The sequence below is a fragment of the Scyliorhinus canicula genome, chromosome 3, assembly GCF_902713615.1.
Source record: "Scyliorhinus canicula chromosome 3, sScyCan1.1, whole genome shotgun sequence".
NCBI lineage: Eukaryota > Metazoa > Chordata > Chondrichthyes > Carcharhiniformes > Scyliorhinidae > Scyliorhinus > Scyliorhinus canicula.
Window position 1 is genome coordinate 71,367,864 of NC_052148.1, and position 288,358 is coordinate 71,656,221.

Genomic DNA, 288,358 nt, shown 5'->3' on the forward strand with positions numbered 1-288,358 from the left:
TAGGCATTACATAGTTAAACAATGAAACTGCCTCAACCTTCCAGTCAGATCCTGAGACTACAGTGTGCAATATATCAAGTCTACGGCAGTTTTGACTGTCAACAATTCCAGAACCTTTGTTGTGCTTCAAGATTTCATAATTCTTGTAAAATATAGCAAAATGCTAGAGTGGGCACCAGAGTTTTGCACTGGTTGAAATTTTCAAAGGGCTGGCCAACAGATTTGAATAAGCATTCTGGAGGATAAAAAAAAAAGCATTGAGGGCAGCACGGCGCTGAGGTCCCAGGTTCGATCCCGGCTCTGGGTCACTGTCCGTGTGGAGTTTGCACATTCTCCCCGTGTCTGCGTGGGTTTCACCCCCACAACCCAAAGATGTGCAGAGTAGGTGGATTGGCCACACTAAGTTGCCCCTTAATTGGAAAAAATAATTGGGTAATCTAAATTTTTAAAAAAGCATTGATGGTCACATTAGAGGTGGACTTGAGTTTACACAATTCCCTTTCTTTCAATAATTCATTCATGCCTTATAGTATACATGCAGCTTTATTTCCACTACTTGTAAAACAAGGTCTACTATTGTTCGTGATTTTAGAATTTATTAGGCTCCCTACGCTTTCAAGAAAAAAATGAATTTGATGTACTTTTTGCCCCATCTTTTGTGCTGATGTCCCCATAGTAAATGGCAAAAATAAACTACTAGAATCTAAAGTGAAATAAACTGCACCAGCAACAAAAATTCCAAACATGGTTTTATCGCTCAGAGCTTTTATTAGGTTGTGTTGGGGTTAAAAGGAAATTAAACTAAAATATTCACCATATTGGCTCAGGTTATTAAGAATAAAATTGCTGAATGGGATGTTATGTTGGAAGGGAAGATCTACAAAACTACTAGCTCTGGTTACCATAGGCAAGAAGGGAATTATAGCAAATAAATGTATATGGTTCGACATACTGGAGACTGTGCATTTTTAAATATTAAATAAATATCTTCAAAGATAAATACACAGTTTCAGGACAATGATTTTTAGAAAAAAAAACTTTTGCTTATGAACAGTTTTCTTTGAAAATCATCCAAAGAATCAGGTGGAAAACTTAAAAATTAAGACTGTCCAAGTTTGATCAATACAAAATGAATAGGATAGTCATTAAAAAAAAGTTATGCACAGGATCTGTATTTCTACAATGTTTTCCCCCCTCTTCCTGGGGTTCTCCATGAACTAATTAAAAGCAAAATAAGGGAAACCCCATTTTCAATACTGCAAAACACTGTCCATTTATAAAGCCCACAGAGCTCAAACAAATATGCATTGTTACTGAGAGTTTATTAATCTTCCCCTATGAAGAAAGGCTTCAAGTGCAGAAACCACATCTAGGCTCTATTACATATACAAATACATACATAAATATATTACATACAACAGCAAATCAAAGCAGGCAACTGTCACATTTAAGGTACGTTAAGATTTTCTTTTCCCCCCCAACATAGACATTTGGCCAACCAGTTTTCTTCCTCCTTTTACAAAAAGTAGGCAACAGCTTTCAGTTTAATTCCCCCAGTATGGAGAGCTGCCATAGTTGGGTTTGTTAACCTGAGACTTCTGTGGTATGCTGCTCTGCTGATTGCGCTGTCCAGATCCGCCCTGTAAGTAAAAGTGCACCAGTTAGAAAAATTACTCTATTAAAATGTGCAGTCAAAATGTGTTCATTTTCTTCATCCAAGTATAATCTTCATCGTCCATCTCCCTCACCCAAAGGTACTACATTCTGTGGGATGAGCATTTCACAGTCAACCAACTAATAACAATAATAATCTTTGTTATTGTCACAAGTAGGCTTACATTAACACGGCAATGAACTATAGAACATAGAACGATACAGCGCAGTACAGGCCCTTCAGCCCACGATGTTGCACCGACATGGGAAGTCAAAAACTAAAGGCCATCGAACCTACACTATGACATTATCATCCACATGCTTATCCAATAAACTTTTAAATGCCCTCAATGTTGGCGAGTGCACTACTGTTGCAGGTAGGGCATTCCACGGCCTCACCACTCTTTGCGTAAAAAACCTACCTCTGACCTCTGTCCTATATATATTACCCCTCAATTTAAGGCTATGTCCCCTCGTGCTAGCCACCTCCATCTGCGGGAGAAGGCTCTCACTGTCCACCCTATCTAACCCTCTGATCATTTTGTACGCCTCTATTAAGTCACCTCTTAACCTTCTTCTCTCTAACGAAAACAACCTCAAGTCCATCAGCCTTTCCTCATAAGATTTTCCCTCCATACCAGGCAACATCCTGGTAAATCATCTCTGCACCTGTTCCAAAGCTTCCACGTCCTTCCTATAACGAGGCGACCAGAACTGTACGCAATACTCCAAATGCGGCCGTACCAGAGTTTTGTACAGCTGCTACATGACCTCATGGCTCCGGAACTCAATCCCTCTACCAATAAAGGCCAACACACCACAGGCCTTCTTCACAACCCTATCAACCTGGGTGGCAACTTTCAGGGATCTATGTACATGGACACCGAGATCCCTCTGCTCATCCACACTACCAAGAATTTTACCATTAGCCAAATAGTCCGCATTCCTGTTATTCTTTCCAAAGTGAATCACCTCACACTTCTCTACATTAAACTCCATTTGCTACCTCTCAGCCCAGCTCTGCAGCTTATCTATGTCCCTCTGTAACCTGCAACATCCTTCCACACGGTCTACAACTCCACCGACTTTAGTGTCGTCTGCAAATTTACTCACCCAACCTTCTGTGCCCTCCTCTAGGTCATTTATAAAAATGACAAACAGCAACAGCCCCAGAACAGATCCTTGTGGTACGCCACTCATAACTGAACTCCATTCTGAACATTTGCCATCAACCACCACCCTCTGTCTTCTTTCAACTAGCCAATTTCTGATCCACATCTCTAACTCACCCTCAATCCCCAGCCTCCGTATTTTCTGCAATAGCCGACCGTGGGGAACCTTATCAAACGCTTTACTGAAATCCAAATACACCACATCAACTGCTCTACCCTCGTCTACCTGTTCAGTCACCTTCTCAAAGAACTCGATAAGGTTTGTGAGGCATGACCTACCCTTCACAAAACCATGCTGACTATCCCTAATCATATTATTCCTATCTAGATGATTATAAATCGTATCTCTTATAATCCTCTCCAAGACTTTACCCACAACAGACGTGAGGCTCACTGGCCTATAGTTACCGGGGTTATCTCTACTCCCCTTCTTGAACAAAGGGACCACATTTGCTATCCTCCAGTCCTCTGGCACTATTTCTGTAGCCAATGATGACATAAAAATCAAAGCCAAAGGCTCAGCAATCTCTTCCCTGGCTTCCCAGAGAATCCTAGGATAAATCCCATCAGGCCCCGGGGACTTATCTATTTTCACCTTGTCCAGAATTGCCAACACTTCTTCCCTACGCACCTCAATGCCATCTATTCTAATAGCCTGGGTCTCAGCATTCTCCTCCACAACATTATCTTTTTCCTGAGTGAATACTGACGAAAAGTATTCATTTAGTATCTCGCTTATCTCCTCAGCCTCCACACACAACTTCCCACCACTGTCCTTGACTGGCCCTACTCTTACCCTAGTCATTCTTTTATTCCTGACATACCTATAGAAAGCTTTTGGGTTTTCCTTGATCCTACCTGCCAAAGACTTCTCATGTCCCCTCCTTGCTCGTCTTAGCTCTCTCTTTAGATCCTTCCTCGCTTCCTTGTAACTATCAAGCGCCCCAACTGAAACTTCACGCCTCATCTTCACATAGGCCTCCTTCTTCCTCTTAACAAGAGATTCCACTTCTTTGGTAAACCACGGTTCCCTCGCTCTACCCATTCCTCCCTGCCTGATACGTACTTATTAAGAACACGCAATAGCTGTTCCTTGAACAAGCTCCACATATCCAGTGTGCCCAACCCTTGCAGCCTACTTCTCCAACCTACACATCCTAAGTCATGTCTAATGGCATCATAATTGCCCTTCCCCCAGCTATAACTCTTGCCCTGCGGGGTATACTTATCCCTTTCCATCACTAACGTAAAGGTCACCGAATTGTGGTCACTGTCTCCAAAGTGCTCACCTACCTCCAGATCTAACACCTGGCCTGGTTCATTACCCAAAACCAAATCCAATGTGGCCTCGCCTCTTGTTGGCCTGTCAACATATTGTGTCAGGAAACCCTCCTGCACACATTGTACAAAGAACGACCCATCTAATGTATTCGAACTATATCTTTTCCAGTCAATATTTGGAAAGTTAAAGTCTCCCATAACAACTACCCTGTTACTTTCACTCTTTTCCAGAATCATCTTCACCATCCTTTCCTCTACATCCCTAGAACTATTAGGTGGCCTATAGAAAACTCCCAACAGGGTGACCTCTCCTTTCCTGTCTCTAACCTCAGCCCATACTACCTCGGAAGAAGAGTCCCCATCTAGCATCCTTTCCGCCACCGTAATACTGTCCTTGACTAGCAGCGCCACACCTCCCCCTCTTTTGCCCCCTTCTCTGAGCTTACTAAAACACCTAAACCCCGGAACCTGCAACAACTATTCCTGTCCCTGCTCTATCCATGTCTCTGAAATGGCCACAACATCGAAGTCCCAGGTACCAACCCATGCTGCCAGCTCCCCTACCTTATTTCGTATACTCCTGGCATTGAAGTAGACACACTTCAAACCACCTACCTGAACACTGGCACCCTCCTGCGAAGTCAAATCTGTGCTCCTGACCTCTATACTCTCAATCCCCCGTACCCCAAAACTACAATCCAGGTTCCCATGCCCCTGCTGAATTAGTTTAAACCCCCCCAAAGAGCACTAACAAATCTCCCCCCCAGGATATTGGTGCCCCTCAGGTTCAGATGTAGACCATCCTGTCTATAGAGGTCCCACCTTCCCCAGAAAGAGCCCCAGTTATCCAGAAATCTGAATCCCTCCCGCCTGCACCATCCCTGTAGCCACGTGTTTAATTGCTCTCTCTCCCTATTCCTCATCTCACTATCACGTGGCACGGGCAACAACCCAGAGATAACAACTCTGTTCTCGCTCTGAGCTTCCATCCTAGCTCCCTAAAGGCCTGCCTGACATCCTTGTCCCCTTTCCTACCTATGTCGTTAGTGCCAATGTGGACTACGACTTGGGGCTGCTCCCCCTCAAGGACCCGGAAAACACGATCTGAGACATCACGTACCTTGCACCTGGGAGGCAACATACCAAACGTGAGTCTCTCTCGCTCCCACAAAATCTCCTATCTGTGCCCCTGACTATTGAGTCCCCAATTACTAACGTTCTACTCCTTTCCCCCCCTTCCCTTCTGAGCAACAGGGACAGACTCCGTGCCAGAGGCCCGTACCCCATGGCTTACCCCTGGTAAGTCCCCCCGCCCCCCCCAAGTATCCAAAACGGTATACGTGTTACTAAGGGGAACGACCACAGGGGATCCCTGTACTGACTGCTTACCCCCAGCCGTCTCTCACCGTCACCCATCTATCTTTATTCTTTGGCGTAACTACCTCCCTGAAGCTTCTATCTATGACCCCCTCTGCCTCCCGAATGATCCGAAGTTCATCCAGCTCAAGCTCCAGGTCCCTAACACGGTTTTTGAGGAGCTGGAGTTGGGTGCACTTCCCACAGATTAAATCAGCAGGGACACTGACACCGTCCCTCACCTCAAACATTCTGCAGGAGCATTGTACTGCCTTCCCTGACATCACCTCTAGATTTAAAAAAAAAAACAAGAAAAAGAAAAAGAAAGGAAGATTAACTAAAGGGGCATTCTCAGGGCAGTACGGTGGTGCAGTGGATAGCACTGCTGCCTCACGGCACCGAGGTCCCAGGTTCGATCCTGGCTCTGGATCACAGTCCGTGTGGAGTTTGCACATTCTCCGCGTGTTTGCGTGGGTTTCATCCCCACAACTCAAAGATATGCAGGTGGATTGGCCACGCTAAATTGCCCTTTAATTCAAAAAAATTAATTGGGTACTCTAAATTTATTAAAAAAAACTAAAGGGGCATTCTCAAGGCTAGGCAAGTCCAGGAAGCAGGTTTCAGCAATCCACTTAAATAAAGAAAACACAGCTATATCCAAACCTATTCTCTCTTGGCATCCATAATTTACAGATCTAAGTCATTTGAATGCACCAAAGAATTCCCGCTATGTTTCACACTCCCAGCTCAGACAAACTTCAGAGCTCCCAATGCTGCTCCACCTGTCGTAAAGCCAATGCAACAGAAACAAGGAATCATTGGTTAGATTCTCCATTCCTGAGAATGAATGCTGATGCCAAAGGAGGATCCGTGGAGTTCCACATCAGAAGAATCGGCGCCACACCCACACCAATTCTGCGACTGGTAAGGGGCTAGCACTGGCACAGGGTGGAACACCCGCAGAATACACAAACAATTGTGCAGGAATCGCCGGGCCCATGATTAACATACGTAGGACTAACAAGCTGCAGCTGCGCGTACACTATACACCCCCACACCAATCGTGGCCAATAAGATGGCACCGGTTGTGCTGGACCGTGTCCCCGTCCACTCCGATCCCACCTCCTGGCAACCCCCCACTACAGGGGGTTGAAAATGGTTGCAAATACTTCAGCCTTATCATTTGCGTGTCATTGCCCATCATTCAAAACTGCATATAACAGGACTGCAGAGCTTTGATCTAAACCGTTGGTTGTGGGATCACTTTGCTGTCTACTGCATGTTGCTTCTGCTGTTTGACATGCAATAGTCTTGGGTTGTAGTTTCACCAGGTAGCCACCAAACTTCTAGGATTGCCTGCTGTTGCTCCTGGCATGGTCTCCTGCAGTCTTCCTTGAACCAGGGTTGATCCCGTAGCTTGATGGTAATGGTAGTGAGGGTTATGCCAGGCCACAAAGTTGTAAATTATGATTGTGGACTTTTTGCATTTAGAGACACCATTATTTTTATCACTTATTTTCTACATCTTCTTTGTGTTTACCTGATTATCCTGTTGCAGGTGATGATGCAGCATTTGGGAGTGAGGCTGCTGGTGAGTTGACACAATGTGTAAAAAAGGTGGAGCATACCCTGCAGCTGCACCAGGGTTTAGGGTACCTGTTCCTCCAAGTGCTGATGGCAAATTGAATGGAGGTGGTGTACCAGCATGAAATCCCTGCTTGTCAAAAGACTACAGAAAACGAGAGGGGAAATCATAATTATAACAGAAGGCTTTGGGCAGTTCAGAGCATCAGTAACATGAAATGTTAATTTGAATATTGTAAACTTTCACCTCGCAAAAAGAAATAAATGTGCACAAAGGGTCTTGCACAGTTTCGATTAAGATTCAAATGAGTCATGGCAATGGTTGAACAATTATTTCTACACTGCTTAAGGTGCTCCTACAGCGGGCTGCTTTTCCCTTCCCATCTCCTTTCAAGCAGAATACAAAATTCAATAAATAAATTCAATTATTAAACAGTCAAGAGTCAACTCCACAGCATGCAAAGAATACATGCGAAAAGATGCAGAGCAAAATATAATTTCATTTCTCTCAGCATACGCCTTATTGCAAATGCTTGGGGCAGGATTGAAATCTAAGTAACAGATTACTGCCTCTCAATCCAAACTGCTGGCACAACTGAGACTTGATTACAGAATTTCACAAGATGAACGTCAGAATTTCACACGATAAACGCCTCAATTGTGTAATTTCATTTTATGAAAACGAGGTCTGGTCCCACCAAAATGAGATGACATCCTATGTCCCCCTCCTCACATTTCTTGACCTATCTGTAGCCTTTGAAACTGTTCGCAATACAATCTTCGAACATCGCTCCACCCTCGCCGGCTGGTTCAGAATGCACTTGTTTGTGCCATTTTTATCCATGCTGTTATAGTCACGAATCACTTACAATGGCTTCTCCTCCCACTCCCTCATGATTACCTCTGGTTGCCCCCATGAAGCTATCCTTGGTCTCCTCCTATTGCTCATCTACATACTGCCATTAGCAACAGCACTCAAAAAACAATTCCCACAAATGCGCTAATGATATCAGATCTACGGTGGGAGGTCGGCCGCATCGAGCGGAGCTCCCGCCAGTGGCCGCTGTTTACGGCGCTTTCAGGAGTTTCCCCGTCATTTCACTCTCCCCCCCCGCCCCCCATCCCCCTGATTTTTGTCGACCTTTGGGGCCGTCCCGGGCGCCAAGCCGAGCCGGTTTGGGAACTGACCAGGAACCCCGTGCGAGTGTCGGGCGGTCAGAGCTGAAGTATCAAGCCTGGGGCGCTCGCAGCATTTGGAGCTGCGGGGGCGGAGCCAAACTGAAGACGAGGCTGTAGAGGCAGCAGGCCCGAAGCCAGGGTGCAACGCAGTGGGGATGTTGCACATCGGGTGGCTCCCATTTAAAATGTGCTTTTAAGAAATCTGAAGTCCGGTCCGGGGGAAGTTTAAAAAAAAAAAAATGTCTTTTTGAAAAAAAAAGTAGCTTTTAAAAAAAATTTGTTTTTAAATGACTGAAGAAAAAGAAAAACAAAGTTGTTAAAGGACGCGAGAAGCAGCTGTGAAGAAGGGAGGAAACGCGGGTTCGCCGACGGAGAGGACCAGCAAAAGCTCTGACAAGATGGCGGATGCCAGACCGCGTGGTGGAGCCGCGCTGCTTATGGTGGAAAAGATGACCGAGGTGATGGTTGTGGAGCTGGAAAAGCAGTTTGCGAGGCACATGGAGGCGTTCTGGAAGGAGATGGCGGTCGCAATGGTGGAGGAGGCAATCGACCCGCTGAGGGTAACTGTGGCAAAGACATCGGCCGAGGTGAGAGAGCAGGGCGAGAAGATGAAGGAAGTGGAGGAGGCCGTGTCGCAGCACAGCGACCAGCTCACCTTGATGGGGGACTGCGGAGGGTGGTGGAGGTCAACAGAGGACTCTGAGCAAAGCTCGAGGACTTAGAGAACTGCTTGAGCCAGGACAATCCGAGAATTGTGGGCTTGCACAAAGAAGCAGAGGGTCCGAGGCCAACAAAGTACTTCGCCAATATGCTGACGGGGGTGAAAGCCCCTCCTAGTATGAGCTGGACCGAGCGTATCGGCCGTCAAGGCCGAAGCCCAAAGTAAATGAACTGCGAAAAGCAGTAATTATCTGCTTTCATAAATACCATATGAAGGAGGTGGTGTTAAGCTGGGCGAAGCAGAAGCGCGAGGTGCAGTGGGATGGTGCCAGAGTTCAGATTTACCAGAACATGACGGTGGAGTTGACAAAGAGACGAGCAGTGTTCGGCCGAGTTAAGGCGGCACTGTACAAGGGGGTGAAATTTTGTATGGTATACCCGGCGAAGTGGAGGGTGACGTATAACACCAAAGATTTTTATTTCGAAACAGTAGAGGTGGCTGAGGCATTCGTGAAGGCAGAAGGCTTGGGACAGATGTGAGGAGCGGAGCTGGAAGAGACTGGACTGTGATTCGGGAGCTGGAAAATGTATAAACGCTATATGGGAGGAGAAGGGGATTAAGACTCTAAAAGATCTGCTTCTTGGGGGTCGGTTTGCAGAATTGAAGGAGCTGGGAGCAAAGTATAGGCTGGAGCAGGGGGAAATGTTTAGATACATGCAGGTTTAAGATTTTGCCAGGAAGGAGGTACAGAGCTACCCGGTGAAGCCGGCTTCCACATTGCTGGAGGAAGTGCTGACGACAGGGGCACTGGAGACGGGGGTAGCGTCGGTGGTTTACGGGGCTATTTTGGAAGAGGAGAAGGCACCGCTGGAAGGGATCAAAGCAAAGTGAGAGGAAGAGTTGGGAGAGGGTATGGAGGAGGTTCTGGTGTGAGGTGCTCCGGAGAGTGAACGCCTCAACCTCTTGCGTGAGGTTGGGGCTGATACAGCTGAAGGTGGTATATAGAGCACACCTCACAAGGGCAAGGATGAGCCATCTCTTTGAGGGGGTAGAAGATGTGTGTGAACGTTGCGGGGGGGCGCAAATCATGCTCATATGTTCTGGTCCTGTCCAATGCTGGAGGAGTACTGAAAGGAGGTGTTTAAGGTAATCTCTAAAGTGGTGCACGTGAAACTTGGGGGGGGGGGGGGGGGAAATAGAGAGAGAGAGAGAATGTTGGAGAACCTTGACATCACTACCTTAAACTAAACTACAAGCCATTTACCTGAGTCTTGTACACTGAGCCAGCCATATCAGGAACGATGTTAGTGGAGTTCACCGAAATACCTGCAACATAAAATAGTTGTCACTGCGATAACTGAAGGGTGCACTATTAACAGCAATCCTGAAAATAAGAAAATATAGCAAAGCTGATGCAAATTAATGGAGTACAGTTTATCCTCCTATAGTTATCAAGTCAATTGCTGATAAAATATTGCTGCTTCAGTAAGTTCTCCTCTCCCTAGACTGTAGATAAACCATTGGATCACAAGGCAATCTGCAAGTTTTAATTTTACCCCTACATTACATAGGAACAAGTTCATAGGTACAGGTAAAATGACACTTGAGATAATGTGGACATAGAATAAAAGAGTCTAATTTCAGTTAAGCATGTCTAAATTAATGCTACTTGATACACCACTTTTCCCAAATCGGTCAATCCCTTGGGAGAAGTCAAATAGAATCTCATTTCAGTTGAGACATTAATCAATCATCTGCCCTTATGTCTCTACTGAAGGAATCAGCTCCAACAACCATGATTTACAGTCACTGTAGGAGACTATCCTGACACACCCGACAAACCATCTATGCTGTATAAAAATCTGAAGTTCCACAATGTTCATGTGGACTTCAATTCTTTGTCCAAACAACTTTGTCATCTCCAGTCCAGCAACGTCACCTGCATACCTTCAGGAGCCTTGGTTAATTCTCTCTTTCCTTCCTTGGTCAATAGGTGCAGAAGCCAGCTAAATACCTTCTCCTTCCTGCCACTCCCAACTGAGTTTGGCTAACAGCACAACAACGAGACAATCTGTGCTATTCCTGGTCTATGTGGCCCAGTGCCACAAAACGCATTGGGATACAAAAATCTACTTCAATAGTAAGCTTTCCATTTTTTTTTTTTTTTTTACTCACATGGTGGAGTAAGCTTTCCAACAAACTATCACAAAATAGCCAATCAGGTGCTGTACATTACTTCTGGCTAGGAGTGCAATACACAATCTGATGCACAATTGGTCTAATTAGCAATACTATAACTATCCCCATTGATGTAGAGCACACCAAATAATATGGCATGCAGTTAGAAGACTCACTATACTAAATAGCACTGATGCACAAGCCTTACCTTTCCCTGGTCCAGCTGCAGCTGATTTGGTTTGTGCTTGAGTAGACCCACTATAGGCACCTTTGCTGTAATCTCCAGCTCCACCCCCTTGGTTTAAATCCTCATAACCTGTCAATCAAGAACAAAGTTAGACTATAGAATCTCTTCCTTTCACTGTGCCCGTCTACAATTTTCTATCCTCCACTCCTGAAGGTGGTGCTGCAGGTACAAATCCATGGGAACCATCTATCCTCTTAAGTACCACATGAGCATCTTTCATGTCAGCCTGCTGAGGCTTCCTATGTAGGCCATTTAAACACCTATGGCCAAGAAATCAATTAAATCTGCTTCAATGTGTATGCATGTTTAGTACCACAAAACATCCAACAGAAATAGCCTTTTTACAATTACACCTTCAAGATTTTTGAGACTTGCTTAAAAAAAACTATTTTAAAGCATTTTGAAAATGGAAAGTTTTTAAATTGAAAACTTTAGCAAAACTAAAAACTTGCATTCCTGAAACTAAGTTATACTTCTAATTCCAGCTTGCATATCAGGGAAGTGTAGAATATCTACATTTTGCCAGTCATCAACGAACAGAAACTAGGAGGACAAACTTCCTTTTGCTCAAAGTTTCAACTTTTAAATTTCAAAAAACGACCTATCCATAGCGAGAGGTTTAAACACTATTCAGAGTCTAACCTCATAACCAGGAAATCAATTAGGCTTATCTATTATTCAATCAAGTTCCAATTAACTAACTATATTTCAGTGACTTATAAACTATCAGGTTAAATAAGCAATGTTGTCAGAGAATTAAGTCAAATCAAAATTACAGCACAGATGTTAACCATTTCGCTCATCATTTCTATGCTGATCGCTCTTAATAGGCCCATCTACTGCAATTCCAATTCCCTATAATTCTTGTATGAATTTTCAATGGCAAATCCCTTTTAAATGGCATTATTATTCATTCTCATTATGTCATGGTCATAACCACTCTAGTCGGGAATTTAAGTTCATTACATTTCAGCAGGAAGTAGTGAAGCAGAAATACTATGCAGTTTATGAGGCAGGTACCAAAAACCAAAGACCCGGGTTCGATCCTGTATCTATAATACTAATCTATTCAGTTCTTCCTTAAATATTTTCTCCTGTTCACTCCAGTGTATGCAACAGTTAAAGCTAAACATTCAGGGTTCAACTTATTGATCCCCATTTGTGTTCTGAAAAAACTGATGTACGAACCCTCAATGTTGATCCAATAGAAAATTGCAGTAAGTTATTACAATAATCAAATTAAATGAAAACCTCTACCTCCTATCTGATGTCATACTATACATACACTATTCTTCACAGGCAGCAGCGGCACAGTGGGTAGCACTGCTACCCCATGGTGCCAAGGACCCACTTGGCCCTGGATCACTGTCCATGTGGAGTTTGCACATTCTCCCAGTGTCTGCATGGGTCTCATGCCCACAAACCAAAGATGTGCAGGGTAGGTGGATTGACCATGCTAAATTGCCCCTTAATTAGAAAAGAATTGGGTACTTTAAATTTTTAAAAATCTTCAGAATTCTTGCTCTTTGACCTAAGAATATTTTCTGCACTCATCTAATTCTGGCCTCTTAAACATCCTCTATGTTATTTGTTCCACCATTGGTGGCCAATGCCTTCATCTGCTTATGATGTGGAGATACCAGGGTTGGACTGGGGTGGGCACAGTAAGAAGTCTTACAACACCAGGACTGTTCTCCGAAAGCTAGTGATTCCAAATAAACCTGTTGGACTTTAACATTGTGCTGCAAGGCTTCTTACTATGGTCATCTACTTAGGCCCCAGGTTCTGCATTTATTCCCTAAACCTCGGATATGTTAAATTGCTATACATAGCAAATTATTCGTCCATTTTTCCTCTTCTTGTAGACATTGGTCCTCGTCACGATATGTTCATCCAGGCACCAGTGGCCATTTTTCATTAGTTAGCGGACACAGTGAAAGGATATCAGTGCAAAACCAGAGTATATTCTCACAGATGTCCACACCTTTAGAACTAAAAGGTCAAAAATTTGAATCTCATACAGGCCTTTAACACAATCTAGATGGACACTGCAGTACTGCAGTACAGGAAAAAATAAGAGTTGGCGGCATTCTCTATTTGACAAACATTAAGCCAAAACATCTGCCTGTCCTCAGATAGATGAAAAATACATCCGGGCCAGTTTAGCTCAGTTGGCTAGACAGCTGGTTCGTGATGCAGAGCGAAGTCAGCAGCGCAGGTTCATTTCCCACACCGGCTGTTATTTATGAACGCTCTGCTTTCTCAACCGTGTCCCTGGCCGTGGTGTGGTGACCTTCAGGTTGAATCACCACCAATGAGCTCTCCTCCTCAAAAGGGGAAAGCAGCCTATCAGGGACTATGGCGGCTTTACACATTACACAATGTAAAATAACATGGAACTTTTGGAGCAGTGTTTCTCCTGATGTACTGTTCAACATTTAACCTACAACCATCACAGAGCTTGTTTTTACAGTTTACACTTTCGAAAGACATCTTTTGTTTCTTTACTTGTACCTCTTGGTCTTGCATCATCGTTCTTTTGTCATTTAGTCTCACCTGCCTTCCATCTCTTCACAGATCTTCCTTTTGTTCTCCCCACCACTTCCTCCACCCCCAAACGCTTTACCTGCCTCTGTACTTGCTTGCATGTCTTTAATTTTTTTCAGTTATGATGAAAAATCATTAACCCGAAACATAACTTGAGATTTGCTGAGTATTTATATTTCCCCAATCAAGGGGCAATTTAGCGTGGCCAATCCACTTACCCTCCTCACTTTGAGTTGTGAGGATGAGACCCACGCAGACATGGGGAGAATATGCAAACTCCACAAAGACAGTGACCCAGTGCCAGGATCACACCTGGGTCTTCGGTGCCATGAGACAGCAGTGCTAACCACTGCGCTACCCTGCTGAGTATTTTTTGTCTTTAATAGAGATTATCCGGTCATTTATCCCATTGCCATTGGTGGGATCAGATAGTAACTAGGAGTAGGAACACTGGTCTCAGCGCACCTGGTCTAGAAAAGTGGGGAGAGGCAGAGGAGTGAGGAAACATTAGCTGCAGTGCTCTCCAAGCAAGACAAAATTAACAAATTCACACTTTTTACACCAACATGTTACATATTAAATACATACCTGTTCCATATCCATGTTGTCCATAGCCACCTGCCTGTTGAAAAGCTGCTGAAGCAGTGTTCATATTCACTCCATGTTTAGCAGATGCTGGAGGTAACTGCAAGAAGTATTTAAAATGTTTAGCAACTAGTTTAAAAAAATGAACAGTTTGCCGGCAATAATATATAATAACAGAAAATGCTGGAAAAACTCAGCAAAACTGGCAGCGTCTGAGGAGAGAAACGGTGAACAAATAGGTAACCCTGTTTTTTGCTACAGATGCTAGCTGACAGGAATTTTCCCAGCTTTGTCTTTACAGAGTATCTGTAGTATTTTGCTTTTATGATACCGTGTCAACAATACTGAAAAGTGTGAATGAATTTGGGACACTCTTAGCATTGGATGTTGAATACTTCTTGCGAAGTAAAATATCTCAAGGCCAAAATATCTTGAAAGGCCCAATGAGTTTATCTTTAGGGAGCATCCCCCCAAATAAACATCCATCACCATATTTCTTAATCCTGAAACATTTATATTATTCATGTTAACTATATAACTTCACAACTGTTTTACCCTTTAAAAATCAAGTTTCGAGTACTATAATATGCTATCTGAACAGCAGAAGGAATGATTTGCCTGGATCAATTCTGTCAACACCCTCAGTTAAGGGCGGCATGTGGCACAGTGGTTAGCACTGGGACTACGGCACTGAGGACCCGGGTTCGAATCCCGGCCCTGGGTCACTGTCTGTGGTGTTTGCACATTCTCTCTTTCACCCCCCCCCCCCCCCTCCCGTGTCTGTGTGGGTTTCACCCCCACAACCCAAAGATATGTAGGTGAGGTGGATTGGCCATGCTAAATTGTCCCTTAATTGGAAAAAAATCGGGTACTCTAATTTCTAAAAGAAAATACCCTCAGTTATGCCACCACAAAGTTTCCACTGTTCGAAAGAAACCAAGCTCTACTTAATTAATTTTTCTGAATAACAATCTACCAGTCTCTCTGTACCTGACCAAACACAACATATTTCCTGCTAGGAAACGTGCACCGCCGCAAGATGGTCATGGACAACAAAGGTGAAAGATTGACAATTCTCCAAGGCCTAATTTTCAACCCAAGGTAGCAGAAGGAGGTGGTGAGGAAACAAAAGATGCTTTAGTAATTATCTTCCAGAACTTTGGATTCAGAAACTACCTGCATTGATTAGAAAATTGCCAATATAGCTTCATTAGCCATGAAAGAAATTTGGAGAGAGTAAAACTTGCCAATCATAAATTTTAGTCTCATGGCTTTTGGGAATTTACTACAATCCTTTATTGGGGACAATGCAAATTAATACTTGATAAACATGAATTCAGAGTAGCTGGTATTTGTTTCAGCTTTATTGAATAGAGTTGAAGGGCTTCAATCCTAGTTGACTTGTGGCATCTGGAAGGGGTTAGGATGGGGCCCCGTCTTTGGTGGCGCAGCTACTTTTGGGAGCAGTCCCACCACAACAGTAGTGTTCACCAGTGGATGATCACTACGAGCGATGAAGTTAATCTGTCTGAATGGCTTGAATCTGCGATGTCAGACATCAAACCCTGGTTCAGGAATTGGGAGTTTTTATGTAGCAGTGACGGCACGCGAGGTGGTTCTTGCGACCGAAAGCACTGTTATTGGTTGAAGCCCACCTCCACATGGTTGAGATCCTGTTGCATGGCTTGTTGTCCATCGGGAGGAGTGCAGATGAGGGGGATCTGGTGAGGAGCCCTACTGAGTCTGGCGTCTCCGGTAAGATGGTGGCGAGGTTCGGAGCCGTGTTTTGGGAACTAGCTGCCATGTTTCAGAATTCTCTATCTGAAGGGCAGGCAGCTTAATTCTGCTGGAGCACATCTAATCCAGTCTCTGAAGCTTTGGCTCGGTGTGGTCCTGTTCCTGCTGTCAGCCGAGGGTGTGGGGGACTGCCTGAGGCAGCCGGGTTGTTCGTCCCTACCTACTGTGGGAGGCCAGGTTATTGACCAGCTCAGCCCAGTTAAGTCAGCAGCCTGGAAATAATAACGTTCATGTTCTGATCATTGAAATCCTTAAATGATCCTGAGAAATGCTCTCCATTACAGATCCTGCTTTATCCCCGATGTCTACTTTCTTTGTGCGTCAATGGAGTGATCTTTTATCCAGATGACCATCTTGCTCCTCGGTTGTGATCCTGGATGTTATTCCCTGATAATCAGTGTTGTTGGTTCATGTTATTTTATTTGCTTGCAGGGAAATGAATTTCTTGTGGGTGATGCATTGCACCATCCAGTATTCAAAATTAATACGGTTGTGTCATGCTACGTTGGATAGTGAAGATTTGTGCTCGTGCGGTGGGGTAAGGTAGATTTATTTGTCCTCACTATGTTTGAGGAAGGTTTCCCTGTAGTCCGATCTGATCTTTTTCTTTTGGCTGCGGTTATTCTTTGGGTGCAAGCGGACTGTGTTTTATCCTGTTGATGCCAGGGGTCTTTGGGGGAGGGACGAGGGCCCCATTTGACAGTTGGTTGGTCATTCTTTATTCTGGTGGATCTAAGGGGCTAATTCGGAGTTCTTACTCTCTCATTTTTCTTTGGACAAGGCAAAGTGCTAGGAGCCTTACCTACATTCCTTTTAGTTTTGATGCCCTGGCAGACTAGGTGATGGTAACATTGCGAAGTGGGCCTGGGTGATACGGACAAGCAGATATCGATTTTTATTGGCTTCTGGGTTGCCAAATCCTTTCCTTGTTTTGATGGTCTTGGTGGTTGAGGGGAGGCCTGCACTTCTGTTTGAGTTTTCCTCCCATCTCTCTGGCTGGGTCAAGCTATTTTCCTCTTCACCCTTGACCCCAGGGCTACTGTTTTTCCTATTGGCGGCGGTTCTATAATCTGTTTTGTCTTTGGTCTTGGGGTTAGGAGATGGGGTTGTGGGGACTCAATTCTTTGCTCTTGCTCTCTTTTTACTTTTTCTTTGGGAGACCATGGGTTTGTAAAACATGGGTCTGGTTGTGCCTGGTCTGTTTGAATTTGATTTTGTCCTTTGTCACCTCGAATGCGAAGACGGCTGCTTATTCCAGTCTGGTCTGGAAAGGAGTTCAAAATACACTAAGGAGTTAAAATTACACTTAAGAGTTAGCTGAATTTCCCAAGTACTGTGTTCTCGGGTCTTGTTTTTTTCTTCTTCTGTCATTCTGCTTTTAAGCTATGATGTGATGTAGGTCTAAATTGTTGCCCATCTCCTGTTCGGGTACAGACTGGTCATTTATCAGTGGGGGGGGGGGGAAGAGAACCTGTTGGGAATAATTTTGCCGCTGATTCATCCGGTCTTGTTGTTTGACTTTAATGGCTGTTGCCCTGGTTGGTGTAGATTGACACCTGTAGCTTTTGCACAAATGTGTAAAAATGGAAAGCTCCAATAAACAAGTTTAAAAAAAAATGCAGGGGCTGGAGGCTGACTTTTATTGCAATGGGCTGCGGTAGAAAATTCTTGCTACAACTGTACAGGACAATGGTTAGACTACACCAACAGTATTTTGTGCAGCTTTGGTCACCTTACTTGGACTGGAGGCAATTCAGAGAATTGACCGGTGCCTGGGATGAAGGTTAAGCCTGCACTCAGTTTAGAAGTGAGAGGTTTGAGCACCTGGATTCGATCCCAGCCTCGGGTCACTGTGTGTGGAGTTTGCACATTCTCCCTGTGTCTGCATGGGTTTCACCCCTGTGGTGAATGTAACTTAGTAATACACACGGTATTTATCAATACCATTGTAAGCGCAATAGCGTTATCCGTCCACTAGGGGGAGTAGCTCTGGGAATGCTCAGGAGTTTGTACAGGGCTCCACCCGTGGCAGGATCGATCATGGAATCGGCCCTCAAGCCTGGAACTCGACCCACAGGATGCAGAGGCAAAATAAATCTTCTCCCACTGGCTGCGGTGCTTTAAGGCCTACCTGGCAGAAGCGAGTACAGCCGAAACAACAGAGGAACAGAAGTTAAGTCTACTGCACGCGAGGGTGAGCCACAGAATCTCTACGCAACTAAACTCGGCTGGTTCATATACTGCAGCGCTAGCAATACAATACAAGATGTATGTAAGGCCCATTAACGAAGTTTATGTACGCCATGTGTTCACGACTCGCCACCAGCGGCCTACAGAATCACTCGCCGAATTTTTAAGAGAGCTCAATAATCTATCGAATAACTGTAGCTATCAAGCGGTTAACGCAGCTGAACATAGAGAACTTGCTGTACGCGATGTTTTTGTAGCGGGCCTCAGGTCTAATTATGTGCGCCAAAGACTGCTGGAAAAAGGGCCCCCAAGACTTAGAAACAACTGCGAAAATTGCTACCACGATGGAGGTCTCCTTCCCCAGCCTCGCCTTGTTCCCCGCGACCCAATCATGGGCCCCCGACCAGCGACTCCCCCAGGCCTGTGCCACATGGCCGCCCAGCCACCATGCTGCCCCACCCAGCCACGAAGCTCCTCCAGCCTGCCATTTCTGCGGCCAGAATCAGCACCCGCGGCAGCACTGCCCGCAACGCGACCTGCAGCAGCTGCAGGCGGAAAGGCCACTACGCGTGAGTGTGCCTCGCAAAAAGGGCCCCAGCTTCCAACTCCCCAGTGGCACGAAGTAATCGCTCCCCACACCCGCAGGCCCGAAATGCTGTGGCCTATGCCCCGACCCCGCCCGCCATGTGTGATCCATAGGGGCCGCCATCTTGGCAAACCTCCACCACGCGGCCGGCCACGTGGGACACATGGGGGCCGCCATCTTGGACGCCATCTTCCTCGCCGCCCGCCACGTGCGACCCACGGGCCTGACCTGCATCTCCACGCTCGGACAACTCATCGGAAGAGTACGACCTCCCCGGGCGCTCGTCACGCAACTCGGCGCAGTTACCCTGGATCAATCACGCCCGAAGCATCTGTGAAATTCGATGGCAGAGGACCAAATCAACGGGTACAAGACACCATGCCTTTTCGACTCCGGGAGCACTGAGAGCGTCATACACCCAGACCTGGTAAGACGCTGTTCGCTCCACGTTTTCCCTGTGCGGCAAACTATCTCGCTCGCTTCAGGCTCCCATTCTGTACAGATCCAGGGGCGCACCACCGCGACACACAATCCAAGGCGCTAGCTACTCAAAATTTAAACTGTACATTTTGCCCGACCTCTGCGCGCCACTCTTATTAGGCCTAGATTTTCAGTGTAACCTCAAGAGCCTTACCCTCGGCGGGCCCCTGCCCCCACTCACTATCTGCAGCCTCGCTACGCCGCGAATCTCCCCCCTCCTCTCTTCGCCAATCTCACAAAGGACTGTAAACCCGTAGCCACTCGTAGCAGGCGATACAGCCTGCAGGATAGGGTATTTATCAGATCAGAGGTCCGAAGGCTTCTCAGTGAGGGGATTATAGAGGCCAGCAATAGTCCCTGGAGAGCTCAGGTGGTGGTCGTTAAGACCGGGGAAAAATTCCACATGGTTGTCGACTATAGTCAGACCATAAATAGATTTATGATCCTCGACGCGTATCCCCTCCCCAGGATTGCAGAAGTGGTAAATCAGATCGCCCAGTATCGGCTCTTTTCCACGTTGGATCTGAAGTCTGCATACCACCAGCTCCCAATCCGCCCGGAGGACCGCCACTATACGGCATTCGAGGCTGATGGCCGCCTCTTCCATTTCCTCCGGGTCCCCTTCGGCGTCACTAATGGGGTCTCGGTGTTCCAGCGAGCAATGGACCGAATGGTGGACCAGTACAGGCTGCGGGCCACATTTCCGTACTTGGACAATGTCACCATCTGCGGCTATGACCAGCAGGACCATGACGCCAACCTCCACCGTTTTTTCCAAATGGCACAGAAATTAAACATCACCTACAACAAAGAGAAATGCGTTTTCCGCACAAACAGACTGGCCATCCTCGGCTACGTCGTGGAAAACGGAGTCCTGGGCCCAGACAGGACCGTATGCGCCCCTCTTAGAACGCCCCCTCCCACATTGCCCCAAGGCCCTCAAACGGTGCTTGGGCTTCTTCTCCTACTACGCCCAGTGGGTCCCTCAATATGCGGACAAAGCCCGCCCACTCTAAGGCCACACGATTTCCCCCGTCAGCTGAGGCACGCCAGGCCTTCAACTACATCAAGGAGGACATCGCCAAAGCGGCCATGCGGGCAGTGGACGAATCCACTCCATTCCAGGTTGACAGTGACACCTCAGAGGTAGCTCCAGCAGCCACACAATCAGGCAGGGAGACCAGTCGCATTTTTCCTCCCGTACCCTCTCCACTTCAGAACTCCGCCACTCCTCAGTCGAGAAAGAAGCACAAGCCATTGTGGAGGCTATTCGTTATTGGAGGCACTACCTCGCAGGTAGGAGGTTCACCCTCATCACCGACCAAAGATCAGTTGCCTTTATGTTTGATAACTCGCAAAAGGGGCAAAATAAAAAATGATAAAATTCTTCGGTGGAGGATCGAACTCTCCACCTATAATTATGATATTAAGTATCGACCTGGGAAGCTCAACGAGCCTCCGGATGCCCTATCCCGCGGGACATGCGCCAGCGTGCAGATTGACCGACTGGAAGTCATCCACAACGACCTCTGCCACCCAGGGGGGTTACCTGGCTCGCCCACTACATCAGAGCCCGAAACCTGCCTTTTTCCAACGAGGAGGTAAAAGCGGTCACCAGGGACTACCCGATCTGTGCGGAGTGCAAACCGCACTTCTAAAGACCAGACAGGGCCCACTTGGTCAAGGCTTCCAGGCCCTTTGAACGCCTCGCGATTGATTTCAAAGGGCCACTCCCCTCAACCAACAAGAACGTTTACTTTCTAAACGTTGTAGATGAGTTCTCCCGTTTCCCATTTGCTATCCCATGCCCCGACATGACCTCCCACACAGTCATTAGGGCCCTGCACAGTATCTTCACCCTGTTTGGTTTCCCCAGCTACGTACACAGCGACTGGGCTTCATCCTTCATGAGCGACGAGCTGCGTCAGTACCTGCTCGACAAGGGCATTGCCTCGAGCAGGACTACCAGGGGGAACGGGCAGGTGGAGAGGGAGAACGCGACGGTCTGGAAGACCGTCCTACTGACCCTCCGGTCTAGAAAGCTCCACGTCTCCCAGTGGCAGGAAGTCCTCCCAGACGCGCTCCACGCTATTAGGTCCCTCTTATGCACAGCGACCAATCAGACCCCTCACGAGAGGCTCTTCATTTTTTCCAGGGGCACTACCACGGGGGTCTCACTTCCGGCATGGCTGAGGACACCGGGCCCGGTACTCCTGAGGAAACACGTCAGGGCACACAAAACCGACCCCCTTGTTGAGAAGGTGCGCCTGCTCCACTCCAACCACCAGTACACCTTTGTCGAGTTCCCTGACGGCCGTCAGGATCTGGCACCCGCTGGATCCAGCGCCCCCCCTACCCCCACAGAAGGACCCCTCACCCTACACCCCATGCTGCCGCTCCCAAGCCCGCTCCACCAGTTCCGTGCACCCGCGCCGGCCAGCCCCCCCAGTTGAACCAGAAGGGTATGAAGCTCGGACACAACCCTCCTTGGATTCCGCCATTGTACCCCAGCACACAACACCCATCCAGCCACCGCAAGAGGCTGCAACCCCGGTGCTCCGCAGATCACAGCGGACAGTTCGACCACTGGACAGACTTACTTTGTAGACCACCACCCCCGCCGGACTTGATTTTTTTGCAGGGGGTGAATGTAACTTAGTAATTCACACTGTATTTACCAATACCATTGTAAGCGCAGTAGCGTTATCCGACCACTAGGGGGAGTAGCTCTGGGAATGCTCACGAGTTTGTACAGGGCTCCACCCATGACTCCTCCCCCTAGACTGCTGTATAAATAACCGTGTCCAGAGCCAGCCTGCAGTTCATAGTGTGTTCAACGGGTAACAGGCTGGCTCTGTAGTAAAATTGATGGTTCCATCAACCCCCATAACCCAAAGATGTGCTGGGTAGGTGGATTGGCCACGCTAAATTGGCTCTTAATTGGAAAAGAAAATGATTGGGCACAAATTTAGGTTTAAAAAAAAGGTCATCTTATTGAAACCTGTTAAGAGCTTGACAGGGTAGATGCTGAGAAGATGTTTCCTCTCGTGGGGGAAATCTAGTACAAAGAGGCACAGTTTCAAAATAAGGGATTTCTCATTTGAAGACCCAGGTGAGGGAAAATATCTTGGAGGGTCATCAGTGATCGGATTCTCTTCCCCAACAAGCAGTGGAGGCTGGGTCATAAAAATATATTCAAGGCAGAATTCCTTTCCAATTAAGGGGGTGAGGCCCAAGCAGACACTGGGAGAATGTCCACATGGACAGTGACCCAGGGCCGTGATTGAACCCGGGTCCTTGGCACTGTGAGGCAGCATGCTAACCACTGCGCCACCCGTATTCAAGGCACAGTTGAACAGATTTTTGACTGAAAAGGGAGGTCTTGGGGAGCAGACAGAAACGTGGAGTTACAGCACTATCAGATCAGCGACAATCATATTGAACGGCAGATCAGGCTCAAGTGGCCGATGGTCTACTTCTAATCATATACTGAACTTTAGAAAAGGACAAATAGCAGATGAAATTCAATGTCGAGAAGTGATTCATTTTGGTGGGATGAATGAAGAGAGGCAACAAAGTGTACACTAGGGTTGTAGAAGTCTAGGATTGTGGGCGTATGCGTGCTCAAATTTGTTATACCCCTGTAGGTTTTAATGAAGTCTTCATAATCTGACGGTTAACTAAGTCTTTACAAAGATATCTTAACGGGTTCAATCTCTGAGCCATCTCCATGCTTGGGTCTACATAGCTGTCCAACATCCAACTGACCCTGGTGCAGGTCATGTGTTCTCTTACATCCCTGGGGGCAGTATTGTACTTCGTCCACATCAAATTCACGCGTGTCAGTCTCTTGTACTACACCTTCCTCCAAGTCTTTATCCAATGCATTTTAAGTGATTAAAGTTTACCTTATGTCTTATATTACTATCGTTTGTACATTTCCATTAGCTAAGCGACATACATCAGAAATTCGTTCTCCAGTTCCAGGAATTTTGCACGCTGCTCACTAGAGACTCGAATGCTTGAAGTTAGAGTTTAATTGAAGATCTTCGTTGAATGTGCTTCCACATGCTGTCATTCAAGCATCAAGTGTTCTACTTCCTTTGAGCAGCTTCTAATGTTCTCATCAGTTCCTGTTTTTAATTTGCAAACTAATTTTTCATATGTGAAAGTTGGTTCTCTACGTTGAAAGCTTTTTCCTTAGCATAGCACAATTCCCCTCGCTATTCTTCAAGCTCATTCTGTAATTATGCTTCTGGCAACTCAACTCTGCAGTAGAGGGACAGGTAGTATTGAGGAAGCAAGGGGGCTGCAGAAGCATTTGGACAAGCTATGAGTGGGCAATGAAGTGGCAAATGAAATACAATGTGGAAAAGTGTGAGGTAATGCACATTGAAAGGAGGAATTTAGGCATAGACTATTTTATAAATCAGGTAATGCTCAGGAAATCAGAAGCACAAAGGAACTTCGGAGTCCTTGTTCACGATTCTCATAAGATTAACGTGCAGGTTCAGTTGGCAGTTAAGAAGGCAAATGCAATGTTAGCATTCATGTCAAGAGGGCTAGAATACAAGACCAGGGAGGTTCTTCTGAGGCTGTATAGTGCTCTGGTCAGACCCCATTTGGAGTATCGTGAGCAGTTTTGGGCCCTGTATCTATGGAAGGATGTGCTGGTCGTGGAAAGGGTCCAGAGGAGATTCACAAGAATGATCGCTAGAATGAAGAACTTGTCGTACGAGGAACGGTTGACGACTCTGGGTCTGTACTCGGAATTTCGAAGGAGATGGGGGGAATCTTATTGAAACTTACAAGATACTGCGAGGCCTGGATAGAGTGGACGTGGAGAGGATGTTTCCACTTGTAGGAAAAACGAGAAGCAGAGGACACCATCTCAGACTGAAGGGATGATGCTTTAAAACAGAGATGAAGAGAATTTTCTTCAGCCAGCGTGTGGTGAATCTGTGGAACTCTTTGCCATAGAAGGCTGTAGAGGACACGTCACTGTGTGTCTTTAAGACAAAGATAGATAGGTTTTTGATTAATAAGGGGATCAGGGGTTTTGGGGAGGAGGCAGGAGAATGGGGGATGAGAAAATATCAGCCATGATTGAATGGCGGAGCAGTCTCGATGGGCCCAGTGGCCTAATTCTACTCCTATGTCTTATAGTACCTCTTGGCTTCCACCTGTAAGATGGAGAATTCCTGAGTCTTCTCTTCCAACTGATTCTTGAGTGACATTAAATGTATTTTGCTTCACTTCACAATTTCCAGAGGAAAAAACATTGGCCAAAGAGGTCTTTGAAACATGCAACGGTTCTTTCGAGGTTTTCCTTTACGTTGCGAAGTGCAATTGCTGCTCCAGTTTCTGGTAATTTCATCATCTCATTGAGTTTGTTCTGCTGTTCAACACAATCTTTTCTTTAATGTTGCTGAAGAATTATGTACTGTTTTTGAACTTGATCTCATCATTCGCAATCTAAACTGTAAAAGCAGCTGGCAATGTATTGTGATCTCCAAAAAGTTCTCTGCCTCTCTGATGCCCTCATGTGGTATTTCCTCTTTCTTTCATTGCTTTTCTGAGAGTTTTCTATACCTCTTTTTAAGCTCTGCATACTCCTCAACTTCAAGATTAAAATATTCAAAACCTTTCAAAAACTAATTGATCCCGGAATTTCTCTTCAATCATCAAATTTATTAGGTGACAAATCTGCGCTTCAATTTCTAACTCTGGAACCGCATTTCACAGCCTCAACATGTGGAAAAGGTTTCTTCCATTTTGCCTGAAAGATATTGCATTTAGCATTCATGTCTTAACTAAAGCAAATTCTGCTTTATGTTTTCCAGCTTATTATGTTATTAGTTTATGTTTTCAGAAATCAGTTCCCTCATTAGTTTTATATTAACTGAATTGGGCAATTAAAAAAAGCTCTGTAGTGCTGGTGATTTACAGCTAAATAAACAATGCACAAAAAGTTTAATTTATTGTTGTATTATATTTTTAAGATGAACAAGTGAGGTTATATCTTTTAAAGTAAACCTTAAAGATACCACTGGATTATTTGATGTGCAGAAAATTCTTCTGGTACCTTGATTAACATTTCAGGAAATAAAAAGTAACAGATTAGTTACGCAAATATGTAATGGCCTATTTCAAAAGCACTCATTGGGGAGTGCTTTATAATTTCCCAGGATGCATTAAGTTCAATTATTGATCACAAACACTGCTTTATAAATAATAGTACAAATTACTTACAAACATGGCAGGTCCATATTGGAATGTGCTAGGTACTCCAGGCATACCAGCATAGTATGGCAATCCTGTGTAACTGTAGCCTGGTGGCAAAGCTGGGTTTAAGAAGGCCTGCTGAGTGGTGTGGTGAGTCTGATTTTGTTGAGGTTGGGCTAGAGTGGTTGCTGGTGCAGGTGAAGCAGAGTCACCCCTGCCAAACTTTGCTAGGTCACCTGAAATATGGGAATTGTATACAATTTAATATGGTTCAGTAAAACATTTTCTCAATTGTCACTGTTACATCAGAAATGCTTCTATTTGTCTATGGATGAAAAATAACTGACTGCAACAGTTGAAATATATAGATATAAATTTAAATGCAGGGCATAAGAGTTGAATGTAGAATATATTTGATTTCCCAAGTTTAAAATATGTTGAACAAAAATAAAATCAGCCTGATTGGGAATATCGTAGAAAGCTTAATTTCCCTTGGAGGCTTATAGCAGTGCAGAGGACAAATGTGTTGCACCACATGGCATTTTCTCAACACCAAATTTTTTAACGGTTCTGAATCAGATATACAAGAACATAAATACATGGGGTGGGGGGGCTCTCTTCCGAATTTTAGAAATTATTGGGTGGCAAATGCAGCAATGGTCAGGAAGTGGGTAGTGGGGGGAGGGGTCAGTTTGGGAGCAGGTGGCAGCGGCCTCATGTAAAGACACGAGTTTGGGGGCACTGTTAACGGTACCTCTGCCATTCTTGCCAGCCAGGTACTCCACAAGCCCGGTAGTAGAGACAGCCCTGAGGGTGTGGGGACAGTGGCAGCAGCACAAGGGGCTGTAAGGGGCGTTGGTGTGGGCACCGATATGTGGGAACCATCGGTTCGCTCCGGGAGGGGGGGGGGTTTGGAGATCTGTTTATTGATGAGGGTATCCCGAGCTTGGAGGAGTATGAGTTGCCAGGTGAGAATGGGTTCCGGTATCTACAAGTCAGGTACTTTGTGCGGAGGCAGATTTTAACCTTCCGACACCCGCTGCCCCAGGGGCTACATGATAATTGGGAGAGAGAGAAGAGAGAAACTATGACAGTTCAACTGGTTAAAAAAAGGAACATTAATACGCACCTGAGTATGGGTTGCTTGCAAGACCTCCATCTCTGCCTGCAAGTGCTGCAGCTGGAGCAGGAAATGCCATTCCATAGTAATCCTTGAAGGTGAGCAAAAAGCAAGGGGGGAAAAGGATTGGGGTTGTAGGGGTCCAATGTAGGGGAGGACAAGGAATATAGATTTGTTAAACTATTATGCATCAAATCTTGGTTTTACCAAAATATAACTTACATATCGATGAAACAAAGACCATAGATAGAGATTAAAATCCACTAAGTTTAACTGTTTGACACATATCCAAGAGCAATGGTGAAAATTTTGATAATTATGAAATGTTAAGCTGTGGTCTAGCCTTGCAAAATTAAACTGAAAACTATATGTATTGACAGGAATTGGAGTAGTCTAATTTTTTTTTCTCTTGTCTAAAAATAATTTTTCTAATTAAGGGGCAAATTAGCACATCAATCCACCGACCCAGCACACCTTTTTAGGTTCTATGGGGAGAATGTGCAAACTCCACACCGACAGTGCCCCAGGACAGTTTTCGAACCCGGGTCCCCGGTGCCGTGAGGCAGCAGTGCTACCCACTGCGTCACTGTGCTGCCCTAGTTCAATAATCTTACTCAAAGACATATTTTACTCTAACTGAAAGAGACAACCATGCAGGAGAAGTGGAGTTTCATATCAGAGTTTCAGCAGTCACACCGCTTCTTCCAACAGCAGTTTACAGTTACATACTGGCTTACAGAGAACAAGCAACTTTCCTGAAGCTTAAATGACCTCCTAGGAAAGTGTCAACCAAGATCCCAAGACCTGTATTCTACCTCAGTGCAAAAAAAAAAGAAACACACAGGAAGCAAGAGAAACAGGTTTATGGTGCAAGACAGAAAACTGAAGCCAAGCAGGCCACATTTGAATTTGCACTTAATACTTTTGGCAGTATGCCTGCAAGGATGGAGGCAGGTATGTTTAATAAAAGAGGTGGGTCAGTATTAGAAAAGTTTTAAAGGAGTCCATTCAACCTCTTGCACCTCAGATTACACGTATTAAGACATCCTGTGGAGTCTACAAAATCCAAGACTCACTTCAGGAGCCCAGGTGTCACTGTTCTCATTGAAAATACACGATACAAGTAGTGTCTCAAATTCGAAATTCCGAAAACTGCCATGAATTATATGAGCAAAATAAATTACTGGTTTTTGGGCTAGATGTTGCATTGAAGTGGTGGTGTGCTGACTGGTTAATTATCAGCTTTGCTTTTCCTACGCTCCAAGCGACCGTTGACGTCACCTGGCCCAAACTGCCTGACCCAAAACTAGGCACAGCCCTGGGGCCCAAGGTTGTGGGTTGACAGACACTGCACCAGTATAAACTATGGCAAAATCAGTTTTAAACATTCAGTTTGCAAAAATAAATAAATAAAAAAATACAAACCATAGGTAGCCTGGACTGAAGTACCTGAAGGTCATCATATCCGTAGATCTATTGTATGAAAGAGGGGAGACAATCAAAACCCCAAATAACAATGTAATTTGAATAAAGTATACTAATTTTAACTATCTAATATGCAAAGCACATTTATAGCCAAATCAAAGCAATTTCTCTGCCTGATCCGCAAACACAATTGTTAATTAGTATTTGCATTGAACTAATAAGTGCATTCACTCTTACTGGGTATGCAGGCAGCAGTCCCCCTGGTCCAACAATGTACTGATTGTGTAAAATAGGAGGCACACCTGGAGGAAGATTTGGTGGAGCCTTCCCTGTAATAAGAAAGTAGCTGTATTAAAATACATCCAACTTTAGAGAAAAGGCCTGTCACACTACTATTTCAGCTTAGTACAACAAGTAACTATATTGAATGTCTGACTCCATTAATTTAATCACCCTTCATACACATGCCTTCCACCCTACCGCCACACCCTTTTGAAATCTAGAAACGGTGTGCACAGGTGGTAAAGAGCAACGGTCTCCAACATGCAGTAGGCCAGTGTTGGAGAAACAGAAGTGAGGATGGAGGAGACTAGTATCACTGTAACTATATGGAAAAAGATGAGGGACAGGGGATCAATGAAGGTCAACCAGAATAAAGTAATAGACAAGCAGATTCACTACAGGATAGCATGCAGTCAGTACTTGCTTAGATTAGATTAGTTTAATTAATTAGTTGGTCATCATGAAAACACATCCTTGCACAACATTATCAGCTAATTTTTGAAAGATATGATTTTCTTTTTGTTCCCCCCCCACCTTCAAGTCATGGTCAGAGTGGCTAGTCCACCAATTCCAAAGACCATAACGTGGAGAAGACTAATACACTGGGTCAACTATAAATGTGTATTCTTTTGTTTAACTTGTCCAAAGAACACTGCATAGTGTGCATGCACAAGATTATTCCTCAACTCGTAGGCAGCAAAGGCTCACTCAGTGGTTACCCTAGAACTTGAGAATAAACTAAAATCTAAGTGTAACAAGGTGTTCAATTACTCAATTAAAAACCCATCCTTAGACAAGGTCAGGTCAAAGCATTAGCAGTCAAGTTTTAACACTTATGGCTAAACACTAACTTTATAAAGCAAGATATAAAAAATGTTCATGCAAATTTATGAAGGGATACATACCCATTTACTCTATGGAGGAGTGTTTTTGTTTCTTTGTTTGTTCATTCATGAGCTCATGGGTTGCAGGTTTCGCTGGTTAAGCCAGCATTTATTGTCCATCCCTAATTTCCTTAAATTGGTGCTGTTGAGTTACCTTCTTGATCTGCTGCAATCCATGTGGAGTAGGTACACCCAGTGCTATTAAGAAGGAAGTTTCAGGATTTTGTCCCAGTGGCAGTGAAGAAATGGCAATATATTTCCAAATCAGGATGGGACCTCCAGATGGTGTTCTCGGGTAACTGCTGCCCTTGTCCTTGGAGATGGAACATGGTCAGGGGTTTGAAAGGTGCTGTCGAAGGAGCCCTGGTGAGTTCCTGCAGTGCATCTTGTAGATGGTACACTTAGCTGTCACTGTGTTAATGGTGCAGGGAATGAATGTTTGTGGATGAGATGCCAGTCATGCAGGCCGCTTTGTCCTAGATGGTGTCAAGTTTCTCGAGTTGGAGCTGCACTCATCCAGGCATGGGAGTAGTATTCCATCACACTTCTGACTTGTCTCGCAGGGTTGTGGGAGTCAGAAGGAGAGCTACTCACCACAGGAATCCTTGCCTCTGACCTGCTCTTGTAGCCACAGTATTTATATGGCTAGTCCAGATGAGTCTTTGGTCAATGGTAATCCCCAGGATGCTGATAGTGGGGGATTCTGTGACGGTAATGCCACTGAATGTCAAAGGGCAATGTTTAGAGTTTCTTGTTGTTCATCACCTGACAGTTATGTGGTGCGAGAGTTGTTACTCGTCAACCCAAGTCTGGACTTTGTCCAGGTTTTGCTGCATTTGGACATCCGGCCTATTCAGTATCGGAGGAGTCGTGAATGGTAAACATTGTGCAGTGCAGTCATCTGTGAACACCCGCATTTCAGACCTTATTGCAGAAGGAAGGTCATTGAGGAAGCAGCTGAAGATGGTTGGGCCTAGGGCACTACCCGGAGAAACTCCCGCAGTGACATCCTGGAGTGGAGATGACTGACCTCCAACAATCACCTTCGTGTTAGGTATGACTTCAACCAACAGAGAGCTTCCCCCGATTCCCATCAACTCCAGTTTTAATAACATCTGATAGTTAGAAGACTGAACTACAACCTTACTCTAAACTATGCTGTCAACCACATCTCACTACCTCATGCCAAATCTTTTTACAGACAGTACACTATATGTTTGTGTTCTGGGGGAGGTTGAATTGCCTCCCAAAAGCAGTGCCTAATCATTTTACCCATTATCAGTGCCAACACATCAAAAAGCAAATCACCCAATCTTCAGATAAAGCAAAGACTGTGTTATTTGCACTAGAGCAGGGCTCCCAAAGCATGGGCTGCAATTCCAGGTGGAGATGCTGGATGAAACTCGGGAGTCACAATATACAAAACCCATAATGGTCGCCATGGAGACAGAGTCCATCCTGGTACCAGTTCAGAGATCCCATGATGTGTTTTATTCCATCTCGCAGCCTCAACGGGAATCCCAATTGGAAGAACAAAGTGGGGAGGGAGGACATGATGCTATTGGAGCTGGGCACCTAAATTTGTAAACTCCTCATTGGTACAGCAGTCACAGGTAGACGGCCAATATTGGCACCATCTACTCCTCCCCATTCAGAAATAATCCCCTCCTGCTCAACAACTCTAGTCACTAACCAATCCGAACCGTTAAAATTAGGTCACGTTGGGGAAATGTTTGGGAAGTTAGAGAGCAGGGGGTGGGAAAAAGAACTTTTAAAAAAAGTGGGTGGGTGGGGGAAGAGAAACTGATGTTGATGTATACAAGGAGACTATTTTGTTGGGTGCTAATTAAGTTTGAGATCTCTCTATGGCACTTAAAGTAAAACAAAACAGGTAAAAAAACAGAACAAAAGCTTCCTTTGTACAGAGAAGGCTAAATATGAAATGGCTTTCTACCTGAAGACACAGAAGGAACTGCCCGTGTAGTCGCAGTTGGCAAAGATGCATTCGCAGCACTCAGTCCAAGGCTGTTTGTAGTGTTTAGGCTGCTGGAGACACCGACTGATGACGTGGTAATTGTAGTAAATGTCAAAGCAGTGGAGAAAGTTTCAGTTGTCTGCAAACTGTTGTCAACATTTGTGTGCTGCAAGAAAAAAAAAAGCAATACAGCATCATATTGCTAAAATGCTACCTGACTGAATTTCACAGAGCCACCACGCCAATCCATCAGCCCCTCTGCTTTCCAACTCTCCTGTTGTCACTCCAGGCTCAAATGTGCTTTGGATAAGTCCACACAGCTCTTCGAGTCTGGCATTCTCCAAAGGATGGATTGAGGCACCCATTACTGTCGTACGGGCAATGATCTCAGCTGCTCTATTCACCTTTTTAAGCAAATTTCCTCCTCGCACACCGATGATCACCAACTCAATATTTCCCCCAGAAAGTCCACTCATATGAACCAGGTCTTTGCCATCCATGACCTCGGAGACAACTGTATCCTGGTTGTCAGAAATTTAGTTGACAGGTAAATTAAGTCCCCCTAACTAGCTGTACTTTACACCAACTGTCCAATCAAAACTGTGAGAATGGCAGTGTGGTCACTTTGGTTTCTCCCTCTGGTACCTTCTTCACTCCCTCTGGTACCTTCTTCAAACTTGCCTTTCTTAGCTTCTGCACCATGAATTCCTCATCTTCTGAACCCATTAACCTGCTCTAGCCCCTTAACCCCAAGTTTGCTTCCCTTAAGTGACCATCCAATTCTCTTTCAAAGCATCGATGCTCAGCAAGGCCGGATCATTATCGCTGGCAACATGAAAGGAGTTCATCTTCACATCTCGGGTGCCCAAAATTGTCCCTTTAGTCCCACTGTCAGCAAATGGGAACATTATTTTCTTATTCTACCTTATTTATGCTTCAAGGAGAACAACTTTTGACGTTTCCAACCGTATAATTAAAATCTCTTATCCCTGGAACCATTCTGGCAAATATCCTCTGCACCCTCTGAAGAGTAGTTTTTAAAAAAAATACAGGTTTGGCATAATTTGGCTGCCATTGTACTCGATGGCTCTATTTATGAAGCCCCAACAGCCTATTTGCTTTGCTAATTAAACTTTCAACGTGCCCTGCCAGTTCAAAGATCTGAGGGTATAAGTGATTGGGAAAGCATGTGGAATATTGGCGTTTATTGCAAGAGGAATGAAATATAAAAGTAAGCTGATCTTTGAATTTCTTCAAGGCAAAATTAGACTGATTTTTGTTAGGCAAGGAGTAAGGGGGTTATTGGGGGCAAAGAGGAACATGGCGCTGAGACCACAACCAAATTAGCCATGGTCCTAATGAATGGTTGAGCAGGAATGAAGGGCAAATATCCTATCCCTATTACTATGTTCTTATGCACATGACCCCCTCTGTTTCTGCACTCTCTTTAGAATAGTCATTAAATCAATGTTGCCTCTCCCTATCCCTTCGGCAAAAATGCATTACTTCATTCCTCATCAAATTTAATCTGCCACTTGTCTACCCATCTAAGCTCGTGTTCTGTTGCAGTCAATTTGGTATTCTCATCTTTTGGCCCTCCAAGTTTGGTATAATTTTCAAATTTTATAATCTAATATCAAGTTATTTATATACCTTAAAGCAGTAATGCTGGCACTGAACCCCGAGGAACACCATGGTCTACCCATGCTCCAGTCTGAGGAATAACCATTCACCACAACTCACTGGTTTTCTGCCCTCGAGTTAATTTTTCATCCAAGTTAACTCTCCTATTCAATGAACTTCAATTTTGTTAACTATCCTTTCATGTGGTGCTTCGTCAAATAATTTCTTAAAATCAATGAAGACCATGTCCATTGCATTCTGTTCCTCAACCTTGCTGCTTCACAAGAACACAGGATTCAGAGGAATAGGTAATCTGGCCCTTTTGAGCCTGCTCTACAATTTGGCTGACCTATTGTGGCCTCAACTCCAGTTTCCAGCCTAGACCCGACGCTCCCCCCCGCCCCCCTCAAATAACCCAACACTCAGTTGTTGATTAAAAATCTAACTCAGCCATGAACATATTCAAAGCCACAGACCCAACAACCCTCAAAAAAGTTACATCTCAAGTCTTAAATGGAACACCTCTAATATTTAAAAAATCTCACCTGGTTCTAGATTTTCCTCAGGATTCTAGAAATTTCAATCACCTCTCAATCTTCTAAACCCAATGGGTTGAGGCCCAATCTTTCCTCATTAGGTAACCCCATTCATCCCAGGAATCAGTTGAGTGACTTTGTCTGAGCTGCGTCTAATTCAATTATATCCTTCCTTAAGTAAGGAATATCAGCTGTACTGAGGGAGGTCACCTCAGCGGGCTCATGCAGCGAGGCAATATAGAACATAAAATTTACAGTGCGGAAGGAGGCCATGCGGCTCATCGAGTCTGCACCGGCTCTTGGAAACACCACCCTACTTAGGCCTACTCCGCTACCCTACCCCAGTAACCCAGTAAACCCACCTAACCATTTTCTTGGACACGGAGGGAAATTTATCATGGCCAATCCATCTGTCCTGCACATCTTTGGACTGTGGGAGGAAACCAGAGCACTCGGAGGAAACTCACGCAGACACGAGGAGAACGTGCAGGCTCTGCACAGTGACCCAAGCCAGAAATCTAACCTGGGACCCTGGAACAGTGAAGCAACTGTGCTAACCACTGTGCCACCGTGCTGTTCTATTTCTTTTAAAATATTTTTATTGAAGTATTTGTAAAATTTTACAATAACAGAAATAGAACAGGAAACATTAACACGGTGAAAAAAATAAACATTTCCCCAATCGGCTCTATCTTCACAGACCACATGAAATAACATAAAACACTTACACCCCCTCCCCCCTCGGAAAGTTGCTACTGCTGACATTCTAAATTTCTCCAAGAAAGTCGACGAACGACTGCCACCTCTGGGAGAACCCTAACATTGATCCTCTTAAGGCAAACTTTATTTTCTCGAGGCTGAGAAACCCAGCCATGTCATTGACCCAAGCCTCTACACTCGGGGGTATCAAGTCCCTCCACATTAAAAGGATCCGTCTCCAGGCTACCAGGGAGGCAAAGGCCAGAACGTCAGCCTCTTTCACTCCCTGAACTCCCGGATCTTCTGACACTCCAAAGGTCGCCACCTCTGGACTCTGCACCACCCATGTACCTAGCACCTTGAGCATTGCCTTGGCAAACCCCTGCCAGAACACTCCAAGTTTTGAGCATGACCAAAACATGGTTTGCTGGGCTTCCCGCACACCTCGCACATCTGTCTTCTATCCCGAAAAACTTGCTCATCTTCGCCGCCGTCACATGTGCCCGGTGGACTACCTTAAACTGGATTAAACAGTCTAGCACATGATGAGAAGGAATTGACCCTACTTAGAGTTTCCACCCACAGACCCAGCTCTAACTCTCCTCCGAACTCTTCCTCCCATTTGCCCTCAAGTTCCTCCACCAGGGTTTCCTCTGCTTCCAGCAGTTCCCGGTAGACGTCCGACACCTTCCCCTCCCCCGCCCAGGTACCGGAAACTACTCTATCTTGCATCCCCCGTGGCGGCAGAAGCGGGAAGGCCACCACCTGTTTTCTCAGGAAGGCCCGCACATGTAAATACCTAAAGACATTCCTGGCGGCAGTTTAAATTTGCCCTCCAGCGCCTGAAGGCTGGGATAGCTCCCATCTATAAACAGGTCACCCATCCTTTTGATACCTGCCCTCTGCCAGCTCTGGAACTCGCCATCCATCCTGCCTAGTGGAAACCTGTGGTTATTACATATTGGGATCCAGACCAACGCGCCTTCCACCCTCATGTCTCCTCCACAACCCCCAGATCCTCAGAGCCTCCACTACTACTGGACTTGTGGAGTATCGGGCCGGCGAGAACGGCAGAGGCACCGTTACCAATGCTCCCAAACTGGTGCCTTTACATGATGCCACCTCCAACCGCTCCCATGCCGACCCCTCCCCCAACACCCACTGCCTAATCATGGCTACATTAGCCACTCAATAGTAGTTGCAAAATTTCAGCAATGCCAGCCCACCCTACCTCCCCCCCCCCCCCCCCCCCCCCCCACCCACCCACCCACTGCGGTCCAGCAGCACTCTCTTTACCCGCGTTGTTTTAGCTGCCCACACAAATCCCGAGATGGTCTTATTCACCCGCTTGAAAAAGGCTTTAGGGATGAAGATGGGAAGGCACTAGAATACAAGTAAGAACCTGGGGAGGACCATCATTTTCACGGTCTGTACCCTCCCCGCCAGTGACAGCGGGAGCATGTCCCATCTTTTAAAGTCCCCCTCCATTTGTTCCACCAGCCGGGTCAAATTAAGCTTATGCAGCGAATCCCACTTCCGAGCCACCTGTATTACCAGGTAGCGAAAGCTCTTCTCTAACCTCCTCAGCGGCAGCTCACTCAGTCTCTTCTCCTGCCCTTTAGCCTGGATCACAAACAACTCGCTCTTCCCCACGTTCAGTTTATACCCTGAAAAACTGCGAAATTCCCTCAAAATCCACATGACCTCCCACATCCCCTCCAGTGGGTTTGAAATATACAGGAGATGATCATCCGCGTAGAGCGAAACCCGGTGCAGCCCCTGCCAGTTCCTTGAAGCTCTCAACGCCATGGCCAGCGGCTCAATGGCTAGAGCAAATAATAACGGAGAGGGGACACACTTGCCTCGTCCCCCGGTGCAATTTAAAATACCCCGACATAAGCCGGTTCGTACGCACGCTTGCCACAGTCGCCTGGTACAGCAATCGCACCCACTGAATAAAGTCCTCTCCAAACCCAAACCAACCTAGCGCCTCCCACAGGTACTCCCACTCCACCCGATCGAAAGCTTTCTCTCATGGCGCCGAGGTCCCAGGTTCGATCCCGGCTCTGGGTCACTGTCCGTGTGGAGTTTGCACATTCTCCCCGTGTTTGCGTGGGTTTCACCCCCACAATCCAAAGATGTGCAGGTTAGGTGGATTGGCCACACCAAATTGTCCCTTAATTGGAAAAAATGAATTGGGTACTCTAAATATTTTTTTTTTTTTTTTTTTAAGTTGCCTGCCCTTAACCAGGCTGGTCTTCCCCTATCACCCCCGGGACACAATCCTCTATCCTTGTGGCCAAGATCTTAGCCAATAGCTTGGCATTCACATTTAGTAACAAGATTGGCCTGCAAGACCCACACTGTTCATGGTCCTTCTCCTGTTTAAGAATGAGTGAGATCGAGGCCTGCGACATTGTAGGGAGGATGATTCCCTTCTCTCGCCTCATTAAAGTTCCTCATCAGCAGTGGGCTCAATATCTCAGAAAATTCCACCAGAAAGCCACCCGGCCCCGGAGCTTTGCCCGACTGCATGCCCTCCAGCCCCTTAACAATTTCTTCTATCTCGATCGGGGTCCGCAGCCCCTCCACCAGGCCCTCCTCCACCCTCGGCAACTTCAACTGGTCCAGAAATTGCCTCATCCCTTCTGCTCCCGCCGGGGGTTCCGACTCATATAATTTGCCAGAGTTTCTTAAAAACTTGACTCACCCCCTCCGGGTTCAAGACCAAGTTACCCTCCTTATTCTTTACTCCACCAATCTCCCTGGCTGCCTCTCTCTTCCAAAGCTGGTGCGCCAGCATCCTGCTCGCCTTCTCCCCATACTCATAGACCACCCCCTTAGCTTTTCTCAGCTGTTTTACCGCTTTCCCTGTGGTCAACAAATCAAACTCTGTCTGTAGCTTGCGCCGCTCCCTCAGGAGTCCCGCATCCGGGACCTCGCATACCTCCTATCCACCCCAAGTATCTCCTCCACCAATCTTTCCCTCTCTGCCCTTTCCCTCTTTTCTCTCTGAGAATGGATCAATATTAGCTCCCCTCTAACAACTGCCTTCAGGGCTTCCCAGACCGTCGCTGCCGATACCTCTCCCGTGGCGTTTGTTTCCAGGTAGTTCTGGATACTCTTAGTCCCCCCACCCGCAAATCACCTCGTCCGCGAACAACCCCACATCTAGTCTCCACAGCGAACGCTGCTCTCTCTCCTCCCTAAGCTGCAAATCCATCCAGTGCGGGGCATAGTCCGAGACTGTAATCACCGGGTATTCCATCTCCGCCACCTTCGGGATTAAAGCCCTGCCTAGAACAAAAAAGTAAATACGGGAATAAACTTTGTGGACGTGGGAGAAAATGGAAAACTTCTTTACCCTCAGCCATGTAAACCTCCAGGGGTCTATGCCCCCCATCTGCTCCATAAAGCCCTTCAACTCCTTTGCCACCCCCAGCACCCCCCCGATCAAGTTGTGTGACTCAAGGTCCGGGATTTTGCCTAACACGCGCCTCAAAATCCACGTCGTCCCAGTTCGGGGAATAGACATTCACGAGCACCACCCAGACCCCCTCCAGCTTCCCACTCACCATTATATACCTACCCCCTTTATCAGCCACAATCCTCCCAGCCTCAAATGCCACTCGCTTGCTGATCAAAATTGCTACCCCCCTGGTCTTCGTGTCCAGCCCCGAGTGGAATAGCTGACTAACCCAACCCTTCCTTAATCTCATCTGGTCTGCCACCTTTATATGTGTCTCCTGCAGCATTGCCACGTCTGCCTTTAGTCCCTTTAAATGTGCTAACACGCGGACTCCCTTCACTGGCCCATGTAATCTCTCTCTCTCCCCCCCCCAAAACTAGCCATCACCTTTTTTAGGCCAGCCCCAAGCTCACGCCCCCCGATTCCCCCTTAAGCAGCAGTCGTCCCCGACATCCCATTTATTCCCTGAAAATAATTTCTCCCTTGCCAGCAAAGCAGCCACCTCCCTTCCTCACCATAGCACCAGAAACCTAATCTCCCAAATCGAACACTAACTCAACATTAGCTCACCCCTCACCATGCTTCCAAGAGTCAGCTGATCCATGCTGACCCCGATAACCCTCACCCCTGGTGCCGATCAGACTATCACCTTATTGTTTGGACCCCTCTCCCCACTTAGAAAAAAAACCTATTCACAGGATCACATTCCCCATAAGTAAACAACAGCTCTCAAGAAGACATTAACATAACCATAAAGCAGAACATATACTCACTTAAAACAAAACCCAGTCTCCCGAAGGATAACGCTAACTTCAGCCCCCCCCCCCCCCACCGTATCAACTCCCTGCTAACCAAAGCGCCCTCCAACCATCCCCCCATCTCGCCCAAGACTAAACACAATCTTGTTTAAAACAGAACACAATTACAAACCACCGCCACATCCGATCTTCGAAGCTCATTTTAACTCTAGTCCAACTTCTCTTTAATAAATGTCCAAACATCATCTGCCGAATCAAAATAGTACTGTCGATCTTCATGCGTTACCCACAGCCCCGCTGGGTATAACACCCCAAACTTCACCCCCTTCTTAAAGAGGGCCACCTTTGCCTGGTTGAACCCAGCACGTCTCTTGGCCAGCTCTGCTCCCAGGTCCTGATAGATGCACACCTCACTGTTCTCCCACTTACTGCTCCATTCCCTCTTGGCCCACCGCAAGACGCACTCCTTATCTGAAAAACGGTGAAAACGAACCACCATGGCCCTCGGCGGGTCATTCGCCTTTGGCTTCCTTGCGAGTGCTCTGTGCGCTCCATCCAGCTTCAGGGGTCGAGGGAAAGCCCCCGCTCCCATAACGACTCCAGCATATCCGAATCATGTGCTCCCCCATCTGGTCCCTCAACACCTTCAGGAAGGCCAACGATTCTTAAATTCTGCATCCTGGACCTGCTCTCCAGCTCCTCCAACTTCTCCTGCATCTTCTTGTGGCAGTCATCCAGCACCTCCACCTTGTGCTCCAGTACAGTTATCTCGTCCTTTTGGTTGGAGAATTTTAACTCTATCTCCTGAAACGCTTTCCCCTGGGCCGCGTGAGTCGCAACCATTTGGTCGATCGATGCTTTCATTGGGTCAAGCGTATCCCTTTTTAGCTTGGCAAAGCAACTCTTGAAAAACTCCATCTGCTGCTCCTTCGGCCAGTGAGCCACCGTTCCCTGGTCCTTGCCGTCTACCATGCTTCGCCGCACTGCCAGCTCCACTCGCTTCCCTTTATCGGGACTAATTTGTTTCACACGGCCACTTCTTGTCCAGCTATCCATACATATTGGGGAGGGCAAATCCTCCTTACTATTGCTCACTCCATCGATTTATTTCATAAAGTCCACAAAAGTCTGGGAAAAAAGGTCCAAAAGTCCATTTCAGGCGGGAGCCATCGAATGTGCGACCTACACCTCCATGGCCGCCACCGTGCTACTCTATATGGGTAGAGCTTGGGAATAGGAAAGGTGCAGTCACAATGTTAGTGGTTCACTCCAGGCCTCCCAACAATATGTAGATAATCCAGCTAGGGAAGGGGGTCATACTGGACCTGATATTGGAGAATGGGCCTGGCCAGGTGGTTGAAGTTTCAGTAGGGGGGCATTTGGGAACAGTGACCATAATTCAGTAAGTTTTAAGGTACTGTTAGATAAAGATAAGAGTAATCCTCGGGTGAAGATGCTAAATTGGGGATGGCTAATTATAATAATATTAGGCAAGTACTGAATAATTTAGATTGGGGGTGGATGTTTGAGGGTAAATCAACATCTGGCATGTGGGAGGCTTTCAAATGTCAGACGATAGGAATTCAGGACTGGTATGTTCCTGCGAGGAAGGAGGATAAGTACAGCAAGTTTCTGGAGCCTTGGATAACGAGGAATATTGTGAGCCTCGTCCAAAAGGAAGCATGTGTAAGGGCTAGAAAGATCAGGCGAAGCCAATGAGGAATACAAGGAAAGTAGGAAGGAACTCAAGCAAGTTTCAGGAGGGCTATGGACGAAAAGTCATTGGCAAACAGGATTAAGGAAAATCTCAAGGCTTTTTATACGTATATGAAGAAGAAGAGGGTAGTCAGGGGAAATGGGCAAGGTACTAAATGGGTACTCTGCATCAGTATTCACCTAATAGAATTACTTGGTGGATGATGAGTCTGGGGACAGGTGCGTAGATAGTCTGCGTCACATCGAGATCAAAAAAGGTGGTGGTGTTGGGTGTCTTGGCAAACATGATGATAGATAAGTCCCCAGTGCCTGATGGGATTCACTCCATAATACTAAGGGAGGAAATTGCTGGGGTCTTGATAGAAATCTTTGTACCCTCACTGGCTACAGATGAGGTCCTAGAGGTCTGGAGGATAGTTAATGTTATTCCTTTGTTTAATCAGTGGTGGAGAAATTATTGAAGGATTCTTAAGAGACAGGATTTGCTCCCATTTGGAAGCAACTGGACATATAGCAAAAGGCAGCATGGTTTTGTGAAGGGGAGGTCGTGTCTCACTAACTTGATCGGGTTTTGAAGAAGTGACAGATGAAAGTAGGGTAGTGGATGTTGTTTACATGGATTTCAGCAAAGACTTCGACAAGGGCCCTCCTGGCAGACTGGTACAAAAGGTGAAGTCACATGGTATCATAGGGGAGGTGGCAAGCTGGATATTTAACTGGTTCGGTCACAGAAGACAGTGGATAACAGTGGAAGGGTGCTTTTCTGAATGGAGGTCTGTTCTGGGATCAGTTCTGGGATCTTTGCTGTACGTAGTATATATAAATGATTTGGAGGAAATGTAACTGGTTTGCAACAACACAAGGAGATTGGGGTGGAGAGGTGGCAGATGGAGTTTAATCCGGACAAATGAGATAATGCATTTTGGAGATCTAATACAGGTGGGAAATATATAATAAATGGCAGAACCATCAAGAGTATTGACAGGCAGAGGGATCTGTGTGTACAAGTCAACAGGCACTAAAAGTGGCATTGCAGGTGGAGTAGGTAGTCAAGAAGCCATACAGCATGCTTGCCTTCATTGAACGGGGCATTGAGTATAAACATTGGCAAGTCATGCTGCAGCTGTATAGAACCTTTGTTAAGCCACATTTGGAATATAGTGTTCAATTCTGGTTGCCACACTACCAAAATGATGTGGAGGCTATGGAGAGGGTACAGAAGAGGGTTACCAGGATATGGCCTGGTATGGAGGGCATTAGCTACGAGGAGCGGTTGGATAAACTCGGTTTGTTCTCACTGGAACGCCAAGAGGCTGAGGGGCGACCCGATAGAAGTGTACAAAATTATGAGGGGCATGGACAGAGTGGATAGTCAGAAGCTTTTTCCCCAGGGTGGAAGAGTCAATTACTAGGGACAAAGGTGCGAGGGACAAAGTTTAGAGGAGATGTGAGAGGGAAGTTTTTAATTTACACAAAGGATAGCGGGTGCCTGGAACTCACTGTCGGGGGTGGTGCTGAAAGCAAGTAAGTTAGTGACGTTTAAGGGGCGTATTAACAAATACATGAATAGGATGAGAATAGAGATACAGACCCCAGAAGTGTAGAAGGTTTTAGGTTGTCTAACATGGGCAGCATGGTCAGTGCAGACCTTTAGGGCCGAAGGACCTATGTTCCTGTGCTGCACTTTGCTCTTGGAGATCAAAATTGTACACACTACTCACCGATGTGATTCAGCAATGCTCTGCACAACTGCCGCATAAAACATCCCACTTATATACACATACCAACATTCAGTTTGCCGTCTTAATCACTTGCTGCGCCTTCATACCAACTTTGTGATTCACGTACCAGAACACCCAGATCCCCGTACCATAGGGTTCAGCAGTCTCTCTCCATTAGAATAATATACTGCTTTCTATTCTTCCTGCCAAATTAGACACGTTCACATTTTCCCCTAGTCTGCCAAATTTCTGCCCACTCAATATCCTCTTGACAACTTGCTTTCCTACCCATGTCCTCAGTAAATTTAGCTACAATAATCTAGTCTTTTAAAAAAATATATATATTTTTTTATTGCATCTAGTCTTTTAAGTGCAGAACAGGTGCCTCCTACTCCAGAATTGATCCTAATGCCTCACGATTCTGAAACCTTCCCTCCTGCATGATGCCTCCAGCCAGGCATTGGTCCTCCCTATCTTCCTATTTCTACTCTTTAAAAATTTTTTTTTAGATTAGCCAATTATTTTTTCCAATTAAGGGGCAATTTAGCGTGGCCAATCCACCTACTCTGCACATTTTTGGGTTGTGGGGGCAAAACCCACGCAGACACGGGGAGAATATGCAAACTCCACACGGACAGTGACCCAGAGCATGGGCATGTTGGGTTTACCAAATGTAAACCCAAGAATCAAACCTGGGACCTCAGCGCCATGAGGCGGTTGTGCGAACCACTAGGCCACCGTGCTGCCCTTCTATTTCTACTCTTGCTAGCACATGGTACAGGGTGTAATCCAGAAATTATTACTTTTTAGGTCTACTGTTTAAACTTCCTCCATAGCTTATGAAACCTGACCTGCTTACCACAACTTCTAGTTAATTCCATTCATCCAGCAGGATACTCTACATTTTCCTTGTGATGTCCTTGATCCTGGCACCAATCAACGTGTGTTAGATTCACGACAACGATTATAGAAATGCTTTTTAAGAGCTACATTTCTACTTTTCTATTCTCTCCAGTTTAGTATATTACACATTAGTGCTATGGTTCGGACTTTGCTCCTTCAAGATGTACTCGGACTCTGCTTTTACCTGATCTCAAAGAATCAGTCTTGGACTAATGCAGACATCCTGGCACCACTTTAACCCAATGGTTTCCAATACTTTTTCCACATGCTTGCCCTCTGCCCATATCCTGTTGACTCCTCGCTACCACTTTTCTGTGATTCTCCTGCACCGTTTCTCCTCCAACTGGCTCACACTGCAGTTGTCAATCGGTTCAACTACTTCCTCAGTATTATTCATGTCCAAGCTGCCATTTGAAACCTTTTGCTCCTCTTGGTTCTTCCACAGTAAAAAGTGGCTCAAACAAATTGTTGTTGAACCTCAAATGTAAAACCAAAGTAAAACAAAGCTTTTTACACATGTTAAATTGCCATTTAACATTTTGTGTTCAGGATACAAACACAAGAGGATTATGACATTCACCAAAATTAAGGTAGAAAATTCTTCAGCAGGATTTTTTTTTGGACGTTGAAAAAATAAACACTTAAGGATAACAACTTAACTCGAAAAAGTTTACATACTTACTGCATGTGAGGAGCTTGCAGTTAGAGAAGTAGCAGAAGTAAGGCTGCTGCTTTGATGGTTTGGCAAAGAACTGCATAAAAGAATTGTTGCAAGAAAACAATGGTTAAGCAAAATTGAGCTATACATGACTTAGTTGCAGTGCCATAGAAACCTAAACACCAAAGAAGTCACAGGCATACGAGTTCAGAATAGATGGGTGGCCAACAAGGCAGGAGAATGGGGTTGAGAAACATATCTACCATGATTAAATGGCTGTGCAGAACCAATGGGCTGAATGGCCCAATTCTGCCGCCATTGTCTTATGGTCATCAAGAAATTAAGAGAAGAGGAGTGCCAGAGTCTTGAGGTGTGTGTCTCACCAAACCAACACTCAGCATTGGAAGGAGACCACTGGGAATGAAGATATTTTAAGGACTGCAGTCCAGACCATGGCACCAATGGGCAAGGGATTGAACCAGAGAGTAGAAATGTGGCCATTACAGTAGAAATGTGGTTCATTAATCAGCGAATAGACATGCATTTTTGTAATCATTGTCATTGAATGGCATGTTGCTGCCCTGGTGGCATATCAGATTTAAAATACTCCCAATTAGTCATTGACCAAAGCACGATCAAAAACTCAAAACTGGTATCCAATCAGCCACTTGGATAAAGTGCGGTGTATGCTAATGTATCAGTTTTCTTATTCTGTAGGAAAGCATTGAGCCACTGCTCATCTTCCCCATTCAAGAGACAGACATTACATACAAGGAGGCTACCTACCCTCGAGGTGAGAGAAGCATTAAGTGCAAGCTATTTCTCACTGTTCGGGGATGATAGTGAACCATCAGTGGTTGAACTCTAACTACAAGGCAAATTCCATACCAATGGATCAAGACCCATTAAAAATCCAGGCAGCAAACATTTTCTCTTAAATCTAGCAAAAAAAACAATAAATAAATAAAAATTTGCTTTAAAATTATCAATTTTTATACAGGGCTTCTTGTCCAGATCGATTAGTTATGTCAGTCAGTGAACATTAGATGTGGGAGGTCCGTGACGCGTCCAGTGTTCCAGGTGACTACATCTGCAGGAAGTGTACCAAACAGCAGCTCCTCACAGACCGAGTAGTTCAGTTGGAGCAGCAATTGGTTGCACTGAAGAGCATGCAGATGGTGGGAACATCAAAGATAGGAATTATAGATGGGTGACTGCTAGAAAGGGCAGGCAGTCAGTGCAGGAATTCCCCGTGGCTGTATCCCTCTCTAACAAATATACCATTTGGGGTACCGGTTTCTTTGGGGGGGGGGGGGGGGGGGGGGGAAGAGAGAGAGAGAGAGAGAGAGAGAGAGAGAGAGAGAGAGGAGAGAGAGAGAGAGAGAGAGAGAGAGAGAGAGAGAGAGAGAGAGAGAGAGAGAGAGAGAGAGTGTGTGTGAGAGAGAAGAAAGAAAAGAGATGGCCTGTCAGGAGGAAACAGCAGTAGCAGCCAGAGCAGTGGAACCGCTGCTCGCTCTGTTATTCAGCAGGGATGGTCAAAGAGCAGAAGAACAATAGTCATAGGGGACTCCATAGTCAGGAGCACAGATAGCGCTGCTGTGCTCTTGAAAAAGACTCAAGGATGGCGTGCTGCCTGCCTGGTGCCCGGGATGTCACTGAACGGCTGCGGGGCATCCTGAAGGGGGAGGGCGATACGGCAGAGGTCATGGTACTTGTTGGTACCAATTACATAGACATAGGTAGAAAGAGGGATGAGGTTTTGCATTAGGAATTCAGGGAGCTGGGCTGCAGACTAAAAAGCAGGACCGCTCAGGTTGTAATCTCTGCATTACTCCCCGTGCCGTGTGCTAGTAGGTATAGAAATAGAGGAATAGCGCAGATGAATGCATGGTTTAAGAGTTGGTGCAGGAAGGTGGGTTTTAGATTCCTGGACCATTGGGACAGTGTCTGGGGAAAGTGGGACCTGTACAAGCGTGACAGTCTATGTCTGAACCAGATTGGGACTAACATCCTTGTTAGTGCTGATGGGAGGAGTTTAAACTAATTAGGCAGGGGGAGGGGGACGCAAACTGTTAGCAGAATAGGAACACAACGTATCACAGAAAGCAATCAAGTCAGAGGGAATACAGCAGTCGTAAAGGTTTCAGGAGTGTAAGACAAGGCTGAATGGCCTCTACTTGAAAGCCCGGAGTATTAGGGCGAGGGTTGACACGTGGAATTACGATATAGTCGCCATCATGGAGAGCTAGTTAAGGAGTCAATTACTGCAGTAAGGAGAGATGATATCTTGGGATTGGTGTTAAATGAAGCTTTGTGGGTAGAGTTTAGGAATAAAAAGGGGACAGCCACATTGCTAGGTGTTTATTATAGACCCACAGATAATCAGCAGGAAATTGAGCACCAAATATGTGTGCAATGGGGTAATTATAGTGGGTGATTTAAACTTTCCCAACATTAACTGGGATAGTCATTATGTTACAGGCTTAGATGGAGCATAGTTCGTAAAATGTATATAAAAGAACTTTTTAGCTCAACATGTGGAGGGTCCAACAAGGGTTAGTGCAGTGCTGGACCCAATTCTGGGAATGAAGCCAGACAGACAGTTGATGTGATGGTGGAGAACATTTTAGTGATAACGCCCATAACATGCAATCTCTAGGTCTGGACGAATTGTGTCCCAGGTTACTGCCGAGGAAAGAAATTGCAGAGGCACTGATCCAAATTTTTAATTGCCACAAGTGGGGTGCCAGAGAACTGGACAACCACAAATGTGGTCCCATTATTTAAGAAGGTTGCAGGGATAAGCCAGGGAATTACAGGCCAGTGAGTCTCGCGTTAGAGATGGGGAAACTAATGGAGAACATTCTGAAGGAGAGAATCTATCTCCACTTGGAGAGGCACGGTTTGATCAGGAATAGTCAGCATGGCTTTGTCAGAGGGAGGTCAATGCCTAACAAATTTGATTTAATTTTTTGAGCACGTGACTAAGTGTGTCGATGAGGCTAGTGCACTTGATGTAGTTTACGTGGATTTGAGCAAAGCATTTGACAAGGTCCCACATGGGAGACTTATAAAGTAGGCAAATGCACATAGGATACAGGCAAACTTAATAAGGTGGATTCAAAGGTGGCTGAGCTGTAGAAAACAGTGATGACAGAAGGCTTTGTGACAGGAAGCCAGTGTCCAGTGGCATACCACAGGGATCTGTGCTGGGTCCCCTATTATTCATCATTTACATAAACGCCTTAGATTACTGTGTGTGTGTGTGCGTGTGCGTGTGTGTGTGGTAGGATCAGTATGTTTGCGGGTGACACAAGGATAGGACGGGTGAGGCTGAGAGTCTTGGGCTACAGGAAGATATAGACGGGATGATCAAATAGGCAGAAAAGTGGCAGATGGAATTTAATCCTGAAGTGAGAGATGTTTCACTTTAGAAGGAGCAGTTTGACAAGAAAATATTCAATGAATGGCACCACACTGGGAAGTCCCGAGGAACAAAAAGACCATAGATCTCTGAAGGCAGAAGGGCGGGTTAATAAGGTAGTGAAATGGCACACTTGCCTTTATCAATCGTGGCATAGATTACAAAAACAAGGAACTCATGTTGGAGTTATATGGCAGCATGGTAGCACAAGTGATTAGCACTGTGGCTTCACAGCGCCAGAGTCCCACGTTCGATTCCCCGCTGGGTCACTGCCTGTGCAGAGTCTGCACGTTCTCTGCGTGGGTTTCCTCCGGGTGCTCTGGTTTCCTCCCAAAGTCCAAAGACATGCAGGTTAGGTGGAATGGCCATGATAAATTGCCCTTAGTGACCAAAAACAGTCAGGATGGTAATTGGGTTACGGGGATAGCGTGGAAGTGAGGGTTTAAGTGGATCGGTGCAGACTCGATGGGCCGAATGGCCTCCTTCTGCACTGTATGTTCTACGTTCTTATATCAAATATTAGTGAGGCCACAGCTGGAGTACTGTATGCAAGTCTGGTTGCCACATTATAGGATGTGGTTGCACTGGAGCGGGTGCAGAGGCGTTTCACCAGAATGTTGCCTGGGATGGAACATTTTAGTTATGAAGAGAGGTTCAAGAGGGTTGGGTTGTTTTCGCTGAAGTAAAGAAGATGGAGGGGAAACCTGATCGAGGTGTACAAGATTATAGGGGCATGGACAGGGTGGATAGGAAGCAGCTGTTCCCCTTAGCCGACGTGTAGGTTACGAGGGGACACAAGTTCAAGTTGAGAAGCAGAACGTTGAAGGGGGATTTGAGGAAACATTTTACCCAGAGGGTGGCGACGGTCTGGAGAACACTGTCTGGGAGGGTGGTAGAGGTGGGATGCCTCACATCCTTTAAGAAGTACCTGGATGGCTTAACATTCGAGGATATGGAACAAGTGCTGTCAAATAGGATTAGGACTTGCAGCGGTGCAGACTTGATGGGCCGAAGGGACTTTTCTGCACTTTATTTTCTGTGATTCTGTGAATATACACACACACTGATATCTTTCATTAGTCTGACTTTAAGTTTCATTTTGAAATCTGCATAGCAGCCACACTCACCATGCTTGCACTACACATTCTCATTCAACACAAGATGGCCCCTACCTCCATGCCCATCCTCTTCATTTCTATGCTTACAAAGTCCTCTGTTTTGTCTTAATTTGCCAGTCTAGTTTCATATTTAGCCTTACTTCCACAATACTTCTTGTTCATTACCCCTACACTGATCACAAGTGTTTAAAATTTCTTTAGAATCATAGATATTGGTCTATGGAACCCTCTCACTGTTATGGCACACTTTTACTCGGTTTGAATCTGACTTTAATTTTAGTCAAATACCTTGCACTGATTTTCATTTGCTTTACTTGGTTCAGTTAATCTGTGGTAAAGCCCCATCACCCTGCTAAAATTAGCCAAGATACAATCCAATACCTTTATCTTTGATCCTTCTTTCTCCATTTCTAATGTGAGCATTTGGATTTTAAAATAAACATGGGCGCGATTCTCCGCTGCCCACGCCGGTTGGGAGAATAGCGGAAGGGCCTCCCAACATTTCCCGCCCCATCTTCACACTTCCCTTTGTGGAATAGTGGGGAAGTGGTGGAAGGATTCAGGAGCTCATTATCAACCCATTGAACTGTGTTACGAACACTCCTTCCATGGCCAACAAGTCTGAGTATTGGACTTGGGCCTGGAGATTCTGGTAGATACTACTACTGTGCCACAAATCCTCCAACATTAGGATGGCATTTCCCAAATGTTCGCTAACTTACCTAAACTAGCACTACATCCTTCCTTGTTCGGTATGTAACAGGAATTCTCCACCACCTCCCTCCATTACAAAATCCCTTCCACTTTGGCCACAATCTCTCCCAGGAACACAGGAAAGCTTGACACTGCATTCCTGATTATAGAATGTGCACCCCCCCCCCACCCCCCATACTACACTCAGTATTGTAAACCTCGCCTTCAATTTTATTCCTCTTATTCAATGGTCCATAAAATACTCCCAAATAGATTCCATTTATGGAACCACTAAAGTCAGGAATATTGGAATACAAGTCTCAATTAAGTTTATCAAAGTTAGCCCAGGTCCTTCCATTATAATTGATATCTTGAGGTTCCCATTTCATTTTCTCCATATTGCAACCTCAACCCTTTTATACTTAGTCTCTCATTCTCTCCCTCCCCATTCTCTTCTCTACATTTCCTTTCAATTTAACGTTTTTTCACGGTACAATTAACAACCGATCGGACACATACCTGCTAAGTTGTGAAAGGGAGCTGCTGGGCAATTCAATGGTTTGGTTCAAACTGGTCAAACTAGCAGAATGTTGTGATACTGGAGGCAGGAGTGAAGCAGTGGACACACCAGTGGATAGCGAACTCACACTTTGTAAAGATTGCGACTCAGCTGATTTCACAGTGGGACATATTGTAGCTTAAAAAAAACAAGTTTCTATTTGTAATATTTCACTCCTGCAATTACAAGTTGATTCACAAACAAAAATATGATGCTTAACCAATAATAAAAATACTGTATTTTATTTTTAAATATATTGATGAAAAACAGAAAAGATTTTAAACAGTTACAACTAAGCTCATAATTCTGAAAGTTCTAATGATTAAATTCAATGCTCCAACATGAAACACACTGCCACAAGCAATCATTTCATTTTCAAAATAAGTCATGCAAACCTGACCAGATAATTGACTGTAGCTGCAAGACAGACGATTAAAACTAAACTTTCTTTTAGTGAAAACTATCTATTAGCAACATATACTTTTGTCTCCAATAATTATTGGTGGCAGCTTTAAACTGTAGCTTGCATATCCTCATGATGCAATGTCATAGAACATAGAACAGTACAGCACAGAACAGGCCCTTCGGCCCTCGATGTTGTGCCGAGCAATGATCACCCTACTTAAACCCACGTAACCCGTATACCCGTAACCCAACAAACACCCCATTAACCTTACACTACGGGCAATTTAGCATGGCCAATCCACCTAACCCGCACATCTTTGGACTGTGGGAGGAAATCGGAGCACCCGGAGGAAACCCACGCACACACGGGGAGGACGTGCAGACTCCACACAGACAGTGACCCAGCCGGGAATCGAACCTGGGACCCTGGAGCTGTGAAGCATTGATGCTAACCACCATGCTACCGTGAGGCCCCTAAACACCACCCTCCACACAGCTGTCATAAAACTCATTGTATTATTTTTGACGCCCAAAGACAGCAGCACAAAATTCGACGGATGCAAAACCAACAGAGGCTGACTTGGACCACTGCTGAAGTACGGAACAAAGCAACACCACCCTCCACACAGCTGTGGGTATGCAGTATACCTGAATTACTCATTCGCCATACAGACAATGCCCCAACCATTACCAGGAAGGGTTGTCTTTTCAGAAGACGCGTCTCACTCACAGACTCAAAACTAGATGTTAATTAACTCTCAACATAGCCAAATGTTCTACTGCCCTAGATGCTCCAATGAAAACTCAATATGCCAGAAAGACACAACAAAACAATGTACAGCCAAAATTATTTGTTCAGTGCACATCCTAAATAAACAGCATAATGTACATCATGCAAAACTGCAAGAAGTCCATATCTCTAAAATGATCGTTTAATCAGGGGCATAATATTCTGGTTCTATTTTCTAGAGGATCTGCATCCATTTACACCACATACAGTAATTTATACGAGTTACAGCTTAAGGGATGTATAATGAAAACTCCAAACAATATTATGGTCTTCATTATCCTGGTCATAACCTCTAGTATTGCAGCCCAGTTTAGCTGGTGGGTTCCCAAAGAGATAGCTGCAGAGATAATGCACGCACCAAGATTTTCCAAAATTCCTTAGGTTAGACTAGAGAAGGGTCCCATCAGATTGGAAGTTAGCAAATGTTACACTATTTACAAAAAAGGGAGAGGAAACAATGAACTATAGGCCAGGTATCCTTACATTAGTCATTGCGAAAATGCTGGAATTGGTTATGAAGGAAGTCATAAAATCCACTTAGAAAAGTATTGTATGGTTAGAGCTAGTTAAAATAGATTTACTAAAGGGAAATCTGCTGTACAAATATATTAAGTTTATTAGGAGGCAAGGGCTCATGAATTGTAGGTAATATATTTTTAAAAATAAATTTAAGAGTACCCAATTCTTTTTTCCCAAGGGGCAATTTGGCATGGCCAATCCACCTACCCTGCACGTCTTTGGGTTGTGGGGGCGAAACCCATGCAAACACGGGAGAATGTGCAAACTCCACACGGACAGTGACCCGGAGCCGGGATCGCACCTGAGCATTCAGCGTACGAGGCAGCAACGCTGGCCACTGGACCACCGTGCTGTCTCCAATTGCAGGTAATATATTGACATGGATAGAAGATTGCCGAACAGACAGGAAGCAGAGAGTGGATGCAAACAGGGCATTTTCAAGTTAGCAGGCAGTGATTAGAGTGCCTCAAGAATCAGTGCTGGAGCCTCAGCTATTTACAAACTATACTAACAATTTAGTTAGTCTCTTTATCCACGTTGCCAATGACACAAAGCTAGGTGGAAAGATAAGTTGTGGGCAGGACATGCAAAGGCTACAAAGAGATATGGATAGGTTAAGCGAATGGACAAAACGTTCAAAGAGACATGGATGTACTCATACAAGGAACACAGAAAGTTAGTATCTAAGTATAGCAACCAATTAGGAAGGCAAACAGCATGCTTGCCTTTATTTCAAGGGAATTGGAATACACTACTTGAAATTTATAATCTTCACCCATCAACTGGTCATAGGAAACAAAACTGTTCGCAACTTAACTAATCAGGAAAGTACAGATACAAAAGAATGCTAGGGTCATGGTTTGATTGACTGAGAAAAGTTTTAGAAAAATATTACATGGTATTTACAGTACAGAAACATAGGCCATTTGGCCCAACAGTCATTGCTGATTAAAACTATTTCCTCACATACCACAATGCATTCAATTATGGTGCAAAAGGTAAATAAATTATTGGTTCATAACGAAAAGGAGATTGATCGAGTCTTTGGCCATCACATTGAGTAGTTCCGGGGTGCGAAGGAGGATAGTGCGAGGGGGTGGAGCATAGGGCATCTTGTAAGTGGAAAACTTGCTATTATATGTGTCGGAATAGAGTGCGTTGATATGGGGGGGGGGGGGTTATACTGGAGCTGCTTTGAGTGTTTGGGTCTTTTTCGGGGTACGAGATAAATTTGGACAAAAGCAAATATTTTGTGGTGTTCCATCCGGGGCGGGGGATTGCCATTCTGTAGGGTGGCAACCCACTTTAGATATCGGGGGCTGCAGGCGGCACAGGATTGGGGAGGGGCTCTGTAGATATATTAGTGGTTAGGTGGAGAGGTGAAAGCAGATTTGGCAAGGTGGGATGGTCTTCCTCTATCACTGTCAGGTCGGGTACAGGCAATTACGATGAATGTGTTGGTGCGGTTTTTGTTCATTTTTCAGTGTCTGTCGATCTTTTTGACAACGGTGTTTATTAAGAAAAAAAATTACCTTGCTTAATTTGTGTGTTGGGGGGGGGGGGGAAGAGAAGCGGTGGGGAGGCTCCCGAATGTACTGAATTATTACAAGGTGGCAAATGCTGAGAAGGTGAGGAGCTGGGTTAGAATGGAGGTGTGTGTGTGCGCAGGGGGCTGGGGTTGAGGGCATTGACAACAGCGCCACTCCCGATGGCCCCGGGTAAATATTCGGGGAGTCCGGCGGTGGTGGCGACGTTGAAGATCTGGAGACAGTTGCGCCAGCACTTCAGGTTGTGGGCGGGGTAAAGGGAAATGTTGATTCGGGGGAATCATACATTTGAGGAAGTGGGATGTGAGTTTTCAGAGATGGGAGGGAGAGAGGAGTTAGGGTATTAAAGGATTTGTCTCTGGGGTGCCGGTTTGCGAGACTGGAGGTGCTGGGGAGAAATATGGGTTGGGGCTGGGGGAGATGTTTAGATATGTGTAGGTCTGAGATTTTGCGAGGAAGGCGGTACAGGGTTTTCCGGTGGCACCAGCCCTCAGACTTTTGGAAGAGGTACTGATGTCAGTGGGAATGGAGAAGGGGGTGATGTCGGCCATTTTTGGGGTGATGCTGGGGGAAGGTAAGGTATCGCTGGAGGGGATTAAGGTGAATTGGGAGAAAGAGTTGGGGGACGGTATGGAGGAGGGGTTGTGCTGTGAGGTGCTCCGGAGAGGGAATGCCTCAACTTTGTGCGCGAGGTGGGGCTGATACAGTTAAAGTGGTGTATAGGGTGCTCCTCACAAGGACGAGCTGACTCTGAGGGGGTGGAGGATATTTGTGAACAGTGTGTGTGCGTGCGTGTGTTTTTGGGGGGGGGGGGGGGGCACACGCACAAATCACGTTCATTTGTTTTGGCCCTGTCCAAAACTGGAAGGGTATTTGAGGGAGGTCTTCAGGGCAATCTTGGACCAGGTCCCCCAGAAGCCAATAGACGGGGTGTCGGATTGGTCAGGGTTGGAAGTGGGTGCGGAGGCAGATGTCTTAGTCTTCGCCTCGCTAATCGCCTGAAGGCAGGTTATGTTGGGGTGGAGGTCTGCTTCTCCGCCTTGTGCCTCAGTGTGGCGGGGCTGCTGCTGGAGTAATCACTCGTGAAAGTGAAGTTCGAGTTGAGGGGAAGGATGGAAGGGCTCTACAACTCATGAAAATGTGAAAAAGGAGAATAATTTTTTTTTTAAAACGAGGGGCAGATTGTATTATTGTATGAGGCACTGGACAGATCTCAATATTCAGTGCAGTGAATGAATCTCAAAGATGTGTGTTCTTGAGAGGAGAGTGCATAAACTAGTAAGGTTGAGTAACGGCTACATAGCCCTTCCTTTTCACTTTGAGACAATGCTTCTGACTTGAAGAGTGTATTCAAGACAAAGTTATTGACCTCCACAATTATGCATTACTGTTCAAATAGGGTGTCATCTCCCTCATATATACATTAGTGCACTTTGGAAGCCAAACTCAGTTTATTTAGCGAACCATGTCTAAGTTGCTAAAAGATGCTGACACAAAAAAAAACTTGTATTTAGTGTACAATTAAAGATGTTTTAAAATTACACTTTGGATTAAAGTTGCCTTATTAAAATACCAAACTACATAACATGGGATGATGGAAGTGAGAATTTTACTAACCCTGCAAACTGAAGCAGAACCAGAAGTATTGTTCAAAGTCTTAAACAAGTAGTTAAAATCTACAAGAAATCCATTTTAAACTGTCATTCTGCACAAACATTAACTCAATTTTGACACATGCTGTTACAATACGTTTACATGCTAGCATTGACAACTTATTAAATACTCACCTTCAAGTGCCTGTTGTGTCCCAAGACCATTCTGTAAACCAAAGATACAAATGTCTGACTGGAGTTATAAGGATATCTTATCATAGAAGAAACTTTTTACTAACTATAACAAAAGCAAACCACTATTGATGTGATACGCAAATTAAAACAATGCTGAAAAACACATGGCAGCAGTAGTTTCTCAACTCTCGTCTTGCATCATCCCTTTTGTTACTTAATCACTCTGGACTTCCATCCTATCACAAACCTTGACCTTTCTCACCCTCTCCCCACCTCAGTCTGCACTTGCTTGACAACTTCATTATAGAAATTTACTTAATAGACCATTTGGCCTGACACAGCAGTGCTGACTCTTAAGAGCAGTCATGGTTAGCCCCAAGCCCTTATTTGTTACAATGCAACTTCTCCCAATCCACAGCAAAATCTTGAGTTTTGATGGATCAAGCAGAAATAGTACTTCTTTCCACTCCACAAACCTGCTTGGGTATGTTCAAGCATTCTGGTTTTTATTGTTATCTGACCCGAATTAAAACTTTCTCAAACGCCTGAAACATTATTTAAGCTATGGAGCAGACTTTTCAAATCTACTTCACAAAGTAAGTAGTCTTACAACACCAGGTTAAAGTCCAACAGGTTTGTTTCAAACACTAGCTTTCGGAGCACTGCTCCTTCCTCAAGTGGATCACCTGAGGATGGAGCAGTGCTCCGAAAGCTAGTGTTTGAAATAAACCTGTTGTACTTTAACCTGGTGTTGTAAGACTTCTTACTGTGCTCACCCCAGTCCAACGCCGGTATCTCCACATCATGGCTACTTCACAAAAGCACCAAAGAATTGAGAAATAAGCATGGGTTGCTATTGATTTGCTTTGCTTCACTTTCAACCAATGGTTTGATACTGTTGCATGAAAGCACAAAGAGTAAACTACAAAAGAGAAAAGCAACTCCATACCCTTGCACTTTGATTACAATATCTTAGTATACACTGTGGTTGCAAGGCCCAAATCAGTGTGCAAAGATACCCTAGAACCACCAATTCTAAGTTTCCAATTCTAACTCCAAATAGAGGGCCGAGTATCAAATATGTGCTGCCCATCTGGCTTCAGGTAAAGAGTACTGCAGATTGCAGAATAAGGCATATATGACAAACCCATTCTCCGGCCCCACTCGATGAAGGAGTACACAGACTATACACACAATAGTCAGCTCCAATTTGCACCCCAAAGGTTTCACTTACCTAATAATTGATCATAAAAGTGATCAAAAGCAGGCAATATGGGCTGCATTGCAAAAATGCGTGGGGATTTAAGGAACACCCACACAAAGCAGATCCCATGTGGTGAACAGCGGAGAAATGAATCTAACAAATAAAATAAGCTGGTTTCAAGCTAGAATAATCTTTAGTATGGTCACAAATAGGCTTACATAGACTGCAATGAAGTTACTGTGAAAAGCCCCCAGTCGCCTCATTCCGGAGCCTGTTCGGGTACACAGAGGGATAATTCAGAATTCTCAGCTGGTAAGGTAACTACAAAGACATGAGGGAGGAGCTGGCCAGAGTTGATTGGAAAAGGAACCTAGCAGGGAAGGCAGTGGAACAGCAATGGCAGGGGTTTTGGGGGGGGGGGGGGGGGGGGGTTTATTCAAGAGGCACAACAGAAATTCATCCCAAGGAGGAGGAATCATGACAAGAGAGAAGATGATCAAATCTGAGTGCATGCTAGCTAGTAATATAAAAGACGACAGGAAGTGTTATTTTCAATAGATAAAAGGTAGGAGAGGGGTAAAAATAGACATTGGACCACTGGTAAATGTGACTGGAGAAGTAATAATAGGGAACAAAGAAATGGCAGATGAACTGAATAGTTACTTTGCATCAGTCTTCACGGTGGACAACACCAGTGGGATGCCAGAGCTCCAGGAGAATCGGGGACAGAGGGGAGTGTAGTGGCCATCACTAAGGAGAAGGTTCTGGGGAACCTGAAAGGTCCAAGGATGGATAAATCACCTGGACCGGATGGACTACACCCCGGGGTTCTAAGAGGTAGCTGAGGAGATTACGGAGGTATTGGTGGTGATCTTTCAGGAATCACTGGAGGCAGGAAGGGTTCCAGAGGACTGGAAAGTGACCACTGAAACACAGCTGTTTAAGAACAGAGGGAGGCAGAATCATAGAATTTACAATGCAGAAAGAGGCCATTCGACCCATCAACTCCGCACCAGCCCTTGGCAAGAGTACCCTATTGAAGCCCACACCTCTACCCTATCCCTGTAACCCAGTAATTCCACCTAAACATTTTGGACACAGAGAAATTTAGCATGGTCAATTCAACTAACTAGCACATCTTTGGAAATTATAGGCCAGTTAGCCTGTCTTCGATCATATGATTTAGATTGTTTGGAGACATGGGCGGAGAGATGGCAGATGGACGTGATTTATTTAGATTTCCAGAAGGCTTTTGACAAGGTGCCTCATAGAAGACTGTTAAATAAGTTAAGAGCCCATGGTGTTACGAGTACGATCCTGGCATGGATAGAGGATTGGCTGACTGACAGAAGGCAGAGAGTGGGGGTACAGGGGTCTTTTTCAGGATGGCAGCCAGTGACTAGTGGTGTGCCTCAGGAGTCTGTGCTGGGACCACAATGTTTCACAATATACATTAATGATCTGTGAGAAGGAACTGAAGGCACTGTTGCTAAGTTTGCAGATGATACAAAGATATGCAGAGGGACAGGCAGTATTGAGGACACAGAAGGATTTGGACAAGCTAGGAGAGTGGGTAAAGAAGTGGTAGATGGAATACAATGTGGAAAAGTGTGAGGTTATGCACCTTGGAAGGAGGAATGGAGGCAAAGGCTATTTTCTAAATGGCGAAATGCTTAGGAAATCAGAAGCACAAAGGGGCTTTGGAGACTATGTTCACGATTCTCTTAAGTTTTTTTTTAATTTTTAGATTAGCCAATTATTTTTTCCAATTAAGGGGCAATTTTAGCGTGGCCAATCCACCTACTCTGCACATTTTTGGGTTGTGGGGGCGAAACCCACGCAGACACGGGGAGAACGTGCAAACTCCACACGGACAGTGACCCAGAGCCGGGATCGAACCTGGGACCTCAGCGCCGTGAGGCGGTTGTGCTAACCACTAGGCCACCGTGCTGCCCTCGATTCTCTTAAGTTTAACAAAGAACAAAGAAAAATACAGCACAGGAACAGGTCATTCAGCCCTCCAAGCCTGCGCCGACCATGCTGCCTGTCTAAACTAAATTCTACACTTCTGGGGTCCGTATCCCTCTATTCTCATCCTATTCATGTATTTGTCAAGATGCCCCTTAAATGTCACTATCGCCCGTGCTTCCACCACCTCCTCCGGCAGCGAGTTCCATGCACCCACTACCCCCTATATGTAAAAAAACAAATTGCCACGTATATCTCCTCTAAACCTTGCCCCTCGCAACTTAAACCTACGCCCCCCAGCAATTGACCCCTCTACCCTTAAAAAAGTTTCTGACTATCCACTCTGTCTGTGCCCTCATAATTTTGTAGACCTCTACCTGGTTGCCCCACACCCTCCTTCGTTCCAGAGAGAACAAACCGAGTTTATTCAACCTCTCCTCATAGCTAATGCCCTCCATACCAGGCAACATCCTCTTAAATCTCTTCAGCACCCTCTCTAAAGCCTCCACATCCTTCTGGTAGTGTGGCGAACAGAGTTGGTCACGATACTCCAAGTGTGGCCTAACTAAGGTTCTATACACCTGCAACATGACTTGCCCATTTTTAGACTCAGTGCCCTGGCCAATGAAGGGAAGCATGCCGAATGCCTTCTTGACCACCTTCTCCACCTGTGTTGCCCTTTTCAGTGACCTGTACACCTAGATCTCTCTGACTGTCAATACTCTTGAGGGTTCTACCATTCACTGTATATTCCTTACCAGTATTAGACGTGCAGATTTAGCCTGCAGTTAAGAAGGCAAATGCAATGTTGGCATTCATGTGGAGAGGGCTAGAATACAAGGCCAGATATGTACTTCTGAGGCTGTCAGACCCCATTTGGAGTATTGTGAGCAGTTTTGGGCCCCATATCCAAGGATGGATGTGCTGGCCTTGGAAAAGGGTCTAGAGGAGGTTCACAAGAATTATCCCTGGAATGAAGAGCTCTCCGTATGAGGAACGGCTGAGGACTCTGGGTTTGTACTCATTGGGATTTAGAAGGATTGGGGGGGGGGGGGGGGGGGGGGGGGGGGGGGGGGGGGGGGGGGGGGATCTTATGGAAACTTACAGGATACTGCGAGACCTGGACAGAGTTGATGTGGAGAGGATGTTTCCACTTGTAGGGAAAAAAAAAAGCTGAGTACATAATCTCAGAATAAAGGGGTGATGGTTAAAACAAAGATGAGGAGGAATTTCTGCAGCTGGATGGTGGCGAGGTGAATCTGTGGAACTCTTGGCTGCAGAAGGCTGTGAAGGCCAAATCACTGAATTTCCTTAAGTCAGAGATAGATAGGTTCTTGATTAATAAGGGCATCAGGGGGTATGGGGAGAAGGCAGGGGAATGGAGATGATAAAAATATCAACCATGATTGAATAGTGGAGCAGACCCGCGGACCGAGTGGCCTAATTCTGCTTTCATGTCTTATGGTCCAAATCACAACCATCTTCCTTTGTGCAAGGTATGTCTCCAGCCAGCGGAGATTTCCCCCCAATTCCCATCAACTCTGTTTTAGCTCGGGCTCCTTGAATCCATACTCAGTCAAATGCTCCTTGATGTCACCAACAGTCACTCTCACCTCATCTCTGGCATTCATCTCCATGTCTGGACCAAGGCTGTAATGCAGTCTGGAGCTGAGTGACGCTGGCAGAACCCAAACTAAGCGTCAATGAGCAGGTTATTGCTGAGTAAGTACCGCTTGATAGTACTATTGATGACTCCTTCCATCACTTTGCTGATGGAGAGTGGACAGATGGGGCAGTATTTGGCTGGGTTGGATTTGTCCTGTTTCTTGTGTACAGAACACACCTGGGCAATTTTTCACATTGTTAGGTAGATGCTAGTGTTGCAGCTGTACTGGAACAGCTTGGCTAGGGGTGTGGCAAGTTCTGGAGCACGTCTTCAATACTTTTACCGGAATATTGTCAGAGGAAACCGAGATGGATCATCCACTCGGCACCTCTGGCTGAAATTGTTGCGAAAACCTCAGCCTTGTCTTTTGCACATATGTGCTGGGTTCCTCCATGACTGAGAAGGATATTTGCGGATCCATATCGGGTCTCCTCCCAAGACCCCCAGTATCACTGATGCCAGTCTTCAGCCAATATGATTCACTCCACGTGATATCAAGAAACGGCTGAAGGGGCAGCACGGTGGCCTAGTGGTTAGCACAACCGCCTCACGGCGCTGAGGTCCCAGGTTCGATCCCGGCTCTGGGTCACTGTCCGTGTGGAGTTTGCACATTCTCCCCGTGTCTGTGTGGGTTTCGCCCCCACAACCCAAAAATGTGCAGAGTAGGTGGATTGGCCATGCTAAATTGCCCCTTAATAGAAAAAATAATTGGGTAATCTAAATTAAAAAAAAAAAAAGAAACGGCTGAAGGCACTGGATAGTGCAATGGCTAGGTGCCCTCACAATATTTGGGCAATAGTACTCAAGACTTATGCTCCAGAACATGCCGCATGCCTATGCAATTTGTTCCAGTACAGATACAACACTGGCATCTACCCAGCAATGTGGAAACATTGCCCAGCTGTGTCACAAATCCAACCCAGCCAATTACCATCCTATCAGTCTTCTCTCCATCATCAGCAGTGATGGAAGGAGTCATCAACAGTGCTATCAAGCGGCACAACTCAGCAATAACTTGCTCGCAGATGCGGTTTGGGTTCCGCCAGATCACTCAGCTCTTGGCATCATTACAGCCTTGGTTCAAACATGGACAAAGAGCTGAATGCCAGAGGTGGGGCGAGAGTTACTGCCCTTGACATCAAGGCAGCATTTGATTGAGTATGCATCAAGGAGCCCTGGCTAAACTGGAGTCAATGGGAATCGGGGGAAAACTCTCCACTGGTTGCAGTCATACCTGGCACAAAGGAAGATGGTTGTGGTGGTTGGAGGTCAATCACCTCAGCTCCAGGACATCACTGCAAGAGTTCCTCATGGTCGTGTCCTAGGCCCTACCACCTTAAGCTGCTTCATCAATGACCTTCCTTCCCTCACAAGGTCAGAATTGGGGATGATTGTGGATGACTGCAAAATGGTCAGCACCATTCACAACTCCCAAGATAATGAAGCAGTCTTATGTCCAAATGCAGCAAGGCACAAGTGCCAGGCAATGACCATCTCCTACAAGAGAGGATTGAACCATCGTCCCGTGACATTCAATGGCATTACTATCGTTGAATCCCCCACAATTAACATCCCGGGGGTTCCCATTGATCAGAAACTGAACTAAACTAGCCATACTAATACTGTGGCTACCAGAGCAGGTTAAAGGCTAGGAATCGTACGGCGAGTAACTCACCTCCTGACCTGACTCGCTCTCTCTTTCTTCCCCCCCACCCCACCAAATAGCCTGTCCACCATCTACAAGGCACAAGTCAGGAGTGTAATGGAATACTCTCCACTTGCCTGGATGAGTGCAGCTGCAACAAGACTCACGAAGCTTGACTCCATCCAGGACAAAGCAGCCCGCTTGATTGCTCCTCCTTCCATAAACATTGAAACCCCCCCCCCCCATCACTGACGAACAGTGGCAGCCATGTGTGCCATCTACATTTGATGCACTGCAGGAACTCACCAAGGCTCCTTTGACAGCACCTTCCAAACCCACAACCACTACCATCTAGAAGGACAAGAGCAGCAGATACCTGGGACCCCCACAAACTGGAAGTTCCCCTCCAAGTCACTCACCATCCTGACTTGGAAATATATTGCTGTTCCTTCACTGTCACTGGGGCAACATCCTGGAACTCCCTCTCTAACAGCACAAGGGGTACACCTGAAGGACTTTAGCAGTTGAAGGCAGCTCCCCACCACCTTCTGAAGGGCAACTAGGCATGGGCAATAAATGTGCCAAGTATGACTGCAACCAGTGGAGAGTTTCCCCCCTCACTCCGTAACCAGCGACGCCCACATCCAGCAAAAATGAATTTTTAAAATTAAAATACACCCTGACACACTCCTCCCCATACAAAACCTTCATCTCCATTTCACTCATGTAGAATGTATCCAATTTGGATCAAGAGACATGCCAACTTGTTTATCTTCTCTCCACCTACTCATTTCCTATCCCAGGGTATCTCAGAGTGGGCGGGTCACAGGCAGGTGTCAGAATGGTCATGGAGCAACAGTTCTCATATGCAACACCTGTGGGGCCCCTTTTAAATACTAACAAATTTTAAAAGACTGTTATCCAAATGGTATCTGGGAGAAAATAACAATTCTTACTGTACAGCAATGTCAGAACACCAACAAAAATAACTAATTGGTAAGTGAGCAAATACAGAAAGCTACAGCTAGCACAGGCAGATATGACCACCAGGTCACCTGGTAAATTCTTGCAGCTCATATGATGCACTGGTTGCTAGGTTTTTGGCAGCAACTGTCCCGGAGATATGCTTGCACCGTGGTCTATCCCGGGGAGCAGGGTTAGCAGAGGGCCAAAAGCAGGGACATGCCACGTATTTGATCACCAGTTGCGACGGAAAGTGATGGGATGATTGCGGAAACTTCACCCGAGAGATTTGACTAGAACTGCATTTAAAAAACATGAACCATGCAAATTGCAAGATGAATGAATTAATCCATTCCCTGGTCAATAAAACATGGGCGCTCTTTCAAGTATGAGGTGGTATGCAACAGGGAAAGAAGTGGGCTATTCAGCAACCCTCCAGGCAGAATGTATAGCAAGTATATTCAATAATACAAAATTGTCAGATGTTGATGAAATAATTATGAGAAAGCTTTGTTCAATATCCATCATTTGATTAATGACGACCAGAAGAGTCAGTTTGTCAGTTGTCTATAGGGCAGTTTTAATGGTTGTCAGCATTCATCAATATTGATGAACTTGTCCAGGATCACACAAGAGAGGTACTGGAAGGCTGCAAACAGTTTTGAGCCTGCATTCATCGTGGGACATTGCCTTGAGGGAAAGTGAAGGACGAAGACTGAGGAAAGGAGAGCAAAGAACAGATATCACTGACAATGCTGACATAAATTTAATGCACCGGGGCTATTGGATACTGATTAACAGGAAAACCAGGTGGGTTTTTTTCCGTCCCTTATACTGCCTCGACTCAGGATAAACTGGGTAAGCAAACATCTCATGAGTCCCTAAGGTCAGCCAGTTGACAAAAGTGGGTCCCGGGAAAAAAAAGTTTGAAAAATACGGTCCTATTGAATATCGCTAAAATCTACTCCGAACTCTTGGGGCATTAACCTCATTCTCGTTTTTGAAGCTAGTTACAAGGTACGCACGAGTATCACAGTCATGTCCTGTCAAATTATTTCCTTTTTGTCCATAATTAGTTCCATCATTCCTTTAATAATCCTTTCACTTTTTAGAAGAATTTCAGGTTCCCTTTCATATTACTCACTAATCATCTTCTACACTGTGCCCTAAAATCCTTTTTCAATTATTCCCCTCTATTTTGCCAGGTTTACCATAAGACATAGGACACATAGGATATAACACATACCATATAACATATTGGAGCAGAATTAAGCCACTCGGCCCATAGAGTCTGATCCGCCATTCAATCATGGCTGATATTTTTCTCATCCCCATTCTCCTGCCTTCTCCCCATAACCCTGATCCTCTTATTAATCATGAACCTATCTATCTCTGTCTTAAAGACACTCTGACTTGGCCTCCACAGCCTTCTGCGGCAAAGAGTTACACAGATTCACCACCCTCTGCCTCAAGAAATTCCTCCTCATCTGTTTTAAAGGATCATCCCTTTAGTCTGAGATTGTGTCCTCTGCTTCTAGTTTTTCCTACAAGTGGAAACATTCTCTCCACATCTACTCTATCCAGGCCACGCAGTATCCTGCAAGTTACAATAAGATCCCCCTCTCATCTTTCTAAACTCAGAGTACAGACCCAGAGTCCTCAACCATTCCTCATATGCCAAGCTCTTCATTCCATTTACAATTGTATTCTCTCCCCACATTGTCATTAACATTGTTTTTGTGTTTCGTTTTAACCTCTTTAGTCCTCCAAGGAGCTCTTGCTGCCTCTTATGACAGCATGTTTGTTTTGGAGATCTGCCTTTGCTCACTTTTATTCATGGCGTCTTTGGTTCCAGTCCACTTATGTTAGATCCTTTTATTCCTCCCAGGAATATAACTTCTCATCAGCATATTGCATCTTCGCAAGTTTGCAACTGTGTCCAGAAAACCATCAGAGTGCAAACCGTCCACAATGCAATCAGAGGTAATGCTTCAATTTTTTCCCGCCCCATGAGCTACATTCCTCTCAGGAAACAAACTTTGCAGCTCTTAGAAAGCATGAGTGGAAACTTGTATTTCAAAGCATTTGAGTTACCTGCGAAGAAGCTTCCTTTTGAGGGGATGTACCAAGGGAGTTCTGATAAGGTATCCCGTGCACTGAATTCTGATCAAATGTTGAAGTCACTGGAGTGATCGGAGCAGTTGTTGAGCTACAGGAGCTGACTGCAGATGAATTTGTTGGTTCTTGAACTGCACTAGATATCGACAAAAACTGTGACATCGAATCACTAAATTATAGGACAAAATTTAATGCAGCACATTAGCTACTCAAGGATAACATTTGTAAACATGTGTCCATTCCTGAAACTAAATTGGTAAAGCCACTTAACCAATTAGGTTGCAATTCAGTGCTAGGTCAATAGAGTGCACTTGCAGAATTAACAGTTCTTTTTTAAAGACTAATTTATTTTCGCCCCATTGTTTTTCTTCTACATTTTTACATTTCTCTCACCTGTCAACATATCCAAGTTAGCATTGTCTGAACTTAAATAACCCTGGATATGCTACCAGAATTCAACCGTGTTTTTTTTAAATAAACAATTTTATTGAGGTATTTTTGGTATAAAACATTGTATAGTACTGTACAAAAAGTAAAGGAAATAACACATAGTACAAACCACGACTCCATTCTTGCAAGGACCTGCCTAAATCACCCCCTACTCGACTCTACCCTAGCCCTAGCTCTCCCCCCCCCCCCGCCGATGATTATTTCTCCGCGAAGGCGGCAATGAATGGCTGCCACCTCCGGGCGAACCCCGATAGTGAAACTCTCAAGGCGAACTTAACTTTCTCTGGACCGAGAAAGCTCGCCATGTCCGATAGCCATACTTCGGTCTTTGGGGGCCTCGAGTCCCCCCATGCCAACAGTATTCGTCACCGGGCTACAAGGGAAGCAAAGGCCAAGACGTCGGCCTCCTTCTCAGAATTCAACTGTTGTAGACAACTTGCATTTAATTTTCCTTTGCTGCAGGGTGGCTTCCATGACAACAGTGTGATCTTACCTTACAGAATTTGAGAACAAGTGGTTTTGTGTCTGGTTGATGGTCTCCTGGTTTCCTGTTCCAAATTCAGACAGGGAAGCTTCTGACCCAAACTCCAAGGCTCCAAACTGAACATTTAATTCAGAGACATTAGTTGACCCTGGCATTTCAACAGCTGATGCAGGAATCTAAATAGAAATGAAAGTGCACTCTTTAGGCAAGTACTTGGAACCAAAGAACGAATTTGCATTGTTAGTTATTGCAGTTTTAAGATCATTGCTTGACACATATACATACACAAGATACCAGAAAGCATCAATTAAAAACCTACTCATCTCGTCAAGGACACTTGCTCCACAGCCCACAGAATTCTCCCAGTCTAGTCTGCAATCACTTCGAAAAGGCACATTTTGTATTCAGCTTACGAATGAATTATGTCTTAAAAAGGCTCATCACAAATTTTTTGTTACATAGCATTTCAATTTTTTGAAAACTCATTAATGGGATGTTGGTGAGGCCAGCATTTATTGCCCATCTTTAATTGCCTGAGAAAGTGGTGAGGAGCTGCCTTCTTGAACTGCTGCAGTCCATGTGGTGTAGGTATACCCAATGTGCTGTTAGGGAGGGAGTTCCAGGATTTTAACAGAGAAGGAATGGCAATATATTTTCAAGTCAGGATAGTGAGCGGTTCTTACAAGTGGGAGGTGTTCACATGCATCTGCTGCGCTTGATTCTCTGGTTGGTAGCGGTCATGGGTTTGGAAGAAGGTGTTGCCTAAGGAGCCATGGTAAGTTCCTGCAGTGCATCTTGTAAGATGGTTCACACTGCTGCCTCTGTGCTGGTGAAGTAGATGAATTTTTGCGGACCGATTGCCAATCAAACTGACTTCGTCCTCGATGGTGTTGAACTTAGAGAGTGTTGTTGGAATTGGACACATCAAGGCAAATCACACTCTTAAGATTTGTCTTTGAGATGGAGTCAAGTGGGGAGTTACTCACCTCAGGATTCTTAGCCTCTGACCTGTTCTTGTAGTTACAGTATTTATGTGGGCTGTCCAGTTCAGTTTCTGACCAATGAGAGTCTTTTTCCTCGGATGGTGATGACCAACACGAGGGGACATAGCTTTAAATTGAGGGGTGAGAGATATAGGACAGATGTCAGAGGCAGTTTCTTTACTCAGAGAGTAGTAGGGGTGTGGAACGCCCTGCCTGCAATAGTAGTAGACTCGCCAACTTTAAGGGCATTTAAGTGGTCACTGGATAGACATATGGATGAAAATGGAATAGTGTAGGTCAGATAGGCTTCAGATGGTTTCACAGGTCGGCGCAACATCGAGGGCCGAAGGGCCCGTACTGCGCTGTAGTGTTCTATGTTCTATAACCCCAAAGGGTTAGTTAGTGGGGGATTCAGCCGTTATAGGCAATGGTTAAATTTACTCTCTTTACAGAGAGTCATGGGGCTGGCATAAATGTTACTTGCCACTTGTCAGCCCAAGCCTGGATATTGTCTAGGTCTTTCTGCAATTGGACTTCGATTCAGCGGACTGCGTGTTTCTCAAACGCTTGCAGCGGCCAGTAGTCAGCCCGCTAGTCGACAGCACATTGCCCCTTCTTTTGGTCGAGGGGAGATTCTCTCCACCAAGATGCCCCCCACCCCCCGTTCCAACGACACGCAGATTTCCATAATTATTTCAAACTCCCCTTCTACAAACCTGAAAATCACTTCAGATATCTTCCAGTTGTATCAGCCGTTTTAGCTTGGTGTCTCTTTACTGACGTTTTCTGTTCCAGCACCTTTAATCTCAGACTTCTGGAAAATTCTTTTTGTTTCTCTAGTTTCCTTAACTAGCTGTTCTTCAGATTTCTGCACCCATTTGCTTAACCATTATTCCATGGTATGGCTTTCTTCTGGCAAAGCTGAGAAATGTTCTCTCTTTAGCCTTCTCGAACCAACTGTTTTCAGCAGAGCTGAGAGAGCTGCTTTCTCTCATTACCCATCTCCAGCTACCCGCAAATTCAGCAAAAACTGAAGCTTCTCTACCTGAAGCCTCAATTGCTACGCAACCACTGCTGGCTTATTTATGCTTCATGTGGCAGCCCTCTCGAAGCACAATAGAAACACAGTTAGAACTAACAACCCCCACACATGCAAACTGCTGAGTGTATAAAAACTGGCAAACCATGCTACAGTTGTATAGAACATTGGTACGGCCGCACTTTGAATATGATGCACAATTCTGGTCGCCACGCTACCAGAATGATGTGGAGGCTTTGGAGAGGATGCAGAGGAAGTTTACCAAGCTGTTGCCTGGTCTGTAGAGTGTTCGCTATATGGAGAGGCTGAATAGACATGGACTGTTTTCATTAGAAAGACGGAGGTTAAGGGGTGACCTGATAGAGGTCTACAAGATTATGAGGGGCATGGATAGAGTGGATGGCAGGCACTCTTTCCCAGGGTGGATGGGGCAATCACTAGGGGGCACAGGTTTTAAGGTCCGTGAGGCAAGGTTTAGAGGAGATGTGCAAGGCAGGTTTTTTTTTACGCAGAGGGTGGCGAGTGCCGACAGCGCGTTGCCGGGGGAGGTTGTGAAAGCAGAAACATTAATGGCATTCAAAAGGCATCTTGACAAATACATGGATAGGATGTGTATATGACACAAAGGAAGTGCTGAGGATTTTGGCAAAGGTTGGTATCATGACCAGTACAGGATTGGAGGGCCAAAGGGTCTGTACCTGTGCTGTATTGTTCTTTGTTTAAACACCTATATGCAGTATGAATTTCCCCACACATACAAACACCTTTAGGCAGTATGAATCTACCTGCAGGTTTTACCCTTCTAGACACAGAACCGTTAAATTAAACCAACTTTATACTGTGCCTTATTTCTAATGTTCAGCAATGCAAACCCAATTCCCTTAAACTACCTTTGATTTCCTAATAGGAGTCACAAATGGTGCTGAGCATTCCCACTTCTATCAGCATACGTTCCTACTTGTAAGCTTACGATGGAAGGAAGGTCATTGATAGATCAGTTGGAGATGATTGGGGCTAGGACACTAACCCGAGAAACTCCTGCAGTGATGTCTTAAAACTACGATTGACTTCCAACAAGATGAATGACTAACCAGCAGAACCCAAACTGAGCGTCAGTGACCAGGTTATGATTGCTAAGCAGGTTGTGCTTGGCAGCACTGTTGCTGACCCCTTCCATCAATTTACTAATGATGGAGAGTAGATTGATGGGGCAGTAATTGGCCGGTTTGGATTTGTCATACTTTGTGAATGTATCTGGGCAATTCTCCATATTGTCATGCAAATACCAATATTGTAGTATCTTCTTAAAATATTGAATGCTGGGAAACCAAAGATTGCTTTGGCATCGGAAAAAGATCAGTAAATTAAGACACATACAAAGCACAGCACAGGAAAAGGCCCTTCTGCCCTCCAAGCCCGTGCCCGTCTAACCTAAAACTTCACGGAAGTGTTGTTGTTTACCATTACTGATTGTGGTCCATGGGTCAGGAAGACAAAGATCCAGTTGCATTTTGGTCAACCAATAAAGGTAGCTTCACCAACACCGAGTATTAACTTAATGTGCCCATATACATCAACATTTTCACATGAATTCATGGGGAGTAAGATGCATAGATGTACTCAAATCTTTAAAACTTTACATGGAAACATTATATTTGGTCATGGGTAGACAGTGAAAGTCCACTGCCTAATAACCAGTTGAAAAGAGGGATAGAAGACCAACTGTAGCATGACAGCTGTTTTATTTTACTAGAACAGAGGTGCCTTGAAAAAAGACAGATTAACAGTATATATTATACATGTTGACCAAACTGCTGTGTATTTCCAGCATTTTTGTTTCAGGTTTCCAGGGATCATTCTTGTGAACGTCCTCTGGACGCTTTCCAAGGCCCGTATCCTTAGATACGTGGCCCAAAACTGCTCACAATACTACAAATGGCGTCTGACCAGAGCCTTATAAAGCTTCAGACGTACATCCTGCTTTAGTATTCTAGCCCTCTCGACATGAATGCTAACATTGCATTTGCCTTCCTAACTGCCGACTGAACCTGTACGTTAACCTTAAGAGAATCATGAACAAGGACTCCCAAGTCCCTTTGTGCTTCTGATTTCCTAAGCATTTCCCCATTTAGAAAATAGTCTATGCCTCCATTCTTCCTTCCAAAGTGCAGAACCTCACACTTTTCCACATTGTATTCCATCTCCACTTCTTTGCCAACTCTCCTAGTCTGCCCAAATCCTTCTGCAGTCCCCCGCTTCCTCAATACTACCTGTCCCTCTGCATATCTTTGAATCATCTGCAAACTTAGCAACAGTGCCTTCAGTTCCTTCTTCAAAATCGTTAATGTATATTGTGAAAAGTTGTGGTCCCAGCACACCACTAGTCACGGCTGCTATTCTGAAAAAGACCCCTTTATCCCCACTCTCTGCCTTCAGAGACAGCCAATCCTCTATCCATGCCAGGATCTTACCCTTAACACCATGGCCTCTTGACTGATTTAACAGTCTCCTATGCTGCACCTTGTCGAAGGCCTTCTGGAAATCTAAATAAATCATGTCCACAGGTTCTCCTTTGTCTAACTTCCCTTGTTACATCCTCAAAGAATTATTTTTTAAAATATATTTTATTGAGGTATTTATATTAGAAACTTTAACAATAAACAACCACACTCCAACATGGCTTACACAAACACCCCAACAATTCCACCCCCCCTTACTCAATGCCCCTCGTTTTAAACCCCCCCCCCCCAACTGACAGCTTAGTCCTTTCCAAAGATAAATGGTTGCGACCTCCGAGGCCCTCAGCGTTAAATTAATTTTCTCATGCCTGAGAAACTCACCCACACCCCTGTCTTCGGGGGTTCGGAGTCCCTCCATGCTCATAAAATCCGTCTCCAGGCTACCAAGGAGGCAAAGGCCAGGACACCGGCCTCTCTAGCCCCCTGAATTCCCGGGTCTTCTGACACACCAAAAATCGCCACCTCTGGACTCAGGACCACCCTTACTTTCAAGATCATGATTCGTAGGCCCACCTGCACGCTGCCCAAACCTATCCTCCACCCCTTCAAAAAAACCTGCTGATCTGGACCAGTCATGTGTGCCTTGTGGACAACCTTAAATTGTATAAGGCTAAGCCTGGTGCACAACGAGGATGCATTGACTCTCCTCAGGACTTCCTCCAATAACCCAGCCTCCAACTTCCTACCATACTCTTCCTCCAACTTCACCTCCCCTTTTGTGGCACCCCCCCAGTCCATCAGCTCCTTAATAGATTTCCGATACCTTCCCCTCCCGTTTTTGACACCACATTATCCTGTAGCCCCTGGGCGGCAGATGCGGAAAGGTCGATATCTGCCTCCGCACAAAGCCCCTTACCTGCAAGTAACGGAACCCATTGACACCGGGCAACTCAAACTCCTCCAACTCTCCCAAGCACAGAAAGCCCCCGCCTATAAACAGATCCCCAAACTGCACGATCCCCAACCGCTGCCATCCCCGAAACCCCCCCCCCCCAAAAAGCAAACCGGTGGTTGCCACATATCGGCCCACACCGACGCCCACTCCAGCCCAATGTGCTGTCACCACTGTCCCCACACACTCAGGGCCGCCGCCACCACTACTGGGCTTGTGGAGTACCTGGCCGGCAATAACAGCAGAGGCGCCATTAACAGAGCCCCAAACCTGTGTCCCTACTCAAGGCTGCCTCCACCCGTTCCCAGACCAACCCCTGCCCCACTACCCATTTCCTGGCCATTGCAATATTTTCCACCCAGTACTAGTTTATAAAGATCGGGAGAGCCAGCCCCCTCAACCCCTCTCCAGCAACACCTTCACCCACAGGGCTCTACCCGCCCAGACAAACCCTGAAATCACCGCTTTCACCTTCCTAAAAAATGCCTTGGGGATGAAGATTGGGAGACTGAAAAACAAATAAAAACCTCGGGAGGGCAGTCATCTTCATCTCCCCGCCAATGACAATGGGAGCACATCCTCAAAGAATTGCAACAGATTTATCCGGCATGACTTCCCCTTGATGAAACCGTGCTGACTCAGTCCTATTTTATCATGCACTTCCAAGTACTCCACGATCGGAGCTTTAATTATGGACTCTAAAATCTTACCAATGACTGAAGTCAGGTTAACCGGCCTATAATTTCCAGTCTTGTGCCTCTCTCCCTTCTTAAGTAGTGGTTATACATTAGCTACTTTCCAGTCCTTTGGGACCCTCCCTGCCTCCAGTGATTTCTGAAAGATCACCAAAGCTGTCTTCAGAACCCTGGGGGTGTAGTCCATCTGGTCCAGGTGATTTATCCATCTTCAGACCTTTCAGTTTCCCCAGAAACTTCTCCTTAGTGATGGGCCACTCACCTCTGCCCCCGATTCTCCTGGAGCCCTGGCATCCCACTGGTGTCTTCCACCGTGAAGACTGATGCAAAGTAACTATTCAGTTTCTCTGCCATTTCTTTGTTTCCTATTACTTATGCAGCCTCAGTTTGCAGTGGCCCAATGCCTATTTCTGTCTCTCGCCTGCCTTTTACATATTGAAAAAACCTCTTCCTATCTTCTTTTATATTAGCTCACTTACACTAATTTCATCTTTCCCTCCCCTTATTGCTTTTTTGTTTCCTCTGCTCGCTTTTAAAAGCTTCCGAATCCTCTGGCTTCCCACCAATCCACATCACTTTGTATGCTTTTTCTTTTATGCTGTCCTTGACTTCCCTCATCAGCAAAGGATGCCTCGTCCTCCCTTCAGCATGTTTCCTCCTCCTTGGGATGAATATCTGTTGTGCCTCTCAAATAACCCCCAGAAACTCCTGCCATTGCTGTTCCACTGTCCTCCCTGCTGGGCTCCCTTTCCAATCAACTCTGGCCAGCTCCTCCCTCCCGTCTTTATAGTTACCCTTATTTAATTGTAATACCGTTACATCTGATTCCAGCTTCTCCCTCTGAAACTGCAGGGCAAATTCTATCATATCGTGGTCACTGCTCCCTAAGGGAATTTTCACCTTAAGTTCCCTAATTGTCTGCCTCATTACACATCATAGTCTTATTATTATTTCTGGACAAAACAATTGCCAACAGTTAAAAATATTTTTGGGTCAACCCAGTTAAAAGCACAGCATTCACGCGTATAACAAAACTGTTTCTCAACTTACTTTAGATGCTGCTGGTATCTTCCGCTTTTGTGTTTTAAGTTGTTTTTGTTGTATCTGTTGAGAATTGGTTATTTGACTGTCTGTGGAGATAGGCAGCAGTTGCATCATTTTAGCAGTAGTGCTTTCAACAGGAGACAATTCTCTTAACTTGATCTGGGAGGAATAGGAATTTAATACTGGTTCAGAGGCCTGTTGCTGTCGTTGAGTCATCTGGCTCAGAACAGGTGAAGGTTCGGGTTGGGTCTTGAAGTCTAAAAGATGCCCAAAATAACTGCTTTAAAATAATTTTAGAACAGACCAGGAATTGTGTACATTACACATAGATGAAAATATTTATTCCCGTATTCCATTTCCAATAACATTCCTTCCAAAGCATATATTTGTCATCCATTCATCTCACATACAAATGCTATCTTCCTGCTGCAGCTCCCTCATGTCACATAAGTTCTTGCAATTCCAGAACAATATTATAAATCATAGTTCTCAAAAAAAGACAACACAGGTTTCTGTACTAATTAAATTAGATTGCTGTGATTTTGATGACAAATTTATCCCGCAATTAGATAATTGTATTTCACAGCAATAACATTTTTGTTTTACTATTTTGGGCTTTTAAATCAGTTTCGTTAATAAGTTTAGTCAAGAAGCAAGTGAGATTTTACTTACAACAACTGTTGGAATCAATAAACATTTAGAACAGAAATGCAGCAAGGTTTTAAAACACATTGAATTATTTTACTGACAAATACTATAAACATACATTTGTTCATAACAAAATACTGACCAAACTGGCTCAGGACAGTTGACTGTGAAGTTGATTTTGCTTCCCAGGAATGAGTGTTGCTACTTGGTTTTCTGGTTTGTGCAGCAAACTCTACCAAACCAGATGATTTCAACTGCTCATGTAACTGGGACCCTGAAGAGTTGACTATCTTTGTTGCAGCAGGTTCACCAAACCCAGGAGACTATAAAGGAAAACAGAAACCAAATTAAGTTTTCTGAGTAGCACCAAGTATGATAACATTCTACACCTGCAATTCTTGATCCTTAATTTGCCCCAGATATGTGGAGGTCTAGAATTTTAAAACAGCATATTCAGACATTTTGTGTTTTGAGTAGTTCATGTTACTTTCTTGCACAACATTGTTACCTATGTGGAAGACATTTTTCAACTGTTCGAAAATAAACTCTGCATGACATTTAATGGAGTTTTTGGCAGCTGAAGTACAAACTCAATAGTAAGTATTAAACGTTTCTTTGTGGGCATTTCCATGAAATCCCATTAATGCCATGAAACAAAAATTTCCAAGTCAAGGCAAATATAAAATAGTTACTTGGTTGTACAGAACTTAGTGATGATAAAAAAAAAGAGACCTGCGGTTTCATCATGCATTTATAATGACAGATTCGCGAGAATACCAAATCTTATGGGGAACAATTCATACTGCATGAGAAGAGGGTGCTGATCGGTTGGCAAGTTAACTCTGATTGGCAGGAACATTGTCATAGGGTATACACCAGTTAACCGTCAACTGCCACGCTCTTGTTTGGACTTCCGGTGACAACATGCGAGACGGCTCCTGCCAGGGTCCTTGTATTTTGGTCACTTTTGCCCTGTTTTTCAGGAGATTGTGTTCCAACCATTGATGTGGAGAACAGAAGAATGTCAAAAGCCTCGTCGAAAAAGGCCACGGGAAAGAAACCTCTGCTGGCAGCCTGACAAAAGGAATTCGGGGGAGGGAAAATGCAGAGGCGACCACACCCATCACATTGGAGACACTGGCGGGGGTGATGGCACAGGAGTAGGAGAAGTTTGGAGGGCAGATGGATGGGCAATTTTAGAGACAAAGAAAGATTAAAGAATTAGCCACCATCGAGGCGGCATTCAGCCCGATACGGGAGCAGGTCGGCAAGATGATCAAAGCTACGAAGGAGAAAGTGGAGACACTGAAGGGCATGGTAGAGGCCTTGTTGAGGCATGTCGGTCAGCTTGCCTCGCTGGAGCTGAAATGCTGCTTGTGGCAGAGGGGAATAAGGGTCTGAAGGCCAAAGTTGAGGATCCGTAGTACAGGTCAGGGTGCCTGAATCTCAGTGGTTGGTTTGACAGAGGTAATGGAGGGCCCAAGGCCAGCTGAGTATTTTGCAGAGAGGTTCTCCCCTCAAGAATTGAATAGGGCTGCTGCAGAAGCCACGACCGAATGAGCCAACACAGGTTGTGATCATCCTCTTTCATAGATTTCAGAGGAAGGAGCAGGCCCTGGAGAGGGCCAAGAAGAATGAGCACATTGATTGGGGTGGGAACACGGAGTATTTATGAAGGCATTGGTACAGAGTTGGCAACGCGGCAGGTGGCCTTTAATATAGCGACGGTGCTCCTGCACAACAAGGGTGTGCAGTTCGGTATGGTGTATTCAGTGAGACAGAATCACAAATGGACTCGAAGGATCACTACTTTGACACATTGGAGCAGGCAGAGGCTTCAATCAAGGATGATGGAAATGAACTAGATTGAGGGCCGGTGGGACTGTGTGTTGATAAGGCTGGTTGGGTGGGTTGTAAATATTGCAATATATAGTGTTATGTTAGTGTTCTTTTGCTTGGAGGTTGGTGGGGAGGGATTTTATTTTGTTTTTTCTCAAGGCCAAGGTCATAGGGAACGATAAAGCGGGTGGATTGATACGGTAATAGGGAATGGTAAAGCAGGTGGATTGATATGGTAATTTGGCGGGGGGGGGGGGCGGAGGAGATGCAAGGAAGCTGGGATTTGGGCATGGGAGGGGAGAGGAGAGGGTGGGCCGGGGGGGGGGGGGGGAGGAGATGGTGCTGTTGGCCTTTTGTGTTAGTGTTTGGCCGGCGTTGGGATGGGCACATGCCTTGCCAGCACTAAGGGGTAGGCTCGTGAACGGAGTGGCGTGTGAAGGGCGGGGCGGGGGGTTGCAACTTGCTGGGCTAGTTTGGTGAGGCACGATAATTCTAGAATGTTTGTTTGGGAAGAGGTGACGTTAGCTGAGGTGGTGGGTAGTGTCTGCTAGCTTGGGGGAGGGGAGGAGTGGAGAGAAGCCAACAGCGACCAGGGGATTTTCTTTGTCTCACCTATTGGGTGGTGCAGGTGGCCAATTTATTTTTAAAATTTAGGATACCCAATTATTTTTTTCCAATTAAGGGACAATTTAGTGTGGCCAATCCACCTATCCTGCACATCTTTGGGTTGTGGGGGTGAGACGTACTCAGACACAGGGAGAATGTACAAACGCCACACAGAGTGACCCGGGGCCAGGATCGGCCTGCTACAATGTTCCACTAAACATAAGCTGAAGAACTGCACCTTATTTTGCTTCCACACAGTGCTGACTTTTATTCTATGGACAACTGCTTTAGTCATTGGTACGATCATTACCATTGACGTTGTCATGTTTCACAACATCTTTTCAATTTAATCTTTCTTGCCCTCCAATTCTGCTCCACCTTCCACCTCCCCACTTTTTCAACAGTACAAAGCACATCACATTTCTACCTGTTTCCAGTTCTGAAGAGTCATATTGTACTTTCCCCACAGATGCTACCAGATCTGTTGAATTCTTCCTGCATTTTCGGTTTTTATTTTTAATTCTTAAATTGGTTGAGAGTGTAATTCATAGCACTATCAGGCTTTTTTAGGAAACACTGCCCAATCGCAGAAGCGTATCTAATTTGGACACTACGTCCTGAGTCTTGCAAGCATGGGCTAGTTGAGTATGGTCAGTACTTTGTTGCAAAAAGCCAAAAGGACGTGCAGTTTGCTAGAACCTGCAGGTCATTGGGGTATAAGACCTATTACTGTGAACAATAGTTTGGCTGTTCAATGGCAATGTGTGTACTAATCAAGAGTCCACTTGCCAACCAATTAGCACCATTTTCTCATGCAGTACAAATTGTTCCCTTTGAGATCTGGTATTCTTGCAAATCTTGCTTGATAAATGCAAGACAAAAAGTTTTGACAGCACGTCTCTTTTTTCCAGCAATATAATACAAAACATTAAAAACCTGTTACCAACATGGATCACTAGTTCAGATAATGATGAACAAAAATGCTAGATCTGGATAAACAAAGTCTTTGCTAGTTAAAAAGCTTTTCCTGACAATTTGAAAGCCGTTATATTAAAAAAGTGCACAGCAACCCAAAAACTCAAGATAGAATTTGCTTCCCCACCCAGAAAGGTACTTCAAATGCACTTGGATTTGACTTCACACAAGTTATTTCTCCAATCTACCTCACCACACTGTTTCCAAGTTGTCCAAAAAAACTACCTATTCAAAAGGAACAGCACTCAAGTCAATGGTAGTTTAACTAGCTAAAATGTAAATTGTGCTAGAGTGCAAAAATCCTCAGAAAAGTAAACAGAGAATCCAAATCAAACACTTAGTTAACAGTGGATATGGGATCATTTTAAATGGAAATCTCAGTTTGACAGATTTTCAAAAACACTTCACAATTGCTTTGTTGAAAGTGCCTTCGATTACATTGCAGTTAATGGCAGTAAAATTGATACACCGATTAGGTGTCTAATCATCCAAAACCTAACCACTATAAAGATGCAGTTACTTCAACTTGCAACTTTTTCAAAATGTAAAATTAACTATCTATGTAACTATTACTGATCAGTTCTTAGATCAAATCATATCAAATCAGAATAAAGTTCTCACTTTTCTTCCCCGAAATGTGAATTCTGTAGCTAAGTTCAGTTTCTGAAACAGAACAAAAAAAACTTGCCACACACTGGAAAACTTGCCTTGGTACTGGAGGCAAGGAACCCTGTATACAGCAAATGTTTACCTAGCAGCAGGCTTTTCTACTAATTCAGGAATAATACAACCACTTTTCCTTTCATAAAAGATAATTCCATTAATCGGACACTCGTTGTAACACAGGATGGCTAAGTGCTCATCTCTTGGTCAAGTTTGTCAGTTCTCAGTGAACAAAATATCTAATCAAGATTTGCTCAAGAACAAAAGTTTATAGTTTCAAAGAAAAAATGGCTTTCCATGGGTAATTTTTTGGGGCATCAGAAAGCCTTGAAGTTAATTTTTCATTTAGAGGTGGAAAGAAAAATGGGAAAGCAAAGCATGGAGGTATTAGTTGGTCGACAGAATCTTGGAGGAAACAGAGCTACAATGGAGTCTGAAATGGAGTCTGAAATTGAATTACTGTTTAACTCAGAGATTTACAGTTCAACTAAGTTTCACCTACTGAGCTCGGAGGTTAATCATTTTTCTTCATACCTGCCAGACAGCCAGATTTTTAAAGATATTGTGCACAGATCAGCATTCTCACACTGAACCAAAGTTAAAGCAGTGGGTTAAGAGCATCAACACATTGTCTTCAGAGAGCACACGTTCAACTTCATGGGGACGAATCAAAAAACCTTCTGCATCTACCTATATGTCAAAATAAATTGTTTTAGACTTTAAAAATCTATTGTTTTAGTTGAAGAATTCTGAAAAGGAAATTTGTTTTTAGCTATTCTAAAATCAATGTATTTAAAAGATGAAAATAGTATGAGTCCCAATGGTTCAACAGCCTGAAACTAATCTGATCAGTTGAACATAGAAGTAGCCTCAATTCAGCAGCTGCAATTCTGATCATTATAGTAATGGGACACACTTCGGTTTCTTCCCTGAGCCTTCAATGATAGTTCACATCAATATCTAAATACAGCGATGAGAAATGCTTCCTCACAGAAACTATATACCTGCAGTATATTTTGACAATTAGAAGGAATTTATATCTAGAAGCTCAGTGCATGATAAAATTGCAATATGAATTTAAAGGATTAATGAGGAAACTTTAAAACTGGTCAATTTTTAAAAACTTTTGAATTCCACAGCAACTAACAACAATTAAACATAAGCAATAGGTATTTTGTAATAGAAACAGAAAATACTGGAAAGACTCTGCAGGCTGGGAACATCCGGGAGAGAAAAGCAGAGTTAACATCTGGTCTATGTGACTTCTTCAGAGCTGAAGAGGCGGCCAGAAATGTGATGGGTTACATGGTTGGAGAGGTAGGTGGAGCAGAAGGTCAGTGATAGGTTGGAGCTCAGGAGAGACTGACAAAGATGTCATGGACACAGGGAGTGTTAAATACTAACCAAGGTGGGCAGCACGGTGGCGCAATGGATAGCATTGCTGCCTACGGCACTGAGGACCCGGGTTCGAATCCCAGCCCTGGGTCACTGTCCGTGTGGAGTTTGCACATTCTCCCCGTGTCTGCGTGGGTTTCGCCTCCACAACCCAAAAGATGTGCAGGGTAGGTGGATTGGCAACGCTAAATTGCCCCTTAATTGGAAATAATAATTGGGTACACTAAATTTATTTTAAAAAAAATACTAACCAAGGTGCTAATAATGGTGATTGGTAAGATAGCAGAATGCGTTAATAGCAGAACAAAGGTCAGCACTCAAAGCAAAATGGTGCATCATCCTCCATCATTTCCCCAACTCCAGCATGATGCCACTACTAAACACACCTTCTCCTCACCTTCTATCAGCGTTCCATGGGTACTGTTCCCTCCATGACACCCTGCTCAATTCCTCCATCAACTGCAACACTGTCCTCTTTAGACAGTGAATTCCAAACATCCACCACCCTCTGGATAAAAAAGATTCTTTTCATGACCTCTCTAATCCTTCTGCCACTCGCTTCGAATCTATGCCCCCTGCTATTTGCCCCTTCCTCTAGGGGAAAATAAGTCTTTCCTGCCTACCTTGTCCCAGTCCCTCATATTTGGTACACATCAATTAGGTCAGCCTCCTCTGCTCAAAAGGAAAACAACCCTAGCTTTTCCAAACCCTCCTCAGCTACAATTTCCAAGCCATGAAAAAATACTTGTACATCGCCGCGCACTCCCCAGAGCAATTATGTCCTTCTCAATGTGGTGACCAGAACTATACACAACTCCAGCTGTGGCCTAATCACATCCTTGCTTTTGTATTCAATACCTCGCCCAATGAAGGAAAGCATTTCATGTGCTTTCTTGACCCATATCAACCTGTTCTGCCACCTTCAAGGACCTGTAGGCATGTACTCCCAAGGTATCACATTTCCTCAGCCCCTCTCAATAGTTTCCCCTTTATTGAGTATTCCCTTCCTTAGTTTGCCCTCCCCAAATGCATTACCACACATTTCTCTGCCCGCACAACCAAACCATTAGTATCATTCTGGAGTCGACATCTGCCCTCCTCACTTCCGCAAGGCATCTAAATCATTAACGTAAACAACAAGCAGCATAGACCACTGGAAACAGTTTCCCATTTGCAAGAGCACCCACCGACCCGTGGCTTCCCATCACTGAGCCAATTTTGGATCCAGTCTTCCAACTTCTCATGAGATCTCCATTTTCTGACCAGTCTGGCATGTGGGGCTTTGTCAAATACCTTATTGAAATCCATGTAGACAATATCCATTGAATTCCCACAGTGCAGGCAGCCATTCAGCCCATTGAGTCTGCACCGGCCCTCCGAAAGAACACTCAGTCCACTCCCCTGCCCTATCTCAGTAATCCCACGCATTGATCATAGCCAATCCACCTAACCGGCTCATCACTAAACTATGGGAGGAATCCAGGGCACACGGGAGGAAACTATGCAGACACGAGGAAAGTACTCGTTGAGAATCTGCCCACAAGTTACTACGTACATCTCTGCTGAGCTCAAACTCCAGTGTCACCCAAGGCCGGAATCAAACCCACGTCCCTGGCACTTCGCCCCATCTTCCCCAAAGAAAACCATGCTGACTATCTCTTATCAATCAATGTCTGGGCTGCACGGTGGCACAGTGGTTACCATTGTTGCCTACGGCGCTGAGGACCCGGGTTCGAATCCCGGCCCTGGGTCACTGTCCATGTGGAGTTTGCACATTCTCCCCGTGTCTGCGTGGGTTTAGCCCCCACAACCCAAAAGATGTGCAGCGGTGGTGGATTGGCCACACTAAATTGCCCCTTAATTGGAAAAAATAATTGGGTGCTCTAAATTTAAAAAAAATTTTTTTTTTTTTTTTTTAAATCAATCCATGTCTAAGTTAACAGGGATGCACGGTAGTACAGTGGTTAGCACAGTTGCTTCACAGCTCCAGGGTCCCATGTTCAATTCCCGCCTTGGGTCACTGTCTTTGCGGAGTCTGCACGTTCTCCCCGTGTCTGCGTGGGTTTCTTCTGGGTGCTCCCACAGTCCAAAGATGTGCAGGTTAGGTGGATTGGCCATACTAAATTATCCTTGATGTCCAAAAAAAGTTGGGTGGGGTTAGGTAGGATGCTCTTTCCAAGGGCCGGTGCACTCGATGGGCCAAATGGTCTCCTTCTGCACTGTAAAATCTATAAAGTTATCCTCTCAGAATGGTTTCCAACAATTTGCCCACCACCATCAGACTGACCAGCCTATAATTTTCTGGTCCACCCCTTGCACCCTGTTTATGTCCGCAGACCTGTAATGTTCCAACACATCACTTGCATTTAGTGAGGATTGGAAAATAATCCTCAGAGCATCCATTATTTTCTGCCTGGCTTCCTTCAGTAGCCTGGGATACAATCTATCTGACCCTCATGATTTATCCACCTTCAAGAATGCCAGTCCCTCTATTACTTTCTCTTTCACTATGCTTAGTGTATCTAATATTTCACACTTCTCTTTAACCAGAATGTCTGAATCATCCCTCTCTTTACTGAAGACAAAATACTCATTGAGAGCCTGCTCACAAGTTACCACGTATATCTCTGATCAGCCCTACCTTTTCCTTAGCTAATCTCTTGCTCTGAATGTACTGGCAAAACATTTTGCGTTCTTTGATTTTACCAGCCAACATTTTTTCGTATCCTCTTTGCTTTTCTAATTTGCACTTTACTTCACCCCTTTACTTTCTATATTCCTCTAGGTTTTCTGGAGTATTAAGTTTTTTATGATAGTCATAAACGTTAAACAGTTTATTTGCTTGATCTTAGGCTGTATGCTTCTGGATAACCAGGGGGCTCTAAATTTGGCAGTACCGCCCTTTTTTTTGTAGAGACATGTCTACACTGCCTGTACAATTGCCTTTGAATGCCCCCCACTCAACAGTTTTTTCTTCTAATAGCTGTGTCCAGTCCACACTGCAAGCTCATCTCTCAGCATTGTAAAATTTGACTTTGCCCAATTTAGAACTTTTACTCCTGTTCTATCTTTGTCCTTTCCCACAATTATGCTAAATGTAAGTTTACAGTCACCATCTCCAAAATGGATCTCCACTGCTACTTTATCCATTTGCTAGCTTCATATCTTAAGATTAAATCGTAAATTGCATCCCCTCTCATTGGATTGGTTATATGCTGGCAAAAAAGGTAATCTATTCTGCAGTTCAATAATTTTGCCCGTCATACTGTTCGTATCCAAAATTGATATTAAGGTCGTTGAACTCCCCAACAATTACTGCCCTATTGTTTTTACACTCCAACATCTACACTTTTTTGCACTGGGGGGGGGGGGTTGCCTTCGTACAGTCCAAGCAGTGAGGCCCTTTTAATTTGAGCTCATTCCATGTGGTCTCATTTGATGCTCAAGTCAGTGCATCATCCCTCCTCACAGCTTTAAATTGATTCTCGACCAATAATCCTGCACCCCCACGTTTCCTGTGCCATAATTTCCATCTTTGGTCTGCTGCAATTTCCCAGTGAATTCAACACAAACTTAAGCACCTTACAGGCTTTTGGGCTTCAGACCATGAAAATCAATGCTTCAAAAGGACAGTTGTTTCAGTGAAAGCAGTTGACCAAATTTACATTAATACATTCAGAGTCAAATTTGAACACCTCTGGAAAAGTTCAATTGAAAATGCTGCTGCCCTAATTATTAGACACTGGCTAACCATAGAAAGTCTGTGGAACTTTTTGCCTCATGTGGAAATGATGGAATTAGTTGCATTAGTTAGTATTTAAACATCTAGCATTGAAGTGACATCAACAATACTTTCAGGAAACCTCAGGTGATAAACTGTCAAGAGCAGCATTTGACATAGAATTCATTATTTTAAAAAAAATTTAGAGTACCCAATTCATTTTTTCCAATTAAGGGGCAATTTAGCGTGGCCAATCCACCTACCCATGCACATCTTCAGGTTGTGGAGACAAAATCCATATAAACACAGGGAGAATGTGCAAACGCCACACGAGCAGTGGCCCAGAGCTGGGATCAAACCAGGGACCTCAGCGCCGAGGCAGCAGTGTTAACCACTGAGACCCGTGCTACCCAGAAAATTCTGTTAATGTAGAAATTACTTGCTTTGCGCAACTGTTGTCATAATAGCTTTCTAACATCTCATGTGGTACTTTGCCTTCTCATATGTTTCTATTTACCATATGATAAGTAATTATATATCCAATTCATTGGCCTGGAATATAGTTTAAAAACAGTCACACAAAATTAATTTCACATTTAGCCCCCTGCAAAATTGGAGCCCAATTATTTTAAGTGGCAGTTGTGCATTTACAAAACTTAATGGAAAATAGTAATTTCTGAGCTCAACTTGCTGGCTAGATTTTTTCATGGCTAACTCAATAATTTTAGACTTTTTTTTTTCGATAATGCTGCATGTTCTGCAATTGGTAGATGTCTAGCCCACTGAAGCATACAAATGAGTCTGCCGAGCACACAAACCGCATGGCAGTTGGCCGAGTAAGCCATGCATGTTATCCAATGAACCCTTAAAACTACAACAGCATTTACCTGCTGATTCAAAGAAAATTCAAACATAACAAAACTGCTCGAAATGCTGTAAAAAAAAAAAAAAATTCAAAGCGCACATTTGTTAAACAGCACTTCGAGAAAAGCTAGTGGTTACGATGCACAGTTTAGGATTGCTCATACTGCAGATGCAAGTATAGTATGAATTAAAAGTAGCTTCGCCATATCAGGAGATAAGCATTGGCTAAATTGAAGGAGGCACCTTTAGAAAATACATTTACCACAATGAGTATGAATTGCACTGCAGGGATGTCAACAGGCCAACTCATGCCTGTGCACAGGATGAAAAGGGAGCACCATCAGCAACCTAATATTAACCTGATCCAACATGCCGTTGATCAGGAACAGGAAATGGAACACTACCAAATTTCACCTTCCCTTGCCAACGGGAATTAAAACCAACTGGACCCCATGCTGAGATTTCCCACTAAGATCTACATTACTTAGCTACACGCATTCAGACAATCCATTTACTGATGTGTTAATTTCCCTCATTTTCTCTGGTCCCTGTAAGACGACCAATTTTCTTCTTAATTTACTATTCAGTCATTGATACATTTCAATCACGTTCAACTTTCAAAGTTACAGTATTTGTCCAAATGGCTTTTTCTGAATATTTTACAATCAACTGGCACTTACAACCCAACTTTTAAAAAAATAAGGAATCCACAGAAAATATAAAGCTAAGTCAGCTTTGTTTCATAACTTAAATATTCCAGTAGTTCTTTTAAAGCAGGATTGCAGCTTGGAAGTAAAAAAATTTCCAATCATTTGCTAACTTAACCAAATTGGGAAGAAATTTTAATTCCAACATACGTAACGATATTAAGTATCTCAGTCACAGTTTCACCTTTCTAATCAAATTTATGATGCAATCTGCAGCTCACAAATTTGCTCCCAAGCCATTTTCAAAATCGGCAATGCCTAGTAGATTGAAATATGCAACTAAAAGCAAAACGTTCCTTAAATGGATAGCAAGACACTGCTTATGTCTGAGCTTGTGCAAAACATTTAGTACACAACAGCTGCAATTAAAGGTGTCTTGGTTATGCATTATAGCCTCAATAAATCTCCAGCTCTCAAAATATTTGAGCATACTTGGTTAAGTCTGGCTCAGAGCAAAGGAGCTCAAAACAAGAGGCCTTTTAATCTAGAGGATCAGAGACAACAATAAAGATGAATGAAACACCTGCTTGAAGCAACTTGCATATCAAATGGTACACAGATTTATTTAACCCCATTTCCAAATTGTCGTCCACAAGCCTTAGTCTTTGCCAGAGACAATCACCCCTCCTCAGCAGCTGAGGGAGATGCTCAAATACCATAAGGGCCCAATGATTATGCTAAAGTCCTCTTTGCTGAGGGTGCAGCACCTGGTATCAAGGAAGTGTCCCTTAAGGACAAGCTCTCCTCTGGTCCCAGGCCCTCTTCAGAAATTCTCTGATAGAGCAGCCCACTCCAAGTTGACCCTGGCCCAGGAAAAAGTCATTGTGGCAATCCATGAATGGAAACTTAGCATCACAGGATCAGCAACACTTGAATCCCACCAGCTTCTTAGTCAGACTAGAAGAGAAAACACAGAAAAAACATTTTTGGATAAACTACAAAACTACAAGCCTTACCATCACTAAGCTTATGGGGTCAAAATTTCCTCAACTTGAAATAAGTATGGAGTGGTGAGACAATGATACTGAAGAACAAAAAAAAAGCAGCATTCTACTGCAATCGGACATGGAAAAAATGTCGTAGTTTGCCGATTCCACACAAAAGGATCATGCTTTAAAAAGTTCTGATTATAATAACAGAAGGTCAAACCCAAGTGCTGCAGAAGACCTGTTCTGAAGGAGAAAACAACTCTAACAGAACGTACATCTGAAAAATCCATCAAGCGTTATTTTTAGAAGCTCTTCTAATTTACACAGAAAACATTTCAAAATGTAGAGTAATTTTGTTTTGTTTTTGGTTTACCAGATTCTGAGTGTAGGAATTCACAGCATTGGAGTTTCCTTCCACCGATGAAATTGGATCATCATGTTGGGAATTAGTGAACACCAGTGACTGAGTGAGGTTTGCCTGTTGGGGTGCTTCACACGAGTTGGTTTCTGTTACAGTACCAGTTGAGGGTTTTTGAAGCAATGTTGCTAGATCAGTGCTTAAAAAAAGATAAGTTTATTTTCAGACCTTCAACAGGTTCTGGAAGGACTGCAAAACGGGAGGCACTTGTAACATTTCAAACTAGATTATTTTTCTAAAAACAGCACAACTTTATCAACCTGGCTTATGGTTCACCAAAAATGTTTTTTCAAAAATATGGAACAGACTTCCAAAAAACACAAAAGCTATTGGCAGCCCAATATGAAAATTTTAGTGTAAACCTGTGTTCAGGCACATGCTTGTCAGCATAATATTCAGAAGTTAGGTCGGGAGAAAGAGAAAGGGCAGAGAATATGCTCAAAAATGGCTCGATTCTGTTATGAAAAGATCAGATGTCAGGCAGAAGTTGGTGAGGAGTAATAAAAGTTTGAAAATACAAGACCACTATCTAGTCACAGATATTGTGCGAAATGAAAACCCAAGACACCTAGAAATCTGTGGAAAGGAGAAATAAAGTTGTCCAGTTGTATCTGTTGCATCCTAGTGTTCACTATAACATGGCTTTGGAAGAATGTATGCCTTCTTGGCTGAGGATTGTAAATAGGTTGCGAGGGAGGGTCGATTGTGAAAATTATCCCGCTGCAAAGCAATCAATGGAACATATGCTCTTTTCAAGTTTGCTGTGTTTTAGTTATGCTACCATATCATATACTCCTGCAGAAAGTGGGTATTTTTAAAAATACTAGTTAAAACAACACAATGTATTGTGAACTACTCAGCAGCATATCCTCCTTCCGTGTAATAATTCTAAGCAATAAACTAGAGAAGAATTATCCCATAAACAATTTACATTACTAGCTAGGGCAAGTGAGCAACTAGAATTCTAGAGTCAAATTTTAGCAACAGGACATTCACACCTTCATGGTGATTTATTTTTAAAACTGTGCACTTGCAAATCATTTCCAAACATTATCTTTGGTAAATTGTTATAAATCTTGGCACATTGCCAAGTCATAAAATATAACAATATTTCAATGAAGTCAGAAAATATAGCCCACCAGTTGACAGGTTTCTTCACAGATATGGATACAAATTTGCCCTACACTATTTCTAGCTTTTACAGATCTAGATGCGTGAGGAAGATAGGGATGACAAACTATATAATGTATATATATCTGACAAACTCTAGTTTTGGTGTAAATTTGAAATTTAGAAGCCAATTCAATTAACAGCAATGAATGCACATGAGCCAAAAGAAACCGGCATCACAATATTGCATTGAGATTTGAAGCTGGGGCTCATTGGAATGTTGCTCGAGAGCTCAGAAACGGATTAGGTTAGTCATTATACAGTTGGAATGGCACTCTTTGTGCTGCACTTTCCATTTCAAATTTCAGCAATTTCAGAAGCTGGTTAAAATATATCAGTGACAAACTTTATACTTTTCTGAAGTTGCTCAACATTATGTGCATTAACTGGTTAATTGATAAAATAGGACATTTCATACCTTGGTCCTGGAGTGATTTGGTTGTCCATTCTTACAACAGTGGAAGCTGTAAAGACCTTTGTTTCTGTAAGCTGCTTAAAGAATTCATTAAAGTTAAAACTGATTATGCAAGCCTCTATTTTCTCAGCAACACAAATCTAAGATATAGAAACAAATACTGGAAATATTCAAGAGTTCAGGCAGCATCTGTGCCGATCTGTTGAATGGCCTTCTTGACTGGAAACATCAACTATTTCTCCCCACACATGATGCCTGACTTCCTGAGTATTTGTGTTACTTCAGATTTCCAGCATTCTCCCAGTATTTTGCTAGTCAGAGATGGCTGTTATTCCAACTTTTAAATATACACTTCAGACAATTGCCCCAAATGTTCATCATTGCTTGACTTAAGCATGTAGATCAGAATGGTCTCAAACTCTCATTCCTGCTTGTGCCACACTATGATTGCGAAGAATTTGAGGTGCCAGGTGGTTAGCACTGCTGCCTCAGGACACTGAGGACCAGAGTTCGATCCCAGCCCTGGGTCACTGTCCGTGGAGTTTACACATTCTCCTAGTGTCTGCATGGGTCTCACCCCCATAACCCAAAAGTGTTCAGCTAGGTGGATTGGCCGCGATAAATTGCCCCTTAATTGGGGGAAAAAAAGAGAATTGGATTTTTGCCCCAAGAACACAATTACACAAGTAAAGGAAGTTGTCCGGGTTTCCTGCTGCAGATCATCAATTAACCCTTCCCAAAATGCACGTGAACATTGAGCAAGGAGGTACAACAGATACAGTATGATAACCACTGTAGTCAAGTAGCCTACAGAACCATAGCTACCTGGACAAAGTACTGGAAGACGGATAAAGATTTCTTTTTCCATTTCCGATGGTACAACTTGTGCAAAACTTCAATACAATACTTAGGAGGAACAGTGTTCAACAATGCTAAAGCTTACTTCTATAAAGATGCATGTGCAGGAACTTTAAATCTAGGTATTCATTTCATATATGTTTCATTTCATATGCTGTGTGCTCTGTTTAGCGGAGACATGGCTCACTCTCTGTTTCACGGGACTGTGCCCTCAACCAGAGGGCCTCTCAATCCACCGAATGGACCGTACAGCGGCCTCAGGCAAGGCTAGGGGACATGGGGTCTGCCTCCAAATGAACACCTCCTGGTGCCTAGATGTAGCAACACTGGCGAGTTTCTGCCCCCCGGACCTAGAGCAACTGAAAAATGCCGCCCGCCCCAACTAACTTCCGCGGGAGTTCAGCTCCGTTATCCTGACGGCAGTTTACATCCCACCCCCTGCGAACGTGACAATCGCACTGAACAAATATTCACCACCACAAATACATCCCACGGCCTTGTTCATCGTAGCTGGGGACTTCAATCAGGCCAAGCTCAAGAGCGTACTACCAAGTTACCACCAACACATCAACTGTTCCACCAGATGCCCAAACATCCTGGACCACTGCTACACAAATATCAAACATGCCTTCCGCTCTATCCCCTGCCCACACTTTGTCAAATCTGACCACAAGGCTGTGCTCCTGCTCCTGGCTTGTAAGTAAAAACTGAAGCGGGAGAATCCGTCAAAGAAAGTTGTGCATTGTTGGTCTGAGGAATCGGATGACCTCCTATAGGACTGCTCGAGTCAGTGGACTTGTCGGTATTTAAAAACTCTGCGACCAGCCTGAACGAGTACGGCTCCTCCCTCTACGACTGGATCCTGAACTTTCAAACCCACAGGTCACAATCAGCAAGGATAGGCAACAACACATCCTCCACGATCATTCTCAACACCGGTGCCCCATAAGGCTACAAGGCTGTGTCTTCAGCCCCCCCACTACACTCCTTATACACCCATGACTGTGTGGCCAAATTCCCCTCCAACTCTATTTTCAAATTTGCTGATGACACCACCATAGTGGGTCGGATTTCAAACAATGACGAGACAGAGTACAGGAATGAGACAGAGAATCTGGTGAACTGGTACAGTACCAATAATCTCTCCCTCAATGTCAACAAAACAAAGGAGATTGTCATTGACTTCAGGAAGCGTAGTGGAGAACATGCCCCTGTCTACATCAATGCGAACGAAGCAGAAAGGGTCAAGAGCTTTAAGTTTTCAGGTGTCCAGAACACCAACAACCTGTCCTGGGCTCCCCATGCCGACACTATATTTATGAAAGCCCACCAACAACTCTACGTTCTCAGAAGACTAAGGAAATTTGGCATTTCAGCTACGACCCTCACCAACTTCTACAGATGCACCATAGAAAGCATTCTTTCTGGTTGTATCACAGCTTGGTTTGGGTCCTGCTCTGCCCAAGACCGCAGGAAACTACAACACGTCGTGAATGTAGCCCAATCCATCACGCAAACCAGCCTCCCATCCATTGACTCTATCTACAATTCCCACTGCCTCAGAAAGGCAGCGAGCATAATTAAGGACCCCACACACCCAGGACATACTCTCTTCCACCTTCTTCCACCAGGAAAAAGATACCAACGTTTGAGGTCACATTCCAACCGACTCAAGAACAGCTTCTTCCCTACTGCCATCAGACTTTTGAATGGACCTACCTCATATGAAGTTGATCTTTTCTCTACACCTTGCTATAACTGTAACATTATATTCTGCAGTCTCTCCTTCCTTCCCTATGTACGGTATGCATTGTTTGTACAGCATGCAAGAAACAATACTTTTCACTGTGTACTAATACATGTGACAATAATAAATCAAATCAAATGTTTAGCAGTTTTAAGACAAAACAAAAATTTATATATACATAAAGCATAATATTTTTTAAACACGTGGCGATGCATTGATAAACATCTAAAATACATTCCCACTGGGTAAACAAAAAGAAAATTCCCAAAAATGCAAGCACAGTGGTCCTCAGATCTTCATGGATTTGCAGTAATTATACAGGTTGTACAAATAAACCAAATTTTGTGCAGTGCTATCAGATCTCCATATAATCTAATTTTCTCCAAGGAGGACTTCAGCTTCCCAGATTGGAAACTAGCTAAATTCCCTCATCCTCGGAACCACTCTGGTAAATCTACCCTGCACCCTCTGAAGGGCCCTTACATCCTTCTTAAAGTGAGATGACTAGAATTGGATGCAATACTCTATCTGTGGCCCAGACAGATGTTTGTACAAGTTTGAAGAGGGCAATTTGGGCATCTTTAGATGTTACACTGCAACGGAGTTTAAAATACGCTGGTTCCATTATATAGAACGTACAGTTCAGGAGGCCATTCGGCCCATCGAGTCTGCAATGACCCATTTAAGCCCTCACTTCCACCCTATACCCATAACCCAATAACCCCTCCTAACCTTTTCTGGTCACTAAGGGCAATTTATCATGGCCAATCCACCTAACCTGCACGTCTTTGGACTGTGGGAGGAAACCGGAGCACCCAGAGGAAACCCACGCAGACACGGGGATAACGTGCAAACTCCGCACAGACAGTGACCCAGCGGGGAATCAAACCTGGGACCCTGGTGCTGTGAAGCCACAGTGCTATCCACTTGTGCTAACGTGCTGTCCTATATACTGGAGAAGTTGTATACTGGAGAAGTTAAAATCTTGAGTTCTGACAGAGAGGCAGGCTGCCATTTGTACACCAAAATTACCCCAAGGACACAAATCTGCCAGTGGAGGCCAGCTTCCAAGCAGAAACTCTGCAGGTGTTAAAACTCAAGGTCTGAATAACAATGTGGGACAGTCCACCATTTGCTCAAGCTCCAGGGAGTCTGCAGATAATGACAGAGGAGTGAAGGATAGCATCCATACCTCGAGAAGAGTCATTAAACAGCAGGGAGGAAGATGATTGAAAGCTACACCCCAGATATCGGACCACTGACTGCAAGACAGCATATGTGCCTTTGTAATAATTGGATAGTATAATTAAGCATGCAAACCTTTAATATAATTGGTTAATTATTCCCATATTATGCAAGCTGTAGACTGGGAATTCTGCATAACACACCTCCCGACTCCCAAACCTTAGCCACCCTCCATAAGTCTAGAGTGTGATGGAATACTTTCCATTTGCCTGGATGAGTGCAGCTCCAACAACTTGCAAGAAGTTTGACACTATCCAGGGCGAAGCAGTCCACTTGAATGGCACACCACCACCTTCTTCAGCATTGAATTCCTCCATCACGGGCGCACTATGGCATCAGTGTGTCCCATCCACAAGTGTTTTTGATTTTTTCCCCAGGACCAACTTTGGCCCACCGGTCAACCTTCACAACCCATGCCATGTTTGCTTACCTTTAATGCGAAAGGGGAGCCTGCTTGGTTCTCACTATCTCATTCAATGGATGAGACAACAATGTCCGTATCAGGTGCAGAGTTCAGCCAGTTCCTTTGTGCCATCTTCAGCTTTGTGATAATGGAAAAACCAACCTCGCACATGTAGGTCGTTGTAAAGAGTAATAGCAACAAGATGCTGGTTTTACTCAGTACTGGATACTCCTTCGAGCTGCTACTCCAGAATACCGACAGCCTCATGGACTTTTGGCACGTTTTTAATGTGCAGGCACAGCTCAGCCACAGCAGCGTAATCCTTTCATTTGGTGTCAGCTGTAAGTTAATAATGGACTCTGGGGTCTCAACCTCAAAAGGAGCTTTTTTTCCACTCCCCACTTCTCTTTCAAAATCTGAAACTGCTCCAATCATTTGCCATTACGGAGCTTTACATTTGCACAATTGACAAAACCATACATAAAGAAATCATCTTTATACTGTTTTATTCCCAAGTTAAGTTTCTTCTTTGAAGGCTGTTAACCAGCGGCCCTGGGGGTCTGCAAAGTAACACTAGCACTACTCTGTACTGCTGTGGATTCTCCAGAGCAGCCCTTTCCAGCAGATTCTAGTGAGAAATCCTGACCAGTAGGTACACTACCGATTTGCATCTCTGGCTGTCTGTAACAAAATGATCCATCTTCAGTCTCCGTGGGCAGCACGGTAGCGTAGTGGTTAACACAGTTGCTTCACAGCTCCAGGGTCCCAGGTTCGATTCCTGTATTGGGTCACTGTCTGCACATTCTCCCCGTGTGTGTGTGGGTTTCCTCCGGGTGCTCCGGTTTCCTCCCGCAGTCCGAAGATGTGCAGGTCAGGTGGATTGGCCATTCTAAATCGCCCTTAGTGTCCAAAAATGCTAGGTTGGGTTACAGGGATAAAGGGGATAGGGTGGGGCTTACATAGGATGGTCTTTCCAAGGGTCGGTGCAGACTCGATGGGCTGAATGGCCTCCCTCTGCACTGTAAATTCTATGAAATTCTTGCCTTGCTTGCTAGCAGCTAGAAAATGGAAGAATCCCGCCTCTGTGATTTGGCACCAAACGCAGGTACATAGAGGGCGCTTGACTGCAAATGTACACACAGAGCGTGTGACCTGCTGAATGCTGCCTGCTTATGGTCAGAAGACAGCACACAGCCTCATTTCATTCTCATTTAATGGCAGTAGCAGATGCCATTCTCAATTTAAATGCTGGTAGTGGCCATTGAGTGCTTCTCCCGCGATCAGGACCACTGTGGGACAGTTGCCCAGACATGTGCCCGGGTGGGTCGCAACCCACACTTTGAAAAACCATGATCTACATTCTACAAGATGCACTGTAGCAACTCACCAAGGCTCTTTTGACAGCATCTTCCAAACCCACCTCTACTACCCAAGAAGGACAAGGTCAGCAGATGCATGGGAAAACCACAACCTGAAAGCTCCCCTCCAAGCCATACATTATCCTGACTTTTATATCGCCATTCCTTAACTGTCACCAGGTCAAATTCCTGGAATTCCCTCCATAATTGGGAGCATACCTACACCACATTGACTACAGCGATTCAAGCAGATCACCACTACCGTCTCACGGGCAATTAGGGATGTCCAATAAAAAATGCAGCAATGCCTACACCTTGTGAATTTTTTATCATCAATCACTTTGCCTATTACTTCAAAAAAATCTAAATTAGATTAGGCAAATACAACCTGCCGTTTACAAACCCATGGTGGCTCTCCTTAATTAACTTATACCTCTACCTATAGATCATTTCTCTCTCTCTCTTCCCCCCCCCCCCCCGTTATAGGTTCCAAAACCTTACACACAACTGATGTTAAATTTTAAAAATAAATTTAGAGTACCCAATCATCTTTTTTTCCCAATTAAGGGGCAACTTAGTGTGGCCAATCCACCTAACCTGCACATCTTCGGGTTGTGAGGGTAAAACCCACGCAAACACAGGGAGAATGTGCAAACTCCACACGGACAGTGACCCAGTGCCGGGATTTGAACCCGGGTCCTCAGCGCTGTAGTCCCAGTGCTAACCACTGCACCACGTGCCACCCCAACTGATGTTAAATTGACCAGCTTGCAGTTACATGGAATGTTCTTACATTCGAACAAGGCTGTCACATTTGCCACTTTCCAAACCTATGCCACCTGCGTCTAAGAAAGATTGGAACATTATGGCAAGACCTTCTGCTTTGTCCACTCCCATTTTCGTTAGTAACCCGAGATGCATGCTATGCTTGTAGAACAGGCAATTTATCCACTCCAAGAATTACCAACCTTTCCAACACATTCTACCCATCAGTTTCATCCATTTCTATCAATATTATATAACTGATAAGATACCATAAAATTTTCAGGAACTAGGTGAGATGGATCAATTTATGCAATTAGTTTATCAAAGATCCTGAACAATAGTTCTACACTTCAGTAGCACAAGTGTTGTTAAAAAATAATAATGAGCTATTCATTACTTTAAGTAAACTTCACTTCCCTCAGGACATTACAAGTGTGTATTAACTACTTTTGCACTTTTTATAGATTCCAGGACTTAATGACATTTGAAGAAATAAAATTACTATACCAAGTATTTTCAGTTACAACATTAAGAAAGCAACTTGCATACACTCGGTAATGGCTGTTTATTACTCAAGCTATTGGCAACGATACAACGTATTCTAAAAGTATAAAAATAGCCTTGAAATTAGTTGACATACATCATAGAAGTGCCACAGGTCAGAGATGAGCAGCCCAGTGTCACTTAATTATATTCCCATACCCCACCAAAAAAAACACACATCATTAGTGCACTATTGAATTAGAAACATTGTAACTACCCCAAAATGGATTTTACTAATGATGCTGCCACATCACAAGACACATGCAACAGGTGTTGTGGATCCAATAGCAGATTTCTCAACAGAACTAAATTTACTACGAGTACTAATTTTCCAAAAGATTGAATTGCACTTCTAAGAACTTAGTTTTCCCATGCACTCAGTAGAAAAACTCTGCTAAGCAAAACAAATGAAAGACTTGTTGATTCATTAACCATAACCCTGGTACAATTGATATAAAAAAATAAGTGCAACACAGCTGGAGTAACTATTAACATTGGCTCTTGTGGTAATAAGAGTTAACACATTACAGTGGGTTATTTGCCATAGCCATAGTATACGAGTGCTTTTGCTAACTAGTGTTCTATAACTAGTACAGGGGCTTGTTTAAATGTTTGCAGAAAAAAAACACCAATCCGATACAAGTCTCTCACACTTACATCTTCATTCCAGTCTTCAGTAACCCAGTCCTCCATGGAATTCTGCCAACCACCTTAAAAAACAGGAAGAGGGAAGAAATATACCATCACACAACAATTTTATATAAACATTGCAAAATTTGCGAGACAAATATTTTCAGTGGACATTTTCCTACCCGTTCCATTGTTTTGACCAGATTCCCAGATTTCAGATGTTGCCCCAAAACCATTATTCGTTGCAGAATCTGCGTAGTCTGTGGGGTTGAATGTCCTGTACAATTGAGACACAAGTGAATCCAAATGGCATTTACAGAATCATGCAAATTGAAGCGTTCAATGACCAACTGAAAACTAATTCAATTAGTCACTATTTGATGTAGCTGAGCCCTGTTAACAATCCGAATAATACGGTTTTGTCTCGAGGAACACTAGCTTTAATACGATGGATCAACTCAGACAAATAGTTGGTTTAGACTGCAGTTCAAATCTTAGATTCTGTTTAAATACACTTTTTTGGGACTGTAGGGGTCGCGAGTTTAAAAAGTCTTCCAAATCAAGTTATTCTAGCAGATTAGATTGCATGTTGACGATCCACTGATCAATTCCAACTTATGAGATATAGATATTTCAAGATTAGCACAAAAGATGAGAAATTCAGAGTATTTCAAAATGAAGTACAAGTTGTACATAAGGAACCACAATAGTTTCACTGGAATTCGGTGGAGTTGAATGTATTTCAAGTACAAATTGCACCATGCAATAAGAAAAATCATACCTAATGTCTGAAATAATTTATTCCAGGGAATCTCCAAAACAGCAGTGTTGTAAAATGTGCTGTTCTCCCACCATGGTTTCATTCTTCCTAGCTTATCCATTGTTTGCTCATGCATGCAAAGTGACTGATTTTTTAAAAACCAGATAAACATTTCAAAGCAAGAACATAGCAGATTAATAACTGAAACAGTCTTCCGAACAGGAGGCTGCAGACTGGGCACTCCTAATCGCTTCCCTCACACCTCCACCTGTTTCCTTATCCATTTGTACTTTTATTTCCCATCCCTTAAAAAAACATTTGACAGTCAAATACTAAACAGCAACTAGGAACAAAGAAAAGTAGGATTAGACTAGGTATCCTCAGTAAAGACATTTCGGCTGAATTACCAGCTTTGGTGATGTATAATTCGGTAATTAAGAAATTAAGATGAAAGTGAATTATTGGGAAAACACTTTTTTTTACATTTGAATGACCCAGAGGTACAGATAATTTATGAGGGGTACTGTGTTTGGGCCTGGATAAGCAAGTCAAGGGACATCTTGCAAGAGACAAAATATTGTACGATGCTGATAATGCAGTTAATGGGGAGGAGCCAGGTCTGTCTGAACAGTCAGTTAGTCCTAAATCCCTAATCTGAACAGAGGTGCTTTGGTTTGGTCCTGAAAGGTTCTCTCTCAAAGATTCGATACAGAGAAAAGCTAGGAGCAACCTGGTTGTTAACTTTATTTATGAGAGGTATTTGAAATATTTTGGCTTGCTTAATTGGAATATAGTGGCAGGTTTAGGAAGTTACAGTTTTCTCTTTCACTTGAGAACATGTAACTACTAACTGTAAAGCTATTTCCTTGTTGATTATGTGGTTAATTCTGTGTTTAAAGTCAAGTTTATTTTAACATAAAATGTACCTATCGGTCAGTGTTATCACTGCTGTGGTGCAGTAATATTTCCTCAGTTTTACAAATTGAAAATATGGGTACTCATCCAGAATCCGAACACCCAAGATCAGACTGGAGATTAGAAACACAGAAAATAGGTGCAGGAGTAGGTCATTTGGCCCTTTGAACCTGCACCACCATTAAATGTGATTATGGCCGATCATACAAATTCAGTATCTCACTCCCACTTTCTCTCCATACCCCTTGGCCGCAAGGGCCACATCCTGCTTCCTCTTGAACATATTCAACAAACTGGCTCCAACAGCTTTCTGTGGTAGAGAATTCCACAAGTTCAAGAAGTTCTTCTTGATCTCAGTCCTGAATGGTTTACCCCTTATTCTTAGGCTGTGACCCCTAGATCTGGACGTCACCAACATTGGGAACATTCTTTCCTCATCTAGCCCATCCAGTACAATGTCTCAGCTTGCTGCCTGACAGATCAGCCACACAGTATGATGATCTGGTAAAATCCAACTTCTCCATCACTCTTGGGATAATCAGGCAAAAAAACCACAGCTGCACCAAGTGCAAAGTCGGCTGCCTTCTCAGTTATGCCTTTGTTACACAAGGTTGCAATCTGCATGATGCTGTACTTAATTGGTTTCCTTCAATTCAAATGGACAGACACATAGAAAGTAAGAGTAAGCCATTCAGCGCTTCTTGCCTGCTCCACCAGTCATTACAATCCCAGTTGATGGGCAGCACAGTGGTTAGCACTGTTGCCTTACAGTTCCAGGGACCCAGGTTCAATTCCAGTCTCGGATGATGTTATGTGGAGTTAGGTGGATTGGCCATGCTAAATTGCCCCTTGGTCTCCAAAAGGTTAGATGGGGTTACTGGGATGGGGTGGAGGCATGGGCATAAGTAGTGTGTTCCTGGGCAGCACGGTGGTTATCACTGCAGCCCATGGCACTGCGGACCCGGGTTCGATCCTGGGTCACAGTCTGTGCGGAATTTGCACATTCTCCCCGTGACTGTGTGGGTTTCACCCCCACAACACAAAGAAGTGCAGGTTAGGTGCATTTGCCGCACTAAAATTGCCCCTTAATTGGAAAAAAATAATTGGGTACTCTAAATTTATTTTTAAAATGTAGGGTGCTCTTTCCAAGGGCCGGTGCAGACTCGATGGTTCACTGCAAATTCTATGATTATCCAAGTCCAACCTGTTCCCACCTCTCCTACATTCTTGAAGAATTGTAAATTGTAATGGTGATCAGGGGGAACCGGTTGTGGTATTTAAATTTTGAAAAGTCTTTCGACAAGGTCTCTCATAGCAGATACTATGTAAAGTATGGGATTGGGGGTAGTGTCTTGGGATGATTAGCAAACCAGAAGCAGCGAGGTGGAATAAATGAGCCATTTTCCAATTGGCAAAGAGTGACTTGTGGGGTACCGCAAGAATCTGTGCTAGGACCCCAATGTGCACATTATACATTAATGAGTTGGACAAGGGAACGACATGTATTATCTTCAAAGTTGGGCGGGAAGGTGAACTGAGGAGGATGATACAGAAATGCTTCAGCGTGATTTAGACAGACTGAGTGGACATATGCATAGCAGATGCATAATTTGGATAAATGAGGGGTTATCCACTTAAATACAAAAGCAGATTACTATTTGAATTTATTATTTGAATACTATTTGAAATTTTGAGAGAGATGGATACTCAGCGAGACCTTGGTGTCCTCGGATATCAGTCACGGAAAGTCAGCGCGCAGGTACAGCAGGAAGTAAAGACAGCAATAGTATGTTGGCCGTCATAACGAGAGGATTTTAGTACAGGAATAGGGATGTTTTACTGTAATTTTCTAGGGCATTGGTGATGCCACATCTGGAGTAATGTGTGCAGGTTTGGTGTCCTTATGTGAGGCAGAATTTTCTTGCTGTGGAGGGAGTGCAGCAAAGGTTTACCAGGCTGATTCCTGGGATGGCAGGACTGTTTTATGAGGAGAGATTAAATTAAGTCGATTAGGATTATATTAATTGGAGTTTGGGGGGGGGGGGGGGGGGGGGGGGGGGGGGGGGAATCGCAGAAATATACAAAATTCTAACAAGATTAGATAGGGTAGATTGAGAAAGATGTTCTCGATGATGGGTCATAGTTTGAGAATAAGGGGTAAACCTTTTAGGACTCAGGTGAGGAGAAATTTTGTCACCCAGAGTGCTAAATCTGTATTATTTACTGCCATGCAAAGTAGTTTGAGGCCAAAACGTTGCGGAATTTCAAGGAATTAGATATAGCTCTTGGGGCTGATGAGATATTGGGCGGCGGGGGGAGGGGACACAGAGAGAGAGAGAAAAAGTTGGAACAGGTAGTATCAGGGTATTGCATTTGATAATTCGTCAGTCATGATCATAATGAATGGAAGAATACTTCTGCTTCTGTTTTCTATGGGTGTTTCTATGTAAGACTACTTCATTTTGAAATGCTTACCCCATGCCTTGTGCTGAAAATCTTCCTGCTCCCCTGCCTCTGCTACGTCCACTAAATCCTGCAAATTAAAAAACATGTCAGCAATGTCCAGAAATGCTCACAGGATGTGATATGGCAAGTATTCAGTTACACCATTGCGGTCTTCAAATGTTGAACCAAATTGAATGTGCAGGATTTGGAACAAGCACCCAAGAAGCAGGATTCTAGACTGGAGTTGTGGGTTTGGTATCAAGGCCGCTGGAACACAAACAGCTGCATCAAGCAAAATATTTTTCTAGCTAAGAGAACTTGTCCTTCCAGTGGCTCCTAACATTTAGGCCAATGATCTGAAAAAGGAAGGCAGACCCATTGAATCATCTATAAACTTCACGAGTGACCAGGAACCAGCATGTGTAGGCTATGGCAGAATGGGCAAATACCCAGAATGAAGGTCTGCCAGAATAGCCAAGTAATTTCATCCCTCATGTTTAGTTTTAATGTTGAAAATGGCAGTCAATTTTCCAACACTTATGTTCACTCCATGTGTGACATTAGTTCTAGGACAGCAGATTAGAAACATGAAATGACTGTAGGCTAGCAATATAAAAGACGAGTTTTTTTTAATATATTAAAGTCAAGCGAGGCAAGAATGGACATTACCACTGGAAAATTAGGCTGAAGTAGTAATAGGGAACAAAGAAATGGCAAACGAACTGAATAGGTACTTTGCATTAGTCTTCACAATGGAAGCCGCCAGTGGCACACTTCAAGAGAGTCAGGACAGAGTTGAGTTAGTGGCCATCACCAAGGAGAATGCGCTAGGGAAAGGACTGAAGGTGGATAAATCACCTGGACTGGTAAGAAGTCTTACCAGGTTAAAATCCAACAGGTTTGTTTCGAATCACTAGCTTTCGGAGCACTGCTCCTTCCTCAGCTGAATGTTGTTAACCTGGACTTCTTACAATGTTCACCCTAGTCCAACACTGGCATCTCCACGCCATAGGTAGGGAATGGCAGAAGACAGGAAATCATAGGCTGGTTAGCCTGAATTCGATACTTGGTAAGAGGTAGAGAGTGGGGATAAAGGTGGCCTTTTCAGGATGGCAGCATGTGACTAGTGGGCTGGTAAATCCTGATCTCCGTATTCTCCCATTTGCTACTCCTCTCCCTCTTCGCCCAACGAAGCACACACTCACGGTCGACCAAGCGCTGAAAGCGGACCAGCACCGCCCTGGGCGGCACGTTCGGCCTGGGCTTCCGCAGCATCACCCAATGGGCACCATTCAGCTCCAGGGGTCCCTGGAACGACACCGCGCCCATCAGCGAGTTCAGCATCAGGACCACGTAGGGCCCCCAAATCCGAACCTTCTAGCCCCTCCAGGAGGCCCAAAATCCGCAGATTCTTCGGGCGGGAGCGGTTCTCCATCTCCTCCATCCTTGCCAACCATTTCTGGTGAAGCACTTCGTGCGCCTCCACCTTCACCGCCAGGCCCAGGAGTTCGTCCTCGTTCTTCAAAGCCTTCTGCTGCAGCTCCTGAATCTCCGCAGCCTGAGCCGTCTGAGTCATCCCGAGCCTGTCCACCGATGCCCTAAACGGCTCCAGGATCTCAGCTTTTAGTTCCTGGAAGGAGCGCAGCAGCAGCTCCTGCTGCACCCTCGCCCACTGCTGCCACGCTGCCGGTTTCCCGCACGCCGCCATCTTATCCTTTCTGCCTCGCACCTTCTTCTGCTGCAAAGTTGATTTTCTGGTCGCTCCACTTCTAGTCCAGCCCATCCACTGGCCGCCAAGCACAGAGGCTGTGTTCCCACACGGGGAAAAGTTAAAATACTGCCGTTGTGGGCCCTTAAAAGAGCCCGAAAGTCCAAAAATAGCGGGAGCCACCGAACATGCGGCTTAGCACTGCATCGCCGCAACTGGAAGTCCCTTGGGCTTGAGCGCGAGAGAGAGCCAGCGCGCGAGAGAGAGAGAGAGAGAGAGAGAGGAGAGAGCCAGGCGCAGCGCGCGAGCAGGACGAGAGGAGAGAGGAGAGAGAGAGAGATGGAGAGAGAGGAGAGGAGGAGAGAGGGAGAGAGAGGAGAGAAGAGGAGAGAGAGTGAGAGAGAGAGAGAGGACGGAGAGAGAGAGAGAGAGAGCGATGAGAGAAGGAGAGGAAGATAGAGAGAGAGAGAGAGCGCGAGGAGCGAGAGAGAAGCAGTTGGGCGCGCGAGAGAGAGCCAGCGCGCGCGAGAGAGAGAGAGACAGAGAGAGAGAGCCAGCGCGCGCGAGAGAGAGAGAGAGAGGAGAGAGAGAGAGCCATGCGCCGCGCGAGAGAGAGAGAGAGAGAGAGAGAGCCAGTGCGCGCGAGAGAGAGCCAGCGCGCGCGAGAGAGAGAGAGAGAGAGCCAGCGCGCGCGCGGAGAGAGAGAGAGAGAGAGAGAGCCAGCGCGCGCGAGAGAGAGAGAGAGAGAGCCAGCGCGAGCGAGAGAGAGAGAGAGAGAGAGAGCCAGCGCGCGCGAGAGAGAGAGAGAGAGAGAGCGCCAGCGCGCGAGAGAGAGAGAGAGAGAGAGAGCGCCAGCGCGCGAGAGAGAGAGCGCCAGCGCGCGAGAGAGAGAGCGCCAGCACGCGAGAGAGAGAGCGCCAGCACGCGAGAGAGAGAGCGCCAGCACGCGAGAGAGAGAGCGCCAGCACGCGAGAGAGAGAGAGCGCCAGCACGCGAGAGAGAGAGCGCCAGCACGCGGAGAGAGAGAGCGCCAGCACGCGAGAGAGAGAGCGCCAGCACGCGAGAGAGAGAGCGCCAGCACGCGAGAGAGAGAGCGCCAGCACGCGAGAGAGAGAGCGCCAGCACGCGAGAGAGAGAGAGAGCGCCAAGCACGCGAGAGAGGAGAGCGCCAGCACGCGAGAGAGAGAGCGCCAGCACGCGAGGATGAGAGAGAGCGCCAGCACGCGAGAGAGAGAGAGCGCCAGCAGGCGAGAGAGAGCGCCAGCAGGCGAGAGAGAGAGCGCCAGCACGCGAGAGAGAGAGCGCCAGCACGCGAGAGAGAGAGCGCCAGCACGCGAGAGAGAGAGCGCCAGCACGCGAGAGAGAGAGCGCCAGCACGCGAGAGAGAGAGCGCCAGCACGCGAGAGAGAGAGCGCCAGCACGCGAGAGAGAGAGCGCCAGCACGCGAGAGAGCCCCAGTGTTGAGGACTATTGTGGAGGAGATGTTGTTAACTATCCTGACAGATTGCGGTCTTTGGCGAGGCAGTCTGTTGGGCAGCACGGCAGCGGTCTTTGGTGAGGCGGTCTAGTGGGCAGCACAAGTGGATAGCACTGTGGCTTCACAGCGCCAGCGTCCCAGGTTAGATTCCCCGCTGGGTCACTGTCTGTGCGGTGTCGGCATGTTCTCCCCATGTCTGCGTGGATTTTCTCCGGGTGCTCCGGTTTCCTCCCTCAGTCCAAAGACATGCAGGTTAGGGGGACTGGCCATGATAAATTACCCTTAGTGACCAAAAAGGTTTGGAGGGGTTATTGGGTTAAGGGGATAGGATGGAAGTTAGGGCTCGAGTGGGTCGATGCAGACCCAATGGACCGAATTGCCTCGTTCGGCACTATGTTCTGTGACTGTCTCTCTCTTATCCATTCCCCTAACCATTAAGTCTCCTATCACTATTGCTTTTTTATTCTCCCCCCTTACCTTCAGAGTCAGACTCAGTGCCAGAAACCTGGCCGCTAGGGCCTTCCCCTGGTAGGACACACGCACACCACACAGCTGTGAAGCCACAGTGCTATCCACTTGTGCTACCGTGCTGCCCAAAGGGTATAGAACATTACAGCGCAGTACAGGCCCTTTGGCCCTCGATGTTGCGCCGACCTGTGAAACCCCTCTCAAGCCCATCTACACTATTCCCTTATCGTCCATATGCCTATCCAATGACCATTTGAATTAGTTTAGTGTTGGCAAGTCCACTACTGTTGCAGGCAGGGCATTCCACGCCCTTACTACTCCGAGTAAAGAACCTACCTGACATCTGTCCTATATCTATCTCCCCTCAATTTAAAGCTATGTCCCCTCGTGCTGGACATCACCATCCGAGGAAGAAGGCTCTCGATGTCCACCCTATCTAATCCTCTGATCATCTTGTATGCCTCAATTAAGTCACCTCTTAACCTTCTTCTCGCTAATGAAAACAGCCTCAAGTCCCTCAGCCTTTCCTCGCAAGATCTTCCCTCCATACCAGGCAACATTCTTGTAAATCTCCTCTGTACCCTTTCCAATGCTTCCACATCCTTCCTATAATGTGGCGACCAGAACTGCACACAATACTCCAAATGCGGCCGCACCAGAGTTTTGTACAACTGCAACATGACCTCATGGCTCCGAAACTCAATTCCTCTACCAATAAAAGCGAACACACCGTACGCCTTCTTAACAACCCTCTCAACCCGAGTGGCAACTTTCAGGGATCTATGGACATGGACACCGAGATCTCTCTGCTCGTCCACACTACCAAGAATCTTACAAATAGCCCAGTACTCTGTCTTCCTGTTATTCCTTCCAAAATGAATCACCTCACACTTTTCTGCATCCAACTCCATTTGCCACCTGTCAGCCCAGCTCTGCAGCTTATCTATGTCCCTCTGTAACTTGTAACATTCTTCTGCACGGTCCACAACTCGTGTCATCTGCAAATTTACTCAACCATCCTTCTACGCCCTCCTCCAGGTCATGTATAAAAATGACAAACACTAGCGGCCCCAAAACAGATCCTTGTGGCACACCACTAGTAACTGGACACCAGTCTGAACATTTCCCATCAACCACCACCCTTTGTCTTCTATCAGCTAGCCAATTTCTGATCCAAACTGCTAAATCACCCTGAATCCCATGCCTCTGTATTTTCTGCAATAGCCTACCGTGGGGAACCTTATCAAACGCTTTACTGAAATCCATATACACCACATTACCCTCATCCACCTGTTTGGTCACCTTCTCGAAGAACTCAATGAGGTTTGTGAGGCACGACCTACCCTTCACAAAACCATGTTGACTATCTCTAATCAAATTATTCCTTTCCAGATGATTATACATCCTATCTCTTATAAACCTTTCCAAGACTTTTCCCACAACAGAAGTAAGGCTCACTGGTCTATAGTTACCGGGGTTATCTCTACTCCCCTTCTAGAACAAGGGGACAACATTTGCTATCCTCCAGTTTTCTGGCACTATTCCAGTAGACAAAGATGACAAAGATCAAAGCCAAAGGCTCAGCAATCTCCTCCCTAGCTTCCCAGAGAATCCTAGGATAAATCCCATCCGGCCCAGGGGACTTATCTATTTTCACACTTTACAGAATCGCTAACACCTCCTCCATATGAACCTCAAGCCCTTCTAGTCTAGTAGCCTGTATCTAAGTATTCGCCTCGACAACATTGTCTTCTTCCTGTGTGAATACAGACGAAAAATACTCATTTAGCACCTCTCCTATCTCCTCGGACTCCACGCACAACTTCCCACTACTGTCCTTGACTGGCCCTACTCTTACCCTAGTCATTCTTTTATTCCTGACATATCTATAGAAAGCTTTAGGGTTATCCTTGATCCTACCTGCCAAAGACTTCTCCTGGCTCTTCTTAGCTCTCTCTTTAGAGCCTTCCTAGCCAACTTGTAACTCTCAAGCACCCCAACTGAACCACCACGTCTCATCTTTACATAAGCCTCCTTCTTCCTCTTGACAAGTGTTTCAACTGCTTTAGTACCATGGTTCCCTCGCTCGACCACTTCCTCCCTGCCTAACAGGTACATACTTATCAAGGACACGCAGAAGCTGTTCCTTGAACATGCTCCACATTTCCATTGTGCCCATCCCCTGCAGTTTTCCTCTCCAGCCGATGCATCCTAAGTCTTGCCTCATCGCATCATAATTGCCTTTCCCCCAGATATGTCTCTTGCGGTATATACCTATCCCTTCCCATCACTAAAGTAAACGTAATCGAATTGTGGTCACTATCATCAAAGTGCTCACCTACCTCCAAATCTGACACCTGCCCTAGTTCATTACCAAGTACCAAATCCAATACGGCCTCGCCTCTCGTTGGCCTATCTACATACTGTGTCAGGAAACACTCCTGCACACATTGGACAAAAACGGATCCAACTAAACTACTCAAACTATAGTGTTTCCAGTCAATATTTGGAAAGTTAAAGTCCCGCATAACAACTACCCTGTTACTTTCGCTCCTATCCAGAATCATCTTTGCAATCCTTTCCTCTACATCTCTGGAACTTTTCGGAGGCCTATAGAAAACCCCTAACAGGGTGACCTCTCCTTTCCTGTTTCTAAACTCAGCCCATACTACCTCAGTATTAAGAGTCCTCATCAAATGTCCTCTCAGCCACCGTAATACTGTCCTTGACTAACAATGCCACCCCTCCCCCTCTCTTACCAACTTCCCGGAGCTTACTGAAATATCTAAACTCCGGCACCTGCAACAACCATTCCTCGCCCTGCTCTATCCATGTCTCCGAAATGGCCACAACATCGATGTCCCAGGTACCAACCCACCTTATTCCGGATGCTCCTGGCATTGAAGTAGACGCACTTTAAACCACCTTCCTTCCTGCCGGTACACTCCTGCAACTTTGAAACCTTACTCATGACCTCACTACTCTCAACTTCTGGTGTACTGGAGCTACAATTCAGGTTCCCAATCCCCTGCTGAACCAGTTTAAACCCTCCCGAAGAGCATTAGTAAACCTCCCCCCCGAGGATATTAGTGCCCCTCTGGTCCAGGGTACGGGTAAGGATTAGGGTTAGGGTTAGATTCTGTGGTCGCGAGCAAGACTCCCAGAAAGTATGTTGCCACCTGGGTGCCAGGGCCAGCGATGTCTCGGATTGAGTCTATAGGATTCTTAAAGGGGGAGGGTGAGCAACCAGAAGTTGTGGTGCACATAAGCACCAACGTCATAGCTAAGAAAAGGGATGAGGTTCTAAAAAGTGATTTCAGGGAGTTCGGTTGGAAGGTAAAAAGCAGGACAATCAGAGTAGTGATCTCAGGATTGCTACTGGTGCCACGAGCAAGTGAAGCAAGGAACAAGAGCGGGTGCAGCTGAACATGTGGCGACAGGGCTCGTGCAGGAGGGAAGGCTTCACATATGTGGATCATTGGGATATCTTCTGGGCAAGGTGGGACCTGTACATGCAGGACTGATTGCACCTAAACTGGAGGGGCACCAATATCCTGGGTGGGAGCTTTGTAGAGCTCTTCGGGAGGGTTTGAACTAGTTTGGCAGCGGGATGGGAACCAGAGCTATGGATCAGAGGATAGGATAGCTGTTGAACAGGCAGAAATAGTATGCAGCAAGTCGGTGAGGAAGGATAGACAGTTTAGGGCAAAGTTGCACTCAGTGGAATGGGTTAAAGTGTGTTTGTTTCAATACAAGGAGTGTCAGGAATAAGGGAGATGAACTTAGAACATGGACCAGTACTTGGAACTACGATCTTGTGGCCATTACAGAGACATGGATTTTACAGGGACAGGAATGGTTGTTAAATGTTCCCAGGTGAAGATGTTTCTTTTCAGAAGAATAGGACAGGGAGTGGCACTGTTAATTAGGGAGTGCACCACAGCTGCAGAAAAGGAGGTAGTCGAGGAGGGTTTGTCTACTGAGTCAATAAGGGTGGAAGTCAGAAACAAGAAAGGAGCAGTCACTTTATTGGGAGTTTTCTATAGACCCCCAATAGCAGCAGAGAGATAGAGGAACAGATTGGACAGCAGATCTAGAAAAGTGCAGAAGTAACACAGATTTGTTGTCATGGGTGACTTCAACTTCCCCAATATTGACTGGAACCTCTTTAATCCAAATGGTTTGGATGGAGCACATTTTGTCAGGTGTGCACAGAAAAGATTGCTGACTCTATGTGGATAGGCCGACTAGGGGGGAGGCCATATTGGACTTGGTGCTTGGCAACGAACCAGGCCAGGTGTCAGATGTCTCGGTGGGAGAGCATTTCGGTGACGGTGACAACAACTCCTTGACCTTTACCATAGTCATGGAGAGGGATAGGAACACAGTATGGGAAGGTATTTAATTGGGTATGGGGAAATTATACTGCTATTAGACAGGAGCTGAGAAGCATAAAGTGGGAACAATTGTTCTTGGGGAAATGCACAACAGTAATGTGGGGATTGTTTAAGGAGCACTTGCTGAGTGCGCTGAATAGTTTTGTCCCACTGAGACGAGGAAGGTGTAACGTGAAGGAGCCTTAGATGACAAGAGAAGTGGAGCATCTAGTCAAGAGGAAGAAGGAAGCTTAGGTAAGTTTGAGGAAGCAAGGATCTGACTCTGCTCTAGAGGATTACAAGGTAGCCAGAAAGGAACTCAAAAATGGACTGAGGAGAACTAGAAAGGGGCATGAAAAGCCCTGGCGGGAAGGATTAGGGAAAACCTCAAGGCGTTCTACACTTATGTGAGAAATAAGAGGATGATCAGAGTGTGAGTAGGACCGATCAGGGATAGTGGAGGGAACTTGTGACTCGAGTCTGAGATGGGGAGGCCCTAAATGAATATTTTGCTTCAGTATTCACTAGAGACAGGGACCTTGTTGCTCATGTGAACAATATGAACCAGGTTAATAGACTCAAACAGGTTGATATTAAGGAGAAGGATGTACTGGAAATTTTGAAAAGCATCAGGATAGATAAGTCCCCTGGGCCTGACGGCATATACCCAAGGTTACTACAGGAAGCGAGGGAGGACATTGCTGCGCCGTTGGCAATGATCTTTGCATCCTCACTCTCCACTGGAGTAGTACCGGATGATCGGAGGAAGGCTGATGTTGTTCCCCTGTTCAAGAAAGGGAATAGAGAAATCCCTGGGAAATACAGACCATTCAGTCATATGTCTGTGGTGAGCAGAATATTGGAAAGGATTCTGAGAGATAGGATTTATGATTAGTTAAAAAAACCTAGTTTGACTAAAGATAGTCTGCATGGCTTTGAGGGGGGCAGGTCATGCCTCACAAGCCTCATTGAATTCTTTGAGGATGTGACGAGGCACATTGATGAAGGTCGGGCAGTATATGGATTTCAGTAAGTCATTTGATAAGGTTCCCCATGGTAGGCTCATTCAGAAAGTTAGGGGGCATGGGATACAGGGAAATTTGGCTGTCTGGATACAGAATTGGCTGGCCGCAAGAGGACAGCGAGTGGTAGTGGATGAAAGTATTCCGCCTGAAGGTCGGTGACCAGTGGTGTCCCTCAAGGATCTGTTCTGGGATCTCTGCTCTGTGGTTTTTATAAATGACTTGGATGAGGAAGTGGAAGGGTGGGTTAATAGGTTTGCCGATGACACGAAGGTTGGGGGAGTAGAAGGTTGTAGATAGTGTTGAGGGTTGTTGCAGGTTACAACAGGACATTGACAGGATGCAGAGCTGGGCTGAGAAGTGGCAGATGGTGTTCAACCTTGATGAATGTTAAGTGATTCATTTTGGAAGGCCGAATTTGAATGCTGAACACAGGATTAAAGGCAGGATTCCTGGAAATATGGAGGAATAGAGGGATCTTGGTGTCCACGTACATAGATCACTCAAAGTTACCACCAAGGTTGATAGGGTTGTTAAGAAGGCATATGGAGTTAGAAGACGGGACGTGGGCGGATGCACTGGAGAAGGTCAATTCTTCCTCCTCGTGTGCGAGGCTGAGCCTCATTCAATTTAAGGTGCTGCATAGAGCTCACATGACGGGGACAAGGATGAGCCGGTTCTTTGGGGGTGAGGACAGGTGTGTCAGATGTCTGGGAGGCCCAGCGAACCATGTGCATATGTTCTGGGCATGTCCGGTGCTGGAAGGGTTCTGGAAGGGGGTGGCAAGGATGGTGTCGAAGGCGGTGGGGTCCAGGGTCAAACCAGGATGGGGGCTTGCGATCTTTGGGGTCGGGGTAGAACCGGGGGTACAGGAGGCCAGGGAGGCCGGAATATTGGCCTTTGCGTCCCTAGTGGCTCGACGAAGGATATTAATTCAATGGAAGGACGCGAGGCCTCCAAGCGTTGAAACTTGGATTAACGATATGGCTAGCTATATTCAGCTAGAAAGGATCAAATTTGCCCTGAGAGGGTCGGTACAGGGATTCTCCAGGCGGTGGCAACCTTTCCTTGACTTTTTAGATCAGAGATAGGCGTACGGGGTTGTGGCAGCAGCAACCCGGGGGGGGGGGGGGGGGGGGGGGGGGGGAGGGGCAGCAATGGTCGTGGGGGGACATGCACGACTGTAACGCGGGCAAGTCTGCTCGCTGCTCATGTCTGAAACTGTAGGCTGCCTTGTTTGTTAAGTTGTTGCTTGGGGGGGGGGGGGAGGAGGACTGGTGCGCGCGAGAGGGCGGGCGAGGGAGGGATATTTGCCTAGAGGGATTGTGTTGTAAATAATTTAAAAATTAGTAGGGGTGAATGTCTGTATGGAAAAACTCTTTCAATAAAAATTATTTAAAAAAAAAAAAGGCGGCATATGGAGTGTTAGCTTTTATGAACAGGGGGATCGAGTTTAAGAGCCGCGAGGTTTTGCTGCAGCTTTATAAAACTCTAGTTAGACCACACTTGGACTATTGTGTCCAGTTCTGGTTGCCTCATTATAGGAAGGATGTGGATGCTTTGGAGAGGGTACATAGAGGCTGCCTGGACTGGAGGGCATGTCTTATGAAGAAAGGTTGAGGGAGCTAGAGGCTTTTTACACTGGAGCGAAGAAGGCAGAGAGGTGACTTGAGAGAGGTGTACAAGGTGATGAGAGGCATGGATAGTCAGACTTTTCCCCAGGGTGGAAATGGCTGTCACAAGGGGACATAATTTTATGGTGATTGGAGGAAGGTATAGGGGAGATGTCAGAGCTAGGTTCTTCAGAGTGGTGGGCGCGTGGAATGCACTGCCAGCAGAAGTGGTGGAGTCAGAGTCATTAGGGACATTTAAGCAACTCTTAGACAGGCACATGGACAGCAGTAATTTGAAGGGGTGTAGGTTAGGTTGATCTTAGATTAGGATAAATGGTCGGCACAACATCGTGGGATGATGGGCCTGTACTGTGCTGTTCTATGTTCTAAGTCAAGGATCCAGCTACACAGGGAGGGGTCAAGTCCTAGGTTGCAGAGTTTGGTTATTAGTCTTGTTGGGATAATGGTGTTGAAGGCGGAGCTGTCGTCTATGAATAGCAGTCTGGCGTAGGTGTCCTTGTTGTTGTGATGTTCGAGGGTTGATTGTCGGGCCAGAGAGATACCTGTGGATCGGTTGCCGCGATAGGCAAACTGCAATAGATCGAGACCATCTGGATCACCCGAATTGGCTGAAGTCTGACATCTGCGATGCTCCAGGACATCTGGAGGGGCCAAAATGGATCATCCACTCGGCACTTCTGGCTGAAGATTGTTGTGAATACTTCAGCCTCACTAAACGTGCTGGGCTTCTCCATCATTGAAGATGGGGATATTGGTATAGCCTCCTCCTTCAGCGAATTGGTAAAATTGTCTGCCACCATTCATGACTGGATGTGGCAGGACTGCAGAACTTAGATCTGATCCGTTGGTTGTGGAATCGCTTATCTCTTTCCACTACATTTTCAGTAATTGCTGCTTAAGCTGCATGACATGCAATTTGTCCCGTGTTGCGGCATCACCAAGTTGACAACTTATTTTTAATATGTCTGGTGTTGCTCCTGGTATGCTCTCCTGCACTCTATTTAAGGGCAGCACGGTAGCATTGTGGATAGCACAATCGCTTCACAGCTCCAGGGTCCCAGGTTCGATTCCAGCTTGGGTCACTGTCTGTGCAGAGTCTGCACATCCTCCCCGTGTGTGCATGGGTTTCCTCCCACAGTCTAAAGATGTGCAGGTTAGGTGGATTGGCCATGATAAATTGCCCTTAAGTGTCCAAAATTGCCCTTAGTGTTGGGTGGGGTTACTGAGTTATGGGGATAGGGTGGCGGTGTTGACCTTGGGTAGGGTGCTCTTTACAAGAGCCGGTGCAGACTCGATGGGCCAAATGGCCTCCTTCTGCACTGTAAATTCTATTAAATCTATGAACCAAGGTTGATCCCGTAGCTTGGTGGCAATGGTAAAGTGGAAGACATGCTGGGCCATGACGTTACAGATTGTGGTAGAGTATAATTCTGCTGCTGCCCCACAGTGCCCTATAGGTGCCCAGTGAGTTGCTAGTCTCACTGAGAACAGACCAGTGATCTGTTCAAATTCTACCCATTTAGCATGGTGGTAGTCGCAGGGCATCCTCAATGTGGGTGACACACGATTTCCGGTGGCAGCTATGAAGGAGTAGGTCGCACATTTGGTGGCTCCTGCTTGGGTCGGACCATTGGACCTTTTCCCCCGATTTTTTGTCGGACTTGATTTGGTAAATTGATGGTGGAGGCAATTGTGAAGTGGATTCCTACATCAGTGCATGGAGAGACGGACCAGAGTGCTCGCAAAGGAAGAAACAGGCGAACAGAGAAGGCTTGGGCTGAAGCAGGCGAAAGCATGGCGGACGACGGGGTCCTGGCTTGACGACCCAGCGGTCGACTGAGCAGCTGATGCAGTTCATTCAAGAGGGCTTCGCCAAGCTGAACCAGGAATGCTTGGACCCAATTAAGGAATCGATTGCGCAGCTGGAACTTAGACTGGATCCTCAAGACCAGGCGATCCAGAAAGTGGAGAAGGTGCTGGCTGAGCAGGAGGAACATCAAACAGCAGTGGAGTTGGAGGTGGGGATGCTGAGAGACCAGCAGAAAAGGCTCCTGAAGAAGGTTGAGGACCTAGAGAATAGGTCCCGCCGGCAGAACTTGAATCGTAGATCTCCCAGAGAGGTCCGAAGGAACGGACGCAGGAGCGTACACAGCAGGCATGTTCGAGAAGTTACTGGGGGATGAAACATTCAAGTCTGACTATCCATGCCTCTCATCACCTTGTACACCTCTCTCAAGTCACCCTTGGAGATGAACAGGGCTCACAGAGTGCTCGCGAGGAAGCCGCGTGTGCGTGTGCCTGCCTCCCCCCCCCACCCCCACACCAAGGGCACTGGTGGTGAGATTCCACAGGTACCTGGACAAGGAGTATAGTTTACAGTGGGCAGGCAGACACGGAGCTGTAAGTGGGAGAACAGCATCCTGCGTATATATTAGGATCTGAGAGCGGATGTGGCCAGGAGAAGAGCAGGGTTCAACCAGATAAAGTCGACTTAAGTTTGGATTGCTGTATCCGGCCCGTCTTTGGGTCACGTATGAGGAGCAACATTTTTATTTTGAGTCGCCAGAGGAAGCGATGGACTTCGCTAGAAGGAAAGGGCTCGTTGCGGATTGAGGTCTTTGAACTTTGCTGCAGCGCTCATGTTTTTTTTTTTAAGTTTCTTCTTTCATGGACGTTATTTGTAATGCCTTCTGTATTGATCTGGGGCTTGTCGCAGAGCTGTGTAAGTTAAAGTTTGCATTTGCATTGATGGGGGATGGAGGTGTGAATGTTAGATGTTGGATCTTCTGTTTGATCTTCACTTTGTTTTTTGTTTGCATGTGTGTGTCAGAGGGGTGCAATTGGTGGGAGAATGTCTGGCGCCATGGGCGGGGGTCACCAAGCTAGCTGCGGCAGGCTAGCTCACAGATGCGCAGAGATGGACCGACTGATAAAAGGAGATACTGCAGGTCAACAGGGGGTATGCGGAGACCCCAGAGGCAGGGCTTCTAAGGGAGCCACAGGCCATTATCTCATTGATCCTGAAGCGGGACAAGGACCTGGAGCTATGCAGGTCCTACAGGCCTATATCCCCACTAAATGTAGACGCCAAACTGTTGGCCAAAATCTTGTCCTCTAGGATTGAAGACTGCGTTCCAGACGTGATTGGGGAGGACCAGACGGGATTCGTTAAGGATCGGCAGTTGGCGGCCAACGTAAGGTGGTTGCTAAATGTGATCATGATGCCCCCAGAAGGTAGGGACATGGAGGTTGTGGTCGCAATGGATGCAGAGAAGGCATTTGTCAGGTGGAATGGGAGTATGTGTGGGAGGTAGTGGGCAATTTGGATTTGGGCGGGGCTTCATTCACTGGGTCAGGCTGCTGTTGCGTGCGTACGGACAAACGAACAGGTCAACATTGGACTATTTCAGGCTGCACCGGGGGGACAGGGGTGCCCCCTTTCCCCACTGCTGTTTGAGTTGGCCATAGAGCCGCTGGCAATTGCGCCGAGAGCATCAAGAGGATGGAAGGGGCTGGTCCGGAGGGGAATGGAACACAAATGTCTCGCTATACGCAGACGACCTGCTCTTACATGTTTCAGACCCACTAGTGGGGATGGAAGAAATTATGAGGATAACTGGGGGAATTTGGCCGGTTTCCGGGTTGTAAACTGAATATGGGGAAAAGTGAGATGTTTGCGATCCAGGCAAGGGGGCAGGAGAGGCGATTGGGGGAGATGCTGTTTAGGGTGATGGAAAGCTCTCGGTACCTAGGCATTCAGGTGGCACGGGAATGGGAACGCCTACACAAGTTAAATTTGGCCCGAAGGACGATTTCCGAAGGTGGGACGGACTTCCGTTGTCACTAGCTAGAAGGGTGCAGACAGTGAAAACGACGATCCTCCGAGATTCCTGTTTGTGTTTCAGTGTCTCCCCATCTTTATTCCGCAGTCCTTCTTTAAATAGGTCAATAAAGGTGATCACTGGCTTTGTATGGGCGGGCAAGACCCCACGAATAAAAAAAGGGGGTGCTGGAGCAGAGCCGAGGAGAGGGTGGGCTGCGCTGCCGAACTTTAGTAATACAGTAGTCCCCCGTTATACCGCGGGTGTTGGGGTCCAAGACAGCCACCCGCGTTGCATCCGAGCCGCGGATAGCCTACGGCCCGCCCCCCGTAGACTCACAATGGGAAGCGCATGCATAGATTTTTAAATACATTTAGAAGTGCTACTTTCTTACTTTAACTTATATTTAACTTATGGTAGCATCATGTAATAATTCTGCAGTCAACTAAAGTAAGTTTCTAACCCACAGAAACTTACCAGGAACGCTGCTCCTCTCTCACTGAATCTCCCTCCAATCAGCCGGCAGTGTCAATTTCAGCGGCCGGCTCACTTTGATCCGGAGAGGGAAGCTGACAGTTGGGGTCCATAAGCACCCCCGCCGTCTATCGCGAACCGCGGTATTGCGGAGCGCGGTATAACGGGGGACCACTGTATTAGGTGACAACTACTGCATACAGTATCTATGTCTGATCACCACACTTCATGAAGAATGAGAAAGTCCATGATGTAGAGGAGATTTATAGAGCATCTGATAGAGAGGGACAAGAGCAGCACAAGTTTACAGTGGACAAAAACTGTTCCCATTAGCTGATAGTACAAGTACAAGAACGAGGTAAAGGACACAGATTTAAGAGATGCAGGGGTGAGGGGGAAGACCTTTTTTCCCAAAAACAAACCGTAATAATGACCTGGACCTTGATAGCTGGGTGGGCTGGTGGAACAGAGGCAATGAATGATTTCTAAAGGAAATTGGATGGAAACTTGAGAAATAAACTTGCAGGCCTCTGCGGCTAGAGAAGAAGAATGACTGGATTGCTCTAGATGGGCTCAATGGACCAAATGGTCTCCATGTATGTTGTAATGACTATGAGCCGAGCTGCCTGTCGTTTATACGTGACTGAAGACCAGTCTGTCACATATCAATGTTCGTTAATTGGCCATTTCTTTATTTCTTTCATGCTATAATTCCTCTCTTCTCATCCACATTATCATAAAAGAGCACAACAATTTCAGCAGAGACAGTTTTTTTGTTTTTAAACTTCTTAAAAATAAATCTGGAGAACCCAATTCATTTTTCTTTCCAATTAAGGGGCAATTTAGCATGGTCAATCTACCTACGCTGCACATCTTTGGGTTTATGGGTTAGACCCACACAGACATGGGATGGGAATGGGAATCCCTGGGGCCGGGATCAAACCCAGGTGCAAACCACTGTGCCACAGTGCCGTCCCCGACGCCCACATTTTAAATGAGTCTTAGCAAAGCAAGTGGCAGTACAGCACAGTGGCTAGCTGCCTCATGGTGCCGAGGTCCCAGGTTCGATCCTGGCTTGGAGTCCCTGTCCTTGTGAGGTTCACACATCCTCCCAGTGTTTGTGTGGGTTTCGCCTCCACAACCCAAAGATGTGCAGGGTAGCTGGATTGGCCAAGCTAAATTGGCCCTTAATTGGAAAAAAAAATCAAATTGGGTATGCCAACATTTATTTTAAAAATGCAAAGTAAGTGGCTAGTAGAGATCAAGAACTCCAGCTTCTACTGACCAGAGACCGCTCTGAAAAACTAAATTTCAGCAGCAGCACTGGAGGTTTAAAAAATGTTTTTGAAACATTTAAAGTTAGGAACAAAAAACTAAAGTAAGAGTCACTACTCACTACATAGTGATGGCTGAAAAGTCTAACATTTTCCATAATTATCTCATGCGCACGCCCAATTTGATACTTAATTTACACTGGAGACAGCAAACGTCAAATTCAATTCCAAATCCATCAACACCTCCAAGGATATTATTCTAAACAAATCCTGAGATTTGCACAAACACCGGAAGCACCCTTACTGCTTGGGGTCTCCAAACTCAGTTTTTAAAAAATAATTTTTACTACATCACCATAAAGTTCCTATATACCCAGGGATCGCCATTCACACAAGTCTGTGTCAACTGCAGTCCACTGATTAACTTTCAGCTACGGTACAAAAAAATATCCCAATAGCTTGATTGAATTTTGACTAATTACTTGCAAATTGAAGATCCAAGTCATCCCAATTCCCAGCACATGGAACTGAGTTAATTCAAAAATGCTAATATCCAGAGTACAATTTTCTCAGTTGCTTAAATGGGTGCCAAACTTACATCCCTAGATCAGAAACATTACTCAAGAAAAAAGTTGAGCAACCTTAATATGAAAAGTTCAAATATTTGAGATTAAATGCCAATTTTGAGGTGAGCTCTCAGGTAAACATATGCCAGCCTGGCCAGTGACACTCAAATTCCACAATTGAATAAAAAGTGTACTTCAATTGTTATTTGAATTATTTGTGGTGCATATGTATATATTGTGGTTGGCAAGAGGATTTGGAAAGGTAAACAGTAGAATTAATTCCCAATTTAAGCTCAAAGCGCTGGGACTCTAGTTCACAGAAACACACACACTTGTAAGTAACCCGATCTGAAGTATGATATATGATGATGGGAACAGACTGTTTCTGATATGACTCCAGTTCTAGGATTGGATCTCTCTGTTTTGGATCCTGCACAGATGAAAACTAGGTCAGGGATTTCTGCCATTATTTTCTTCACAAATTCGGCGCCATCCCAGTTTCGGGCATACATATTTATAAAGTACCACTTCTGAGCTTAATAAAATAAATTAGGCAGGACTGGGCATTATTATCGCCATTTATGCACGGTCAGAACTAGGTTACACATTGGGAGGCACTTTTCACCCCCAGACAACAGTAGTAAAACGTGGAGTGGGCCCACGTTTTTTTCCCAAAGAGAAAATTGGACCAGAGAATGAAAGTAAAAAGTAGGAACTAGAACATTTATTTAGGGTCAGTCAAGGTGTTGTCCTAGAATAGGGCTTAGAAGAATTTCAAGATTTCTTCTTCCATAATCAGCCTGGGTTTTTATAAATTTGAATGCCTTCCAGGAGAAAAAAAAAGTGTTTATTGAGTAGCAAGCAAAAGTATCGTGATGTGTACAAGACATTGCCTGTGTGGAACAAGCTTGGTCAACCTATAGGTCCTTTATGTTCTCATGCATTACAAAATCCAAGTATCAGTGTTGGACATAGGAAAAGAGAAAATGGTCAAATAGTACTTTGTGCTCACCTCTGCCACGGCCACGCCTTCCTCGTTCAGCATGTCTATCACCTGGACCAACATCCACTCCATTTTCCTCAACTCGGTCTGCAAATAAAAATGTAAATTTCAGGAACTAGACAAAAAACGTCTGTTATTACACACCAATATTACATTCTACACTTACATTCCCTGCCACGATTTCCTCTGCCTCGCCTGGAAGAGATTGCACGACCCCGAGTTACTTTATCTCCACGCTTCTCTCGGTTTTCCTTATTTTCCAAGAGGCCATCTTTTCCAGTTCCAAGGCTCTTCTTTTTTCCTACGGTCTCCCATGATGTCTGTATAATGACATCCAATCAATTCATTATTTGCTAGACAAGCATTCTAAGACCAAGTCATCTGCATATACAAACCAGAGTATCTGGAAATATCAATACTCAAATTGCACATTAAACCCCCAGAGGTTTTCAGCAACTCACTTGGATCCATATGTGCTTCATGAAAAATGGCCAGCTAAATTATCAGGATGTGAAAGCAATTCACTTTCATCCTCTTTTTGTAATACGGTTCTTGTTTTTTCCAATGTGTACAGATTTGAACACAGTTTATAAGGATGTAAGCACAAACCCCACACAGACAGACAGACAGTAACCCGGAGGTGGGACCGAACCCGGGTCCTCAGCTCTGAGACAGCAGTGCTAACCACTGCACCACCGTGCTGCCCCTAGGATAAACCATTTAGGACAGATGAGAAATTTCTTCACCCAGTGAGTGGTGAGCCTGTGGAATTTGTTACCACAGGAAGTAGTTGAGGCCAGAACATTGTAGGGGTAGCATGGTGGTTAGCATAAATGCTTCACAGCTCCAGGGTCCCAGGTTCGATTCCCGGCTGGGTCACTGTCTGTGCGGAGTCTGCACGTCCTCCCCGTGTGTGCGTGGGTTTCCTCTGGGTGCTCCGGTTTCCTCCCACAGTCCAAAGATGTGCGGGTTAGGTGGATTGGCCATGCTAAATTGCCCGTAGTGTCGTAAAAAGTAAGGTTAGGGGGGGGGGGGGGGGGTTGTTGGGTTACGGGTATAGGGTGGATACGTGGGTTTGAGTAGGGTGATCATGGCTCGGCACAACATCGAGGGCCGAAGGGCCTGTTCTGTGTTGTAATGTTCTATGTTTTCTATGTTTTCATGCTGAACAGTTGGAAAAACAAAATAAGGCTCATTTTGGCCATTACACAATCACTAACTCTTCAATTGAGAGTGGCCTAATCGCATCCATTTCCTGCTTTCAAAATTTATGCAGTTCTCTTTTAGATTACGTTTGACAACATTCATATGACCTTAACACTTTTTTTAAAAATAATTTTTATTCAAGTTTTTCAATAACAAATTTTCTCCCCATAATTTAAAACAAACAAGGCGTGTTTCCACACCAACACAAGAAAAGAACTCACCCCCCAAAATAAATAACAAAAAACCAACAGCAATACAAGAAGAAAATAACATAGCAAACCCACCGCCGCAAAAACAAACCCCCTAGCCATCCCCAAACCCCCCCCCCCCCCCCCCCCAAAACTTTGAGTCCCTCAGCGCCATGGCCAGGGACTCAATTGCTAACACGAAGAGCAGGGGAGACAAGGGGCACCCCTGCCTCATCCCCCTGGAAAGCCGAAAGTCCACCGATCTCCTCCCATTCATCACCACACTCGCCACCGGGGAGTTGTACAGCAACCTCACCCAGCTGATGAACCCCTCACCAAACTCAAACCTCCGCAACACCTCCCACAGGTAACACCACTCCACCCTATCAAAAGCTTTATCCGCATCCATGGACGCCACTATTTCTGACTCCCCAGCCGCTGGCGCCATCATCATGACATTAAGGAGCCTCTGCACGTTGGCATTCAGTTGTCTCCCCTTTACAAACCCCGTTTGATCCTCATGAATCACTGTCGGGACCACATCCTCCACCCTCCTGGACAGCAACTTTGCCAACTACATCTACATTAAGGAGCAAGACCAGCCTGTAAGACCCACACTGAAGGGGGTCCTTGTCCCGCTTCAGGAGCAAAGAGATAATTGCCCTGCACATCGTTGGGGGCAGAGGCGCCCCCCCCCAGCAAATCTGAAAATTTCTTGTAAAGTTCCACCGGGAACCAGTCAGGCCCCGGCGCTTTCCCTGTCTGCATACTTCCCAACGCCTCCACCAGCTCCTCCAACTCGATTGGGGCCCCCAAACCCTCCACCCGCTCGTCCCCTACTCTTGGGAACTCCAGCCTATCCAAAAAGCGGTCTATCCCACCTGCTTCCCTGGGGGGCACCGCCCGGTACAGCCCCTCATAAAAGGATCTGAACACCCCATTGATGTCCTTTCTACCCCGCACCAAGTTCCCTCCTGCATGCATAGCTCCCCCAATTTCTCTAGCTGCCTCCCGTTTCCGGAGCTGGTGAGCCAACATCCGACTTGCCTTCTCCCCATACTCATATACCGCCCCCTGCGCCCTCCTCCATCCGGGTGGTTAAAATGTCAAATTCCGCTTAGAGATTGCGCCGCTTCCTCAAAAGGCCCTCATCCGGGGTGTCTGCATATCTCCTATCCACCCTTACCATTTCCTCCACCAGCCTCTCCCTCTCGGCCCTCTCCCCCTCTCCGTGCACCCGAATAGATATCAGCTCCCCTCTGACTACTGCCTTTAGCGCTTCCCAAACCATCCCAACCTGCACCTCCCCGTTGTCATTGGTTTCCAGATACCCCTCCGGATCCGCCCGCACACTTCCTCCTCTGCCAAAAGCCCCACATCCAACCTCCACAGCGGGCACTGATCCTTCCCCTCCCCCAGCTCCAGGTCCACCAAATGTGGAGCATGATCAGAAATGGCTATCGCCGAATAGTCCGCCTCCACCACTCTCGGGATCAGCGCCCTGCTAAGCACGAAAAAGTCAATCCGGGAGTACGCCTTATGAACATGGGAGAAAAAGGAGAACTCCCTACCCCCGGCTCCAAAAACCTCCAAGGGTCCACCCCTCCCATCTGATCCATGAACCCCCTCAGCACAGAGGCCGCTGCCGGCCTCCTGCCCGTCCTAGACTTCGAGCGATCCAGAGCCGGATCCAGCACCGTGTTAAAATCCCCACCCAGGATCAGTCCCCGTCTCCAGGTCCGGGATCCGGCCCAGCATTCGCCGCATGAAGCCCGCATCGTCCCAGTTGGGAGTATAAACATTAACCAAGACCACCCGCTCCCCTTGAAGTCTCCCACTCACCATCACATATCTACCTGCACTATCCGCCACCACTTTGGACGCAACGAACGACAGGCTCTTAACGACCAAAATTGCCACCCCACGGTTCTTCGCATCAAGCCCCGAGTGAAACACCTGCCCCACCCAACTTTTTCTTAGCCTCACCTGATCCGTAACCCTGAGGTGCATCTCCTGGAGCATAGCCACATCCGCTCCTAACCCCCTCAAGCAAGCCAAGACCCGGGATCGCTTCACCGGACAATTCAGCCCCCTCACTTTCCATGTGACCAGCCGAACCTGGGGGGGCCATCCCCCTCCCCCTACGCCAATCAGGCATAGCTCTTCCTCAACCCGCCACGTGCCCAGGGAACTCCCCCAAGCCCACTCCCACGGTGGCAGACCCCCCTTCACCATTCATTCCCACAGTCCCTGCAGCAACAACCCGGTGGTTCTTCTCCTCCCCCCCCCCCCCCCCCCCCCCAGCTGCGTTACCCCAACACTGTGCTTCCGTGAGTCAGCTGACCCCGACTACTCCCGCCATAACCACGACCCCCCCACCCCCCCCGATGCAACACAGCCACCAATCCCTCCCTACCAACGCCGGCCCCGCCCCCAATTCCTCCTGCGCGGGAAGAAAGCCTGCGCTTCCAACCCGAGCTCCGCCCCTCAACCCAACACGCGGGAAAAAGACGGACACATGACCCATCGGGACCCCAAACTACTCCCCAACCCACCAGTGGACAAAAAAAAAACACCACAGTAAATAAACAACAGCCAGAAAACAACCCCGAAAAAACCAAAATAGCGAAAACGAACAGGCAACATCAATCAGCAAACACAGCCAATATAAACGACAGGATACCCAGGAGGGCAAAGCCTCCAAACAAAGTACATTTTTCCCCAGCCCCCCAGTTCGAGTCCACGTTCTCTGCCTGGACAAAAGCCCAGGCCTCCTCCGGAGAGTCAAAATAGAGCTGGCGGTCCTTGTAAGTGACCCAGAGGCGAGCCGGCTATAGAAGGCCAAAACTTCACTCCCTTCCTATGAAGCATTCCCTTCGCTTGATTGATGCCAGCCCTTCTCTTCGCCACCTCCGCGCTCCAGTCCTGATAAATCCTAACGTCCGTGTTCTCCCACCTGCTGCTCCTCTCCTTCGCCCATCTCAACACGCACTCCCGGTCCACCAAGCGGTGAAAACGGACCAGTACCGACCTGGGCGGCTCGTTTGGCCTCGGCTTCCACTGCAGCACTCGATGGGCGGCCTCCAGCTCCAGGGGACCACGAAACGACCCCGCACCTATCAGCGAGTTCAACATTAGGACCACATAGGCCCCCAATCCAAGCCTTCCAGTCCCTCCGAGAGGCCCAAAATCCGCAGATTCTTCCGGCGGGAGCGGTTCTCCATCTCCTCCATCCTCGCCAGCCATTTCTTGTGCAGCGCCTCGTGCGACTCCACTTTCACTGCCAGGCCCAAAAGCTCATCCTCGTTGTCCAAAGCCTTTTGCTGCAGCTCCCGAATCTCCACGGCCTGGGCCGTCTGAGTCGCCACCAGCTTGTCCAGCGAGGCCTTAAACGGCTCCAAGATCTCAGCTTTGAGCTCCTTGAAGGAGCGCTGAAGCAGCTCCTGCTGCTCCCGCGCCCACTGCTGCGACTTCCCCGCCCGCCACCATCTTGTTTTTCCTGCCTCTCTCCTTCCTCTGCTGTAAAGCCGACTTTTGGACCGCTCCACTGCGAGTCCAGTCCATCCACCAGCCGCTGGGCACACTGGCTGTGTTCCCCCCCCCCTCCCCCGAGGAAAAGTCAAAACAGCGCCGTTGCGGGCTCTCAAGAGCCCGAAAGTCCAAAAAAAAGCGGGAGCTGCCGAACGTGCGGCTTAGCTCCGCATCGCCGCCACCGGAACTCCCATATGACTAACATTTAACTGACATTTCTTCCATTTTTCTCCTGCATTCCTCAAATCAATTTCAATTCCATAACTCAATCTATACCAATTCACCAAAAATACATTTAATTCTCTAAAAACATTTTGAAAACATCAGATTTTCAAAACAATTGTGTTCCCTGATTGTGGGTGGGAAGAATATAAATTAAAACATTCAATTTCATGCACAGCAGCAGCCAACACTTAAGAACACATCACACCACCAAAATACAACCAAATCAAAATTTATATCCTCTCATTCATACAATTGCTGGTGAACCAATACTTAAGAAAAACGCCACCACTTTAAAGGACTCCTGAAATTTGTCAGAATCAGATGGCTGCTGGCATCCAAGGGAAGGCAGTTGAAACTTCAAATGCTGAAAATATACAGTTCCCAAAATAAAAATTGAACATTTTACAGCTACAGTACCTCAAACTCAGTATCCTCAGAAGAGAGGCCCAGATTTTAGATCAGGTGGATCGGGCCACATGTCACTTGGGAGCATCAGATAAAGCGACATGCAAAGCTGTTAACTAGTCTGGAGTCACACCACACCAATGCAGCATGAGCTAAATTGTCCAGCGCATCTTTAAATTTTTACTCAATTAAAACAGATGCGCAGAACATTATAGAAGAGCCTGGTTTTCAGACAAATCCAGCTTCTGGATAGCCAGATTTGAGACACCATACATAGAAATTCATAGTTTGCCTAAAATATAGACTTGCAATCTATTCCATCTGTCCTCCTATGGGATTCCAGTGCTCTAAACATCATGGATTCATACCACTGATTTGACTCCCAAATACCATACTTGTACCCAATTAATTTTTTCCAATTAAGGGGCAATTTAGCGTGGCCAATCCACCTACCCCACACATCTTTGGGTTGTGGGGGCGAAAACCATGCAGACACGGGGAGAAAACATAAACTCCACACAGACAGTGACCCAGGGCCAGGATCGAATCTGGGACTCGGCGCGTGAGGCAGAAGTGCTAACCACTACGCCACCGTGCTGCCACATACTTTCTAGGTACAAAATTCCATAAATCCTATACTCAAAGTTTGGAGTGAGTTGTTAAGGAAGGGGAATCCAAGAGCTGTCCTCACCTGCCAATTGATTTGGGTCTCATTACGTATTCTTCGGCAATCAGTGTCCATTTCTGCAGGTAGGCTAGGCATTTTTCATTTAGGTATTTGCCAATACTGAACAAAATCCAGGTTACCAGGAAATGGAAGCACATCACTTGCATGTTATCTAAACTGGGTGTTCGTGCCTTGCACATTTGCCCATCTCCAACCATTCTGGAGGTAGATTAAGAAAAACACCCAAGATTCAACCTCTTACAAGTTGTTCAGCTGCTTTAAATTCACTTGCTATCTTTGGGGGATCCAGAGTTATATATCAACCCAAATGACTGTGCTATCGTTCCTCAGGTCAGAAGGCTTTCTCACTCAACTTAAACCCACAGATTTTGAATAAAGAGCCCACAACCTCTCTGTTTGCATCTCCATTCTATCCCCATGCTTATAAAGGGGAGTAGGTTCACACTAGAAAACCCTGACTGTGTGTGTCCAAGACCACTCAACACACTTATGATAAGTTCTGTTGAGTGCAAAGACCACCAACCTGCTAATTATTTTGTCTTGGGGGAAATCATTTTCAGATGCAAATAACAGATTTAACTGTTTTATGTTTATTATTTTCTTAAAAACCTGTGCAAATACACCACTAACCTATTTACATGTAACTCTTCAAAACCCTGTGGTCAAGAAGAAAAGTTGTGAGAAACAAAATACAATAGTGTCTCAAAACTGGCAATCTCAGGACAGGGGTAGCATCGGATTTCAGGTCAGGTAATTTGGGCCAAGCCAGGCTGAGTGAGGTCAAATGTACCTGAGCCTGTGAACAGACTGCAAGCAGAAAAGCAGATATATGGTCCTTCGTCACACTGCACCAATGTGGTGTTGAGCTGAATTTTCCCTTTAATTTCACTCAAATAAAAAATTGATGCATTCCACATTCTAAAAATATCTGGCTTTTGGACAACTCGTGTTTGGACAGCCAGACGAGACAGTGTACAATACTTTCACAGTCAGAGAGCAATCAGACGAGAAACAGTTGAATAAGCAACACATTTATCCATACCGTATCTGAATTTCCTTCCAGCAGCACATTGATAGCTCTGTTCACATCACCATTGCAGTCATGAAGTGCAACTATGCTTTCATCCGGGTTCTTTCCTGTGACTTCCATCAACTAAAATAAGAGTCCCATCTTTTAGAATTATTGTAGAAACATCTACATAGAACACTCAACATTTAAAAAAAATAAAATTCCACTTTGCTTGGAAAAAATACAAAAAGATTAACGCATCACTTTAATGCATAGCTTTCAAAAGGAGTCCCGTTGCCCACTAGGCAACAACTGGCCTTAGTAAGCTTTTAGACATCTTGATTTATATATTTGATAATGCACAAGCAAATTTCTCAAACTCAACTAATACAGTAAAATTTCTGTTGTCCAACACACGACCAACTAGAATTCTCTATTGACCAAAATTCTGGGTTAGGTCCATCTTTTCACTAGATATGTCAAACCCACACGTTATTAATGGCCTGTCCTCACTCCAGTCTCAGCTCCCACTGTTCTGTTGCATCATGTTTCTTTGGTATCAATCATTCAATTTGTACATTCCCAACCTACCAAGGCCTCAACATCCACTTGATCATCCTGGAGTTTTCCAAATGGATGAAAAGGAAGATCTAATCTTGTATCTCCGTTAACTGGCATATTTTATTCACCGGCACCTTCCATTCCTTCAGTATGCTGGCAACAGATTTTCCTGAACTTTGAAAACTGGGCACGAAAATTTAATTAAATCCTGTCTGTATGGAGTTTGCACATTCTCCCCGTGTCGGTGTCTCACCATCACAACACAATATGATGTACAAGGTAGTTGAATTGACCATGCTAAATTGTCCATTAGTTGGGAAAAAAACTGAGTACTCTTTAAAAAAAATTTTAGTTACTCAAAGTCGCTTTTTGGCCTTTTGGCCAAGATGAAGCGTCAGATCAAGCACAAGATAAGATGAGGTGAAATGGCATTTCTTGTCAGCTTGGATCTTTTATGTCTCTTGGAGACCATGAATTTGCCTCGATTTGAACACGAACTGGTTTTTGGAGCAAGCAATGAGATACATTAAAGGTTTCGCTGTCCACTCTGTGCATTGGCTTTGAAACTTTAAGGATGGGATAAAAAAAATTAAAAACTGATTCAGCCACTTAATATTGGTTGATAATGGGCAAAAGGTCAAACCTGCTTTTAAAGAAATTTCGAACAAGAAAAGATCCAAGGAATGGACCCAATATTTGTGGTTAACTAAATACGTTAAAGGTAGTATTAAACTTGAAGAAAAAGTATAAACTGCAAGGCAGATCAGAAGATTGCACAGAATACAAAAAAAGCAAAGAATTACTGAAAGATTAACAAGGAGGGAAGGTGCAAACCCAGCCCCAGGTCACTTTCCATGTGGAGTTTGCACATTTTCCCTATGCCTGTGTGGGTTACACCCCCACAATCCAAAGATGTGCCGTGTAGGTGGATTGGACACGCTACATTTTCCCCATGCCTGTGTGGGTTACACCTCCACAATCCAAAGATGTGCAGTGTAGGTGGATTGGACACGCTAAATTGTCCCTCAATTGGAAAAAATTGGGCACTTTTTAAAAAATAATTAAAATAAAAAGAAACAAGGAGGGAAAAATTTGAGTATCGAGAGAAAGCTATCCGGAATTACAAGGACAGTAATAATTATTTTTAGAAAAGCAGAACGAAAAGTGAACGTTAGCCCGAAATGATCTGGGGAGTTAATAATGAAAAATAAAGAGATAGCAGATTGAATAGGTATTTTGCATCTATCTTCGTCATTGAGATTCAATTAACATCCCAGAAAGATCTGAAAAATCAGAATTGGAAGGGAGGGTGATTCAACTAACATCCCAGAAAGACCTGAAAAATCAGAATTGGGAGGACGAGAAAATCACCAAAGTAGTAGTATTGTTCACGGCAGCATTGTGGATAGCACAATCGCTTCACAGCTCCAGGGTCCCAGGTTCGATTCCGGCTTGGGTCACTGGAGTTTGCACATCCTCCCCGTGTGTGCGTGGGTTTCCTCCGGGTGCTCCGGTTTCCTCCCACAGTCCAAAGATGTGCAGGTTAGGTGGATTGGCCATGATAAATTACCCTTGGTGACTAAAATTGCCCTTAGTGTTGGGTGGGGTTACTGGGTTATGGGGATAGGGTGGAGGTGTTGACCTTAGGTAGGGTGCTCTTTCCAGGAGCCGGTGCAGACTCGATGGGCCGAATGGCCTCCTTCTGCACTGTAAATTCTATGAAAAATTGCTGGAACTACGGGCTGACAATTCACCGGCTCCTGATGAATTTCAACGATCTTAAAAGTGGGGGCTCATGTGATGTAAATGTGGGAGTGGCTGTATTGTCACAAGCTCTGGCTCTACTCTAAAATTTTATTTTGTGCTAATGCCATCCCATAATTTTCTGGGGAGATACATGACTGGCATAATGTCCTTTTGAAGAACAGAATCCTGGTTGTAGTTTGGTGATGAAGAGCAATGAAATCAGAGAACACTCATTTGATTGAGGCACTCTGAGATAGCAGAGGTGGGGCCCAGCTTGCAGTTACAATTTTGCTGGTGAGCAGTCCTATGCCTCAGCGCTGGTGCTTGCATCTGGATGATGGCTGCCATTGCAAATGCTTTGGATGATGCTCTCAACTCCACTGTGCAGGGTTTTGGTGCTCACTTTGATTAACTGCAAAGTATCACTGAGTTACTAGTGGAAACACAGGAGAGAATCCTGGTATTTGATAGAGCAATCTCCCTGGTGATTCGATCCTTGGAAATTCTGCTGCATGGTGTGCCGTCCACCCTGACTGAGTCGGAGTGGGGGCTAGACAAGGAGCGTTCGTGAGCCCGGTGTCTTGCAAGGAGAGTTAACGGTAGTATTAAACTTGAAGAAAAAGTATAAACTGCAAGGCAGATCAGAAGATTGCACAGAATACAAAAAATGATGGTAGTTTGAAAATTGGCCACCATGCTTTTGTAATCTTAATCTGAAAGCTGGGCCCATCAAGTTTGACACAGTACATTATATGCAGTCTTAGAGAGCAGCCTCCTCCCCTCTCAGGCAACACATTAAAAACATTTTTTTTTTTTACTGGAGTTTCATTTATTACGTTGAGTCTTTGCTTTATATCATTCAATCTTACAATTGCATCCCTCCTAACCAAGGTTATAAATAATTTACATCCCTTGCTATACAAGTGGACAAAATTTACATTAATATAATCAAGCATATACAGAGGACAATGGAAATAACAGATAAATTAAAGAAAAAAACACATGGAATAAACTAAAGAGATAAAACAAAAATACGATAGCAAAAAAGATAGGTAGTCTATTTATATTGCATCGACTGGCATTAGTGCAAAACTATAATATTTATTATTATCACAAGTCAGCTTACATTAACACTGCAATGAAGTTACTGTGAAAAGCCATAGTCGCCACATTCCAGCGCATGTTCGGGTACACTGAGGGAGAACTCAATGTCCAAATTCCCTAACAGCACATCTTTCGGGACTTGTGGGAGGAAACCGGAGGAAACTCACGCAGACACAGGGAGAACATGCAGACTCCGCAAGACCCAAGCCGGAATCGAACCTGGAACACTGGAGCTGTGAAGCAACAGTGCTAACCACTGTACTACCGTGCCGCCCTCAAATAATAACCTCAGCCGCTGCAGGAATTGAACCCACACTGCTGGCCTCGCTCTGCATCATGAAACAGTTGTCTACCCAACTGAGCTAAACCGGCCCAAGAGGGACAGTTTCATTTTCTGTGCCCCTTTTGCTTCTTTGCACTTCCGAGATTACATAAAATTTACATTTTATTTCAGGACTTCAGTGAGTAGGCACCTACACTGAGTGCACAGGGCCAATTTTCCCTTTATCCTCCGTGGTGTGTGTTCCCTCCCTCCCCACCCTTTTCAATGGTTGTTCTCCCCTTACCCCCCAACCCCCCCCCCCCCTCTCCTCTTGCTCCCCACTAGATGAGATCACAAACATATTTTCAAAGAGGCGCATTTTCACATATGGTGGAATCCTTCATCTAATCTGCGAATTGCAAATTTTATTTTTTCTAACTTTAGGAACTCCACTCGGTCGGAGAGCCAGTCTGAGGCTCTAGATCAGGGGTGGGCAAACCACGGCCCGCATGCGGCCCACCAAGATCAAGTCATAAAAATGTTTTTTTTAAATAAAGTTACGGGGGGTGGGGGGGGGGGGGGGGGGGGCGCGCGGCTGTTGGGTTACTGGTATAGGGTGGATACGTTGACTTGAGTAGGGTGATCATTGCTCGGCACAACATCGAGGGCCGAAGGGCCTGTTCTGTGCTGTTCACTTTAAAATATTAATTAATAAAAATTAATTGTTTTTTTCTTTAAAAGCCTTTTATTTTGGCTATTTTAAATATTAATTATTTTACTTAATATACTATGCGGCCCTTTAAAATTGTGAATTTCTGAATGTGGCCCTTGCACGGAAAAGTTTGCCCACCCCTGCTCTAGATAGTGCTGCCAACTTCCATCCAAGCAGAAGTCTCTGCTGGGCAATCAGAGAGGTGAAACCCCAGGGTGTCAGCCCCTGTCCTACTTATCCTCTACCTCCCAGAGGAACTCACTCGTGCGTGCCCAGTTTAGCTCCACCCTGTGCACCACCTTTAGCTGCATTAGACTCAGTCCTGCGGATGAGATGGAGTTGACCCTGTGTGGAGTTTCGACCCAGAGTCCTGCCTCTATCTCCATGCCTAGCTCCTCCTTCCATTAGTTTCACAACTCATCCAGTGGGGCCCTTACATCTTCCAACAGTCTGAATATGTCACCAAATTTACCTCCCCCCTAGCAAGTCCAATGCTGTCTGTCCTGTAGGGTGTGTCCAGGTATCTGGGGAAATGTCATGATCTCCTGGCAAGGGCAGTCTCGCAACTGCAAAGTACCGAAGCTTGTTCCCTTTTTGGAGCATGAGTTTCTGTGTTAGCGCCCCCAGGGTCTCTACCGTCCACGTACATGTCCCTCACCGCCAACACCCCTCCGTCCTCTCTCTACTTTGAAAATTGTGTCGATTTTTGCCAGAATAAATTTATGGTTCCTGCAGATGGGAGCTGGAGTAGACATGCCATTGAGTTTGAAATGGTGTCAGAGCTCATTCCAGGTCCTTAATGTGGTTAGCACCACCGGGCTCCTCAAGTATTTGGTTGAAGGCATGGCAGCCAGCATCCAGAGGGACACCCATTCAGGACGCAGCCTCCATCTACACCATTCCACCTCCAGCTTTCCCAATCACCCCCAGCCCTGTTTTCGCCGCCGAGTGGTAAAATAGGAGGTTCAGCGGAGCGAAGCCATCCACGTCGCCCTCTATGTAGGATGGCTATTCATATTCTAGGATTCTTTCCTGCCAGACAAAGGCCATGATCAGTTCGTCGACCCTGAAGTAGGATTTGGGGACGAAGATCGGGAGTAATTGGAATAGGAATCTTGGCAGCACATTAATTAGCACACTGGGCTAAATCCCTGGCTTTGAAAGCAGACCAAGCAGGCCAGCAGCACGGTTCGATTCCCGTAACAGCCTCCCCGAACAGGCGCCGGAATGTGGCGACTAGGGACTTTTCACAGTAACTTCATTGAAGTCTACTCGTGACAATAAATGATTTTCATTTTCATTTCATTTTCATTTATATTGTCTGCACTCTTCCTGCAAGGGAGTGAGAGTGTGAGAGCTCTCTCCACAGGCCCCTTTTCATCTCCAGACTGGACACGTTCCACTTATAGAGCCTGCCCAGTCGCAAGCTCCCTGGATGCCCAGGTACCCGAACGTGGTTTAAATGGCAGTGTCTCCAGCTTTGTTCCGCCCTCTTGGGGGACTTACCAGGAAGATTTTGCTCTTGCTCAGGTTGAGTTTGTAACCCAAGGCTCGGAACTCCTGTTATCTTGCCCATGTTGGCCAGGGGGTTTGAGACAGAGCATCAGGTCATCCACATAAAAGAGTGAAACTTATGCTCCCTGCCTCCTCACTGAATGATCGTCCACCCCTTTCGCTGATCTAACGATGGCCAGTGGCTCAATTGCCAATGCAAACAGCATGGGGGAAAATGGGCACCCCTGCCTCGTGCAGGTGTAAATATTCAGAGCTGGCTGTGTTCATCCATACCCTCACCATGAGAGTTCTGTACAGAAATTCCATCCACAGGTAAACCCTCAACCAAACCGTTCAAGCACCCGCAATGTGCTCAGTAGAAGGCTTTCTCAGCATCCAGGGAGATGATCATTTCTGGTGTCCCCACCGCGGGTAGGGGTCATGATCACGTTCAGCAGGCGCCTGATGTTCGTCGTTAGCTGCCTGCGCTCGACAAACCCGGTCTGATTGTCCACGATCACTTCTGGCAAGCAAGTGGGGTCATGATCACATTCAGCAGGCGCCTGATGCTCACCGTTAGCTGCCTGCCCTCGACAAACCCGGTCTGATTGTCCACGATTAGTTCTGGCAAGCGGTTCCCCAGTCGTCCCACCGGACCTTTGGCACCACTGTTTAGGAATGAGAAGAGTCCATATGACGCACTCCATCGGGTCGATGTCTTTTTTGAACAGAGAGATCAGAGCCATTGCCAGCGTTGGCGGCACAATCCCCCTCTATAGCAAGTCATTGAATATCTTCTACAGGTGCAGGGCCTGTTCTTACGCAAATTCCTTGTACAAGTCCACCGACAACACAACTGGTCCTGGTGCCTTCCCCGACTGCATGGAATTTATGCATTCCATGATCTCATCCAGCCCTAGTGGTGCTTCCAGTCCCCGTCTCTTTTCCTCCCCCACAACTGACATGTCCAGTCTATCGAGGAATTGTTTCCTCTCAAGAGACCCCTCCGGGGGCTCAGAGCTGTTTGCAACAACACCTTTGATCTCACCTGTGGCTATCCTACCGCTCCTGTTCTTCACTTGTGTTATCTCTCAAGGCAACCTGCTTCCTTAGCTGGTATGCCAGCAGGCAGCTGGGCTCGTCTCTGTGCTCATAGCCGGTGTCTGGTGCAGCTGATTCACTGCTGTCCCTGTGGAGAGGTCAAATTCCATCTGTAGTTTCTTCCTCTCCTCCAACAGCTCCATTATCAGGGTCGTGCCCACCGGCAATCCACTTCCAATATGGAGTCCATCAGCCATTGCCTAGCTGCCCTTTCCTACCTATCGCTAAGCACCCTGAGCGCTATTATTTTCCCCTGATCACTGCCTTCAATGCCTCCCAAAACGTAGAGGGAGAGACTTCCGTGTTTTGGGTGCAGGGTACACATCATGGCTTGAGACATTCTTTCGCAAAATAGCCTATCGGCTAGGAGGGCTGTGCTCAGCCTCGTAGAAGTCGGGCTGCTGGACCCAGCTCCTTTCCAACCTCACGTCCATGTAGTGTCCAGAATACATCGCAGAGTATTCCAATTCTCATCCTCTTGGAAGTACTGATCTCCCCACTATGAAGAAGTATATGCACGAAAAGCTTTTGCATATGGGAGAGGAGTTCTCGGGTGGTTGAATCTCTGCTGATTTACAGCACCCGTCCAGTGTTCCCCCCCCCCCCACCTCCCACCCGGTCCCCACAACCCTCCATAAAAGGTGTCCAGTTTGCGTGCCATTTCTGATATAACTCCCGTTCCAGGATTGGATCTGTCTGTTTTTAGATCCTGCACAGTTGAAAACTAGGTCAGGGATTTCTGCCATTATTTTCTTCACATATTCGGCACCGTTCCAGTTTTGGGCATATATATTTATAAAGGACCACTGTAGGCCCTTCCAGGATCCCACTTACCATTATGTATTGTCCCCCAGGGTCAGTCACTGTGTTCGTCACTGCAAATGCTACGTTTGTTAAATTGCATGGCTACACCCCTTGGCCTCGTGTCAATGCACACCTGATAAATCAGTCCCATCCAGCTTTTCTTTACCCTCAAGTCGGTCCTTGAATGGGCTTAGAGGGTTTTACGATTAGCAAAGTCTCTGGATCTTTTCACTGGCCTATTGAGTCTTCCATCCCATCCCCCCCCCGGTGTCAGTGCGCTGGACTAGGCCAAGTCTGGTTCTGCGCTTGGTCTCCTGTTGTTCTCTTATGCCATCCCTTCTCGAAGGACATCCTGAGAGGTTGATGTTTTTGTTCAGCTTTGAATATCCTTGGTTTATTAACACCCAAGTACACAAGGGTGTGGGGCTGAGCCAGGTCCTGTACTGTGGTTGGTATCCTGTTGCCACCCTTATGATTGGCATGTTCCCTTGTCTGAACGAGCATCCTTTTCTCATCTTCATTTAGTGGTGGGAATGCACCAGAGGAATAAAAGACCTATGGTTGCAGCTTAGTCTTCTTTCACCCTGACCCCTTTTGCTCCTGGTCGTTCTCCATTTATGATCCTGTCAAGTGTGTTGGGAGGCACTGGCCATAATCCAAATCTATAGCTGCTGGTCCTCTCTGTACACAAGTATGAGGCATGGTGATAGTTCTAACTGTGCCAACAGTTGGGATTACATTAGTGTGGTATACGTAAAACATCCTTGTAAAACTAGTATGTATTTCTTTTGATCTGCTGCGGCTAAGAATCAGTGACTGGCTGGTTTAGCTCAGTGAGCTAGGTAGCTGGTTTGTGATGCAGAACAAGGCCAGCAGCGCGGGTTCAATTCCAATACCAGTTTACTCGAACAGGTGCCGGAATGTGGCGATTAGGGGCTTTTCACAGTAACTTCATACTTGTGACAATAAACGGTTATTGTTATCTTGCAGGGATACAGACGAGTCTGGTATCGAAAGGAAGGACGTTACAGTATGTCATTGGTGCCTCTGGTATTGGAGTTGTGGGAGATGTGTTCTGGCATGCGCCCGAAAATGGCACAAAATATCTATCCTTAACTCTCATGAGCAATCACCATGTGGGAAGGTGTGCACCATTTCCCCATGTTTTCATGGCCTTATCGCTTCCTCCCATGTTCTCCGGTGGTGCAAATAGGGGCACCAAGATGAGTCTAATGATTGTACGGAGACATTTATATTGCTGTTCTCCTGTTCCCCTCTGTATCCATGTATGTTTAGACTTCATTTATGTGCTGAGCTGTACCATTCCTGTGGTTTTTTTTTTCCATTATTTGTGTGTGTGTGTGGGGTGTCCTGGTGCATGAATTGCAAAAGGTTTATCTGCGGTTACAACAAGTAATTCGCAAAGTCTCTCCCCCCCCCCCCCCCCCCCCCCCCGCTTCTTTTATAAATTTAGAGTACCCAACTCATTTTTCAAATTAAGAAGCAACTTAATGTGGCCAATCCACTTACCCTTCACATCTTTGGATTATGGGGGCGAACCGTTGCAAACACGGGGAGAATGTGCAAATTCACACAGACAGTGACCCAGAGCCAGGATCAAATCTGGGACCTCGGCGCAGTGATGCAGCAGTGCTAACCATTGCGCCATCATGCTGTCCTTGATTTGCACTGCTGCCTCAGTGCCAGGGACCCTGGTTCAATTGCAGCCTCAGGTGGAATTTGCACACTCCCCAGTGTCTGTGGGGGATTTCTCCCAGTGTGCCACTTTCCTCTCAGTCCAAAGATGTGCAGATAGGTGGATTAGCCTTGCTATATTGCTCCCTGGTGTTCAAAAGATTAGATGGGAGTTACTGAGTTATGGGGATAGGGAGGGGGTCTGGCCTAGTTACAGTGTTCCGTCTAGGGGCTAGTGCAGACTTGACAGGCTGAATGGCCTCCTTTTGCGCAGCAGGGATTCAATGAAATATCACTTATTACAGGGGAGTTGAATACAGGAATGGGGAAGGTATGCTTCAGTTATACAGGACATTGGTGAGGCCAGATCTGGAGTAATATGTATAGTTGGCCTCCTTATTTAAGGAAGTGCATTGAAAGCAGTTCATAGAAATTAAACCAAGAATAGATGGGTTGTTTAATGAGGAACGGCTGAACAAGCTAGGTTGGATCTGCTGGAGCCGAGCAAGGAAGGCTTGATTAAAACACAATCCTAATGGGATTTGACAGGGTGGATATAGAAAGGATGTTTCCTCTTGTGGGAGAATCTAGAACTTAAGTTATCACCTTTGAAAAATAAGGGGTTGACCACTTAAGGCAGATGAAAAGAAAATCCCTCAGACGACTGACACACTTGGGAATTCTCTCCCACAAAATGGTAGTTGAGGTAGTCTTTGAATATTTTTAAGGCAGGGATAGGTGAAAGGTCATCAGAGTGGGTGGGAATGTGAATTTGAGGTTAAAATTAGGTCAGTCACGATCTGATTGGATGGTGGAGCAGGCCAAGCAGTCTACTCCTAATTTGCTTTGACAAAGTCATCCAGACTCAAAACGTTAGCTCCCTTCTCTTCCCACAGATGCAATCAGACCTCCTGAGGTTGTCCAGTTTTTTCTGTTTTTATTTTAGATTCCAGAATCTGCAGTAATTTGCTTATACCTGCTTTTTGGTCTGTTTGTATGTTCTTCGTAAACTGACTTTGTATTATTTCACAACTGGATTCTTACTCACTTGTTTCACTTTCTCTTCAAAATCTGCATCGTTCTTATCATAGATCATTTGGGCAAGTCGAATCTGTTCTGCTGTAGCCTAAAACATAAAACATAATAAGTGGATTAACTGTTAAGGTGTGGTTTCAGAACAAACATCAACCAGCATTAAAACCTTACATCTCTATCACACTTGTTATGTTTATTCAAAGTCTGCGCATTCTAAGCTGGAGAGAGAACAGAAGTTTTGCATATTGAATCGGGAGATATCAAAGCATTGAAGCTTCTGAGCACAGCAATTGAGGTGATGAGATGGATCGGAACCCGATCGAAAAATTCCATGTAGAGGAGGGGAAAGAATTACTCGTCAAAAAGCAAACCACTTGACGATTGGAGATCAAGTTATCTGGATTAGAGGTTGTATGTAACGGAGAGAGAGGAATGGCTAGAAGGAACATGACTTCAAACAGGTACCCAAACCCCAAATTCACATAAGTCAGCTGAAGAAACTTCAAGGTAGTTAAAAATCACAAACTAAGATTGCGGAGAGGATATAGAAGTGAAAGATAGCTCAGCATGGGGTCCAATAACAAATAGAAGTTTTAGTACTGTACTTAGCTTGAGGTGGTAACGGCTGCAGGTAGAATGCACCACAGTAATGGTGGCAAAATGAGTTTGTAGACAGTAGACATTGTAGACAATGGAGGAAAGGGAGTTCAGAGCTACAGCAGAAAGTGGGTTTAGTGGAATACGGCAATAGGGAAGTGTAGATGGTCTCAACTTTAGTAACAAATAAGCTAATGAAGTCTTCACACTTAATGGACATGGGAAGGAAGAAAAAGCCTGAGAAAGGTTTTAAGAAGCTAATTGGTAGTGGAGAAAGGAAGTCATATTTGCTCTCCAGTATGAGCCCGCAGTAATAAGCAGTTCTGCCAGTCATCAGTCCATTAGCATTTGGTCAAGTCAGCCAGATATGAATGGCTAAAACCATTGCGTATGAGATACATTCACCAAGTGTACAGTACAAAGAGGTGGCCAAGCCAGAAAGAAAATCATCAAAACAGAAGATGAGCAGTAGTGATTTTGGCAGGGACAGTGGAAACAGTAGATGCAAAATGGTTGAATAATCGGTTTCTATAGAAGAGCAAAGGCTGGCCTTTTTAAAAATTCATTTTACAGGATGCGGGCGCTGACTGGGCCAGCATTTATTGCCCATCCCTATTTGCCCTTCAGAATATGCTGCTGCAGTCCAAGGTGTAGGTATGCCCACAGTGGTGTTAATGAGGGAATTCAAGGATTTTTACCCAGTGACAGTGAAGGAATGGCGATACATTTCCAATCAGGATGGTGAAAAGGATGGGAACCTCCAGGTGGTGGTGTTCCCAGGTATCTGCTGCTTGATGCAGTTTGGAAGGTGCTGCTCAAGGAACTTTGGTGCATTCCTGCAGTGCATCTTGTAGATGGTACATATGGCTGCCACTGTACATCAGTGGTAGAGGGGCTGAATGTTTGTAGAAGGATACCAATCAAGTGGGTTGCTTTGTCCTAGATGGTGTTGAGCTTCTTGTGTTGTTGGAGCTGCACTCATTCAGGCAAGTGGATAGTATTCCATTACACTCCTGACTTGTGATGGATAGGCTTTTGTGTGCGCGTGTGTGTGGATATGATATAATTCAGAACGGTAGTGATTCGATCTTATTTATTCACGTTAAATACAAAAATTATTTGGAGATAACATGGAGGCAAATTACTCCATGATTCCTTAACAGTTACATTGTACTTACTACAGCATACTCCACATACAAAAGGGTTGGCTTTTCACACATCAGTGAAACCACAATTCTCCACCAACCCTCCGGATAAACATCAACATCTTCATTCATTACTATTAATGGGGAGACTTATACTTTCCATGGAACAGCAATTAGCTTTTTCAGAAGGTCACCGAAGAAAGGAGATCCAGCACTCAGCTGTGCGACTCCAGTCTTCCAAACGTGCAACCAAATCTTGAACATGTGCCTCAAAGACTCATGAGGGAGAAGTGGGATTGAGTTCATGAATCTCTTGCATCAGTACTGGGGGAGATGGGGCTTGTACCATTGAGGTGGTCTAAACCTGAACCATGCTCGGACCAGTTTCCCAGCAAGCCGCATAGCTAGGGACGTAGAAAGGGCTTTAAAACTAAACAAGGGGACGGGGAGGGGTCAAGCTTGGGTCGATATAGAAAATTAAGGTGTCTTTGTTGGTGATCACCCATTATATGAGCATGACTGTCCATCTAAGAAACCGCTGTGTTACTGGTCATGGGTTTTGAGTCTTGCGTAGCTGATGCGCCCGATCCGAAGTGGCATCTCTGACTGCTCACTTGGCAGGTGCTTCCGGGAGGTGGGATTGGTCCTTTGACTCAAGATCACTGGTATTCCTTTTTCAGGCCTCCTCACGCTGTTCGGTATTCTCAGTGTCCCTTCAATCAGGAGGTTCCTCCAAGTAGGTCTCTTCTGATCCAAGGCCTCCCTCACGTCGATGTCTGGTTTAGCTCACTGGGCTAAATCGCTGGCTTTTAAAGTAGGCCAGCAACACAGTTCGATTCCCGCACCAGCCTCCCCGGAATGTGGCGACTAGGGGCTTTTCACAGTAACTTAATTGAAGCCTACTCGTGACAATAAGCGCTTTTCATTTCATTTCATTTCTTGAGGTAAGCCTTCAGGGTGTCTTTGAGACACTTCCTTTGTCCACCTATTTCGGGAGCCTTTCTGGAGCTGAGCAAGATGATTTGCTTTGGCAGTTGAAATTCTTGCTCCAAAATACGTGGCCGGACCAGCGGAGTTAGCTTATGATGATCATGGCCTCTATGCAGATGCCCCTGGATTCTTCAAAGGCGCTAATGTTAGTACTGCCGTCCTCCAAGCTGAGGAGGAGAATCAGTCTCAGACATCGTTGATGGTACCTCCAAGGCCTTATTATTTATTTATTTTATTTTTATTGCGGTGGTGTCTGTATGTAGCCCAGGTTTCTGAGCCAAATAGAAGAGTTGGGAGGATGACTGCCTTGTACACGAAGGTCTTGGTATCAGCATGGACACTCCGGTCGTTGAACACTCACTCTTAGGGGCCCCAAGGTAGCAATCGCGGATTGGTTACGATATCGGATTTTCGAATAGGTATATGCTTAGATGAGAGGTGGCCCTCTAAGTAGGGCAAATGTTCCACGTTTGGGAGGGTTTCTCCATAGAGAGAGACCCCAGATCTTGCCCTGCCACGGCTTGGTGGGTGTGCTGGTTTCCTCTTGGTAGACATCTGCTGCAAGACATCTTTTAACACGGGTATGCTGTTGCACATCAGTAGATACGGTCCTTGACAGAAAGTGGGTCCCGTTCCAGTGGAAGGGAACCTCGACTTCTGGGGATCGTCCTACTGCTGCCACCGTCATCCGCCATTGCAGGCATTGATATTATACAAATATCGTCCGCTTAATGGGTCGTTGAGAACTTGTTTTGGATTGCCCTTTGTCGGGTTCCTCCCCCTCCGATCTTCAGTCATGGGTGACCCTGCCAGGAATTTAAGACTCCGGATGGTATTCCTCTCGAGACCAACTCGACGCTCCAGCTCTCCGCCACAGTAAGGTGGCATTCCATGGAAGGAAACCAAGGGTTAGAGTCAAGGCAGGCAAGGGCAGCACGGTGGCACAGTGGTTAGCATTGCTGCCTCACGGCACCGAGGTCCCAGGTTCGATCCTGGCTCTGGGTCACTGTCCGTGTGGAGTTTGCACATTCTCCCCGTATTTGCGTGGGTTTTGCCCTCACAATCCAAAGATGTGCAGGGTAGGTGGATTGGCCATGCTAAATTGCCCCTTAATTGGAAAAATGAATTCGCTAAATTTATAAAAAAAGAAAAAAAAAAGAAGAGTCAAGGCAGGCAGAGTAGTACTTTGGGAAATGGGCAGGAAAAGAAATACACCAGAAGTCAAAACTGGATGTTACAAATAAAACAAAAAGTCAAAACTTAAGGCTCTGCATCTGAATGCACATGTTATTCACAACAAAGTAAATGAATTGATATGCACGCTGAAGTAAATGTGATCTGATAGCCATTACAGAGAACTGGCTATAGTATGACAACGGTTGGATCTTGAATACCGAGGATTAAATGACATTCAATAAGAATTAAAAACCATGAAAAGGTGGAGGGGTAGCACTGTTAATTGCAAGGTTAGATATGACCTTGGTTCAGGAAATCAGAATGTAGAACAGTCTGAGTGGAGAAGAACAACAGCACGGAACAGAAGTCACCAGTGGGAGTGGTTTACAAACACCCCAACAGTAACCACAATGTAGGACAAGATATACAAGAAGAAATGTAAGAGCACCACGCGATGCAGTGATTAGCACTGGAACTACACCGCTGAGAACCCGGGTTCGAACCCTGGCCCTGGGTCACTGTCCGCATGGAGTTTACACATTCTCACCATGCCTGCATGGGTTTCACGCCCACAACCCAAAGATGTGCTGGTTAGGTGGATTGGCCACGCAAAATTGACCATGCGATATTGACCCTTAATTGGAAAACAAAAATAATTGGGTACTCTAAATTTATTTTTTTTTTTTTAAATGTTGGGGGATTGTTATAAAGGGACAGTAATAACCATGGGTGATTTTAGGCTATATATAAAATGAACAAATTGGATTGGCATTAGTAGCCTGGATGAGGAGTTCGTAGAATGATTTTGAGATTGGTTACAGAATATGCTACGTCAGACTTGGCACCTTGTGACCGGATTAACAAATGACCTTGAGTTAAGGCACCCCTAGGTATCAGCAACCACAATATGATTCAATATTACATCCAGTATGAAAGGGAGAAGTGTCGATCTTCGACTAATATCTTAAACTGGGGCAACTATGTCGGCTTGAAAGTTGAGCTAGCTGAAGTGAACTGGAATGAGGCTAGAGAATAGATCAATAGAGGGGCAAGTTTTTAAAGGAGATGTCTCAGAATGAATTTATTCCTGCTAAGAGGGGGACCAATATTTGTGGTTAACTGAAGTAATTAAGGAAAACATCAAACACAAGGAAAAATACATAACTGCGTAAAGATGGATGGTCAGAAGATCAGCAGAGAATGACAAAAGATTAATCAGGAAAAAGAAATGGAAAACAAAGGGAACCGTAAAAACAGAGTTTCAGGGGCAGCACGGTGGCACAGTGGGTTAGCCCTGTTGCCTCACGGCGCCGAGGTCCCAGGTTCGATCCCGGCTCTGGGTCACTGTCCGTGTGGAGTTTGCATTCTCCCCGTGTTTGCGTGGGTTTCGCCCCCACAACCCAAAGATGTGCAGTCTAGGTGGATTGGCCACGCTAAAATTGCCCCTTAATTGGAAAAAATGAATTGGGCACTCTAAATTTAAAAAAAAAGAAAAACAGAGTTTCAATGGTTATTTAAAATAGTGTTGATCCTCCCGAGTGACAGTGAGAAGTTAGTGGATAATAAGTGGATAATAAGGAAATGGCAGATGAATTGAACAAATATTTTGCTCGTCTTCATTGTGGAAGATAGAAAAAACATGCCAGTAATAGCTGTAAATCAGGAGGTGGAAGGGAAAGGTGCACAACTAGGGAAGTAATGCTGGGCAGACTAATGGAGCCTGCGGGTTTGACATGTCTCCAGATCCTGATAGACTTCATCATAGGTCTTATAAGAGGTAGTTAATGAGGTAGATGCATTGGTGTTAATTTTTTTTTAATTCTTTCGATCCGAAAAAGTTCCATCAAACTGGAAAGTAACAAATTCTGCCTCTATCCAAGAAGGGAGAGGGGCCAAAAACTATAGGCCGATTAGCTTGATGTCTGCTGTGGAGTAAGGTGTTTCATTGAGGCTATAGCTGGACATTTAGAGAAATTCAGGTAATCAGGAAGAACAGCATGGTTTTGTGAAGGGGCAATTTAGGATGGCTAATTCATCTATCCTGCAAATCTTTTGGGTTGTGGGGGGAAAACCAACGTAGACACAGGGAGAACGTGCAAATTCCACACGGACAGTGACCCTGGATTGAACCCGGGTACTAGGTGGCACGAGGCAGCAGTGCGCCACCCAGGGGAAATCATGTTTAACCAATTTAATATTGTACTTTGAAGGAGGAACATGTGCTGTGGATAAAGGAGCCTGTAGACTTGCTGTACTTGGGATTTCCAGAAGGCATTTGATAAGCTGGCACATCGAAGGTTATTATGGAAAATATAATGGTGCAGCACTGCTGCCTCATGGTGCCGAGGACCCAGGTTCAATCCCGGCAACGGGTCACTGTCCGTGTGGAGTTTGCACATTCTCCGTGTCTGCTTGGGTCTTGCCCCCACAACCCAAAAAGATGCGCAGGGTAGGTGAATTGGCCACGCTAAATTGCCCCCTAGTTGGAAATAAAGAATTGGGTACACAATTTTAAAAACAGTTGTGGAGAATGTGCAAATTCCACATGGACAGTGACCCAGGGCCGGGATCGAAACCTGGTCATCGGTGCCGTGAGGCACGGTGCTAACTACTGCTCCACCGTGCTGCCTAGGCACTGTTCATTTTTAAATTTAATAAAACTGACCTCAGTGGAATCCTCCCTGGCAGCTGCTAGAAACAGCCACTGCCCCCTTAGATAAAAAACTCAACTGAAAGGAGAGGTAATTCCAAAGGGAGGGAAATATAGTGTAAAAAATTGCCAATTTACTCCCAGTGGCGGAGTTTCTGCTCTGAAGAGAATTGTTTCAGTCTCCCTGTCGGGAATGTTCCTTTGGTTTCAATTCATTGTCTTCCATGCTGCTGCTCCAGCTCCTCCAATCACAGCTTCATTTCATCCTACCATTTCTGCTTGCTCCAATCATAGATTCTGTCTCTGGAGGCGCAGGAGCGAGAATGGGGGAACCTTTGATAGGAGGAGCTATATCAGGGAGAGAATATCCACGATTGGAATGGCAGCTTCCTGCTCCCCTAATCAAACTCAGCATTTTTCCCTGCTGTCAGTAGGATGGTTGCAATTGAAATTATTCAGTCCTGGACCACAGACAAGCCATAATCATTTACTTAGCTTGAATTTTTCTCCTGACTTTTCTTTGTCACAGCTACTTGTGACATCATGGGCAAGCATGCCCACTACACCTCTGTATTTTGAACACTGCTCTTGATCTCCCCTCCCCCAAATCTACAAAGCAAAAATGTGATTGAATATTCATAAATTGCTTGGAGTGCAGTTCCAACACTCAAGCTCCACACCAGTTTGCATGACTGACACCCCACCATCTTCACTCCTTTTACCACTGCTGCCTCTCAATGTCAGGGACCTGTATTCAATTCTGATCTTGGATGACTGCAGTTTGGACATTCTCCCAGTGTCTGCATTGATTTTCTTCCCACAGTCCAAAGATGTGCATGTTAGTTAGATTGGCCATGCTAAACTGCTCCTTAGTGTCCAACGGTTAGGTGGTTTTACGAGAATAGGGTGGGGATTGGGCCTCGTTAGTGCACTGTTTCGAAGAGTCGGTGCAAACCTGATGGCCTGATAGAATCCTTACAGCGCAGAAGGCGGCCATAATTCCATGAACAGCACTGTAGGTGCACCTACTCCACAATGACTACAGGGGTACAAGGCATGCTCACCACCTCTTTCAAAGACAATTGGAGATGGAAAATAAATTATGGCTTGGTCCATATCCCAGGAAAAAATAAAAATGCATGAGGTGGCAACGAAGGTTTCCAAAGGATGGACAGATGGCCTTCAGAATGGGTAACCTCAGAATAAGCACGTCAGGTTGTTTGAACACTGTACAATGGGGGAAACTGAATAGAAGAGAATAACTGAGTAAATGAGAACACAAAGGCAGAGGGTGCACTGGAATGTTGGGCTGGAAAAAAAAACACAGGACAGGGAAGCAATGAACATGGAGAGCAACAGATTTGAATTTGAGAAACTGGATGATCGGCACCCAATGCTGCTTCTTGTCCACTGGCGTAATTGTGGAGAAGCAGCAGTAAGTACGGTAAGTCGTCTTAGCCCCAGATGACCACTGCTGCTTTCCGCTTTTACGGGGAGCGCTAACTGGTGGTTTAACCCAAGGATCACCACACTGCAGGCGAGGGGCAAGGCTGGCCTTCATGAATAACCTCAGCCAGTACGGGAATTGAATTCGCACTGGCCTCACTCTGCATCACAAACCAGCTGACTAGTCAATTGAGCTAAACCGGCCCCCCAGAAGCAGCACTAGACTGGAGAACAAGGTTGTTTTGGTTAAAGTGATCCATTCAGAACATACATATGTCAGATGCATCAAGTTTGACGTTCTTTAGATTTGGGGTATGAATTAAGGGCTTTGATTGGACAGGATGGGAAAGGGACCAGAGATAGAAAGGAAGATGTTCAACAAGTTTCATAGAATTTACAGTGGAGGAGGCCATTCGGCCCATCGCGTCTACACCAGCTCTTGGAAAGAGCACCCTACCCAAGCCCATACTTCCACCCTATCCCCATAACCCAACCTAACACTGAGGGCAATTTGGACCCCGAGATCAATTTAGCCTGGCCAATTCACCTAACCTGCACATCTTTGGACTGTGGGAGGAAACCAGAGCACCCGGAGGAAACCCACGCACACACGGGGAGAACGTGCAGACTGCACACAGAGTGACCCAAGCCAGGATTCGAACCTGGGACCCTGGAGCTGTGAAGCATTTGTGCTATCCACAATGCTACCGTGCTGCCCACGATTCAGTGCAACAATGTTAGGGCAGGTGATAACCTGAGGAACAGGAGTTTGAAATTTCTGGAGGAGAATCAAGGGAATGGAAGATTACAATTAACTATGATTTGCATTAGGGCAACACATGGCACAGTGGTTAGCACTGGGACTACAGCGCTGAGGACCTGGGTCACGGTCTGTGTGGAGGATGTCTGTGTGGAGGATGTCTGTGTGGAGTATGCACATTCTCCCCGTGCCTGCGTGGGTTTCACCCCCACAACCCAAAGATGTGCAGGTTAGGTGGATTGGCCACACTAAATTGCCCCTTAATTGGGAAAAAAATAATTGGGTACTCTAAATTTATTTTTTTTAAACTATGATTTGCATTAAAAACACCAATAGGCTCAATGCCTGCATGGGCCTCACCCCCACAACCCAAAAGATGTGCAGGGTAGGTGGATTGGCCACACTAAATTGCCCCTTAATTAGAAAAAAAAATAAAGATGGTGGCATGGTGGCTAGCACTGCTGCTGAGGACCTGGGTCACTGTGGACTTTACACATTCTCTGCGTGGATTTCACCCCTACAACCCAAAGATGTGCAGGTTAGGTGGATTGGCCACGCTAAATTGCAGCTTAATTGGAAAAAAAATTTTGAAAATGTTGTTGTTTCAAAAAAAAAAAACCACCAACAGGCTTACCAATATACCTAGACAGCATAATTGTAAATCTAACAAAGAGAACATTATTCAGCTATTGTGATGGATTAGTCAACTAAATGAGCTTGGTCACCCAGTCAACTCCAGTATGCTACTTCCCCAAAGCAAACAAAGTAATATGAACAGCAAAATATACAGCAACAGATCAATATTTGAAGCAAATGAAAATTGAAAGAGATTTGCAGTTGAGTACAGGTGATTGGGGTGCAGGGGGTGGTCGTGGTAGTGATGGCTTTCTGTACAAAAAAATGTTGGTGTCTTTAATTGTACCATGAAGAATTCAAACACCATTGAGATGCTACTAAATCCACTGTAATTGTGGAAACATCTGCATTCAGGGGGGAAATGTCAGGGGAAAAAAGTAAATGCACTGGATTCTCTGCTTCGCCGGCAGCACGCTCACGCCAGCGGATTTGCCAATGGCATGGGGGTGCCCACAATGGGAAGCCCCATTGGCCAGCTGGCGGAACTGAGGATCTCACCGCCTGCAGGGACGCGCCGCACCACTAAACAGGCGCAGCAGCCAGAGAATCCCACCCAATGTGTCCAGGTCAGGCACATAAGATGAACATTACAGCTTCTGTGGAAGATAACACTTATAGGCTATTTGGACAGAATTGATCAATTCCACATTGCAATTTCTCTGTACATTTAACATGGGAAAGATTTTAAAAGGCCAGAAGTGGAACAAATCCAAAATTTCCAATGGCAGAACCTGGTTAAAACTCAGAACGGTTTAGATTTGTGGCCAAAATATAATTGACTTCAGAATGACATGAACCATGGCCAGAATTAAAAAATTAAGTTTCTTTCATGTACGCATTCAGAATGTTCAAGCAAGTTAATTTGAGAAATGAAGTGCTATTTGTTTCACAAGCCAAAGGCATCTCAGACACTATAAAGATATTAACAGTTCAGAACATGCTTATTTTTAAGGAACATTATTAGTGATGGAATATGAACCATTCTACACTGATCATGGCACATCAGCACTCAATACTACAGGACTAACAATAGAATATGTAGAACATAGAATATTCTCCCTCCCCCCACCATCCTTCTACTCTAAGGGCAGTTGTTAAAAGTTACGCAAACATTCATGTGCTATCAGTGCACAATATTTCCTGACTAGCTTTGCACCAGCAATGATCAAAGTATTCAGCATTTGATAAAGTGTCACACAAAAGGTTAATACACAGGGTAAGATCACATGAGGTATGGGATAATTTATTAGCTTGGATAGAGGACTGGCTAACCGACAGAAAGCAGAGACTGGATAAATGGGTCTTTTTCTGGTTAGCAAGTGGGGTGCCATAGGATTCAGTTCTCGCCCCCCAACTATTTACAATATATATATATTTTTTTCAAACTTTTTTCCCCAATTAAGTGGCAATTTGGTGTTGCCAATTCACCTACCCTACACATGTTTTGAGTTGTGGGGGTAAGACCCATGCAGACACGGGGAGAATGTGCAAACTCCACACGGAGTTTTGAGGCAGCGGAGCTAACTACTGCACCACCCTGCTGCTCTTACAATATATATTATTGACTTGGATGCAGGTATATAAGGCACCAGACAAATTTTCAGAGACACTAAAGTAAACAGGATAGAAATTTCGATGAGGAAATAAGAAATTTACAAATACAAATAGATAGATTAGATGAGTGGACCAAAATTTAGGAGGTGGAATTTAACGCATACAAATGAAATGAAATGAAAATGAAAATCGCTTATTGTCACGAGTAGGCTTCAATGAAGTTACTGTGAAAAGCCCCTAGTCGCCACATTCCGGCGCCTGTTCGGGGAGGCTGGTACGGGAATTGAACCGTGCTGCTGGCCTGCCCTGGTCTGCTTTAAAAGCTAGCGATTTAGCCCAGTGTGCTAAACCAGCCCCTCTCAAGAGAGTTTATCAATTCTGGTTGTAAAAATGGAAAGGCAACTAATCGAAATGGAGAAACCTCAGTGCTTCATTGCAAAGGGATCTGGGTGCCCTCATGCATGAATTGCAGAAATCTAGTATGCAAGTACAGCAGGTAATAAGGGCAACTAATGGAATTTCGGCATTTAGAGCTAAAGAATAGAGTATAAACGTGTTGCTGCATTGGTGAGACCGCACCTGGAATACAGTTTTGGCCCCCTTATTTGAGGAATATAGTTCCATCAAAGGCAGCACAGAGGAGGTCACGAAGTTGATTCCAGAGATATGGGGTTTGTCTTATGAAGAGGGCTTAAGCAGTTTGGGCCTATACTCTTACAGCTTACAAATCAAGAGATCCAATTGAGGTATACAAGATGATAAAAAAGTATTGACCAAGTAGATGTAGAGCAGATGCTTCCTCTTGTGGGGCAATGTAGAATGAGAAGTCATAGTTTTAGGATAAGGGTAATAGATTTAAAACAGGGATGAGAGGAAATTACTTCTCTCAAAGCATCGTGAATCTGTGGAATTCACTCGCCCAGAATGCAGTGGATGCTGGGACATTTGAGTAAATTGGAGATATACATTTTTAATTAGTAATGGGTTGAAGGGTTATCCCATCTATTTCAGTATCATCTGCAAATTTGGCTATGGCATCTTCAACCCATGCATCCAAGTCAATAATATATATTGTAAGGAAAGTGGAGTTGAAGCAAGAAAGGAGATCAGCCAGATCTTACTGAATGGTGGAGCAGGCTCAAGGGGCTGAATTGCCTACTCCTAGTTCTTACATTCTTACCTGTACTGGTTTCTGTATCTGTGCACATGTTTGAGTTTGCATCTTGTCCCGAGTTCCGCGAGATCGGTCATTGCCCACCGAAGTCATCATATACAGTATATACAAAACAATGTATGTACAAAATAGAAAATCTGAAAAAGAAATCAACATTACAACTTGAATGTATTGTGCAGCAAAAATCACAACTCCAATAGGAGCCAATTTTAGAATCAGTGCAAAAGGGAAATGTATTATTTCATGATTCCGAGACAAAAAACATTTCAAATGGCTTGAAATAAGTAGATTGATAGGAACATTGAAAGAGGTATGGGGACACGAAGTTGACATCCCTAACAGCACCTTCAAGAACAGCACTCTGGGGGCAGCACAGTGGCTAGCACTGCTGCCTCATGGCACCGAGGTCCCAGGTTCGATCCCGCCTCTCGGTCACTGCCCGTGCGGAGTTTGCACATTCTCCCCGTGTTTGCATGGCTTTCCCCCCCACAACCCAAAGATGTGCAGTTTAGGTGGATTGGCCACGCTAAATTGCCCCTTAATTGCAAAAAATGAATTGGGTACTCTAAAATAAAAAATAAAAATAACAGCACTCGTGAAATTCAACCTAGATTATTGTGCATGAGCTGCAGGCTAGGGCTAATACAACTTGACACAACAAGGTGAAATACCAGTGATTAACTGAAATCTTTCCAGGATTTGTATTTTATGGTAACTTTAACAAATGTACTAAGTTGCCCAGCTGCAGAAAAAAAGTCAGGCCAAAGGATATGTTTGGGAGGTGACATGTCCTGATCTCAGCGGTTCGATATTTCAGCCCCAAACATGGATATTCTACTCCGCAGAAAATTTACAGTACCGTCTTCCCCACAATGACGGCAGTGAAGCTATAGGGCTAACTATTTAACACTATAGACATCTTCCTTCCAACAGCTGAAAATATAAAAGCAGTCTGCAGCCCTTTAAACAAAATTTCCTGGAAGGACAAACAAACCAACATAGAGTATAGGTCAGACTAAATGTGTAATGAAGAAATTAATCCAATATCGGTAGAACTCATTTATCCCAGGGGGACAATCCTTGAACATGTGCACCAGCAAAAAATAAATCTCAATGTACTACCACAAATATGATGCATATTGGAACTGGACTTCATAAAATTATATACACTTGCCTCCAAAATGAGTATGCAATTTTATTTAAAATATGCAAAAGAGTTAAGTTCAGCCATTCCTTAAAAAGTCCAGGTTTGCACTTCATACTTACAATTATGCACAAGTAATTTACACAAGTGTCACTGCGTTTATTTTTACTTAATACCAAAGGGAAAAAAATCCTACTTCATGAAGTCAGTTATCCAAAACAGAACAAAATAAATGCAGTAGCATTTTTATCTGCAGCTATGGACAAGTTTCATCTGGAAAGCCTACATGTAAAGAGCCAAGATAATTTAATCTCACCTGTTCTATAATCAAATCTTAATATTGAGTCATGCCTTATTCTTGAATGCTGGTGCTGAAGGTAAAAAGGATTCAAACTGAAACCCATGAATAAAGGAATTTAGAACATAGAAACTAAGGTAGAAAATTAAAATGACAGGCTACCAGAGTTTCAGGGTCATGCTTGTAGACTGAACAGAAGTGTTCTGCAAAATGGTCACCCAATGTACATTTGGTCCCTCCAACATATTAGAGACCACATGGTGAGCAGTGAACAAAGTATGCGGAATCAAGAGAAACAACCTACCTAGCAGATGCCGAATATTAACTCTTCAACACTTCCTCTAATTGCCCTGGACTACAACCCCACCACTGAACATCAAGACATTATTTCCAGGACTGTTCGCTGAGCTCACCTCCTCCACAGGTCTCCCCCTCCATGGTTTCCCACCTTGGTCTCAGCACCCACTACGGCCCGCTCCTACCTAATTCCCAAAATCCACAAACAGGACTATCCTGGTAGACCCAATGTTTCCATCGGCTCCTACCCCACTGAACTGCTATCTCAACTATCCTTTCCCCCTTTACCCAGTCTCTCCTCCCACCTACATTAGTGACTCTTGATACCCTTGTTATTTTAAGCAGTTTCCAGGCCCAAACCGTCTCTTTTCTACCTGAAACTCTGGGTCATTGACAGACTGAAATGTGCATTGCACCTCTCCAATAGAGACGACATTGTGAATACCGAATACAGTATGCTAAATTAACAGAATAAACTTACAAGTTTCTTCAAAATAGATTTCAGCATTTTCTCAATGATTGATGTTCAGCTAAGCATCCTGTAGTTCAGTTTACATTTTTAACCCTTTCCTAGTTCTGATTAAACAACCTGAAACATTAACTGTTTCTCTCCTCAGACGCTGGCGGACCTGCTGTCCATTTCCAGCATTTTATATTATTTTATTCTTTACTATTACCTAAACTGAGCTTCAGCAGCCCAGGGTGGTGGTCGATGGTAAATTTTCATCCTGGAGCCCAGTCACTAGCGGTGTACCACAGGGATCAGTGCTGGGTCCTCCGCTATTTGTGATTTTTATCAATGACTTGGATGATGGAGTTGAAGGTTGGATTAGTACATTTGCTGATGACACCAAGATTGGTGGAGTAGTGGATAATGTGGAGGGCTGTTGTAGGCTGCAAAGAGATATTGATAGGATGCACAGCTGGGCTGAAAAGTGGCAGATGGGAGTTTAACCCTGATAAGTGTGAGGTGATTCATTTTGGTAGGACAAATTTGAATGTGGATTACAGGGTTAATGGCAGGGTTCTGAAGAATGTGGAGGAGCAGAGAGATCTCGGAGTTCACGTCCATAGATCTCTGAAAGTTGCCACCCAAGTGGATAGAGCCGTGAAGAAAGCCTATAGTGTGTTAGCATTTATTAATGGGGGATTGAGTTTAAGAGCCGTGAGGTTATGCTGCAACTGTACAAGACCTTGGTTAGACCACATTTGGAGTATTGTGTGTAGTTCTGGTCACCTCATTATAGGAAGGATGTGGAAGCATTGGAAAGGATGCAAAGGAGATTTACCAGGATGCTGCCTGGATTGGAGGGTGGATCTTATGAGGATGAGGGAGCTAGGGCTTTTCTCATTGGAGCGAAGGAGGATGAAAAGTGACTTAAATTGATGTGTACAAGATGATGAGAGGGTTAGATGGAGTGGACATAGTGACTTTTTCCTCGGGTGGATGGAGCTGTTACAAGGGGGCATAACTATAAGATTCATGGTGGAAGATATAGGAGGGATGTCAGAGGTAGGTTCTTTACCCAAGAGTGGTTGAGGTGTGGAACACACTCCCGGCTATGGTAGTGGAGAGTCGGACACTTTAGGAACTTTCAAGCAGTTATTGGATAGGCATACGGAGTGCACTAAAATGATTGGGAGTAGGTTGATTTGATCTTAGTTTCAGACTAGTTTGGCGCAACATCATGGGCCAAAGGGCCTGTACTGTGATGTACAGTTCTATGTTCTATTAAGCCACACATCCATAGCAATCCCATCCTCCTAGTTGGAGAAATCTTATGGTATGCAGTCTGCAAACAGAAAGTAGAAATGAATATGAATACATACACACCTGTCCAAAAAAAATCTTTAAAATGCACATCTTAAAATAGATTGCTAGCAAAAGATTTACACGACTAGCTTTAGCAAAACTCAACACTTCCAGTACTACTTCATCTACAAAGTTCTTGAAATAATCAAATCAGGTAGTACCTATGCAAAGAAAAACAGCTAACATTTCAGGTTGATGGCCCTTTTGTCAGAACTGGTAAAGGACTAGGCCCAAAAATCTGCTTGGATACCAGACACTTCAATTTGCAAAACTGAAGGATACTTCTTTCCAGGACTTATTCTATGCACAAATGTGGATATAGTATTTAAAACAAACATTAACACAGGATTAAACTATCTTACCATCACAGAAATATAGTTTACAATTACCAGTTAAACAATGCTCAACAATAAATGGAAACACTAAGCTCTAGCTGATTTATTCTCTATCTCCAATCAAGCAAAATCCATCACAAGTCAAAAACCACAAAAAGTTAGCAAACACCGGATTACTTTCCAGCCTCTGGATAAAGAGTTATTTTAAAAGACTGCTTGGAAAAATTGAATGAGAGAGAAATCCCAGTCTGTCCCTGTGAAAAGCCCCTAGTTGCCACATTCCGGCGCCTGTTCGGGTAAGCTGGAATTGAACCCACACTGCTGGCCTTGCACTGCATCACAAACCAGCTGTCCAGTCCACTGAGCTAAATCAGCCCATGTCCCACTTGCTTAAACACAATGTCTCTTATTTCTACTGCCAAGGGAATCCCCAGAAATCAAAATCCCATTAGGCCTTGCCTTGCAGACACATACATGGTTGCAAAGAATGATGATCTCACTTTTATGATATCTTAATCGCGCCTTTTGTAGCCGAAGTCTGTCCACTAAATGGGAATAGAGAAATCAGCAATAGTTGCGGTCTAAATCAAAGGGGGGCTTATAAACTACTGAATTCATATCCAGAAGGCTTGAGAATGCCTATTTGAAAGATAACGTGCTGTTCCTTGAGCTTACATTAAGCTTCACTGGAACAGTACAGGAAACCAGAACATAGTTCAGAGTGAGAGAATATCAAAAGGATTGATGATTAGAAGCTCAGGGTCACGCTTGCATAGTGTAAAAGGTGTACCCGTAAAGCAGTCACCCAATGTGTTTGGTCTCCCCAATGTAGGAGACTACATCATGAATATGAAACACTATGTTAAACTGAGTACAATTAAATTGTTTCATCTGATGTGGGACAAGAAATAGGTCTACAGATGTAAATGGGAGCATCAAATGCTGCAATCCAAAAAAACAAATGGAGATTGTGACATGAAAATCATTGAACTGTCTTGAGACTGGAATTAAGTACCCAATTGAAAGAGAGGTTCCACTCAGAGCTTACCCTGAGTAAACACCACAATAAAGGAAAGCCCAAGTTTTCAGGGCAATGAGACACCAACAAATGCAGGCTGACAGAATAATCTACTTCCCAAGAACAAGTTAAAAAAAACTTCACACAACCAAATATCTTCAACTAATCTTTAGTCTATTTGCTTGCCTCCTCAAAGGTATGCACAGACTACCCAGTCCATTAGCAAAATTGGTTTATAATTCTCATCCATTTTATAGGACCAGGAAATGCATTTGTCAAATAACTCAGTTGGCAAATTCATTGCTCACAATGGGACTGAATTACAGATGAAATGGTGACTTGTCTGAGAGTACAAACCCAAGGAGAAAACAGCTTAAGTACACATTTCTGATCAATATGCCATTATTTCTGCTGAAAGACACATGGGAAGAGAATCACTCATTTTTGATGCACCTCTCTACTGTTAATATCCTGCCAAGATTAGTTTAGGCTTACATAGGAAGTTGCCAATGAGGTACTACAGGGGTGCCAATGGCCATGGAATTGTAAGATAACCCATTCATAATGTGACACCAAAAAATGAAACCTAACCGGTCTAAAAACAGATCAGATTAAAAAGATCTCCCCACCAACTCCATAAGTATTTACAGTCAAGTTCCTTCTCTTTGCAATACATGTAGAATTTGCAACTGATAAAGTGGAGATATAATTTCAAGATTCTCTCTGGATGTCTGGAGATCCAGACTAAAAAGAAAGAAAAAAAGGAATAAATGTCAGGCCCATAATGCAGTTTTTAAAAAATCAAGCAGCAGACAAAGCACAGTGAAAAGTGATGGTTAGTGTACAAGAAATCTATTTTCAATGTATAAAGAATAAAATAGATAGAGGAAGGTAGGGATTAGGGGGCAAAAGGAAAATGATACAAGAGCCACAACTGAGATGCTAAAAGACTGGCCATCCACAGCAGCAAAATTGTATTCAACTACAATCTGTAACCTAGTAGCCTGGCAATTGCACAGCAGAACATTCCAGGAATAGCACTAGACATACCTAAAAATGAGGTACGAATCTGGTAAAGCCACCTCAGGGCGCTGCAGTGTTGCCTCATCCAGTCATGAATGGTAGTGGACAATTAAACAACTGACTGAAGACAGTGGCAGTAGCTCCACAAGGATATCCCCAATCTCAACAATGGGGGGAACCCAAAGTGCATAAGGGAAAGTTGAAGCATTTGCAACTATTTTAAGTTGGCTGGTCCCCATCACAAATGCCCATCTTTAGCCAATTCAACACACCCCACACAATATTAAGTACTGTTAAATTCACTGGAATACTGCAACAGCTATGGACCCTGAAAACATCCAAGTACTACTAAGGACATTCTCTTGATTTAACAATTCCACCAGCCACTACCCTCTCAAAGAACACTCCACGGAATCTTTTCCCAAACAACTCTTTCTCAGATGTCTTCACCAAGGATCCAACTGGAAGGTCCTAATTTTCCTCTCCCCTGGAGTGCCACGTACATTCAAGCTTCACCTTCCATGCAACCTCTCAGATATCCAGCTATGCCAACAGAACATCATTGCTTCACAGTTACCAACCTTTGGGTCTGCTTGGATCTCTGGCATCTCAAGCCTACTTTCCTCTTAATTTTGCTTCATGGCAGCTGTGTCTCCTTAACTCGGGAGTCTCTTCACCTGATTCATATTTAACCGCACTGAACTGAACCAGTTCCAGATTCCTGTCCCTCCCCTTTATCTAGAAGGACGCCTTCTTGGAACTTTGTTCTGTCCCTCTCCCTTATTTTGGGACCTTTCTGTTCTTTAGTTTTGGGACATCTCTCTGCAGTCTCCTTTCATGACCTGTTAGAGATTTAACAACTCGAGCAAAATCAAATGACCCTCAAATTTATAATAATAATATTTATTGCCAAAAGTAGGCTTACATTAAAACTGCAATGAAGTTACTGTGAAAAGCCCCTTGTCGCCACATTCCGGCGCTCGTTCGGATACATAGAGGGAGAATTCAGAGTGCCCAAATTAGCTAACAGCACGTCTTTCGGGACTTGTGGGAGGAACCGGAGCATTTGGAGGAAACCCACGCAGACACAGGGAGAACGTGCAGACTCCGCAAAGACAGTGACCCAAGCCGGGAATCAAACCTGGGACCTTGGAGCTGCGAAGCAACAGTGCTAACCACTGTGCCACCGTGCCCTGCATCTAGGCAACAGCCCAGGTTTTTTTATACCCTGGTTGCTTTAGAATTACAAAACCTCATTAATACACAGTATCTTTTTAAACAGCACTAAAACGCAACGGTTCTTCCTTTGACAATTGGAAGATTTTAGGAATATTAGCTTCTAAATATTGGGACAGGAACTAAAACCCTGGGGTAGAATGCATTTGTCGGGCAGCATGGCGGCCCAATGCCTAGAACTGCTGCCTCACAGCACCGAGGTCCCAGGTTCAATACCGACTCTGGGTCACTGTCCGTGTGGAGTTTGCATATTCTCCCCTTGTTTTCGTTGGCTTCACCCCCACAACCTAAAGATGTGTCGGGTAGGTGGATTGGCCATGCTAAATTGCCCCTTAATTAGAAGAAATGAATTGGTTACTCTAAATTTATTTTTAAAAAACAAAAAAATAAAGTATTTGGCTGCAATAGTCATGTTTTTAATTATTTTTAAAATTAAAAGTACCCAAATCATTTTTTTTCCAATTAAGGGGCAATTTCACATGGCCAATCCATCTATCCTGCACATCTTTGGGTTGTGGGGTGAGACCCACGTGGGGAAAATGCGCACCCTGGGCCAGGATCGAACCCTGGTTCTCAGCGCCATGAGGCTGAAGAGCTAACTACTGTGCCATCGTACCACCCCTACTGATCATGTTTTTAAAAAGGATTTTAGTTATGCTACTAGTAAATAGGTGAAATTGACCAGAAAAATCTGGATTGACTGGGGAGGCCCCTGGGGAGATAATGTGCTTTTGAGATCATTGCTGGGTGAAACTCGGGGCAAGAGAGGGGCAGTGAGTTTGGAGAAACTCAGGAGCGAGAGGAGCCGAGTTCTGATCTGCCTGACTGAGTCCACAATTATTTCCAAGTAGGATAGTTAAAGGTTATATTTGAAAGCAGCAGTCTTGTCTGAACACAAGGAAGAGGCTGACACAACCCAGCTAAGCTGCTTGCCTGTTGAGCTGCTTGCAGAAAAATACTTTTCACTGTACCTCGGTACACGTGACAATAAACAAATCCAATCCAATCCAAGTAGCTATTTGAAGACACTCAGCCAGTCTCTGAAGGGGTTCTAACCAGAGCCAGAATCTGTTCTGCACCGCAGGTTTTACTCTATGCTCTGCTGATTTTTAAGATGGATTGAGGGTTCTGTTTCTTTTCTTGTTGTTTAATGGAAAATGTATTAGTGCTACGGGGCAACTGTAAGCTGTTATTTATAGGGTGTGAAGTTAAAGTTTTTTTTGTGCAATCACTCCTGGAGTGAATCATTCTTTGCGCACAGTCTTAACATAAACTAAAATATGGGGTTTCGGTCCAGTTTCCTATCCACTGTTGGGGTCGGGTCTGGGATCGTAATAAAATTGGGAGCTCGTCCAGGATTGGATTCTTAAGTATACTTCCTTGTTTGGCTTGGAATTATAGAAGTTAAAGACAGTGAATGTGCGCGAAACTAGTGTATTCTTTCAGGTTTTGAAATTTAAATAGGAAGGACTGGATTTGGCTCCTTCAGTTGCAAAGGTTTTCCTGGGTTGGTTTACAAAGGGAGGTTAAAGCAAAACTTTGGGGTTTGGTGGAGAAGCTGCAGTTTACCTTATCAAAAGGGGCGAGGAAGGTAGAGATAATGCAAGCCATAACTCAGTATTCAAATTTGCCAGAGACACAGCCCGAAATCATTAGAATTAGCTAGAATTCAATTACAAATAGGAAATAGAAGCAAAGGATGAGAGATTGCCAATGGCAGAAGGAAAAGGACTCCAATACGCAGCAAAAACTGGTACTCAGTAAACAAGCCTCCCTACTCCTAATAGGACAGGGATGCAAGGGGACTGGTACTCCCACGAAAACAGGGGCTCTGGCATTTGAGCCAGCCATAAATGCAGTAACTACCTACCGCCAGCAAGCAGTCTCCTTGTACTTTTTAATGGTGTTTGTACATAGTACTTTTGGAATTCTGTGCTTTGGTCTGATCCGATTAACTTGTGTAAAAAAGGAAACCCCAAACCCCCAGACTTCAACCGTGTTACATAGTGCTGTAAATATTTGTAAAACTCAAAACAATTCTTTCATGGTAATGTTGAAGGCACTTGATACACAGAATAGTACATTTAAAAAAAAGGAAAAGGAGAGATTGGCAAAGACAGAAGGAAAAGGGAGACAAGGCAGAAGAGGGTTCTTCAAAAAGGAAATGGAAAGGAGGAAGATTGAAGTAGAAATGGAAAGATTAGCAATAGGAGAAGGAAAGAGAGAAAAAGAATTTGAACTCAGAAACTGGCACTGCAAGGAGAACTTAAAAGGTTGGACAGAAGCTGAAGACGGTCTAGAGAAAGAAGAAATACTTCCTAGTCAGTCAAAAGCTCAGATGGGATATGTTTATATCATATGTTCAAGTATTGCCGAGATTTGATGAGAAAGATGTGAAAGCCTTTTTATTTCATTTGAGAAAAAGTGGCTGAACAACTGAATTGGCTAAAACCATGTGGGTAGTGTTGGGTCAAAAAACGTTGGCAGGTAAAGCTAGTAAACTCTGGGCATCACTATCAGAGGTGGTATCTAGGGATTATGATGAACAAAGAAAATTACAGCACAGGAACAGGCCCTTCGGCCCTCCCAGCCTGCGCCGATCCAGATCCTTTATCTAAACCTGTCTCCTATTTTCCAAGGTCTACTTCCCTCTGTTGCCGCCCGTTCATATACCTGTCTAGATGCCTCTTAAATGATGCTATCGTGAGGAGATGAAAATCGTATTAAGTGCATCTTAACTAGTACCAGAAACCGACAGAAACAAAATTAGAACTCAAAAGGAAAGAACCATATATATATATATATTCCAAAATAATTTTGATAGGTGGATAAGAGCATGTGGATTGACTAGTGAGATCCCTGGGAAGTTAATGTGTTTTTGCCGCTTGCAGAGATAAAATGTTTTCGGCTTGGGGAGAGGAGGTCATTGCTAGGTAGAGTTCAGAAAGGCAGAGAGTTAATACTTTCCAAGTAGCATAATTTTAACAAAATTATAATATTTGAAAGCACAGCACTCTAGTCTGAAGACAAAAAGGCCAAAACACCCCATTTGAAACAGCTATTTGAAGACATTCAGCCAACCAGATCAAGAATCTGTTCTGTACTGCAAGTATTACACTATGCCCTGCTGGTTTTTAAGTTGGATTGAGACCTGTATGTTTCTTTCTGGTTCTTTAATGGAAAATTGAGTGGTGTTAAGGGGTAATTGTAAGCTGTTCTTTTTCAGGTATAAAGTTATGCATTTACATAGAAAATAGGTGCAGGCCATTTGGCCCTGAGCCTGCTCTGCCTGTCAATATCATCCAATTCAATAGCCCAATCCTGCTTTCCCTCCATATTCTTTGATCCCTTTGCCCAAGTGCTATATTTAACTGTTTCTTGAAAACATAGAACATTACAACACAGAACAGGCCCTTCGGCCCTCGATGTTGTGCCGAGCCATGATCACCCTACTCAAACCCACGTATCCACCCTATACCCGTAACCCAACAACCCCCCCCCTCCCCCCCCCCCCCCCTCCCTTAACCTTACTTTTTAGGACACTACGGGCAATTTAGCATGGCCAATCCACCTAACCCGCACATCTTTGGACCGTGGGAGGAAACCGGAGCACCCGGAGGAAACCCACGCACACACGGGGAGGACGTGCAGACTCCGCACAGACAGTGACCCAGCCGGGAATCGAACCTGGGACCCTGGAGCTGTGAAGCATTTATGCTAACCACCATGCTACCCCTACAATGTTCTGGCCTCAACTACTTCCTGTGGTAACAAATTCCACAGGCTCACCACTCACTGGGTGAAGAAATTTCTCATCTGTCCTAAATGGTTTATCCTAGGGGCAGCACGGTGGTGCAGTGGTTAGCACTGCTGTCTCACGGCACTGCAGACCCGGGTTCAATTTAAGCCCCGGGTCACTGTCCATGTGGATTTGAACATCCCGTGTTTGCACAGGTTTCATCGCCCACAATCCAAAGCTGTGCAGGGTAGGTGGGTTGGACATGCTAAATTGCCCTTTGATTGGAAAAAAAATAATTGGGTGCTCTAAACCTATAATAAATAAATAAGTGGTCTACCCTGTGTCCTCAGATTGTGACCCCTAGTTATGGACACAACCCACCATCGGAAATATCCTTCCTGCATCTACCCCGTCAAGTCCTGCTAGAATATTACCAGGTTATGAAAGCTGCACCCCCCCCCCCCCCCCCCCCCCAGATTCTTCTGAATTCCATCGAATTCAATCCTAAACGATTCAATCCCTCCTCATAAGTCAGTCCTGCCATCGCAGAAATCAATCTGGTACCTTTAGTTATCAAGTTTGTTTTAAAAATACCAAGCCCTATTCCTTCATACACTCACTCCTCAAACGAATTATTCTTTCCGTACAGTCAAACAAATAATCTACAATGTTGGGGTTTCAGTTTCGTATCCTAGCCACTGTTGGGGTCAGTTCTGGGATTGTGATATTCCTCATTCGTTTATTGAAATTTAAAGTACCCAATTCCATTTTTTCCGATTAAGGGCCAATTTAGCATGGCCAATTCACTTACCCTGCACATCTTTGGGTTGTGGGAGTGAGACGCACACAAACCCCACACAGACAGTAACCCGGAGCTGGGACCGAACCCGGGTCCTCAGCTCTGTGAGGCAGTAGTGCTAACCACTGCACCACCGTGCTGCCGATGTTCCTTTTCCTTAACACAAAAACAAATTAAGCTCTACCTTATTCCGAACAGCTGTAGCTTACCCTATTCCCCAATATCAGCAATAACTTGAGCACCCACGCTCGTGTTTAGATTCTTCCAGGGACACTCAGCTGCCAACCTCATTCCAGTGAGCAGTATTTGACAGTGCGGGAGCAAAGTAGTGCCCTAGTAAAACTGAAGTAACTGGAATCAAAGGGAAAACTCTCCTTGTACTTGTTGGAGGTTATTCATCTAAGTCCAGGAAAGCACAACCATCGTCAGCTGCTTCAACAATGACCCTCCTCCTCGTGTCAGAAGTGGGGATGTTTGCACAACGTTCAGCACCATTTGCAACTCAGATACTAAAGAAGGCGTGTTTACATATAGCAAGAGCTGGAAAACATTCAGGCCAGAGTTACTGAGTGGCAAGTAACATTCATATCACACAGATGCCATGCAATGACCACTTCCAACAGAAGAAATCTAACCATCTCCCTTCAACAGCATTATCACAGTCGAGACCCCACCTTCATCCTAGGAGGTACAATTGACCAGAACCTGAACTGGACCAGCCATATACTGTGGCTACAAAAGCAGGTCAGAGGTTTGCAGGATTGCAGCATACCAAAGAATAAAAAATAATGTTACACCAAGTGTAGGCACTGTTGTAACGCAAGAAATAGATTCAATGGTAACTTTCAAAAGAAAAACTGGATAGATACTTAAAGGAATTAAACTGTATGGGTAAGGGAAGGGAAGAGTGTAGTGGGACTAATTGCATAGCCCTTTCAAGAGCAACACAGCATGATGCTGTCTTCTTAGATTCCAGAATATCACTGACACCAACCACATTATCAGAAGCCAAGCATTCCAGCCAGCTTTTGTCAAAACAAAATATTTAATTCTCCTGGTGCAAAGGCCCTGCTCTAATTTCTCAATTTACTGACAAATCATATGCCTAGAGAAAAAACATTACACTTAACATGAATTGGATAATTCACATCAGCACTTTAAAAATCAAGCAAATATTCTCCAAGAACCTCCACACACATTGCTAAAGTGTCAAAAGTGTTACACGTTTACAGAGTTACAGGCTTTTTTACCTCCTTTTCCTACAACTCATCAGTCTCTTGGGATCAAGGATGATTTGTTTGACTTGCCCACTTTAAAAGGAGTCCAAAATGGCTTTTAAGTCCAATATTGCAAAATAAATCATAAAGAGACACTTGGCCACTTGGCCCATTGTGTCAGGCCAAAACACAGGCTACCCAGCCTAATCCCACTTTCCAACATATAGTATGTAGCACTGCAGTTTGTGGAACTTCAGGTGTGATCTACAGTCTCTGCCAATGTGCATCAAGGGTACTTGGATGGGTGGGGTAGATGATTTGTTGAAAGGTTTGGGTGCTCACTCCCACAACTCCACTTTGCCTCTGCATGTTTGCGATTTAAGTCTCTCGATGCCTTCAGTACCTTCACGAGTGTACACTTTTGATTGGTCACTAGCCAAGAACCCCCGTGAGTCGGCACGGCTGTTTGACGTTTACAGGGAATGCTTTGAGGACATTCCTAAAGCATTTCTGTTGTCTTCCTCGAAGTGTCCGGTCATGACAGAGTAGCAACTTCCAAAGTTGTTGTTAGGGACGCAAACTACATCCTGCTCAGCAGAACTGGTTTTGAGTGATTCACGCTGTATGCCTGTAATGTAATGTTGGTTTGAGAGGGGAACCGGTGTTGGATTATCTTTCTTGTCACTGGATTTGGAAAATCTTGCAACGGCACCGCTGGTTGTCCCTCTCCAAAACTGCAAGTTCTATATGATCACCAGTCAATTCTGCCCAATAAACCATGACCTTAGTCACGGGCTTGAGATCATGTTCCCCAAAAATCCTTCTCAGTTTTCCTCCAATCTGCCAGCTCGGATTCTGGCTATGATGAATTTCATCATCTATGCCTGGCCTCATCAAGAGGAGGCTCCAAAATAAGGAAAATAGCCCACATTTCCCAGGAATTCGCTGCCCAAAATGAGGGGGGGGGGGGGGTTTGGAAGACCACACTTTAGTTTCCTGGATGTTTAGTGAAAGGCCTGTTTTCTCATATGCATTGAAGGCAACAATGACCTGGATCTCAACTCAAGGTTCAGCATTCAAATCCCACTCCAGGACTTGAGGACAAAAATCAAGGTTGATAATGAATTGCAGTACTGTCAGGAGTGTGGTCTTCAGGATGAGATATTGTAAACAGAGGCCCATATGTCTGATCGGGTGGACGTAGGAGACCCCATGGCACTATTGCAAAGATGGGCATGGGAATATACCTCCATTTATCCCTCAATTAACATTAGAAAAATAGATTATCTGGTTATGAGGGTTTGCTGTTTGTAAATCGGCTGCTTCTTTTCCAACATTGCAACGGTAACCACTCTTCTCGATTGGCTACAAATCCAGTGGCCATAAAAAGCACAATCCAACATGCAAGTCTTTTGTTTCCACGGCTACTCAGCGCCCCGTGTTATCTTATCCGCGCCGACATTCTTCACTTCGGCCCAGACAGGAAGTCAACAGACTACAAAAACGCAGTGGGCAAAAGACGAGCGCATTCTTCAGCTGACATTCACACGTACAACTTCAGCAAGAGCTGTAACGCCATGGTATTCAGCTCAGAACCCCGCTTCATCTTTCTCTCCCCAATTCAGGTGCAATGAAGCCAACTCCAGAACCATTAAAGATCCGGGGGGGGGGGGGGGGGGGGGGCGGAATCCCATCCTGGCCTCTCCAAGCTCACGCCAAAAACAAAAACTCGATAGCAGAACAGAAGGCTATTCTTTCAAGGCCAGAAAACTAAAGTCCAAAGTTAGTTCACAATACACTTTAAAATGATTTATTTTTACTCCGAAAGCACTACACCATATTAAACTATAATACTTTTATAAATACCTGGAGCTCCACTGCTTAGATTTTTCAGGCAACTCTGATCATTAAAAATAGGACGCGCCTGGGTATTTTGTCAACAAGCTCACATTTCTTCCCCTCCCCAAAATAATTTATTTCCTCCATGTTCCACTGGTGAAACTGGAAGCCGAGGGCCACGAAAAGCAGCCGTCGATTGTATTGTTGGGATTCTCCTCAAGAAAAAAACCCTATCGGCTAAAATGCAGCGTTTTAAAACTCAGCCTATACAAGCACATCCGTTGATTAATCTCAAAACACGATTATTTTTTTTTTTAAAAAGCTCACACCTAGTTTATGGCGAAGAACCAACTCTCACAAAGAAACAGTGCACCCGTTGCCCATTTTAACTCCTGCGGCCTGGAGTGCGTTAAAGCCGCTATTTGCGCTCAACGTCCACACACTTGCGAAATTGGGGGGGGGGGGGGGTCTTACCGATCGGGGTTTCTAAAACCCACTTTTAGTCAGTCCCATTACCCGAGAAACATTTTTTTTTAAACTCCAAAATTAAACCGCTCACGGACTAATTATATTCGAGAGCGACAGACGCGATGTCTCTTTCCCCTCCCCCGTACATCCTGTCCCCATTACGGACACAATCTCCAAGACGAGAGCAAAACAATTGAAACGGGCGTTGGGGATGCGAAAGGGGGTAGAAAATGCCAGAAACTCTCTGCAAGTCCAGGTACAATAGGGTTAACGGCTCCGGTCGGTGACCTTCCGTCAGAACCGCGGCTTGCCAGCCCGAGACCTGGATTTCAATCCCAGTTAAGAGAGCTGGAGAGTGGCCGGCGATAGCAAGGGGAGCAGCGGGTGGATGGTAAGTCCGAGGTCCCGGGAATCCGGAGGGAAGGAGTCCCCTTTCCTCTCCCATCCCCCTCCCCGGCTAGGCCGCTGCAATCAGTCTCCCACCGGCCTCTGACAAACACCATCCACCGCCAGCCGCGCGCCACAGAAGCCGCCTCCAGGCCCGCGCGGTCACCTTTCCGTTAGCTCCGCACTGATTTGAAATGGCCGAAGAGCGGCCGCGAGCCGCACTCTCGTCTCTCCCTGCCTGCGGCGCGAGCGCTCCTGCTGCTCATTTACCTGCCAACGTGCTCACAAAGCGGCGCGGCCCACGTGACCGCCTCAAATCCCCGCCGCCATCTTAAGACGGTGACGTCACCGGGCGTCATACGTTTCCTTTTTGGAAAAACCTCATCCGAATCCATAATTCTACCACTTAGTTCGTTGAGATAACCTTTGTTTTTCCTTTGTTGCACAAAACAAGTTCGCCCTCTCATTCCCCCCCCCCCCGTTTTGAGGTATTCGTTTGCGACCGAATGTCTCTGACGTCATATTCCAGCGCCGGGGGTTGCCAATGGTGATTTTGCATCGATTCCTGCCGCGCGCCAATGCAGTGCCTTGATTTGGACAAAAGTGACACCGAAGCTATAATTAGAATTACATTTTTTTTTAAACTCGAAATACCCCAAATTAAAGAAAAATAAAAAGCTCTAGAAGCTTTTAGGTCAGACCTTGCAGGGGACACTGACCTATTGCTCCTTTACATGGGGGAGGTGAAGAAAAATAAACGGTTTGTATGTTGTTTGTCATTATTTTGATGTTTCTATTGCAAAGTACCTAGGCTGAGGATTAACATTATACAACAATGTTCGAAATTATTTCCAATATGGAAGGAAACTTTGAAGAAAGCAACAAAAAACATTTGTTATCACGTTTTTCAATCTAAAGGACAAGTCAGTTATTTGCCCAAGTTCTATGCTCACTCATAGAATCATAATACACAGAGCAGAAGGAGGCCATTTGAACTATCAAGTCTGCACCGACCCTTTGGAAAGAGCACCCTACTTAAGCCCACATCTCCCTGTAGCCCAACCAAACCTTTTTGACACGAGGAGGCAATTTAGCATGGCCAATCCATCTAACCTGCACATCTTTGGAGTCTGGGAGTAAACCCACGGAGACACTGGGAGAAAGTGCAAACTTTATACAGACTGTCACTCAAGGCTGTAATTGAACCTGGGACCCTGGAACTGCGAGGCAGCAGTGCTAACCACCGTGCCACCCAAAGATACAGATGATGATTAAACTGCTAAAACCATGTAACTTTCTAAAAAAGAACATTGATAAACTTCCCAAATGTCGTAAGATGCTAAAAGACAACCCAAAGGGTGGGCAGCATTGCGGCACATTGGTTAGCACTGGGACTCCGCCACTGAGGACCTGGGTTTGAATCCTGGCCCTGGGTCACTGCCCATGTGGCGTTTGCACATTCTCCCCATGTCTGCGTGGGTTTCACCCCTACAAGATGTGCAGGTTAGATGGATTGGCCATGCTAAATTGCAAAAAAAAATTGGGTACTCTATTAAAAAAAAGAGAAAAATAGACAACCCAAAGTGAGTTTCCTTTTAACAAATTAAATTCCACTCATGTTGCAATGAATATAGAAGTAAGGAACTGCTATGGTAATAATTATGCGCAATTATTAATAATGAATTAATTTTGATTTTAAAGTCATTTTGAAGCAAAGGAAAAAGATGCATTTATGTAATATATACCAAAACATTTGCTTAATGAGTAACTTTTGACATGCAATGACTGGTAAATCCAGCAACCATTTTGCACAAACCTCACCTAACTAGCAATAATTTTAATGACTGATTATCCTAATTTTTGATGCTGCTTGTTGTCGGAAAGTGGCTGGGAATATTTCTTACCTAAATAAAGGCTCCCAATCTAGCTCCCATGCAAAGGACATAATCTTTGACAAACACAGCAGTAGCTCAGGACTGCACTGAAATATTAACTGACTGTATGTGTCCTGTTCCCAAGAATAGAGTTTTAACCCATATTCTGAATCAGATGCAAATGTGCTGCTGGGAGAACGAAGATGACATTAGTTTAAGAGTCTATTGTTGATGTATTTCTCATGATTATAAAGGTTGGCTTAAATTTAATTATTTGGTTTCTGAATCTCAAAAGTTCTATTAAAAAGATTTTGTAGAGATGAGGCATCTGCTAGCAATGACAAAAAAAACGTTTTTGTCACAGTGAGATACTAGAATCATAGAATCTACAGCCTTCAGCCCATCGAGTCTGCATCGGCCCTTGGAAAGAACACCCTACCTAAGCCCACACCTCCACCCTATCCCTGTAACTCAATAACCCCATCTAACCTTTTTGGACAACATGGCCAATCCATCTAACCTGCAGATCTTTGGACTGTGGGAGGAAACCGGAGCACCCGGAGAAAACCCACGCAGACACGGGGAGGACATGCAGACTCCACACAGACAGTGACCCAAGCCAGGAATAGAATCTGGGACCCTGGTGCTGTGAAGCATTTGTGCTATCCACTGTGCTACCGTGCTCTCCCTACTCTGAAGCTTATTTGATTTCAACCAAAATAATTCATCTTCACTTTTAATAAAACTTTGGTGTCTGAGGTTTTCCACTTCAGTGCTCATCAGGCCATTATCTTTTCTACTTTAATGAATAGGAAGGATGGCATAAACTAGCACAGAAGCAGACAATCCTGGGCTTCATACAATCTGCTGTTTTCTGAAGAATAGCAATATGAGAGGAGATACGAGCTTTATCGATTATTGTCACAGAATCAGTTCCATAATGTATACCTAATGCCATGGCGTGACAAAATGTTCCCCCATTCCCCAGCTGAATGTTTTTTTAGTAAAACTAGCTAAATTACAAAACTATCATTGTGGTGACTTTGTAACTGTTGGCTAACATTGAAAAGCTTTTAGTTCAGAAACCAGCTGAGTTTAGTCGAGCATGCGAGGGTCGAGAACAGGACCGCAATCAATCATAGAATCCCTACAGTGCATCAGCCCATCGACAGGGTGGCAGGTGGCGCAGTAGTTAGCACTGGGACCGCGGCACTGAGGACCCCGGTTTGAATCCTGGCCCTGGGTCACTGTCTATGGAGTTTGCACATTCTCCCCATGTCTGTGTGGGTTTCACCCCCACATCCCAAAGATGTGCAGGTTAGGTGGATTGAACATGCTAAATTGCCCCTTAATTGGAAAAAAATAATAATAATTGGGTACTCTAAACGTATTTTTTTAAAAAGGAAAAAAAGGGTCTGCACCGACCCTTCGAAAGACACTCTACCCATGTCCACTCACCCATCCATCCAGCCCTAACCCCATAACCTAACCCGTACATCCCTGGACATTAAGGGGCAATTTTATCATGGCCAATTCACCTAACCCATTTATAGTTATAAATCTGAAAACCAAAAAACAATTTGCGGCTGAACAGACTCGAGGGCCTGAATTTCTTACTGAAATAGATGGAACCAAAATATGGAAACCGGATTTTGGCAGAGCCAAGTATTTTTCGCCATTCACCCTTCATGTGAATAAATAATTCTAATCATATTTGCCTGCCAATTTAATATTGAATATTCACACAGTTTCTGCCTTAACAACAAAGCTCACAACTCTGCCCTCAGCCTCACAACTGATCATAAAGAAGATACTTTTACTCTTTATTCTCAATCTTTTTAATTTAATATTGCACTTGTCAGCTCAATATTTTTATCCTTGAAGTACTGGAAAATGTCTGCTTCGAGCTACCCACTTTCTACCTTTCATATTTTAAACAAATTGGCAAATTAAGTAGAAGAAAACACCCCCAACTGCATGAACCCTTATTATGCCTATTAACCTTTTGTGTGCCACCTTATCAAATGCCTTTTGGAAATCGAAAGACACTACATCTACTGGCTCCCCTTTATCTTTCGACTAGTTACATCCTCAAAAATCTCTACTTAATTTATCAAAAATGATTTCCATTTTGTAAAACCACGCTAACCATTATGTATGATTTTTAAGTTTTGTTAAGACTCCCTTGATAACAGTTCTGGGCTTCACACTGTTCGAATGATGTGAATGCATTGGAGAGAGTGCAAAAGAGGTTTACAAGAATGTAGTAGGCTGCACAGTGGCTGGCACTGCTGCCTCACAGCATAAGGGACCCAGGTTCAATTCTGGTCTTGGGTGACTGTGTGAAGTTTGCACATTCTCCTCATGTCTGCGTGGGTTTCCTCCGTGTGGTAAACCACTGTTACACCTTTATTAGGTGATGTATGGTAGGACCTGTACTACAGGTTCGCCGGTAGTCCCTGCCTGCTGGCTCTGCCCAGTAGGCGGAGTATAAATAATGTGTGTCCTCCATGCAGCAGCCATTTCGCCAGCTGCTGTGGGAGGCCACACATCTTAGAGCAATAAAGCCTCAGTTGTATCCAACTCTAGTCTTTGTCCAATTGATCGTGCATCAATTTATTGCTCTAAGATTTTCAACAGATGGACCTCCGTATCAAACCGGATCGCCTGCAGCTGGATCCGCAATCGAGCAACGCCAAAAAGGACTTTAATCACTGGCTAGCTTGTTTCGAGGCATACATCAACTCGGACCCAGCGCTATCTCGGAGGCTCAGAAGATACAGATCCTGTATTCAAGGTTGACCTCCAACGTTTTCCCGCTGACCTACGCCAAAGCCATGACGCTTCTAAAAGAAAACTACGCGCAGACGACGAACACGCTCTTCGCCAGGCACGTACTCGCCACTCGCTCTCAACTCCCTGGTGAGTCCATCGAAGACTTCTGGCGGGCCCTAATCCCACTCGTCCGGGATTGTGACTGTCAGGCCGTTACGGCCACTGAACATTCAAACCTCCTTATGAGGGACGCGTTCGTTACGGGGATTGGGTCGGACCTCATACGCCAGCGACTGTTAGAAGGGGCCACGCTCGATCTGGCAGAGACAAAGAAGCTAGCGCTCTCCATGACGGTCGCCTCGCGCAACATTCAGGCCTGCACCCCCAGCCGCGTGGCCCACCCCTCCTACGCATCGTGGACCCACAGACGGCCGCCCCAATGGGGGCCTTACCCAGCCAATACGCCTGCGCCGCAGCCATCGCACCCCGGTGGCCCCCGATGCATTTTTGCGGCCAGCAGAAATACCCTCGCCAACGCTGCCCGGCCCCCGCTGCCCTTTGTAAAGCTTGCGGTAAAAAGGGGTACTTTGCCGCGGTGTGCCAGGCCCTTGCAGTCACCGCTGTCGCCCCCACCCCCCCTAGTCTACGCACATTGGGCGCCGCCATCTTCACCTCCCCCGACCACGCGGCCAGTGGGCTCCGCCATCTTCCCCCTCTCAGACCACGTGCGGCCTATGGGTGCCGCCATCTTGTCCAACCACTGCAACGTGCGGCCCATGGGCGCCGCTATTTTGTCCCCCTCAAGATCTTCCGACGCCGCCATCTTTTCTTCCCCACGGCACATGGACACCGACAGCTTTCAGGACCTGGGCCCCCCAGGCTCCCCATCATCCGACGTCAGCGATGGCTGACCACGACTCGCCTCAGTGACAATCGACCAGTCTCGTCCACACAACCTCGCCACCACATCGACCAGCGTGAAAATCAACAGCCACGTGACCTCTTGCCTGCTGGACTCTGGGAACACCAAAAGCTTCATCCACACGGTAAGGCGCTGCTCCCTCGCGATACACCCCGCCAATCAAAGAATGTCCCTGGCCTCCGGATAAAATTCCGTCGTGATCCAAGGGTACTGTACGGTCACACTCACGGTGCTATCCACTGTGCTACCGTGTTCTCCCTACTCTGAACCTCCAGAGCCTAACCCTAAAATTCAGCGGGCCCCTACCACCTCTCACTGTGTGCGGCCGCCCCTGATGTTGGTTAATTCACTTTTCTCATAGAATTTACAGTGCAGAAGGAGGCCATTCGGCCCATCGAGTCTGCACTGGCTCTTGGAAAGAGCACTCTACCTAGGTCCACACCTCCACCCTATCCCCATAACCCAGTAACCCCACCCAACACTAAGGGCAATTTTGGACACTTAAGGGCAATTTAGCATGCCAGTCCACCTAACCTGCACATCTTTGGACTGTGGGAGGAAACCGGAGCACCCGGAGGAAACCCACGCAGACACGGGGGGAACGTGCAGACTCCGCACAGACAGTGACCCAAGCCGGGAATCGAACCTGCGACCCGGGAGCTGTGAAGCAATTGTGCTAACCACAATGCTACCACTTTTCTGATAGTGTTTGTTTTGTTATGCTCTTGAGGTAGCATAAGCTGCTTCCTTGATGTGCACTTTGACAAAGGAAGGTTCAGACTTGGAGATAGCTTTAACACATTTATTAAACTGTTAAAAATTCTCCTACTTGGATTCGACTCTACTGTTAATCCTTCTGTAGCTACTCAGACTGATGAACCAGTCTGCTACAATCCACGTGGTGGGTGTGATGTTCAGTCAACCCTGTGTCTGTACTCACCGAGTGTCTCCACTGGAAAGAGGAAGATCATGTGTGCTGTGTCCTTTTTATATGGGTTGGTGTAATGCCCTCCTGTGGTGGTGTCACCTCTGTGTGTATTGTGAATGCCCATTCGTCGTGTCCTATCTTACTGACCTATTGGTTGAATGTCTGTGTGTCATGTCTCTGGTGCTCCCTTTAGTGTCTAGCTAGTCTACGTGTATTTACATTAACCCCTTTTGTATCTACAGTGATGCATATCACCACAGTGTTGACTTCACATGATGAGATTGGCATGCAGAGATGAATCAGCCTTGGAGGCAATGATACAGAAGTTCCAGTTGATACCTTTTGATCCCAATTAAATTGTCCTTTAATAGATCATGGGGATTCTCTGAAAGGTCTCTAATAGATCTGCCCCAGCAGAACACAGCTCAAGTCTGTGTGCTGCAGATTCTTGCTGTGCATAAAGAACAAAGACCAGCAAGGTTAACAAAGACTAGCAAGGTTAACAAGGACCAGTAAGGTTAACAAGGAGCCAAGGCCTTGAGTGAGATGGAGTTTATATCATTGCAAGTCCCCCTTCAGCAAATACATAAGCTCATTCATTTCCTTCTATGTATCTCTCCAAAACAACTATCAAGGCTCCCATTTAGAAAATCATCGATCCATTTTTAATCTGTGTGCCTCATGACTGCTTTTAAGCTGCTGCCTACAATTGGGTGCCTCATGGCTGCATTAACCTACTGCTCTTTAGTATTCTGTGATAAATTCTAAAGTAGATGGCTGGTGCTTTTTATAGGAGCCTTGGGGACACCTGTCTCAAGATAGTGGAGACGTCATGGACTGCTTCAGGCTGCATCTTGTGCTTTTGCAAAATTATCCTGACTGTTTTCTCCCATGTGTGCAAATATTTGCAAATATGTATATCACTGTCCAAAGTTTCTATGCCAGTATTCACAGCCATGCCAGAAGTTAGGTCTGTCCTTTTTTAGGTTAGGGGTGGGGAAAGAAACTTTGCTGCAGATTACACTGGAGTAACCATACACTCTAGATTAGCAGCATGGTTGTACATCCAACTTTCATGGTGCTGAGAATTCAAGTGATAGACATCTTTAACTGATCTGCCATCAACAGCACATTCTGAGGTAGATTTTACACTTATTGATTCACATGTTTGATGCCCTACAAGTTACGTGATACATACCTGTAAATTTCATTTCTCTCCCTATTTTCTCTATATAATTACCCAATCTAGATTGGTGTCTTTATATTTTAAATAGTTATGAGGAACTGCATTCTCTCTCTTTAATCACGTTCAGATCAAACTTAGAAGACATTTTTACCAAATATGGAATTCACCAATGGAAGACTAAGCACTTCACAGGAGTAAATTCTTCCATGTATGGAATAAACTGTATGGACTGTACACAGAACAATGCTTTTCACTCTACCTCGGTAGACATGACAAAAACAAATCCAAATCCACCGTGTATCTATGCGGTGCTTGAAGTAACGAACAAGTATGAAAGTGGCAACACAGTTGGAGAAGGTAGTCGAGAGGCCTATGGCATGCTTGCCTTCGTCGGACGGTGCATTTATTGAGTATAAAAATTGGCAAGTCATGCTGCAGAAGCTTTTAAAGGACATAAGTTTAGGGTACGTCGGAGCAAAGTTTGAGGAGGTGTGCGAGGGATGTATTCGGGTAGTGGGTGCCTGGAACTAGCTGTCGGAGGAGGTGCTGGAAGCAGGTACAATGATGGAGTTTAGGGGGCAGCTTAACAAATATAGGAATAGCTTGGGAGTAGAGGGATATGGGCTCCGCAAGTGAAAGTTTTAGGTTAGACGGGCACAGGCTTGGAGGGCCGAAGGGCCTTTTCCTGTGCTGTACTTTGTATGTGTCTTAATTTACTAACATAAAGCAAAAATTAAACACTAAGTCACACAAGGAAGTATTAAGGCAGATGGCTAAAAACTTGGTAGAACAGGTTTTAAATAGTGTTTTAAAGGAAGCAAAGTAGCTTCCTTTTAAATTCCTTTTTAATTAGCAAATAAAATCAGGAATGCATTCAAGAGGCCATATGAAATAGGAGCAGAAGTCAACCATTCGGCCCCATAAGCCTCTTCCACCATTCAATAAGATCATGACCACTTTGTTTATCAGAATTAGATGAGCACAGATATCTTGAAGGGTTGTGCATTGAAGGAAGTTGCAGATATAGGGATGGTCAGGGCTAAGAAGGGATTTGAAAATGAAAATTAGAATTTTAAAATCAAGCGTTACTTGACCAGGAAGTAATGTAGGCCAGCAAGCACAGGGGCAATAGATGAAAGGGACTTATTGCCAGTATTGACACAGGGAGCCGAGTTTTGGCTGACCTCAAGAATATGAGAGGACAGCCAGGCGTGTATTGAATAGTCCAGTCCAGAGGTAACAAAGGCATCAATAAGGGTTTCAGCAGCAGGTGAGCTGAGGTGGGGTGGAATTGGGTGATATACAGAGGTGAAAAGGTCAGCTTTAAAAATGGCTTGAACCTGATTGGAAGCTCATCTCAGGGCCAAATGTGACACCAGAGTTGCAAACAGTCTGGTTTGAAAATGAAATGAAAATCGCTTATTGTCACAAGTAGGCTTGAAATGAAGTTACTGTGAAAAGCCCCCAGTCGCCACATTCCGACGCTTGTTCGGGGAGGCTGGTACGGGAATTGAACCGTGCTGCTGGCCTGCCTTGGTCTGCTTTAAAAGCCAGCTATTTAGTCCTGTGCTAAACTAGCCCCTGCCCGGTTTAGACTGTTGCCAGAGAGGGCAAATCAGTAACTAGGAAACTCCAGCAACTTAGTCAAATATGATTTCCCTTTAAGAAATCTATTCTGGCTTTCCTGAATTAACAGCAAACATTACATAATAATGGAAGGAAATCTGGAGCCATAATGACGAGGCACCAACAGTTACAATTGTTGGGGACTGTTGTGACAGTTGGCATGGTAACCAAAGTGCAGAAATATAGCCAAGCCTTGTGGTAAATGTGGCCTGACTCAAGTAATTTGCAATTGTCTGGCTTACCAGAACCTGTGTAAAGGATGATGGCGTGTGTGGATATTGGGCAAAGCAATGCAGGAGGTAATGCACTATCAATTACGACGAGACGAGAGTAGAGAGTAATCAAGGCTTTATTAAGCAGAGATGTGTGGCCTCCTGCAGCTGCTATCAGAATGGCAGCAGCTCGGTGTGCGCACACATTTATACTCCGCCTACTGGGCGGAGCCAGCAGGCAGGGATTTACGACCGTACCTGTAGTACAGGAGCCTTACCGTATTACCTCTAATAACACTATTATACAATCAGTGGTGACTACCACATTCACCCCCTGTTAAAAAAGAGTCCAGCGGGGGTGGTGGAAAAATTTACAGGTTTGTGAAAAATTAACGTTTACAGTTTGGTGAAAATTTATAAATTCAGCCGGTTGGGTGCCCTGATCTTCGGCTGTGAGCGCCTCGGTCCCGGTGGTGATGCAGGCGCCTACTTGGTCGCCTGTGACTCCGGGAGCATACTGTCCTCATCTTCATCCCCGGGTGGAACCAGTGGGAGGACGGATCATCCTGGGGCGGGGGCTGTAGTGAGGTGCACTGGGGGGAGGGCGGGGAGGGGGTGGTGCCAGGGCAATCAGAGGGGGGGGGGTGTCGGGTGGTGGGCCGTGGGTGGGGATCCAACTGGTGCCAGGTCCCTGAGGGAGACTGTGTCCTGGCGCCCGTCAGGGTGCGCCACGCAGGCGTACTTCGGGTTCGCGTGCAGTAATTGTACGCTTTCAACCAACGGGTCCGCCTTGTGGATCCGCACGTGTTTGCAGAGGAGGACGGGTCCAGGAGCTGCCAGCCATGTTAGGAGCGAAACCCCGGAGGTGGACTTCCTGGGGAAGGCAAGGAGACGTTCATGGGGGGTTTCATTAGTTGCAGTGCAGAGTAGCGATCGAATGGAGTGGAGCACGTCAGGGAGGACCTCCTGCCAGTGGGAGACTGGGAGATTTTTAGACTGCAGGGCCAGCAGGACAGCCTTCCAGACCGTCCCATTCTCCCTCTCCACCTGCCCTTTTCTCCAGGGGTTGTAGCTGGTCGTCCTGCTCGAGGCAATGTCCTTGCTGAGCAGGAACTGACGCAGCTCATCGCTCATAAAGGAGGATCCCCGGTCGCTGTGGACGTAAGCGGGGAAACCGAACAGAACAAGGATGCTGTTGAGTGCTTTAATGACCATGGCAGATGTCATATCGGGGCATGGGATGAAAAGGGAATCGGGAGCATTCATCGTCCACGTTCAGGAACTCCGTGTTAGGGTCAATGGAAGGGAGGGGCCCTTTGAAGTCCATGCTGAGGCGTTCAAAGGGGCAGGAGGCCTTCACCAGGTGTGCTCGGTCTGGCCAGTAGAAGAGCGGTTTGCACTCCGCGCAGACCTGGCAGCCTCTGGTGACAGCCCTGACCTCCACAATGTAGTAGGGCAGGTTGCGGGCATTTATGAAGTGGAAGAACCGGGTGACCCTAGGTGACAGAGAGCATCGTGTGGGGCCCGGAGTCGGTCCACTTGTGCGCTGGCACATGTACCTCGGGATAGGGCATCAGGGGGCTCGTTGAGCTTCCCGGGGCGATACTAAATCTCGTAATTGTTCGTGGAGAGCTCGATCCTCCACCTTAAGATTTTATCGTTTTTGATCTTGCCCCATTGCGTATTGTTTTTTTAAAAAATAATTTTTATTGAAATTTTTACAAAATATAAACATCTCAACTCTATTAACAAAACAACCGCGGTAACACCCCAAGAACAATATCCACCCAACTTCAAAAGCAACTACAAACAAAAGAAAAAAACAAAAGAACACCCAACAACAAAAGGGAAAGAGATACCACCCGCCACATCTCACAAACCCATGTACACAGTTCTCCCTCCCACCGATCCAACCCCCCCTGTTGCTGCTGCTGCCGGCCTATTTCCCTACCGTTCCGGCAGGAAGTCCAGGAAAGGCTGCCACCGCCTAAAGTACTGATCCCCTCAGGGCAAATTTCACCTTCTCCAATTTAATAAACCCCGCCATATCATTGATCCAGGCCTCCACGCTTGGGGGCCTCGCATCCTTCCATTGGAGCAAGATCCTCCGCCGGACTACTAGGGACGCAAAGGCCAGAACACCGGCCTCTTTCGCCTCCTGCACTCCCGGCTCCACTGCAACCCCAAAAATTGCGAGTCCCCAGCCTGGTTTGACCCTGGATCCCACCACCCTCGACACCGTCCTTGCTACCGCCTTCTAAAACTCCCCCAGCGCTGGGCAAGCCCAAAACATATGGGCGAGGTTCGCTGGGCTCCCCGAACACCTAGCACACCTGTTCTCGCCCCCGAAAAACCTACTCATCCTCGTCCCAGTCATGTGGGCCCTATGCAGCACCTTGAACTGTATGAGGCTAAGCCTCGCACAGGAAAAGGAGGAATTCACTCTCTCCAGGGCATCCGCCCACGTCCCCTCCTCGATCTCCTCACCCAGCTCCTCTTCCCATTTACCCTTCAGTTCCTCCACCAAGGCCTCGTCTACCTCCTGCATCACCCGATATATGTCCGAAATCCTCCCTCCTCCAACCCACACCCCCGAGAGCAACCGATCCCGCACCCCTCGTGTGTGCAGCAAGGGGAATCCCTCCACCTGCTGCCTGGCAAACGCCCTTACCTGCATGTACCTAAACATGTTCCCCGGGGGGAGCCCAAACTTCCCCTCTAACTCCCCCAAGCTCGCAAACCTCCCCTCCACAAACAGGTCCCTCAACCTCCTAACCCCTACCCTGTGCCAGCCCAGAAATCCGCCATCAATGCTCCCTGGGACAAACTGATGGTTCCCCCGTATCGGGGCCTCCATCGAGCCCCCCACTTCTCCCCTATGCCGTCTCCATTGCCCCCAGATTTTGAGGGTAGCCGCCACCACCGGGCTCGTGGTATACCTCGTTGGAGGGAGCGGCAACGGTGCCGTTACCAGCGCCTCCAGGCTCGTGCCCACACATGACGCCGCCTCCATCCTCTTCCATGCTGCCCCTTCCTCGTCCATTACCCATTTACGCACCATCGCTGCATTGGCAGACCAATAGTACCCACAGAGGTTGGGCAACGCCAGCCCCCCCCTATCCCTGCCCCATTCCAGGAACACTCTTCTCACCCTCGGAGTCCCATGCGCCCACACAAATCCCGTGATACTCCTGTTGACCCTCCTAAAAAAGGCCTTCGGGATAAGGATGGGGAGGCACTGGAACAGGAACAAAAACCTCGGGAGCACCGTCATCTTAACGGACTGCACCCTCCCCGCCAGTGACAGCGGTAACATATCCCACCTCTTAAACTCCTCCTCCATCTGCTCCACCAACCTTGTGAGGTTGAGCTTGTGCAGGGCCCCCCAGCTCCCAGCCACCTGGACCCCTAGTTACCTGAAGCTCTACCCTGCCTGCTTCAGTGGGAGCCTACCAATCCCCTCCTCTTGATCCCCCGGATGCACCACAAACAACTCACTCTTGCCCAGGTTCAACTTATACCCAGAGAAACCCCCGAATTCACTAAGAATCCTCATCACCTCCGGCATCCCCCCCACCGGGTCCGCCACATACAGCAACAGGTCGTCCGCATACAGCGACACTCGATGCTCCTCCCCACCCCGCACCAGGCCCCTCCAGTTCCCTGACTCCCTCAATGCCATGGCCAGGGGCTCAATCGCCAACGCGAAGAGCAAGGGGGAAAGAGGGCACCCCTGTCTCGTCCCCCGGTACAGCCGAAAGTACTCCGACCTCCTCCTATTTGTGGCTACATTCGCCATCGGGGCCTCTTAGAGCAGCCTCACCCACCGGATAAACCCCTCCCCAAACCCAAACCTCTCCAACACCTCCCACAAATACTCCCACTCAACCCTATCAAAGGCCTTCTCCGCATCCAATGCCACCACTATCTCCGCCTCCCCTTCCATGGCCGGCATCATAATGACATTGAGGAGCCTTTGCACGTTCGTATTCAACTGCCTTCCCTTCACAAACCCCGTCTGGTCCTCATGAATGACCGCGGGCACGCAATCCTCTATTCTAGTGGCCAGGATCTTTGCCAGCAGCTTAGCGTCGGCGTTTAGCAGCGAAATCGGCCTATATGACCCACACTGCCGAGGGTCCTTGTCCCGCTTCAGGATCAAGGAAATCAGCGCCCGTGACATAGTTGGAGGCAAAGCCCCCCCCCCCCCCTCCCTTGCCTCGTTAAAGGTCCGGACCAACAGGGGGCCCAACAGGTCCAAATACCTTTCATAAAATTCCGCCGGAAACCCGTCCGGCCCCGGCGCCTTCCCCGACTGCATGCTCCCTATCCCTTTGACCACCTCCTCCTGCTCGATTGGCGCCCCCAGTCCCTCCACCTGCTCCTCTTCCACCCTCGGGAATTGCAGCTTGTCCAAGAAGCGCCCCATTCCACCCCCCTCCACCGGGGGCTCCGACTGGTACAGTTCCCCATAGAAGACTCTGAAGACCCCATTAACATCTACTCCCCTCCGCACCACCTTCCCAGCCTTATCCGTCACTCCCCCAATCTCCCTGGCCGCGTCCCGCTTTCGGAGCTGGTGTGCCAGCATCCTGCTCGCCTTCTCCCCATATTCATACACCGCCCCCTGTGCTTTCCTCCACTGAGCTTCCACCTTTCTGGTAGTCAATAGGTCGAATCTGGCCTGAAGGCTACGCCTCTCCCCCCGCAATCCTTCCTCTGGAGCCTCCGCATATCTGCTATCCACCCGCACCATCTCCCCTATCAGTCTCTCCCTCTCCCTCTGCTCCCCCCTCTCCCTATGGGTTCGGATGGAGATCAATTCCCCCCTCATCACCGCCTTCAATGCCTCCCAGACCGTCCCCACTCAGACCTCCCCGTTGTCATTGGCCTCAAGGTACCTCTCGATACACCCCTGAACCCTCTCAGCCACCTCCTCGTCTGCCAGCAGCCCCACCTCCATGCGCCAGAGCGGACGTTGGTCCCTCTCTTCCCCCAGCCCGAGGTCCACCCAGTGCGGGGCATGATCTGAAATGGCAATGGTGGAGTATTCCACATCCTCCACCTTCAAAACCAACCCCCTGCTCAGGACAAAAAATTCAATTCCCGAGTAGGCCTTATGTACGTGGGAGAAAAACGAGTATTCCCTGGCCCTTGGCCTCGCAAACCTCCAGGGATCCACCCCCCCCCCCCCCCCCCCCCCCCCACCCAACTGGTCCATAAATCCCCTCAACACCTTAGCCGCCGCCGGCCTCCTACCCGTCCGGGACTTGGATCGTTCCAATGGGGGATCCAGTACCGTGTTCAAGTCCCCCCCCATGATCAGGCCCCCCACCTCCAGGTCCGGAATGCGGCCCAACATACGCCGCATAAACCCCGCATCGTCCCACTTTGGGGCGTAAACATTCACCAACACCACCCGCTCCCCCTGCAGCTTACCACTCACCATCACGTATCTCCCGCCACTGTCTGCCACCACATTTAACGCCTCAAACGACACCTTCTTCCCCACCAGGATCGCCACCCCCCTACTCTTCTCATCCAGCCCCGAGTGAAATACTTGGCCCATCCATCCCTTCCTGCCGGCTGCAACATGCTGAACTTCACACTCCGTCTATGGAGCACCGCCTTCGTCCGGTTAAACCCGGCCCTCCGCCTCACCACCTCCGCACTCCAGTCCTGGAAGATCCGCACCTCCGTGTTCTCCCGCTTGCTGCTCCGCTCCTTCTTGGCCCACCGGAGCACACACTCACGATCCACGAACCGATGAAACCGCACCAACACCGCCCGCGGCGGCTCGTTCAGCTTGGGCCTCCTAGCCAGAATTCTGTGGGCCCCCTCTAACTCCAAGGGCCCCTGGAAGGACCCAGCCCCCATCAGCGAGTTTAACATAGCCGCCACATAGGCCGCTAGGTCCGACCCCTCCAGCCCCTCCGTGAGGCCCAGGATCCGCAAATTCTTCCTCCTCGACCGGTTGTCCAGCTCCTGGAACCACTCCTGCCATTTTTTATGGAGCGCCTCGTGCATCTCCACCTTCCCCGCCACGGCCACGACCTCATCCTCCCTTTCGGAGGCCTGCTGCTTCAGCTCCCGGATCGCAACCCCCTGGGCTGTCTGGGTCTCCATCAGCTCCCTGTTGGTTACCTTCAGCGACTCCAGCAGCTCCAACTTAAGCTCCTGGAAGCAGCGCAGCAGAGTCGCCTGCTGCTCCTGAGCCCACTGCCTCAGCTCCTCAAGGCCTCCGCCGGCCGCCATTTTGTCTTCCTTCCCCCGCTTTTTCAGAGGTGCTTTCTCTGGTTTTCTCCTTACCCCACTCCTGGTCCAGACCATAGGACCGTTGGGGTCGACTCCTATCCTCTTCCCACATCGGGATTTGCCGACACAGCTCCGTTGGGGGCCCTGAAAAGAGCCCCAAAATCTGTTTTCAGCGGGAGCTGCCGAATGTGCGGCTTAGCTCCTCATTGCCGCCACCGGAAGTTCCCCATTGCGTATTGTTAAACATGAAGGCAACCGACCGTTGGTCAGTGAGGAGAGTGAATCTCCTGCCGGCCAGGTAATGCCTCCAATGCCGCACAGCTTCCACGATGGCTTGGGCCTCCTTTTCAACAGAGGTGTGCCGAATTTCGGAGGCATGGAGGGTGTGGGAAAAGAATGCCACAGGTCTGCCTGCCCGGTTGAGGGTAGCAGCAAGAGCTATGTCAGATGCATCGCTCTCGACCTGGAAGGGGAGGGACTCGTCGACCGCGTGCATCGTGGCCGCGGCGATGTCTGCCTTGATGCAGTTGAAGGCCAGGCGGGCCTCAGCCGTCAGGGGGAAAACTGTGGACTGAATGAGTGGGTGGGCCTTATCCGCAATGTTAGGGACCCACTGGCCATAATAGGAGAAAAACCCCAGGCATCGTTTCAGGGCCTTGGGGCAGTGGGAGAGGGGGAGTTCCATGAGGGGGCACATGCGGTCGGGGTCGGACCCTAGAACTCCATTTTCCACAACAAAGGCAAGGGTGGCTATGCGGTTGGTGCAGAACACACACGTCTCATTGTATGTGAGGTTAAGGAGTTTGACGGTGTGGAGAAATTTGAGAAGGTTAGCGTCGTGGTCCTGCTGGTCGTGGCCGCAGATGGTGACATTATCTAGGTACAGGAAAGTGGCCCGCAGTCCGTACCAGTCAACCATTCGATCCATCTCGCGTTGGAAGACCGAGACCCCGTTAGTGACGCCGAAAGGAACCCTAAGGAAATGGTAAAGGCGGCCGTCTGCTTCAAACGCAGTGTACGGGTGGTCCGCCTTGCAGATGGGGAGCTGGTGGTAGGCAGATTTCAGGTCCACTGTGGAAAAGAGCCGGTACTGTGCAATCTGATTGACCATATCAGATAAGCGTGTGAGAGGGTATGCGTCTAGCTGCGTGTAGCGATTGATGGTCTGACTGTAGTCAACGACCATCTGTGTTTCTCCAGAATCTTTACCACGACCACTTGGGTTCTCCAGGGACTGTTGCTGGTCTCAGTGATGCCTTCCCGCAGCAGCCGCTGGACTTCCGACCTGATGAAGGTTCTGTCCTGGCAACTGTACCATCTGCTCCTGGTGGCGATTGGTTTGCAATCCGGGGTGAGGTTTGCAAACAGGGAAGGTGGGTCGATTTAAGGGTCGTGCGGCCGCATACGGCGAGGGCTGGTAGGGGTCCGCCGAATTTTAGAGTTAGGCTTTGGAGGTTGCACTGGAAGTCCAGGCCGAGTAACAGGGCAGCGATGAGGTTGGGGAGGACGTACAGTCGGAAGTTGCTGAACTCTACGCCCTGGATGGTGAGGGTCGTACCCCTGGATTTCCACGGAATGGGATCCGGAGGCCAGGGAGATTTTCTGGGTAACGGGGTGTACTGCAAGGGAGCAGCACCTTACCGTAGAGGGGTGGAAGAAGCTTTCCGTGCTCCCGGAGTCAAGAAGGCAGGAGGTCTTGTGCACATCGACTTTCACCGTCGTCGTCACGGTTGCGGGATTGTGCGGCCAGGACTGGTCGAGCATGATGGAGGCGAGCTGCGGCTGGTGTTGGTAGGCCCCGGGCTGGTCGGCGGCGGTGGCAGGCGATGAACGGCCAGACGAAGTCCCTGACGAGCTGGGGTCCTGAGGCGCCGTCCAAAATGGTGCCGAAGTTGGCGGCGCCCACGGGACGCACATGGCGGGCAGCATTAAAGATAGCTTCGCCCATGGGCCACACGAGGTGTGCTGGGAGGAAGATGGCGGTGCCCACGGGCCGCACGTGGTCTGCGGGGACAAAAATGGCGGCGCCCACCGGTCGCACGTGGGGGATGCAGGAACACTGGGCCTAGATACAGCGGCGATCGAGCGAGCCTGGCACACCGTAGCAAAACGTCCCTTCTTCCCGCAGGTCTTGCAGAGTGGGCTCCACGCCGGGCAGCACTGCCGGGGGTGTTTGGTCTGCCCGCAGAAATAGCATTTGGGCCCCCCGGGGTTGGCTGGCTGCCGCGTGGCACAGGCTTGGGGTGGGCTGGGGCGGCCGCTGGTGGGGCCCACTATGTCCATGAGGGCGCCATGCGGTTGGGGGTGTACGACTGTGCATTGCGGGAGGCTTTCGTTAGCGAGTTCGCGAGTTGCCTGGTCGCCACAAGGTCGAGCGTACCCCCTACTAATAGGCGCTGGCGGATGTACGCTGACCCCATGCCCGTAACAAAAGCGTCCCTGATTAAGAGTTCAGTATGTTCGACAGCCAAAACTGCCTGGCAATCGCAGTTCCTCGCCAGGATGTGCAGGGTATGCCAGAAATCGTCTAATGACTCACCGGGGGGTTGCTGCCTCGTGGACTGGAGGTGCCTGGCGTTGAGTGTGTTGATCGGCCGGATATAATGTCCTTTCAGAAGCTCCATTGCTTCAGTGTAAGTGGGCGCAACCCAGATAAAGGGAAAAATATCAGAGCTCACCCGTGAGTACAGGATCTGGAGCTTCTGTGTGTCCGAGGGTTGTTCAGTCGATGAGCTGAGGTAGCTTTCGAAGCAAGTTGATGTATTAGGCAGGTTGGTTCGATGTGGACTGCACTCGATGCAGGGAAGTTAGAAACAGACGTCTAACACTGGAGAAGATCCAACACTGTTTTATTCAACTATAGAACTGCTATACATATTCAGCTGTGGGTCGACACTATACTGATCTGACTGGTGATCTTGTAGTAGCCTGACCAGACTTACTAGCTACCGCATGGTGTTTGCACTTGCTAGCTCGTGGATTCTGACTGTCTCAGTAGCTGGGTCCCGAGAGAGCAGGAAACCTAGTGCCCTCTGGCTTTATAGTGATAGTGTCCTGTCTGGTGATTGGCTGTTCTGTGTTGTATGCTTACTGGTCATCCTATGTGTCAATCACTGCCTGTCTGCATCTCATTATGTACATGAGTAGATATTATGACATCTGCCCCTTTTTTTTAGTGAAAGAGATACTGAGGTATGTATACGTATATGCCTGACTATATACAAACGGTGCTTGAACAAACATATATACATGGGAAGGTGTCGATAGTGCAGATACATGGCAAACAAAGCAATATTTACAAAGTTTAAATTGATGAATTCAGTCACAAAATTTACAAAAGTTCAGTCTATAGATTCAGTCTTTGTGGTGGGCGACCAATTCTTGTCGATCGCCGCAGAAGTGGATCAGGAGCCGCCTGCACGTGGATAGGTGGGATCTCTGTCATCGCGATGGTCGCGTGGGCCGGCAGGATCGCTGGCAGATCGGTGGCCTCGTGGCAGGGTACGTCCGAGGAAGTATGATGGCCAGCGGAGCACTGCGGTCAAGTGGTGGGCGTGGAACTCTTCGCAATGCCCGTCTGTTGCGCCATAGCAGGGAGCCATCAGCCATGCGGACAAGGAAAGACCTTGGGCCAACTTGTTTGACAACAACAGCTGTGGCTGACCAGCTGCCCTCAGGCAACTGGACGCGAACATAATCGGCTGGAGCCAGCTCGGGTAGATCCGTGGCATGAGCATCATATGTGGCCTTCTGTTGGGCCCGGGACTGCTGCAGTTTTTGTAAAACAGTGAGGTGGTCAAGGTCTGGAACATGGATGGCTGGAACTGTGGTCCTCAGAGTGTGATTCATGAGCATCTGTGCTGGAGACAACCCAGTGGACCGTGGGGTTGCCCTGTATGCCAGCATCGCCAGGTTGAAGTCGGAGCCTGAGTCTGCCGCTTTGCACAGCAACCTCTTAACAATATGGACCCCTTTCTCGGCCTTCCCGTTTGACTGCGGGTAGTGGGGACTGGAGGTAACGTGACAGAAGTTGTAGGACTGTGCAAAATCAGACCATTCCTGGCTGTAAAAGCATGGACCGTTGTCGCTCATTACCGTGAGCGGTATCTCGTGCCTCCCGAACGTTTCTTTGCAGGCTTTGATGACTGCCTTCGACGTGAGGTCGGACAGTTTCACCACTTCTGGGTAACTGGAGAAGTAGTTGACCAGGAGTACGTAGTCACGCCCCTTGGCGTGGAAAAGGTCTACACCTACTTTGGACCACGGAGAGGTCACGATCTCGTGCTGTTGCAGTGTTTCCTTGGGTTGAGCCGATTGAAACTTCTGACAGGTGGGGCAGTTGAGGACCGTGTTGGCAATGTCCTGGTTAATGCCCGGCCAATAAAACGCCTCCTGAGCTCTGCGTCGGCATTTCTCGACTCCAAGGTGACCCTCATGGAGTTGACCCAGCACCATATCCTGCATGTTCTGAGGAATAGCGATCCTGTCGAGTTTCAGAAGGATTCCCTCCACAACCGACAGCTCGTCTTTCACATTAAAGAATTGGGGACATTGTCCCTTCTGCCAGCCATGGGTAAGGTGCTGCATCACACGCTGCAGTAGAGGGATCCTTGGCCGTTTCCTCATGAATTTGGACCACCCGTTCGTCAGAGGCTGGAGGTTGGTGGCACACAATTGCACTTGCGCTTCTATGTGGCATAGAACAAGATGAAGTCACCTTGTTCACACGGTGTGGTGATGGACCAGGATAGGGCATCTGCAATGATCAGCTCTTTGCCTGGCGTGTAGACAAGTTCTAAGTCATAGCGGCGGAGTCGAAGAAGAATTCGCTGTAACCGAGGTGTCATGTCATTTAAATCCTTCTGGATTATGTGAACGAGAGGCCTGTGGTCCGTTTCCACCGTGAATTTCGGCAGGCCGTAAACGTAGTCATGAAACTTGACTATTCCTGTCAGGAGACCCAGACACTCCTTTTCGATCTGGGCATACCGTTGCTCAGTGGGCGTCATGGCCCTGGAGGCGTATGCCACTGGAGCCCAGGACAGGAGTCATCTCGCTGGAGGAGCACCGCCCCAATGCCATTCTGGCTTGCATCAGTTGATATCTTGGTTTCCTTGGTTGGGTGTAAGAACGCTAGAACTGGGGCTGTGGTGAGCTTTGCTTTCAGCTCACGCCATTCCACTTCATGTGTGGGCAGCCACTGGAATTCCGTTAACTTCTTGACGAGATGGCGGAAGGCCGTGGTGTGGGACACCATATTGGGAATGAATTTCCCGAGAAAGTTGACCATCCCGAGGAAGCGGAGGATGGTCTTCTTGTCCTCCGGGGTCTTCATGGAATTGATCGCCGAGACCTTGTCGGAGTCTGGCAGCACACCCTGCTGTGAGATGTGGTCACCTCGAAACATAATATCCGATTGACCAAATGAGCACTTGGCCCTGTTGAGCTGGAGACCATGTTCATGAATTCGCTGGAAGACCTGCTTGAGGCGAGCGATGTGTTCCTGGGGCGTTGTGGACCAGATAATCAGGTCCTCCACGTATACTCGCACCCCCTCGATGCCCTCCATAATCTGCTCCATTATGCGGTGAAACACTTTGGAGACAGATATGATGCCGAAAGGCCTGCGGTTGTAGCAGTAGCGACCGAACGGGGTGTTGAATGTGCACAGCTTGCGACTGGACGTGTCCAGCTGTATTTGCCAAAAACCCCGGGAGGCGTCCAGCTCAGTGAAGAATTTGGAATGAGCCATCTCACTGGTCAACTCTTCACGTTTCGGGATCGGGTAATGCTCCCGCATGATGTTGCGGTTTAGATCCTTAGGGTCAATGCAAATGCGGAGCTCCCCTGATGGCTTCTTGACGCAGACCATGGAGCTGACCCAGTCTGTTGGCTCTGTGACCATCGAGATGATGCCCTGGTCTTGGAGGTCCTGTAGTTGCTTTTTCAGACATTCCTTGAGGGGTGCCGGCACCCGGTGTGGTGCATGAATTACAGGGGTGGCGTTCGGCTTGAACAGGATTTTATATCGGTATGGGAGCGTGCCCATTCCATCAAATAAGCTGTGGTACTGCGTGATAATGTCGTCTATGTTGGCAAATTTCCATCGGGAGAGGCCGTCGCCGGTGACGATGACATGGTGTGGACTCGCTGAACCAGGTTCAGGAGCTTGTAGGCGCGAGCACCGAGCAGGGACGCCCTGTCAGGCCTGACAATTTCAAACCATAATGTTGCCTTGATCGCCTTGTTGGATACCCCTAGTTGACACGAGCCACTGGCAGCTATGGCATTGCCATTGTAGTCATGGAGCTGGCAGGCCGGTGGAAGAATGCTTGGTCGGGCCTGGATGGTGTCGAGGTCGGATTGTGAGATGAGGTTCGCCGATGCGCCGGTGTCCAGTTTAAATCAGATGCGAGCCTTGTTAATTGTGAGGACAGCACACTACTTGTCGTCTGGATCCACACTGAGGATCGAGAGGTTTGCGCAGGTGTGGTGGAGGCCAGCTCATGTGTGGTTATGATGCCCACCATATGGAGACTTGAGGCAGTCAGCATCAGGGTCCGTTGGGATCGGAATCTGGCATGCCTTGCTGTATTGAGCAGACACTTCTGCGCCGCAGCTGGGATCGCTGGTTGCAGAGTGGTGGAGCAGATCTGCAAAGGGCTGCGTAGCGGTCAAGCTTGCCACACTGGAGACATCGGCGTCCTTTTGCCGGACATTACCACTTTAAGTGGGCGGAGCTACAATTCGGACACGTCATGATGATGACGTCAGCACGTTCCGTGCGCCATCGCGCATGCGCAGTGTGGTCGGTCGACGTACGCACTTGCGCAGTCGGGTTGTCGGTCTTGTCGTCCACTTGGTCGTGGCGCACATGCGCAGGTATCCGGGAAAAGCGCGCGAAACAGCCGCTCTCCGCGATGCTCAGGCCCTGCATCTGTGCGATGGCCTGCACCGTTACGCCTTGTGGGAGGCCAGCTTTGCAGTTTCTGCCGCCCTGATTTGGGAGTAACGATTCTTGGTATGCTCATGGACAACGCACGTCTCAATAGCGACAGAGAGGGCCAACTGTTTGATTTTAAGGAGCTGCTGCCGCAGGGAGTCTGAGTGGACCCTAAAAACGATCTGATCCCGGATCATGGAATCAGTCGCTTTGTCATAGTTACATGACTGCGCGAGGATGCGGAGATGGGTCAAGATGGATTGAAAAGGTTCATCCTTACCCTGAAGTCTCTGCTGGAAGATGCACCGTTCAAAGCTCTCATTCACCTCAATGTCGCAGTGGCTGTCGAACTTCAGTAGGACTGTTTTGAATTTTGTTTTGTCTTCGCCATCGGCGAATGTAAGGGAGTTGTAGATATGGATGGCGTGATCCCCCGCAGTGGAGAGAAATAGCGCGATCTTCCTGGCATCCGACGCTGCCTCGAGGTCGGAGGCCTCGATGTACAAGAGGAACTTTTGCTTGAAGATTTTCCAGTTGGCGCCGATGTTGCCGGAGATGCGGAGTTGCGGAGGAGGCTGGATGTTTTCCATTTCGCTGGATGGCTGCTTGCTGGTCAATGCTGATTCACTCGAGGTAGGTCCGTCAAGATCAGTATCACTCTGGTACTATGATGTGTTAGGCAGGTTGGTTCAATGTGGACTGCACTCGATGCAGGGAAGTTAGAAACAGGGGCGGGATTCTCCCCTACCCGGCGGGGCGGGGGGGTCCCGGAGTGGCGCCAACCACTCCAGCGTCGGGCCTCCCCAAAGGTGCGGAATTCTCCGCACCTTTAGGGGCCAAGCCCTCACATTGAGGGGCTAGGCCCGCGCCGGAGCGGTTGGCACCACACCGACTGGCGCCCAAACCGGCTCCAGCGGCCTTTGACGCCCGGCGCCGGGGCTGGCCAAAAGGCCTTCGCCGGTTCGCGCATGCGCTGGTGCGTCAGCTACCGCTGACGTCACCACCGGCGTATGCGTGCTGGGGGATTCTCTTCCGCCTCCGCCATGGTGGAGGCCGTGGCGGCGGCGGAAGAAAAAGAGTGCCCCCATAGCACTGGCCCGCCCGCCGATCGGTGGGCCCCGATCGCGGGCCTGGCCACCGTGGGGGCACCCCCCCGGGGTCCGATCGGCCCGCGCCCCCCCAGGACCCCGCTCGCGCCGCCGATCCCGCCGCCACCAGAGGTGGTTCAAACCTCGGCGGCGGGAGAGGCCTCCCAGCGGCGGGACTTCGGCCCATCGCGGGCTGGAGAATCGCCGCAGGGGGTTCGCCGATCGGCGTGTGGTGTTTCCCGCCCCCGCTAATTCCCGGGTGGCAGAGAATTTCTGCCACCGCGGGGGCGGGATTTTCGGCGCCCCCGGGCGATTCTCTGACCTTGCGGGGGTCCAAGAATTTCGCCCCAGATGTCTAACACTGGAGAAGATCCAACACTGTTTTATTCAACTATAGAACTGCTGTACATATTCAGCTGTGGGTCGACACTATACTGATCTGACTGGTGACCTTGTAGTAGCCTGACCAGACTTACTAGCTACCGCATGGTGTTTGCACTGGCTAGCTCGTGGATTCTGACTGTCTCAGTAACTGGGTCCCAAGAGAGCAGGAAACCTAGTGCCCTCTGGCTTTATAGTGATAGTGTCCTGTCTGGTGATTGGCTGTTCTGTGTTGTATGCTTACTGGTCATCCTATGTGTCAATCACTGCCTGTCTGCATCTCAATATGTACATGAGTGGATATTATGACACAAGCTAGCCAGTGGTCAAAGGCCAACGTGGCGTTGGCTGCTTGAGGATGCAGCTGTAGGCGATCAGGCTTGATGCGTAATTTCATCGCTGTAATATCTCTGCTTAATAAATTGATGTACTATCAATTACGACGAGATGAAAAGAGAGAGTAATCCAGGCTTTATTCAGCAGAGATCTGTGGCCTCCTGCAGCTGCTACCAGAATGGGAGCAGCTCGGTGTGCACACACATTTATACTCTGCCTGCTGGGCGGAGCCAGCAGGCAGGGATTTACTCCCGTACCTGTGGTACAGGAGCCTTACCATATTATCTCTAATGACAACTATTATCCAATCAGTGGTGACTATCACAAGAGGCCAATCTTAGAGCAATTATCCAAAAATTGTGATAAGCTACACAGTGGGACAGTGGACAATGCAAAACGGCACTGGTTTTCTCCATCCCCAAAGAGCCAGGACACAGTTAATAGACCTGCAATTGCTCTGTTCAAACAGGTTTGATAGAATTTGTAACTTCAACTTATTTGTCCATGGGATGTGGGCGTCTGTGTCTGGGCATTTGTTGGCCATCCCTGGGGGTATTTAAGAGTCAAACACATTGCTGTGGATCTGGAGTCACATGTATGCCGGACCAGATTTCCTCCACTAAAGGGCATTAAGGAACATGATTGGTTTTTACAACAATCTGTTCATGGTCACCATAAGACTTTTAATTCCAGATTTTTATTGAATTTAAATTTCACCATCTGCCATGGCAAGATTTGAACCTGGGTTCCCAGAGCATGACTCTGGGTCTCTGGATTACTGGTCCAGGTACAATACGACAACACCATTGCCTCCTCCAAGTTGCCTGTGAGGGAGGATGCAGGGACCACTATCGTTATGCCAATGAAGTGGAGCATGTACATTCAAAAGAAGCTCAAAGCAGAGTTCAATGAGATGGAACTCAACAGAGGCAAGTGCACCAGGATACAAATTCATGCGTCTCATCTTCTGTGCTCTTAAGAATGATTTGCTTAGACCCGAGACGGTTGAATTTAGTTCTTAAGCGATGTCTGCGTACAATCTGACGCCTGAGGAGCTGTTCCCTAAGTTCACTGGTGCTATTTTTCAAAATTCAATGCAAAGCAGGGCTATTGATCTATCAGCTTAGCCATCGAGTCTCAGCGAACAACAACAGGGGTGGCACGACGGTTAGCACTTCAGCTTTACAATGCTAGGGACCCATGTTCGATTCTTGCTTTGGGTGACTTTGTGGAGTTTGCACATTCTCCCCGTGTCTGCGTGGGTTTCCCCGTGTACTCTGGCTTCCTCCCACAGTCACTAAGATGTGTATGTTAAGTGAATTGGCCATTCTAAATTGCCCCTTCGTGTTCAGGGATGTGCAGGTTAGGTTACGGGGATAGGGCTGGGTGGGCGGAGGAGTGGGCCTGGGGCAGGGTGCTCTTTCAGCGCGTTGGTGTTGATTCAATGGGCCGAATGGCCTCCTTCTGCATTGTAGGGATTCTATTCTATTCTTTCATCTTTAGAAAGCCATTCAGGAAATCCTGTTTCAGATGGCCATTTCAGACGTTTACTGTTTGGACTGTGTGTCAGCCAAGATGTCATCACCACATTATTTAAAGTCAAACGTTATTGTTATACCATCAAATCATTCATACTAAACAGGCAGACAGGATATTAAGGTTGCAATTTTACACTTCTGACCTACTCCTTCAGACATGGCTACACGATTACATGCAGATTTTTTAATTTAAAAAAAATAAATTTAGAGAACCCAATTTATTTTTCCAATTAAGGGGTAATTTAGCATTTCCAATCCAGCTACCCTGGACATCTTTGTGTTGTGGGAGAGTGAGATCCACGCAAACACGGGGAGAATGTGCAAACTCCACACGGAAAATGACCCAGGGCCGGGATCGAATCTGGGTCCTTGGCGCCGTGAGGCAGCAATGCTAAACACTGTGCCAACGTGCCGCCCCACATGCAGAGTTGATTTTTGAAGGCAGGTAAGAACTATCCCCAGTCTTAATTTTTCTATGTTTTCAACTGTAAGAGATATACTTCCTTCCAAACAAGGGAAGCTGAAGGTATCATACAACAGGCAAGAAGGACCAGAATAGATCGACTTCAAGTAGAACAGAAGGTCAAAGTTCTCAATCATTTGTCAGGAACTTAATATCTTGTGAAAATTGCTGGGATATGAGACCAGCCCAGATTGTACGAGGTCAAGATATGCAATGGCACAATTTCCAAATGGACTAAAGTCAAAGAGATATACAATGTTACTCCATTTGACACTCCTGGCACGCCACAGACAAGATCAGAGACAAAGGATGTTGTGTACAAATGAAGATCAGATTGACAAAAGTTCTGAGCTGTCAGTAAATCAGAAGAATCGTGGAAATCACAGTTCCGAGCAGAAGTTTCTGATGATAAGATTGGAGGTGGAATCTGCCGCTCTCACCAGCAGCGGAAAGGGAACTTAATTTGGTTTGAAGGTAAAAATCAGTTTCCTGTGTTGCTCGTTATGCTCTCTCCTTAATTGGCTCTGTTTATGATGGTTAATATGATCGCGTCCTTAATTCTAATTGTGTTTGCTCAAGAGTCACCAGGTATCTTTTCGATACAGCCACAAGGTTCAAAACCGAATACTGATCAAAGACTCGATACACCAGTTAGTAAGTTCAAAATCAATACTCATTTATTCACAGTAAGAAGTCTTACAACACCAGGTTAAAGTCCAACAGGTTTGTTTCAAACACGAGCTTTCGGAGCACGGCTCCTTCTTCAGGTGAAGAAGGAGCCGTGCTCCGAAAGCTCGTGTTTGAAACAAACCTGTTGGACTTTAACCTGGTGTTGTAAGACTTCTTACTGTGCTCACCCCAGTCCAACGCCGGCATCTCCACATCATGGCTACCATTTATTCACACACACAGTCAATTATACACATGCACAAACTCTACTCACTAAACTATCATTACTAATAAAAGCCTATACTTAGCTTCGGGTGCCCACTCAGTCAGAGGAACAATGGCCGTTGTCTGGTTCTGAGGCTGCTGGCATCGAACTTGTATAGAATAGTAGCTAGGAGCATCTATCTCGTAGCATGGGTTGACTTTGGACTTACTTGTCTGGTGCAGTTGCTAGGCAGGTCTCTCGCTGCTGAGAGCCAAGGCCAAGAAGAACGATTCTCTCTTGGGGGCTTCCTCTTATACCCCAAAGGGGCTTCGCGCGCTTTTGGGCGGGCCTTGAACTTGGTCTCAATTAATTGGACCATATCCTAATCATTGGTATCGATTTCCTCCAATAAAGGAGTGGCTGCCCTGATCGCTGGGCGGGCCCTAGGTGACCGTTGGCCTGCTTTGTTTTAGTCTCCTCTGGCGCCGGGGTGTCTGCTTTGATATCGTTTGCTTACACGTTTCTCTTTTGTCCCCGGAGATAGCTCATTAGTATGCTAATGGCTTTGCAGTATCGGTCTTGTCTGGGAGCTGCAAACTCCAATCCACAGACAAACCCTGCATTGGCTTGCTTTCTCAGCATTGTCCAATTTTCCCTTCATTCTCTGCAAGTGTCCATTTTGTAATCGGGACGTGGCCACCCCAGGTGGCTACACCTGACACTGGTATGAACTACCAGAATTCTGTTCTGATTTTAAAGGCGATTCAAAAGTGGGTCGACCTTCCTGATGAACAATGTCAGGAAACTCTTTTGCATGTATTACCATAATGGGCATTCTGCAGATGTAGTATATCTGGACCTCCAGAAAGCATTTGATAAATTGTTGCACAAGATACGATTACATGGGATTAGGGGTAATGGAACTGAATGGACTGCTGTACAGAGAACTGACATGGACCTAATGGCCTCTTTCTGTGCTATAATGACTTCACATGTAGCTTTTATAGAGTGGATGAATGACATGGCAAAGAGCTTAAATATATAGTTTGTGCAAATGAAAGAATAGGATGAAAAGGATGAGCATCATCATGACTTGGTGCCAGCCCTCTATTTCTTTAACTCTAGCTCCTTTCTCAAGTACTCCTCATCTGGAGTTAGGGGATCCTCCTTCTGTATCTGCTGTTTCTTTAATTATCAGCTGTCCTCTCCTGCAACTATAGTGCAAAAAGTGAGGTTGCAATTGATTTCTATGTTGTTAGCAGGTAAACCATAATGAAATAGTGATATTTAAATACTTTTTTTATTCATTCAGGGGATGTAGGCTGTACTGGCTCGGCCAGTTTCACGTGACCCTCGCTAGCGCGCGGTCAATTCCAGCCCCACAACCCAGAATCGCACCACAGTGAAATTAGATTGTATTTAAAATACCCGAGGCCCTTGGTTGAGCCCAGTAAACTGCAGTCACCAGGTTTGAAACTTTAAAACACAAGTAACCTGTTAATATGTTAGTATTATAATTAAACAGACAGAAAATGTAACTATCTGCTACCCCTTTCCCAACCTCCCCTTTCTAACTCACCCCACTTTCTACACACACACAGACAAACAACACAAAGGGGAAAGGGTGGTGGAAAGGGAAAGAAAATATAAATGAAAATAAGAGGATAAGGATCTTTGATGCACAGGGTGTCAATGTCTTTCTGAAGTTCAGGCTTTCGTTTTGGTACTTCTTCCTTCTAGGCTTAGAGATGGATTTATCTGGCAAGGTTGTCTACTTTCTCTGAAGACTCAGCATCATTTAAAATTTACAACAAAGGATGTGCTGGGCACTCACTGCTTTCAGAACAATAGAGTTCTTTCATTCTGCAAACAGGAGAGAGAAAGAGAGCATTCCTTTCACTTCCAAGGTCTAAACACTAAAAACTAAATAAAATAAATGGGAACAAGGGAAATAAACAGGAAGGACTATTACACCAACATTTATTGCCTATCCCTAAATGCCTTTGATAAGATAGTGGTGAGCTGCCTTCTCAAACTGCTGCGGTCCACATGGTGTAGGTACACCCACAGTGCTTTATGGACAGAATTTCACGATTTTCCAAGTCAGGATGGTGAGTGGCTTGGAGGGTACATCTAGGTGGTTGTGATCCCAGGTATCTGCTATCCTTGGCCTTCTAGATGGTAGTGATCATAGGTTTGGAAGGTGCTGTCTAAGGAGCCTTGGTGACCTACCACAGTGCATCTTGTAGACAGTACACACTGCTGCTACTATGTGTCAGTGGTGGACGGAGTGAATATTTGTGGATGGGGTGCCAATCAAATGGGCTGCCTTGTCCTGAATGGTGTCAAGCTTCCCGAGTGTTGTTGGAGCTGCACACATCCAGCCAAGTGTAGAATATTCCATCACTCTCATGACAGGGGCTGGTTTAGCACACTGGGCTAAATCGCTGGCTTTTAAAGCAGACCAAGGCAGGCCAGCAGCACGGTTCAATTCCCGTACCAGCCTCCCCGAACAGGTGCCGGAATGTGGCGACTAGGGGCTTTTCACAGTAACTTCATTGAAGCCTACTCGTGACAATAAGCGATTTCCGTTTCATTTCATTTCATTTTCTCTTGTGCCTTGTAGATTGTGGACAGACATTGGGAAATCAGGAGATGAGTTACTCGCTGCAGGATTCCTCGTCTCTGAACACCTCTTGTAGCCAAGGTATTTATGTGGCTAGCCCAGTTAAGTTTCTGCTCAATGGTAACTCCCAGGATGTTGCAATTGAATTAGATAATATGATAATATTGGCCTGAATAAATGGAAGGATTGAGTAGAGGAACACCTTTGGGAAGGCTGGTGTGGTGCTAACTGTATTTAATGGGCATTCTTGATAAGTAATAAAAATAATTTAAAATAATGAAGGAGAATTGCAAATGTCCTAGGTGCTTAGTAAACTGAATTAATGGAATGGAACATTGTGTTCTCTTACCTTGACTGATCTGGGACATTGCCTCCAAATATGCACCATGTTGCTCATGACATTCATATTGATTTCCACTTCCTGCTGTTCTTATTGGCAGTTCACAATCCTACAATCCCCTCACCCGCCCATGCCTTACTCCCTCCATTAGAATATCTAGGATACCATCAGAGAAATAGAGCAAACTGTACCCTGCTGATTGTTTGCAATCATGTTGCACACAAAGAGTGCAGCCTTCTAAACACGGATAAAAGTAAATTACTGCGGATGCTGGAATCTGAAACAAAAACAGAAAATAGTGGATAATCTCAGCCGGTCAGGCAGCATCTGTGGAGAGAGAAGGGAGCTAACATTTTAAACATTAGCTTCATTCTCTCTCCACAGATGTTGTCAGACCTGCTGAGATTGTCTGGTATTTTCTTTTTTTCTTCCAAACAAGGATAATTGTTCTTCTGAGATGCACGGTGTGATGATTTGTATAAGCTTGCATATAATGACGTAAATGACTACCGACAAGCAGGTGGCTGTGTAAATCTACCATGTGACTTTGTACCTCGTGGAGTTGGGAGTAGTCGTGTAAGTGGATAGTCGTACTTGCAATAGCTCTGGAATAATTTATCAGTATTAGTAGTTTGTAATATATTTCTCATAGCTATCTTAACCACGCATTTGTTTTATAATAAAACACTTTAGTTAGTCAAGAACTAGAGTTCTTCTGTGCGTCATTCCTACCGGCCAAGCACCAGAATGTAACATGGTACCTGGATTAGAGATCTTCTAAGAAAACAAGATTCTTTGAAGATCTGAACAACTAAAGATAACTCCGGAGAAGGAGGAAAAAATAAAAAAAATCTTCTACCAACCTCATGAACAACCTGTACTCAACACACTGTTAGACTTCGAAGTCCAGGATGGAAGGTCTAAAGGCACCACTCCAGCTTCGAATCACTGGTAATGTAGATGAGAATTGGCACATTTTTAAAAAATATATAATTTTTATTGGAATTTTTTACAGAAAATATAAAACATAACGACAAACAATGAAATGCAACAAAATAACCCATAATAACTGTACCACCCCAGACCGTATCGACACATGTATCCCATCCCCCACCCCCCCAACCCCAATGAACAACAAAAGAACTTAAAAATAAATTTAAATTAAATAAACAAACATAGTTATCGTCCGCCCCCCCACCTTTTCCCTCCCCCACCTTTTCCCTCCCCCACCTTTTCCCTCCCCCTTCCCCCCCACCTTTTCCCTCCCCCACCTTTTCCCTCCCCCTTCCCTCCCCCACCTTTTCCCTCCCCCTCCCCCACCTTTTCCCTCCCCCACCTTTTCCCTCCCCCTTCCCCCCCCCACACCTTTTCCCTCCCCCACCTTTTCCCTCCCCCACCTTTTCCCTCCCCCACCTTTTCCCTCCCCCACCTTTTCCCTCCCCCACCTTTTCCCTCCCCCACCTTTTCCCTCCCCCTTCCCCCCCGGGATGCTGCTGCTACTGTCCCCGTACCCTATCGTTGAGCCAGAAAGTCGAGAAAAGGTTGCCACCGCCGAAAGAACCCTTGTACCGACCCTCTCAGGGCGAATTTGACCTTCTCTAGCTTAATGAAACCCGCCATGTCATTGATCCAGGTCTCCACGCTTGGGGGCCTCGCATCCTTCCATTGTAGCAAGATCCTTCGCCGGGCTACTAGGGACGCAAAGGCCAGCACACCGGCCTCTTTTGCCTCCTGCACTCCCGGCTCCACCCCAACCCCAAAAATCGCGAGTCCCCATCCTGGCTTGACCCTGGATCCCACCACCCTCGACACCGTCCTCGCCACCCCCTTCCAGAACTCCTCCAGCGCCGGGCATGCCCAGAACATATGGGCATGGTTCGCTGGACTCCCCGAGCACCTGACACACCTGTCTTCACCGCCAAAGAACCTACTCATCCTCGTCCCAGTCATGTGGGCATAACCTTGTAGATAAAGAATTGGCACGTTTTTAAACAGCAATTCACATTCTATATTGCATCTCTTGGTCTGTAGGCACAGCCTGATGAGACACGTATAGTGTTGCTGCTCACTCAGCATTTACCATGACAATGTCCAGCATTTGGTAAGCAATGCTCCAAATATAAAGGCAAAAGTCATTTTGCGAAGCAATGCTTTACCAGTAAAAAAGCGAAACAAACAAATCAATCAACATGGTTGATGTAGTACGTCCCGGAGACACGTTCTTCGTTGACATGATTTCTAGTGAGGACAAGGATAGTCAAGGCATGCAAAAAGTTTTAATGATGATTTGCAGCAACAGTGAAGTAAATGCAAATACTCTAAAAGACAAATGGACAGTTCCATTGATGATTAATGACATATTAATTAACTTCAAACTCAACACGGGAGCGAGGACCCACCTTATCAGTTTGTCAGATTTAAAAGAACTGAGAATTAAACCGCAGGTGTTGAATAAAGCAGTATTACTGAAAGACGACAAAGGAAATAGAATTACTGCGCTAGGAGCATGTGAGCTTGATGTAAATGTGAAAAACAAAGTTCACACAGTAAAATTTTCCATTGTAGAGGCGGAACGTGAATCTCTACTGGGAGTGGAAACATATGAAGCACTTGAGCTAGTTAAGCGAGTTTACAGTGTAGACTGTGCTGTAATCAGACAAAATGCATCAGTAGAATTTAAACATAGAACAGGTAAAGATGTATATAGTAAATAAAGTTCAATGTGGTACAAATTTTAAACCTGTGTTTTATACATAGTTGTGTTCTGCAAAACATTTTTATAAACTTCAGGATAATTTTATTGGATGATCAGTCATTTTGGAGGGAGAAGGTTTTATATGGAAGGGGCAGCACGGTAGCATGGTGGTTAGCATAAATACTTCACAGCTCCAGGTTCCCAGGTTCGATTCCCGGCTGGGTCACTGTCTGTGCGGAGTCTGCACGTCCTCCCCGTGTGTGCGTGGGTTTCCTCCGGGTGCTCCGGTTTCCTCCCACAGTCCAAAGATGTGCGGGTTAGGTGGATTGGCCATGATAAATTGCCCGTAGTGTACTAATAAAGTAAGGTTAAGGGGGGTGTTGTTGGGTTACGGGTATAGGGTGGATACGTGGGTTTGAGTAGGTTAATCATTGCTCGGCATAACATCGAGGGCCGAAGGGCCTGTTCTGTGCTGTACTGTTCTATGTTCTATGTTCTAAACTGGCCGTGTTTCACGCCAGCCTCGGAGCTCCGTCCCGGGACCCGATTCTCCCCCCCGGGTGGGGCTAGTATCGGGGCCGGGGGAATCACGGCGACGTGGAGTTAGTGAACGTCGTTAACTCCGCCCGCCAAGAGTCACGGCGGCTGGCGTGCACAATGTCAGCCGCGCATGCGCGGGTTGGATAGCTCAAACCCGCGCATGCGCGGATGACGACATCACGCAGACGCGTCAAACCTGCGCATGCGCGGGCCGTCATGCCCCTCAGCCGCCCCGCGGACTGATCCTGCGGGGCGGCAGAAGAACAAATAGTGCGTGGGTATCGGACCCGCTGCCCGCGATCGGTGCCCACCGATCGCAGGCCCATGCCACCCTTGGCACAGCCGTGGTGCGGCCGTACCAATCGGTGCCATGGTTATCCGGGACGGGCACTTTGCGGCCGTTTTCACGAATGCTGAAAGCAGGTGTGATCGCGGCCATGAAAACGGCCGTAAACTCCGCGGTATTCGGCCCATCGGCCTGCGGAGAATCGCTGTTTGCCGTAAAAAACGGCGAGCAGCGATTCGTGTCGGGGGGCGGCCGGAGGGGGGGGGGGGGAGAATAGCGGGAAGCCGTGAAAATTGTCGGGAAGGCCCTCCCGCTATTCTCTGACCCATCCTGGGCAGCGGAGAATCGCGCCCATAGACTTACAAAAGTGATAAAATATCTCCACAAGGCATGGCCTAAAGGTTCCTGCTAGGAGAGTGAACTGAGGCAAATGGTTTCTTGCTTCAACAACAAAGAATTGTAATTCCACAATCGTTAAGGTCAATGATTCTTCAAAAAGTTCATGAACAGGGCGGCACGTGGCGCAGTGGTTAGCACTGGGACTGCGGCGCTGAGGATCTGGGTTTGAATCCCGGACCTGGGTCATTATCCATGTGGAGTTTGCACATTCTCCCAGTGTCTGTGTGGGTTTCACCCCCACAACCCAAAGATGTGCAGGTTAGGTGGATTGGCCATGCTAAATTGCCCCTTAATTGGAAAAAATAATTGGGTACTCCAAATTTATTTTTTAAAACTTTGTGAAAGGCACTTGGGAATAAAAAAGTGCAAGCGTCGAGCCAGGTGTACAGTTTATTGGTCAAGTATCAACCATGATATTCAAGTAATGGTCAATAATTGCAAATCTTGCCAAAAGTTTCAGTGTAAACAGAAGAAAGAACCGAGGCAAATTGGCAAAATCATTACAACTCCATGGCAGAAGGTGGGCATGGATCTGTTTTATCTGGCAGGAAAGAAATTGATTACTTTTCCAATTTCCTCGAAGTCATGCAGTTAGTAAATTCTTTTGCAAAGTGCGTTATCAAGCACACTAAAGATATTTTTGCACGGCATGGGATATCTCAAATTGTCATGTGAGACAATGGCCCATGATTTAGCAGTCATGAATAGACAGAGTTTGCACATAATTACGATTTCAAACATATCACTTTGAGTCCTACGTGACCTCAATCTAATGGAAATGTTGAAAAAGGTGTTTACATTGTGAAGCAGCTAGTCAGAAAACACTTCTCTCACGATGCTGAGTTATCGACAGCACCATTTTAGGACAATCTTACCCGATATTACGAAAGAACCAGTTAATCGAAGACTAGAGAGGAAACTAATTTTTCAAAAAAGGAGGCAGAAAAGATATTATGACAAATGCACAAGAAGGCTCCAACCATAACAAATAGATGACACAGTCAGGCTGGAAGATCCTGTTGGGAACGGATGGTTGATGTATGGTAAGGTACTGCAACAGGCAGATCCTCATTTGTATCTAATCATCACTGATGACAGAACAGTCTTAAGGGGAAACAGGAGAGCTTTGCTGAAGGTTCAGAAACCTTTTCTTACGGAACCACAAGAGGACATTGTAAGCAATCCATGCATAGTTGAACAGGAAACATTTTTAAAAAAAATAATTTTTATTCAAGGTTTTCATAAAATATCAACAACAAAAAGTAATTTTTTTTTTTACAAAGAACAGAAAAAAGAAAAAACAGTACCCCCCCCCCCCCAACCGTGCATACACAACGGAAGAGGTAAATTAACACCCGCCATACGCACAAAACACGCGCCCACCCCTTCGACAAACCCGTCCCATGTATATGTAGAGAAATAAATAAATCAGCGCCCGCCATTAGCATAGAACCACTATGCCCGTCCCTCCGGTCCAAAACAACGAAACAACCCCCCCCCCCCCCCGCTCCCCTCCCTCCCGCTTCCCCCCCCCCCCCCCTGGGCTGCTGCTGCTGCTGGCCTTTTCCTATCGTTCTGCCAGGAAATCCAGAAGTGGCTGCCACCTCCTGAAAAACCCCAGCACTGATCCCCTTAGGGCAAATTTCACCTTCTCTAATTTAAGAAACCCTGCCATATCGTTGACCCAGGCCTCCACGCTTGGGGGCCTCGCATCCTTCCACTGAAGAATAATCCTCCGCCGGGCTACTAGGGACGCAAAAGCCAGAACACCGGCCTCTTTCGCCTCCTGCACTCCCGGCTCCTCTGCAACCCCAAAAATTGCGAGCCCCCAGCCCGGACTGACCCTCGATCCTACCACCCTCGACGCCGTCCTTGCTACGCCCTTCCAAAATTCCCCCAGCGCTGGGCATGCCCAGAACATATGGGCATGATTTGCTGGGCTCCCTGAGCACCTGATACACCTGTCCTCACTCCCGAAGAACCGACTCATCCTTGTCCCAGTCATGTGAGCCCAATGCAGCACCTTAAACTGTATGAGGCCAAGCCTCGCACAAGAAGAGGAGGAGTTCACCCTCTCCAGGGCGTCCGCCCACATCCCCTCCTCTATCTCCTCACTCAGCTCCTCCTCCCATTTACCCTTCAGCCCCTCGACCGAGGCCTCCTCCATCTCCTGCATCACATGGTATGCTGCCGAGATCCTCCCCTCACCAACCCACACCCCCGAGAGCACCCTGTCCTGGATCCCACGTGGTGGCAACAGAGGAAACTCCGCCACCTGCCGCCTGACAAACGCCCTTACCTGCATGTACCTGAAGACGCTCCCCGGGGGAGCCCGAACTTCCCCTCCACGCACCCAGGCTCGCAAACTTCCCGTCTACAAACAGGTCCCTCAACCTCCTGATACCTGCCCTGTGCCAACTCAGGAACCCGCCATCAATTCCCCCCGGGACAAACCGGTGGTTGCCCTGTATCGGGGCCTCCATCGAGGCCCCCACATCCCCCCTGTGCCATCTCCATTGCCCCCTCTATCCTCACGGCCAAGATCTTTGCCAACAGCTTGGTGTCCACATTCAAAAGTGAGATCGGCCTGTATGACCCACACTGCAGGGGATCCTTGTCCCGCTTAAGAATCAAGGAGATCAGCGCCCGAGACATCATCGGGGGCAAAGCCCCCCCTTCCTTTGCCTCGTTAAAAAGTCCTAACCAACAGGGGACCCAACAGGTCTGCATACTTCTTGTAAAGTTCCGCCGGGAACCCATCCGGCCCCGGCGCCTTCCCCGACTGCATGCTCCCTATCCCTTTGACCAGCTCCTCCAGCTCAACCGGCGCCCCCAGTCCCTCCACCTGTCCCTCCTCCACCCTCGGGAATCTCAGCCTGTCCAAAAAGCGCCCCATCCCCCGCTCCTCCGCCGGGGGTTCGGACCGATACAGTTCCTCATAAAAGTCCCTAAAGACCCCATTAATGTCTACCCCCCTTCGCACCACATTTCCTCCCCGATCCTTAACTCCACCAATCACACTAGCCGCATCCCGCTTGCAGAGCTGGTGTGCCAGCATCCTGCTCACCTTCTCCCCATATTCATACACAGCTCCCTGTGCCTTCCTCCACTGAGCTTCAGCCTTTCTGGTGGTCAACAAGTCGAACTCAGCCTGGAGACTACGCCGTTCCCTCAACATTCCCTCCTCCGGGGCCTCCGCGTATCTCCTGTCCACCCTCACCATCTCCCCTACCAATCTCTCCCTCTCTCTCTGCTCCCTTCTCTCCCTGTGGGCTCGAATGGAGATCAACTCCCCCCTAACCATCGCCTTCAGCGCCTCCCAGACCATCCCCACTCAGACCTCCCCATTGTTATTGGCCTCCACGTCCTCATCCGCCAGCAGCCCCACCTCCAAGCGCCAAAGCGGGCGCTGGTCTCTCTCCTCCCCCAGCTCGAAGTCCACCCAGTGCGGGGCATGGTCGGAGATGGCTATCGCCGAATACTCAGCATCCTCCACCCTCGCAATCAGCGCCCTACTCATAACGAAGAAGTTGATCCGGGAATAGGCCTTATGCACATGGGAGAAGTATGAAAATTCCCTGGCCCTTGGCCTCGCAAACCTCCATGGATCCACCCCTCCCATCTGGTCCATAAACCCCCTGAACAACTTAGCCGCCGCAGGCCTCCTACCCGTCCTGGACATGGATCGATCCAGTGGCGGATCCAGCACCATGTTGAAATCCCCCCCCATTATCAGACCCCCCACCTCCATATCTGGAATCCGGCCCAACTTGTGCCGCATGAGACCCGCATCGTCCCAATTCGGGGTGTATACACTAACCAGCACCACCCGCTCCCCTTGCAACTTGCCACTCACCATCACATACCTCCCGCCGCTGTCTACCACCACATTCAACGCCTCGAACGACACCCTCTTCCCCACCAGGATCGCCACCCCCCGATTTTTTGCATCCAGCCCCGAATGAAACACTTGGCTCACCCATCCCTTCCTCAATCTAACCTGATCCGCCACCTTCAGGTGCGTCTCCTGAAGCATAGCCACGTCTGCCTTCAGCCCCCTCAGGTACGCGAACACGCGGGCCCGTTTGACCGGCCCATTCAGTCCCCTCACATTCCAGGTTATCAGCCAGATCAGGGGACCGCCTGCCCCCCTCCCCTGTCGACTAGCCATCACCCTTCCGCAATCCACCACGTGCCCGCGCCCCCCACTCAGCCCGTTCCCCATTGCGACAGACCCCCATCCTGACCCCCTCTACATACTGCAGCTCTGCCTTGGCCATTCCAGCAGCAACCCGGTACCCCCCCCCCCAAAACCCACCCACCCCCCCAAGCTAGGGCCCCCCCTAGCTGCATAACCCCTTCCATTGTACTTCTGTAAGTCATAGATATCATAGAATTTACAGTGCAGAAGGAGGCCATTCGGCCCATCGAGTCTGCACCGGCTCTTGGAAAGAGCACCCTACCCAAGGTCAACACCTCCACCCTATCCCCATAACCCAGTAACCCCACCCAATACTAAGGGCAATTTTGGACACTAAGGGCAATTTATCATGGCCAATCCACCTAACCTGCACATCTTTGGACTGTGGGAGGAAACCGGAGCACCCGGAGGAAACACACGCACACACGGGGAGGATGTGCAGACTCCACACGGACAGTGACCCAGCCGGGAATCGAACCTGGGACCCTGGAGCTGTGAAGCAATTGTGCTATTCACAAGACTACCGTGCTGCCCGACTCCTGCTGACCCAGGCTACTCCCGCCACCCCAATGACCCCCCCAGTGCAACACAACCACCTCCCCAGTGCCGGCCCCGCCCACCGCTCCTCTAGCGCGGGGAAAAAAGCCCGCGCTTCCAGCCCAAGCCCCACCCCCTACCCAAAACGCGGGAAAAGACGGGCACATGACCCAACAGGGCCACGAACCCCACCCAAACTCTCAACCAGTGAACAAAATACAGACCCCAAACATGACAAAACACCCAAATAAACAGATAATAGTCCCAAACAAGCAGAAAAAAAGGCAGAACAGCAAAAACAAATCATCCAATAGAACCGATAAAGCGAAAGGATATCAAGGAGGACAAAGCCTCCGGGCTGTATACAGCATTCCCCAGCCCTCAGTCCTCAGTTCAAGTCCAGCTTCTCTGCCTGAACAAAAGTCCAGGCTTCCTCCGGGGAGTCAAAATATAGCTGCCGATCTTTATACGTGACCCACAGGTGTGCCGGCTGTAACAAGCCAAACTTGACCCTCTTCTTGTGAAGCACTGCCTTCGCCCGGTTAAAGCCAGCCCTTTTCTTTGCCACCTCCGCACTCCAGTCCTGGTATATCCTGAACTCCGCATTCTCCCACTTGCTACTCCTCTCCTTCTTCGCCCAACGCAGCACACACTCGCGGTCGACAAAGCGGTGAAAACGGACCAGCACCGCCCGAGGCGGCTCGTTTGGCCTGGGTTTCCTCAGCAGCACCTGATGGGTGCCCTCCAGCTCCAAAGGCCCCTGGAGCGACCTCGCACCCATTAGCGTGTTCAGCATCATGGCCACATAGGCCCCCAAATCCGAACCTTCCAGCCCCTCTGGGAGGCCCAGGATCCGCAGGTTCTTCCGACGGGCCCGGTTCTCCATCTCCTCCATCCTCGCTGACCACTTTTTAATGGAGCGCCTCATGCGACTCCACCTTCACTGCCAGGCCCAGGAGTTCGTCTTCGCCCTCCGAGGCCTTTTGCCGAAGCTCTCGGATCTCCGCACCCTGAGCCGTCTGGGTCACCATGAGCTTGTCCAGGGAGGCCTTAAACGGCTCCAGAATCTCTGCCTTCAGCTCCTTAAAGGAGCGCTGAAGCCGCTCCTGCTGCTCTCGCACCTACTGCTGCCACGCTACTGCTGCTTCCCCGCCCGCCGCCATCTTGCTTCTTCTCCCTCGCACCTTTCTCTGCTCCAAAGCCGATTTTCTGACCGCTCCGCTCCTAGTCCAGGCCATCCACCGGCGGAGAATCGTAGAGAGAGTGTTCCCACCCGGGGAAAAGACCAACCAGCACCGCTACGGGCCTTTAAAAGAGCCCAAAAGACCGAAAAAAGTGGGAGCTACCGAACGTGCGGCTTAGCTCCGCATCACCGCAACCGGAAGTCCGAACAGGAAACATTTTAGCATACAGAGCCAGAACAAAGTAAAAATGCACAAATTCAAGAAGAGCAACAAGAAACATCTTCAACAACAAATTAATAGGAAACTTGTTCACAAGTTCAACCAATGCTCAGAAGGTTGACAAGGCAAAGATGAAAACCTGAGAGTTTGAATTTGTGATGGACTGTCAATAGTTAAATGTTCTAAAGAATTATGCATATCATATTGTATTGTAAAACAAAGTCATGAATGTAAATAGTGGGCAGCATGGTGGCACAGTGGTTAGCCCTGTAGCCTCACGGCCCTGAGGTCCCAGGTTCAATCCTGGCTCTGGGTCACTGTCTGTGTGGAGTTTGCACATTCTCCCCGTGTTTGTGTGGGTTTCACTACCACAACCCAAAGATGTGCAGGCCAGGTGGATTGGCCACGCTAAATTGCCCCTTAATTGGAAAAAATGAATTGGGTACTCTAAATTTATTTTTAAAAAATGAATGTAAATAGTTACATTTCCAAAGGAAAAGGGATGTGATGATATGCATAAGCAATAATGTATATAATGATGTAAACGACCTCCAACCAATAGGTGGCAGTGTAAATCTACCACGTGACTCTGTACCTCGAAGAGTTGGGAGATAGTTATGTTAGTGAATAGTCATACTTGCAGTAGCTCGAGGATAATTTATCAGTATTAGTAGTTTGTAATATATTTCTCATATTGATCTTAACCACGCATTTGTTTTATAAGAAAACATTTTAACTGATGAAGAACTAGATGTTCTTCTATGCATCTTTCCTGCCGCCAAGCACCAGAATGCAACACATGGTAGTACGTGACTTCCCACCCATTAAGCAAGCTTATAATCACAAATATTTTTCATGCTTGAAGCTCCCTGAGATTGTATAGATAGCTTGACCCCCTGAATAGTTTCCCCTCATGTCGTCTTTGTTTCTTTTGCCAATCAGCTTAAATTGGTGTCCTCTGTTTTAAAAAAAATAAATTTAGAGTACCCAATTATTTTTCTTTCCAATTAAGGGGCAATTTAGTGTGGCCAATCCACCTACCTTGGGGCGGCACGTGGCACAGTGGTTAGCACTGCTGCCTATGGCGCTGAGGACCCGGGTTTGAATCCTGGCCCTGGGTCACTGCGTGGAGTTTGCATATTCTCCTCATATCTACGTGGGTTTCACCTCCACAACCCAAAGATGTGCAGGTTAGTTAGAATGGCCACGCTAAATTGCCCCTTAATTGGAATAAAAATAATTGGGTACTCAAAGTTTATAAAAACAAAATCCACCGAACCTTTTTTCTCTGTTCTTAAATTTAGATTACCCAATTATTTTTTTCTCCCAATTAAGAGGCAATTTAGCTTGGCCAATCCACTTAAACTGCACATCTTTGGGTTATGGGGGCGAGACCCATGCAGACAGGGGAGAATGTGTAAACTCCACACGGACAGTGCGCTGGGGCTGGGATCGATCCCGGGTCCTCGGCACAATGAGGCAGCAGTGCTAACTATTGTGCCACCCTCTATCCTCATAACTGAAGACCCTCATCCCCGTAACCATTCTCGTAAATGTTTTCTGCACTCCCTCGATTGCCTTCACACCCATCCTAATGTGTGGAGCCCAGAACTGGGCACAGTAATCTGGTTGAGACCAAACCCAGTGTTTTATAAAGGCTCTGATAACTTGATTGCTTTTGTACTCTTGAGCCACGACCTGTAAAACCCTGGATCCCAGATGCTTTACTAACCACTTTCTCATCATGCCCTTCTCCCTTCAAATAATTGGCAATTTAGCGTGGCCAATCCACCTACCCTGCACATCTTTGGGTTGTGGGGGTGAGACCCACACAGACATGGAGAGAATGTGCAAACTCCACATGGACAGTAACCCGGGGCCAGGATCGATCCCGGGTCATCGACACCATGAGGCAGAAGTGCTAACCACTGCGCCACCGTGCTGCCCTAGAGGTTTTCAGTATCCATATATTAATTGAAAAGGTGAAAAGTGGATTTACAATTACTAATTCCAAAACAGAAGTGAGGTAACATCTGGCAAAGAAAAACATCCTGGCCAACTAAGAACAAGAGGAATTATCACACAGAAAGAGACCTTTTAGCCCCTTCAATTTGCACTCTAGCTGGCTTTACAATGGAGCCATCTGCTCTAGTTGACAACCCTTTCCCCTTTCTATTTTTTCCTTCAGAAATTTGTCCAATGATTGTTATTGTCTGTCTCGAGCACCGTTTGGGATAAAGCAACCTATGTTGTAGTCACTGTTGAAGAAAAAAATCTCTAAAAGTTGCCTTCCCTTTCAATTCTTTTGTGATTTAAAATCAGTGTTACTAATGTTTAGATGAAACAATTTTCCCTTACAACCTTTCATCGTAATAATGAGTTCAACAAATGGTTGAGTGCACTGGACACAGAAGACACTCCGGACACCTACAACATCCTGGCTGCAGTGCCCCAGAACTAGCTGTACCTCCAGCCAAGTTATTCCAGTAAAGTTACATGACGAGCATCCACCCAAAAAGCGTGTAATTACTATGGTATGTCCTGTCCACAAAAAGAAAGGAAAACCCAATCTTGCCAATTGCCACCTTACTGTCAATCATAGCAAAAATGTCATCGTGAGTGCTTTCACGTGGCACTTAGCAGCTTGCTCACCAATGCTCATTTTGCGTTTTGCCAGAACCAGTCGGATCCAGACTGCATGACAGCCTTTGTTAATAATGGACAAAAGAACTCAATTCCAGAAGTGAGGTGAGAGTGATTGTCCTTGACACTAAAGCATCATTTGACTGCGTGATGCACCAAGAATTCCTATTTACACTGAAGTAAATGGGAATCAGGGAAAAAACACCTCATTGCCTGGAGTCATACCTCAAACTAAGGAAGATCTCAATCCCACAATATTGCTGCCGGCGTTCCTCAAGATAGTGTCCCAAACTCAGCTGCTTCATCAGTGGTCTTCTCTCCGTCATGAGGTCAGAAGTGGGATGTTGGCTGAGATTGAAAAGTGTTCAGTTCCATACACAGCTCCTCAGATACTGAAGCAGTCCATGCCCACATGCAGCAAGACCAGGACAACATTCAAACTTTGACTTATAAGAGGCAGCTAACATTCACACCACATGCCAGGCAGTGGCCATCTCCAACAAGAGAGAGTCGAACCGACACCCACGGACAATCAATAAATAACATTGCTATCGTCAAATTCCAATCAACATCGTGGGAGGTCACTATTGACCAGACATTAACTGCTGCAGTCACATAATTGGTCCAACTACAAGAGTAGGTCTTGTAGCCACCTAAGATGGACACTGGGCTACAAAATGGAGAACTGCTAAGGCTGCAGGGAGAAAACAGTCTTAGCAAGTCAAGCAGTTTGCAGAAGGCTAATTAGCATTCTGCACGTACAGAAACCAGTTTATGGCCAGGTGCAGAATCTCAGCTAAAGGTGTAAATGGCAACAACGATTTGCATAGTAATGAGGTGATCCAGATCTAGGCCCACACAATAGAAACATTTAGGTTTGAATGGATACTTTGAGTGGACGCCCAGACGAAACGGCACCATAAGTATCCATCACAAAGCACCATAGAAACCGCCCCATCCATCGAGAAGCGACCCTCAGATTGGGGGGTTTGGAAAATATCGATTGGGAGAAGACCCAATCGATATACAGCAGGTAGAGACCGCCCCGAAGAGGCACGGACTTTGGGGGGACCTATAAAAGTAGACCCCGCACATGGTCCGGTCTGTTGTCTTGGCTCCGGCTCTCTGCTGTCTTCATCGCTTTGCTGATACATCGCATCCTGACTCCAGTTCCATCACCAGCCGTTGAGCCACCAGCCATCGAACTGTAAGTTTCACCACAATGATCGCTACGTGAGCCAGACTTGCTAGACCCTGACGACCTTTAACACTCTGAGAGTTGCAGACCAAGAACGGGACGAAGGCCTCGCTCCCTGACCTTGCCTGTTCCTGTTTAGATAAGTATTTTAGTCGTTTAGTTTAGAAGTAACTTAGTCTCTTTAGCGTATGCATGTGTATTTATTATATTTGTTATAATAAATATCAATCGTTTGAACTTACTAATCGGTGTACAGATTTATTACTTTGAACCTGACCTTGATATACTTGTGAGGTGTCTAAATACGGCACCTGGCGACTCCGAGCAGAATTACATACACAGAGCTGTACTAGTGTTAAGCACACGGAATTTAAACGGAGGCGTGTTAATACACTCCAATAAAACGTGTAATACACTCAAGTAAAACGTGCAACATTTAGTGGCGACATCCTGACGGGACGCGGTTACAAGTGGCACCCCCACTCCGTCGAGGACCCTGAAATTTGAATTAGAAATCTGAGTAAAGAAAAAGGAAAAATCACAAGTAATCAAGGTGTTCAAACGAATAAACGTAATTCGGAAGTGTGTTTTGTGCATGCGTACTAACAGGGTTGTAAGGAAAACCTGAAAGCATTTTTATTGCGACAAACTTTCGGGAGTTTTGTGAACGGAACATAGCGTAAGCCTTACCCGTTTCGTGAGACATAACCTCAACACCCCCTGTTCCAAATTAAAGTGAGTCAGAGAAAATGGCCATGCAGGCAATGGAACGCCTCATGAACCCAGAATGGTTTGTGGTCGCAGCGACCAGCAGTAGCCGAGTAGGTCAGTGTCCCGTGTGGGAGCTGGAACTCCGCAAGTATCTGCAAGGAAAGGGATGGCCCCTTTGGAAAGAGTTCTGTATGAATGAGGAGACAGGTCCCGGAAGTAGAGGACATACTTGGTGGGAGAACCTCTCTCAAATTCATAAGAAAAACCTTAGTAAATCACGCAAGCCGGTGGCAATCGTGTCCTGTTTGGCACAGTTGCGAGGCACAGAGGAGGTCGTTCAGACGCTCCGGGCAGAATTAGAAGAGAGAAATCGGATGAGCAAAGTGGATGTCAGGGACATCGAGAAAGAGAATATGGAACTTAGAGGGAAGCTGGCAGAGAAAGGTAGAGAGGTGGATGATGCCAAGAGGGCACATCAGTCTTGTCTAGCCCATCTCAGCAGTTCCCAGACCCAGTACGAAAAGGCCTATCAGGACGTGCAACGTGCCATCCTGATAAGAGAAGAATCAGAGAAGTAGGTAGAGGCTTTGCAGAGGCAATGCACTGACCTAAAGGCAACTTTAAGAGCACTCCATGCTGCCACCACAGAACAAAGACAGAGTACAGTGGATCATGCGAAGTGTAGAAAGCAGATTGCGGAACTGCAATCTCTGCTTTCAGTGCAGAATGGGTTTCAAAGTACCTTTGGAACAAAGCTAGATGAGGAGAATGCCCCAGACTGGCAGGAATTAAGTGAGACAGCGCAGCGTTATGTTCAAGGAACATGTGCGCCAGCAGCACAGCAGAAAAGACAAGCACCCCAACCCCCCACAGATCAGATAGTTACCGCACCAATGAATCCAGTCACCACCCAAAGGAAAGCGACCACAGAAGGCGCACCCGATATCACCTACACCACCCCCTTAACTGTAACCCAACTCAGGGACGCGTGTGAGAAGATCACTCCGTTTCTCCCCACCGCAGACCCCCACCAGTTTTTCGCGAAAGTGAAACAACAGGCAACCATGTACGGCCTGGACGAGAGAGAGCAGGTTAAGCTCACGGTTCTGAGCTTAGACCAATCGGTAGTAGCAGCCCTCCCCGACCCACAGAACGTTGGCGGAGGCACCCTAGAGGAAATGCACACCTCCATTTTAGATGCCACAGGGTATAACCGAGGTGACCCAGTCGAAGGACTTAACAAGTGCCGACAAAAGAAAACCGAGCACCCCACAGCATTTGCAGGAAGGCTGTGGATCCATTTTAACGCAGTTTTCGGCGATTTAAATAGAGCCCATTTGAACCGTGAAAACATGGTTAAATGAACGCGCACCATAATTTCCCATGCCACAGATGCAGGACAGAGTGCTTGCAACAGTTATGACCCCTCAGAAGAGGCCCACAATGAGAAATGGGTCCTGAAAAGATTGTCCCGCGCTTGGGAGCAATCAGTTCAGGGCAGAGGCAAAGTGAAGTCCCCAGAAGAAGCTCAGGCTGCAGCGGACATTCAGGCAGTGAGAGCGCAACAAAACTCCGCATGGGTAAACGAAGGAAAGAACAGCCCTCCACAGAAGTCGCAGGAATGCTACAACTGTGGCCAGTTAGGACATTGGGCTAAGGAATGCAATGCACCCCAGAGATCACAGAGAGGCCAGCAGACATGCACTCTGAATAGAAATAAAGCAAAGCCGATTTATAGTATAGGGATACAGTCAGGACAGACCAATGTGGACGGGACGGACTGACGGTGTTCGGGCTCCCCCACTTGGGTCTGTGACACTCTTTGGGATCAATCCGGAAGACCGGTAGTCACACCTAAGGTTAGAGGGAAGCCCATAGAGTTACTTTGGGACACAGGAGGGTCCCGCACCACGATAAATTCCACCACCACGGCACAGACAGACACGTGGCCGACCACCTCCACCATCACACTTAGCGGTTTCACAGGACACTCGCAGCAGGGACACATTACAGCGCCCGTAGCAATCCAGCTAGGGAACATTTCCACCAGACACCCAGTTGTTCTAGTAAATCTTCCCCGGACAGCAGAACACATACTGGGGATAGATTTTATGAATGCCCATAGCCTGTCGTTCGACCCAGTTAACCAGTGTGTCTGGCGAATGGCGAGATCAGACAGAGCACCCGCTACTCTCACAGTAGGAGAGTACGCTAATCGGATTAGCGCAGTAGGCGACTATTCATTTGACCTGACTACACTAAACACGGACAGACAAGTAAAGGCAGTATTAAACAAACACAGGACAGCATTTGCCAGTCACCGGCACGACTGCGGCAGAATGACTGGACAAATTCACGTTACCGGACCTGACCCCCGACCACAGAAACAATACAGATTTCCCCTAGAAGCAGAGGGAGAAATAGAGAAGGTAATAGGTAGCTTATTGGAGCAAGGGGTACTTAGAACAGTAGCCTCCACCAATAATGCCCCTATTTGGCCTGTGAGAAAGCCCGACGGATCATGGCGTCTGACCATTGATTATCGGGAGCTCAATAAAGTAACCCCAGCAGTAGCCCCCACGGTAGCAACAAGTCCCGAGACCATGCTCAAACAGGGACTCAACTCCAAATATTTCACGGTATTGGACATTAGCAACGGCTTCTGGTTAATCCCATTGGCAAAGGCGTGCCAGTACAAATTTGCCTTCACTTTCAAAGCACAACAGTATACGTGGACATGCCTTCCACAAGGATTCCACAATTCCCCCTCCATTTTCCACCGACAGCTGGCGAATGGTTTAGAAAAATTTTCCCACCCCGAATGTCTGGTACAGTATGTGGACGACCTACTACTGCAGACAGACACAAAGGCAGAGCACATTACGCTTCTGGCCGAGCTCCTGGAACTTTTAACCGAGATTGGATGTAAAGTTAACCCAAGAAAGGCCCAGATTTTGGAAAATAAAGTGATGTATTTGGGTACAGTCATCACGCACGGCAAACGCGAGATCGAATTCAAAAGAATTGATTAGATTGTCAAATTGCCCCTTCCCCAGAATGTTTCAGCCCTCCGGTCATTCTTAGGACTGGTTGGTTATTGTCGGAACCACATCGACGGATTCGCGACAAAGGCAGCCCCACTCTCAGACCTTCTTAAGAAAGGAGCCCCCTGGGAATGGCTTCCGCAGCATACAGAGGCTGTGGAGGAGTTAAAGAAAGCCCTTAGCGCAGCACCCGCGCTGCAAGTCCTAGACCAACTTTCCCCCTATGCAATAGAGGTAGCGAGCACAGATCTGACCCTCTCGGCCATGTTGCTTCAGGAACGGCACGAGCAGCTAAGACCAGTGGCTTATGCCTCCCGACTTTTAGACCCAGTGGAACAAGGATTTTCAGCCTGCGAGAGGCACCTCCTTGCAGTTTTCTGGGCAGTGCAATACTTCTCCTACATCACCGGACTCAACCCCATCACCATTTTGACCGAGCACACCCCCACACAGTTACTCCTAGACGGTCGACTGAAGGACGGTTCAGTTAGCCAGATTAGGGCAGCTAGGTGGACACTACTTTTACAAGGACGCGACATTACGGTAAAACGGACCCGCACACACACATTTTTAGCCGACAACCTCCAATATCCAGGACAGCCCCATGATTGTGAAATTGTAGCACCCCTACACAACACAGGACCCTTCATAGCGAAGACACCCCCCAGGAAGATAGGAAACCCAAGACAAAGCCCCCAACACACAGACACGTGTGGCCCACTACGGATATACGTGGACGGTTCATCCACGGTTTTAGATGGTGAGCGTATCACTGGATGCGGCATCTATGTCGAGGACGCGCAGGGCCGCGCACTCGAAGAAATAGCTTTAAAATTGCCAGGTCACTTAGGCGCGCAGGCAGCAGAGCTCGCGGCCATAGCGTACATAGTGGACCACCCCGATTCTTTCCCCAGCCCGGCGGACATATATTCGGACAGTCTATATGTCTGCAACAGTCTAACAGATTTTCTACCCCTGTGGAGGACACGAGGTTTTGTCTCCGCAGACGGGAAACCCCTTCCATCAGCCCCTTTACTCCGCCACATTCTAGACAAAGCGAAGGACAGGACCTTCGGCATTATAAAAGTTAGAAGCCACCATAGGTCATCCCCCCCTGGGAACGTAAAAGCCGACGCACTGGCTAAAGCAGGTTCCAGGCGAGGACACTTGTGGACACCCCCAGCTAGCGCACCAGCTAGCGCCCCTGTGAGCGCAGTTCAAGTCTCACAGACTGACATTAAGGATTTAACAGAAGCACAGAAACAGGATGATGATCTCAGGGAGATTTTTAAAGGCAACTTTGTGCCTCAGTATGATAAGTTTAGACACGCTCTGACCACACATGAGGGTGTGATCATCAAGGACCAGCTTTATGTGGTCCCGCAGCAGGACAGAAACCAAATGATTGCCTTGTTCCATGACGGACACGGACATCAAGGAATCGACACGACCACGAGGCACCTCAGGCAGCTCTGTTGGTGGCCTAACCTAAGGACCGATGTAACCCATTACATTGAGAATTGCCTTATTTGCGCCCAGAATAACCCGGAGAGGTATTCCAAAAAGGCACAGCTTCGGCATACTCGATCAGTTAATGGCCCCTGGACAAACCTCCAGATCGACTTTATAGGACCATTGCCCCCTTGTCGGAATGGCTATAAATACGTGCTGGTGGTAATTGATACCTTTACCAAATGGGTAGAGGCATTCCCCTCAAGAACAAATACAGCTAAGACAGCTGCAAAGATCCTGACCCACCACATCTTCACGAGATGGGGTTTACCTAGAAGTATTGATTCGGACCAGGGATCTCACTTCACAGGACGTGTCATGAAGAACGTCCTGACCATATTCGGCATCAAACAAAATTTTCATATTGCGTATCACCCACAGTCCAGCGGGATTGTAGAGCGCATGAATCGGACACTAAAATCGACCCTTAGGAAAATGGTTCAAGAGAAGAATTCTACATGGGATTCAGTACTCCCATTTGCACTCATGTTTATCCGAAATACGGTTTCCACATCTACAGGTTTCACCCCACACACACTCATGACCGGACGCCCTATGAAAGGTACCTTTTAGGACTGGACATGACTAGCCCCGAAGTGATGGCCCTCACCCATGAGAAAGCTGTTAAAGACCTAGTTGAGACTGTGAGGTCTGCACAGATCGCAGCCGCAGTTCAACTAGGGAAACGACGCAGACAACGCACAGCCTGCTTTAATAAGACCGTACACCCCACAGAATTCCAGGTTGGGCAACAGGTAATGCTATCTGTATATAACCCCAGCAGTTTTTTGGCACCAAAATATTCCGGCCCGTATTCAATTTCGGACAAAATTAGCCCCTCAGTTTACAGGATCAAATACCCCAACGGAAAGACAGCGTGGTTCCATATTAACCAGCTAAAGGCATATGGAACACAGTCTAACCATGCACACCATGTCCTGCTAGACGCAGCAGAACACCTCACCCCACCCACTAGAGACACGTTTCCACCATCCCCCTCACAGACCAGTTCTTCATCGGACTCGCCCACGACTCCGCCCACTGACCACGACAGACCACGCCCCGAAACGCCCACAAGCTGCCGCAGCAGAGACAGCGATACTGACACTGACTCTGAGGACAGCCACAGCACACAACCCTACAGCCCACACTGCAGCGACTACGACCCCGACTCCAGTGACCCCATGGAAGTCACCTATATCAAATATCCAGACCCACCACCCGACCCCGACTACCCCGACAATGCCCATTCAAGTTTAGACCCAACACTTTGGCACAGGGACAATTCGTACAGACTTGTCCGCAACGATGAAAGTGACCCCCGGTCACATAATTACAAAATTGCATGCCTGATCCACACAAGGGTGTGGGATCCGGGAGAGCAGGACGACACGGTGTCTGAATCCCGATACGGCAACCCCTTTGTGACCCTGTTCACAGAGGCAGAGAAAAAGTGAGGTGTCCAGATGATGTAAAATAGGAACCGCTTGAGGGAAGCGATATCCTTTCTGATGGAACCTGCACGTATGTTTTGTTTGTGAGTTTATGTTTGTTTGTTTTAATGTTATTGGTTCAGTTGGAGGTTGGACACCTTCTTTTCAGCTGAAAAGATTGTGACCACCTCGCACGCACTTTAGCTTGTCCGCCGAAACCTTTGAGAACTTCGGTTCCCAACCCAATGGTTTGATTGGAGATTTTTTCAGCTGTAAGGCTTGTGACCGCCTTACACGCACACTAAGTTTATCTGCAGATATCTCTGAGAACTTCAGTTCACTGTTTTCAGATGTTGGAGCATCTTGGCTCCTCCCTTGTTTTTTAGGTGCCCCTCTATTCGATGAATAGAGGCTGCAAACCCACGGTAAACACATTCTTGCCCGTTTATTCCAGGTTACTCAGGCCGTGGACAAACGGCACTGAGGACCCGCCCTGTCTGAGAACCCACTTTGATCAGCCAAGCTCGGGTATGGCACAGCACGCCCTACCCGGGGATCCCATTCAAATCTTACCCGTAGCGGCCCATACGCAACCCATTCGACCTTTTGTTTCAAAATTTGTTTTCATTTTTCGTTAGGTAGCCCTTAGGCCGCCATCCCACATGCTATTTACATCCAGGAACATTCGGATGGTAAATTAGCAAAGCCTGCGAGACAGCTCGCAGGAGGAAAGTTGTTAGGTGTATTCTGTTTCTAAAATTCGCTTTTGAAAAAAAAAAATGGGTGGAGTCACAGGGTGTGACTCGGCCAGTCATTTTAATGGGTCAATTGGAATTAGAGGACAGATACACTAACAAGTACGGATATTAAACTGTGTATTGACAGATACTGTGCTTGATCCCATAGCTTTCGAAGGATGAAAGAGGGTTCACAGCAAGGATCGACCATACAGGAGGAAGAGGAAGAGAACGAAGAGAAGACCATGATGGAAGCCTACCTATTACTGTTAAATGTTATATTTGTATATGTGGAAGCGAGTCACGTTTCCCCCACAACCCCCGCCGTCAATGTTTCCCTCACACCAACTTCCCCGTGCTCAGCTCTGATCAGCGAAGTTCAGACCTGGTGCACAAAATTTATGACATGGTACTCCATGTCATACGTGATTGAATCACTGCTAGTGATTGCAATCCTCTGCATAATTGTACAGACCCTCAGGTTGAGGAAATGGAGAAGGAGAGCCTTCCGTTCCTGCCCCTCAACCATCTACGGAGTTCAATCCCCTATTTTCGGTTTCCACCAATCCCCCCAGCCCCTCAATGAATAAAGCACTATGTTAATAAAGGATACCCATGTATTATATTGTCCTGAACTCGACTGCCGAGTCAGGAAGTGATATGTAATGTGGTGTGAATGGATAAGGTTTTTAGACTGTAATAAAATGTTTAAGGATAAGGATAATAGTTGTGATAGGTAGAGGTTCCCGGTTTTGGTAATGCATGTCCCCTTTGACATAGCGCCAAGTAGAAATGTCAGATAAAAAAATTTTCTTCCCATAGTCAAAGACAGAGTAGACGCCCAGGAACTTGCTGAGGTCAGGGAACCCAAAGAGGGCACCCAGAAGCACTCGAAGCAACGTGCATAGGTGATCCTTCACAATTTTATTGTGAGGATCACAAGGAGGGAATGTAGCCACCTAAGATGGACACTGGGCTACAAAATGGAGAACTGCTAAGGCTGCAGGGAGAAAACAGTCTTAGCAAGGACAAGCAGTTTGCAGAAGGCTAATTAGCATTCTGCACGTACAGAAACCAGTTTATGGCCAGGTGCAGAATCTCAGCTAAAGGTGTAAATGGCAACAACGATTTGCATAGTAATGAGGTGATCCAGATCTAGGCCCACACAATAGAAACATTTAGGTTTGAATGGATACTTTGAGTGGACGCCCAGACGAAACGGCACCATAAGTATCCATCACAAAGCACCATAGAAACCGCCCCACCCATCGAGAAGCGACCCTCAGATTGGGGGGTTTGGAAAATATCAATTGGGAGAAGACCCAATCGATATACAGCAGGTAGAGACCGCCCCGAAGAGGCACGGACTTTGGGGGGACCTATAAAAGTAGACCCCGCACATGGTCCGGTCTGTTGTCTTGGCTCTGGCTCTCTGCTGTCTTCATCGCTTTGCTGATACATCGCATCCTGACTCCAGTTCCATCACCAGCCGTTAAGCCACCAGCCATCGAACTGTAAGTTTCACCACAACGATCGCTACGTGAGCCAGACTTGCTAGACCCTGACGACCTTTAACACTTTGAGAGTTGCAGACCAAGAACGGGACGAAGGCCTCGCTCCCTGACCTTGCCTGTTACTGTTTAGATAAGTATTTTAGTCGTTTAGTTTAGAAGTAACTTAGTCTCTTTAGCGTATGCATGTGTATTTATTATATTTGTTATAATAAATATCAATCGTTTGAACTTACTAATCGGTGTACAGATTTATTACTTTGAACCTGACCTTGATATACTTGTGAGGTGTCTAAATACGGCACCTGGCGACTCCGAGCATAATTACATACACAGAGCTGTAGTAGTGTTAAGCACACGGCCTTTAAACGGAGGCGTGTTAATACACTCCAATAAAACGCGTAATACACTCAAGTAAAACGTGCAACAGTGCAGCAATTAACTCACCCACTGACTCATAGAATCATAGAATTTACAGTGCAGAAGGAGGCCATTTGGCCCATCGAGTCTGCACCAGCTCTTGGAAAGACACCTGACCCAAACCCACACCTCCACCATATCCCCATAACCCAGGAACCCCACCAACACTAAGGGAAATTTTGGACACTAAGGGAAATTTTGGACACTAAGGGTAATTTAGCATGGCAAATCCACCTAACGAGCACATCTTTGGACTGTGGGAGGAAACCAAAGCACCCGGAGGAAACCCACGCACACACGGGGAGAACGTGCAGACTCCGCACAGTCAGTGACCCAAGCCGGGAATCAAACCTGGGATCCTGGAGCTGTGAAGCAATTTTGCTATCCACTATGCTACCGTGCTACCCTAGCAATGTATGTCCACCATCTACAAGGCAGAAGTCAGGAATGCAACTCCAATGACACAAGAAGCTCAACACGATTCAGAACAAAGCATCCTGCTTAATTGGCACTCCATCCATCATGTTAAACATTCCCTCCCTGCATCACTGACTCATCATAGTTTCTGTGCACAACATCTACAAGATGCACTGTAGTACTTGCCAAAGCTTCATCAACAGCACCTTTCACATATGTCACCTCTATCTCCTCGAACAACAGGTGCAGCAGGCACATGGAACCTCCACTACCTGCAGGTTTTCCTCCAAGTCACATAGTATGCTGACTTGGAAATATATCGCTGTGCCTTCATTGTCACTGGGTCAAATTCATGGAACTCCCACTCCATCAATGCTGAAGGAGTACTGACACCATGTGGACTGCATCAGTTCAAAAAGGCCGTTCAACACCACCTTCTCCAGGGAAATTAGGGATGGACAATAAATGCTTGTCATTGCCTGCAACACCTACATATCATGAATACATAAAGAAGAATTGAAAATATCTAATCTAATGTTTCCTACATTGCAACAGGACAATTCTTCAAAAGTACTGAATTAACTGTAAAGCACTTTTGTGATGTACAGATCGTGAAAGCCATTATATAAAAGATCAATAAATACAATTTTTAAAATCCTATTTTCTTTTTTTTTCTTTTTAAATCTTTTTCCAATTAAGAGGCAATTTAGTGTGGCCAATCCACCTACCCTGCGCATCTTTGGGTTGTGGGGGTGAGACCCACGCAGACACAGGAAGGATGTGCAAACTCCAAAGCAAAACGTATTTTCAAAGTTTTGTTTACCTCTCAAGATTGGTATTATTCTAATTAAACTTCTGTGTAACTCTTTACATTGCTCTAATAAATTTCCTATAATTAAGTTCTCAGAATTGCACAATATTCCAACAGTGGCATTATCAAAGTTTTACACAAATTTGCTTTTCTTTTCAAATCACCTCTACATAAAACCTAGAATCTCATTTTGTTTTTTTAACAAACAATTTTAATGAGGTATTTGTTGGCATTGTAAACAATAGAATTAAAGAACGAGAAAACAAAAGGACTGTACAATAAACAAAGTACATAGTGCAATTGTCGTAACTCGTCCCACCCAGATCTGCCTAATTGACCCCCTATATTACATTCCCCTAACCGCCCCCCCCCCCCCCCCCCCCCCTGCTGACGATTAATTCTCCACAAAGAAGTCAATGAATGGTTGCCACCTCCGGGCAAACCCTAACAACGATCCTCTCAAGGCGAACTTGATTTTCTCCAAGCCCAGGAAACTCGCCATGTCTGACAGCCAGGCTTCCGACTTCGGGGGCGTTGACTCCCTCCAAGCTAGAAGTATCCATCTCCGGGTTACCAGAGAAACAAAGGCCAAAACGTCGGCCTCTTTCTCCCTCTGGACTTCTGGGGCCTCTGAAACCCCAAAAATGACGTCCTCAACCCCTGCCAGTATCTAAGTTTTGGACACGCCCAGAACATGTGGACATGGTCTGCCGGTCCTCTCAGACACTTTACACACCTGTCCTCTACGCCAAAGAATCTGCTCATCGGGGACACTGTCATGTGGATGACCTTAAATTGGATGAGGCTGAGCCTGGCACATGTTGCAGTCCCATTAACCCTGCTCAGCGCGCCTGCCCACAGGCCTTCCTTAATCTCCCCTCCCAACTCCTCCTCCCATTTATGCCTCAGCTCCTCGGTCTGCATCTCCTCCGCCCCCATGAGCTCCTTGTAAATATCCGAGACACTTCCCTCCCCCACCCATCTTCCAGACACTACCCTATCTTGGATCCCCCTTAATGGCAAGAGCGGAAAAGATGGTACCAGCCTGCGCAAAAAGTCCCGCACCTGAATATACCTGAATTAATTCCCACTCGTCAACCCAAACTTGGCCTCCAGCGCCCTCCAGCTAGGGAAGCTCCCTTCCAAGAACAAATCTCCCATCCACTCAATCCCCGCCCTCCGCCATACCCGACACCCCCTGTCCAACGTCCCCGGGGCAAACCAATGGTTGTTACATATCGGGGACCAGACCGATACTCCCGTTGCTCCCACGTGCCTCCTCCACTGTCCCCAGATCTGAAAGGCCGCCACCACTACAAGACTGGTGGAGAAGCGCGCCGGCGGGAACGGCAGAGGCGCTGTCACCAACGCCCCCAGACTGGTACCCCTTCATGAGGCTGCATCAACCCGTTCCCAAGCCGACCCTCCCCCCACCACCCATTTCCTTATCATGCCTATGTTGGCCGCCCAATAATAGTTGCTGAAATTTGGCAGTGTAAGCCCCCCTTCCTAGAATTTCATTTGCCTTCTTTGGTAACTCCTCCCTGTATTTCTCAACTATCTGTTTCTCCACTCTGTTAACAATCCATTTAGAATAAAATTCCATTCACTTTTATTTTTGTCAATGTGACATCTCTTATCATGCCACCCATTTATCAATTCCACTCGTCAAAACGTCATTCTTGACTCAGTGGTGTCATACATCAGAGACTTGAGCACATAATTGAGGGAATGCTGCATTGCTGGAAGTGTTGTTTTGAAGCGGATACATGAAACCAATGCTTGCCTCCTTGGGTGGTTGCAACCAATCTCATGGGAGTATTCGACGAAGAGAAGGGGAGTTCTTTCTGTGGACTGACCATTATTTACCCCTCAACCAACATCAGAAAAAACAAGTTATCTGGTCACATCTCATTTTTGTTTGTGGGTGAAATTAAGTGTCATATTTCAAATTACAACAGTACTATCACAGTTCAAGAGTACAACATATGGCTAGTTAAGGATACAATATATTTGGAATTTGGGGTATAATGTTATAAGTGTAGGATGTTTGGGAGGGAAAGGTCACTTTCATTCTATTTATAAAGTGCTCCACTACTGGGTTTGTCTTGTCATTTATGGGTCTGCTTTGGTCTAATCGATAGAGATTGATTGTTATGGTTAGTCAACAATTCCATTATCACTGTATCACAATTTACCAGGTTGGTAGAAGGAGAACTTGGCATACTGCAGTCACTATGAACATGTGGAATGGGAGCAGAAGCAGGCCATTCGGCCCTTTGAACCTGCTCTATCATTTGAAAAGGTCATGGCTGATCTGTTTGAGTTTCAAGTTTTACATTCCCATCTACCCCCAATAACCTTTGATTCCCTTTCCTTACATATAATCTATCTACCTCCACCTTAAAAAGATTCAATGACCCCTCATCTCCACTGCCTTGTGAGGCAGAGAGCTCCAAAGCCGCACAATCCTCTGAGAGAAAAACATCTCCTCATCTCTTGTTCTAAAAGGGCTACCCCTAATTTAAAGCAGTGTCCCCTAGTTCTGGATTCACCTGCAAGAAGAAACATCTTTTCCACATCCAGCTTGTCAAGACCATTCAGGATCTTATTTACTTCAGACAAGTCACCCTCGCTCTTCTAAAATCCAGTGTAAACAAGTCCAGTCTGTCCAAACTCTCCTCACAAGACAACCCACCCATTTCAGGTATCACCATTTCAGGTATCAATCTGGCAAACCTCCTCTGAACAGTCCCCAACACATTTACATCTTTTCTTAAATAAGGAGACCAAAACTGCACACAATATTCGAGACATGGCCTCACTAATGTTCTGTATAACTGAAGCATAACATCATTCCGTTTATGTTCAATTTCTTTTGTAATTAAGGGCAGCATTCCATTAGCCACCTGAATTACTTGCAGGACCTGCATACTAACTTTGTGTAACTCATGCACTTGAATACCTACATTCCTCTGCACCATGGAACTTGCCAACCATTCTCCATTAGAGTAATAAAAACAAATTACTGCGGATGCTGGAATCTCAAACGGAAGGGAAAATGCTGGAAAATCTCAGCAAGTCTGGTAGCATCTGTAGGGAGAGAAAAGAGCTAACATTTCAGTTTGCGTTTCAGGCCGGAAGGCTGTAGCGTGCCTAACCGGAAGATGCAAACTGGAGGAACAACATCTCATCTTCCGGATAGGCACGCTACAGCCTTCCAGCCTGAACATCAAATTCAACAACTTCAGATGATCAGCCCCACCTCGACCCATTTGTTTTCATTTCATTTTAACTGTCTTTTACCATTTCTTTCTGTCTTATAATACATTTAATTCCCCCCCCCCATCTTATCCACCTTTCCTGCACATTTTTGCTTCCTCTTTGCTTCCCCCTTCCCCTCCCCCACACCTACAGTTCATCCTCTGATGTTAGTTTCTCTGCTGTTTGACCTTTCACATCTTTTGTTCTCTCTAGGGATTACCATTAACACTCTTTCCCCTTGGTATCTGTGGCCATTAGCACCCGGTTTCCCTGGGTTTCTGTGGCTATGACTCATCTTTCATTCTCACTCCACAGTATAAATATTTCCCACTTTCTCTGTCCGTTAGCTTTGACAAAGAGTCATCGGACTCGAAACGTTAGCTCTTTTCTCTCCCTACAGATGCTGCCAGACTTGCTGAGATTTTCCAGCATTTTTCCCTCCATTAGAGCAATGCTCTGCTTTTTTATTCTTCCTGCCTAAGTGAACAACTTAACATTTTCAACATTATACTCCATCTGCCAGAGTTTTGCCCACTCACTCAGCCTATACATCAATCTTGAACTTCCCATGTCCTCTTCACAACATCCTATTTTTGTGTAATTTGCAAATTTAGCTACCATGCCTTCACTCACCTTGTCCTAAGTCACTAATATCAATTGTAAAAAGTTGAAGCCCCTGCACAGATCCCCATGGGACTCCATTCGTTACATTCTGCCAATCAGAAAAAGTCCCGTGTATGCATACTTTGCTTTCTGCCAGCCAGCCAATCCTATATCCATGCTAATATGTTACCCCCCCCCCCCCCCCCCACCCCATACCGTGAGCTAGACTTTTTCCAATTTTACAAATAACACAACAAACCCTCAAAACTGGTACAGCACAGCATAAATGCTTCTGCATGCATGAATACAGAAAAAGACAGGAGAATGACAACACAATTGGTTCAGCTTAATCATTAAACTTGGTGCCTCCAATTATACAATAAAAAGATCAATGAACGGATAAGCTAGAGGATGGGAGAGAAGACAATAAAGCCATGAAAACATGGTAATGTGATGCACACCACCACATGTAGAAAGTTCAAGGTGGTGCAATGTAACTTATGGAGAATCTTGCAGGAACAAGTCAAACATTACGGAACCTATGAATTTGATGTAGCGATCACATACCTTTCAGAACAATGTAGAACAGAGTATGCAAGGTATGAACTCCACTGAGATACATTCCATGATAATTTTATGCCAGTTCTGTTTTAAAGGAGATTTATCGCTGATGCAGGAGCATGGATGTTCTTCTGTGCCTCAAAAGTTAAGATATTATACAGCCTTTTTCAATAGCATCAATAATTCTCCCATCTGGGAAACCCAGAACTTGGAACAAAGGCTCAAATTCTAAGGCTGTGCTGAATATCTCCTCAAGCTCTTTAAGTACACCAGACCAGTAGGATCGAATTTTGACACAGGACCACACACAGCATACGTAGTCTCCCTGAACTACCTTGCACTTTTGGCACAATGACGATACAGACGTCTGAAACCTGTGTCTCAAGCTTGGTATCATATGCAAATGGTGGAATATCTTGAACCGAGTCTCCTTCGATCAATTACAAACTGAAATGTTATTGGTATTTTCCCATATATTACTCCAGGTTTTCTCGTCAATACTGACTGTAAAGTTTTTCCCCCCAGCCAGCAGTGTTTCTAATATACTCATGCAGGATCGAGAAGATAAAGTGTTGTAAAACTTGCTAATTAATTGCTTAGGTTCCTGTAGAAGCCAACTGTTTTCTAACACACCTAATAGGTAAAAGATAGCTAAATATGGGCAGCACGGTAGCACAAGTGAATAGTACTGTGGCTTCACAGCGCCAGGGTCCCAGGTTCGATTCCCCGCTGGGTCATTGTCCGTGCGGAATCTGCACGTTCTCCCCGTGTCTGCGTGAGTTTCCTCCGGGTGCTCCGGTTTCCTCCCTCACTCCAAAGATGTGCAGGTTAGGTGGATTGACCATGCTAAATTGCCCTTAGTGTCTAAAAAAAAGATTGGGAGGGGTTATTGGGTTGCGGGGATGGCGTGGAAGTGAGGGCTTAATGTGGGTCGTGCAGACCCGATGGGCCGGGTGGCCTCCTTCTGCATTGTATGTTCTATATTAAGCCCCTGTCTTACTAAATACCAATTTTAAATTCACTCATAACCTCAGGTCATCTCAACACATACAGCTTACAAAATAGCATGACACAGCACAAATTTTACAACATAAAAACACATAATTCAACAGAAACACAGAAGAACCGGATAGATTAAAACAAACACTTTAACAAGACAGTGCCCAAGGACAGGACAGGCTCTATGGCAACAGCATAGCAACGACATGGTAATAACAAGGCACCATTGTTCTCAATGTTGATAACAGCTAAGTCAGCAAGAAGTCAGTTCAAGCCGGTCGCGATAACAGCATAGAATCGCATTCCATAACACATACAAGAAATCATTTATGAAACATTTCAAGTTAATGTTGCACATTAAAGACTGACAGCAACTGTCAAATCAAACTCATTTGATTTTAACCCAAACCAATTAGGATTACATAGGGGCGTAGATAGATGGCTAAAGACTGATATGATTTAATATAACCGTGAGAGTCTGTATGGCCATCTTTATCCTGAATCATTCTATACTTTGATCGAACTTACTCACTGTCTCTATTTTTCATATTTTCACTTTTCCACTCTAACTCTTGAAGTAAATGCAAGCTGTTTTCCGTAAGCAAGAAAATCATTTCTGTATCCTTTGAAAGCTAAATTGTGTGCAAATTACTTCTCTTTGAGTCCTTTTGCTAACCGGACTTATTAGAGAATAAGATTTAAGTGGTTCTCAATTGTGATCAAATAGAAGACAATAAACTATTCTTACTTGCACCCGAGAAGTGTTAACTCAAATTTCTACTGAGTTTTAGTGTTTGCAAGTGCCACTAGATCCGCATGGTAGATCTCTACAGTTCCGCAGAGATCAGGGCTTTTTCCACTGAGGAGATAGAAACGTCAAGATGCATAGTTTTCTATTTAAGGATGATGTTGTCAATATTTTAAAAAGGAATATCTCGGGATATCAAATTGTTGGCATAGCTGCTCAAAAGATGACAAGGAAGCACCACTAAGGTGCTGAGGCATATCCTCAAACATTGTAAAATTGATTTTGTAACCTGAGAAAAGGCTAGAAATCTACCTACCACATCAATAATAGCAGGAACAGAAACATCTGGCTTAGATACAAATATCTAACACATGATCCGCATACAGCTTAATCTTATGTTGTTTCCTTCCACTCTGTAGCCCAAAAACCAAGGGATTATGTCTAATTGCCTTTGCCAGGGGCTCAATAGCTATTGTGAACAATAACGGGGATAACGGGCAACCCTGCCTAGTCCCTTGCTAGAGACAAAGATTCTCAGACAGGTGGTGCGATGGCGCAGTGGTTAGCGCTGCTGTCTCACGGCGCTGAGGACCCGGGTTCGGTCCCGGCCCCGGGTCGCTTTCCGTGTGGGGTTTGCACGTTCTCCCCGTGTCTGCATGGGTCTCACCCCCACGGCCCAAAAAGATGTGCGAGGTGGGTGGATTGGCCACGCTAAATTGCCCTTAAAAAAACTAAGAAAAAAAAGATTCTCAGACCTATAACCGCCCTTAAGCATTGCTGCACAAGGGCTTTTATAAAGCTCTTGGGCCGGATTCTCCGTCAGCCGATGCTGAAATCAGGAAAGACGATTGGGCGGAGAATTGGTCTTGATGGCAAAATCATGGCGAGCACCGGTTTCATACCAAATCGCAAATCTCTGGTCTTCGACAGCGGCGTCAATGCGTTCCACTCAGCACGTACAGTAAACATCGTTCACATATCATTAGTGGGCTTGATCTGGTATTCTCTGGAGCCGCCGCAATTCTCAGCCAGGGTGAATTCCAAACTTGAGGTTAGCTTGTGCTTTTAAAAATCGGGAAACAGGCGCCATGGCTGATGAGGGAGAAGTAGGGCATGGAGAGACGTGACTGTGGGCTGCCAGTCCTGAAACTGACCAGGCTGGCTGTGGGGGACCGCCAGGGCCGGGTAGGGTGACCATGGATGGGCCGTGGGCCAGGGTGACCCCCCAAGGGTTTGAGCTGTCCAGGCACTGAGCGCCATTGCCGCGGCCTGCAAAGCAGCCATCTTGCTGCGTGCTCCACTGACCACGCTCCATGGTTCTGCAGAGTGCCACCGGCCGTATGGGTGCCCACTCCCCACCTCACCAGCTCTATATTTGCTGCCATCACTGAGATGCCCCGGGTCCATGGGGTGATTAATGGGATGACTAATGGGATCTATGTCGCCCTACGAGCACCTGCAGATGAAAGGCTAGTCTTCCCAAACTGAAAGGGGTTCCACTCGAGGACCTGTCGAGTGCGCCAGGATGAAAGTGCCGTACACACTACCCGGGTATCGGGTGCAGACATGCATGATGTGTATCTCAAGGTCACACATCAGCTAAAGTCCCAGGTGGCATGGTGCCACCTTGTTCTGCCCGCTGCGCCAGGGACAGGAAGGGGAGAGTCCGAAGTGCTGCTGTGTTCCGGCACCTCCCCTGCGGGAATCAGCAACATGGGCCCCATCAGTTCCTCCTCCCTCGGGGTGCCCAATGGCCCCCAGGCTATACCATGTGATGGAGTTGTGGGCAGAGCTAACCCGAGGCTCTACCACCACCTGGCATGCCAGTCCTGGAGGCCCCTCTTGTTGCGACATAGGATCTCCACGCTCGTGGCCATGGAGTGTAAGGAGTGGACCATCTCTCCCTGGGACTGCGCCACATCCCACTGCGACTGTGCCACCACCTTCTGGGTATGTGCCACATCAGCCAGTGACTGAGCTATATCCCTCTGGGACTGGGCGACCTCCCTCTGTGTCTATGCCATGTTGGCCATCACCTGGGCAACGCCTCTAGCCATGACCCACTGTGACTGGGCCACACTCTGGAGCGCCGCTACAATGTCCAGGTGGCTCTGGCACATGGCTGCCTGAGAGGGCAGCCCTGTCCTGAGCCTCGACCACCACCTGCACAGATTGCCCTAGGCCTTGGACATCTTGTCCCATGGTCGAGACCTTCGCCCCCAAGGCATCCACCACGGACGCCACCCATGCGGTGTTGGCCTGAATGGCATGCATGGTCGGCACCACCTCCTGCTCCTGCAAGTGGTTGGACTCCTCCAACTGCACCTGCAGATGCTGGGTGCTTGCCGACAATCCCTCATGCAGTCCCTGATCTGTGACTGCATCTCCACAATCGATGGGACTGTCCATTCCAGAAGCTTGAAACCCATCTGGACGGCAGTGAGTCCCTGGGGTCGGCCTGCCCTCTGACCGCCCGCCCCCTCAGTGGTTCTTACCTCCACCTGCAGTACCGCAGCATGTGTGTTGTGCGTACCAGATAGTGCCTCAAGAGCCCCACCCACATCCCCAGAACTACAAAAACCCCTGTCACAACCAGGACCAGTCAAAAGAAGAAAGGAGTAGGCCACCCCAAAGGCAAACATTGATCCATAACTGAGTGCCCAAATCACCAAGGTTCTACGTCCAACACCACCACAGCCAGCCCGCACAGACAAGAGTACAAAGAGAGAAGTGTAGCCCAAAACAAACAACATAATTATGTTTGTTGTCCTCATATGTAACGAGGACAAATTTAACCTTATCACCCACTCCCTCCACCCTCTCCCTCTCTGCTCATCCTCCCCTCGGGGATATATTAGGATAAATAAACTGTGCACAAATCCCAAACTCAATATTCAGCCGAACATGATAAAACCTTATTAAATCAGGATAACCGATGGTGCAGGACATCACACCCAAAATATTTACTTCCCTGCAAATGAATGAACAGACATTAACTGACAACAACGTGATTATCAGGGAGTAAAGTCCAGGACACCAACTAAGGAACAAGGCAGTCATCAGAACAAAGACCACTCCACTGGTGCACAATAAAAGTAGACATCCAGGATAAAGGAAAATCTGAAACAGAAAGCACCTTTCAAAGATTCCAACGAATAGAGCACAAACCTTATTAGTTCCAGAATGCAAACTTGACCAAGCCTAAGGGTCAACAACCAACCACTCTCAACCGGAACAGGACCACACAGAGCCAGGGATTGGAAGGCCAACCAACCTGAAGCCTCAGAGACAGGATTAAATGTGCTCCATCAAATCCAAGCTGCTTGTCCTCCAGATGGAGACATGGCAGCCAGTTCTCAAACTCGTCTGGGAACATCTCCACCATCTGACAGGAGACCCCAGACATATCCTCATCGGTTCCCCTTTGTTCTCATCCTCAGGATGGACGACAGGTCCTGAAACAAGATCTCATCTGTGTGGAATTAGGCTTCCACCAGAGAAAGTGTTCTCTCTGCCACCATAACTTTCTCATAAGCCACCATAAAGACACCTCACAACTCTTGAAATTGGGCTTTAACATCCTGCACTGCAAACCCAGGACTATCAGCCGGATCACCTTCATCCCAAATAGCCATCATTTATCGCTGCGCACCCTGTCGTCAGAGCGGGAAACCTCTCAAAGGCAACTCATAGAATCCTTAGAATCGCAACAGTGCAGATGGAGGCCATTCAGTGCATCATGTCTGCACTGACCCACCGAAAGAGGACTACTCCCCTGCCCTATCTCCGTAAACCCGTAACCTAACCTGCACAATTTTGGACACTAAGGGCAATGTAGCATGGCCAACCCACTTAACCCGCACGTTTTTGGACTGTGGAAGGAAACCGGTGCACCCGGAGAAAACCCACGCAGACAAAGGGAGAAAGTGCAAACTCCACACAGTCATCCAAGGTCGGAATCAAACCCGGGTCCCTGGCGCTGTGAGGCAGCAGTGCTAACCACCATACCACCATCCTGGACACCCATGTCTAGATCATTCATTCAGGTCAAGAAAAGCAGTAGTTCTAATACCGAACCCTGTGGAGTCCCACTAAATACTTTCCTCTAATAGAGCAGAACAGACTTATTCACAAGCCTATTGTATTAAAGGGTCGGTGAATACTTGTACACTAGTTCCAAAGGGAAATAAGGCAGGACCCAATAGTTAATTTAAATTTTTCTGACTGGAAAGTATACAATTGGGTTACCCAGGGGTTGGGAATTAGGGCCTTTGCTTTTCCTGTCATGTATAAATGACCCAAACTTGATCTTGACCCGCACTGACAGCATAATTTGGATACTAAAAAAACTTGGCAACGTAATACATGGGGATCATACAAATAACAGCTCAGGGGGCTGGATCGTGAGACTAAAATAACCAGGTCTAAAAGCGTAAAACCAGAAAAAAACAACAAGGTGATAATCAATTGAAATAAATTAAATGTTCTTTCTTCTGGCAACAGGAATGTGCATTTACATGTACAATCGGTCACTATTGAATGGATGGATGTGTGTTGAAGAAATCAATTATTTAAAATAAAATAAAAATTGAAAGTACCCAATTCATTTTTTCCCCCCCCCAATTAAGGGTCAATTTACCATGGCCAATCAACTTACCCTGCACGTCTTTTAGGCTGTTGGGGTGACACCCACGCAGACACGGGGAGAATGTGCAAACTCCACACAGACAGTGACCGAGCCTGGCACATGTTGCGGTTGAATTTACCCTACTCTTCCCTCTCCATGTTAACAGTTTCTGGGGCATGGTTGTGCAGGACAATCTTCAAGCAGCCTTTTAGGTAGTTTGTTCTGTACGAGATGTTTTCCGACATTTGGTATGAATCCATGGTGTAACCAGTCTTGGAAAATTGGTGAAGTCAACCTGGTTTTGACATTACTGAGATGGTAGCGATTTTAGGTTCAGATGATGGAAACAGCATGGTTTGGCAAATTTTCCAATGACAGCTTTGTTGTGGCAAAGGAATGCGATCAACCTGTCTTTATCTATTTAAATCTTGGTGATGTTTCTTGTTGCTAATATTTTCTCTGGCAATGCTTTCACGTACATGATTGCCTCATCACCATAAGGATGGTGTCATCTAGGGCGGCATGTGGCGCAGTGGTTAGCACTGGGACTGCGGCGCTGAGGACCCGGGTTCGAATCTCGGCCCTGGGTCACTGTCCGTGTGGAGTTTGCACATTCTCCTCATGTCTGCGTGGGTTTCACCCCCACACCCCAAATATGTGCAGGGTAGGTGGATTGGCCACGCTAAATTGCCCCTTAATTGGAGAAAAATAAAAAAATTATTTTTTAAAAAGATGGTGTCATCTTTATTTGGCAAGAAATGATGTTCCAGCTTGCTTGCCTGTAGACCATTGTTCCATTCTAGTAACTTGCGAAATGACGTGCCAGTTCTTGAACCTTGATTTGCTGGCTCTTAACTCTCCTGCAGCAATAGGTTATCCATTTATTTGGGGGCAAAACAGTTTAGTCTTAGCATGACGAAAAGGACTGAATATGGGTCTGCTCTCAGCTGGGTGAACTATATATGGCCTGGTCGAGAGTTATGTTATTGGCATTTTAGGCATTTGTTCTTGATTCTTCATTCATCTCCATCACAATCGTCTCAACGTTTCTTCTTTAAAAAAAAATATATTTTTTTATTACCCTTTTTCAGTTTATAAAGTACAAAAATAGAAACAACAGCAGTAAAAGAAGACAAGCTAAATTACATAACCCTCCACAAAAAAAAGAAGAAATTGCCCCTCACCCCCAACAGTTAATCTAACCCTCCCCCTCACGGTAAGAACAAGCCCTGGCAGCTAACAGTAACCAATTCCTCGAGGTAGACGATAAGCAGTTGCCATTTCCGGTAGAACCCTTCAATTCATCCCTGATGCACGATCAATTGTACAAAGACTCAGATTGGGTACAACTGTGGCTTTATTGCAGTCAGATGCGTGGCCTCCTGCAGCAGCTGGCGAAATGGCAGTTGAATGGAGGACACGCATATTTATACTCCTCTGCCTGGGCGGAGCCAGCCGGCAGGGGCTACCGGCGAACCTGTAGTACAGGTCCTACCTTACATCACCTAATACAGGTGTAACAGTGGTTTACCTCATTCACCCCCTGTTAAAAATGAGTCCGGCGGGGGTGGTGTAGAACTATATACAGTAGTGAAAATTATGTACAGTGTTTTATTAGAAAGGAGAAGAAAAAAAATGTCTTTTGAAAGTCCGGTGCCAGTTAGAGGTTTAACCAGTCTGGTGCATTGACGCTCCGCTGGGAGAGACGTAACGGTGGCAACGATGTTGATGCTGGCGATGTTGGTGCTGGCCTGATGTTGGGTGACTCCGGGAGCGTGCCGAAATCCTCTTCATCCTCTTGCGTGGGCAGGGGAAGGAGGGATGATCCTGGTGGGGTTAATGTTGAAAGCGCCGGGGGAGGGGAGGATGGCGCCTGGCCGGGGAGGTGTGTATGGGTGGAACCTGCTGGTGCCAGGTCCCTGAGGGAGACAGTATCTTGGCGGCTGTCGGGATACGCCACATAGGCATACTGGGAGTTGGCATGGAGCAAGTGTACCCTGTCCACCAATGGGTCCGCCTTGTGGAGTCAGACGTGCCTACGGAGCAGGACCGGTCCTGGAGCTGTGAGCCAAGTCGGGAGCGACACCCCGGATATGGACTTCCTGGGGAAGGTAAAAAGACGTTCATGGGGTGTGTTATTCGTTGCGGTGCACAGTAGAGACCGGATGGAGTGTAGCGCATCAGGGAGGACCTCCTGCCAGCGAGCGGCTGGGAGGTTCCTGGACCGTAGGGCCAGCTGGACGGCCCTCCAAACCGTCCCATTCTCCCTCTCTACCTGCCCGTTTCCCCGGGGGTTGTAGCTGGTCGTCCTGTTGGAGGCGATACCCCTGCTGAGCAGGAACTGATGCAGCTCATCACTCATGAATGAGGATCCCCTGTCACTGTGGATGTAGGCGGAGAAACCTGTACTGTGCAATCTGATTGACCATATCAGATAGGTGTGGGAGGGGGTACGCGTCGAGCTGCGTGTACCGATTGATGGTCTGGCTGTAGTCCATGACCATTCTATACTTTTCCCCAGTTTTAACGACTACCACTTGAGCTCTCCAGGGGCTGTTGCTGGCCTCGATGATACCCTCCCGAAGCAGCCGCTGGACCTCAGACCTGATGAAGGTCTTGTCCTGGGTGCTGTACAGTCTGCTCCTGGTGGCAATGGGTTTGCAATCCAAAGTTAGATTGGCAAAGAGGGAGGGAGGGAGGGAGGTCGACCTGTGGGTCAGGAGGCTACAGACAGTGAGGGGTGATAGGTGCCCGCCGAATTTGAGGGTGAGGCTCTGGAGGTTCCACTGGAAACCCAGGCCTAGTAATAGTGCAGCGCAGAGATTAGGAAGGACATAGAGGCGGAAGCCGCTGAATTCTACGCCCTGGATCGGGAGAGTGACCGTGCAGGATACCGCAGATCGGGACGGAATGGGATCCGGAGGCCAGGGAGATTCTTTGGTTGGCGGGGTGGAGCGCGAGGGAGCAGCGCCTTACTGTATCCGGGTGGATGAAGCTTTCGGTGCTCCCGGAGTCCAGCAGGCATGAGGTCATGTGGCCATTGACTTTTACCATAGTCGAAGCGGTGGCCAGGTTGTGTGGCCGAGACTGGTCGAGCGTTATCGAGGCGAGCTGCAGTTGATCGTCACTGGTGTCAGAAGGCGGAGAGCGTGGGGTCATGGAATGTCGTCGGCGTCCATGCCCCATTGGGAAGACAAGATGGCAGCGACTGAAGATCCTGCAGGAGACAAAATGGCGGCGCCCATGGGCTGCACATTGCTGGAGCTGAACATGATGGCGGCGCCCATGGGCCGCACGTGGACTGAGGGGGAAGATGGCGGAGCCCACTGGCCACGCGTGGCCCGGGGGAAGTGACGATGGCGGCACCCACTGGCCGGTCACGGCCCCGGGGGTGAAGATGGGGGCGCCCACTGGCCGCACGTGGTCCCGGACGAAGATGGCGGCACCCATTGTGTGTGTGTCAGGGGTGAGGGGGCGATCGCAGCGACTGCGTGGGCCTGGCACACTGCGGCGAAGTGGCCCTTTTTGCTGCAAGCCTTGCAAATGGTGGTGCGAGATGGGCAGCATTGGCCAGGGTGCTTCTGCTGGCCGCAGAAATAACATTGGGGACCCCTGGGGTGCGCGGATTGGTGTGTGGCGCAGGCTTTTTGGCTGGGTAAGGCCCTGTCTGGGGCGGCCGTTTACGAGGTCCATGAGGGATAGGAGGGGTAGGCCTGAGCGTTACGTGAGGCGAACGTCATGGAGAGCGCTGGCTTTTTAGAGTCCGCTAGGTCGAGCGTGGCCCCTTCAAGCAGTCTTTGGCGGATGAGGTCCGACCCAATCCCTGTTACAAAAGCATCGCGCATGAGGAGATTAGAATGTACGGTGGCCGTAACGGCCTGACAGTCACAGTCCCGGACGAGTGGGATTAGGGCCCGTCAGAAGTCTTTGATGGATTCACCAGGGAGTTGAGAGCGAGTGGCGAGTCGTGCCTGGCGAAGAGTGAGTTCGCTTTCTGTGCGTAGTTTTCTTTGAGGAGCGCCATGGCGTCCGCATAGGTCGGGGTGTCCTGGATCAGCGGAAACACGCTGGAGCTCAATCTTGAGTACAGGATCTGTACCTTCTGATCCTCCATCGGTGTGTTGGTCGCTGAGTTTATGTAAGCCTTGAAGCAAGCTAGCCAGTGATTAAAGTCTCTTCTGGCGTCGGTCGATTGCGGATGCAGCTGCAGGCGATCTGGTTTGATTCGGAGGTCCATTTTGTAGAAAATCTTACTGCAATAAATTGATGCACGATTAATTGTACAAAGACTCTGATTGGGTACAACTGTGGCTTTATTGCAGTCAGATACGTGGCCTCCTGCTGCAGCTGGCGAAATGGCAGTTGAATGGAGGACACGCATATTTATACTCCTCTGCCTGGGCGGAGCCAGCAGGCAGGGGCTACCGGCGAACCTGTAGTACAGGTCCTACCTTACATCACCTAATACAGGTGTAACAGTGGTTTACCACAACCCCCTCACTGTGTATTTGACCTTCCCCAGGTGTAGAAGCTCCATTAAGTCACTTAGCCAAGCCAAGGCACAGGGCCGAGTTGCCAACCACCATCGCAACAGGACTCATCTCCAAGCAATCAGCCAAGTGAAGGCAAGAATATCTGCCCCCACTCCCATTCGCAGCTCTGGCAATTCCAATACCTCAAATATGGCTACTAACGGACAGGGTTCCAACTCGATGTGCAGAATTGCCGACATGGTTTTGAAAAACGAGACCCAAAACCCATCAACTTGGGACAGGACCAAAACATATGCATGTGGTTATCTGGCCCCCTCGAACAGCGCTCGCACCTGTCCTCAAGCCCCACAAAGAAGACACTCGTTCTAGCTCTGGTCAAGGGTGCCCTAAACTCTAACTTAAGCTGGATAAAGCTCAGCCTTGCACACGAGGGCAAAGTCTCACTCCACACCTCATCTTCCAATATGGGACCCATTTCCTCCCCCGACTTGGCTTTCACCCCCTCCACTGAGACTGTGACCTCCGCCAGAATCCGTCCATGTATAGGCAGCACGGTAGCATGGTGGTTAGCATAATTGCTTCACAGCTCCAGGGTCCCAGGTTCGGTTCCCGGCTGGGTCATTGTCTGTGCGGAGTCTGCACGTCCTCCCCGTGTGTGCGTGGGTTTCCTCCGGGTGCTCCGGTTTCCTCCCACAGTCCAAAGATGTGCGGGTTAGGTGGATTGGCCATGATAAATTGCCCTTAGTGTCCTCAAAAGTAAGGTTAAGGAGAGGGGGGGTTGTTTGGGTTACGGGTATAGGGTGGGTTTGAGTAGGGTGATCATTGCTCGGCACAACATCGAGGGCCGAAGGGCCTGTTCTGTGCTGTTCTATGTTCTATGTTCTATACCGGACATACTACCCTCCTCCGACCCCGCACACAAAAGGATCCTATCAAGGGGGACGGTGGCCCCTCTGGGAATGCCAGGAATATTTGTCTTACAAATGTTTGTACCTGAAGGTACCTAAACGAGGTACCCAAGAGCCCAAACCTTGCTTTAAATTTCTCCAGACGCCCCTCCTGAAACAGATCACATGATTTCTCAGCCCCTTCTCCTTCCACACTCCAAATGTGCCATCCAACCTCGCCGGCTTGAACAGGTGGTTAGCACAAATGGGAGCCAACCTTGAAACTGACCCCAGTTTACAATGTTGACAGAGTTGCCTCCATATTTTTAACAGAGAGATAACCACCGGGTTCAACGAGTGCTTTGCCGGTGCAAACCCAGACCCCCTGCATGACCCAGACTCCATCTGCACCCAGGTAGACCCCGGGTCCCCACACCATCCCAACACCTTCTCCACATCAGCAGCTCAGTAATAAAATAACAGGTTCGGCAGCGCGAGTACTCCTGACCACCTGCTCCTCTGTAGAACAACAACCCTCAGAATTCTCGGAGATGAGCCCGCCCATATGAAAGCCGATATTAGCCGTTCCACCTCCCCAAAGAATGATTTGGGAAGAAAGAACTCAAGACACTGGAATAGAAACAAAAACCTTGGCAAAATGTTCATCTTAATTGACTGGACTCTACCCACCTGAGACAAAGGAAGGTTGTCCCATCATTATAGGTCAGTTCTAACCTTATTCAGCAGGCTGGTATAATTCAGCTTACGGAGTGAGGAGCAATCGTGAGCCACCTGGACCCCCAGATACCAGAAGCTGGACCTGGCCAAGCGAAAGGGAAGTATTACCAGAAAGGTTCCATTTCCCGTGTGCTGACCGGAAAATACTCGCTCTTCTCCAGATTTAATTTGTACCTGGAAAAGGAACCAAAGCTCTTCATTATCCTCATTATGTCTCCCATAGTGGGCACCGGGTCCTTAACATATAACAAAAGGTCATTTGTATATAGGAACACCCTATGTTCCACTCCACCCCTAACTATCCCTCTCCACTTTGCGAAGCCCTCAGGGCGATGGCCATTGGTTCAATCGCTAACACAAACAGGAGGGGAGACATACATCCCTGCCTCATCCCCTTGTACAACTGAAAACCCCCAAACTCATGGTATTTTTATGAATGCTGGCCAGTGGAGCCTTGTACAGCAGACGTACACATGACACAAACCTGAGGCCCATCCCAAACCTCTCCAAGACCACAAAGAGGTACCTCCACTCCACCCTATCAATTGCCTTTTCGCCAGCTAATGACATAATTACCTCTGGCTCCAGGCTGCTGGGGTGAGAACCAATTCAGCAGTTGCTGCACATTGGATGACAGTCTTCAGCCCTTTACAAATTCTGTCTCGTCCTCTCCAACTACCCCTGGGAGACAGGGTTCTAACCTCGATGCTGGAACCTTAGCTAACAGCTTAGAGTCTACATTGAGCCATTGAAATAGGATGGTACAACCCGCATTCCACCTGATTCTTGAAGGGAGATGGATGCCTGTCCAAGCATTTTAAGGAAGGGAGCCCGGGGCCAAAGAGTCATTGAACATCCCCATCAATAACGGAACCAGCTGGTCCACAAATGGTTTGTAAAATTCCACCGGGAAGCTGTCAGGCCCCAGTGCCTTCCCTGTTTGCATCTGTCCTATCGCTGTTCGGATCTCTTCCAGACCCAACAGAAGCTCCAGTCCTTCCCTCATTTGCTCCCCCATCTTGGGGAACTCCAAGCCTTCTAAAAACTCTGTCATCTCTGACCTGTAAAGCCTCTTATAAAAGGTCCGAAATGTCCCGTTCACTTAATCTGGGGCGTAAACCAGCCTCTCGAGTCTCTGATCTGGATAACCTCCCAAGATGCAATCTGTCGCTTTAGCTGGTAAGCCAAAAGATGGATGGTTTTCTCGCATTATTCACACGTAGCGCCCCCCTCAGGCCCCAAAACTGGAGCACCACCCTGTCAGTAGACAGCAGGTCAGACTGTGTCTGCAGCTTTTTCCCTGCTTGCCAGGCGTTCCGGTGTTGGGTCACTCAAGTATTTACGGGCTACTTCCAAAATGTCATCAACTAACTTCTGGCAGTCCTTCCCAGCAACGTTTCTTCATCTTTAAGGTATCCATGAAGCATTGATTCCGCGATCCCCATTTCATGTGAAACAAATGCTTGCACAGCACCTTCCTTGACTTGGGCGACGATTTTAAATTTCTTTGCAATGGTGTAAAATTTTCTGAAATGACTAATACATTAAAAGACTTTGGAGTAAATGACGACCCACTTTATACCAAGTTGTGTGCTATAGCAGACCATTATGGCAGGGTCCCAGTGTAAATAGTGAACAGGGCAATAGTATAGTTCAGGGCAATATTGAAACACTAATAAAAGGGGTAGATGCATGGCAGACGTAATTTAATGAGGGTAAGTATGATCTAAATAGTGCTATTTGAAAGTGAGGACTGGAGGAGGTGCAAGAGCTAAGCATCTGTGAGGTATATATTCACATACAAGAAGCTGGAGTGTTTCTCCTTAGAATAGGGAAGGTTCAGGCAATCAAAATTATAGAGGGTTTTGGTACAGCAAGTAGGGAGAAATGGTTTATTCTTGCAAGTGGGTCAGTAACAAAAGTCATACATTTAAAATAATTTGGAAAGAGAACTACAGGGGAAATTAAATTGGAGTAAAAACCTTTTTCAGAGTTTAAAAAGCAATTGCTCATGGGGATTGGCTGTCACTGGCTAGGCCAACAATTTTTCCCATCCTTAATTGTCCTTGAGAAGGTGATGGTGAACTGCCATCTTGAATCACTGCAGTCCATATGGTATAGGTACACCCACGGTATTGTTAGAGAGGGAGTTCCAGGATTTTGAACCAATGACAATGAAGGAACAGTGATGTTTTTCCAAGTCAGGGTGGTGAGTGGTGTGCCTATGCATCTGCTGCCTTTCTCCTTTTAGATAGTAGAAGTTGTGGGGTTGGAAGGATCTGTCTGAGGAGCATTAGTGAGCTCCTGCGCTATATTTTGTAGATGGCACACACTGCTGCCATTGTCAGTCAGTGTCGGAGGGAGTGAATATTTGCAGATGGGGTGTCAATCAAGTGGGTTGCTTAACCGGGGGGTGTCTAGCTTCTTGAGTGTTGTTGGAGCAGTAGATGGAGGTGAGTTAATCATCACAGGATTCCAAGTCTCTGACCTGCTCTTGTTGCCATAGCATTTATATAGCTAGTCCATTTCAGTTTCTGGTCAATGTTTCTGGTCAGTACCTGGTCTCACCTCACCCCTGGAGTCCAGTTTTCCTGTTCATATTTGAGCCAAGGCTGTAATAAAGCAATCATGTTCTTGTATTGAGGTCAGGAGCTGAGTGGCCCTAGCAGAGCCCAAACTGCACACCAGTGAGCAGGTTATTGGCTCCAGGATGTTGATAGTGTGAGTCTCTGTGATCATAATGCCAAGGGGAAATGGTTAGATTCTCTCTTGTTCAAGATGGTCATTGCCGGCAGTTGTGTGGTGTGAATGCTATTTGCCATTTATCAACCCAAGCCTGGATATTGTCCAGGTACTGCTGTATTTGGACACCAACTGCTTCAGTATCAGAGGGATCATGAATTGTGCTGAACAACACTAGGGAACAATCACTGGCGAACATCCCCTCTTCTGACCTTTTGAAGGAAGATAATTGATGAAGCAGCTGAAGATGGTTGGGCTTAGGACACTGCCCTGAGATACTCCTGCAGTGATGTCCTGGGACTGAGATGATTGACATCCAACCACCACATCCATCTTCCTTTGTGCCAAGTCAGCAGAGAGTTTTCCCTAATTCCCATTGACTCCAGTTTTGATCAGGGTCCTTGATGCCATTCTCAAATACAGCCTTGATGTCAAGGGCAGCCACTCTCAGATTGTGGACGAGTACATTTCTGCTGCTGCTGATAGCCCACAGTACCTCATGGATGCCTAGTCTTGAGTTTCCAGATCCATTTGAAACCTATCCAATTTAGCATGGTGGTAGTGCCACACAACATGGAGAGTATTCTCAATGCGAAGATGGGACTTTGTTGCCCTAACAACTGTGCAGGGGTCACTCCTACCGCTTCTGTCACGGGTTGTTGAGATCTGCAGCAGACTACCTGAAAGGGTGGCAAAATCAAATTACAGTGGAACTTTTAAAAGGTAATTAGACCCGTGCTTCAAGGCTATGAATTTAGTTCTTTTTTATCTATTTATTATAAATTTAAATACCCAATTCTTTTTTGCCCAATTAAGGGCCAATTTAGAGTGGCCAACCCACCTACCCTGCACATCTTTGGGTTGTGGGGGTGAGATCCATGCAAACACGGGGAGAATGTGCAAACTCCACACAGACAGCGACCCAGGGCCGGGATTGAACCCAGGTCTTCAGTGCCGTGAGGCAGCAGTGCTAACCACTGTGCCACCGTGCCACCCTGAAGGAGGATGAATTTGGAGCGCTTCTGACTGCATTGTATCTTCCATAAACCTGTCATTCAAAACACTGCTGCCCTTGTCCTAATTTGCACCAAATTCTGTTCATCCATTGCCCCTTTTTTCAGATACAAGGCATAAAAGTTATTTTCTTTAAATTTAGTACCCAATTCTTTTTTTTTTCAATTCAGGGGCAATTTAGTCTGTCCAATCCACCTACCCTGCACATCTTTGGGTTGTGGGGGTGAGACCCACGTAGACACGGGGAGAATGTGCAAACTCCCCATGGGCAGTGACCCAGGGCAGGATCAAACCTGGAACTTCGGCGCCGTGAGGCAGCAGTGCTAACCACTGCACCACCATGCTGCCCCTATTGGAAGCAATTCTGAGAGACAGAATGAATCTGCATTTGGAGAGACAGGGATTAATCAAGAACAGTTAGCATGATTTTGTTAATGGGAGGTCATGTCTGACCATTTAATTTTTCAAAGAGGTGAGACCAGGTGTGTAGATGAGGGCAATGTACTTGATGTAGTCTACTTGGACTTCAGCAGGCTTTTGATAAGGTCCCACATGGGAGAGTGATAGCGAAGGTTCCTAGGATCCACAGAAATTTGGCAAATTCAATCCAAAATTGGCTGACTGGCAGAAAGCACAGTAAGAAATCTCACAACACCAAGTTAACGTCCAACAGATTTGTTTTGAATCACTAGCTTTCAGAGCACAGCTCCTTCCTCCGGTGAATGAAGAGGGTTCCAGAAACATACATACATACATATATACATATCTATAGACAAAGTCAAAGATGCAAGATGATACTTTGAATGCGAGTCTTTGCAGGTAATTAAGTCTTTACAGGTCCAGATGGCGCAACTGGAGAGAGGGATAATCACAGGTTAAAGAGGTGTGAATTGTCTCAAGCCAGGACAGTTGGTAGGATTTTGCAAGCTCAGGCCAAATGGTGGAGGGGGGTGAATGTAATGCAACATGAATCCAAGGTCCCGGTTGAGGCCATACTCAAGTGTGCGGACCTTGACTACGAGTTTCTGCTCGGCGATTCTACGTTGTCGCGTGTCCTGAAGGCCGCCTTGGAGAACGCTTACCCGAAGATCAGAGGCTGAATGCCCTTGACTGCTGAAGCTCCCTGACTGGAAGGGAACATTCCTGCCCGGCGATCTCCATTCATCCATTGTCGCAGCATTTGCATGGTCTCGCCAATGTACCACGCTTCGGGACATCCTTTTCTGCAACTTACGAGGTGGACAACGTTGGCCAAGTCGCACGAGTATGTACCACGTACCTGGTGGGTGGTGTTACCACGTGTAATGGTGGTACCCATGTCGATGATCTGGCATGTATTGCAGAGATTGCCATGGCAGGTTTATGTGGTGTTGTGGTCGCTGTTCTGAAGGCTGGGTAGTTTGCTGCACATAATGGTCTGTTTGAAGTTGCGCAGTTGTTTGAAGGCAAGTAGTGGGGGGTGTGGGGATGACCTTGGCAAGATGTTCATCTTCATCGATGATGTATTGAAGGCTGCGAAGAAAATGTTGTCGTTTCTCCTCTCCAGGTAAGTACTGGACGACGAAGGGCACTCTATTGGTTGTGTCCCATGTTTGTCTTCTGAGGAAGTCGGTGTGGTTTTTTTGCTGTGGTGCGTTGGAAGTGTCGATCGATGAGTTGAGCACCATATCCCGTTCGTACGAGGGCATCTTTCAGCATCTGTAAATGTCTGTTACACTCCTCCTCATCTGAGCAGATGCTGTGTATACGGAGGGCTTGTCCATAGGAGATGGCTTCTTCAATGTGTTTAGGCTGGAAGCTGGAGAAGTAGAGCATCATGAGATTATCCGTGAGCTTGTGGTAAAGCAAAGCAGAAGGCAGAGGGTGATGGTCGAGGGGTGTTTTCTGACTAGAAGCCAGTGTCCAGTGCGGTCAAGCAGGGATCAGTGTTGGGGCCCTTGCAATTTGTAGTTTATACAAATAATTTAGATATGAATGTAGGAGGGTTGATCACTAAGTTTGAGGATGATACAAAAATTGGTGGGGTGGTAAATAGTGAGGAGGATAGCCCTCGATTACTGGAGGATATAGACAGCCTGGTCAGATGGGCTGAGCAGTGGCAAATGGAATTAAATCCAGATAAATGTGAGGTGATGCAGTTGGACAGAACAAACAAGGCTAGGAAATACATGATAAACGGCAAAACTCTGGGAACCACCGAGGATCAGAGGGGCCTTGGTGTGCATGTACACCAGTCCCTTGAGGTAGCAGAGCAGGTACAGTGGTTAAGAAGGCATATGGTATACTGGATTTTATTAACCGAGGCATAGAGTTTAAGAGCAGGGAGGTTATGTTGGAACTGTATAAAACGCTGGGTAGGCCAGAGCTAGAATATTGTATACAGTTCTGGAATCCACATTAAAGGAGGGATGTGAGAACATTAAGAGTGCAGTCATTGACCAGGATGTTGCCTGGGCTGGACAGTTTTAATTATGAAATGAGATTGGGTAGATTGGGATTGTTTTCCTTGGATCAGAAGAGACTGAGGGGGGGACATGCTTGAGATGTATAACATTTTGAGGGGCATAGATAGACAGGAAGAAACATTTCCTCTTGGTGGAGGGATCAATGACCAGGGACATAGATTTAAGATAAGGAGCAGGATGTTTGGATGGGATGTAAGGAAAATCTTTTCAACCGAGAGGGTGGTTGGAGTTTGGAACTCGCTGCTCGAAAGGGTGGTAGAGGCAGAGACGCTCATAACATTTAAGAAGTATTTAGATGTGCACTTGCGATACCAAGGCATATAAGGATATGGACCAAGTGCTGGAAAATAGGATTAGAATAGTTATATGGTTGTTTTTGACCAGCGCCAAAGGGCATTTTGTGTGCTGTATGACTATATCTTTGTGTCATCAGCAAATTTAGCAACCGCACCTTCAGTCCCCTCACCCAACTCAATTATATAAATTGTAAAAAAATAAAGGTCCCATAACTGAACCTTGTAGCACACCACTCATCACACCCTGCCAACTGGAAAAATACCCATTTATTGCAACTCTGTTTCATGCTTGCTAGCCAATCTTCTATCCATGCCACCATGAGCTTTTATTTGACTCAATAACTTTTGATGTGACATCTTATTAAATGCTTAATGGAAATCTAAGTACCGTTGTTGCTAAATGTTGCTAAGTGTGCTTTACACTTAATTGCTCTGTTTTATAACCTTTGCTCTAGAGTCGCCAGGTATCTTTATGATACCACCACGAGGTTCAAGTGCTGATCAAAAACTCAATACACCAGTTAGTAAGGTTCAAATCAAACACATTTATTATATACACAGTCAATCGCTACTCATGCATAAAATACTACTCACGAGACTATCACTAACACCAATAGGCCAATACTTAGCTTTGGAAACTGGCCCACCAGGTCAGGGGAACAAATGGCCTTTTGTTCGCTTCTGAGTCTGCAGTTTTCCAGCTGGTATGGACTAAGGGTTAGGAGCGCCTATCAAATAGTGTGCGTTGACTGGACACTTACTTGGTTGGTGCAGCTGCTAGGCAAGTCTCTCTGAGTTGAGAGTCACGGTCAAGAGTTCTTTGAGAGCTGCCAAGAAACTGTTAGGCCGGTCTCTCCTCGCTGAGAGCCAAGTGCCAAGAAGGACGAATTGAACTTGGGGACTCAACTTTATAGTCCCCAGGGTCTTTGCGCCCTTTTGGGCAGACCCCGTACCTGGTTCCAAGTGATTGGACTGAGTTCTGATCACTTGGATCGATCTCTCCAATACTGGAGCTGTTCCCTGATCGCTGGGCGGTTCCCAAGTGTCCGTTGGGCTCCCTTTGTTTTGGCTCCTGCTGGCGCCGAGGAGTCTGGCTTGGCCTCGATTATCTTAACTGTTTCAATTGTTCCTGGGGATCACTCATCAATATGTAGATGGTCGTCAGTTTCAGTGCTGTCTGGGTTTCTGCAAGTTCTACTATACAGGAGATTTTGCACCTGCTTGTTTTCCTGCGTTTGGCCATTTCTCCCTGCATTCTTAGCGGATCTCCATTTTAAAGTCGGGAAGTGGCCAACACCGTACATCCCCTTTATCCACAGCACATGTGACTCCTTCAATGAGATCCAATAAATTGGTTAGACATGATTTCTCTCTCACTAAACCATGTTGACTCTGCCTGATTGCCGTGGGTTTTTCAAAGTGCCCTGCTTTAACATCTTTATTAAAGGTTTCTAACATTTTCCAATGACAAATGTAAGGCTAACTGGCCTGTAATTTCCTACTTTCTGTCTCCCTCCTTTTTGAATAAAGGAGTTACATTTGCTAACTTCCAATCTTGTGGAACCTTCCCTGAATCTAGGGAAGTTTGTTAAATTAAAAGCAACATCATCAGCACTTAGAATCCCTACCTTGCAGAAGGCAGCCATTCAGCTCATTGAGTCTGCACCAACCCCACCGAAAGAGCACCCTACCTAGGCCCATGCCCCCACCTCATCCCTGCAACCCAGTAACCCCACCGACCCTTTTGGACACTAATGGGCAATTTAGCATGTCCAATCCACCTAATCTGCACATCTTTAGACTGTGGGAGTAAACTGGAGCATCTGGAGGAACCCATGCAGACACGAGGAGAACTCCACACAGTCACCGAAAGCTAGAATCTTTCAAGACCTTAGGGTGAAGTCCATCCAGACTAGGGGATTTGTCAGCCCACAGACTCAACAATTTGGTCAATACCACCTCCCTGGTGATTCCAATTTTCCATTAATTCCTCCATCCCTTGATTTACAGCTATTTTTGGAATGTTACTGGTGTCCTCGATAGTGAAGACAGATGCAAAATACCTGTTCAATTTATCCACCCACAGAAGTGACCGTGCATTGCAACAAAGAGAAATGAGTCATCCAACAAAAGAAGCTGGTTTCAAGCTAAAAGACATGACATTTACTAGCTCATCAAGTAACTGTGCTGCAACTAGGGAACTTGGTGTTAGTGAAAAACTGATGCGAGAATGGAGGAAGAAGCCTGCTGTGAAGATGATGCATATACGCCATGAACAGGGTCCAGCTACTGTCCTGATCTTGAGAAGCATGTATTGGAGTGGGTCCTTAAATCGTCAGAATGATTCATCATCAGACTTAGTTGGTGTAGTCACTTTATGGAACAAAACTTTTAATTGTTGCAGTGGGAGACCAAAATCGCTTAGAAACACCAAGGATTTCAATGATAAAATTACCAGTTTCCAGCAATTCTTCATCAGACAGCGGCAAAAACACAAGTACCCATTTTGCCACATTGGCTGCATGGATGAAATGCAAGGTTCAAAAACCATTCTAGTGAAAACCACAGGACTGAGAAGAGACAGTTCACAGTGGCACTTGCCTACATGACATATAGAACAAAATTAAAAGCCTCTGGAAATTTTAAAATGTAAACCATGCTGAAAATCAAGCTCTTGGAAGAGTTTAAAAAAAAAATTTAGAATACCCAATTACTTTTTCCAATTAAGGGGCAATTTAGCGTGGCCAATCCAACTATCGGGCACATCTTTGGGTTGTGGAGGTGAAACCCACGCAGACACGTGGAGAACGTGCAAACTCCACATGGACAGTGACAGGGCTGGGATTCGAACTCGGGTCCTCAGCGCCATAGGCAGCAATGCTAACCACTGTGCCGCCCCAGCACGTCCATTCTAATGTTGGATGAGTAAGGATGGAGTGAAGCAGTGAATCGATAATGTATAGAATGGGCATCCCCAAAGGCCTATGCACAGAAAGCAGCTTATTAGGGTGGGATATATTCAGATCCAATATAATTGAAGAGATCAAGATGTGCCTGCAAAGAAATAACACCCAAATTGCAGTTAAACCAGAGGGTCCAATGTCCACCATTCAACCTTTTGGCTATGTGCCTCAACAAGCATTTCAAGGATTCTGTTCACACCAAATGGATTTTTTTGAGGCTTCATAGGCCATCTTATGCACCATGATTGACAGTATGTTAAAGGTACTATATAAATAGAAGTATTTATGGAGCAATAGTAGCAACACAGACACCTGGGGCCAACTGGTCTCCTTCTGTAGTCTTCTACGATTTTAATCCAGTTGCTTATGGATGTAGCATAAATTGCTTCATTATGATGGTATGGCAAATGTTGAAGCATTATACTGGTCCACTTTTGGAGGTTTGGTCTAGGATACATTAATGGGTTTGAGTACAGTGTTGCACTACCTGCAATCTAACGTTGCGCAATATCAATATGGTTTGCCGGAATGAAAAGTATTGTTTCCTTGCACCCTAAAATCAAAGATATTCTATTTCTCTGCACAAACAATCACACTTTGATGAGCTCAAAATCTCACACCAAATGTTTTTAACCCTCAACGACTCCCGACCGGTGGCCCTGACGTCTGTTATCATGAAATGCTTTGAGTGGCTAGTCATGAAACGGATCACTGCCAGCCTCCCGGACGGTCTCTTCCACTGCAGTTCGCCTATCACCTCAACCGGTCACAGCAGATGCTATCTCCCTGGCTCTACAATCAACACCTCGACAACAAGGGCACCTATGTAAGACTTCTGTTCATCGACTACAGCTCCGCCTTCAACGCCATTATCTCGATAAGACTAATAACCAAACTCTGCAACCTTGGACCTGACCCCTCCCTGTGCAGCTGGATCCTTGACTTCCTCACCAACAGACCGCAATCTGTCAGGATAGACAACAGCACCTCCTCCACATTTGTCCCCCGCAAGAATATGTGCTCAGTCCTGTACTGTACTCCCTATACACACATGACTGTGTGGCACGATTTAACTCCAACTCAATCTATAAGTTCACGGATGATACGACTGCGGTGGGCCGTATCTCAAACAACGATGAATCAGACTACAGGAGGGAGATAAATCACTTGTTGCATGGTGAACTGAAAACAACCTCTCTCTAAATGTCGGAAAGACCAAGGACCTGATCATCCGACTTCAGGAAGTGTAGCATGACACACATTCCCATCTGCATTAATGGCTCCGAAGTGAAGATGGTCGATAGCTTTAAGTTCCTGGGGGTCACCATTACCAACAGTCTGTCTTTGTCCATTCACGTTGATGCAACAGTCAAGAAAGCCCAACAACGTCTTCACTTCCTACGGAAGCTAAAGAAATTTGGCATGTCTGCATCGACTCTCACAAACCTCTACAGATGTGCCATTGAGAGCATCCTATATGGTCGCATCACAGCCTGGTGTGGCAACTGCTCGGTCCAAGATGGCAAGAAACTGAGGAGTGTGGGGAACTCAGCCCAACGCATCACACAAGCTTGCCATCCCACATCTATTCTGTATAGACCTCCTGCTGCCTCAGGAAGGCAGACAGCATTATCAGAGACCCCCCCCCCACCCAGGCTTTGCCTTCTTTCAGACACTTCCATCAGGCAGAAGTCTGAAGACCCTGTAGCCATCTGGGATGGCCACTTCCAGATTACAAAATGGATGATTGCAATGACTGTAGGGAAATATGGACAATGCTAAGAAAGCAGGCAGGCACAGATCCTGTATGCGTATTGGAACCACAGCTCCCAGACGAGACTGAAACTGTAAGGCAATTAGCATATTGATGACCCATCTCTGGGAACAAAGGAATGACACTCAAGTAACCGATACTGTAGCAGACATCCCGGCACCAGAAAGACACAAACAAAGCCAGGCCAATGGCCACCAAAGACACGCCCAGCCATCAGGGCACCCACCCCTTTATTGGTCAAGATCAATAGGAGTGATCAAGATACGGCCCAATTAATTGGGGCCAAGTTTAAGGCCCGCCCAAAAGCGCGCAAAGCCCCTTTGGGTATAAGAAGCCCCCAAGAGAGACTCTCTCTCTTAGACTCGGCTCCCGAAATGGAGAGACCCGTCCACCAGCTGCACAAGAAGCAAGTCCAAGGTCAACGCTTGCCATCAGATGGATGACCTTAGCTGTTCTCCTGTTACATCTTCGTACCCAACAGCCTCAGATCCTTCCTCTGACTGAGTGGGCACCCGAAGTTAAGTATAGGCGTTAGCGTAAGAGATAATTTAGTTTGTGGTATTTTGTGCATGAGTAGATATTACTGTGTGTGTAAATAAATAGTATTGACTTTGAACTAACTAATTGGTGCATTGGTTCTTTGATCAGTATTCGGGTTTGAACCTTGTGGCGGTATCAAAAGATACCTGGCGACTCTAGAGCAAACATAATTAGGATTAAGGAAGGTGACCATATTGACCACCGTATTTATAACCAGATAAACAGAGCAACAACCCGCACATCCAGACATAGGAACAGCTTCTTCCCCACAGCTACAAGACTCCCAACGACTCCCCTCGGACTGATCTGTTCCCTGCAAGAACACTATTCATGACGCCCTGTGCTGCGGTCGCTCATGTATTTTCTTTGTTTGGCCCCTTGTTTGCACTGTAACCAATCACTGTCTGTTGATGTACCATTTGTCAATTTTCTCTGTTGATTATTCTCTTTGTCTACTATGTATGTACTGTGTACGTTTCCTCAGCCGCAGAAAAATACTTTTTACCGTACTTTGGTACATGTGACAATAAATCAAATCAATCAATAAATAAAGTTTCAATAATTTATATAAATCAGTTAGAATGAATCCTAACAAATATGAAGGACATTAGATTTCTATAATATTGATAATATACACAAATACAAAATTAACAGTGTACACAATTTTTAGCAGTGGATATCACAATGCAGACATGAGACATACAGTATTTCAAAAAAATATATTTTGGTTGAGATAGTTACTTGTATGAAGATGCAAGTTGAAGAAAATGTTACAAAAATATATTAGAAGCAAATGTTTAACCATCACAAAACATTGTTGTTGGTTACTGCTTTTATGTTCCAGAGACCGACATGGGTATGTGCCTGATCAAACTGTACAAAGCAGGCATAAAGATTATTTCCTGCACAGCTTTCATTAAAAGTATCATAGCTGCATAAATTTCAAGAACTCACTAAAACAAGCAATTTTTAAAAAGTTTGTTGCTATAAATGTAATCTAAAACTATTTCAGTAAAATGTGTATGTGTGGATGCAACTATATATTTAGCAATCCCAGCTCTGGCCACAAAACTGGTCATAACCACAGAACAAAATATGTCAAGTGTCTGCTGATTGTGACCTTTTGAGTTCTTCAAATTAAGCTTGTTCGATTAGGCACATTTTTAAATACTGAAAACATTTTAGTATCTCGAAAACCTCTGTGCTGTGACGATTGTGAAAACTTTTCTTTTTGAAAATATTTTTATTGGCTTTTCTCATATTTATACAGTTGTGTATATATAGACATTACATTTTTCTTGCCCGCATTAATTTACTTTATTTTACAGGAGGGTTTATTTGTCCTTCATTTAACTAACTATGTACATTTCATTGCCCTCTGGATCGGTCTAGGATTCCCCCCTTTCCCCATTTGGCTTCAGCACCCTTCCACTTTTTTGTGGTTTCCCCACCTTTCTTCCATCCCCCCCACCCCCTGCTCGGTGCTGCCGATTGCCAGCTGAGCAGGATTCTCCAGCATGCGATTAGGGAAACGAAAGCAAGGGCGTTGGCCCCCTTCCCCATGTGTAACTCTGGCTGCTCCAATACCCTGAAGATTGCCACTATCGGGCATGGCTTCACCCTCACAACCTTGGACATTGCCTCGGAGAAGGCTGTCCAGAACCCAGCAAGCCTGGGGAAAGCCCAAAGCACGTGGGTGTGGTTTTCCAGGCCCCTCTGGCACTGCTCACATTTGTCCTCCACCTCTGGGAAGAACCTGCTCATTCGGGTTCTGGTCAGGTGCGCTCTGTGCACCACTTTGAGCGGCATTAGGCCTTGTGCATGAGGCGGTGGAGTTCGCCCTGCTCAGTGCTTCGCTCCAGAGTCCCCAGTCCGCCCTCCCATTTTTGTCTGGTCTCGTCCAGTGGTATTCAAGCTCTGTCCAGTGGCTGTCCATATATCTTCGCACATAGCCTCCGTTTCTCATTGCTTGTCCCTATCAGGTCCTCGAGTAGTGTGTTTTCTGGCCCCCGGGGTACCAGACTGTCTCTTTGCGGAGGAAGTGTTTTATTTGGAGGTGTCTAAATTCCTGTCCTTTTGCTAGTTTCCACTTCCTCGTCAGTTCGTCCAGAGTCGCCAGTCTGTGCCCTACGTAGAAGTCCCTGACCGTCAGTGTGCCCCCGCCCCGATCTTTTGAAGGTGGTATCTAGCGTGGCTAGAGGAAATCTGTGATTGCCGCAGTTGGGGGCCATTTTGATTATCCCGAAGTGTTGTCTCAACTGGGTCCACATTCTCAGTGTGGCCGCTACCATTGGGCTCGTTGTGATTCTTGCTGTGGAGGATGGGAGTGCTGCTGCGGCCAGGGCCTGGAGGGTCGTTCCTTTACAGGATGCCTCCTCCATTTGTACTCAATCTGTCGGGTTCTTGTACCCATCCCCTCACTTTTTCTGCCGTTGCTGCCCAGTAGTCGTATTGTAGGTTCAGTAAAGCCAAGTCCCCTTAGACTTTTCTTCTTTGTAGTGTCGGTTTGGGAACTCTCGGGTACTTACCCCCCCCCCCCCCACACACACAAATGCCATGATTAAACTGTCTACATTACGATTGTGAAAACTGACGAATGCAGACAACTAGTTAATGATTTAGTATAATTTTTTAAAAGTAATTTTAGTGATTTCAAATCAGTTTACTCAGATTGTGTACTAGATGTTTATTAAAAATGTTTGATTTTTGTGACACTCATTTTCAGTTGTATTAATGAAACTGCAAAAGATTACCCTTCTGAAATATATCAATGAATATATTTAAAGCAAGGGAACATATTAAACAAATTTGCTGCCCGATTACAGGGGTTCATGGGATTTAACATTCGTGCATGCAAATGTTTTGGGCAGAAATTTGAACAACTTAATTTCTGAAAACCAGTGCAATTTGTGCGCACGCTGTCAATTGCGCTCATTGTGGAAACTCCGCTCCAGTAAGTTTGAGCTAATAAATTGAAATCTTGTGTTACATTTTTAAAATATTTTACCAATTAAGGGGCAAATTTTAGTTTGGCCAATCCACCTACCCTGCACAGGTTGTGGGGGTGAGACCTAGGCAGACACAGGGAGAATATGCAACATCCACACAAACGGAACCGGGATCGAACCCAGATCCTCAACACCGTGAGGCAGACCACAGCGCCACCCATTGTGTGTTGCATTTGAGCACAAAATATATCCTTTAAAAATTTTTTTTGCATTAATTTGAATTCTTTGACCTAATTTTAAACTGAGTATACAATATCTTGAATTGATTGAAATGATTTCCAATTATTTGGAATAATAAATTGTCTCAAAAGGAGAACATTATATAGTAATTAAATCAATTGGAAGTATGATCCACATCATAGCAACACACACCAGGTACAGGTGAGTAAAATGTGGTTTGCAAAAGCCTTCGCACCAGTGCACTCCATGTCACTGCTGTGATTACACATAATTTTAATCAGTAAGCCATGCAGGGTTTTCTCACAATTACCCAGAAGTTACATTATGAAAGCATTGGAGTTCAAATAGATCTTTAAAAGACTAATTGTTGAAAGTAAATAGAGAAGCTTTTTGGTTCATACTGTCTTTGAGAAAGGTTTATTCTCATGTCCTGTTGCCTGTAAAAATATTTAGAAATTAGAAAATGGCTCATTACTGTCCATTTACCAACCTGAGCCAAAGTGTATTTTTGCAAAAACATTCAGCTGCAGTCTTGCCTTGAGAAAGGAGTCTACTTACAATATGCACCACAAAAAATCTAGTTGTATTTGAACATGCTTTTACCATCGTCTTCTGGGTAGTCAAGTGGATGAAGGCAGGGAACGATATGGAGGTGATGCGACCCAAAAAGAGAGCAGCATTAGTCACTGAACTTTTGGGCTGGTCCTCCTACAGTTCTCAATGTCACTGTGCCCTCTGATCGGAATGAGAGTCGACCTCATGGCAAGTGTAATTTCCAAAGTACATCTCAATGGCAAGCCTCATTTTTGCAACTCATCCATTATTCTGATCAAAGTGTTTGTGAGAGTCTGCTAAAAGACCTTTATGGCAATTGTAAACTGTCAAACAGGGCTCGGTGGTGAGTGATGTGTTGGACAGGCTGGGTCTATGTGGACTGCATTTGATGCAGTGTAGCGACAGACAGACTTCCAACACTTGATGAGATGCAACACGATTTTATTTAACATCTAACTATTTTACATGTTGAACTGTGGGTTGACACTATGCTGACGACTGGAGACCTGAGGCTAGCGGACCAGACTAACTGACTACCACATGGTGTTTGTACTAGCTGCTGCTCACGAGCTCTGACTGTCTCAGAGGCTGGATCCCAAGAGAGCGGGAAAACTGGTGCCCTCTGGCTTTATAGTGGTCGTGTCCTGTCTGGTGTTTGGCTGCTGTGTTGTGTGCGCTTACTGGTCATCCTGTGTGTCAATCACTGCCTGTCTCCACTCCATTATATATATATGGATGTATATTATGACAGTGAGTAGCAGCTCATGTGTGTGTGTTGGGGGGGGGGGGGGGGTGTCTAGAACTGCCGGGTTTCAAGGATGACTGCATAACGCGGCACGGTAGCACTGTTGCTTCACAGCTCCAAATTGCAGGTTCGATTCCCGGCTTGGGTCACTGTGCGGAGTCTGCGCGTTCTCCCTGTGTCTGGGTTTCCTCCCACATATCCCCAAATACGTGTTGTTATGCGAATTGGACATTCTGAATTCTCCCTCTGTGCATCCGAACATGCGCCGGAATGTGGCTACTAGGGGCTTCTCACAGTAACTTCATTGCAGTGTTAATGTAAGCCTACTTGTGATAGTAATAAAGATTATAATTAGAATCCCACTGTGAGGTAGCAACGCTAACCACTGTGCCACCAGAGCTAGAATTATTTGCAAGAGGATTCTGGTCAAATTCCCCCCCCCAAAAAAACACCATAAGCTCAGAAGGCACTCTCTTAAATGCAGACATAGGTCATTAAAAGTGACTATCTTCCAATAAATGGATTCTTGCCCCTTTTCCAACACTTGCTCCTGAACAGCAGTGCATCTCATCCACTAATGTCTTACAGCTATTTAAAACTCCAGGGTGGGTGTCTTTATACCAGTGAGTAGATAGGTTTAATTCAGCTATAATGGAGTAGTAATACTTCTTATTGAGGGGTTTGTGGGGGGCTTAGAGAGGGGCTCCAGCAAGGGGGGAGGAGGGCTATCTACTGGACCACAAGAAAACTTTTGAAAAGATAGTAAAAAAAAAGTGTTAAAAAAATTGTTAGAGCCCTGCACTGGAACATACAACCATGATCAAGGAGCAGCAGCACTTCAGAATCTTGGCTAAACAGTATTTAGCAGAATGCTTAGAATGCAGTGTGAAGAACACTCAGGATACATCTTTGGACTGGGTTTCACCTTTCCTGCTTTGCCATTTACAACCACCTCCTTAATGTTGTAGCCTAAATTTACTTGGAACATTTCCACTTAAAGGATTGAGGTTTTACAGTCATTTAATAAATTACGAATGGATTTGGGTGTGATCAGGTAGAAACTATTTCCTGTGGTTGTGTAGTCAGTGAGATGGTGGTGATAGCAATTTAAAATTAGAATAGAAAGGTGTTGGGAGAATTATGTCTTGCTCCTTAAAGTGACTGCATCAGTAATGAATGTATCGCTACCTCCAGTAATAGTAAGCTATTATGGGCTGCACTCTCTTGCAGGAAACAAAGGGAAACGTTATCACTATGTCGTGCCAAGTACAATCCATGTGCAAAGGGCGAAAACAGTGAGACATGTGAAGCAGAGGAGGAATTGTACTTGCCAGTATGCATCACAAAGTAGGATTGGTACTAAGGAAACATGTGTTGTGCATGGTAGGTAGTGAAGAGTGAATCCTGGAGGGTATGGAGATCCATACCGATATTGGCAAAGATCATGCATAGCATTTGAAATACTTCATCTCATGTTTTGACAAGCATGAAGAGTATCCAACAGTTGTCCATTCTCCTGGTGAGGCCACTTTACCTCCTCCCAAGGTGGAGAAAGGCTGCACAGTTGCTGGCATTTACATAGCCAATTACTTTCTGGCATGCTTTCAAGTTTATTGTATTTGACACGTGTATCACTCTTGCAAGCAAGGCACCATGCTCCTTTGTAACACTCATATAACAGCAGCTTTTATCTTGAACTGTATTTGTTAAAGCACTGTTCTGCTTTTTCTGGGAGGTGCATGTGTAATACCAGCTTTGCTGAGTAGCATGAAGAGTTGCAATTGAAAACACATACGTAGGAAACAGAAACTGCAACAGTAGACAAAAAATAGTCCAGAAGCCAGTACCAATAGAAAAACATATTATAAATGTAGCATAGCTGACAAATCTACTGGATCAAAATAAAGCATGCAAGGATTTGTTCCTTCAAGCTGGCAGATGGCTTTTTTGCAATATCAAATGTGAATCACCTTCATGCAGCCAATGGCATGGCTGTGCAACCACTCAATGTAAATGAGGTCCTGGAGGAACTGTCCTAATATCTCACATGGGTCAATATTAAGCTGTGATTAATAGTCTTCTTGGGGGGGGGGGGGGGGGGTGCTCCACTACTACAACAGAATAAACTTGAAGGACTACAGAGAATAAATGGGGGAGTGGGACTGACTGACTGCATGGGAGCTAGCATAGACCTGATGGGTCAAATGACCCCATTCTGTGTTGTAATTGATTATATGACTCTAAGAACATGCAATTCTATAGCACCGTTCACACAATAAATATCCCATGGTGCCTCACAGGGGCATTAACAAAAAACATTTCTAGCAAGCCATTTATGGTTATATTAGGACAAATGGCCAAAAGCCTAATCAAAGAGGTAGGTTTTAAAGAGCAATCTAGAACTGAGAGAGCGAGAGGGGATTTGGAGCTGGAAAAATTCCAGAGTTGAAGGTGAGCCTCTAATGATGGAGCAATTAAAATCAAGGGCATGCGAGAGATTCAAATTGGAGGAACAGAGATCTCAGAGGATTTTTTTCATGGGCAAGAATAATTGCACTTCAACTGAACATTTCAAAAAACAGTTAAGTTAACCACATTGTTGTGGGTCATGTAAGCCAGACCAGGTAAGGATGCCAGATCTCCTTTGTTAAAGGACATTAGCGAACCAGGGTTTTTATGACAATCAATGATAATTGGAATGGCAAGGTGGCGGTGGTTAGCTGTTGCCTCACGCCGCCGAGGAGCCAGCCCTGGGTCACTGTCCGTGTGGAGATTTTCCCCATGTCTGCGTTGGTCTCACTCCCACAATCCAAAGATGTGCAGGGTAAGTGGTTTGGTCATGCTAAATTGCCCATTAATTGGAAAAAAAAATTGGGTACTTTAAATTTACCTACCAAATCTAGCTTTCAATTCCAGATGTTAATTGAATTTAAATTCCAACAGCTACCTTAATGGGATTTAATCTTGTGCCCCCAGAGAATTAGTCTGGGCTTCTAAATTACTAGTTAGTTTAGTGTCATTACCACTGTGCCTTCACCATCCTTACAGTCACAAAGGTCAGAAAATGTTACAGCGAAAGGGAGGGACAAGGCCATGGTTGGATTTAATGCTTGGATAAGAATTTTAATAAGCTGTTGCCAGATTGGGAGCCAATCTGGGGCAGCAACAGGATGAAAAGTGACCCAGACTTGGTGCAAGTCAGGACATAAAGAGAGTTTGGATGATTTTAAATTTATTGAGGGTGGAAATTGGGAAGCCTGCCAAGAGAATGCTGGAAAAGTAAAGTTTAGAGATAACGAAGGCACAATAAAGGTTTCATCAGGTGAGCTGATGCAGGGATAGAGTTGGGTGACGTTATGCAGGTTGGAAGTGCATTAATTTTTTTATTTTAAATCAATTTAGAGTGCCCAATTTTAAGAGTCCCCACAAAATTTACAAAGTGGATGTTGTTTATATTGTTTTTTGTTAATAAATTTAGAGTACCAAATCCATTTGTCCAATTAAGGGGCAATTTAGTGTGGCCAATCCACCTAGCCTGCGCATCTTTGCGTTGTGAGGGCGAAATCCACGCAAACACGGGGAGAATGTGCAAACTCCACACGGACAGTGACCCAGAGCCGGCATCGAACCTGGGACCGCGGTGACGTGAGGCTGCAGTGCTAACCACTGCGCCACCATGCTGCCCCCCGGAAACTAATTTCTAATAATCTTTATTAATGTCACAAGTAGGCTTACATTAACACTCTAATGAAGTTACTGTGAAAATCTCCTAGTCGGCCTGTTCGGGTACACGGAGGGAGAATTAAGAATGTCCAACGCACCTAACAAGCACGTCTTTCTGGACTTGTGGGAGGAAATCAGCGCACCTGAAGAAAACCCACGCAGACACGGGGAGAACGTGCAGACTCTGCACAGTGACCCAGCGGGGAATCGAACCCAGGTCCCTGGTGTTGTTAAGCCACAGTGCTTATTGGAGTCAAACACAACACCGCGGTTGCAAATGGTCTTGTTTGGCCTCAGACTGTTCACAGCAGGGACGGTGGAATCAGTGGCTCGGAAAGAGATTGTGTGGTAGAGACAGAAGGCAATTGTTTTGGATTTCCCAAGATACAATTGCGAATAAATTCCTGCTTTCAGTACTGAATGTCAGACAAGCAATCAGACAACACTACGAAGTAAGGTAAAGGTGTGATGAGGTGGAGCTGGGTTGTCATTGCACATGCGAATTTAACATGCTTTTGGCTGATGTCACTGAGGTGCAACATTTGGATGTGAAATAAAAGGATGCCAGGATAGCTCTTTGGGGACTCTGTAGTCAGCAGAGTGGGTAGGGATAAGAGCCATTGCAGCAGAATTCCTAACTATGACTGGATAGATAGAAATTGCACCAGGTGAGCACAGCCCCATTCAACTGGGTAACGAGGAGCATTGGAGGAGAATGGTGTGATCACAGCACTGTGGACCCGGGTTCGCTCCCGGCCCAGGATCACTGTCCATGTGGAGTTTGCACATTCACGTGTTTGTGTGGGTCCCATCCCCACAACCCAAAGATGTGCAGGGTAGGTGAATTGGCCAAGCTAAATTGCCCCTCAATTGGAAAAAAAAATTGGGTACTCTAAACTTATTAAGAAAAAAAACGGTGTCAAAGGCTGCAGACAGGTCAGGAATGAGAGGCTCATTTAATATTGTCAGTCACAAAATGCCATTTGTGACTACAATGAAGGCTCTATATAGAAATACAATTTGATAACGAAGGTAAAGGTAGCCATGCCAGCATTGTTTGCATCCCGAGAACAAATAAAACAAAACACGGGTGTTAAAACAGATACAAATTGTAAGTTAGACACTTGTTACTTACCCTTCTTGAGCATAGCTATATCAAAATAAAATTGTTGTGATGACATCCAGTAGCACACACTTGCCTCAGAACCAGAAAGTTGAAGGTTCAAGCCTATATTATAGACTGTCTACTCGAGTATCTAAAATAGCTGATACTGCAGTGAGGGAGTACTAGTTTCAGAGGAGCCATCATTTGGATAAAACAGACTCTTTGTCTGTGCTTTTAGTTGGATGCAAAGTATCATATGGAACCTGTACAACATTTCTCACAACATTTTCATCAATTTTGATCTCTGGACTAACATCAGTCTTGAAACATGATTGGAGGTGCCCAGTAACAGAATGCTTAAATTTTTGATCTTGCCCTCTTCAGCCAAAGGTTCAATAACAGGCCTCTTTTGGGAATTGAAGCAAAAAGACTTAAAACTGACCATCTTGTCATGTATCTCTCAGCTGTTTTGGGGGTCTAGCTGTGCGCAAAATGACTTGTATATATCTACACTGAAAACAGTGGCTATACATTCAAAATATTTAATTGGCAGTAAAGCACTTAAGGATGTGAAAGGCACTATACAAACACAAAAACAGTGACTATACATTCAAAATATTTAATTGGTAGTAAAGAACTTAAGGACATGAAGGGCACTATATAAATACAAATTCTATTATTTAATTTTTAAAATTCATAAATTTAAATAGATGATTCAACCATTTCTCATGTGGAGAGACTTTTGTTCAAATTTCATCACTGATATGGTTGAAATTTGTAACCAACTTATATTTTAACACTTTTGATGCAAAAGATGTCCAAAGGCACTTTACAGGAGCAATGAAACAAATCTCTAGGTTGTTTAAAAAACAAATTTCTGAAATAAAATGTTATTGCCCAATATCTGAGTAATATAAATTAACATCTAGGGCATATTTCACTTGTCGGTAAACTGCGTAGTCCCCAGTGAAACAATATTATATGGCCAGTAATGGCATGCTTAAATTCTTGGTCTTGCCCTCTTCAGCCATAGATTCAAAAGTAAGTCTTTAATGGGGATCCAAGCAAAGAGAAGGCTTAAAAAACATAAAACAAGGTCAAATATTTCAAAACATAATCATATAAGATGTCAAGATCTTTGAAGAAAAATAAAAAAATAAGATGTGAATCCACAAGCAGCAAATGTGCAACATGAAATACGAAGAAGCATAATGATATTGTCACTATAATAGGTGCTAAAATTGAAAAGGCAGCCATCAGGATTGCAAGGTGTCACCAAAGTTTTACCAAAAATATACAGCCAATGTTTTGAGTATATTCTGTGTAGCAGTTAAATTTGGCATTCTACCCATGTGCATTAAAATCCTAAAAGACAACATTTAGATAACAGTGATACACTGAATTTGATATGCCATGCTATGGAGTTGTGGGCACAGGCTTACATGCAAGATAAACTAACATTAACCTTCCCATTTCAAGATTCATTATAGGGGCAGGCATTTTTCACAGGAAATGAAGACAATGTTCACAATCCTTCTCATAGGCCATTTACATACATAGAATTTACAGTGCAGAAGGAGGCCATTCGGCCCATCGAGTCTGCACCGGCTCCTGGAAAGAGCACCCTACCCAAGGTTAACACCTCCACCCTATCCCCATAACCCAGTAACCCCATCCAACACTAAGGGCAATTTTGGACATTTAGGGCAATTTATCATGGCCAATCCACCTAACCTGCACATCTTTGGACTGTGGGAGGAAACCGGAGCACCCGGAGGAAACCCACGCACACACGGGGAGGATGTGCAGACTCTGCACAGACAGTGACCCAAGCCGGAATCGAACCTGGAACCCTGGAGCTGTGAAGCGATTGTGCTATGCACAATGCTACCGTGCTGCCCAAGAGCAGCAAGCATTAGGCAAAGACCTAGTTGCTTTCTCAGCCAAATTAATAGAAATTTTTGCAGGACCAAAAGATTGAATGATAAATGTATTATTTACATTGGATGCGGTGATGAATTCCTATCGTACATTTCACTGTGACATTGGTGCAAATTACAATACCGATCTGTACTCTCCTAAGAAAGAGTTCAAGTATTCCCCAAATTGCACTATTATTAAACGTAGTATCTTTTATTCAAAGCAAAACATGTTCTAAGCAGGGTCACATCTACATTTAAAAGAAAACAATGTTGGTGTCGTTCTACAGGGCAATTGTCCACAGGTCTCGAATCCCAAATTTACTCATGTTCAAACTAGATACTGTTCAAGAATGCAGGTCTAACCAGGGTTACAAGCAATCTTTCACGTGTACAAAGATCACAATTTGTTCACTAGTTGAATATCTTTTACTAATGTAAAAGAATTGCCTTTACTAGTGGGGTACACTTTCGTATGCAAAGTGTTTGGGGGGGGGGGGGGGGGAGAAACAGAAACAACTTCACACTAATTATGTAACCAAGTTTGTGGTAGTCAGTACCAACCACTATTTTTACTAAGCAGACTTTACCAATAAGTATTGGTTTACTACTAATGCATGCTACCCGATATTAAAGGCACAAGAATTCTACGGTATACTCGATCAATTGAAAGTCTGGATCAATTGATGGGACAACTTACCCTGAGCCTTCAATTTAGAATGAATAAGTACTTCAATTTGATTACCGAAAAGATAATCTTAACAACAAATCTAGTGAACAGATTTTTATAAAAATATTCATCCAGTTATTTTAGTCTTTTCATATTAAAAAAGTTAATTTTGTTGATTCAAAAATACAAAATATATGCAATAACAAACATAAGCATAAAAACATTAGAACATTATTAATAATTAAATTAAATCTGGATCTTTTTGTTTCAAGAATTAATTAACTTGCGCTGAGAATGGCTCTGTGGTGTTGTTTTCATTTCAGCTCTGAGCACAAGCTGAATTTTCTAAATTATTACCACTGATAGCGAGATAACACCAGCAGCATGCAAGTACATTCAAGCACTATTTTATAGAGGGGCCAACCTCAACAAGCAGCATAAGCATTCAAAAGTGGTTCATTCTACAATCACAGAATGATTACAGCACAGGAACCACTTGGTCCATCACGTTCATGTCAGCAACTCCCACTCCCTTGCAATTTTCTCTCTTCAGGTGCTTATCCAATTCCCATGATCAAATATGCCTCCATCTCAGGTGAATTCCAGATCCTAACAACCTAATCACATGCAGTGTAAAAAGCGTGTTCCTCATGTCGCAGTTGCTTCTTTTGCAAAACACTCAAACTCTGTCCTCTGATTCTTGATCCTTCCACCATTGGGAACAGTTTCTCCCCATCTATTCGGTCTAAACCCTTCAAGATCTACCAAATATCCTCTCAACCTTTTCCTCTGTAAGGAGAACAACCACAGCTTCTCCAATCTACCCACGTAAATGAAGCCCCACATCCCTGGATACATTCTCAAAGCTTTCCTGCACGCTTTTAAAGCATTCTAATTCCTCAAGTGAGATTTCCAGAATTGGACACAAATACTCTTATTAATTCCAGTCAACTCCAGATGCACCCACATGTTTCCCTCACACTAATCTTGTATTTTGAAAAATAAAGGAATTACGGGGTATGGCGAGAATGCGGGTAAGTGGTTGAGACCACAAAAAGATCAGCCATGATCTTATAGAATGGCGGAGCAGGCTCGAAGGGCCGGACGGTCTACTTCTGCTCCTAGTTCTTATGTAATCTGTTGGCATCAGACAGGATTGGTCACATATTGCTGGCATTATCCTGATTCTTTTGAATTCTGCCTGGGCAGGTAAATTAAGAACTCAACTTCTCAACATTAAAACTTTCTTTATACAAACTTTGTTTTTTTTTAATCTCAAAAATTACAACAAGCATAAACTATAATATAGCACCTTCATAAAGTTCTAGATTGTGCGGCTGTGTTACATATTTCAGAAGAGAGTAGTGTTGCCTGCACATGGCATGCGGTACTTATTATCCTGTCTCTATCTTTGCATTTTACACCAAAACATAAAAATTGAGTGCTGACAAACTGGTAAAGTATACCCCTTATTCAATAATATTAAAATGAGATTAATCACTTTAAAAAAAGCTTGAAAACAAAATTCACCAGATGCTTTTACCTATATTGCTAAAGAAAACACCTGAAATCTATTAAATCTGGAACAGGTAGTGATGCTATTTGGTTTCAATTTGATCGAATCAAAATGACCTCCTTTTGTTCTACATTTTAACATGTCAAGAGATCAGATTTCAGAATACAGTAAGATGAAAGGAATACACATAGGCAGCAGTATTGCAATGGTGAGTTGTGTAGAACTGGCTTGTTGTTTGCGAGTGCTAAAACTCTTGAAAGAGAGCTTAGCACAAAACAATTAGCATCTTACCATAAATAGTGATGCTCAATCCAGCTAAAAATATTTCTCTTTTAAACTGCATTTTTTCAGAAAAGTTCTGATGCAAAATCACAGACTAGAAACGTTAACTCTGTTTCACCCTCCCAGATGTTGTCAGACCTGAGTTTTTCATGCATGTTTTCCAGATTTCCAGCATCTACAGTATTTTGCTTCAGTATTCTTGTTATTCTATGTTCTATTTCATCATGTTTTTAAGCATTCAGGTGTTAAATCATCTTTATCATTTCGGTTGAACAAAATTAACTGTTCTACTCATTGATACAGGACTCTCAGAGTTATGTTCCCAAACCCTTGGTGCAATGTACATAGAATATATACTTCAGTGTCAGAAACCTGTAACTCAAAGGGTTCAAAAGATATACATGGAAAACCTCATCCTAATAGCTTATATTTTACAATCTTCACAAGCACAGTGCCATTGTAACAATATAAACGGGACAGCATGGTGGCTAGCACTGCTGCCTCATGGCGCTGAGGTCCCAGGTTCGATCCCTGCTCTGGGTCACTGTCCGTGTGGAGTTTGCACATTCTCCCCGTGTTTGCGTGGGTTTCCACAATCCAAAGATGTGCAGGGTAGATGGACTGGCCACGCTAAATTGCCCCTTAATTGGAAAAAATGAATTGGGTACTCTAAATTTATTTTAAAAAAAACAAAAAACAATATAAACAACATCTACTGTTTGTAAATTTTGTTAGCCATGTTGGCATGGAATTTGCTCTTTGGAACATGTGCACGACTCTTAGGAAGGTAGTTGAGACAAAATAACATTAGTTCTCAGTGTACCAAAACGTTGGATTAGAGATTATATACAAAAGTAAAATACTGCAGATGCTGAAAATCAGAAATATAAACAGAAATTGCCGAAATTACTCCACAGGTCAGGCAGCATCTGTGAAGAGAGGAGCATAACAAATATTTCAATCAATGACTACTGGTCAGAATGGTAAAATTAGAAAGGTTTTAAGTACAGAGCTTGGAGAATGTGCAGTAAGGACAAAAGGAAAGGTCTATAATGTGTAGGAGAGGAATGATTAAACCGCAGCCCGACAGCACCCCGGAACGCTCGACCGCGCAGACCCACCAACTGACGCAGGAACCGCAAGCAAGGCAACAAATCCTCCATCCACCGACCAGAGTGAATAACCTCATTGGACACAACTATATCCTTAACACTGCACACTCTCACCGTCTCCCAGGCTCGAAAAGAAGCAGTCACTCCAGGAAGCGTGGTACACATGCAGGCCTGCAGGTGAGAGTGAAACAACGCAACCCCAAAGCCCCTCTGCCTAGTTTACTCCTAGCTAATGTCCAATCTCTAGAATACAAGCCAGACTCACTTTTCAAAGAGAACTAAGGGACTGCTGCGTGCTCTGACATCCATCATCATGAAGTGCTTCGAAAGGTCAGTCATAGCACAAATCAACTCCAGCCTCCCAGATTGCCTTGATCCACTACAGTTTGCCTACTGCTGCAACAGGTCCACAGCAGACGCCATCTCCATGGCCCTGCACTCTACCCTGGAACACCTAGATATGAAAGACACCTATGTCAGACTCCTATTTATCAACTACAGCTCAGCCTTCAACACCATCATTCCTACGAAACTCATCTCCAAAATCCGTGGCCTTGGCCTCTGCTCCTCCCTCTACAACTGGATCCTGAACTTTCAAACCCACAGGTCACAATCAGTAAAGATAGGCAACAACGCCTCCTCCACAATCATTCTCAACACCAGTGCCCCACAAGGCTGTGCCCTCAGCCCCCTACTATACTCCTTATACACCTATGACTGTGTAGCCAAATTCCCCTCCAACTCGATTTTCAAATTTGCTGATGACACCACCGTAGTGGGTCGGATTTCAAACAATGACGAGACAAAGTATAGGAATGAGATAAGAGAATCTGGTGAACTGATGCAACGACAATAATCTCTCCCTCAATATCAACAAAACGAAGGAGATTATCATCGACTTTAAGAAGCGTAGTGGAGAACATGCCCCTGTCTACATCAATGCAAACGAAGTAAAAAGGGTCGGGAGCTTCAAGTTTTTAGGTGTACATATCACCAACAGCTTGCCTTGGTCCCCCCATGCCGACACTATAGTTAAGAAAGCCCACCAACGACTCTACTTTCTCAGAAGACTGAGGAAATTTGGCATTTCAGCTACGACCCTCACCAACTTCTACAGATGCACCATAGAAAGCATTCTTTCTGGTTGTATCACAGCTTGGTATGGATCCTGCTCTGCCCAAGACCGTAGGAAACTACAAAAGGTCGTGAATGTAGCCCAGTCCATCATGCCATCCAGCCTCCCATCCATTGACTCTATCTATAATTTCCACTGCCTCAGAAAGGCAGCCAGCGTAATTTAGGACCCCACGCACCCCGGACATACTCTCTTCCACCTCCTTCCGTCAGGAAAAAGATACCAAAGTTTGAGGTCACGTACCAACCGACTCAAGAACAGCTTTTTCCCTACTGCCATCAGACTTCTGAATGGACCTACCTCATATTAAGTTGATCTTTTCTCTACACCTTGCTATAACTGTAACATTATATTCTGCAGTCTCTCCTTCCTTCCTTCCTTATGCACGGTATGCATTGTTCGTACAGCATGCAAGAAACAATACTTTTCACTGTATACTAATACATGTGACAATAATAAATCAAAGAAAAACAAATTGATAAATGGCTAATGCAGCAAGGCAAAAAGGGTGTTAACGACACATTAAAGTAACAAAAGGTGTTCTCAGGGATGATGTAATGGACAGAAAAACCATAAGCACCTATTGTTCATTTGATCTGAAAACGTTGAACTCAATGTCAAGTCCCGAAAGCCATAAAATGCTTCATCAAAAGACGAGTTGTTTCTTAAGTTTCTGTTAAAATTTCATTGGAACAGGTTCGAATGTAAAGGGCACAGGCAAGAACACAAATGGGGCAGCAAATTATATGGCAACTAACTAGAAGCTCAAGACCACTGTTATGAACTGATCAGAAGTGTTTAGCAAGGTGATCACCCAATGTGTGCATTTGGATGCCCTAATGTACCAGCGAGAACAAATATGGAATGTAAAATTTAAAGAAATACAAGCAAATCAGTTTGGCCTGGAAGGAGTATTTGGGGCACTGAAAAGGAGGGAGATAGAGGAAGAGTAGCTAGTGCATCTCCCACACTTGCACAATTAAGTGATATAAAAAGGGAAGTAGGTTTTGGGGTAATTAAATAGCAGACCAGGGTATTGTGCAAGCATGTGCCCCTTCAGAATGTTTGGAGGAGGAAAAGATCGCTTTGGAGGTGATGACGACAGGGAATAGTCCATTGAATATGGAAGCTGGAGGAGTGCAAGGGGAAACCTATATTGGTTATGGGAAGAACGGGAAGTGGCGAGCGCAGAAGTGAATGGAATGGGATGAACATGATTGAGGGCTTTGCCAACCAAGGTGGAGGTGAATCCTTGACTGAGGAAATTGAAAAACCTATTGCGTTGCACTAGAATGGAAGGCAGCATTATTAGAACAAATGTGATGGAGATGGCAAAACTAGGAGAATATAGTGGTGTCCTTATAAGCAGATTGAGAGGAAGTGTCATCCAAGTATCTGAGTCAGTGGCCTTATTATAAACATTAGTCAATCACCAGAAATAGGTGGCGCTCTTGTTGTTTGTGAAAAGGATCTCGACCTTGTAAACGTCCATTGTCAACATTGACTTACCTAACCCTGTACTACATTATTGAACATCAAGCCACTGTTTCCATGCCTGTCACTGACCTCATCCACTCTCGAGATCTTCCCTAGTCCTCCCTCTCAACCTCACTTCTCTCTCCTCCCCAAGATTGTTTGGTTGGATCATTCTTTCAGGCTAAACCTTATTTCTTCTAAACACAAATTGGATCCTTACTTTGCTGAACATCTCTGCTCAGTCCACAAGCATAACCCTGAGCTTCGAGTTCCCTTGCCATTTTAGTTCTCCATCAAACTCTGACGGTGGCCATCCCAAACCATTCCAATTAAGGTCAAGGAACAACACCTCACCTTCAGATTAAGTATTTTACAGCATTCCGGACTCAACATTACAATCAACAATTTCAGATCATGAACATTACTTTCATTTTTGAGACAACAGGTGCTGGCAAGGATTCCATTGTAGGCATTTACAGCTCCATTTACGTGTCCCATTGCCACCTTCATGTCATCCACATTGATTCCTTTTGTCATTTAATCATTCATACTTCCCATTGTATCACAAATCTTCCTTTACATTCTTTCTCCCTGCCTCCAGGCTTGCTTGAAACTTGTTAAATCTCCACTTTTACCAGTTCTGGCGATAGGTCAACCTGAAACATCAATTCTTTATTTCCACATATGCTGTCTGACCTGAGCATTTCCAGCATTTTCTACCTTTAGTGGAGAATATAAACCAACTGGCTTGACAATTACATTATTAAGTCTTAGATATTACCCAATTAAATGCTCTAAAACTCAATCAATTTCACACCCTAATCTGCAAAATTACTTTCCGACCAAGATATTTTCAATTATACTACATCAATATCAAATGGATGAAAAAAAGTTTGAATTACATGAAGGGGCTACACCTTTGTTCAACAGCGATTTTAAAAATAGGAGCACCTATTGCATGCAAAAGGGTCCCAAATATTTCTGTGCAAACACAATCATATCACAGCTAATTTTGTATAAAGTGTTCCTTTTAAATTAACACTTGTTAAAAGAGCAATTATTAACTGGTACATAAACTAGAATAAATGCAACCAATTATTATTTTTGATGACTGTGGCATCTTAACTACTTCGCCTTGCTATTCAACAGCCCCCTTGCCCCCAAAACACCAAGCAACTGTAACCATCTGATATTCATTCGAAACACAAGTAAATTCCATCATCAACTTGCACTTAACACCTTGATGTCATAATTTAAAAATGTACAATTTTCATTCATACAGCTTTATTAATAATTTATGAATTTCTTTGGGCATCATTAGGCCTATACTTCAAAACATTCAACATATTGTTACAAGTAGAATTACAAGTCCATTAGAAACATGGACTAAAAACATTAACATATTTTAATATGTGAAGGTAATGCATCACTCCTGCACAGAATCAGTTAAGTTTTTTTTCTATTTAATTGACACAAAGTACCTTTACACACATTATACCCCTCCAAACTTTCACAGAAAATCTGGTAGTGGTCACATAATAATTCAAGGACCCTATCTCACTATCAGTAGTGAACCAGTTTTAATCTACATACATTTTCAGGAAGAAACTTATGTCAAGAAGGAAGTGGAAACATACTGAGAAGCACGGAGGCAAATTAAAAGAAATAAAAGACAGTCATATAGTTGAAACAAAAAATATTGTGTATTTCACACAATATTTAAAACACTGGAAGGATTGCTGCAATGTGAAAATCCAAGAGATAAAACCCAACTACAAGTACAGTACATGACAAGGGATTATTAGCTCCAGAGGCCTGCATAATTTCCATGAAGACCTGAAGGCAATGGACCCCCTGCAACAAACAGCTTTGTTCCAGAGGAGTCGTAACAATGCGTATAGACTGCATTCGGGAAGTGGTCGATGTCTGAAAAGTAATTCCTCCATGTTTCATCGTGATTCTGTAAATATATAAAATAAACACAAGAATCAAATTAAAAATGCAATGAAAAATATTCATCAATTGTATGAAAGGCAATTTGCTGAAAGCTAATTAGGAGCAACATTACAGTTATTTATAAAGAGCAGATGGAAAGAAATTAAGAGAAATAGAATTTTGTTCCTTCAGTGGCCTGGAGATAATTATCTCTGAATCATGCAGTGCACAAAGATCTGAGATTCACAGTATCTTGGTCTATGTTTAGCCAGGGAAGAGGTAAGGGCTATAGGACTTAATTTACAGAAGGGAAAAAATATTTCAGTAGAAAGGGTACTGAGATGACTAATCTGATACTCATGCCCATCATTTTATATTATATGTTATTAAATGAGATCTACATCATTCCAAATATTCAGCCAGGATTTTCCCTCCTGATCGCTGTATGAACTTCTATTCAAATTCTGTGGACACTGAAAGAGGGTAACTCCCAGGATGTTGATAGTGGGGGATTCAGCAATGATAATGTCATTGACCGTCATTAAATACCTGATCACTTTCCAATTTAATTATTTTATCTGGTCATTAACATTCCCCATGTTCAGATTGTGGATTAGCTCCCATCTGTCCCAGAGCAGGTGTCAATGCCCCTCTTGCTGTCACCACATCAGGCACAGATTTCCCAAAGCTTTGTGCTTCCCTGTACTACCACATTTCTGGAAAGTAATCTTAAAATGATCATTCGAGACTGTGACTAAATTGATTTCCTATTCTACATTCACTTTGTAGGATTTGATGTAGGCAAAGAGGATTCAAGATCAGGTACAGCAGACTCATCGAATGATGGAGCTTCAGGGATTACATTTTGAAGGCTAATTGCATAAAGGAGTTATGTAAACAAGAGCTGTAAAGTGACAAGATTCAGTAGGATAGAGAGAAAAATCAATTCCTTTGGGGGGGAATCCAAAGTATGGGAGAAAACCTAATATTGTTAGGCATGTAACAGTGAACATTTCCATTATTCACAGAATAGCTAACAAAAATCTGGAAAACCCTGTTTCATAGAACATAGACATAGAACACTACAGCGCAGTACGGGCCCTTCGGCCCTCGATGTTGCGCCGACCTGTGAAGCCATCTGAAGCCTATCTGACCTACACTATTCCATTTTCATCCATATGTCTATCCAGTGACCACTTAAATGCCCTTAAAGTTGGCGAGTCTACTACTGTTGCAGGCAGGGCGTTCCAAACCCCTACTACTCTCTGAGTAAAGAAACTGCCTCTGATATCTGTCCTATATCTATCACCCCTCAATTTAAAGCTATGTCCCCTCGTGTTGGTCATCACCATCCGAGGAAAAAGACTCTCACTGTCCACCCTATCTAACCCTCTGACTATCTTATATGTCTCTATTAAGTCACCTCTCAGCCTTCTCCTCTCTAACGAAAACAACCTCAATTCCCTGAGCCTTTCCTCGTAAGACCTTCCCTCCATACCAGGCAACATCCTAGTAAATCTCTTCTGAACCCTTTCCAAAGCTTCCACATCCTTCCTATAATGTGGTGACCAGAACTGCACGTTTCAAGTCCTGCTCACCCATTACCTTTACCCTACATTGGCTACCAGCCCACCAACATCCCAATTTTAAAATTGACATCCTTGTGGTCAAATCCTTTAATGACCTCACCCCTCTCCGACTCATACCTCCTCCAGCCCTGGTATCCTCCGAGAACTTTATTTTCCTTCGAATCTGGACTTCTGTGCATCCCTTCACTCCTTTTACCCTTCTGTGCATCTCTCTACTCCTTTTACCCAACAATTTCGAGCCATGCCTTCAGCTGTCTAGGCCTTAAGCTCTACATTTCTCTCCTTAAATCTCCCCAACTCTCTTTTAAGTGTCTCCTTTAAAATGCTCCTTAAAACATTGATCCAGCTTTTAGGCACACGTCCTGATATCATCTTTGGCTCTGTACCAATTTTGGTCTTATGTTCTTACGAAGAACCACGGGAATGTGAAGGTACTATATTAACATAAGCTTTTCTTGTAGTTGGTTACCAAGAGCATGAGAATAGAAAGAACTCAATGAGTCCAGGAAATATCTCATTACCAGGAAGAGTGGAGACATGGTGTAATGGGAACTGAGCATTCCCTGGGGACCACAGGAGTGAAAACCCAACAGCTGTTTGCTTCAGCTCCTCAGGCACGGTGTATAACTTGATTTTAAATCTATGCAACACAGCTTCAAAACTTAAAAACAAACCAAGCTTTATTACCAGCAGTCACACTCACTCCACACTATTTTACAACCAAATAGTAACTTCCAAACTATTTGAGTATTTATCTGCACACTACGTAAAAGAGATCCACCATAATGGATAAAGATAATGGATAAGAGACTTCAAAATGCTTGGTCCTTTTATAAGTCGCATCAAAAGACTCAGTGAACATTTTACATTTGGCCCAAATTAAAAGTTTAAAAAGTATGATTCAGCAAGATAGTCAATTCAAAATAGCTTTTTTCACAAAAACAATTTGAGTCTGTAGATAATTCAAATCAAGCAATTACAAATTAATAGTAGAGGCTGTAAATAAAATTTTACAGACTGGATTTCTATATTTTGACACTAAAGGTTATTGTTCCTTCCAAATAAAAAGCAAGAATCCATTCTCTGTTTCTCACCAAACTTTTCCTGTGCAAGTGGTTTTAAGGAAAGCCCAAATAACCAAAAATACAATCTCAATCTCAAAATTCCACTGAAAGCAGTTCAATGCTAAGGTTATTCAATCTGTCAAAACACATTACTCCGTTTCATTATCGTTGCCATTTAGTAAGATCACCTTTTACCTCAATTATCTTGGTTGGTAGATTTAGGAATGTGCTCTAGAAACCTGCCCTGATGGGCAGCTTTCACTCATTTGATTTTGGGTCCCCAAGTTAAACATTTGAGGTACTTGGCAGTAATATGCCCATCATTTTATATTATACGTTGTTAAATTAGATCTACATCATTCTAATTGGTCACCTTTCTGTAGATTATGCAACATAAGCCTGTCTTTATGTGGCAGCACGGTGGCGCAGTGGGTTAGCCCTGCTACCTCATGGCGCTGAGGTCCCAGGTTCGATCCCGGCTCTGGGTCACTGTCCGTGTGGAGTTTGCACATTCTCCCCGTGTTTGCGTGGGTTTCCCCCCCACAACCCAAAGATGTGAAGGCTAGGTGGATTGGCCCTTAATTGGAAAATTAATTGGGTACTCTAAATTTAAAAAAGCCTGTCTTCATTACTTCACATTTGGGATCAATTTTATTAGTCATCTCAGTACCCTTTCTACTGAAATATATATTTTACTGTCTGTAGCCTGATGATCAGATAATTTGTTTCAATGGTGTTCGCAGGATAGCGGTTAGCCAAGACACAAGAGAACTCTGGGCAGTACGGTAGCACAGTGGTTAGCACTGTTGCTTCACAGCGCCAGTGTTCCAGGTTCGATTCTTGGCTTGGGTCACTGTCTGTGCGGAGTCTGCATGTTCTCCCTGTATCTGCGTGGGTTTCCTCCAGGTGCACCAGTTTCCTCCCACAAGTCTCGAAAGAGGTGCTTGTTAGGTGAATTCGACATTCTGAATTCTCCCTCCGTGTACCTGAAAAGGTACTGGAATGTGGCGACTAGGGGCTTTTCACAGTAACTTCATTGCAGTGTTAATGTAAGCTTACTTGTGACAATAATAAAGATTATTATTAACTCCATTGATGTTCATTCAATAGTGAGAATAGATGGAACCTTGGTCGAACATATGGCATTCTAACAGTGCAGCACTCCCCAGCACAGTGGGGCTTGAAGCCACACCATTTTGATTCTGAGGTGAGAGTTCGGCGACTGAGAGAGGGCTGACATAAAGCGTGTGTGATATAGAAAGTGCACTGTGAAACCACGGTGCAAGTTCTGTGCAATTTCAATCTATTGCCTGGGCTATAAATCTTCATATGTTATTAGCTTTTTTAATGGTTCTGTCACAGTCTGGACAAGAAAATTTCCATCCATTACTCGCAAAGACTCCCTCTGCTATATTTAATTCCATTCATCATATACTTATGAGCCACCTTTTTTCCTATGTGTAGATCTGGACTAATTTAAATATCTATCTATGAAACTATAGAATGGATTAGCCTGTAGTGATCCCACTCCAGAGTCAAAGCTGTGGCTTCAAGGTCCGCAGTGCTGGGGGAGTACTGCACTGTTAAACCCCAAGGTTCCTTCGGTCCTCAAGTGGATTCTATGTCACTATTAAATGATCAGTGGAGTTCTCTCCTGTCTTGGCCGATATCTATCTGCAACAAACATCATCAAAACAAATCTGGTGATGATTCGCACTGATGTTTCGGTGCATTAATTGTCCAATGTATTTCCTGACAGCAGCAATTACATTTCAAAATAACTTCATAGGCAGTAATGCATATTGGGACATGACTGGCTTTAAGTCTTAGCAACTTGTCGGGTAGTGGTACCATGTGAATCCTCTGGATCAACAGTTAAGTAGGCACGTCTCACATCTAAGTGAATTCATAACATCTCTCCTCAACTTACCAACCAACCCTTCCCTGTTGTTAACTTTAAAATTTCTTCACAAGACTTCAGTTTCAGCTTCTCAGTATAGTAGTCTGCTTGACACTGCCTTTCCATAAACTTCTGAGCTCTGATGTCATAGAAAAGCAGAGAACCTTGTCCAGTTCCTACTGTTATGATGTGTTCATAAAAGCTTACAGATCGAATACCTGTTAAAAAACAAAGCAATTGTTTTTTTTCAAATAAAAACATATTTATGATCTCCCCTCAAAACAATCTTCAACGGGAAATGTCAAGCAATGTTTCTATCCTTAATTAAAGCAAAATGCTGCAGATGCTGGAGATCTGAAATAAAACAGAAAATGCTGAATAAACTCAGCAGGTCTGGGTGTTTGTGGAGAGAGAAAGAGAATTAATGTTTCAAATTCAAAACGACTCTTCTACACAACTGTTTTATTTTTCTTATTCTGTCGAGGTACATAATTTACACTGTTTCTTAATCCTCCAGATACAAAGGTTGGTCTTTCTGATGCAGTAATAGGATTGTTGTTGCTCAGGTTTTTCCAATGTGTTCATGTGTTTCTCTCTAATGGAATGTACTGTTGTTTGGAATTTTGTCATTAATCTAGTCTATTTAAATATGGGTCAAACTTTATTATAAAGACGCAAGTTACATGTGCATTACATTGAACATAGAATACTACTTTAAAATATTGCATTGAGTTTTTCTTGAAAATGTTATGGAAATTTAAACAATTGTAACAGAAAATACTGAAATTAGGTTCCACGGATTATTAATTCACAATGCTCAACTAGAGATCTAGATTTTTTTCTTACACCAAGTGCGTGCTTTTCAAAATGTATCAATAACTTCATTTATAGACAGCCCTCTCACAAAATGAACAACTGTTATTCTTTCTATGATTACAAGCAGGGATATTGGCAGATTACCAGATTGAAAGTATTCCACCAAAACTAATGTCTCAACACAATTTTCAGCTAGTCACCTGGCAAAAATCAGAAACACGACCCCTGGCATATTTTAGTTCCTCCAACTTTTGTCTATGACAGTTAGATTGATGTTGTCCCTTGCTTCTCCCGGATGGAGTTCGCTGCCGTTGTTGTCTAGTGCGCACATCCGCTTCTGCGGCCCTCCAGTCTTCCCCGTTTTCTCTGTTCCTGTGGATGCCAAGTTTGTTGTTTCCCTGCCTCCCCCTCCCTGGCTCTCCTCAATTGTTCCGTCTCTTCCCTCTACCTGCCCCTCTCCCCGCCCCGCGTGGTTCGCCTTTCCTTCCTCTTAGATTTAGCTGTTCCCCCCCCCCCCCTCTCCCGGTCTATCTCTCCATCTCATGCTCTGGCAGCTATCCCGTTTCTTGACTACCTGGCTATTCTTCTGCTTGTTTTGCCTACTTATATGGTAAATAATTTTGCCAAGTGTACAGAGCTGCTGCTGTTGAGCGGGGGCATAATACCATCCGTTGACTTCTCGGGGAAAATTAAAACGTCAGCCGCAGCAGTGATCCATAGAGGGGGGGGGGGGGGGGGGGGGGGGGGGAGTGAATGCTCCGTTGGGAGGGTGTGGGAAGACTGAGGCGCGTGGGGTAACGTCTAGTTAATTGCTATTGTATATTCTCTTTCTGCATTATGTTAATGTTCACTCTATTTTGCTGTGTTAGGATTATTACTATTTATTATGAAAAATTTTGCAAAACTTTAATAAAAATATTTTTTAAAAAGTTAGATTGATATAACCTAACATATATCAATATGCAAATTTGGGACTATCCTTGTGGCAGTGCTGAGAATTTATGGATAAATTCCACTGATGTATCATAGTCTAATAGTATGCATTTGAGGTAATTTCTTTAACCACTAAAATTATAGTATATTTATGCTTATTCAGTAATTATAAACATTAAAAAAAAATTCATTTGCGGGATGCGTTGGTTAGGTCAGCATTTAGCTGCCCTTCAGAAGGTGGTGGTGAGTTGCCTTCTTGAACCGCTGCAATCCTTGAGGTGTAGGTACACCCAGTGCTGTTAGGGAGAGAGCTCCTGAATTTTGCCCCAGCAACAGTAAAGGAATGGCGATATATTTCCAAGTCAGGTGAGGGGGACCTCCAGGTGGTGGGGTTCCCAGGCATCTGCTGCTCTTGTCCTTTGAGATGGTAGTGGTCGTAGGTTTGGAAGATGCTGTCTGAGGAACCCTGGTGAGTTACTGCAGTGCATCTTGTAGATGGCACATGGCTGCCACTGTACGTCAGTGATGGAGGGTTTGAATGTTTGTGCAAGTGGAAGCAATCAGGTGGACTGCTTTGTCCTGGATGGTGTCGAACTTCTTCAGTGTTGTTGGAGCTGCACTCATCCAGGCAAGTGGTTGAGTATTCCAGCACACTACTGACTTGTCCCTTGTAGATGGTGGGACAGATTTTGGGGAGTCAGGAGGTGAGTTACCCGCCTCAGGATTCCTAGCCTTTGACCTGCCCTGGTAGCTACAGTATTAATATGGCTAGTCCAGTTCAGTTTCTGATCGATGATAACCGCTAGGATGTGGATTGTGGAGATTCAGCGTTGGTAATGCCATTGAATGTCAAGGGGCTGTGGTTAGATCCTCCCTTGTAGGAGATGGTCATTGCCTGGCACTCCTGTGGTGCAAATGTATCTTGCCACTTGTCAACCCACGCCTGGATATTGTCCAGGTCTTGCTGCATATGGACATGGACTGTTTCATTATCTGAAGAATCGCGAAAGGTGCTAAACATTGTGCAGTCATCCGTAAAGATCCACTTCTGACCTTATGTTGGAAGGGAGGTTAGTGCTTAAGAAGCTGAACACAGTTGGGCCTAGGACACTACCCCGATGATCTCTGCAGTGATGTCCTGGTGCTGAGATGATTGACCTCCAACCACCACAACCATCTTCCTTTCTGCCAGGTATGATTCCAACCCGCAGAGACTTTTCCCCCTGATTCCCATTGACTCCAGTTTGATGTTTAAAAAATAAATTTAGAGTATCCAATTCTTTTTTTCCCACCAATTAAGGAGCAATTTAGCCTGGCTAATCCACCTACCCTGCACATCATTTTTGGGTTGTGGGAGTAACACAAGGAGAATGTGCAAACTCCACACAGACCATGACACAGGGCCGGGATTGAACCGGGGTCCTCGGTGCCGTGAGATAGCAGTGCTAACCGCTGCAACACCGTGCCGCCATAGCTAGGGCTCCTTGATGCCATATCTGGTCAAATGCTGCCTTGATGTCAAGGGCAGTACTTTCACCTCACATCTGGCATTCAGCTTTTCGTCCATGTTTCAACCAAGGCTGTAAGGAGGTCAGGAGCTGAGTGACCCTGGCTGAACCCAAACTGAGCCTCAGTGAGCAGTTATTGCTGAGTAAGTGCCACTTGATAGCACTGTTGATGACTCCTTCCATCACTTTGCTGATAATGGACAGTCGACTGATAGGGCGGCAATTAGCTGGGCTGGATTTGTCCTGTTCTTGTGTACAGGACACATCTGGGCAATTTTCCAGATTGCCGAGTAGGTGCCAGTGTTGTAGCTGTGCTGGAAAAGCTTGGCTAGGGTGCGGCAAGTTCTGGAACACAAGTCTTCAGTACTATTGTTGGGATATTGTTAGGGCCCATAGCCTTTGCAGTATCCAGTGCCCTCAGTCATTTCTTTTTTTAAATAAATTTAGAGTACCCAATTCTTTTCTTTTTCCAATTAAGGGGCAATTTAGCATGACCAATCCACTGCAACTACAGTTTCTGCACATCTTTGGGTTGTGGGGGTGAGACCCATGCAGACGCGGGAAGAATGTGCAAACTCCATATGGACGGGATTGAACCCGGGTCCTCGGCGCCATGACTTCAGCCATTTCTTGATACCACGTGGAATTAATTGTATTGGCTGACAGCTGACATCAGTGATGCTGGGGACCTCCGGAGGAGATCGCGATAGATCACCACTCGGCACTTTTGGCTGAAGATTGTTGCGAGTGCCTCAGCCTTGTCTTTTGCATTTCAAGAATTGTGACTGGAAGCCTGCTCCAGTGGTGTACCATAGGGATCAGTGCTGAATCCCTTGTTACTTGTAGTGTGCATTACTGATCTGGACATGAATGTGGAGGTATACTCAGTAAATTTGCAGATTACATGAAAATTGGTGGTGTGGGAAATAGCCTTGGATTACAGGATGATATAGACAGGCTAGTCAGATCAACAGTCCCTTCAAAATGTTGAAAGGGAAAGGGAAGATGTGTTTGGCAATGGTGGTGGAAATGATTCGTCCTGGAACACCTCTATCAAATCTCCCTTCAACCTCCTTTGCTCCAAGGAGAACCCCAGCTTCTGCAAGCTAACCTTGTAGCTAAAATCCCTCAATTATGGAACCATTATGGCAAATCTCCTCTGCACCCTCTCCAGGACTACATATCCTTCCTAAAGTGTGGTGACCTGAAGTAGGTGCAATATGAGCCTTAAAACACTTGCACAGCAACTAAGACAGTGCCATTATCCATATGTTCTTTATTTCTATCAGAATTGAAGTATGTTAAATTATTGTACAAATATAATCACGCTCTGCATGTAGTCATCTGTATATGCTTAATATATAGCAGTGCATTTATCAGCATGAAAAGCAGTGTGGAATATGTCTCTTTCACAAAATACAAAGGTTTTAAATTTTGAAGCTTAAAACTTCATCAAGACCTAGAATAGGGTTAATTGTTAAATGTCAGTATTCTGGTTTCAACTTGTAACTCTGTTTGCTTTTAATAAATTGTTTATTGAAATAAAATGTCTGTGGGGAAATAAACAAATGCCATAGTGCCAGCAAAAAGGACAATGTATTCACTCAACTTAGTCACTGCCAGACAACACAACTACAGTTTCTTCCAACTTACCACTCCCTCGTTCCCTGGAACTGACTGACTTTACGTAGCTTTGAGGCTGCCTCGGATCGAGGAAAGAAACATGTGCTTGGGACCCCACAGCATATACAGACCATTCCTGTCCATATGCCAAGCAAACATTTTCTCGACAATGTGGCAACTTGGTAGACAGCAGCTTGAACAAAAAACATTTAATTTTATTCGAAGTTGAATTTTACAGATCGCTAATTCTAAAAAAATAAATCTATCCAAATATGTTTTAATGGATTAAACATTACACAAATTGAATACATTCCTGAACAAGATACAGGGGAGAATAGAAATGGTTCCTTATAACTGGCTTTATCCAGCTCTTACTCCCCAGTCTTCTATCCATCTGCCCGTTTCTCTTTGTTTGTCTGGCAGTCTCCTATGTATTTGCACCTTTTCTGTATCTATTTATTTGTAACCTCTCACTCCTTTTTATGTCTCTCATACACAGATTTCTGCACTTTTCTGAGGAAAAATCATACATGCCTCAACATAAGACTTAGGATTATGGATTATTTAGAATTCAAAACCACTACAAAATCTATCAACAGGTGTTCAATCAACATGTCTTGTTTCCCTTTCTGACAAACAAATACTCACATTGAAATGAAGAACCTTGATATTTTTCAACTTACATATAATTTGTCTGAATAATGTTTTTGAAATTTGTCCAAGGTTTATTCAAAATGCTTTGGAAAACAACCAAATCGATTTTGTTGGGGACACAAAGACTCATTGTCATTTGGTTAATCAAATGGCACGAATGAAGACGGGAAATTTGTGCACACTGCATATATTCAGACCAGAGAATCTACCTTCAACAGAAATAGTATATCTAAGCCGTTGCATTTGGTCCTGAGGTTGAGGTCTTGAACTAAATATTTGAATAAAAGGATTATGAGTCACAAACCATAAAATATAATGTAATGGGTAAACTTAATTATCTATGAAATAACTATTCTTCAAAGAAATTGTTTTGTTTAAAACCTTATTTGAAAAACCTAATGTTATCCACTTTGGTGGAGGAACAAATGGACCTGGGTGTTCTTGCCAATAAGTCACATGCGGGTGTAGCAAGCAATTAGGAAGGCTAATGATACATTGGCTTTTATCACAAGAGGGTTTAAGTACAGGAGTAGTGAAGTCTTGCTTCAATTGTACACGACCTTGGTTAAACAACACTTGGGAGTACTGTGTGCAGTTTTGGTCCCCCCCTTACCTTAGGAAGTGGTAATATCACTGGGCTAGTTATCCAGAGACCCAGGCTTTGGGAACACGGGTTCAAATCCCACCATGGCAGCTGGTGGAATTTAAATTGAGCATATAAATCTGGAGTTAAAAAGCTAGTCAGGTTAATAGTGACCATGAAACCATTGCTGATTGTCGTAAAACCCCATCTGGTTCACTAATGTCCTTTCAGGAAGGTAATCTGCTACCTTGACTTGGTCTGGTTCCAGACTCTCAAGATTCACAGATGCACATCAATGTTATTGATTCTTAACCATCCTCTGAAATGACCAAGCAAGTCACATCGTTGGACTAAACCATGACAAACTGTATAAAAAGGCATCGACTGAGGCACCGGATACGACAACAGCAAACCCAGCCTGGTCAACCCATCGTTTCACTGAATGGCACAGCAGGTTTAAAAGGTTGATTGGCCTACTCCTATTGCTAATTATGACCCTGCAGAATCCTCCTCACCAACAGTCCTTGTGGAGACAAAGTCACTCATTCACATTGAGGATGCATTTCATTGTGTTGTGTGGCACCACCATCGCACTAAATAGGATAGATTTTGAACAGATCGAGCAACTCAAAATTTGGACACCCACGAGGCGGTGGCCATCAACAGCACCAGAATTGTATACAACCACAAGCCGTAACCTCATAAGCCCAGCATATCCCCCACTTTACCATTACCATCAAACTGGAGACCTTGTTTCAATGAAGAGTGCAAGAGTGCATGCCAGGAACAGCATCAGGCATACCTAACAACGAAGAGTCAACCTGGTGATGCTGCAACACAGGACTACTAAGCCGCACGTTCGGCAGCTCCCGCCAGGAACGACTTTTGGGCTCTTTTTAGGGCCCTCAGCAGTACTTTTTTGACGTTTCCCGACGTGGGAAGGAGTCAGCAACATTTCCCCAGCAGTATATGGCCTGGACCAGGAGTGGGGTGAGTAAGAAAGTGGTTGCAGCGCCAAAGCAGAAGCGAGGGAAGAAGCACAAGATGGCGGCGGGCGGAGACCATGAGGCATGGATGCAGTGGGCGCAGGAGCAGCAGGTAACTCTCCAACGCTGCTTCAGGGAGCTTAAAGCGGAGCTGCTGGAGCCGTTGAAGGCTTCAATTGACAAGCTGCTGGAGACCCAGACGGCCCAGGCGGTGGCGATCCGAGAGATCCGACAAAAGGCCTCTGAAAGGGAGGACGAGACCTTAGGCCTCGCAGTGAAGGTGGAGATGCACGAGGCGCTCCATAAAAAATGGCAGGAAAGGTTCGAGGAGATGGAGAACCGGTCGTGGTGGACAAATCTGCGGATCCTGGGCCTGCCGGAAGGGCTGGAGGGGTCAGACATGGAGGCCTATGTGGTCATCATGCTAAATTCGCTGATAGGAGCTGGGTCCTTTCAGGGGCCCCTGGAACTGGAGGGGGCCCACAGAATAGTGGCAAGAAGACCCAAGCCGAATGAGTCACCACGGGCGGTGCTGGCGCGGTTCCACCGGTTTGCTGACCGGGAGTGTGTGCTCAGGTTGGCCAAGAAGACGCGGAGCAGCAGGTGGGAGAACGCGGTGGTACGGATCTACCAGGACTGGAGTGCGGAGGTGGCAAAGGAGAGGGCCGGGTACAATCAGACGAAGATGGTGCTGCACAGGAAGGGAGTGAAGTTCGGCATGCTGCAGCTGGCGCGTTTGTGGGTCACCTACAAGGACCGGCACTTTTACTTTGAGTCCCCGGAGGAGGCGTGGGCCTTTGTGCAGGCCGAGAAGTTGGACTCAAACTGAGGGTTGGGTGCGGGGGTCTGCATGTAACTGTTATATTTTGAGGGGGGGGTTCTCTGTTTAATGTTGGTTCTTTGTTGTTTTCAGGGCGGGTGGGGCACTGTTTTCTGCTTGGGTTTGTTGGATGGGCTCGAGGGGTTGACCTGCAGTGGGGGGCGGACCTGCAGTGTGGGGGGCTGATGGTGTGAAGGGGGGTTGGGGACCCGCGAGGGGACCAGGCCGGTAAAGGGAGCTGCTTTAGAGGAGGTGGGGTCGGGCAGGTGGAAAGTGCGGGCTTTTTCCCACGCTGAGGGTTGAAGGGGGCGGGACCGGAGCTGGGAGGCATGGGCTTTTCCCGCTTGAGGGCGGGAGGGATAGGAGGAAAGCCTGCTGGAGGACACTGGGGAGGAGGGGAAGCCCCACACTTGGAGGGGCCGGAGGAGTGGCCGGGGTCAGCAGGAGTCAGCTGACTTGCGGGAGTGCAATGGAGGGAGCAATGCAGCTAGGGGGGGTCCTACTGGAATGGTCAAGAAGGAGCTGGAGTATGTAGAGGAGGTCGGGATGGGGGTCTGCCTCCGTGGGGAACGGGCTGAGCGAGGGGCGCGGGCACGTGGCGGGCTGAGGAAGGGTAATGGCTAGTCGGCGGGGGAGGGGGGCAGGTAGCCCCCTGATCCGGCTGATAACCTGGAATGTGAGGGGACTGAATGGGCCAGTCAAACGGGCCGGCGTGTTTGCGCACCTGAAGGCGGATGTGGCCATGCTTCAGGAGATGCACCCGAAGGTGGCGGATCAGGTTAGATTGAGGAAGGGATGGGTAGGCCAGGTGTTTCATTCGGGGCTGGATGCAAAAAATCGGGGGGTGGCGATCCTGGTGGGGAAGAGGGTGTCGTTTGAGGCGTTGAATGTTGTGGTAGACAGTGGCGGGAGGTATGTGATAGTAAGCGGCAAGCTGCAGGGGGAGCGGGTGGTGCTGGTCAATGTATACACGCCGAATTAGGACGATGCGGGTTTCATGCGGCACAAGTTGGGCCGGATTCCAGATTTGGAGGCGGGGGGCCTGATAATGGGGGGGGATTTTAACACGGTGCTGGATCCGCCACTGGATCGATCCAGATCCAGGACGGGTAGGAGGCCAGCGGCGGCTAAGGTGTTGAGGGGGTTTATGACCAGATGGGAGGGGTGGATCCATGGAGGTTTGCGAGGCCGAGGGCCAGGGAATTTTCATACTTCTCCCATGTGCATAAGACCTATTCCCGGATTGATTTTTTCGTTATGAGTAGGGCGCTGATTGAGAGGGTGGAGGATGCTGAATATTCGGCGATAGCTATTTCTGACCATGCCCCGCACTGGGTGGACCTCGAGTTGGGGGAGGAGAGAGACCAGCGCCCGCTTTGGCGCTTGGAGGTGGGGCTGCTGGCGGACGAGGAGGTGGGCAGGCGGGTTCGAGGAGATATCGAGAGGTACCTGGAGGCCAATGACAATGGGGAGGTCCGAGTGGGGACGGTCTGGGAGGCGCTGAAGGCGGTGGTTAGGGGGGAGCTGATCTCCATTCGAGCCCACAGGGACAGGAGAGAGCAGAGAGAGAGGGAGAGACTGGTGGGGGAGATGGTGAGGGTGGACAGGAGATACGCGGAGGCTCCGGAGGAGGGATTGCTGAGGGAACGGCATAGTCTCCAGGCTGAGTTCGACTTGTTGACCACCAGAAAGGCGGAAGCTCAGTGGAGGAAGGCACAGGGAGCAGTGTATTAATATGGGGAGAAGGCGAGCAGGATGCTGGCGCACCAGCTCCGTAAGCGGGATGCTGCCAGGGAGATCGGTGGAGTTAAGGATAGGGGAGGGAATGTGGTGCGAAGGGGGGGTAGACATTAATGGGGACTTCAGGGACTTTTATGAGGAACTGTATTGTTCCGAACCACCAGCGGAGGAGGGGGGCGCTTTTTGGACCGGCTGAGATTCCCAAGGGCGGAGGAGGGACAGGTGGAGGGACTGGGGGCGCTGGTTGAGCTGGTCAAAGGGATAGGGAGCATGCAGTCGGGGAAGGCGCTGGGGCCGGATGGGTTCCCAGTCGAATTCTATAAGATGTATGCAGACCTGTTGGGTCCCCTGTTGGTTAGGACCTTCAACGAGGCAAGGGAAGGGGGGGCTCTGTCTCCGACGATGTCTCAGGCGCTTATTTCCTTGATCCTCAAGCGGGACAAGGATCCCCTGCAGTGTGGGTCATACAGGCCGATCTCACTCTTAGTGAGGCCACACCTGGAGTAGTGTGTTCAGTTTTGGTCTCCTTACTTGAGAAAGGACGTACTGGCACTGGAGGGTGTGCAGAGGAGATTCACTAGGTTAATCCCAGAGCTGAAGGGGTTGGATTATGAGGAGAGGTTGAGTAGACTGGGACTGTACTCGTTGGAATTTAGAAGGATGAGGGGGGATCTTATAGAAACATTTAAAATTATGAAGGGAATAGATAGGATAGATGCGGGCAGGTTGTTTCCACTGGCGGGTGAAAGCAGAACTAGGGGACATAGCCTCAAAATAAGGGGAAGTAGATTTAGGACTGAGTTTAGGAGGAACTTCTTCACCCAAAGGGTTGTGAATCTATGGAATTCCTTGCCCTGTGAAGCAGTTAAGACTCCTTCATTACATGTTTTTAAGGTAAAGATAGATAGTTTTTTGAAGAATAAAGGGATTAAGGGTTATGGTGTTTGGGCCGGAAAGTGGAGCTGAGTCCACAAAAGATCAGCCATGATCTCATTGCCCGAGGGGCCAGATGGCCTACTCCTGCTCCTAGTTCTTATGTATCCAATTCACTTTTCTCCAATTAAGGGGCAATTTAGCGTGTTCAATCCACCTACCCTGCACATCTTTGGGTTGTGGGGGCGAAACCCATGCAAACACGGGGAGAATGTGCAAACTCCACAGGGACAGTGACCCAGAGCCAGGATCGAACCTGGGACCTCGGCGCCATGAGGCAGCAGGGCTAACCCACTGTGCCACCGTGCTGCTCGGGGGAGTGTAAGTTAATGGTCAACATGGCTTACCGGTGGATTGTTACCTGATGCCCCGCATTGAGGATCGATATGCAAAACTGGCCGGTGGATACTCACTTACTAAGCTCGACACGAGCCATGTGTATTTGCAGTTAGAATTGGACTCAGCCTCACGTCAATAGGTGACTATAGAAAGCCAAAAGGCCAGTGAGAATACACCAGGCTGCCCTTGGGAGTGTCGTGGCCTGTGCCATATTAGAATATATAGAACATAGAACTGTACAGCACAGTACAGGCCCTTCGGCCCACGATGTTGTGCCGAACTAGACTGAAACTAAGATCAAATCAACCTACTCCCAATCGTTCTAGTGCACTCCATATGCCGATCCAATAACCGCTTGAAAGTTCCTAAAGTGTCCGACTCTCCACTACCGTAGCTGGGAGTGCGTTCCACGCCCCAACCACTCTTGGGTAAAGAACCTACCTCATACATCCCTCCTATATCTTCCACCATGAACCTTATAGTTATGCCTCCTTGTGACAGCTACATCCACCCGAAGAAAAAGTCGTTGAACATCCACTCTATCTATCACTCTCATCATCTTATACACCTCAATTAAGTCACCTCTCATCCTCATTCGCTCCGATGAGAAAAGCCCTAGCTCCCTCAACCTTTCCTCATAAGACCCACCCACCAATCCAGGCAACATCCTGGTAAATCTCCTTTGCAACCATTCCGATGCTTCCACATCCTTCCTATAATGAGGTGACCAGAACTGCACACAATACTCCAAATGTGGTCTAACCAAGGTCTTGTAGTTGCAGCATAACCTCACGGCTCTTAAACTCAATCCCCCTGTTAATAAATGCTAACACACTATAGGCTTTCTTCACGGCTCTATCCACTTGGGTGGCAACTTTCAGAGATCTATGGACATGAATACCGAGCTCTCTCTGCTCCTCCACATTCTTCAGAACCCTGGCGTTGACCCTGTAATCCTCATTCAAATTTGTCCTAAAAATGAATCACCTCACACTTATCAGGGTTAAACTCCATCTGCCACTTTTCAGCCCAGCTCTGCATCCTATCAATGTTGTTGTAACCCTCCACATTATCCACTACTCCACCAATCTTGGTGTCGTCAGCAAATTTACTAACCCAACCTTCAACTCCATCATCCAAGTCATTGATAAACATCCCTTAGTGTTGGGTGGGGTTACTGGGTTATGGGGATAGGGTGGAGGTGTTGACCTTGGGTAGGGTGCTCTTTCCAAGAGCCGGTGCAGACTCGATGGGCCGAATGGCCTCCTTCTGCACTGTAAATTCTATGAATCTATAATTCTATGAATTAAATGTAGACGCCAAGCTGTTGGCGAAGATTTTAGCCACGAGGATAGAGGACTGTGTGCCGCAGGTTATCCATGAGGATTCAAACGGGGTTTGTGAAAGGAAGGCAGCTGAACACTAACATACGGAGGCTCTTGAATGTTATAATGATGCCGGTGGTAAAAGGGGAGGCGGAGATAGTGGTGGCATTGGACGCGGAGAAGGCCTTTGATAGGGTTGAGTGGGGGTACTTGTGGGAGGTGCTGGAAAGGTTCGGGTTTGGGGAGGGGTTTGTCAGGTGGGTGAGGCTGTTATATGAGGCCCCGATGGCGAGCATGGCCATGAATAGGAGGTGGTCGGAGTATTTTCGGTTATACCGAGGGACAAGGCAGGGGTGTCCCTTGTCCCCCCTGCTTTTTGCACTGGCAATTGAACCCCTTGCCATGGCGCTGAGGGAGTCGAGGAACTGGAGGGGGCTGGTGCGAGGTGGGGAGGAACACAGAGTGTCACTCTATGCGGATGATTTGTTGTTGTATGTGGCGGACCCGGTGGGGGGGATGCCGGAGGTAATGAGGATCTCAGGGAGTTTGGGGATTTCTCAGGGTACAAGCTCAACTTGGGGAAGAGCGAGCTGTTCGTTGTACACCCGGGGGACCAGGAGGGGGGGATTGGTAGGCTCCCACTAAAAAGGGCGGAGAGGAGCTTCAGGTACTTGGGGGTCCAGGTGGCCAGGAGCTGGGGGGCCTTGCATAAGCTTAACCTCAAGGCTGGTGGAGCAAATGGAGGAGGAGTCAGTCAAGATGACAGTGCTCCCGAGATTTCTGTTCATGTTCCAGTGCCTCCCCATCCTTATCCCGAAGGCCTTTTTCAGGCGGGTTAACAGGAGCATTACGGGGTTTGTGTGGGTGCACGGGACCCCGAAGTTGAGAAGGGTGTTCCTGGAGCAGGGCAGGGATAGGGGGGGCTGGCACTGCCCAACCTCTGTGGGTACTATTGGGCTGCCAACGCAGCGATGGGTGATGGACGGGGAAGGGGCAGCATGGAAGAGGATGGATATGGCGTCCTGTGTGGGCACGAGCCTGGAGGCGCTGGCACCGGCGCCGCTGCCTCTAACGAGGTTTGCCACGAGCCCGGAGGTGGTGGCTACCCTCAAAATTTGGGGGCAATGGAGATGGCACAGAGGGGAGGTGGGGGCCCCGATGCAGTTCCCGATACGGGGGAACCACCGGTTTGTCCCGGGGAGAATTGACGGCAGGTTCCTGAGTTGGCACAGAGCAGGTGTTAGGAGGTTGGGCGACCTGTTTGTAGACGGGAAGTTTGCGAGCCTGGGTGAGCTGGAAGGGAAGTACGGGCTCCCCCCGGGGAACACCTTTAGGTACATGCAGGTAAGGGCGTTTGTCAGGCGGCAGGTGGTGGAGTTCCCTCTGTTGCCGCCGCATGGGGTCCAGGACAGGGTGCTCTCGGGGGTGTGGGTTGGAGAGGGGAGGATCTCGTCAACATACCAAGTGATGCAGGAGGTAGACGTGGCCTCGGTGGAGGAGCTGAAGGGTAAATAAGAGGAGGAGCTGGGTGAGGAGATTGAGGAGGGGATGTGGGCGGACGCCCTAGGAAGGGTGAACTCCTCCTCTTCTTGTGCGAGGCTTAGCCTCATACAGTTTAAGGTGCTGCATAGGGCTCACATGACCGGGACAAGGCTGAGCCGGTTCTTCGGGAGCGAGGACTGGTGTATTAGGTGCTCAGGGATCCCAGCAAACCACGCCCATATGTTCTGGGCATGCCCAGCGCTGGTGGAACTTTGGAAAGGCGTAGCAAGGACGGTGTCGAGGGTGGTAGGATCCAGGCTCAAACCGGGCTGGGAGCTCGCAATATTTGGGGTTGCAGAGGAGCCGGGAGTGCAGGAGGCGAAAGAGGCCGGCATTCTGGCCTTTGCGTCCCTAGTAGCCCGGTGGAGGATTCTTCTTCAGTGGAAGTATGCGAGACCCCCAAGTGTGGAGGCCTGGATCAACGATATGGCGGGGTTTATTAAATTGGAGAGGGTGAAATTTGCCCTAAGGGGATCAGTGCAGGGGTTCTTCAGGAGGTGGCAACCATTCCTAGATTTCCTGGCGGAATGGTAGAAAAAGGCAGCAGCAGCAGCAGCAGCAACCCGGGGGGGGGGGGGGGGGGGGGGGGGTGTAGGGTCGTCTCTTTGTTTTGGGTTGAAGGGACGTGTATATTTGTTCATTGCTAAAGACGGGCGTTAATTTATTTCTTCTTTTTTGTATACGGGGGGGGGGTGTTCTTTCTTTTCTTAGTATTTTTTGTTATTGATATTTTGCGAAAATTTGAATAAAAATTATTTTTAAAAAACAAAACAGCAATAGCAGCATGTGATAGACCGAGCTAAGCAACCCCACAAACAACAAATAAGATCTAAGCTTTGCAGTCCTGCCACATCTGGTTGTGAATGTGGGAACAATTAACCAAAGGAGGAGACTCCATAAATATTCCCACATCAGCACAATTTGATTCATTCTACACGATATGAAGAACTTCTGAAGGCCTGGATCCTGCAACGGTTATGGGCCTTGATCACATTTCAGCAACAGCACTGAAGAATTTTTGCTCCTGGCGTAGCTGTGCCCTTAGCCAAGCTGTTTCAGTACAGCTACAACACTGGCACCTACCCAGTAATGTGGAAAACTGCTGATTTATCTGGTCTACAAAAAGTAGGATGGATCCAACCCAGCCAATTACTGGTGCATCAGTCTACTCTTGATCATCAGCAAAATGGTGGAACAGGTCATCGACAGTGCAATCAACTAGCACTTCCTCACAAATAACGTGCTCACTGACACTCAGTTTGGGTTCCGCCAGGGCCACTCACACTCCTGACCTCATCAATTACTAGGCCTTAGTTCAAACATGGACACAAGAGTTGAAAAGAGGTGAGGCAAGAATGACTGCCCTTGACATCAAGGCACCACTTGTGACACTGGGTTGTCGATAGCTTCAGATATCTAGGCTCTGCAATCACCAGAAATCTGTCACTTGATTATGAAATTAACAGGTGTACAGTAAAAGCTTTTGACCGAGTGTGGCATCAAGGAGCCCTCGCAAAACTGGAGTCAATGGGAATCGGGGAAAACACCTCGTTATTGGAGTATACCTGGCACAAAGGAAGATGGTTACGGTTGTTAAATGTCCATTATCTTGCTCCCAGGAGATCACTGCAGGAGTTCCTCAGGGTAGTGTCCTTGACCCAACCTTCAGCTGCTTCATTAATGACCTTCCCTCGATCATAAAGTCATGAATCGGGATGACTGCACAATGTTCATCAACATTCGCGACTCCTCAGATACTGAAGCAGTCCGTGCTTGGGCTGATAAGTGGCAAGTAACATTCGCACCACAAAAGTGGCAGGCAATGGCCATTTCCAACAAGAAAGAATCTAACAATCCCCCTGTGATATTCAATTACATTGCCATTGCTGAATCTCCCATCATCAACATCTTGGGATTACCATTGACCAGCAACTGAACTATAAATACTGTGGCTACAAGAGGTCAAAAGGTTGGGAATTAGCAGTGTGTAACTCCCCTATTCACTGTCCAAATCCTGTCCATCATTTCCATAGCACGAGTCAGGAGTGTGATCGAATACGCTCCACTTGCCTGAATGAGTACAGCTCACCAGCACTCAAGAAGCTCAACATGATCCAGGACAAAGCAGCCTGCTTGATTGGCACCTATCCACCACGCACTTCATCCACCAATGTACAATGGCAGCAGTGCATACCATCTAAATGATGCATTGCAGCAACTTCCAAACTGGTAACCACAACTACTTGAAGAATGAGGGAAGCAGATGCATGGGAACACCACCACTGGCAAGTTCCCCTCCAAGCCACACACCATCCTGACTTGGAGGTTATTGCTTTTCCTTCACTGTCGCTGAGTTAAAATTCTGGAAGTCCCTCTCTAACAGCACTGTAGGGTGCACCACATAGACTGCAGAGATTCAAGAAAGTAGCTCACCACCACCTCCTCCAGGGCAATTAGGGATGGACAATACAAATGCTAGCACAGCCAGTGATAGCCATTTCTCATGAAAGAATCAAAAAAATCTGAGCAACTAAATTATTCCATATTCCAACATGTTGGCAAAGTGTGTCCTTTTTTTCCCTCAGATGGTAATTTAAACAAAGACACCAGGGATAATATATTTAGCTCTCTATAATAATATACCTAATATATTTACCTCTATGCTTCAGGAGGGATAGAGAGGGAGGTAGAAGGGGTGGAGGAGTTGCATTACTGGCCAGAGATTATATCACAGCTGTGATTAAGGAGGGCACTATGGAGAATTCGAGCACTGAGGCAATATGGGTAGAGCTAAGAAATAGAAAGGGTGCAGTAACATTGTTGGGGCTTTACTACAGGCCTCCCAAAAGCGAGCGTGAAGTAGAGGTACAAATATGTAGACAGATTATAGAAAAATATAGGAGCAATAGGGTGGTCGTGATGGGAGATTTTAACTTCCCCAACACTGAATGGGACTCATGTAGTATTGGAGGCGTTGATGGAGCAGAATTTGTAAGGAGCATCCAGGAGAGTTTTTTAGAGCAGTATGTAAATAGTCCAACTCGGGAAAAGGCCATACTGGACCTGGTATTGGGGAATGATCCCAGCCAGGTGGTTGAAGTTTCAGTCGGTGGTTACTTTGGGAATAGCGATCACAATTCTGTAAGTTTTAGAATACTATTGGACAAAGACGAGAGTGGTCCTAAAGGAAGAGTGCTAAATTGGGGAAAGGCCAAGTATAACAAAATTCGGCAGGAGCTAGGGAATGTGGATTGGGAGCAGCTGTGTATGGGTAAATTCACATTTGAAATGTGGGAGTCTTTTAAGGAAAGGTTGATTAGAGTGCAGGACAGACATGTCCCTGTGAAAATGAGGGATAGAAATGGCTAGATTAGGGAACCATGGATGACGGGTAGAATTGTGAGACTAGCTAAGATGAAAAAGGAAGCATACATAAGATCTAGGTGACTTAAAATTGATGAAGCTTTGGAGGAATATCGGGAAAGTAGGACAAATCTCAAACGCGCAATAAAGAGGGCTAAAAGGGGTCATGAAATATCTTTGGCTAACAGGGTTAAGGAAAATCCCAAAGCCTTTTATTCGTATATAAGGAGCAAGAGGGTAACTAGAGAAAGGATTGGCCCACTCAAAGACAAAAGAGGGAATTTATGCGTGGAGTCAGAGGAAATTGGTGAGATTCTTAATGAGTACTTTGCATTGGTATTCAGCAAGGAGAGGGACATGATGGATGTTGAGGTTAGGGATAGATGTTTAAATACGCTAGGTCAAGTCAGCATAAGGAAGGGAGAAGTTTTGGGTATTCTAAAATGCATTAAGGTGGACAAGTCCCCAGGTCCGGATGGGATCTATCCCAGGTTACTGAGGGAAGCAAGGGACGAAATAGCTGGGGCCTCAACAGATATCTTTGCAGCATCCTTGAGCACGGGTGAGGTCCCGGAGGACTGGAGAATTGCTAATGTTGTCCCCTTGTTTCAGAAGGGTAGCAAGGAATAATCCAGGGAATTATCGACCTGTGAGCCTGACGTCAGTGGTACGCAAACTGTTGGGAATAGATACTGAGGGATAGGATCTATTCACATTTGGAAGAAAAGAGACTGATCAGTGATAGGCAGCATGGTTTTGTGCAGGGAAGGTCATGTCTTACAAACCTAATAGAATTCTTTGAGGAAGTGACAAAATTAATTGATGAGGGAAGGGCCGTAGATGTCATATACATGGACTTCAGTAAGGCGTTTGATAAAGTTTCCCAGGGCAGGTTGATGGAAAAAGTGAAGTCGCATGGGGTTCAGGGTCTACTAGCTAGATGGATAAAGAACTGGCTGGGCAACAGGAGACAGAGAGTAGTGGTGGAAGGGAGTGTCTCAAAATGGAGAAGGGTGAGTGACTAGTGGTGTTCCACAGGGATCCGTGCTCGGACCACAGTTGTTTGTGATATACATACATGATCTGGACTAAGGTATAGGTGGTCTGATTAGCAAGTTTGCAGATGATACTAAGATTGGTGGAGTTGCAGATAGTGAGGAGGACTGTCAGAGAATACAGCAAAATATAGATAGATTGGAGAGTTGGGCAGAGAAATGGCAGATGGAGTTCAATCCAGGCAAATGCGAGGTGATGCATTTTGGAAGCTCCAATTCAAGAGCGGACAATATGGTCAATGGAAGAGTCCTGGGGAAAATTGATGTACAGAGAAATCTGGGAGTTCAGGTCCATTGTACCCTGAAGGTGGCAACGATAGAGTGGTCAAGAAGGCATACAGCATGCTTGCCTTCATCGGGGTATTGAGTACAAGAGTCGGCAGGTCATGGTACAGTTGTGTAGGACTTTGGTTAGGCCACATTTGGAATACTGCGTGCAGTTCTGGTCGCCACATTGCCAGAAGGATGTGGATGCTTTAGAGAGGATGCAGAGGAGGTTCACCAGGATGTTGCCTGGTATGGAGGGTGCTAGCTATGAAGAAAGGTTGAGTAGATTAGGATTATTTTCGTTGGAAAGACGGAGGTTGAGGGGGAACCTGATTGAGGTCTACAAAATTATGAGGGGTATGACCAGGGTGGATAGCAACAAGCTTTTTCCAAGAGTGGGGGTGTCAATTATAAGGGGTCACGATTTCAAGATGAGAGGAGGAAAGTTTAAGGGAGATGGGCGTGAAAAGTTTTTTTACGCAAAGGGTGGTGGGTGCCTGGAACGTTTTGCCAGCGGAGGTGGTAGAGGCGGGCACAATAGTATCATTTAAGATGCATCTAGACCAGGGGTGGGCAAACTACGGCCCGCGGGCCGCATGTATGGCCCACCAAGATTAAGTGATAAAAAAAAATGTATTTTTTTTAAAATTCTTTTTAAAATATATATTTTTTAATTTTAAGGTTAATGGGGGGGGGGGGGGGGGGGGGGCCCTGTTGGGTTACTGGTATAGGGTGGATACGTTGACTTGAGTAGGGTGATCATTGCTCGGCACAACATGTGTTTCATGTGAAGCTTCTACTTGAAAATATTAATAAACATTAATTGCTTTTTTTCCTTTAAACTGAGTTACTTTGTTTTTCAAATAAATGTGTTTCATGTAAAGTTTCTACTTTAAAATATTAATTAATAAAAATTAATTGCTTTTTTTTTCTTTAAAAACCTTTTATTTTGGCTATTTTAAATATTAATTATTTTACTTAATATACTATGCGGCCCTTTAAAATTGTAAATTTCTGAATGTGGCCC

The 288,358-nt window shown here is 46.0% G+C and overlaps 2 protein-coding genes across 4 annotated transcripts in view; both read right to left on the reverse strand.

Annotated features, from left to right (window-relative positions):
- Positions 1 to 745: 745 nt before the first annotated feature.
- ubap2a (ubiquitin associated protein 2a) lies at positions 746 to 161,630 on the reverse strand. 3 transcript variants are annotated; one of them, XM_038790693.1, is made up of 28 exons: positions 161,518 to 161,630; positions 145,745 to 145,875; positions 133,624 to 133,701; positions 123,130 to 123,240; positions 116,011 to 116,164; positions 115,854 to 115,931; positions 98,052 to 98,109; positions 94,084 to 94,178; positions 93,929 to 93,981; positions 86,356 to 86,426; positions 84,723 to 84,906; positions 72,793 to 72,973; positions 72,009 to 72,259; positions 64,840 to 65,006; positions 63,873 to 64,065; positions 54,333 to 54,363; positions 49,245 to 49,422; positions 43,515 to 43,584; positions 31,387 to 31,573; positions 28,504 to 28,595; positions 28,267 to 28,314; positions 26,851 to 26,932; positions 25,749 to 25,957; positions 14,447 to 14,543; positions 11,273 to 11,380; positions 10,151 to 10,212; positions 7,003 to 7,191; positions 746 to 1,640 (listed from the first exon to the last, which is right to left on the reverse strand). In XM_038790693.1, exons 2-28 carry the CDS (start codon positions 145,832 to 145,834, stop codon positions 1,545 to 1,547), a joined length of 3,213 nt encoding a protein of 1,070 aa, XP_038646621.1. In that variant the 5' UTR covers positions 145,835 to 145,875; positions 161,518 to 161,630; the 3' UTR covers positions 746 to 1,544. The 3 variants fall into 3 exon arrangements, with proteins under 3 accessions (XP_038646621.1, XP_038646620.1, XP_038646622.1); XM_038790692.1 differs by having other exon boundaries at positions 86,356 to 86,429; XM_038790694.1 differs by lacking the exons at positions 84,723 to 84,906; positions 86,356 to 86,426.
- A 101,993-nt stretch (positions 161,631 to 263,623) lies between these two features.
- dcaf12 (DDB1 and CUL4 associated factor 12) overlaps positions 263,624 to 288,358 on the reverse strand; it is a 100,360-nt gene continuing 75,625 nt past the window's right edge. The window contains exons 7-9 of the mRNA XM_038790695.1: positions 273,755 to 273,917; positions 268,875 to 269,062; positions 263,624 to 264,316 (exon numbers count right to left, since the gene is read on the reverse strand). Coding sequence (XP_038646623.1) covers positions 264,158 to 264,316; positions 268,875 to 269,062; positions 273,755 to 273,917 — 510 coding nt within the window. The 3' untranslated portion in view covers positions 263,624 to 264,157. The remainder of the gene's footprint in view (positions 264,317 to 268,874; positions 269,063 to 273,754; positions 273,918 to 288,358) is intronic.

What these genes read in the sequence shown, in the direction of transcription:
- ubap2a (XM_038790692.1), bottom strand. Translation starts at nt 145,834, where the DNA reads ATGATGACTTCGGTGGGCAATGACCGATCTCGCGGAACTCGGGACAAG. An exon ending in TCCCTTTCACAACTTAGCAG is followed by an intron (nt 43,585 to 49,244) that starts GTATGTGTCCGA and finishes TCTTTTATGCAG; the next exon opens with TTCTTTGCCAAACCATCAAA. An exon ending in GACTGCTGCCTGCATACCCA is followed by an intron (nt 28,315 to 28,503) that starts GTAAGAGTGAAT and finishes TTCATACAATAG; the next exon opens with ATCTACGGATATGATGACCT.